Genomic DNA, 255,681 nt, shown 5'->3' with positions numbered 1-255,681 from the left:
CGATTTCGGTAGGCTGTTTTTCAAAAGAATCCCTCTCTTTATTAAATGGATAACAGATTTAAATAGATTTAGGAGGCGACAGGGCCCATTTTTTTGGAAAATTGATTTGCTAAATTTACTAAAGTTTTCCAAAATTCTAAAATCAATTTTCGAAAAATTGGCCCTGCTATGCAGTGAACAAAAAAAAAACTTCCTCGGGAAGATTCCGAAACCAATAAATTATATTTAGACTCGAAATCCACTATTTTCATAAAAGCCTAAAATTTGTTTTACTTTTTCTTTTGAATGTGTATCCCGCAAAAGCTGAGCTATAGCGTAACTTAAAAATCATGGTTGTTAATAAAGAAAACAAATACTAATCAGTGCTTAAAACACCGGCTAACTTAAGCACTTTAAATGTCCACATTAGATTAGATTTTAGATTAAATTTGCATTTTATATGCGAAACATGAAATTTACCATTTAAGCATACACAACAAAGAAAAACCCCAAATTTTTATATAAATCGTCCACGCTTACCGGCCAGTCCTTTTTTGTGTGTGTTAAAAGAAATCATGAAACATTCTGTAATATCAGAAATTTATCGCATTTTCTTTTCGCAATCGGTGAAGAAAAAAGTGTTCGCATGCAAAAAAGAAAGGAAAAAGGAATTTGCGGTAAATAATATGCAAGTGATTGATTGAATTACAAGAATGATAAATTATTCGCCGTTTAGAAAATAATAAACGAAAACCATTACAATGGAAATTTGATTATGCTAATCATAAGCCCATTATGAGTTTATATGGATGATTTGGCAGAAAAATTGCACTAAATTCTGAGCTCCATGCATGGGCGATAACGATGATAATTCAGTGTGTTGTGTGTAGTGTTAAATACACGTTTATATATACAGAGACGGTGTGGTTAGATGATGGCTGTTTTTGTAGCGATAATGGGAAAATGTTTTTGTTTGTACGAACTTTGAACTTTTAGCGGTAAATGGAAAGCAGTTCAGCTCCATTACTTTATTAAACAAATTGGAATGATTTTTCGTGGTGATTGCCGAGAAAAAAGGTTGGCAAATATCTGCAATCGAGTTTGCAGTATAAATATGGTGGTGGCAGTGTTTAAATTGCCGGTGGAGATTCGGCAAATGATTACATTTTGTATTGTCAAGCACAATGCAGAAGTTATCTCTAAAATTAAAAAAAAGTTGGACATTAATGTACAAACAGTTTATCAGAAGGGTTAAGAATGAGTCTTTTTCATCACGAAGCAAATAGATGATCTTCTAAGACTAACTAACTGAAAATTCATTAAGTTATAAAGGAGGAAGTGAATCATCATTATCTCATGAAAATTCTTTGCAAAGAGGATTGTAATGGACAAAACATAATTCGTTCCAGCTCAGGCTGCAATTGAACAAAAGATTATGAATAGCCTGGATCATCTACGGCAAAATTGCAGTTTAGGTAACAAGTCTGGATCTAAGTTTTTAGATGGGATTGATAGTCTACAAAAAAAAACAACTTAATCTAAGTCTTGTTACCTTTAGAGTACCAGTAGAGTTTGAACGTTGAACCGCTGACAGTGGGAGTTATCCACTTGGATCCCCCTTTTTACTCTCCGGTTCATAGTAAGCGTGCATTGTATATCAAACAAGTCACGTTTACCGTGAACAGCGCTGGATCGCTACTCGAGGTATGTTGTCACTTAATCTAACAACAATCATCGCTCGACAAAGTGATCGGACTAGCTACAGGTTCATTCATAGTAACATTCATATCAAATTACCTCATTCCTGCTCACACTTTACAAATTATCTTTTGATCTTGCCTTACCATTATCGTGCCATTCTTATTTCATTTTTACTTCACTCATCATCATTTGTACGCTATGAATTGTGACATTTAATTGTCATAGGTTCGTCCCAAGCATAACACAATTGTAAACTTTAGTTGATCGACTTCCAGCCATTTGTCGACTTTCACTGGTCATTCTGGCCTGATTCTTGTTTTCGATGGAAAGAGTGCACCTTACGCCATTCGTGCCTAAGAGCGTCACGGGATCACTAAACTGTTCGTGGACCAGACTGTCGACAATGAGGGAGATGAACCCACGGCCACTTTACGTTAAATACTAAGAAACATGAAAATTTTCATTACATTTAACCATCCAAGCCACCGTCGAATCGTAAGAAAACTTTCCAACGTTCACAACAACAACTTACTACTTAAAAAGGAAGGAAGGAGGAAATCGGGTGATGTCCAGAAATCGGGAAAGGACCAGTAATCGGGAAATGGACGGAGATCGGGAAATTACTAGAAACCGGGAAAATTCGGAAATGACTAGAAACACGGAAGCAGACTGAATTCGCGAAATCACTAAAAATGAGAAAACGACAAGAAATCTTGAAATGACCAAAAATCGGGAAACGACCAGAAACAGGGAAATGACTAGCAATCGGCAAATCACTAGAAATCGGGAAATAACCAGAAATCAGGAAATTACCAGAAATCGGAAAACAGCTAGAAATCGGGAAACGACAAGAAATGGGAAATGACGAGAAATCTGCAAAGTTCGAAAACGACTAGAAACACAGAAGCCGACTGAATCGGGAAACGACTAAAAATGGTAAAATGACCAGTAATCTGTTCAGAACAGTTGTGTTTCACGCATAATCCTTACAACCAACAACGTCCTTAACTGATGTAAACCACTGCATTGTCGTCCGTACAAAAAAAAAATTTAAAAAAATCAGTTTGAATTATAACGTTGATCTACAAACACCAGTCTTTCTACTCGACATCAAACGAATCATTCGTGCCCGAGTAATTCTCTAGACAATCGGGAGACAACGGAAAAACGGGTCTACAATCGAGAATTATTTGAAAAACTAGAAAACCGTAAACACACTTCGGAAAAGCTGAAATAGCGCAGCCTTCGTCAACACATACTTTTTCCTCTGCCATTTTCCGCGTCACTCCAAAGGAACAGACTTCAAACGTCTGAACGTTTACTAGTGAACTCCCTTTCGCCCGCTGCGCTCGCGTCATTTTCCTAGGCCGGTACACTCCCATTCACCCGTAAGACTCCATTCACAAAACCTTCTCTAGCCTTTTCAAGACCTTTTCAAGCCTTCCGGATGACATGAAGAAAAGCATCGTTCGTCAACATTATCGAAAAATTACGACGAAATGATGTCATATGCGCTCAGGAAACTTAAAGAGGCGTTACATAGGCAACGTTGCTTCTGCAAGATCCAAAACAAACCCCAACATTACTAGCGAAAAACCCTGTCAAACCTTAGCTGATACCGGGAAAAATCGGGAAAGCGGATTTGATTTTCCTTGTAAGAAAGCTCACAAAAGAAAAAGCAAAAAAAAAAACGAAAAACACTGCAGTTGACCTTAGTCACTTCACCTCACCTCACCTTACCGACAGATTTTTTTATACTTAGCAGCATAGACACGAACATCGAAAATGAAAAGAAAAAACGTTGGGACAACCCACGGAATATAGACTCCTTTTGTCAGGTCCTTGAGCGATAAACGATAGCTCCGCCAGAATTTTCTCATAGTTGCTGACAATGGCACGCCAAAACAAGGGAATGTTCCTTTTAAGAAATGCCTGACAGAGCACAGACCAAACTACACCGTATATACCGAGAATCGCCTTCATTTACAAACCGTATCGTCATCAACCGGGGTCAGAGCTTTCTTCAGAGAAAATTGCGCTGTTCCGCGTTCCGGATTCGTCTGAATTCAGTCCAGTATCATTCATGCGGGTCCTTCATTCACCATTGGTACATCAGTCATCCATTCTTCCCACAGAGTTAGTTAAAATAATTAAAAATTTCGGAGCAAAAATTTTTTTGCGACCGTCCATTTTCAAGGCACACTACGCTTTGTTACCTTTACCTAAGCGCCGCTTACAAACATGAGACTACCGAAAGTCATGCCTTTACGTTACACCACCAAGTAAACTTTACAAATAAGTTAGATCACAGTTCGTAAAAGCATTTAAAGCTTACCAAGAGACTAAAAGAATATATTTAAAAAACGGATCATCTGTTATCGACACTGCTAAAAATAAGCAAGGAGCTCAGGTTAGTGTAGCTTTTATATTATGAAATGATTGATAAAACTAAAGAAGTACAAGACTCGGGATGTAAACACTAAGCGATACGTTAAAGGAAAAGAAGTACCAGATTTAATTGTTATACGACGATACGCTTGCCATTTATAAAATGTTAATTAAAAAGGCTTAACAGCCAAACTAATCTACCAAAATAATAACCGAGCTTTCAACGTATTTTTTTCGAACGAAATTTATTCAATACATTTTCACCTTTGTAATCTCATTCTATTCGGACAAAGTAATGTCTAAACCCAATGATAATCAAGTAAATGAAACCAAGTAAACAATTCTGGAATAAAAATAACAAATTTGATAAGACAAAGTGTTAGTCAACTATAAATCTAATCAAAAATTTGAAAAATGATCAAACCACAACTCAAAAAAATGAAAATAATTTATTTCACTTTATAATCGTTATTGTAATATTAAAGAATTAATAGAGGGTAAACCAAAAATTGTTATATTTTATATAATAGCTACAACAAAACACAATAACAGGGGCTTCATAATTTATATTAATATGATAAAATAATGTAGGCAATAAGTAACATGACATAGACTAATTTACGTACGTACTCCCATACTCGATATTCGTATAAATCACACAAAATATTGAACCAAGCAATTAGATTCATTGTTTTTCGACCAACATCATTCAAAAATTTCCAATTAACTGAATGATTGATGTTGACTCAACATTACTTTCTATTAACGACTATTCCAACCTTTTCGACGCAGAACGTTATTCTAAGTAAAAAGTTATTTTACGGTATGTCTTTAACCTGTTACAGGCGGCTAAAATATGACCAGTATTGACATCGGGTCTATTACTTCCATCAATCGAAGAATTTTTAATCTGTTGATTTCAAATCTTGTACTTCAATTTTTTTAACATTTTGCTATATGAACGACCATATTACCCAGAGCTTGTCATTATTTTTGTCGTCGTTATCGATAACAGATGAATAGCCGTCGTATGCGACAGGTGAAGATCCAATTGTTTTCAAAATTTCGTTCAATTTCACAAATATTTCAAAATTTTACAAATTTCGTAAAATTGCAGAAAATTTTGTTAAATTTCACAAAAAAAAGTCTTCGATGTTTGTTCCAAGGCCACATGAATTGTCAAATTTCATCCACAGAACCATAACCTCAATGATATTTCTGTGTCTGCGTAGGCGACGTTGCTTGATTTGTATGAAAGATCACGTAAGTGACGTTGCTGTGGATGAAATTGTCGTTGTTCGGGTTGTCAAACTTCGTGTTTACAGTTAATTGGAACAAACCTAGAGCACGTACAGCAATCATTCATCAACATTGACCAGCGAATTTTTGACAGTTGCAACAAGTCTACCCATATCGCAGACTTGGGTAGAAGAGAGAGAGAGAGAGAGAGAGAGATGGATAGTGAACTTTGACAGTAGTCACTTAACGAAAAACAATTGTTGTACCCTTAAAACAGAGAAAAATCGAAGATATGGGTTTGCCATTTCGTAATTTTTCTTTGGCTGTGCACTTACACTAACTTATAAGAAAATGGGTTAAATGGGGAGGCCTAACGTGTGAAAATTTTTCGCTTGGAATCATGCTTTGCGTCGATTGAAAATAAATCGTCTGGATAGAGATGCTCGAACCTAATTGAATATTGTAATGAAGAAAAAGAAATTGGAACTTCCGCTTTCACTCATTTGTATTTTTGAAAAAAAAAAGTTCATCACAAGTCTCCCAATAAAAAAAAATGAAAATAACAAAAACCTATATTTAATCATATTTGCCAAGAATATTTTAGTGAGAAAAATACCAATTTTATGTAAAATATTTTAAGCAAAATAATTTGATTATCCTTCTTCGGACCTGTTGCTTTGTAAAGTATGCAAATACTTTTTGAGCGACTAACAGTAGACTACGTATCTATGATGGAAATGGTAATGATGGAAAATGGATATGTGGGTTCCCAATGGCTTGGTAACTCAATGACCCAATGACACAATTCATTTTCCACCGTCACCGCATCGATTCGATACGTAGCAAATTTTGAAAGCATTTCTGCAGCCCCCATAGAAGCAGGATTATGGTGGCGCAAATTATTATTTTTAACAAAAGAATTTGCTATGGATGATTAACCCTATAACGTCGATTTGTTGCATCAATTTCATTTTACATGTCACATGCCGCTTAGACAGTGTCAGCCGGAAAATCAAGTTCGAGTTTTCCAGGTGCGGATCGTTTTTCCAATACTCAACACGATCTAGAAAAAGTTTGTAGAAGAAACTATATGAAAATTTTCACGTTCCGATTCGCGCGAGACAATTTTCATTTACATATAATTCACTAAATATGAACAGCTGACTATATAAACGTCATACATAAATATCAATCAGCTGTGTATTTTTAGCGAATTATATGAAAATGAAAATTGTCTTGCGCGACCGCCGCGTCAAAAGCACGGCAGAGTAAAAGTAAACCTGGCAGGAGCGGTTCATTATTGAAACGTCAAATGAGGGACCTAATACACTGTATGAAAATGAACTCAAATGAACACTGACATAAGTTGAAAAATTTAATTTACAAAAAACATAGGGCTACTAGATTATTCAGGTCCCTAGTCAAACAAGCGCTCCTGCCTGGTTTACTTCTCCTCTGCCGTGGTCAAAAGTCGTACTTTCCATGTTTCAAGCCCATCTATCGTTGCAGAGCTTTCATGTAAAATCATTTGAAAATTCGAGATAACTTGGAACTAAAATGATTTTCTTTTACTGCGAAAGTTGACTATTACGTAGCAGTTTCCCCGCTGCGAAAATGATCCATTATTTATGTAGAATATTTTAGCTTCATTTTTCGTGAATTCCTATGTCATAGTCATGGAGTAAACCAGATGGTTTGTTTAAAAAATTGTTGTTTTGGTTGAATAATAGAAATCTTTTCAACAATTTTGGTCAAGTCAAAATTTTAAGTGAACAAGTCGATGAAAAAGTGAACTGAAAAATACATTTGAACGCTTCCTTGAATGAAAATGACGCACACTTACGGTGTGAATAGCTTGACGTTTCGACTTTTTATCACTTGTTATGTGAATGACGTTTTTAAGCTTTTCTCAAATAGCTGGTATAAATATAACTGTGACAGTTTACATGAGAAAAATCCTATTTTCTCCCCACAGGAGAGAAAGCAGAAATTTTCTCGCCTTCATTTTCATCAGACAAAACGTCAACAAAATGTCATTAAATAGTTGTGCGCGTTGATCGTGGGAATAAGAAGGATAATTAAATTAAATTGATTATAATAGTAGTAATGTGTTGTAAAAAGATATAAATTATACCCAGACTATACAATTACTTTACACAACAAAATATTGTATTGCTTTTCGATTAATTTTAGTGGCTGTGATAAAACAAAAATTGAAAAAAAAAAACGTTTTTGACCTGTAAACGAAAAGAATTTTATTTGTAAAATGGATTTGAAATATTGAATTGAGTATACTGTTCAGTTAATTCGTATTAACCTATCACTTACGGATATGTCACCTGTTAAAAATCGACGTCACGTAACGATTAAGCGATAAGTTTCATAATCTGTTTTTGTAATGCTAAATGGATGGCAAAACAAATGAAGTAAAAGATTTTGAAGTTTGTTAAGAAGATTTAGATCAAGAAATGACAGGGGTAAAAGATTAAACAACAGTGGCATGCCTGCCGTCCGTGAAAGGTTAACTGTTAAATGTTATATGTTAGAGCTGTGTTTGCTTTACAGTAGCAAATAAGTTTCAGAATCGCAATATTAACATTAGCTAGTACACAAATGTCCGGATGTAAACCTAATACATTACCCATGACCTCACACTTTGATATAAAGAACTTTGCTAAGATTTTGGTTCTTGAGTGGTGTTGAACCGTGTGCATTGTGCAAAACAAAACATGACCGAATACTGTGCATATCGCGTCATGGTCAGCGCGTCAGACAAAAAATAATGAAATATTCAATTTGAGGTCGGGACACAAATTTTTATCAACTGTAGGATAGGGCTAAAGTTGATGTTATAAATGTTTTAACATTTGTGATTGTTAAGCAAGAGTTTGTACAAATGAATTGTTGAAATCCACAATGATAAATAAAATTATGTAAATTTTAAATGTAAATCAAACATTTTGAAGATAATAAACGGAATACGAATGGTTCTAGAGAGATTTGATTGTGTTCGTTCCATATCAAAGTCCTATGAGTGTAAGCGTTTCCATTCAGCGATTTGGAAGATGGAAATTTTAATTAAAAATTTTTCCCTGATTAGGTTCTAGGTGCTGTTGCAAACGAGGGTCGGATAAACTAAAAAAAAAAACGTTGTCAACAGTGTAAGAACAGTGTAAGAGTGATATCGCCAAATCTTCAGGTGATTTTTTTAACTTTGGAAACAAGCGGTCTCCGATTTTAATGAGTGATAGCTCGTTGGATTCGTCTTTCAATTCTAGGAAACACGTGTCTTTCACTTTTTCTTAAAAAAAATTGTTTTCTTTGAAAAGCGCTCAAAAGTGAAGACATGTCAGAGGGTACCGAAAACAGTTTTTCGGCAATAACTCAAGAAAAAATTATTTTAAATTGTTGTAATGTTGTACGATTGTCGGCCTTGAAAAGACCTACAGGTGGAGTATATGCACCGCTTGGTGCTAGTTGATCCACTAGAGTTATGACTAGAAATATAGTGAATGTTCGGAGAGTCCGCCTTTTCTAACAATAAAAAATGATTGCCGTAGTACCGTTCCAGATGCTCTTCTGGCAGTTGGGCCCTCAGAAAGAAGGAAAAAATCTACATTTTGGCACCAACTTTTTTTTCAAGACTTCTATAGGCTTGCAGCCCAAAAGTACTGGGTTCATTTATATGTGCCACCCCATACTCAGCTCCGTGGTACATCGAAGCTGCAGAGAAGGCGGACTCTCCGAACATTCACTATATTTCTAGTCATAACTCTAGTGGATCAACTAGCACCAAGCGGTGCGTATACTCTACCTATAGGTCTTTTCAAGGCCGACAATCGTACAACATTACAACCATTTAAAATAATTTTTTCTTGAGTTATTGCCGAAAAACTGTTTTCGGTACCCTCTGGCATGTCTTCACTTTTGAGCGCTTTTCACAGAAAACAAATTTTTTTAAGAAAAAGTGAAAGACACGTGTTTCCTAGAATTGAAAGACGAATCCAACGAGCTATCACTCATTAAAATCGGAGACCGCTTGTTTCCCAATCACCTGAAGATTTGGCGATATCACTCGTAAGTCTTCGGTTGAAAACTTCAACTGCACATATTTCAGTGTGGATGAACTTTAAAACCACCAAGTCTCTATTCGGCTCAATAGTACATGTGATTACCTTTCTAATGACACCCCACACGACCCTGTACGGATCGTGTAAGAAAAGTGCAATTTTTCGGTTTTTGCTCACCTCTCACCAGCCACACAAGCTTCGAAGAATTTTTTTGAACGTGGTTTTGGCTTCTAGGGTCGAAGTCCTTTCTAGGGACATATAAAAAAAATCCAATAGAAAATGCGTCCGTTTTCGGTAGGCTGTTTTTCAAAAAGAATCCCTCACTATAAACAAAGTAAAAATGTTAAAATATTGATTGGTGCATATAATTGTTCGCCAGATCAGAGGCCACCAATACATAGCAATTAATTTAATTTTTAGTTGAACTTTCCATACATTATCTTTAAAAAATCTCTGGCCAACCACTCGCAATTTTTAGACCCGTACGAAGTACTGGGGTCTTATGCGTTTACGCATACGTCCGTAACACGTCGAATTGGACTCCCTGAGTAAGGGGAAACCTATTGTGGTTGTCTAGAGATGCCAAATCAGTGAAAAAAAAATGTCCGTCTGTCCGTCTGCACGATAACTTGAGTAAAACGCATCCGATTTTGAAAATTCTTTTTTTTCTAGTTTGGTAATGTCAAAAGACAGGCTAAGTTCGAAGATGAGTGATTTTGGATCGACCCTTCCCTAGCTGTGGCCCAATAAGTGCTTTACGGTTTTTCGAAGATATCTCCGGACATTTAAACGTTAAACTTGTAAGTGATACGTCAAATAAAAGGTATTTACAATACCGATCGACAAAAAAAAAGTTTATGGAAATCGGATGACCGACTCGTGAGTTAGACCCCTCAGTTAAACAGGCACAGTGCGGCAAGCAGTTTTTGCTTGTAGGTCGGCCACATTTGAACATATTTCGTCTGTTTTAGCTTTATTAGATAGGTATTGACCGTACCAATCAGGGAAAAAAAGTTTTTGAAATTATATTCTCCGGAGCGTGAGCTAGGTCTCTTGGAGTGAGCTCTTATCTGGCTACTTGGCCGTACAGTGAACGTGGAGTATTTTGTCAATATCTCGAGTAAATTTTGACCGAATTTCATGAATTTTTTTTTGTTTGAAAGGTATTAACGAATGTAAAGCGTCGGTACTATTTCCGGTCTCCTAACAAAATGGCTGCCGGCGGCCATATTGGATTTTAGTAAAATAGAAATATCTTGGGAAAAATGATGCTTAGATAGTTTCTGTTAACATGGAAATAATGTGTTAAGTGTGAGGGGTTTCAGGGATTCCATATATGGACATCTATATATATATATCTATATTCACCTATATTGAGCTATATACAGGCATATAGAGCTATATAATAGCATATATTTATCTGTGAAATGTTTATTTATAGGAAAATATAGGTAAATATAGCGGTATATAGCTGTTTAAATAGGAATTAATGAAAGTTGACTTCGTACGGGGCTGTCTATATTGCCTCCGGCAATTTATTTGTATATGCTAACAAGGCAAAGAAAGATAATGTAAGTGATTTTGAAGGGCGAATAGCTTTTCAGTAGATAATGAAGTAAAAGTAATGAAGAGTTTCACAGTAAAGGCTTTTGATACGAATAGGTGTTTCGTACGGGTCGGCGTTAGCTATGTTTTGATATGTTAATTGGGCTAACGTGCCAATAAGCCAATAGAATGAAAAATCGGTTCGAATGCTCATTGACGAAACACTAAATTTGTACTTCGATGCCTCACCCTGACTTACATGACATCCTCGACCAGAAGATATTTTGATTAGAAACGTCCAGAACATCAATTCAATAAACTTTTAACTGCTCTTTACTCGCCGTGGTTATGTTTTATCCCTCATATGAAACTGATTGCCCCGACACATGATTACCTTTCTAATGACACCTCACACGACCTCGTACGTTTCGTGTAGCCGGAGAAATTTCCATAAGAAAAGTGCATGTTTTCGGTTTTCGATCATCTCTCGCTAGCCACACAAGCATCAAGGAATTACCTATCTAGGCACACATAAAAATGTTCACTGGAAAATGCGTCCGATTGCGGCAGTTCGTTATTCAAAAGAATCCAAATTCTTTTATGCTTCTGTAGTAAACGGGAGTTCATCTTTATGCAGAAAATTGATCAGTTCGATCAGTTGAATGCAAGAATATTTACTTTGCATTTTGGGAACTTTTGGCAAACGTGTTGCTGAAGCAGAGTGTCCATAAAAGAAACGCCCAACAATAGGTCACGAATGTTGTGTATTTCAAATTCAAAATAGATGCATTGAGATAACGTCTAATCTCTTTTCATTGTAAAGGAAGATTTTGTTTGTTACAATTTCAAAATATCAAAACATTTAACTTAAAATTCTAAATTACAAAAAATAATTTTTGTTTTGACGGAAGATGACACGGAAAATAGATTAACCTAAAAAAAACAAAACTATTTCTTAAAGACTTAGTGGTATATTAGATCACAAATTTTGGAGAATGCCTCATTCCCTGTTACACACGAAATACAATTTCCGTATACGGAATTAATGCAACAAAATTTTAAACATAATTTTTCATCAACATAACGTTAAACTAACGAACAATTAACTCTATTTTCTGACCAAGAGCCTCTCATATCTTCAAGACTCATTTTATTTTCTTCAGATTATGTTACATGCCGAGACACCAGCACAAGTGTACCAGTCCCTCATAAGGCCATCCACATATTCAAATCTACGCCAATTTGTTACACAATATCTGACTAAAAATTTTGTCTGGGCACTTCTGTCATTGAGTGCTAAGAGTGCCTATCTAGCGTAAAAATCTCAGCCAGTTTACATCTTATAGAAATCAATTTGGTGCAGGTTCTAAATGAAGAATGAAATTTAAAAGAATTTTTTTTACTGAAAGTTCTGTGGTGGAAGACAGCTTAAAAGTTCAAAAGATTGTCCGGTTCAGTACGCCTTTCAATAAAAAATTTAATTTCACATTTTTTGTTTCGTGTAATCAGTTTGCACTAATCATTTCCACATCCACACCAATTTGCTTTCTTTTAAAGATTAGGGATCAAACTTGTTAAAGGCGTATTTTGTGAAAATCCGATGTTCCGCACACTCTAAATACTACTTGACACCTCGTACGTAGCAGTTACGAGTTCGAAAACCTATGGGCAGCTTTTCGTCCTGATTCTAAATCACAAATAAAATAGTTTCTGGGACGTCAGGATCCGGAGCTATCCCGATTTCAAGTTAAATGGGAAATGCATTGGTGTGAGTGAGATGTAATTATGTCACATAGTTCTATCTTGCTCGCACCAATGCATTTCCAATTTAACTTAAAATTGGGATAGCTCTGGATCCTGATGTCCCAGAAACCATTTTATTAATGATTTACAGTCAGGACGAAAAACTGCCCATAGGTTTTCGAACTCGTAACTGCTACGTACGAGGTATACACCATATGTGACGTAAATTTACACTGAAAACACACAATGATCGAATACTATTGAATGGTAATGTGCATTCAGCGTAGCATTCAAAAGCAGAAGTTCCAGAAAAAACTGTCTTACGTAGTGTAACACGGCATTGGTTTCAAAACGCGTGGAGACTGATAAGCCAGTGGGTACTCGGTCTCTTAGCTGCACTTAAACACATTGCTTAGAAATTAAAACAAAACAAAAATCTGTTGACGGAATAGACGAAAAGTTATAACAACATCTGACCTAGATATTACGGCACTCAAAAATGTTCAATGTGGTATGTTATGGATATGCAATTTATATAGTATTTCAGATCGATTAGGAAAATATCTATCTATAACTGATGGCAACAATTTCATTCGACAAACCCCCGGCAGGTTTACACTTTCCGTTACAAATACTTTTTTTTTGGTTTAGTTTACAATTTTTCTTGACTTCTGTATCATATTTTATAGGGGTCGTTGCTATAAAGTAAACGTATGATTTAAAACCGAGTAAATGACTCAGGTTTTTGCTACCATTTTAAACAACTGTTAAGATCTATTTGTTGCGTTTTCATTACTCTTCAACTCGTTTTAAAGATAAATTCACTTCGATATCATTATATGGTATACTACTGCACTGCATGCAGGTTAAAAAGTCTATTTGGTTTTCAGTTTCTGTCTGTACTTTAAAAAATATGAGATTCAATTTGGGAGATTCAAAACATTCCTAATAGTAGGGCTCACTAGCTGCATTTTGGTGCATTTTGGTATAAAAGCGTGAATTTTTCACCATTGATAAATATGCATTTGGGGATTCCAAAACGATTAGGAGACTTTGAAAAAGTGACCTCTAGCGCCATCTTCATCCGGTTGAAGTTTTCGATGCAGAGGTAACTTTGATGAATTTCTGTGTAGCGGGAATCGAAACTACGCAGGTGATATTGGCCTCAAACGATAGCTGAGGGTTCAAAGCAAAAAAATTTCACGAATTTTCCAATTTTCCCGCAGTTTTTCCGAATTTTCTTAAAAATATATGGACCCAATATGTGGTTGGACCCAATTTCAAGCAAATTTCGAAATATATGCACAGAGAGAAATCCTGGATTAGATTTAAATCTTTTTCGGATTACATATAGGACCAAATTTATTTTTGGATTGAAATCTAATTTTTCGAAAGATTACTTGCATTTAATCTTTCGAAAATAATCTTTCGATGGATTAGATCGAAATCTTGCAAGAGATTTAAATTTTTTTTATTTTGAAATTAAATTTTTTTTCAACTTATATTTGAATATCGAATCAGATTTACTTGTTTTATTTATTCTGAAATTGGGAATTTTATTTGTTTAGTTGAAATTAAATGTTTTTTTTTTACTTACTTTGATCAGGATTTGAACTCTTTCACCTCGGTACCTCCGTATCTCCAGTCCTGTACTTTACCACTGAGCTATTGGGTTCTTAATCTTAGCAAGATTTAATTTCGAACCGTTGTTACGGAGATTTTAATCTTTCAAAGATTAAAAAATAATCTTCTGAACGAAACCTTTGTACCGACTGAGGTAACCATCATAGTAAACGAGTTCAAATCCTAATCGAAGGCAACATTTTTTTTCTTCATTTTTTTAATTATTATATTTAATAAATCTGGATAAGCAACGATAAGGAAGTTGAGCCTGACAAAAGTATTGAAAAGTAGGAAAATATTATAATAAAACGATATTTTGCGCCCCATATTTAATTGTACAATTGATTAAGAAGTATAACAGACCAATTTGCATGGAAGAATTTATTTAATTTTGCAACGATTTTCAACTCAAATTAATATTCCTAAAGAAAAGCAAAAAAAGGTCTCAAACATTTCTGTGCTGTGGTTTTTATTTTTACTTTGAATCGCTAACATATGACAAAAAATTACACATCTACCACCTACTAGATTCTAATCATAAACTCTAGGTACCATAACAACGTTCTTTGAAAAAAAAAAAAAAATCCGTGGCAAAATTGTCTATAGTTAACTTCACTTCTCACTGCTACTATCAATTTTAGCCATTTTAATCCGAAACGTAATCTATCGAAAGATTTAATTTTTGTAATCTTTGAAAAAAGATTGAAATGAAATCTTTAGAAAAATTTAAAATGTTCGTAATCTTTCCAAAGATTAAACATTTAATCTGACTTTTTTCTCTGTGTGAGAGGTAAGTGGAAAAGGCAAAACAAAAACGATTTTAATTATTTTGGGTGAGCCAGCTTTTGACAACTTCCGTTTTCTAATCAATATCCCTTTAAAAATGATTTTTGTGGCTTTTCCACTTACCTCTCATATATTTCGAAATTTGCTTGAAATTGGGTCCAACTACATATCTCACATCACAAGGCATACATCCTTTGAACCGGAGGTAGAGTGTTTGGTATTGTCTGAAAGCTGAGGGTCCCAGCTAAGCGTTTAAAGTATTGTTGTGCTGTTTTAAACGTTTATGGATTTTTTAGGGTCTGTCAAAGTTCGCCGAAGGAGGAAAATTTACAGATTTTAGCAGATTTCGGAAACTTAATATTTTTTTAAAAATCGAAAAACTGGTTTTATTTTGTTTTTAGATCATGCTTAGCATTCCAGTACTAGTCTCATTAAATTTACGAAAAAAAAATTTCGCCATGCAAAAGGGTTAAATTTTCGATGAAAACTGAAACTAGTTACCACTGTTGCGGAACATCCAAAAACTTTTTCATCGTTTAAAGTTTGGAAACTGAATGTGCAACGATAATAGCGAAGAAAAAAAAACTTTTTTGAATCAATTTTAAAAATTACTTAACTTTCACCTCAGTTTTAAAATATCATTTTTAAGAAAATTCGGAAAAACTGCGGGAAAATCGGAAAATTCGTGAAATTTTTTTGCACTAAAAAAAACTTTGAATCCTCAGCTATCGTTTGAAACCAATATCACCTGCGTAGCTTCGATTCCCGCTACACAGAAATTCATCAAAGTTACCTCTGCATCGAAAACTTCAACCGGATGAAGAGGTCTCTTTTTCAAAGTCTCCTAATCGTTTTGGAATCCCCAAATGCATATTTATCAATGGTGAAAAATTCACGCTTTTATACCAAAATGCACCAAAAAATGTATTTTGTTCAACTAGTGAGCCCTACTATAATGAAAAATGGTGTTGACATGGAGATTCGTTTCGATTTTAACCGTTCGAGTGTAACGCCATGATTTTTACATTTCACTAGTCATTCACATGCAACATGCGATTTCATGTTTCAAGCACTACTTTCGACGCTCTCAGTCAGAAGGGACCAAAAAATAAAAAGAATTTTCGTGTGTTTATATTGACCTCGGCTACGCCTCGGATCAACAAAATTCATCTTTACTTTCATCTTTCGTTTCACAGTCATGTAAATAACTGAAGGGATCAAAAGATGAAAAGTCGAGTTTTAGTGTGATTTTTATTGATCTGAGGCGACGCCGAGGTCAATGAAAACACGAAAACGAGTCATTTCAACTTTTTATCCCCTGTCGATACCTAGGGCATCGAAAATATTTGGAATATGAAACGAACGGTATTCGACGCATGTGAAAATCATTTCAATCTGCGTTACTACGACTCTCTGTAAACCGACTAATCCGTGATTTTTCGTGTTCGTCATTCACTAATTTCTCTGTTATACATTCCGGATCATAAAATATTTCTCATTTTGCCCGAAGAGGCCAAGCCTCATTCCGATTAATTTTTTTTTTTTACTTTTTTATGTGCACGTTGAGAAAACTCATTCCATGCGTCATGGATAATGGAAGTGATAATACTTTCCTCCTTTTCTTAAAATTACTTGCATTAGATGCGAATAATCCTTGTGGATGACTATCGATGAATTGAAAACCATTGAGCAATGTCGACATTCACTGAAAAATTCGTGACTTCTGGACGGCAAAACATTTTGACATTCAGAGTGAACTGTCGAGCCGAAGCCGAGATCAGAAAAACATCCGAATTTTTGTTTTGTCCTCTGTCGGAAGTTTTCTATTTAATGTAACGAAGGATTTTTGAGCCGCATGATATAACGGGTCATTTCATTTAGATGAATGGGGTCAAACAGTTGAAAAGTCGAAATTTTGGGTGAAGTTTGTTGTTCCGAGGCAAGTCTCTAAACGGTTTACAAACGAAAGAGTGACATAATTTCCACCCACATTCACTTCAATGTTTCGTTGAAGTACTAGATTTGGTATTTTTTTTTAGAAAAACGTGAATATGGCGGCCAATACATATTGACTGTGTTGTTGCAGTAGCAGTGCCTATTTAAAAAAATTAAATTCCAGAAATTTCTCAAAAAATTCTGAATTCTGGTGTCTGTTAAGTCTTATAAAGTACCATTCCTATAAAGTACCATTCCAATGTAATCAGCTTAGCTCAAAAGCATAGTAAACAACACGAAAAGACTATAAAAACGATGGACGCACTTCATTTTATATCAACCGACAAAACGTGACCGAAAATTTATGCAATTTTCGAGAATTCCCTTAAAAAAGGCCCTGAGTGTAAGTCGTACGAAACTTTGTTACATTATTACGTTAGCGTAATTTTCTCCAACGCCTAAATATTCCTCGCCGGCGGCTCGTCAAATGTAGGCACGCAAATTGTCAAACCGACAAAAAACTGTTCAAACTTTTAATGTTATGGAAAGTCATCTAAAACTCACTTTTGTGCTGTTTAATGATGGCACTTCATCACGTTCCTTCATAAATATTTCGCTTGTGAAATGGTAGTGCTCAAGATCGATATTACTCAATGGATAAAAACCGCACCGTCATCCACCGCAGTCATTACTCTTTTCTTTCAATTTTCTCTTTCGAACCGTAAACTGATTTTATTTCTCTAATGGTTGTTACGTTATGACTGTTTTCTATCAATTTTCTTATTATTTTATTGTTGTTGGTTGCTTGTTGTCCCCCATTTGCAAGGGATTTTTTCTGCTAATTATTGTTGCTTGAAATATCTAAAATAGGAATTTGAGTTTTGAATGTTTTTCTCTCTTTTTTTGCTGTCACATTTCAACGTGCCGTTGAAATTATAATTTAACTAGAAAATGCCACGCACTTAGGCCACGGTTTTGCTGTTTTTGTTTTTTGTCTTCTCACACACAAAATCACAATTAATTTAACAAACAGAACGATTGTGACTAAAACCAATTTTTGGCTTTGCAATTTTACCATTCTGTCGGATTCCATTTTCGTTTGACGCAGGCGAATCCATCACTTTCAGTCAAACAAAAACGAAAGAGGAAACTTTCATCAGCTGCCCTGTAATGTGAGAGAAAAATAAAATCAATCCCATTTGTGCCGGGTAGCTACACTTACCGAATCCTGCTTAATTTCGACAAGCACCCATGTGTAAAGAATCTTCTTTTCTAAGTAGTGGATTTTATATTCGAGTGAATTTAAACCTTCCACGTCGTATTTTTTGGCTCCGGTTACCAACTTCTCGTATCTAGAACAATGAATGAACCGACGGATTAGTTGTGGAAACGGTCCTGTTGAATTAAAATCTATAATTCTAAACGGTGGCGGGACATTTCCACACCGTCAATATCGTCAGGAACAATATTATCGTTTTTTAGACGATACTATCGTCCAAAAAAACGATATTATCGTCCAAAAAATTTTCATCCAGGACGATAATATCGTCTAAATTGAAAAATTCTAAAATATTGTCTTTCTTGTCGATATTATCGTTCAAAAAACGATATTATCGTTTTCTGGACGATATTACCGTTCTAGAAAATCTAATGGATATTTTCGTTTTCTGTACGATAATATCGTCCAAAACGATAATATCGTCCAGGAAGATACTATCGTTTAAAAAAACGATAATATCGCCCAGGACGATATTATCGTTTAGTTTTGGGTGGTAATATTGTCCAGGACTCAATTTTACTCAGAGGTGCAGCAAGAACCGAATTCTCTTCCAAAATATCGAAAAACAATTGTCAGAGGAAATCACCTACACATCAGTGTTTAAAAAAGGCGTTTAGTTCGTCCCTAAATAATTCATCTTTTTACGAAATGAATACCAACTTTGATTGTACATAAAAAGCGTTTGCAAAAGCGGAGGGCCGCAATGCGAGCCGGGCGCCGGAACGGTATCGGAAGTTAGGAGTTATTTTTTTTTCTTGCATCGTCTCATAATTAGTCTGTGTAATTTTTCTATATAAAATTTAAATTTACTGAACCAAGTGAACCAATTTTTAGACCCGTACGAAGTACTGGGGTCTTATAGGTTTACGCATACGTTTGAAACACGTCGAATTGGACTCCCTGAGTAAGGGGAAACCTATTGTGGTTGTCTAGAGATGCCAAATCCGCGAAAAAAAAATGTCCGTCTGTCTGTCCGTCTGCCTGTCTGCACGATAACTTGAGTAAAACGCATCCGATTTTGAAAATTCTTTTTTTTCTCGTTTGGTAATGTCAAAAGACAGGCTAAGTTCGAAGATGAGTGATTTTGGATCGACCCCTCCTGAGCTGGGGCCCAATAAGTGCTTTACGGTTTCCCGAAGATATCTCCGGACATTTAAACGTTAAACTTGTAAGTGATACGTCAAATAAAAGGTATTTACAATACCGATCGACAACAAAAAAGTTTATGGAAATCGGATGACCGACTCGTGAGTTAGACCCCTTGGTGTGGAACAGGCACAGGGCGGCAAGCAGTTTTTGCTTGTAGGTCGGCCAAATTTGAACATATTTCGTCTGTTTTAGCTTTATTAGATAGGTATTGACCGTACCAGTTAGGGAAAAAATTTTATGAAATTATGTTCTCCGGAGCGTGAGCTAGGTCTCTTGGAGTGAGCTCTTATCTGGCTACTCGGAAGTACAGTGAACGTGGTGTATTTTGACAATATCTCGAGTAAATTTTGACCGAATTTCATGAATTTTTTTTTGTTTGAAAGGTATTAACGAATGTAAAGCGTCGGTACTATTTCCGGTCTTCTAACAAAATGGCTGCCGGCGGCCATATTGGATTTTAGTAAAACGATATAAAGTGGGAAAATGATGCTTAGAGAGTTTCTGTTAACATGGAAATAATGTGTTAAGTGTGAGGGGTTTCAGGGATTCCATATATGGACATCTATATATACCTATATACAGCTATATTGAACTATATACAGGCATATAGAGCTATATAATAGCATATATTTATCTGTGAAATGTTTATTTATAGTGAAATATAGGTAAATATAGCGGTATATGGCTGTTTAAATAGGAATTTATGAAATTTGACTTCGTACGGGGCTGTCTATATTGCCTCCGGCAATTTAGTTGTATATGATAACAAGGCAAAGAGTGGATAATGGAAGTGATTTAAAAGGAAGAATAGTTTTTCAGCAGAGAAGAAAATGAAGTAAGAAAAATGAAGAGTTTCACATTAAAGGCTTTTGATACGAATAGGTGTTTCGTACGGGTCGGCGTTAGCTATGTTTAATATATATTTGCCGTCTATAAAAAGGTGTTTATCTACAAGATTTTGTGTTTCGTCTTCAACAACCATCCAGAACGATAATATCGCCCAGGACGATATTATCGTCTAGAATTTTTATTTTAAATAAATTAAAAACGATATTATAGTCCTGGACGATATTATCATCTCAAATTTTAAAATATAAATTTATTAAAAACGATATTATCCAGAACGACCAGGACTATCCAGAACGATATTATCGTCCCAAAAATTATCGCACAGGACGATAATATCGTCCAAAATAACGATAAATTTGTTCAGAAAAAGAAAATAACGATAATATCGTCCAGCGGATATTTTCATCCAGGACGATATTATCATTTTTTGAACGATAATATCGTTTTTTAGACGATAGTATCATAAAAAAAACGATAGTATCGTCCAAAAAAAAAAACGATATTATCGTTTAAAAACGATATTATCGTTTTTTTAAACGATGATATCGTCAAGAAAACGATAATATCGTCCTGAAAATATTTTAAAATTTATAATTTTAGACAATATTATCGTCCTGGATGAAATTTTTTTGGACGATAATATCGTTTTTTAGACGATAGTATCGTCTAAAAAACGATACTATCGTTTTTTGGACAATACTATCGTCTAAAAAACGATACTATCGTCTAAAAAACGATACTTTCGTCCAAAAAACGATAATATCGTTCCTGACGATATTGACCGTGTAGTTATGTCGCCTCATCTTCTAAACATTTGAATGAATGGTGGCGTTACGATCGCTTCTAGAGTCGATTGTACTACTAATTCAAAGTAGTCAGTCGTGACGCAGCTAAGTTTTAAAGCATCACTCCATCGCTCCACTTATTTAACACAAGATAGGCGGAGATTACCGAGCTCCTAATTAACCGTATAACACTCACCTCTTAGGATTCGCCTTCTCCTTCCGATGGTTCAGCATCGTATACCTTGCGATATTTATTGGATACCGTGCAATGTGGAAACCCACATGCTTCAATCTGAAAACGAAAATGCGATGACATCGTGGCCAAATTAGGCGATTAAGAATGTCTGTCCCATACCGATTACTCATATCATCATCTTCACCACCCCAGCCCCAAAACCCATTGGAGAATCCGTTCACTTTTTGGAACTGTTTCTTTGTCATAGCCGAGACACCACCGAAAATGGAACTGTATGGCAATCTGAAAGTATTCCGTGTGCCGCGATTAAATTTCCGTCAAAACTGACCCTCGAAAAAAAAACAACTTACTTAAATCCCATGGTGTCCACGGCCACCGACATGTGCCTCGGCTGATCGGGGCAATTATATAAATTCCTATCGTCCATCGGAAGTAAATCAATGTCATGGAATATGAAGCAATCCCAGTCGGCCAGTTTTTGTGCTTCGACGAAACCAACATTCATCAAAGCTGCCCGATTGAACAGTCCGCCATCGCTGACCTGTTCAATCAAAAATATTCCATATTCGATCTGCTGTTTCATCAGGAACGGATGAATGTTGGCGAGAAAAATGGGCAGATGTTGAGGTCGATCGCGGTACGGAATTATGATTGCAACGCGATCCTTTGCTTTACACTCCTTCGGTTTGTACCAGCCACCAGGCAGCAATTTTCGAATGAAGCGAGATTCAATAATTTTCATATTTTCGAGTGTTGTGTTCACTTCGATGCTTCCAACTGAAAATGGATAAATGGATGTAATCGGATTGCGTTTCAGTGCCACCTGTCATATCGTTACCTAAATCTGGTGGAATTGGAGGACAGTGGTTCAGACCAAGCGTTGACATTATCTTCTGCACGAACTGAGACTTTGTCGAATTGTCGACACTATCCAAATTGTCAGTGCTTGCTCTCGAAGTCATGGCGGACATTTCAAGTGATTCATTTGACTTAGAACTATTCAACTTAACTAATGAGATATCGCTCTCTAATATCACTTTGTTTTTTGCATCGTTTAGATTGGAAGTATTGGTTGTAGAGAATGTTGCACTGTCGCTGCTATGTGCGACATTAGTGGTGTTGTCGGTCGAATGACTGCTGTTTGTCGTCGACCGATGAGTGAAATGTGAAATTGAGAAACTTGATCGTGTTCGTTTCGGCCATTGCTGTGCGAAACTGAAATTTCCGAGACATTTTATTTGCAGAAACTATTCAAATTGAGAGCAGCTCGTCCACCCTATATATGTACCTTCCATGTGCTGATGACATTGATGCTGGTGTTGTATTTGATTCGAGCCGGTAATTGTACAGATTTAACAGCACCAGCAATGTGCCGGCCAGCAGCGCAGCCTTGATGAAGTACGAGCGACCACAATTAGCCATCGGAAATTTAAAATGATCCGGTCCATTAGATTGACCTTTCAACACAGCATTATTTTGTGGATGTTTTCGCGGGAAGGAACATTTAAGTAATCGAGCCACCTGGATCGGCACGAGAAAGATGAATTTGTTTAAAGGAAAATGTCTAATGTTGTCAATGACAATGTAGGCGTGTTAAAGACAAATATCTTCTTAGGTAAACGATCGTCAGTCCACTTCAAATGGAGAGCAGATCGTTTCAATTGTAATGCTATTTGGCCTAACACAGCGTATTGTAACATTCATTGTCACAAATGGAATGTTTGATTGTCACGATTTGAGCGAAAGAAACATTTGAAGTATTCCCAACGAACGGTTACTCTACCATAGCTAACATACCACACTAAGTGAACGTAATTTTTGTGAACCTTATCAGAGACAAGTTTTTAATAGAATACAGGTCGTATTCAATCGAGGTCAAGCACAAAAATTTTATATTGAAAAGTGGCTGTACGAACGTGTCAATGTAAAAAAATGTATTTGTTGTTTGTCGATGGAATCAATTGTAGCCGCATATTATTGCACTATATGCCTGATTTGAAAATTTTAAACGCACCGCATCATAACTTTTCACGTTCAAAATATTGGTTTAGTCCACATAGAAATGCATATGGAACGAGTGGAACGAAGGAATAAAGCGAAAAACGAATGAGAACGTAAAAACTTAAAATGCGGTACGTTTATGTTGCCATCACATGCCGAAGACTCAACAGTAAAATATATGTCCTTCACATGAGGCCACCGTTATTTAACGCGTTCAACTATTGATTTAGTGAAGACATGTAATTAAGAGTGATATCACCAAATCTTCAGGTGATTAGTTTTCCAATCGAACCAATATTTGCTACGTGACAGAAGTTTGGAAAAACGATATGATCAAGTGGGAGCGAACGGTTTTCCAAACTCCTATCACATAGCAAATATTGGTCCGAATGAAAAACTAATTACTGTTCCGGAGTCCTGAGGTCATCTGCGCATACGCTAACACTTTTTTTGACTAAAATCCTCCGAGAAAAATTTAATAATTTTTCACTCGAATTACTAACACTGGATATGATATATTCGTGGCATAGCGACGCGTTTTTAGACCCGTACGAAGTACTGGGGTTTTATAGGTTTACGCATACGTTTGTAACACGTCGAATTGGACTCCCTGAGTAAGGGGAAACCTATTGTGGTTGTCCAGAGATGCCAAATCAGCAAGAAAAAAAATGTCCGTCCGTCCGTCTGTCTGTCCGTCTGTCTGTCTGCACGATAACTTGAGTAAAACGCATCCGATTTTGAAAATTCTTTTTTTTCCCGTTTGGTAATGTCAAAAGACAGGCTAAGTTCGAAGATGAGTGATTTTAGATCGACCCCTCCCGAGCTGTGGCCCAATAAGTGCTTTACGGTTTTTCGAAGATATCTCCGGACATTTAAACGTTAAACTTGTAAGTGATACGTCAAATAAAAGGTACTTACAATACCGATCGACAAAAAAAAAGTTTATGGAAATCGGATGACCGACTTGTGAGTTAAACCCCTTGGTGTGAAACAGGCACAGGGCGGCAAGCAGTTTTTGCTTGTAGGTCGGCCACATTTGAACATATTTCGTCTGTTTTAGCTTTATTAGACAGGTATTGACCGTTCCAATCAGGGAAAAAAATTTTTATGAAATTATGTTCTCCGGAGCGTGAGCTAGGTCTCTTGGAGTGAGCTCTTATCTGGCTACTCGGCCTTACAGTGAACGTGGAGTATTTTGTCAATATCTCGAGTAAATTTTGACCGAATTTCATGAATTTTTTTTGTTTGAAAGGTATTAACGAATGTAAAGCGTCGGTACTATTTCCGGTCTCCTAACAAAATGGCTGCCGGCGGCCATATTGGATTTTAATAAAAGTGATATATATTGGGAAAAATGATGCTTAGAGAGTTTCTGTTAACATGGAAATAATGTGTTAAGTGTGAGGGGTTTCAGGGATTCCATATATGGACATCTATATATACCTATATACAGCTATATTGAGCTATATACAGGCATATAGCATATATTCCTCTGTGAAATGTTTATTTACAGTGAAATATAGGTAAATATAGCGGTATATAGCTGTTTAAATAGGAATTTATGAAAGTTGACTTCGTACGGGGCTGTCTATATTGCCTCCGGCAATTTAATTGTATATGATAACAAGGCAAAGAGTGGATAATGTAAGTGATTTAAAAGGAAGAATAGTTTTTCAGCAGAGAAGAAAATGAAGTAAGAGAAATGAAGAGTTTCACATTAAAAGCTTTTGATACGAATAGGTGTTTCGTACGGGTCGGCGTTAGCTATGTTTGTATTGATAACGTAAAAGAATAGTTGACGATAAAAAATGACTGCTATAGTACCGTTCCAGATGCTGTTCCAGCTGTAGTGCCCCCGGAAAGAAGGAAAAAATCTGCATTTTGGCACCAACTTTTTTTCCAACACTTCTGTGGGCTTGCAGCACAAAAGTACGGGGTTCATTTATATGTGGAACGATAGTGGGTGAGGCCAGCTACAACACCCCATACTCAGTTTCGTGGAACATCGAAGCTGCAGAGAAGGCGGACTCTCCGATCATTCACTACATTTTTAGTCGTTACTCTTGTGGATCTACTCGCACCAAGCGGTGCATATACTCTACCTGTAGGTCTTTTCAAGGCCGACATTCGTACAACATCACAACAATTTAAAACAATTTTTTCTTGAGTTATTGTCGAAAAACTGTTTTCGGTACCCTCTGGCATGTCTTCACTTTTGAGCGCTTTTCAAAGAAAACAATTTTTTTAAGAAAAAGTGAAAGATGCGTGTTTCCTAGAATTGAAAGACGAATCCAACGAGCTATCACTCATTAAAATCGGAGACCGCTTGTTCCCTAATCACATGAAGATTTGGCGATATCACTCTTAAGACGCACACCTCGTCACACCACCCACTTTCATGGACAGAGCGTACAATAACTTGGCGCTCATGTTTCCGCTAATTAGTTTCGGAAGTCCTTGTCACAAATGTAATGAATGAATAGCCAATTTCTGAGATGACTTAGGAACATCAGAATGAATCGGTTTCGGTATAGAGACTTACTGTTTCGAAAAGATCGACCAAAGAGTCGGAAATAGTCGAATTATAGCAGGCAGGGCTGGACCCTGGACTGGCTACAAAAAGCAGCCAAGGGCGCTGTTAGCCAAACAACTTTCGAAAGGACCGAAAGATTGAATTTTTCATACAAAAGTCCCATCGGGCGATGTCAGGTAGCCCAGAATTGTCAGTTCGGGTTTGATTTTCAGAAAAAACAAAGTCAGATGGACATACCAATTACGAGCCCTCTATACACTGTTTATAGACCTAGACGAGTTTCAAATTGCTTATCCTGTTTTCAGTTGCGATTTGACAAACTAAGTCAGTGAAAAACAAAAACAAAATGAAATCAACGCCAATCACGCAATTAATATGAGAAACTCACCATAAGTTTTCAGAAACGACAGAAACTTTTGACAAAATCGTTCACAGAATAGTACCAGAAATTCAAGTAAATTACTTGCGTATGGCTAACGTAAATTTAACACTCTCTTTGGCACGTTGACATTGAAATGTTTTAAGTACGACTACTATGTGTAGATAAGGTCAGGTAAGGCCACAGATCGAAGCCATAGGTTTGTTCCGAGGCCATACGAATTGTCAAATTACTGTCAAATTTCATCCATAGAGGATGACTTCATCAATATTTATATGAAAACCGATCTCTATACTATGGATGAAATCATGTTCGTTCGGCCAGTTCGTGTTTACACTTACTTGGAATAAAGTGTACGACAAATTAACAGAGGTGAGAACGGTGAGAGCCTATCGATTTTGTTTTAATGGGCCGAAGCTTTGCCTTGGGATGTAAATGACGTTATAGAGCTTATGCTTTATACTTTATATCTCGACCTTCACACACCGCAGAATATCGAAAATGGTGCATTAGTCCCAAATGACGAGCAACATTTTTATTAAAAGGTCTGTCGCACCCAAGGTTGTAAAATTTTTAGGAGTCATAAACGGGTGGCGTGGCACACCTCCATAGACCTCCATAGGTCTGTTGAATCGTACGATAAAAATGAATTTTTGACAGGCTGAAGACAACCGGATCGTGCACAGAAGCAGACATAAAACCACAATAAACAAACTCTGTTAAAACTTCAAAGTGAGCGTCTTGGCTTCTCTGTGGATGACGGTTGACATTTTCAATGACCTTGGAACAGACCTATACAATTTCGATTTCGGTGGTTTTTTTAATGGAAAACATGTGTTCCCGCGTCTCTAATGCAATGGAGCGTGATCTCCCCAAAGCTTACAACCTTGATTGCCGGACCAATTAAATATTTGAGTTTTCAACTGGTCGACTTCAACTGGAAATTTCGTTTTAAAAATTTCTTCGTTTAAGAAAACAGTTACTGGGTGTGGGGTAATCTGATGGTGTGTCAGATTCACCTCTAAGGGGCGAATCTGGCACAGTCATGACTTTTCGTTACATGTAGTTAAAGGGCGCATACTATGATCGCGTGTGCCAGATTCCCCAATGCCTATTTGTCAAGGTTTTCATATCTCCACTTTCATGAAACATGTCAGGCACAGAGTGGAAAAGGGTATTGGTTTTGCGATATGGAAAGGGACTTTGAAATAATTCCGCTAATTTACGAACGGAAGCCGGAAATTTAAGCCACACGACACTTTCAAACATCACCAGAAAGTTACCATTTAATCTGATAAACAGAACCGTCAGTCAATCCGGAACGTACAGTCACCAACAACTGAATCAATACGTTTGAATATCGAAAACCCTTTCTGAATAGCCGTTCCAAACTAATAGCTAATCGAACAGTGACTAAACTCTAACTAAGACAAAAGTATATCCAAAGTACCATATCAAATTCCACTGCACGTGTTACGTTGTGTAATCACAGATTCAAAGTTTTTGTGTTGTTTTGTTTCGAAATTTGTTTGTTCGTTGTCAATTACTGACAAATTACATTCGTTATTGTTAAACCAATATTTACTTTAAAAATGAAAGTTACGCACGAACCCAATGATTTATATCCCATTATTGTGTACATTGTAGTATCGTGTCCTCTCATACCCTTTTCATTGAACTTTAACTTGTGTGTGGAGAACAAAAATATTTATCCAGTTCGAACACGATAATTATTGCGGTACGGACAAAACATAGCACTGAACCAAGCACTAGAACAGACGCCACAAGTATAAATTTAATGAGAGCTCTAAAGTGGCACTTTAGAATGTAGACAATAGGCACAGCTCTGAATTGACAAGTGTCAAATTTGGAGGCTTTAGTGATACGAGCTACCGCTTAGGATTGTTTGTATTGTATGTTTAAACTCATACAACGAAAGCAAGTTATCTATTTGTATAACAGAAACGCAGTGCCTACTGTGATTTCATCAGCCTCCGAATATTTTCTATGTTCGTGCTAGTAGCAGTGCTGTGCAATAGGTCAGTTCAAACAGATTTATAGAAATTCGCACAAATTGTCAAATATTATTCTTTAACACTTTGCTGAATAATGCTCTCGCTGGAACTTTAGACACCCTGGAAAGCAGTAAAGGAGTCGGGGGTTACCTCCAAATAAAATTTAAAAAATTTTAATTTGATTTTTGATTTTTAAAAATTCCACGACTTCTTTACTGACTTCCAAGGGTGCCTAAAGTCGACAAGTCACAGCAACCGGCAAAGTGTAAAACACTTAGATGAAACGTATCGAAACCAAAATACTGTCAACATCTAGAGCATGTGTGTCCAAAATGTAGTATACACCGGCAACTCTCATCTTTTATAATGACAAAATAGTATGCAACCAGGTTCCTCTTGGAAAATCTGTTCCACTGCTTGGTAGCAGATGCTATGGACAAAACCATTTTATTTTCGATAATTTTCTCGAAATCGACAGCTAATAGGAAATCGATTTCCAGCTAATTACACTTTCCATAGCCTAATCGGAATAAATGATCGGGTATATGTTGTTCGCGCGTTTCAATTTCAATTATTTATCGAAATTAACTTTGAGATTAGAATCACTCAATGGTATGTTGAGCATCTGGTATTTTAATTCATCAAACTGTTACGATAAATCCTTCGAGTGGACATTGGATACAACGATAAAACCGAAACGATTTGATGGTTTCGACGGAACAAAACAATTTGAGTAGGTCAGACAATCAAACTGTGTTATCAATCAATTAATGTATTTCATTGTGTCCACTTTTCGAATGTACATATGCGAGATATATACCTATGTGTTTATATATATAGACATCGCCATTATATTGCAGTGGAAAATAATATAATACATCGGAATGCACCAAATTTGCGCATATATTTGGGCTTATGTAACTTTCGTTACATTTTTTTTGATGTGGAAAATCGAAATATTTTCTAATGGAAATACGAATAATTTGCCGACCAATTGACCGCTTGAAATGATAAAATATAAAAAGTTCTTACCGATTTTATCAGTATGTCAGCCTGACCAAGTGTATTAGAACCAATACGCACTGTGTTGTACTTTCAATCAATTAATATCTTCCAACAAATTTTACTCGTTTTCAATCATTTTAACGACGACAACTGATCAAACAATACCAAATACGTCGTATTATCACACGTTTAACGATCTTCATCACACATAAATTAGACTTAATGAAAATAATAAATGTTTTGGTGGAGTATTGAAATGAAAGTACGTCAAGCTCGTACTGTGTACAGTGTACACGACTAAAGAATCATTTAATGATGATGGCTAAACTTCAAAACGGACCATCATGATTTGAGAGAGAGAATATTGTAACCACTTCTCGCTCAATTTTAGTTCGTTCACTTTTTGTTAAAGTTGTGTTGTGCCGTCTGGGCCGTCTGTCATGCTGTTTTATTTGATTTTTAACTTCTGGAGCGCACTTATGGCGTGAATTGTAGTAAAAAAGATATCGTTTGGTGCTTCGGTCATGTATTATTATGCCACTTAAATAGGTCGGATGAAAAATTTTGGGAAAACTTTGGATAGGTCACGCGGATCAGATACGTGGTTAACACCAATGAACGTCAACACCAAGGCTGTATACTTTGGGGAGGTCACGCAGATCGCCATTTTATTAGATACGCGGGAACACACCTTTTCCATACAAACAAATTCACCAAAATTGAATTTGTATGGCGTGGTGAATTTTTTGTATGAAACGTGGTGTGTAACCCGCGTATCTGCATCTGCGTGACCTCCCCAAAGTATACAGCCTTGCGTCAACACAAGTGAGAGGTGAGTTTGTTTATATGAAATCGCTATGTCCTCCGGTTTGTATGAATAGACCATACCTGGTTTATAGTTTCATTGGTTGACACATTTGATGATTTTACATATTGAAAAATTCACCGCATCATCACTGCGACGATTATCATCATGAGTTGTGAATTTTTGTATCAAAATCCGCCATATTATCGTCAAGTGTGGTGTGTCACGAGCGTATTTGTATCTGCGCGACCTTCCAAACTGTATACATCCCTAACTGTTCCCGCGTATCTAATAAAATGTCAATCTGCCTGACCTAGGTCTCCAAAGTTTACAGCTTTGTGAATCATGTGTACCCGGGAAAAATGGTGACAAAATGTATGGTGAAAATTTGATGTTATTTTTCAAGCATTTCTACGATCTTCGTACCCGTCTTTTTGAAAAGTTACAATAAAAAGACACAAAATGTTTCAAGCACAAAATCCTTTCATTTTTATTTTTCGTTCGAATTATCACAATTGTTACGCTCAAAATCAACGAAAATCTTAGTGAATCAAAACTTATGATGTTACATAATTGACTACTTACATACGTTACATTACCCTTTGTCATTGAAGTAGGTTAAAACACGTCATAATAATTACCGTGGAAAGTCCAGCAACAACTGAAACAGAAGAGTTATCTTGAGCAGCACATTCCGCTTCATGGGCTAGCCTAAGTCGTGTCACGGCAGCTGTTGCTTCTATAGCACCAGAACATGTGGGGTTAGCTGTAATAGCTCTTGCGGTGCAATTCAATAAAAGAAGGCCCATCACACACGCGTCTGCACCGTCACCTGGATTAGCTGCTGATATACAAAGGTCTACGTGAAGACTCGCGTCAGGACAGTTTGTTAAACTGTTTTACAAAGAAAGTAATAATTTTATGAGAAATTGATATTGTTTTAATAGAATGAACGGCTCCATAGCACTCTAGCCTCCAAAAATGCATAGTCTAGTATAGTCTACCATGATTCCATTAGAATCCAAATTTTGTTCAATGTTAGTGCTTGTAAGCTAGATCGCTATGACAGTTTTCATTTACAATTCATCAACAATGGCCAAATCTTCCAATGATTTCGGTGATTTTAATACCGATGACAGAGTTGATATAGATGTGGCAGATCCACCAACAGCCGCAATTGTCCCAAATGACACGAGAATGACAAAAACGACCGACTTCATTGTATAAAAATGTATGATTGCAGTTGACAATTTTCGGTAAACTAATGACATCGATGAAGATCAACCATATTTATCATTTTGTGGTATCGCTGTTGGCCGTGGAGTTAACTTTATCTTTTGTTGTTTATTTTCGGACCGATTACTAATGTGATAATCGGTCGAAATTTCGCGTTGATATTTATCAGACACCTTTGTAATCAGACGGAAAAATCGATAAAAAAAATATTTGTTTATCATCGAAATTTCATAGAATGGACGAAAATTTCCGAAGCAATAGGAAACCTCCATTGACCTGAAGAGGCGCCACAATTGTTATCAGTAAATTATTTGCTCTTACTTTTCTGGTGAAATAACGTCTCTCTGGTAAAGAGCGTTGATTCGAGCAATAGATCTCTTCGTTTGGTGAAACTGATGACGGAAACGTGAGGAATGGTGGGGAAAAGTGTGCAAACTAATTGAAACCAACGTCACAATTTCACATGGTAATGAATAAGTGAGTGCGTCCAATTCTTTGAAATGAATGTAAATGAACTAAATACGGGAAATTCCCTTAGAAGCAAAGTTGGTTGTCATTAGTTTGCACACAAAACCGAACCGTCGATAGACTGTTATGATCAGAGCGAGAAAACCGAAGACTACTTATTAAAACTTGCCTTGGGGTACTTGTCAAAGTATTTGCTTCTCTTTCAACGAGGTACGTTGAGAGCGAGAGGATAGAAGACCAGTTTATTTTAACTTGCCTTGGGATACTTGTCAAAATATCTTCTTCTCTTTCAACGTGGTACGTTGAGAGCGAGAGGACAGAAGACCAGTTCATTTTAACTTGCCTTGGGGTACTTGTCAAAATATCTTCTTCTCTTTCATCTATCTTCTTCTCTTTCATCATAACACTCTATCGGGGTAGGGTAATCTCGCACACCACACAAATTCATGGTGTGCGAGATTCACATCTAAGTGGTGAATCTCGCACAGTCATGACTTTTCGTTACATGTCGTAAAAGGACGCATACTATGATCGCGTGTGCGAGATTCCCCGACACCACTCTATCGTCACGCCAGCGGTCATTTTAGTGATCTATAGTTTTCAATACTGTCACTGATTGACGCTCTCTGTTTTCTTTCGTTTCATAAAAAAACAATGTTTTCATGGACAACTTGATCGAAAATGTCACGCAAAGTTGGCTCACAAAAAATAAGGAGCTGTCATTAGTAAGCCATTACATTTGAGCTTTAGTTTCCAAAATTGCGCTATCTTAAAAGAGATCTTTTTCTGTGAAACTGTGAAAACATTGCTACAGTTTTCCATTGGAGGCAGTTCATATTTTTAATTTAACAAAATAGATGGAGTTGCTCCCCAAGTATAGAGTGTTATGATGAAAGAGAAAGATATATTTTGACAAGTACCCCAAGGCAAGTTATAATAAACTGGTCTTCAGTCCTCTCGCTCTCAACGTAGCACGTTGAAAGAGAAGCAAATACTTTGACAAGTACCCCAAGGCAAGTTTTAATCAAGGTTCTGAAAGAACAGGTTAAGAAGCCTCTGAGCTGATCACGATGGCGGTGACACACAAATGCGTCAACGGCTGCGAAGTTTATATGAAAAACCCAAATTGACAAAAACAAAATTCTGAATTTTCGAGAAAAATATTTTCTTTAAGTTGATTTCTCACACTATCTGTTTACAAAATTTGGTGTCACCCGCCTTCGTGGTTGTCTTAACCTGTTCTTTCAGAACTTTGGTTTTAATAACTAGTCTTCGGTTTTCTCGCTCTGATCATAACAGTCTATACAGCCTTGGATCTTTTGCCTGGTATAGAGCCTTTGATCACCTCGAAAAACGAAAAATTCTTGTACTACTGCCATATAATCATCATATCTGTTACTTGATTAATACGTTTCCACGAAAAGGTTCTGAAAGAACAGGTTAAGACAGCCACGAAGGCGGGTGACAGATTGTGTGTGAAATCAACTTGAAGAAAAGATTTTTTAGGAAAATGCAGAATTCTGTTTTTGTTAAGTTGTTCTTTTCATATTTAAACTTCGTAGCCGTTGACGCAATTTGTGTGTCACAGCCTTCGTGATCAACTCAGAGTTGTCTTAACCTGTTCTTTCAGAACCTTGCTCCACGACGCATTAATCCAAAATTGAAGGTTCTGAAAAAACAGGTTAAGACAACTCTGAGTTGATGACGAAGGCGGTCACACAAATCGCGTCAACGGCTTAGAAGTTTATTTGAAAAATGCAACTTAACAAAAACAAAATTCCGTATTTTCCTAAAAAATATTTTCTTTAAGTTGATTTCTCTCACACTATCTGTGAGTGCGTTTATAAAATTTAGTGTCACCCGCATCCGTGGTTGTTTTTTCAGAACCTTGTCAAAATTCTCATATAAATTCAAGTTGTTATGTTGGGATAATGCCACTGCGTTTCTGTTCCTTTGCCAGTTCTTGGAATGCGTCGCTAAAATCCTATCCCTTTTGCTAGGTAATAAAAATTTATGATTTTCGGTAACATAAAAGAATTTGAAAGGGAATCTGGCACACGGTGCAAAAAGAATGCACTTTTAAACTACGTAAAAGGTGAACTCGCACACGCAAGTTTATTGCTGCAAATGCTTCTTAGCCATGTTATCGACTTAATGACGTAGTTGAAAAATGCGTTGTTTTAGCACCGTGTGCCAAATTACCACACACCTTTGAAAGTGCCCCAAAAATGAAAGAATTTCTTAAAAATTGAAAATTAAATTCATAAGAAAAAATTGACTGCAATGCGCCCCTACTATAGAAACAGAAAGTCAAACACTGAACCCACTGAACTGATGACAAACCAGTGAACGAAACCAACAGTTGAACGAACATCCAAAACAATGAAAAAACTGGTCCTTGAAGTAAACAAGTTCTCTCTTCTTTCTCTATTCACATCTATACGTCTCTCATTAGCGTAAAAGCGGTCAAAAAAAGCGGTCCGCCATCAATGCTCCATTAAGACCAAAAGAAATAGTGCGTTTTGTCGCTAGTTTTAATTGAGTTATTTAAACAACAGTTCCTAATTAAAACCATTAGGGCTGAAAGTTGAACGTCGCGATGGCTTCTGACGAAGAAAATGAGGAATCTTATGCAGGTTAGTTGACTGAAATTGCGAGTGTTTTGTGAACCTTTCCATTGGAACGGCTTTGGTGAGCACATTGATCCATTCGGAAAAAAATAGCAGCAGATGCAGAAAAATTATTATTGGAAATTTTTTTTTTTGCAATTTTCCATTCAAAAATAGTGCAAATTTCAACAATCGGTGTTTTGTTATTATAAATCGGTAATGTGGAATCTATTGTGATATTTCAAACATTTCGTTTGTTTGTGTTCAAGTGTGCGTGATAATGCATTTAAAAACAAATTCAAGAATTTTAGAATTATTTGGTTGATTATAATGGATTTTTTTGATGCATTTTGATATGTCAAGATGGATGCCACGAAATCGCTCTAATAGTCACTCATCAATTCGAATTCCATTGAAGTGGATGTGAAGTCGATAATTGTTTTCTATTTCTAATATTTGAAAATTCCAATTGTTCCAAGTAAACAAAATTTCGAATTTTTGTGTAATATCTGACATCGCGAAGGAAAATTATCGATAATTCGTTTATATCGAACACTAACAGCTCCACCGCAGCGTTCATTTTTTTACGTTCAGACCAATTAAATTAGTATATCGCTGGGGGGGAATACAACATTTTCAGTGAACGACTGCTCTTCCATTTGCTGTTGGAATTTTTAATTTCTGCGATTTTTGAGTGTTGTGATTGATTGATAATTTAAAATAAATTTCCAGCTGAGGAGGATGATGAACCGAGAGAAGAGGCTGCTGCTGAGCTTTCCAACGATTCTGACGAAAATCTCGCTAACATTGCTGCCAATGTGAGCAAGGTAAATGTCGCTCTGAAGGGGAACTGTTGAATGTCTAACAAAACGGTTTTTCTTTCAATCGAAACGAAATAGGAAGACGACGATGATTATGAACCGGAACACGGCACGAAACGGAAGAAGGGCAAAAAGCGAAAGGCTAAGTCGGACAAGGAGAAGGGTCGTAAAAAGAAGAAGCGGAAGAAGAATGGAAGTGGTGAAGAAAGCGATTTCAAGGAACCTGAAGAGGAAGTTGTCGATTCAGATTTCGCTACTCCCAGCAGCAAGAAAGGTCGCCGACGGAAGGAGGCTGAAAAGGCTAAGGCATCGACATCAGCTGATTCAAGTAAGTACCAAATTGTCCTATCATTCATCCTATCGTTCTCTTGACCCATCCAACGTGATTAACCAATGAACCAAAACGATTTTCAGGTATGCCTACCATTGAAGAAGTGTGCAGCACTTTTGAATTAACCGATGTGGATATCGAGTACACGGAAAGCGACTACCAAAATCTGGTCACCTACAAAATGTTCCAGCAGCACGTGCGTCCAATACTTCAGAAGGAAAATCCGAAAGTTCCAATGTCTAAATTGATGATGTTGGTCGCCGCGAAATGGCGAGAATTTTGCGAGGAGAATCCGAATTTGCAAGCAGAGGAAACCCGAGAAGAAGAAGAGGAGGAACAGGCTGTAAGATCCCGATCACCACAATACATTCCAAAACCCAGCAGATCGCGTGGTAGAACATCGGAAAAGGTATGACAATTTTGTCTTGTTTCCACTTCTGTACGTTCTAAATGTTTACGTTGTCGTTTCAGGCAGAGGAGTACGACGAGGAAGAAGAAGAGGAGGAGGAGTCGTCGAGGAAAAAGAAGCGTGGACGAGCTAGTAGCAAAAAGTCGAAGAAGCAGAGCAAAGTGCCGACGTTACGGATTAAATTTGGTAAACGGAAACACGGTAGTTCTGACGAAGATCCCGAAGTTAGTGGTGCATCGGAAAGAGACTCAGATTTGGAGTTCGAAAAAATGTTGCAAAAATCCGACGAAAAGCACGAAGAGGAAGTCAAAGAGAAGGCACGAGTCGATGACAACCAGGAGCCGGCTGTCAAGAAGAAGGCAAAGACGAAAATCGGCATGAAAACGAAGAAGAAGAAGAAGCCGAACAAGAGCAAATTCCCCGAGAATGAGGACGGCGAACCGGAACATCAGGACTATTGCGAGGTCTGTCAACAAGGCGGTGAAATCATATTGTGTGACACCTGTCCGAAGGCCTACCATTTGGTGTGTCTGGATCCAGAATTGGAGGAAGCTCCAGAAGGCAAATGGTCGTGTCCAACATGTGAGGCTGACGGGACATGCGATCAAGAAGACGACGATGAACATCAAGAATTCTGTCGTGTTTGCAAAGATGGTGGAGAGTTGTTGTGCTGTGATTCGTGCCCATCAGCCTACCATACATTCTGCTTGAATCCGCCGTTATCTGAGATCCCAGATGGTGATTGGCGTTGTCCGCGCTGTAGTTGCCCACCGCTAAAAACGAAAGTGCAAAAGATTTTGACTTGGCGTTGGAAAGAAGTCACCGTTCCGAACGAGGCATCGACATCCAAAAAACCGAAAGTCACTCGATACCGAGAGTTTTTCGTCAAATGGTTCGACGAATCTTATTGGCATTGCGATTGGATCACTGAACTGCAGTTGGATGTCTATCATCCGTTGATGTTCCGGTGTTACATGCGCAAATACGACATGGAAGAACCACCGAAATTGGAAGAGGCGCTCGATGAAGACGACAACCGGTACAAACGTATTCAACGGCACCGTGACGGAACCGGCGACAATGAGGATAATCAGGACAAATTGGAAGAGAAGTACTACCGGTACGGAGTGAAACCGGAATGGTTGATTGTCCACCGAGTCATCAATCATCGAAGCATGCGTGATGGACGAACATTGTACTTAGTTAAATGGAGAGAATTGCCGTACGATCAGGTGACATGGGAAGAAGACATCGACGAGGTTCCGGGCTTACGCAGTGCTATCGAATACTACATGGATTTGAGAGCTGCGGCCACCGCTGACGTTTCAGTACGTAAAAAGAAGAAGGGACGCAAAAGCAAAGCCCGCGAATTCGATGACGAAAATTCTGCACGTCGTTATACACCACCGCCGGATAAGCCGCAAACGGATTTGAAGAAGAAGTACGAAGTTCAACCGCAGTATTTAACCGATACCGGCATGCAGTTGCATCCTTATCAATTGGAAGGCATCAACTGGTTGCGATACTCGTGGGCCAACGGTGTCGACACAATTCTTGCCGATGAAATGGGTCTGGGAAAAACCATTCAGACAGCGACGTTCCTGTACTCGCTTTTCAAGGAAGGCCACTGCAAAGGACCGTTTTTGATTGCCGTCCCATTGTCGACCGTTATCAACTGGGAGCGAGAATTTGAACTGTGGGCACCTGACCTATACTGCATCACGTACGTGGGCGACAAGGATTCACGCGCTATCATTCGCGAAAATGAACTTTCTTTCGACGAAAATGCCGTCCGAGGAAACAAACCGTCGAAACTACGAGGAAATTCGGTGAAATTCAACGTTCTCATCACCAGCTACGAATTGATTTCCATCGATGCGGCATGCTTAGGCTCAATCGACTGGTCGTGTCTCGTTGTCGACGAAGCGCATCGCTTGAAAAGCAACCAAAGTAAATTCTTCAAGTATTTGGCCAGCTACAACATCAGCTACAAGCTTCTGCTGACCGGCACACCATTACAGAACAATTTGGAGGAATTGTACCATCTGTTGAACTTCCTCAACCGAAACAAATTCAACGATCTGACCGCATTTCAGAGTGAATTTGCCGATGTGTCCAAGGAGGAACAGGTCAAACGTTTACACGAAATGCTTGGACCGCATATGTTGCGTCGATTGAAAGCTGACGTACTGAAGAGCATGCCGTCGAAATCTGAATTCATCGTTCGGGTGGAGCTGTCACCGCTACAGAAGAAGTACTACAAATTCATTCTGACTAAGAATTACGACGCACTGAACACAAAATCGGGCGGAGGTGCTTGCTCACTGTTGAACATTATGATGGATCTGAAAAAGTGTTGCAATCATCCGTACTTGTTCCCGGCTGCGGCTGAAGAAGCACCTCTCGGTCCAGGTGGTGGATACAATGTTGATGGTTTGACAAAAGCTGCTGGCAAATTGGTTTTACTTTCGAAAATGCTGAGGCTGCTGAAAGAGCAGGGCCATCGTGTGTTGATCTTCTCTCAAATGACCAAAATGTTGGATCTTCTCGAAGATTTCCTTGACGGTGAGGGATACAAATACGAGCGAATCGATGGCGGTATTACCGGCAACGTTCGTCAAGAAGCCATCGATCGTTTCAATGCACCTGGAGCCCCACAGTTTGTGTTTTTACTGTCCACTCGTGCCGGAGGTTTGGGTATTAATTTGGCAACAGCTGACACTGTCATCATCTACGATTCGGATTGGAATCCACACAACGACATTCAGGCATTTTCGCGTGCCCATCGTATCGGTCAAGCAAACAAGGTCATGATCTATCGTTTCGTTACCAGAAATTCGGTGGAGGAGCGTGTTACCCAAGTGGCTAAGCGAAAGATGATGTTGACTCATTTGGTTGTACGCCCTGGAATGGGTGGTAAGGGATCGACATTTTCCAAACAAGAACTGGATGACATTCTCAAGTTCGGTACGGAGGATTTGTTCAAGGAAAATGATGAAACCAGCGAAGCCATTCATTACGATGACAAGGCCGTTGCTGAGTTGCTTGATCGTTCGAACCGAGGTTTGGAGGAGAAAGAAAGCTGGTCTAACGAGTATCTATCATCGTTCAAGGTCGCATCTTATGCTACCAAGGAAGAGAATGAGGAACAAGAGGAAACGGAAATCATCAAACAAGAGGCTGAAAACTCTGATCCAGCTTATTGGGTGAAACTACTCCGGCACCACTACGAACAACATCAAGAAGATATGGGACGAACGTTAGGCAAAGGAAAGCGTGTTCGTAAACAAGTCAATTACACTGATGGAGGCATTGTTGCCGCTGAGCCACGTGATGATTCCAACTGGCAAGAGACCGTGTCCGATTACAATTCCGACTACTCTGGATCGGGCGAAGACAACGAGGACGACGATTTCGATGAAAAGAATGAGAACGGTGACTTGAGTCGACGAAGTAAACGTCGATTGGAACGTAAGGAGGATCGTGATCGTCCTCTTCCACCGTTGCTGGCTCGTGTCGGTGGAAACATCGAAGTATTGGGCTTCAATGCCAGACAGCGCAAGAGTTTCCTCAACGCAATCATGCGTTACGGAATGCCACCACAGGATGCATTCAATTCACAATGGTTGGTGCGTGATCTGAGAGGAAAGTCAGAGAGAAATTTCAAAGCCTACGTGTCGTTGTTCATGCGACATTTGTGCGAGCCGGGTGCTGATAACTCTGAGAATTTTGCTGATGGAGTTCCGCGTGAAGGTCTAAGTCGACAACACGTTTTGACGCGAATCGGTGTAATGTCTTTGATCCGAAAGAAAGTTCAAGAATTCGAACACATCAACGGCTATTACAGTATGCCCGAATTGATACGTAAACCTTGCGAGCCGATTGCGAAAAAGGATCCGCTAGCTACGCCAACAGGAGACAAAAGTGCTACAACAAGCACCAGTGCAACACCAGCAACGAGTGCTGCTCCTAGTCCGGCTCCACTAGACGTTGATGCAGACGTCAAATTGATTGACGATGAAAAGGAAAAAGAAAAGGAGAAATCCGTCGAAGAGAAAGATGCTGAAAAGTCACCCGAGAAAGAAACCTCAGCGGCAGTAAAATCTGAGGATGGAGATGCAACTGAAGTGAAAAAAGAAGTAAAAGAAACAGCTGAACCAGTTAAGGAAGAAAAACCAGTAGAGGTCACTGAAGCGTCACCTGAAAACACAAAAACTGACGAGACGGATGAAACTAAACCAACACCAAGTGAGGAAAAACCTACCGAAAAAATCGAAATCAAAGACGAACAGTCTGATGATGAGCCCATTGAAATTAAGGACGAAGTGAAGGAATCGAAAAAAATTGAAGAGGACGACGATGATGATGTGGTTCTTGTCAAGGATGAAAATGAGGACAAGAAGCGATTCATCAAAGAAGAACAACTGGAAGTGCACAAACGTAACTTTATGTTTAACATTGCCGATGGTGGTTTTACCGAATTGCACACATTATGGTTGAATGAGGAAAAGGCTGCCGTACCTGGTCGTGAATATGAAATATGGCACAGACGCCATGACTACTGGTTATTAGCTGGCATCGTGACCCACGGCTACGGTCGTTGGCAAGACATCCAGAACGATATTCGTTTTGCTATCATCAACGAACCGTTCAAAATGGATGTGGGCAAAGGGAACTTCCTCGAAATTAAGAACAAATTCTTGGCCAGACGCTTCAAACTTCTGGAACAGGCTCTCGTCATTGAAGAACAGTTGCGCCGAGCCGCTTACTTGAATTTGTCACAGGATCCGAACCATCCGGCAATGTCCTTGAACGCTCGTTTCGCCGAAGTCGAATGCCTTGCTGAATCTCATCAGCATTTGAGCAAGGAATCGTTGGCCGGCAATAAGCCAGCCAATGCTGTGCTACACAAAGTGTTAAATCAACTGGAAGAGTTACTTTCGGACATGAAAAGTGATGTGTCCCGCTTGCCAGCCACTTTGGCACGAATTCCACCGGTTGCACAACGATTGCAAATGTCTGAACGATCAATTTTGTCGAGATTGGCTGCAACAGCTGGAAATGCTGCTGCTACAGGTTAGCATTTAGTAAATTCTATTGTTCGACAATGTCACTGACGAGACTCTATTTCTCTCCCGATCAGCTCCAATGATCCAGTTCCCAGCTGGTTTCCAAGGCAACAATTTAGCTGGATTTACTGGCGCCGCAGCAAATTTCGGATCATTCCGGCCACAGTTTTCGGTTCCAGGTCAACCCAATAACTTTACATCGTCAACATCACAGGTAAGGGAAAACAGTTCGTTTGGATGGTGGAGCGGAGATTAAAATTTCGTTTTCGTTTTTTTTGCAGTAAATTTTTTCATCCTTCTCGGCACCAAATCTATCATGGACGTTCAATTGCGACTCATATGTTTAGTTCCATAGTTTAATTGAATTTTATATAAAAAAAAGAAGAAATTAAGTGTAACGCGTTAGTGGTAACGCAAGCGGTAGTTGTAAGTCTTTTTTTGTCTTTTATTTTCTCACAATTTTCGCAAAAAATAAATTTTTCGTTTTTTTTATTTAATTTAATTTTTACCGCATTTTGTTTGCCAAATTAAGTTCGGAATTAAGTTCAAATGCAATAAAACTATAGAAATTCGCTCTGCATCAATCGATTGACTATAATTACAGTGGATCAATCAACCATATTTTCAACTTCTCATCATCTCAATGTAAATTTTAAATGAAATTGTACCAATTATAGTCGGACAAAATAAAAATCAAAAATTCAAGTGGGGATTCGGTCTGTATCATTGGAAGCGAAGCAGTCTATCGGATCAGTCATTTGAAGACTTATGAGGATAAGTCTCGGAAAAAGTCGTATTCAGGTCATGTAAAGTTAACGTATTGCACGGTGCGGTCGAACAACTTTTTTTTAGAAAAGTTCGTAAACATTGGGTTTTCTTGTTAAAAATGATTGGGGTGATTCTAACGATTATTTTTCTCCTAAATTTAAAATGTTTTGCCCGGGCCTTCTCGGGAAAAGTTGATTTATCTTTTAAAAAAATGAGTCAAAAATGGCCCTTTGTGAAATGTTTTCTACTAGGAAAGCTCGGTAACGTATTTTTTTGGTTTTATAAGCACAATTTTAAGAAGAAGAGACTCAAACCTTTACAACGGTACCTTACACATCATATTCGAACCTTTGATATATGATTGGAATCCCGTTCTCGACGAACTTTAAGGAAATTTCGATGGTTATGCTAGTTTTCCCGGTATTTTTTTTAGCTAATAGGTCCAGGTATATGTCGTCAGCGCCCCCACCTTTTTGGGCGGGGGTTTTCGTTGCTGATTATTATGAGCTAGGTTTTGTGCTTTCGAATGATGCTACCCAAAAGTTTTGTGCTGCTCAGGCACCCGAGCACAAAACTACTTTCTATTCAAAACATGTCACTTTGTATGGTAGACCCCTAATATATCAACTGCACCCAAAATACAATTGCAGGACTGAAATCTATACATTATGTGCTGACGATATCACCCCACCAATAGTTTAGTGCTGCCACCTGTGCCCAGCACAAAACTACTTTCTGCTCAAAACATGTCACTTTGTATGGGAGACCCCTAATATATCAACTTTATTCAAAATACAATTGCAGGACTGAAATCTATACATTATGTGCTGACGATATCACTCCACCAATAGTTTAGTGCAGCCACCTGTGCCCAGCACAAAACTACTTTCTGCTCAAAACATGTCACTTTGTATGGGAGACCTCTAATATATCAACTTTATTCAAAATACAATTGCAGGACTGAAATCTATACATTATGTGCTGACGATATCACCCCACCAATAGTTTAGTGCTGCCACCTGTGCCCAGCACAAAACTACTTTCTGCTCAAAACATGTCACTTTGTATGGGAGACCCCTAATATATCAACTTTATTCAAAATACAATTGCAGGACTGAAATCTATACATTATGTGCTGACGATATCACCCCACCAATAGTTTAGTGCTGCCACCTGTGCCCAGCACAAAACTACTTTCTGCTCAAAACATGTCACTTTGTATGGGAGACCTCTAATATATCAACTTTATTCAAAATACAATTGCAGGACTGAAATCTATACATTATGTGCTGACGATATCACCCCACCAATGGTTTAGTGCTGCCACCTGTGCCCAGCACAAAACTACTTTCTGCTCAAAACATGTCACTTTGTATGGGAGACCCCTAATATATCAACTTTATTCAAAATACAATTGCAGGACTGAAATCTATACATTATGTGCTGACGATATCACCCCACCAATAGTTTAGTGCTGCCACCTGTGCCCAGCACAAAACTACTTTCTGCTCAAAACATGTCACTTTGCATGCATGGTAAATAGCTTATAGCAAATATGTTAGCTTGATTGTAGGTCAAGGTCACAGATATTTAATAATAAGTTTTTATTTACGGTCATTCAAAGGTTTGTGATTCTGCATTGTTCAGAGTTCATCAGTTCATTATGCATACAACAGAATGCATAAACAATGACTAATGTGAAATCCTCTTGTTACATGCACAATGGACTCAGGCTATTGTGCAAGCATTCTGTTGCATGCACAATGAACTTTGACTATTGTGCAAGCCTACTGTTGCATGCACAATGAGCTCTGACTATTGTGCAAGCATTTTGTCACATGCACAATGAACTCTGACTATTGTGCAAGCATCGAGATGCATGCACGATGAACTCTGACTATTGTGCAAGCATTTTGTCACATGCACAATGGATTCTGACTATTGTGCAAGCATCAAGATGCATGCACAATGAACTCTGACTATTGTGCAAGCATCGTGATGCATGCACAATGAACTGTGACTATTGTGCAAGCCTCTTGGTACATGCACAATGGACTCAGGCTATTGTGCAAGCATCAAGATGCATGCACAATGAACTCTGACTATTGTGCAAGCATCGTGATGCATGCACAATGAACTGTGACTATTGTGCAAGCCTCTTGGTACATGCACAATGGACTCAGGCTATTGTGCAAGAATTCTGTTGCATGCAAGACAAACTCTGAGAATTGTGAGGGGTCTACCATGCATGCAAAGTGACATGTTTTTTGACCAGAAAGTAGTTTTGTGCTGGGCACAGGTGGCAGCACTAAACTATTGGTGGGGTGATATCGTCAGCACATAATGTATAGATTTCAGTCCTGCAATTGTATTTTGAATAAAGTTGATGTATTAGAGGTCTCCCATACAAAGTGACATGTTTTGAGCAGAAAGTAGTTTTGTGCTGGACACAGGTGGCAGCACTAAACTATTGGTGGGGTGATATTGTCAGCACACAATGTGTACATTTTAGTCCTAGAATTGTATTTTGGGTGTAGTTGATATATTAGGGGTCTACCATACAAAGTGACATGTTTTGAGCAGAAAGTAGTTTTGTGCTGGACACAGGTGGCAGCACTAAACTATTGGTGGGGTGATATTGTCAGCACACAATGTGTACATTTTAGTCCTAGAATTGTATTTTGAGTGAAGTTGATATATTAGGGGTCTACCATACAAAGTGACATGTTTTGAGCAGAAAGTAGTTTTGTGCTGGGCACAGGTGGCAGCACTAAACTATTGGTGGGGTGATATCGTCAGCACATAATGTATAGATTTCAGTCCTGCAATTGTATTTTGGGTGTAGTTGATATATTAGGGGTCTACCATACAAAGTGACATGTTTTGAATAGAAAGTAATTTTGTGCTCGGGTGCCTGAGCAGCACAAAACTTTTTATTTATTTATTTATTTATTTATTCGTTCGTTTATTGATCAATAAACAGGCCTTTCGACCCAATAATATATCAATCATTTACAAATCTTAAACAGAAATCTTTAAAGAAAATTCAAATCTCATAACCATTTTCCATTCCAGTCACTACTGATCCAATACCGCCATATTCATTCCAATGCTCATGACCGAATTCTTGAACGACCGAAATGAATCATCAAAAATGTCACAACCGGAAAAGTACTTGTCGTGATGATCTTGCATTCTATTTAGCGGCTCATTCTGTTCGGCATTACTTGAATATGTTGTTGTGTAAAAAATCGGTCTATTCATCCCAAGATTCCTTCTCGTCAGTCTGCCATGATCGTGATACGTAATCAACTGGTTCAAGGTCGTGTCCATGTGGCATGGGTAGCATCATTCGAAAGCACAAAACCTAGCTCATAATAATCAGCAACGAAAACCCCAGCCCAAAAAGGTGGGGGCGCTGACGACATATACCTAATAGGTCCGACCTATTTCTTTTCAATTGCTTCATAAAGTTGACCTCCCGGTTTCTGCATAGGTATTATGAAGATGACGCATTCATTAGATGCAAGGTTGAATGGTTGGTATTTAGATGATGGTAGTATTGGTGACGTGCTTTCTGTAGTATTGGGGGATATTAGGAAGATTTTAGAATTTTGTGATTTGTCAGGGTTGCCTTTGAATGCTAAGAAGTGTGAAGTCTTTTTTGTGAGTGCTAGTGAAGGTGAAGCGGCTCATATGTACTCTGAGATTTCGTCATTGTTACCAGGGATTAAGCGGGTTGATGAGTCTTCGTTGGAGATGTTGGGCTCGCCTGTTTTTGAGTTAGGTTTAGAAAGGATGTTTTCAACAAAAGTTGAATCTATCAAGTTGATGTGTGATCGTTTAACTTTGATGGATGTTCATCCTGCTTTGTGTGTTTTTAGGAAATCTCTCGGTAGTTGTAGGTTTAATTATTTGTTGCGTTCCTCGAAGGCGTTTTTGTTAGGTGATCGCTTGAGAGCTGTTGACGAGATTTTCCGTTCAACTCTCGAAGCCATTGCGAATGTGAAGATGTCTGATTTTTCTTGGGACCAGCCTTCTCTTCCTTTAAGCTTTGGAGGTATAGGTGTTAGGAAAGTTGAGGATATTGCGATGCCAGCTTATCTGTCGTCTGTTTATTCTACTTTAGAACTGTCGAGTGAGATATTGAGAAAGTTTAGTTTTCAGGTGATCGAAACTAGTGTTTTGGAATTTATTGAGGAAATACCTCGAGATTTTGTTCCAGAAGGTGACGAGAAGAAGAAGAAGCAAAAGAATTGGGATCTGCCGATGATTAAGAGTAAATTCGATGAGATGTTTGACTCCAGCGAACCTGTTGCTCGTGCAAGACTACTTGCATCATCAACCAAAGAATCTTCAAAGTGGTTGCAAGTAGTTCCATCGAGCCAATTGGGTTTGCTATTGGATAACAACTCTGCTAGAATTGCTGTTGGTCTTCGTTTAGGTTCTGGTTTATGCGAGGAACATAAGTGTGTTTGTGGTGGAATGGTTTAAAAGGATGGCTTACACGGCTTATCATGCAAAATGAAAATTAAAAAAATTGCTGCGCATGATGAAGTCAACAAAGTTTTTTCTCATGCATTTTCTTCAGCAGGATTTCCAACCATGTTACAACCGCCAGGTATGTCTAGAGATGATGGTAAAAGACCTGATGGAATGACCCTGATTCCATGGAGTCATGGGAAATCTCTTATTTGGGATGTAACCATAAGAGATACATTGGCGCCTTCATACATTAATGAATCTAGCAAGAAACAGCGGTCGATTGCGGATAACGCAGAAAGATTTAAACACAATCATTATAAGCGTTTAAAAGAAAATCATTTGTTTACTCCTCTAGCTTTCGAGACTTTAGTCTGTATGGGACCTGAAACAAAGAAATTCATTGAGAAATTATAAATTATAAAGGCCACTTCAGGGGAACCGCGATCAATGGATTATTTATTGCAGAAAATTTCAATTGCGATACAAAGAGGCAACGCTGCGTGTATTTTGGGGACTTTGGGACCGGATAGAGTAGATGATTTTTATGTTTTGTAACTTTTGACTTTTGAAAAGATCGCTTTTTTACGGGCTGCATCATTGTGAGCAGCCTTTTTTTTCGGACATTTAAATAAAGAGAACAAAAAAACTTGTACAACAATTCAGGTCTTCGATTTATCGTCTTCAAAAACTAGTCTGGAATTTATGGGTAATTGTGGAATTCGAAGGAGTGCGCACTCTGATTAACCATCATGATTAGAGAGGACCAACACATCGTTGAACAATTATTATTGGTAATCCAACTTAGAACGATCGACCTGGTTAATTGGTTTAATTCCTTTAAATGGTTTAATCGAATTGTTGCGTATCACCCGTTCGAAATTGGGATTCGAATCTTTAGCAATTGCTCAGATCGTGTCCTGTACATTTACTGACACCCTTAGAGTAATCATACCTAGAGAGGTATTTCGTACAATAAAATGTGGTCCCGACATCAGTTTGTGTAAAATTCACATTTCGTACAATTTTACGTAATTCGAATATTTCGTCTCTTACTTGCTACCCGTGTTATGGACTAGGAATATATTTTCTTTTGGCCATAAACACATAGGGAACAAGAACACTTATTCGAGAGTTAGAAACTTGATTTCACCACGCGTGGTTCAGCTTCGTTCCAGACCAAAAGTTGACAGAATTTATTCTGTCCTTATACACGTTTTCGTCGACAGTATCTCGTTCTAAGTTTCGAATTATAGATTGAAGAAACCAGTGTAGATTTAAGTCGTTGCGTTCTTAACCAGAACGTTATTGCAAAGTGGATCACAATGGTTGCCCAATACTCATGGATTAACACATTAGAAACCCGCCACCAACTAACGAGATGGCGAAGGCAAAGGTGCCAGAGCACCACTCATGACAATAGTCACTTAATCATCATTGTAATCGACCAATGGTACAAAACTTTATTTTACCTGGAAGCCAGACTAACTCCAGGGGTGGCGTTATCTAATATGCAGAACAATCACCAAAACAAACAAACAGAGCACAATTACTCTTCCCTTTCCCATGGATCGCGTGAAGCGAAAGTGGAGATAAAATGCTGTTTCGACCTCCGGAACCAGTGGCGGTCAGAGGCTAGCGTGGTCTAACCATCTTCAGTCGTTTCCACTGGTCCGTTACACGAGACAGCAGTAAATTTTCTGATTGAACTAGTAATTTGAAAATATACAATAAGAGTTCTGCCACCTTTCGATGGAAATTTCGAAACTTAGTGAGAAGCTACTACGAAAATGTACCCACAAAACGTAGCTCAACAAAGAGAAAATTCATTTCAATCAAAAAACAAACACGGAACAAAAAACCTACGTAAAAACAAACTAAAAATCACTCACCCCACCAGCTCATACACGGATCACCTCACTCGCTTCCACACAAAAAATCCACTCGCCTTCACACAAAAACCACTCAAATTTCACACAAAATAAAAATACAGAAAACCGCAAAAACACACAAACTAAAAACATTGACACTGACACTAACAAAACTGCACGACCACTAATCCAAAAAGGAGAAAAACCCGACAACGAAAAAACAAAAAAAAACAAAAACGAAAACAGAAAGAAAAACGGAGAACGAAAAAACGAAAAAACGAAAAAATTCCTTTTGTCAACGTACTGATTCTGTCAGAATACTGATTCAGTTAGTGTAGTGACCCAAACTTGGACAGAGTTTAATCAGAAAAGTGTTTTACCCATCTATCACATGGAACAGGGTATGTGATGTTGCCCATCCTTCACTTAGAACAAAGCGTGTAGTGTAGTAGTGTTACCAGTTCTTTTTTGAGACACAAGGTATGTTATGTTACCCATCCTTCACTTAGAACAAGGTATGTAGTGCTACCTATCCTCGACTTCGAACAAGGTACGTTATTAGTGTAGCGACGTGTAAAGTAAATTGACAAAAGGAACTCTACCGGGCCGGAAAACTCATCAGCTAACAGCAATGTAGTGATTCTTGTCGTGATGATAGTTTTTAATCATGTCTTTGTCAGTGTTGTGACCCACTTCATTGGGTAGAGTCTTCAAAAGTTTCAGTGTATTACCCATTTATCACATGGAACAGGGTATGTGGTGTTGCCCATCCTTCACTCAGAACAAAGCGTGTAGTAGTGTTACCCGTTCTTTTTTAAGACACAAGGTATGTTATGTTACCCATCCTTCACTTAGAACAAGGTATGTGGTGTAGTCATTCCTAAATTAGGAACAAACGAATGTTGCGTTACCCGCCTTTTTTAAGACTAAGGTATGTAATGTTACCCATCCTTCATTTAGAACAAGGTATGTAGTGCTGCCCATCCTTCACTTAGAACAAAGCATGTGTCGAGTTATACAATTTGAATGCAACGAATGCAATGAAATGATGACCGTTCCGCATTCCGGCAAAATCTTTCCCTTCCCTTTCCCTCAAAACCACTGAAAACTCTAAGCTGACACCAACCAACCGCCACTGTAGAATGAAATTTTCAGTCAACCACATTTGTCGTTTTGCCAAGCGTTAAGCTAATGATTCAAGTTCAATGAAGGGTCAATACAGTCTAAATGTTTCAGACCATCTTCTCAATCGTTTAGGCCCTTGTACGAGGAACTTTATTTAAGTAATGTTGACTGTTGACCTAGTACTGTTAATGGTCATTCAATTAAGGCAAGTTGACTTTTGATTAAAACAAATTCCACTGGAAATGCGTCCGCTTTCGATAGGCTGTTTTTGAATAGAATCCCTCATAGCCATACGATTATGTAAACAAGCCAGATGAAACTACAGGTTCTGTCACTCCAAAGTCCTTACCTTCTCCTCATTTTATAAATTTTCCCGTTGATCATTGGGTGAAATGGAAGTACTATCGATGATAGGTTTTATCACAAAACGATGCGTTTTTCATTTTCAATTTCCTAATAAACTTTATTTCCCGTTTGCAGTTTAAGACAATACTCCAAATTGATGTTCAAATCGTTCTTGTGTCGATTTATCTGCTTCAACAGTGCCAATTTCTTGATCACATCATTGCTCGACTCCAATTCGTACAGCGTTGACAAATTCAACAGAAGGCTTTCGTTCAAGCCTTTCTGCGGATTCGATATCACGGCACGTTCAAACAATGCAATTGCATCTTTCAGCTTACCGGAATACAGTTTGCAAACACCCATATTGTTGAGCAACTGAAAGCGAAATGATTAGTGAGAATGGTTCATGGTTCCGCTGCTCGTGGGCATATCGGTTTACCATAGTGTTCGGTGTTTGTTCCAATTTCAATGCATTGTCGAAGAATCCGAATGCGGTTTGGAAGTCATTTTGTGCTACTGCTATCAGGCCTCTGTCGATCAAATCTCGCCAATCTGCGGTGGAATTTCTTTGAACGAAGAAAATGATTTGTGAAAGGATGTGCGTCCAATGCAGAGTGCACTGCATATGAAATCAACTTACGACTCCTTAGACCGTCGAGACTCCAAAAATTTCTGTTCCGCTCCAAACACATCTCCGTGCTAAAATGTTCAGTGGATTTTAAACATAAGAAAAAGTAGTTGAGGGGAAGTGTTGTGAATGTGTAAGTGAGCCGATATGTGGCGCTATTATGCAATTTAGATGCTCGTACAATTCAGCAGGTACTATGGAATTCGTCTAGTCATGTAAGACACTTTCGAGTTGATCACGAAGTCGGTGGAATCAAAATTTTCCTGGTAGCGCCAACTAGGTTTGGAAAATTTTATATGACGATTTAAACTTAACAAAAAAAAATTGTTTTCAAGTTGACTTTTCCTTAGAGTAATTACTCTAAGGACTTTTCAAACAATATACATGTCTAAATTGTCAAGATTTGTGTTTCACCCGCCTTCGTAAGTGTCTTAACCTGTTCTTTCAGAACCTTGGTATTTTCCTCATATGCTGTAAGACATTGCAGGCTTTTTAATGAAATTCCCCATATTTGGAGCCTATTCAACCGACTGGGGGTCAGCGGTTTAGTTTTTTGCCAAAAATAAGCAAACAATGTTCAATTGATGGATGTACGAGAACACACATAAAATCTCTTCACGGTGTGCCACTTACCAAAAAAAGTACTCCGTGAAGTTTGGAAACTAAGGGTAAAATCTATTACAATTTAGTACTTTTCTTCATAAAAATACTGCTGTCACTGAATAAATCACTAAAATGACCGCTGGCGTGACGATCGACGGTTCGGTTTTGTGTGCAAACTACTGACAACCAACTTTGCTTCTAAGGGAATTCCCCGTATTTAGTTCATTTGCATTCATTTCAAAGAATTGGACGCATTCACTTATTCATTACTATGTGAAATTATGAAGTTGGTTTCGATTAGTTTGCACACTTTTCCCCACCATTCCTCACGTTTCCGTCATCAGTTTCACCAAACGAAGAGATCTATAGGTTTGTTCCAAATAACTGTAAACCCGAACTTTGACAACACGAAGATAAGAACATAACGAAGAGGTGAACATAACCTAAACGTCAATAAATGTCTTTGTAAATTTTCCGTTAAAATTTTCGTCAACCTGAAAGTTGAGGTTAAGTTGCCTTCTGTGGATGAAATTTGACATTTCGAAATGACCTTGGAACAGACCTATTATTTTTTCATGAACAAACTTCACTGCTTTGACATTTAATGGGAATGAATCAATGTGAAGTTGTTACACACAAAAATAGTCCAGTGAGATTGAAGTACTATAAAAAAAATGTGGCGCCTCTACAGGCCAACCGACTAGGTGAATTCAGACGTGATTCGTGCGGGTCTCTCGATCGACGATGGACGAAATATACATCGTTGCTCGTTGCTTTTATTCACAAGTTTAGAACACATATTGCAACCGGCGTTAGAAGGTGGATTTTTAAAATCGTCCGTAAAAAATCGAATATTTAATAAAACGTAACGAATTTTTGAATTAAAACCTGGGCAAAATCTTACGTTCATTGTGTTTTAATGTGAATTGATGAAGTGCATTTGACTTGGGCATTAATTTTACATTTCGAGGCGTGAAAAATATAATTTTGGCGGTAGTTTTCATCACAGTTGAATTTAGGTAAACAAATTTTTTGTTTTCATCCCTAGATCCCTAGGATCAAAAACTCGGAATTTTTTTAAAAATCATTTCGAGTCAAATTACAAATCGGAACGCTTCAGTCATGAACGGGCATGGAAATAATGTTTTCTTCCCGGTAATCAAAAACATGGAACAGACTTCCTGACATTTCCCGCTGATTTTTTCGATTTCCCGTTATCCAGGATACCGCATTATTTCCATGGCCGGTCATGAATGATTTTTGTTGTACAATTCGTTTAGTTAGCACGTTTTATGATTGTAATTTGTTTCTAGTCCGATTTTTAGATTTTGTTTTATGCCTTTGATTGGAATGGCAATTTTAGAAAATTTCTTGTTGGAAATTTAGAATTTTTTTGGATTGAAATTTTGTACTATAAATGGATAGGGAAGATGAAAGAATTGAATACAAAATGAGTTGGTTGGTTGGGCTTACGTAACATATAAACATGCATCATATTCCCATATGTACACTGACCAATGATGTTCCAATGGTGGTTCCAATTTGGGTATACAGCACCGGAACTTGCTAATTTGATTTTTTTTATATTTTTCAGTCCACACTTTAAGCGGTTCCGAACCAACCATGAATGAACTCGGAGACAGCCATCCCGGTCCATCACCATTGGATCAATTAGTAGCACCACAAGTACAAACAGATCTGTTGCCTATTACTATTATTGCACCACCCACAACACCCGACAAGTCATCGCATTTGGACATTGCACGCACGCCCGGTTCCGTACCCATCGATTCGGAGGAGCTCAGTCACGATCTGGTCAATCAGGGATGGCGTAAATACTGGTCGAAAACCGAAAATCAACCGTATTTCTGGAACAAAGTCAGTGGTGAATCTCTGTGGGAGATGCCATCATCGAATCGCTTCGATCTGTCGACAGATCCGCAGAACAATGAAGACGTGAATTTTAAAATTCGATCTGAAATAAATGTGCTGAAAGAGGGAAATTTAAAATTAAAATCCGAAAACATCGAAATCAAGGCCGAGAATGGGACAATGCAAACGAAAATCGATAATTTGGAGGCCGAAAACATCGAAATCAAAACGAAAATCGATAATTTGGAGGCCGAAAACATCGAAATCAAAACGAAAATCGATAATTTGGAGGCCGAAAACATCGAAATCAAAACGAAAATCGATAATTTGGAGGCCGAAAACATCGAAATCAAAACGAAAATCGATAATTTGGAAGCCAAAGTCGATGAATTGACGAGATCGTTTAAGTTTATGGTTACAAAATACAATGAACTCGAACAGAGGTTCCTGTTTCGGAGAAACCAAGCACAAGCACGACTGACTGTATCAGAGGAAGTCAGCCTAACTGAAATGGAATCACTGGAAGATTCCTTTGCAAAGCTGCCAGTTGATTTCCTTGCAGCAGCTATGTGGACGTCCACAGCGATGAAACTCCCAAATCTAAGTGGTCCCAAGGCAGCAGATCTGTTACGTGAAAACATTAATAAATTTTCAAAATTCATTCGATCGATAGCTTCCAAACAAAATTTTGTAGACGCAGTGAGGAACACCGGAAAAGAGCGCGGATTTTCGAAGGGAATTATCAAAAAAATGGAAAAGGAAGCGCAAAGTGTTAAAATTCAAGACAATCAGTGACCAAACTAAAATTGTAAGACACGGACAAAGTTTTTGTTTGTTTATTCGTGAGCTCAGTTTGTTTCTTTGTTTTACCAAATATTTCTCCAACAAATCGTTGGCATTTTCAATGGCAAAGTATTTGACAAGGTTTTTTTTAATTAAAAAATTGAATTACAAAATTGTAGAAAAATATTTTTGAATTGATTATTCTCGTCGCTAAATTAGCCAAAGGTTTCCACAGAGAATGCTAAAAAGTACACATGCTTGGTTGTCTGCATCCTCCTGGAAAAGTCGATCAAAATTCTGAGTTGTCTGAGTGGCCTGGGTATATAATCGATCCAGAATTAACCCGTGATCACCATCCAGCTATATTTTGTTAAAGTTGTACATTTCCGTGCTCTTTCAACAAAACCGAGTTTTCGGTATCTGCCTACAACAAGCAAGGCCACTACGTGGCATTCCGTTTCTCTTTTATTAGAAAATTTTTTATGAGATCGCTATAATGGCATAGCATCCCAAAAATGAAAAGTATTTTTAATAAAATCAAACAAAAAAAACTTAAAATTAAACATCGTTTGATAAAATATAAAATATTTCATCCAACTGTTCATCGTTTACAAATGTTCCCATTATACGGACAGCATTTGTCCTTTGTATTGCGAGGCTTATGCGTTGCGTCAGGTATTGCTTTGATCGTGGTTCTCCTGTTGACATTTTAAGAAGATTTCCCAATTTTCCAATAAAGTCCAAAGCCTCCGCGCACCATGGTCCCAGTGTTACACATGAAAAAGGTAAAAAGATGTAATTATCTTCAACGATTTTTTTGTTGTCATTACATTTTTCTGTTGCTCCTCGTCGAGCCACACTGCCAGTTCTTAACGATGAAGAATGTACGTATGAAGGCGCATTTTACCATTGTACCATGGGATCAAAGTAACGCCATCTGCTCTTTTTCCACTGTATCTGAAAATTTGCCAAAATGTTGTTCATGTCGCTGTGACAGGCGTGTCTTCCAGCACTATATTTACAGGACATGCCGTGAATTCCTTTCTTGTCCACTTGGGCTGAAAAAATCGATCCACCAAAGGTCAATTTCAGATTGAAGGTACAATAACTTCTCCTCTGTAGCACTGATACAGCTTAAAACCACAAAGGTTTGAGTTCCACTTGCCAAAAAAGTACTCCTCCGTGTGAGAGACAAAATTGAATTTTTGCTCTGTTTACTTGACAACTCGCTCTTTCACGGCTCTCACACGGAGTACTTTTTGTTGAGTGGAAACCATACTTAACACAAAGCGTGGTTTATTTGGCATGACCTGAATTAAACCCGTTCCGACCTGCATACTCTAACGACTTGTATAACAATTCAGGTTTTCGATTTATCGTCTTCAAAAACTAGTCTGGAATTCATGGGTAATCGTGGATCACCTCCCACTATCGACACAAGCGTCGATGAATTTTTTAAAAAGTGGTTTGGCTTCTTGCGACCAATACCTTTCTAGGCACATATGAAAAATTCCACTGAAAATACGTCCGCTTTCGGAACGATACGATTATGTAACCAACCCAGATCAAGCGATCTATCTTGCTGCATGTTCTGTCACTCCAAAGTCCTTACCTTCTCCTCATTTTATACATTTTCCCGTTGATCATTGGGTGGAATAGAAGTACAGTCGATGATAGGCTTTATCACAAAACGATGCGTTTTTCATTTTCAATTTCCTAATAAACTTTATTTCCCGTTTGCAGTTTAAGACAATACTCCAAATTGATATTCAAATCGTTCTTGTGTCGATTTATCTGCTTCAACAGTGCCAATTTCTTGATCACATCATTGCTCGACTCCAATTCGTACAGCGTTGACAAATTCAACAGAAGACTCTCGTTCAAGCCTTTCTGCGGATTCGATATCACGGCACGTTCAAACAACGCGATTGCATCTTTCAGCTTACCGGAATACAGTTTGCAAACACCCATGTTGTTGAGCAACTGAAAGTGAAATGATTAGTGAGAATTCCGCTGCTCGTGGGCATATCGGTTTACCATAGTGTTCGGTGTTTGTTCCAATTTCAATGCATTTTCAAAGAATCCAAATGCGGTTTGGAAATCATTTTGTGCTACTGCTATCAGGCCTCTGTCGATCAAATCTCGCAAATCTGCGGTGGAATTTCTTTGAACGAAGAAAATGATTTGTGAAAGGATGTGCGGCCAATGCAGAGTGCACTGCATATGAAATCAACTTACGACTCCTTAGACCGTCGAGACTCCAAAAATTTCTGTTCCGCTCCAAACACATCTCCGCACTGCAGATAAATACGTCCCCAAGCCGAGTACAGTGCGCGTTTCCGATCATTTTGTAAGTTTGGTTGCTTCGTCATTTTGTCCATTAAGTGATCAGCGAGGCTAAAGTCTTTCATCTGAAATGCAGCTCAGTTTTGCTAATGACATTGGTTAGGGTATGTGCAGAGAATTTACCGTCAGAGCACAGTTGACCAGGGAATGAATTACACGGTTCTCTCTCTGCTGCCAAAATTCAAACGATTCGGGCTGCTCCTTTCCGTAGAAGTCTTTTATCTGATTGAGAACACAATGAGATTAGCACCGGTAAGTACGCTACGTACGCTGATTCTTTTACCTCTGCCGAAATCAGCGATAGTTCAGTTAGTTTATCGATCGCGGTCTTCGGTTGTCCTAAATACGACGGTAGTTCAGCCAAGAGTAAACGGAAGGAAAACGATGCCATCGAGCCCTTTCGATTCGGATACATTTCCGGATAGAACTGAAACGATAACTCTCATTGACATTTTATCCCGATGTGATGGAAGCAGACGATTCAATTACCTCGAAGTAAATGTCCGGTCGCGTTAAAGATCCGAACGGCTCCGACTCGAATTGACAAAGGTCGTACTGACCTAATTTCACCAACAGGGCGCATCTAGTGAACCACAACTGCAACGAATGAGTTGTATGTTTGGCTGGTTGACCGGCACGTCCTTGTCCTTGGCCGTATATCGTAAGCAGTCGTCCGGTTAAATTTACAGCGGATCGAAAGCATCCACACTGAAAGGCAATTCGGTTTTTGGAGGTGGGACGGAAAGTTGCAGAATCAAATTCACCTCAATCAATTGTCGTAGACCACGTTCGTCCTGAGTCACATCTTCTGCTGACAAAACTTTCCTTTGCTTCGCCTCAGTTTCGCCCAGCAAATAATTGACAGCGTCACGTATAGGGTCCGACTACAGTCGAAATGGAATTCGATAAAAATAAAGTTTCGAAAATTTGAAGCTAAGAAATTTACCAGATCGTTGGGTGACTGTACGCCAGGCATTGTTAATAATGGTGGGATACCAGGTTCAGTGTGTGGAGGTGCCCACTTATCCTTCACATCGTCTGGTACTTTGATTTCTTTCTACATAATACATTTATCGGGATGAGTTGAGCTGAGGGGCTCTCTTACGTGTGACATACCTGATTCGAAGTCATATCAACTGCTTCATTGACTCCGTAGTTAACATCCATTGACGTGTTCGAATGGGCTGTTGAGAAAATGGATATGTTTAAGGTAGGACCTGTGTTATAGCTGCGGGTTTATCAACTCACAGTCAGTTGTGCCACTTAATTGATCAAATAAACTGGGCGGATCATTGGTAAAGTATTGACTTAAGTTCGGGGTTGTCATTTTATCTAAAATTTATTGCGCTAGAATTCTCTATTTCTTGATATTGTCTACGGTTTTTCACTAAGAGAGGATCACGGAAAACTAACGATTCGACGTTTCCTACACTTTTCTGATATCAAAACAAAAAAAAAGTTGATGGACGATGACGTTCCTCTCTTCTTTTGGTATAGGTTTACAAGGCAGCGTTCCCTGTTGAGTCCGGTAGTGTCAATTGAAATTATTAAATTCGTTGACAGAAAGATGGGTGACAGTCACTTAAGGAAAGGTGAAAGAGGCAGTCCCAAATGATTAACAAAAACCTTGCTCATTCCGCTAATCTTTGGGTTGGTTAGGCCCGTTAGGCCAAACACATAAACTGTCAAAAGCCTCTCATCACACATCACTGTCAGCCAAAACGAAACACTCCGCACTGTAAACCTCTGTGCTAAAATGTTCAGTGGATTTTAAACATAAGAACAAGTAGTGGAGGGGAATTGTTGTGAATGTGTAAGTGAGCCGATATGTGGCGCTAGTGTGAACATTTATGCAATTTAGATGCTCGTACAATTCAGCAGGTACTATGGAATTCGTCTAGTCATGTTACATCATAGCCCGAGATGGTGTTTCCCTCATATGCTCTAAGATATTGCAGGCTTTTTACAATAAGATTCCTCGGATTTGAGACCATTTCATTCAATTAGCTCGTTCAAGGCAACTCAGCTGCATTGACTTCTTAAAGATGTGAATACAATGTGGAATCACCGACTAGAGTCAGTAGCTCAGTTTTTTGCCAAAAGTTAGCAAAAAATGTTCAAATGATGGATGTACTAGAATTCCCTTATGGAAATATATTTGTGAAATTGGCAGACTAACAGGTCCATCAGTCTGTTCCAAGGTCGTTGAAAATTTTAATAGTCATCAACAAAGAAAGCAACATAACCTCACTTAGAAGTTTTAACGAAATAATTTGTTTCAGTTGCGTTTATGTTTGCTTCAGTGGTTGACGGTCGGTTGTATTCGGTCTGTCAAAACTCTTTTCATCACACGAACTACGAAAATTGTAATTTTCGGTTCCCAAACGGGAAGCGAAAGTAAAAAAATGCAAGTTATGTATCGAAATCGGTTAATACATAATACGAAAGTCTATGTACATAATGCGAAAGTCGATGTACATAATGCGAAAGTCGATGTACATAATGCGAAAGTCGATGTACATAATGCGAAAGTCAAATCTTGTCAAGATGTTTACTTTGATCAATATTGAACAAACCGTGCGCCAGTGCTCTGATTAATGTTAACATACAAAGTTGATGACGAATAATTCAAAGGATATTGTTGTTGTTTTTACGTCTGATTGTTGTGATGGTTGATAATATTAATATTTTCTTATACCAGGGGGCTGCCGCCCCCTGGACCCCCGCAAATGTCAGCATATTTTGGTTTAGTTCATCATACGATAACGCATTTCTTCGAGTTTATGTGCCTCAATTACAATTTTCGTAGTTCTCGTGATAAAAAGTTATGTGGATCACACGGGACGACGTAAAGAAATTCAACCTGTGCGATTGCGGCCCTTGCCTTCGGCGCGGGCAGCAACTCTCGCACACGGTTAAATTTCTTTACTTTCGTCCCTTGTGATCCAAATAACTATTTCTTTTGCCGTAAAAACGATTTTTGATAAGCCGAAAACGAGCAAGAGCATTCACTTGGGCCATAACGTCAACATTTCGTCAACAATCATATTTTGGTCATGTTTCTATGGAAGACGTTTTGACAGCTGAAATAACCTTGGAACAGACGCTCATAGGTCTGTTCCAATGCCATACGAATTGTCAAATTTCATCCATAGACAACATAACCTAAACAATATCTCATGAAAAATGAGCTGCCGAAATGAGCGCGAAGCAGCTTCAATAAGTAAATTTTTTTGAAAACTGTCACTATAAGTATACGGCGCCTCAATATTTATGCAAAAAACAAAGGTTATGTCGTCTGTGGATGAAATCGTCGTGGTGCGGGTTGTCAAAAATCGCGTTTACAGTTATTTGGAACAAACCTAATCTAATTGGAAAAATTACATGGACATTAGGCCTGTTCATTTTAGAGAAATAGTCTCAAATTCATCTGGCATGGTGTCTATCTGGTCCGGAAGGCTAAAATATTCGACCCGTATTTTTTTTAGAATTTAAAAAAATAGTTTAGATCTGGGGAGCGAAGCATTTGTTCATATGTACGAATGCGTTGGTTAGAAGAGTAAAAAAGATATTTACCATCATTCTCCTCTCTTCTAACCAACGCTTTCGTACATTTGAACAAATGCTTCGCTCCCCAGATCTAAACTATTTTTTAAAATTCTAAAAACAAATACGGGTCCAATATTTTAGCCTTCCGGACCAGATAGACACCATGCCAGATGAATTTGAGACTATTTCTCAAAAATGAACAGGCCTAATGGACATCCAGTAATATTTAAAAATGACAGCGTTCCGTCACAAAAAAAGTCCACCGCCCGTTTTCGATTGCCATAAATTGCGTAGATTTTGACCGCACTAATTCAGTCGGTGATTCGTGCGGGTCTCTCGATCGACGATGGACGAAATATACAACGTTGCTCGTTGCTTTTATTCACAAGTTTAGAACACATATTGCAAATGGCGTAGAAGGTGGATTTTTAAAATCGTCCGTAAAAAATCGAATATTTAATAAAACGTAACGAATTTTTGAATTAAAACCTGAGCAAAATCTTACGTTCATTGTGTTTTAATGTGAATTGATGAAGTGCATTTGATTTGGGCATTAATTTGCCATTAATGAACGGAAAGTTGCACCATCGACAAACACTTAGTTCGAACACTGGGTGTTTTGCTTTCACAAACATAAGTTTGTAAACAATATAAGTCCGAGGCGTAAAGAATATAATTTTGGCAGTGGTTTTTCATGCACAGTTGACTTTAGGTAAAAAAAAAAAATTTGTTTTCAGTCGCGAGCTAACTGCCGCGATGTAAGGGGTCTACAGGATCTCGGATTTTTTTTTTTTTTTTTAAATCATTTCGAGTCAAATTACATATCGGAACGCTACAGTCATGAATGATTTTTGTTGTACAATTCGTTTAGTTAGCACGTTTTATGATTGCAATTTGTTTCTTGTCCGATTTTTAGATTTTGTTTTACTCCGCCGATTGGAATGGCAATTTTTGAAAATTTCTTGTTGGAAATTTAGGATTTTTTTGGGTTGAAATTTTGTACTAAATACGGATAGGTAGATGAAGGTATTGAATAAAAAATGAGTTGGTTGGTTGGGCTTACGTAACATATAAACATGCATCATATTCCCATATGACTACACAGACCATTGATGTGTTGAGGTTCCAATTGTATACCCAACAGCACCAGAAATTAAAGTTCTTTTTTCATATTTTTCAGTCCACGCTGTAAGCGGTTCCGAATCGACCATGAATGAACTCGGAAGCAATGTTAAAGACAGCCATCCCGGTCCATCAGCATGGGATCAATTAGTAGCACCACAAGTACAAACAGATTTGTTGCCTATTAATAATATTGCACCACCCACAACACCCAATAAGTCATCGCACTTGGACATTGCACATACGCCCGGTTCCGTGCCCATCTATTCGGAGGAGCTCAGTCACGACCTGGTCAATCAGGGATGGCGTAAATACTGGTCGAAACGCGAAAATCGGCCGTACTTCTGGAACAAAGTCAGCGGTGAATCTCTGTGGGAGATGCCATCATCGAATCGGTTCGATCCGTTGACAGATCCGCTGGGAATCTGCAACACCGGTCAGAATGGACCACAAACACCGTCTCCGTCGCCGCACACTTCGACGCTGAAACGGAGAGCGTCCGAGGACACAACCAGTCCCGGCCATAATAATCCGAATGCACCTCCGCTGAAGAAATTTGTGTTAACTGGTCCATGGGATCTGGAAGTTCCGACGAATGTGCTAATCGTTGAACGTCCGCCGACTCTTCTGCCGCATCCGCATCCGGAAATCGAAGCTATGCGCGCCGCATACGTTGTCAAATTGATCAAAACGTACGAGGATCTGTGTATGCGTCGACAGAATATCAAATCGCCGCGTGAGTCATTCAACAGATGGCTTATGGAACGAAAGGTTATCGATCGTGGATTTGATCCGCTGCTTCCCAGTCATTGTGTACCTGAAATCTCCCCGTCGATGTACAGAGAGATTATGAACGATATTCCACTAAAAATTGTTAAACCAAAATTTACTGGCGACGCACGCAAGCAACTCTCTAAATACGCTGAAGCAGCTAAGCACATAATCGAATCGCAATCAGCTAAGGCAGAAAGTAAAAAAATAGTGAAATGGAATGCAGAGGAAACCTTTCAATGGCTACGACGAACGGTCGGTGCTAGCTATGAAGACTTTCAGGATCGATTGAGTCATCTAAAACGTCAGTGTGAACCTCACCTAATTGAAACGGTTAAGTCAAATGTCGAAGCGTTATGCGTCAAAATCTATCACCTATCGGCAGAGAATGCGCGCAAGATTCGCGATCGACACATTCAGCTACTTAAAGACAATGGAATACATGAACCAACGCTACCACCTGCGCCACCAGTTCTGCGGAAGGTGTGGTGCTATTCTGTCCAATTTTCGGTTCCTTCTCCACGAATGCCACTCGTCGAGTACACTCCCAATCCCAATCGTGATCAAATGGAAATCAAGTACACCCATGCGTTTATGTCACAACCGGATGTACAGTCAATCAACTTAACACATCTACAGAAATTGGTAAGTCTGGCAATGATAGCTCGGGAGTTTCAAATTTCGTCATTTCACTGATCTTACAGGAACAACTGTACCGATACAATTGCTACGACGACAAAAAATTTGACTTGTTCATCGCTCGCGTCTGGTGTTTGCTGAAACGTTATCAATCATTTCTGGGCAACTTAACGACAACGTCACAAGAGTGTGAGGCAACGCAGGCAGCGCTACCAGTCAGTGTATTCGAATGTTTACAGCGACATTTCGGTGTATCGTTCGAATGCTTCGCGAGCCCGATGAACTGCTATTTTCGCCAATATTGTTCGGCGTTTTACGACGTGGACTCGTATTTCGGTTCAAGGGGGTAAATTGTTGCCGATTAATTGGAGCGGAATGTGTAATAACAAACCTTTTTCGTTTTCGGTTGTTGCAGTCCGTTTTTAGAGTTTAAGCCTGTGTCTGGATCGTTTCAACTGAATCCGCCTTACTGTGAAGAACTGATTGACGCAACGTTACAACACATTGACAGGCTGCTGACGGATTCGCATGAACCTTTAAGGTGAGTGAGATTTTCTGTGTGAATAATTTTCGAAAGTGAAATTTGAGGCTGCGCTGAGAGGACTTTCCACACATCACTTAAGCTTGACTCTGAATCTACTCCCGAAAGTTCCTTTAAATCAGGTCGTTACTTCCGCAAGTCCACAAGAATATTTTTCAAAAGGGTTCCACCTCCACACAATCTTTGCGGAGACTTTTTGATGTATCTTCAACTAAATTGAGAGAAAAGCATACATTCCAATACCTGACCTGTCCCAGTCAATACTAAAATTAAGAGCGAACAGTAGCTTCTTGAGTAGCTTCGCTCTCGCAATTCTACCGTAGATTTTCATTAGTTGCCTTCAAACGCGACATCTTCCAACAAGCACCGTCTAATGGACCATCACTACATCCAAACCATTTCTTTTTCAGTTTTATTGTTTTCCTACCAGAATGGAAAGAACCGCCGCTACAGTGTTTGAATCGGATAGAAGAAAGTCATTTCAAGAGAAAATCAGTCGTCGTACCAGGAATGGCACACGAATTCCGTCATGGATATCAACATGTCTTACCCAAGTAAATGTTTGAACTTATTGCACACCGGCTGCCAGTACAACAAACTTACTAAAAATCGCATTCAAAACAAAATCTTTTAGATCGGACATTTACATCAAATGCATTCACGGCACAATGGTCGTATGGCTGCAGAACAACAGCGGATTCTCACGATGGGGTCCGACCGAAAGCCGTGTCGACGCCCTGCTGGAAGCGTTTCGTCCGGTGCGAGAGAAAGAACGCGAACGACTGCAGCAGCAATTGAGTCAACAACATGATGCCGTTCCCGATGTACAGGAACCAAAGACGCCGACATCAATTTAGTGTAGTGGGTGTGGGTAGAGAAAATTTCGGGTTGTTTATAATAGTGAACGTAAGAATGATGCTTCCGGTTCCCATACACACACACACATATACACAACATACACACACACACACACGCTGCCATATTTATTTAAAATATCTACTGTGTTCTAGTTGGAGTCCTTTTTACACCCGTTTAGGTCCTACACACACAAAAAAGTGACGTTCAATTTCATAAACAAAGAAACAATTTCACTAATCATGCGCACGTGATGTTTCGCATATCCACAGCCGTAATAACCAAATTTTCATTTTATTCGGAAATTTAACGCGAAATTGTGTCCCAAGGTTGTGATTCAAATATGAGCCATAAAGTGACCGGTGCAGTTTCTGTATTCTGTGCTCTGTTGACATTTCGGTCTTGGACCCTTTACTCTAACAATTAACGTCTGTCAGTGCTTTCATTGCCGGAAGGCCTACCTTAACTGGACAACTGTTCAATGTTATTGACTAACTATCAATAAAAGCTGTGAGCTGTGTGGGCAACACTTCTGCTTTATCCAAGTCAACAGCTGCGCTCATTCTGCTCATTTTGAGTAACAGATGGCCGAGCGATTGTATAAAATTTAAATCAAAAACACGACGAAAAATCCAGTGAATGTCTTTCAAAATGTGTAATCTTAGGTCACAGATTTACGACCACAACTTAACGTTTTAGCGGTTTCGCATCGTCAACCTTGGAACCTCCTTTAATATCGTTTAAGAAGAGATTTTTTTTTTATATATTTTTTATTTATATGAAGCCGTTAATCAATTGAATTTTTATTTTATTTCTATTTTAAAAATAGTAAAAACTTTCCTAAAACGAAATTCGTTTGTCGGTTTTTATTTTATTGTACCTTTGTTTTGCCAATTCTGTTGGTGGGACTGGCGAATGCAGTGATTTATCTGTGAAAAGAAAATTGCTTCAATATTTGAAGATCTCTAGTGGAGATTGCATTTACCGATTTCGGTAAATTTTCGGTAAAATAGCACCTGCAGGTCATGTAAATTAACGCACTATTCCTAATACAATTTTCATCAGCTTAGTAATATATTTCGGTCACTGTTGCGAGGCATTATGTCTCACTGGCCTAGAGGTGTGCGCCGGTCAACTTTTGTTCGGCGGCGGCTGTAAACATTTTTCAGAGTATCGGCGGCGGCGTGAATCGACTGAAGTTTTTTTTTCGGCGGCTCGCTTCGGCGTAATACAATTTTTAATCGGCGGCGGCGGCGCATTTCGGCGCAAAAATCGGCGTTATATGGCGAATTGTTATTACTTTTCGGAAAAGTTTTTTCGCTTCACTCTAGATTTATAATCTTTCATTTGAAGACCATTCCTAAATATTCAATTTCTTGTTCAGACAAAAAGCGGTTCAAGACATTCTCAGTGAAACTAATACCTCAGAAACCATTTTTTAATTCATCTTGTTGTTACTCAAATTTCAAATAGCTGTTACCAGAAAAATTGGACATACAAACGGAAAAATAAGTAATTGACTTTCTATTAAACTTTATGTAAAAACATAGCTAACGCCGACCCGTACGAAACACCTATTCGTGTCAAAAGCCTTTAAAATCACTTAAATTATCCACTCTTTGCCTTGTTATCATATACAAATAAATTGCCGGAGGCAATATAGACAGCCCCGTACGAAGACAAATTTCATAAATTCCTATTTAAACAGCTATATACCGCTATATTTACCTATATTTCACTGTAAATAAACATTTCACAGAGGAATATGCTATTATATATGCCTGTATATAGCTCAATATAGCTGTATATAGGTATATATAGATGTCCATATATGGAATCCCTGAAACACCCCACACACATAACAAATTATTTCCATGTTAACAGAAACTCTCTAAGTATTATTTTTCCCAAGATATTTCTATTTTACTAAAATCCAATATGGCCGCCGGCAGCCATTTTGTTAGGAGACCGGAAATAGTACCGACGCTTTACATTCGTTAATACCTTTCAAACAAAAAAAAATTCATGAAATTCGGTCAAAATTTACTCGAGATATTGTCAAAATACACCACGTACTTCCGAGTAGCCAGATAAGAGCTCACTCCAAGAGACCTAGCTCACGCTCCGGAGAACATAATTTCATGAACTGATTCCCTGATTAGTACGGTCAATACCTATCTAATAAAGCTAAAACAGACGAAATATGTTCAAATGTGGCCGACCTACAAGCAAAAACTGCTTGCCGCCCTGTGCCTGTTCCACACCAAGGGGTCTAACTCACGAGTCGGTCATCCGATTTCCATAAACTTTTTTTTTGTCGATCGGTATTGTAAATATCTTTCATTCAATGTATCATTTACGAGTATAGCGTTTAAATGTCCGGAGATATCTTCGGAAAACTGTAAAGCACTTATTGGGCCCCAGCTCAGGAGGGGTCGATCCAAAATCACTCATCTTCGAACTTAGCCTGTCTTTTGACATTACCAAACGGGAAAAAAAAAGAATTTTCAAAATCGGATGCGTTTTACTCAAGTTATCGTGCAGACAGACAGACGGACAGACGGACAGACGGACAGACGGACGGACGGACAGACAGACGGACAGACAGACGGACAGACGGACAGACAGACGGACATTTTTTTTTCGCGGATTTGGTATCTCTAGACAACCACAATAGGTTTACCCTTACTCAGTGAGTCCAATTCGACGTGTTACAAACGTATGCGTAAACCTATAAGACCCCAGTACTTCGTACGGGTCTAAAGACCACCAATGTTCCACTAGTTTCAAGTTCTCAAAATCCAAAATGTACATAAAGTATCCGAAAAAGTCTCGATTTTCCAATCAGCTACATACCAGCCGAAACTCAAACTTATTTTGCCAGATTTTACGAAATCTTCACTAGTTTCAAACTTTTCCATGGCCAATAAAGAAGAAAGTTGAAAAATCTGACAGTTATTAATTGGTGATATAGAATTACCAAAATATTATTTTCTCTTTTTATCAACATCAACGTATACGAGCGCAGCGAAGGAGTTGACTCTACACGCGAGTCCATTTTTCACTAGCTACCATCACTTTTACAGATTTTTCGAATCATTAGTCAAGTATTAGTTGTCTACCATGCGTTCTCATTTTGGACACATGCAATATATTGGTTTTCCTCACTCAATTCTATTGTGTTTTTTGATAAAAATTTATTTTTTCTCGTACTTAGTGAAACAAATTCATTCCCAATTACCACTACTTTGCGCCGAAAAATGAGGAAAAAATAAACCGGCGGCGCAGTGTTTTATTTTTACCGGCGGCGGCGCAATCGGCTGAACAATTTAAAATTTCGACCGGCGGCGGCTGACTTTTTACTGAAATTTTCGGCGGCGATCGGCGCGACTGGCGCCGGCGCTCACCTCTACACTGGCCTTAATGGAATACGCTTTAGTGGTCAGAATAACTGTTAAATTTACCAATAATTTTTCGGTAATGTAGAACACAACCAGATCTACATTTTTAGGTCTATTTTCTTCTAGAAAAAATGCACTATTATGGCTTGTCTGTTCTGTCTGTTGGTAGCTCTCAGTCGGTAGTTGGTAATTTTTGTTAGTCGGTAGTTTTGGAAGTTGGTAGTTTTGGAAGTTGGTAGTTTTGGCAGCTGGATTGATATTCCGAATTGCAAAGCCACTATGAGCAAATCAAAACCAGGCAAATAATAATTATCTGATAACCGATAGCTCACAGTTAACATTGCAATACGAAAATTTGGTAGTTGGTAGATAACTACCAAGGCTACAATTAACTACCAAGCGTAATTTTTGGAGAAGAGATGTTTGCTATTCGAGAACTACACGACGACTGACAAAATTATTCTACATGCTCGCCTATTTTAAGCTTAATTTTTGGTAGTTGACTACCAAACTGGTAGTTGACGACCATGCTGATAGAGATGTTTACTGTTTGAGAGTTGCACAACGACTGATGAAATTTTTTAGGCTACTTGCCTATTTATAATTCGATAATGTGGTAGTTGGCTACTAAATTGGTGAAAGTTGGTGGAGATGTTTATTGTTCAACATCTGGATATCGACTAATGAAACTATTCATCCTGCTGAGAAAAAGAAAAAAGACCTCACCAGGCTTTAGCCGGTCTATTCTTGTTTTGTTCTCCATTTGGCCAAAAATGAGCCATCATGGCTTTCATGGTAAAAAATCGATTTGAAGAATGTCTTGGCCAGATGAAGTTTTATGATTCTTTTTTTGGTCAATTTCGCCGATAAACCTCGTTGACCTGTTTACTTCAGGTTGATCTATACCTGATCTTGACCTGAACTGATTTTTACAATTCAGGTTCGACATTGTAGAAAGACAGTCCAGAATCCAAATGTAGCATAATTTGTAGAGGAAGGCTCTAGCTTTCCATTACACATGTTGGTAATACATGGGAGAACGTATTCGACGTTTAATCCGTGAACAGGTGCAGACCCGAATCAGTTTCGGGTTTGAACCCGAAGTTTAACTGTTTGAATATTTCTCTTTAAAGACGTTACCTGTTATATAACCGGCATGTGTAACGGAAGGTCAAAACTCAAACTTTCTGCAAGGCTATTGTGCTTAGTTTTGTCTGATCTTAACTATCCTCGATCCGAGCCTAAGCCCATTAAATGCTTACAAATTTTGCGATTGCATAAAGAATCTCCGTTTCAAATTAATTCAGGTCATCAGGTCTGGTTCAAGTCAAGATCAGTTTGGACCTGAACCTGACCTGATAAATTCAGGTTTTCAAGTTCAGGTTTCGCGTCAGGTCAAACCTACCTGTTCCTAGAATTCTAACAAAAGATAAGAAGGTTTCTGAACGAGAGTTGCGTTAGCAAAAGCCTGACCGTGAGTTGCTTATGGAAATTAACATGTTAATGAAATTATACCACGAATCACGGTCCATGAAAACCATCTGCAAGTCTCGATGTAATGAAAACATTGAATTTAATTTAATGCCAAAGGATCAATCTTCACCGTAAAAGTGATATTTTTGTCAACTATATTTGCTTCTTTCTATGAATAGGCTTGAAGCAACAACACTTCGCAAATGAATATATTGCGATTCCCTCAACTCTTGGTCAAATACCTTTTTTCCTATACAAAAATGAGTCTTTCCATGAAGCTGTCTACATATGGCCCTTTTGTACCTTATCCTGTCAATTTACATGCTTCGACCTACAGGTGCTACGTACCGAAAATTTGCAATCGTAAATGCAATCTTTAATCTCCACCCCATCTCAATAGATTTTCTTCTCAGGTCATTTTTCCGATTAAATTTATTTTGTCGTGAAAATACGAAATCACAAGATTTTTGACTCGTTTCGCCGGCAGCACATTTTTTCATATCAATATCCATTTCAGACATCTTTTATTAACAACGTCAACGACGACAAAATTAAACCATCGTATTGGTACAAAGCGCACCGGTATATTTGAATCGCGAGTTTTCAATTCTCTGTCTTCAATGGCTGCAGTACTCCTATTTTTAAAGACGTGAATTGGACCGCTCTTAAGAATTAGTATCGAAGGCCTATAATCGGTAACATTTCTCAATCGGTATCGAACTCGAACTCAGAATGTTTGTTTTTCTTTCCACTAAACCACTAAACTTGGAAGTGTTCTGTGTTGAAATTTCTTCTTCCATGATTTATATGCTAGTTAGCCATAGATGTCTGAGGACGAAAACTTTTTGCTAGTGAGTCTCCGAGAAGCAAAGTCACAGTATTTGCTCGCTTAGTTTCTTTCTCGCCAGTCTCTAACAGGTATGTAAATGCCTAGTTTTTCCTTGCAAGCTCCGTTTTATTTGTGGGATCGAAGTGATGGCCAAGGCAGAAAAGTTTCACTGACGGCAATGATACTATTAAGAGTCGAGTCATCACAGGATAACTAGACATAACAGCTGAAAGAATAATGGAAATGTATGGAGGCTCTTCAAAAGTAAATCCTTTTAGAAGAAACAAATTGAAAAACCGGTTAACCGTTAGTTACTAAAATCCGTGGTCTTTCATGACCAAAAACCGGTCAACCGATTCGGTTTAAATCGGTTTGCATTCTCTAACTTCTAAAATTTTAAGTTCGTCTGGGAGACTCGAAGCCTTGATGATATCCAACAATCCAGAAATTTTAAGTTTCAGACAGAGGTAACTCCATAAAGTATCTGAAGTCTAAAGCTCTGGCAAATTTGGTATTCGGAAAAGAAGCTAGAACTATTGAAGTAAAAGATTTTCTATCAAACAGCTAAAAACACTTTGCTGAAAAGAACCAACAGAATTTTCGAGTTTAATTTTGTAATTGGAAAGTCCCCGTTCCTTTATTAAAGCTAAAAATAAAAATGAAATCTTGAAGCGTCGCAAGTCACTCATTTAAGTACTTATTTAACTAATTAACAGACGGCAAACATATCAACGGCATAGAATTATTGAGTTTGTGATTTAATTTCCCTTATTGAAAAATCCACAATAGGAAGGGGCAAAGAACTTAAATAAGATGAATGAAACACAACATTCTCTTCGTCAACACAACTTAAAAACTGACATTTTTTGTTTGATTCCTCCACCTTCTATCAGTTATTTACGTTCCTTGGGAAGGGGATAGTTTTCAAGAGATTGATGCCAAACTTACTACTGACATTAGGTCCACAAAAATAGGCGACTATTTTTTGTCGTGGTTAAAGATAACATATTTTTCGGCTAAATAACAATATCAATGCTGGTAACTTTGTTAGGTGAGTAGACGGTGAAAAATCTACGAACCGAAATATTTTGACTTACAGTCGGTTACTTTGAAACAAGTGACGCATCAGCTGATCTATTCATAAAAACAAAAGTGCTTTTAATTATGTTTTAATTATATGGGATTGCATCACTTAATTCTAAGTCGCCGACTGTACTTTGAATGATCTTAAGCTACGAGCGTACGTAATAAATCCCTTTAAAATGAAAACTTCATAACAATAGGATATGATACATCTTATTGATGTATTACATCAGTTACTGTTCATCTTATACTTAACTGCAGCTTAATAGAAATACTTCACACATTCAGGAATAGCAACCCTATCTTCGATGCACCCTAAAAAATCTACCAGTTTTCTAATCTACGAATTGGTATAGGTCTCATTGGTTATAGGAAATCTTATCGTCTCTTCGGGCAAAATTTTTCAAACACATTTTTAATGAAAGTTTAAAAAGTATGCGGCGAAGATCTGAAAACGAATTTTTTTTGATACCAACATTGAAAAATGATACTTTCGCCCCGCATTTGAGGGGCGAAAGTAAAAAAATGCATCCCACGGGGAGAAAGTACTTAACGAAGAGCGAACGCAACTGAACGAACAGCGAAAGTGACTGACGTCACAGAAAATGAGAGAAATGAGTCGAGTTGTCAACAAAATCCGCTCATATTATGCAGAATACTTTGATCAAAATTGTAAAACACTGTGCGCCAGTGTTCTTATTGAAATTAGCATACAAAGTTGATACTTTTTGTTACTGAATGATTTGTTAGTTATATCTTAATTTTTGTGTGTGTTATTGTTGTGATGGCTAAATTATTAAATTTTTCATATACCAGGGGGCTGCCGACCCCTGGACCCCCGCATTTTCTGGCTCAATGCCTTTTTATTTCAACATTTTGTTGCGATGTTTGCGATACGTATCAATTTTCAATGTTGGTATCAAAAAAAATAGTATGAACGACTCGGGGCAAAAGTAAAAAAATTCAACCTGTGCGATTAGAGCCCTTGCCTTCGGCGCGGGCTCCAACTCTCGCACACGGTTGAATTTTTTTACTTTCGCCCCTTGTCATTCAATGTACTATTTCGATGTTTTTCTTGTTAAATCTCTGTTTAAGATTTACAATTTTTTTTTTTCTAAATTCATGTCATTTGTGTCGCTATAAATTGTAAAAAATTAATTTTAATTTTGATGAAGGTTACACCGTAAATTAATTTAACAGTGCAATAGTTTAATATAAAAAAAAAATTAGCGAGATAATTAGTAAATTAGCCGTCGCAATTATTTCAAAGAAATAGAAAAGAAAATTGTAAAAACATTCTCTGGAAAAATGTAAATAAAAAATTTTACCTAACTTTTAACGAGTAATCAGTAATCACGCACATTAAAACCCTTTCACGGACAGCTGAGAACTCCCCTGCAATCACTAAGTTCTAGAGAAATGAAGTTGATAACCCGAAAAAAATGTGGGAGCGCACGAATTGATTACTTAGTACGAGTTAGTACGACTTAGTACGAAAAACGACGATTTTATGAAATACCTTTATCCCAACAAAAATCTTTTCGAGAAAAGTGTGACGCAGTCTTTGAAGTACAATTTCTAAAATGAATGATATCGCTAGAGTTGACGCTTTCAGCTTCGTTACGCAAAAATTAAATTTTACACCCAATTTTAGTTCAAACAAGCTGGCTTAGTTTTTCTCATCATCTGCCAAATAATTTTTACCAAAAAAAATTTGACTGGAAACAACCAAAATTTTACCAAAAAAATCTGCGTCGCATGTGGCAGATAAATTTTCTTGCTGGTCTGTTCCTGATTCGAAAATTCGAAAATTTGACGAAATTCGAAAATTGGACGAAATTCGAAAATTGGACGAAATTTGACAAAATTCGAAAATTTGACGAAATTCGAAAATTTGACGAAATTCGAAAATTTGACGAAATTCGAAAATTTGACGAAATTCGACGAAATTCGAAAATTTGACGAAAATCGAAAATTTGACGAAAATCGAAAATTTGACGAAAATCGAAAATTTGACGAAAATCGAAAATTTGACGAAAATCGAAAATTTGACGAAGAAAGTAATTCTCTATCTGCCACCATTCAAGAAATATCTCTAAAACCCCAATTGACCCACCCATTTCCAACTTTCGACATTTTTCACAAATGCCCTTCTTTTCTACTCGTAAAACTCTGAGACTTTGCCGAAGAAAGTAACTCTCTATCTGTCACCATTCAAGAAGTACCTCTAAAAACATAATTGACCCACCCATTTCCATCTTTCGACATTTTTCACATATGCCCCTCTGTTCTACTCGTAAAGTTCTGAGACTTTGCCGAAGAAAGTAATTCTCTATCTCTCATAACCCACAAAAATATTAGTCCTTTCATCCTACGCTCGAGTAGCTCAAAATTTGGTCACTCTAATCACTCTAGCTCAAACGAATCTGCCCCGATTTTTTAATTATTTTTTTGTTCGAATCGTGTTACGAATACCTTTCATTTGATGGGTCGCACGCCTCTGTAGGTTTCAATACAGCTAAGCTACAGCCGAAAACGCGTTCCCGTCCCTCGAAAACCACACTCAGAAACCACTTCGAGGCCAATAAAACAAAATTCTGGTTTTTCCTGGGGTAATGGCGTATCACATTTCCATTTTTATGCCCACCCTGAGGTTCCTGCAAAATTTCATGGAGATTGGCTGACTAGTTTCCGAGATCGACCGTCGATAGATAGACAGATAGATAGAAACATACAGAGTAAGTTGAAAGATTTTGATTGTTTGGAAAACGTTAATTTGGTGCATTTTCTATCAAAATTACCAACTTCAAAACGATGTATCTCCGGCAATTTTTACATAGTCGAGTGATAGCTCGTTTTGCTCGTATTTGAAGCGCGAATAAGATAGAATAGGATTTGTGGTGATACAGGCCAAAGGAAAGAAACTTAAATTCTCGCCTATATATAGTTTCCGCGTCTCAAAAAAATTTCTTCGTTCTTTTTTTGGAAGTTAGACTGCGTCAAGTCCTCCGCTATCGCTCCGGACATGATAATAAGCAAATGAACCAAGTTTCGGTTGACATGAAATCTTGTGTCACAAAAAAACGAAATTGTTTTTGTAGTGAAGATATTCGATCCATAAGTCTACAAACTTAATGAAACTTGTTAAGAAAATCAGTATAAGATAGGATGAAGTCAGTGGGATCGCCATTCTAGCAGAGAAATGATAAGTTGGTACGCCTGTGGCGAAATAGAAGGAACATGTGAATGACAGTTGGCTTCTATGGTAGATAATGTGATAGAATTTGTATGCAATTCTCTCACATTCTCTCCCATAGGAGCCAAGTGTCATTCCCATGTTCCTTCTATTTCGCCACAGGTTTACCAACTTATCATTTCTCTGCATTCTAGCATTGTGTGATACAAAGATTGGCTATTGGCTTTAACAAATCAGCGAACAAACGTAAACTGACGGTGGATAAAGTTACAGTGAACGACATCTCAAATGTCTTACTGTCATTTTTTTCAAAGAATGTCATTGTGAATTTGCAATGACACAATAAAATTCTCAGAAAAATTTGACAGTGAGACATTTGAGATGTCGTTCACTGTAGGTACCTTGATGAAATGTTTTATCGTTTAATTATCAAAACGCTTCATAATTCAAATCAAAAAATCAGTTAAAAATTCTCGATTTTTCGCATCTTTTAAAGAAATTTTTTATGCTCGCTTCACTCGCGATATGCGAACTATATGTACAATCAACGCAGTGCTTCCAAATTGTGGGCAGACGCAGTGTTGTGCCTTCGCTAATTCGAAGAAATTTTTGTCTCTTCATATACATAGCAATAATATACTATCATGTCCTCGATGTATCAGCTTTGATCCAATTTAAAAAATAGAATTGAATTTCAGGCTGGATGAAGAGGAAGAATAAATTTATTTAAATGAATAAATTGTGCTGTTACTCACAGTAAGTTGCCTACCAACACAGCATACCGATCTATCACAGTTTGACCAATAATAAAAGGAAATTAGGTTTTTCTACCTTCATCAATTGGATATATGATTCGTCACTATGTGAATTGTCTTTATCAAAATTTCCTCGGACATACTATAAATGTCCTTCGGGTGTTGTAGGGCGAAACTTTGTAAGAAGCCCTTCGTTCATGCAAACATAAATAACATTTTGATATATAAGACAGCACTACCCAGTGCTCATTGCACAGTTTTGTCCTTGTTGTCGATAACAGATTATATATTTGGGCTCAATATGATACAAAGGATTGATTTATTCCATCTTTTGTTAAATGGTCATCTGCAAAACACAATTTAAACAGGCAAGGAAAACTATTAAACGTAATCGGATCTAAAACCGCTCCACCAACTGATACTCTAAAGAAATAAGAGGACTTACTCGTTGACGTCGTATCCTGTCTATTCTATCCGATGGTCTTATTGAAACATAAAAAATGAAAAACCATCGAATTGAATTACATTTTATAGTTGAAAAGCTATTCGTAAACTCAGAATGTTTTTAAGACTAATCAAATTTGAGAAACATTTTTCAAATAGAGTTTCTTAAGATGCAACGAAAACTTTTCGATTGGGATACATGTAATCGAATTGAGACGTTGGTCTGTGTGGAATAAGGTAATTCAAAGTACGTACACAAAGTCTACGAAAGAAATTTGATTTGTTGATTGAACAGGCTTAAGTAGCAAGATGGACGTCATGTTGAAATCGATTCGTTTAATTAATTTTATGTATGAACCGTTAAGTGGACTGCTTGTTCATGGAAGTAGAGAACAGGTATGGTCGATCGCTGAATTCGTCTTAAACGCACTCACATTTTAGACCATACCTGTTTTACACTTTCATTGTGTTTGTTTACAACTTTACTCGAGCGGGTTGAGCAAATCGAGTTATTGGAGATTGTTGGAGGCATCGAAAAAATAGGTAAAAATAGGAAGAAGAGACAAAATTTTCGGCGGCTCTCGGCTCCGCCTCACCTCTTTAAAGTTCAAATACAGATATGCCTTTGTCGAGTGATTTTGGCACGCAGGATACCTTATGATAGCTCAAATGAAAGGTAAAATTACAAAGTTTATTTTGGCCCGAAAAATTTTCCGCGGTTTTCTAATTTTCCTTGAGATTTTGCAGTTTTTCTCGAAAGTTGACTCTCATTTTTAAGTTTAAAGTTAAATATTTTCTAAACTGAAACTTTTGGAGTCAAACTTTCTTCCAACGTTCTGAAAGAACCAGGTTAAGACAACTCTGAGTTGATCACGAAGGCGGTGACACACAAATTGCGTCAACGGCTGCGAAGTTTAAATATGAAAAATGCAACTTAACAAAAACAAAATTCCAATTTTCCAATAAAATATTTTCTTCAAGTTGATTTCTCAAAATATATATATAGTGAGTGCGTTTATAAAATTTGATGTCGACCGCCTTCGTGGTTGTCTTAACCAAGGTTCTGAAAGAACCAGGTTAAGACAACTCTGAGTTGACACACAAATTGAGTTCAGCGGCTACGAAGTTTATATGAAAAAGGCAACGTAACAAAAACAAAATTCCGAGTTTTCCTAAAAAACATTTTCTTCAAGTTGATTTCACACACAATCTGTACTGAGTGCGTTTAGCGATTTCGGAGTCAAAGTTCAATCGTTGTTTTTGATGTCACTAACATTGACATCAGATGACCTAGCCATACGATTTCTTCATTTGAAGCTAGCTGAACATTTAAAGAGACTACCCATTTAATTTTACTCCGGCTAAAAGCTCTTTGGAATGAAAGGTTTTTTCATTTTCATAAATTTCAAATGAAATTTGAAAAATAATTGAAATTGACAAGAAATTTTTCGTAAAGATTTGTCAGCCCTGTTGTCACCAGTCAAATATTTAAAATTAAGTTTAAATGCGAAATGACATTTTTGCCTTCGTTTCCAATACACGTTTTCTTACATTTCGATAAATGGTGATACAAAAGTAAGATTTACCTCATCAATTAAATTATGAGTCGAGTTGTGAGACATACAACTCACCGTAGACACTGTTGGACCCTCTGTATTGATTGCGAGATGCAGAATGGAATCAACACACAAGGGAAAGCTTTCCAGCGAAAGACAGCTCCACATCACTTCACCGTATTCTTTATAACGTCTATGAACCACTCTTTCAAGTGCATTCTCATCGACGAAAGTGCTTCAATTATTCAAATTCATAAATGTCAGCCATAACTTTCGCTAGTTTCAGCTTTCAATAATATCGATGATGTTTCAATGAACCCCCAGAAAACACTCGTCATTACCCGGTGTGCATAAGACTTCTCGTATACCAAGAGAAAGAAAAAGGATCGAAATACCATTAAATAACAATTAACGTAAACGACAGACACGAGACGCTTGTGTTCACGTATTATTCGTTAAAATCTCTGCTGAAAAATAAAACGAAAAAGAAAATCGGGAATATAACCAACACTGGTCAAAGTTCACATTTTCCATTAACTTTACAGAAAAATTTAATGGAATCTGAAATCTTATGTATTGGATGCGTCGTCGCCTATGTAATACATTTCAATATACGCTCGATACTACAATGGAGAAACACTTAAGAGGCTAGGTGTAATGGATGTTCTTTGACCGGCACATCATTGTATATTAAACTATAGCATCCACTCCTTGTTATAGCTCAGCTTGACCGAAACAAAGCACAAGATAATTGTAGTAGATGTATATATTGAAGCTGTCGCTTTTGCAGCCATCATTGTGACCTAATACTGATGCATGGACAGTAGACGGTAATTACGAACGACGAAGCTATGGTAGATTTTCTACATTAGCCCAATCGCTGACAAAAGCTTAAATATTTTAAAACCCCATCAACAACGTCCAGTGTACGAATAAATCCACTTTGTTCAGCTTAAAGTTAAAATACCTGTTCCATGTCTGTCGAACGTTCCGAAAAAGTTTATTGGAAAATGTTTCAGTTTCCAATTTTATGTACTGTACAGAGGTCACATGATGTGGGTGAATGATAGATGATGATGATGGGATTGTAAAAAGTTTGTAGCACAAAATTCATTCGATGGCTTAACAAGTGAGGATTTGTCATTGCATGTTATGTTGGCAGAGTGTAATAGACGTTGATGGCATTATATTAGGTATTTCGACGAACATCCATTAAAAATTGGTGTAAATGGGAGATAAACATACATAAAGGTATAGTATAATGTATTCGTAACTCTTGAGGGGTCGTAGCATTTCAGGAGTCGTAACTAAAGAGTCTCATTGAAACTGTAGCAGTCGTAATTGGCTTAGCAGTTTGAGCACTCCTCAAAAATGGAATGGAAACTTTTGAGGAGTATGCATGGGTGGAATTTATAACTGTAAGATCCGACAGTTTTGATCATGCTATTCATTCCACATATGCGATCAAACTATATAGATAAACACAACGTTTTGGGTCACTAGTGATGAAACGTCCGTCAATAAAATGAAATAGTTATATTTACACAGCCGAGTGATAAATGCTTTTTCAGGCACTAGATGTGAAGATTGTCAATCGTGGCCGTAGGCCGAGTGTGACAATACACACCTATAAAAAAAATATTTGGGTATGGTACCCGTGCAGTTCTTTTTACTACACAGCTGAACATTAGTTTTCAGCATATCTGTATATTGTACGTAATTGCTGAATTTTGAACGTAATGACAGTACTATGTACAGCTAAGATGTACTACTGTTCTGTTACGTTAACAAATATACTGCTACGTTAACAAATGTACTTGTCCCGAATTTGTACAGCAGAGCAGTACATGATTTGTGACAGATTCAAAGTACCATTCAGATGGACAATGTACACTATAGCTGAATGAATGCCAGTTTGAATGTAGTGGTCGTGAAAACTTCCATAATGTTAAATGAGACTAAACACTGCACGAACTTTCGAGACAATTTAGGAACTATTTGTAATTAGTAGAGGGGCATTTGGTGTCTAGCCATCCTAAATTATTAGCGAAAATGTTTTGATGGGATTATTTTGAGTATTATTATTAGTAGTCAAAAAAACACTAATTAGAAATTTTTTAGGTCGCAGATCAACAAGGTTTTTTTAACAAACAAAATTTCGACCGCCAATATAAAATCGGCGGTACAATATAAACAATCCGTTTCTTCGGCGACATTCCATGATTTTCAACAGAGATTGTATATAAAATATAAAATGAATTAAATAACGCGACACTTACGTGGAATCCGAAATATGAACGTTCGCGAGCTTTATTAACGTAAGTACAAGATGCACTTAATGACGATTCTTCTTCTTCTTCTATACGTCGGTTCTTCATTCATGCGTGCATTTGTACATACGAATAAAGAACCGACGTATATGTAGAAGAAGAAGAAGAATCGTTTTTTCGAATCTAGTACCTACGTTAACAAAGTACGCGAAAGTTTAATTTTCGATGATGATTCCATGTAAATGTCGTGTTGTTTAATTAATTTTATATTTTATACACAATCTCCGTTGAAAATAATGGAAGAAATGAAGTGTTTATATTGTACCGCTGATTTTATATTGGCGGGTGAAATTTTGTTTGTTAAAAAAAACCTTGTTGACCTTGAATTTTTCTAATTAGTGTTTTTTTGACTACTAATAATACTCAAAATAATCCCATCAAAACATTTTTTATAAAATCCATAGGAAGGCAAATCACTTTTTTTGACGAAATGCCCCCCTACTAAATTCAGAAATTCAAGTTTTGAATAATAACGTATTTGAATAATGAAGTCTCAAGAATTTTTTTTAATAAATGACTTGGTAAATGATTTTGTTACACTATAAACCTATTTTTTGTCATTCGTAAATATCAATCTTTCTCTTCTGTTCGAAAGTTAGCACTTAAGGAGCACACGTTATTCCACGAATTTTGTCATAAATGTAGCCGGCGAAAGAACTCAGCCTCGATGCTTGTGAGAAAAAGGCACTGATTAAGTAAATCCACGCAATCGATTCTTAACACATTTTCAAACAGTTTGCTCAAAAAAATGAATAAACAGCTTTTCCTAAGAAAAATTTCTCACTTTTAGTTTTCATTCGCATACAAAATCATGAAATGAAAAAACTGAAGTCTGCAAACAAAGGATAACAAATTTGACGTACACATGTGTAGTACTAGTTGCGTTTTAACCGCTTTTGAGAGAGACAGTAATGACGTATTAGTAAAATTGACTATGTTGCTACCCTTAATTTTAATAAACTTCTGTCAGACTGTTGGGTGTCTAAATAATATGTGACAAAAGCCCATCTGCCGGAAACTTAACTTTTTCTTTCAAAATATTTATTCTTAGAATTATAGAATAGGAGAAGAAGACTTAAGTCTTACAATTTCCTAACAAATAATTTACAGAAAAAAAACTTCCTTCTTGAACATTTCGAAATTACATTACCACACAACAGTATTAAAATACGAGAACTTTTAAAGTTCAATTTCACAATACTGATCAACTGAACATTAATGTTCAGCAAGACAGTACAGTGGAGACGTACGATGTTATAAGATAGCTTTCCCATAATGTCTTCCAAACACAAGTACTGAGTTGGGACATGGGTAAGGTGGTGGACTGGAGTGTCGGAGGTCCCGAGTTCGAATCGCACGGACGGCAGTTTTTGTTTTTTTAAATAAGTTGACGTAAATAAACGTACTAAATAGTTTAAAGATAAAAATTTATGAACTCTGAATAATATTTTCTGTACAACTTTTATTTTTCGATGAGACAGCCAATGTTCGCCCAACTGTACATTGATACAGCTGTACTGTAAATATTACTGCTACGTTAACATAATGTACTTGTCCCGAATTTGTACAGTACATTCGTACAACGACTACAGCTGAGCTGGACAAAATTTTTATAGGTGGCACATTGTGTGCCAAAAAAAACATTTTTGCGCCTGACGATCATAATTCGACGCTTTTCGTCACTCTAATGATGAAATGTGCGTTTTTTCAGTACTGCTCACACCAAGATGGCCACGTCCGAAAAAGTAACTTTTACGGCCGTTGATTGCGTCCGTAAAAGTAACTTTTTCGGACGCAAAAGATGATTCTTAGAATTTCAAAGTAATCTCAACGTTTATTCTCGCAAATTATAATACAGCGTACACAAAGTCAAGCAAATTCAAAAATGTTGCAATGATTTTGGGATAACCGCCAATGGAATTTCACTTTTCATCACTCGTAACGAAAAATACTGAGGGATTCTTTTGAATTTCGACTGACCGAAATCGGCGCTATTTTTTCCGGGAATTCAAATAATTGCATTAGTGAGGTCACAGCTCTCATCAAAGTTCACGGAGGCTCCATCGATTCTGAGAAATTTTCCAGAAGTCATATTTTCGGCCGATTATCAGCAAATTTTATGAACTTAATATTTGCCCCAGGAGTACTTGACCTCAGCTTTCCAACGAACCCATACACGCCCGTGTCCTCGCCACCTTACTGAAATGAAATCCGAACTACGAAACCTCATTTTTCGACTTTTGGCCACTTACAACCAGCCAGGTATGGAAGATCAAAAATATCTGAGACTGGTTTTGGGGCCTAGGCACCAAGGCCTAACTAGGCATATATAAAAAAGTCCCGGAAAAAATAGCGCCGATTTCGGTCAGTCGAAATTCAAAAGAATCCCTCACTATTATCATCGAGTTGTATTATACAGGGTTCCCATTCGTCCTCTTTTTAGAAAACATGTCCTCTTTTTTCGTCTCGTTCTTCTTTTTTACAAAAATTCTAAGAACATCACTTTTTTGATGAAAACGTCCTCTTTGTCCTCTTTTTTCAGGTCTTCTTCTTTTTTAAGTAAATTTAATATCTAAAAAACGAAAAATTTTCGCTGCGCGGCATTAACTAATGATCTTCTCTGTCAGAGAATCTAAAAGGTAATACAACAAACTCTTCACATAAAAAAAAATTGCTCGCTCCGCTCGCATTCTTTACCTAATTCTTTACTTACATTAAAACAAAAGTTAGTAATTTTACCAGAAAGAAAATTGTGTAGCGTTGTGTGAAATACCAAAGATCACGCAATGATAAGGTAAAACGAAGTCTGTATTCAGGTAATATGAAGTGGATGTTATCACTGAGAAGGAATCCAAAAGAATCTCCGGACTATTTAAGTGCATATTGCACAGAGCATTTTTGAATTTTTTGTTTTCAGCATGAACTGTGGTGTAAATTACACAATAGTTGCACAAAGTGAATGTACAGTCGTTGTAATTCCGCGTCAGATATTCACTTTTCGTCCTCTTTTTTGAATGTGAAGGCGTCCTCTTTTTTGACGACGAAATGTCCTCTTTTCCAAAATTGAAAAATGGGAACTTGTCAAGTTGTATACAACGTTTTTAACAGTCCTCCTTTTCGTCACTTGTTGCGAAAAAGTGATTTTGCGACGTGTGTTGTGCAACACGTTGCGAAAGTGGTTGTTTTGTATGTCGCTGTGCCTGACTCATGCTTAAAGGTTTTTTTTAGCGAATTCGATTGGAGAGGTTTCCTCCGCTTCGTGCTAACAGCCGCTCATTCATTCTACGGAGGAATGCTCTCGTTCTCGCCAAGTGTGACATAAGCCATGTTAAAGGTAATGCTGTACAAAGTTGAATGTGTCTGAAAATATATCAGTGGACGATCCAATCCAATTAATTTTCTTCAAAGTTAACTTAAAAGCATTTGCTAAAATTAACGTGACATTTGGAGCGAAAATCTAATTTAAATAAAAAATATCTTTCAAAAAATAGACGCATCATTCAATTTAATTTATTCTCTAACTGGAATCGTTCTAAAGGTTTCAAAACATTGTACGTTGTGTGTGTGTGTGTGTGTGAATGGCATCGAACTCGAACGTTTCTTCCTTCCATTCACAGTGAAAATATATGTACGTACAGCATATTCGAATGAAAATGGGAAAATCCATTAACGATATATACCTAAATCGCAATACTAAATAAAAATTTCATTCGAAGCAATCTATTCGGAACCGTAAAATTCGTAATTTTTATTTAGATTGTTCAATTTAGGTAATAAGACCGCCAATGTTAACTTCATTCAATTTTACGATTTACCTCGGAACACCGAGTTTGAAAGCTTTCAATGTGTTACATGATGTGAATGTCTCACATATAATAACAAAACAAAATATTTTTTTATTTCGGTTTTTCATATAGGTATATGTCGTGAGCGCCGCCACCTTTTTGGGCTGGGGTTTTCGTTGCTGATTATTATGAGCTATGGTTTGTGCTTTCGAATGATGCTATCCAAAGATGTTGTGCTGCTCAGGCGCCCGAGCACAGAACTACTTTCTGGTCAAAACCAAGGTTCAGAACCTTGGTCAAAACATGTCACTTTGTATGGGAGATCCCTAATGTATCAACTGTACCCAAAATATAATTCTGTGCCTTAGAATCATAATTCGACGTATTTCGTCACTGCACCTACGATCGAAAAGTGATTGCTAAGAAAAGCTAAAATTGTTGTAATGTTTTTGTTTTGTTTTTCGTCTCATTATGATCCTTACGGCACAGAAAACGTAGTTCGTGACTCGTGACGAAAGCAGAATTTTTTCAGGACACGTCTTAAGCTTGTCCTACTCGGCTTCGCCTCGTTAGCACAAGCTTAAGACTAGTCCTGAAAAATTCTTCTTTTCGTCGCTTGTGACGAAAAATACTATTCCAGTACTGAAATGTATACATTCTGTGCTGATGATATCACCCACCAATACATTTCAGACCTGCACTTGTATTTTTAACACAGTTGATATATTAGCCTGTCACTTACGGCTATTCATCTGTTATCAATAACGACGACAAAAATAATGACAAGCTCGTGGTAGTATGGTCGTTTTTATAGCAAAATGTATCTTAAAAAAATTGAAGTACAAGATTTGGAATCAATCGATTGAAAGTACTGGTCATATACTTGCCGTCTGTAACAGGTGAGGGGTCAATCATACAAAGTGACATGTTTTGAGCAGAAAGTAGTATTGTGCTGGACACGGATGGCAGCACTTAACTATTGATGGTGTGATATCATCAGCACAGAATGTATACATTTCAGTACTGGAATTGTATTTTGGGTACAGTTGATATATTAGGGGTCTTCCATACAAAGTGACATGTTTCGACCTGAAAGTAGTTTTGCTCTCGGGCGCCTGAGCAGCACAAAATTTTTGGATAGCATCATTCGAAAGCACAAAACATAGCTCCAGAGAAATGATATGCGCGGCCCCTCATGGCTGGGATAGAACACGCCTGACTATGTTTCTCATGTAACGGGTGAAATGTCAAAATTTTATGTGGAAAATATGGAAAATTTTGACAGTTTGGTTCGAATACAAAAAAAAAAATTTCAACTCGACGGATTGGAATCAAATTGAATATAAATGTGTTTGCTCAAACCAGAAAATGAACGTAAAGGAATTTTTTATGAATCGTATTGATAATAATTAAGATATTTGTGTTTGAAAAGTCAAGTTGAAAAATTATTATTTTGTATGGCTTGGTTCACTGACAGATTGGTTTGACAGATTTGTCCATCGTCTTCAAATATTTCACGAAAAAGCCGTCAGGCGTGTTCTATCCCAGCCATGAGGGGCCGCGCTTATCATTTCTCTGCATAGCTCATAATAATCAGCAACGAAAACCCCAGCCCAAAAAGGTGGGGGCGCTGACGACATATACCTTTTTCATATGCGAAAATTTATTTATGGATACAGAAACAAACAATAAAATATTCCTTCCATATAATACCATACTGGCATACGCCTCGATGTCATATTTAATACAATTTTATCAACACATTCTAGTCGCTTTTCTTCCAGCTCCATTATTTACACTTTGCTTTCATAAAATTCCTTATGTGCCCATAAACGAAGCTAAAAAGATTTTTTTCTTCGACGAGTGAAAGAAGAAGTAAAAAAAAATCCACACGAAACAATGCATCAACCGTGATGATATTGCTTTATTGCTCCACAAAAATATTAATAAAACAATTCTGCGTTGTTTTATACATATGATGCTGTTCATTCAGTTGTGTTAAATGATCCTCACGTTTTCACCCTCAATAATACCTCGTTTACATGCAAGTGTGTTTCAAATAACAGCACACACACAAAAAAATCATCTAATTTTCGGTGCTTTTCATTCTTCTTCTTCCACTTTCTCCGACCAAAAATCTACCTCAACTCAAAACGAAAATACATTTTCGTGTGAAAGAGAAAAATTATGGTCGTATGTCAACGATAATCAGGAAGTGGAGTAAAACCACTGAATATTTCAAATCAGATGTATTAGAAGAGGATGAGCCTCGGGATGAGCTCACAATATTTTTATTTTTTGATTCTCTCTCCCTATTCAATGTAAGCTGCCCGTCAGAGACTCTCGATTCTCGAGAAAAAAAAATTATACAATTTATGTGCCACCTAATGACGAATATGGAGTGAGTTCAATTTGTTCGTTGTTTCGGTTTAGCAATATAAAATTCAACCACCCTTATAACCTGCTGTAAGGCATTTTCAAGAAAATAAACACAGAACCAAATAAAATACAGGAATCAGAATCATGAATAGGAAACGTATAATAGGGCGCTCCGCTCACGTGTTACTTAAATTTAAAAAGAAAAGAAATGAAAAAGAATCAAAATGTAACATAACCACGTATGATGGCCGTCAGGTAGTGAAAATAGATGTAAAATAATGGTGTTTGGGGTGTGAGTAGTTTGCATTTATTTATACAATGTCAAGATAGTCCGGAATTTATATTCCAGGAAATATTTAATGTTTGCGCTGCACGTGAAACAAAATGAAAACATAAGGAAAATACAAGTAGCGTAAACATCGTAAACATCGTTTTAAACGTTTTATTTAAGCGCAACATATTTGTAAATAAATAAATTGCCGGGAAGTGATTTTGTTTTGGGTTTAACAATGGATTTCTCTATTCATTTATTGAAACTTTATAGTGACATTATCAACGTGGCGTATCCACGGCGCGTTTGATTGGAATTTAATTAACGTTGGAATGCTCTTTTAACGCCAGGTTAAGGTGCCTTACACGCATTGTAAACATTTGCGATGTATGCGAAATTTTTGGATATTATTGGTCAGATCGGAGTCCCTTTTTTGATTTTTCGCTGAATACTTTGGTGCAACGGAATACATTGCACTTAAGGACACAAAGGGCGACGTGGAAAAATGATTGTGGTTGCAATCTTAATTATTTTTCCACTACACACTTTGTGTCCGCGGGTGCCATGGAATCTGTTGCACCAAAGGATACCGCTGAAAATCATAACATTTTTGTCGAACTTTGTTCAGCTGCTTGGGCTGATTAATAATTCCATTCAAACATTCCGTGTTTCACGATGTGTATTGTCACACTCGGCCTACGGCCTCGAGTGACAATCTTCACATCTAGTGCCTAAAAAAGCATTTATCACTCGGTTGTTTAAATAACTAAATGACTACTTCGACAATGAAACAAAGAATGTTTGAATGGAATTTAATTGTTTATTGTATGCTTGAGATCATAATATTTCTTTTCTCACGATCGTATTCTTCTCACTTTCATTTCAACACTTTTCAAACTATAAAACCCAACATTAAACGCACCACTCCAAATTTTTCCAACCACATTTTCATTTGACTGCGGTCCTCTAACTGCCTTCGACCTTTCTTCACTCATCCAAAGACCATTTAGATTTGATGAATAACACCTATGATACCACCAAGCACCTTGTGCAAGATCGGCACAATTGTTCGGCCAAATGTCATTGTCATTGTCTTTCGTTGTGAACATGAAACCATTATGACCTGACAAAGAGTCAGTGATCACTCCATCACCGGTAAAGTTGCCAATATTCAGTCTGTATTTGTCATCTTCAGTGCCGATTTGAAACGGTGAATATTTGGCTGTAGCAAACTCGTCTTCATCGAAGCCGGTCAGCTCAATTTTCAGTTCGAAGTCGTTATTTCGCGTAATCTGATGAATGTAATTATTACCAAGCCAATGTTCACTATCTACACTACCAAATCCGTTTCGGTACTCCTGCCAAGTTCGATAGAAATCAACAAGCCCATCAAATCTTGTTTGGATATTAATCCATCCACCACCGTCTGATTCCATGTCACACCAAACTTTAAACGGTCTGAAAGACGCTTTGGGTTTAATGCGATAGACTCCAGTTTTGTTAAATCCCTTATTGAGTGCATCGTCACAGTCATCGAAGTATGTATGCGGCATCTCTTCTAGTCGTAATAGGCTTTGTTCCACTTTCGCTTCGAATATGCCATCACTTTTAAATTCACAGCTGAACTCTCTAAACGCTTGGCTATCAGCAATGAAGCCAACAACAAGAAGTGCACTAATCAAAATTCGATTCATTTTTAATCATTTTTGTTGATGATTTTGGCTGCTTTATATACAAACAATTTAGTTCTTCACCAGATAACGAGCGGAGAACAATAATACGAGATAACATGGAATTGTACCGTATTATTAATTGGAAATAAATTATTCGCAATTAGAGTCGATAACATGCGCTTAATCTCCTTTTATCTGTGATAATAGCTGCCGAATTGACAGTAAGAGATTATCTGTTTCCGGTGCATTGTACATTCTGATTGAGATGTTAAGCCTCATTTTCCTGAAAAGAAATAAATTTTACTACCCGTCCCATGAGAAAGTTGGCCATTGCATATCAATTTGCTCAATGCGAAAATGATCCATTACATGTGGACTATATCGGTTATATATTTCGGTTAACATTTTTACTCTATATTGAGTGTATTGGTGTGACTTTACCATCTCTAGCCACGGGAAAGTACACAGATAAAAATATGGGATTACAATTTTTTGCTCCGATGGGATTACTTTCAAAAATTAATTCTTTCTGGATTAAATTTTTAATCTTCGCTAGAAATTGAAAAAATGTAATTCCTTCAGGGATTAAATAATAATAATATTGAGGATTGAACGATGATACTGTTGTTTGGAATTTTCCGTCAATAATTTGATTGTCTTGAAATCACACTTTTGTGTTAATTTGGTTCGAATACACGATTTACGTACAAGAAGATATGGTTATGTGAGAAAATTTAGTTGAAACGTACATTAATTTGGTCTTAAAATGTTTCAATGGCACTCGGACTACCGATGCTTTATTCTGCCTTGCGAGACCAGGCTAAAAATAAAAATTTTAAGTCGGTTTGCCAGTTTGAATAAATCATTGAATCAATGTAGACAGTACAAAGATAGTATACAAATTGCAGGAAGGTCTCTTTTAGCCGTGAATTATTCCACATTACTATGGAAAAACAGACATTTTTGAATTTAAATGGTTAAATACTTTATTTAAAAAAATGATAAGAAAACTACAGAAGAATATAAAAATGAAAATCATGAAAATAGTGAGATTTGAAGTGACGATCTTGCCATCTGGCATTTTAATCCCAATTTTAATCTCACGAGGAATTAGTTTCCTTATTTATTTATTTATTTTATTTGTGTTCTGTATGTTTCAACGATTTGATGGACTCTAGTCAATGGTTGAAGCTAACAGAACAGACGGTGTTCTGTATGTTTCAACGATTTGATGGACTCTAGTCAATGGTTGAAGCTAACAGAACAGACGGTGTTCTGTATGTTTCAACGATTTGATGGACTCTAGTCAATGGTTGAAGCTAACAGAACAGACGGTGTTCTGTATGTTTCAACGATTCAATGGAGTCTGTATTATCAGTTGCCTAAAATTGTCTAAAAAAACATTTAACACTGACGTATGCCGCCATAACCTCCAACGCATTCTTGTGCAATGCGAAAGTGTGGAGCTGGTCTGTTTCGAACGAAGCCGGCGAATTTATTCCCTTCAGGAGGCATTGCACGTACACCATGGACCTGCCCGGTTCAACCATCTTTAGCGTAAGTTGTCCCTCGTTGCTGTAGAATCGTTTGATACCACTCTTGTCAATGGGGTCTTCAATTAATAAACCCTCCATTCGGTTCTTGATGGTGGTACATCGGGCCTCGCTTTGTACCTGCATCGTGCAAGCCACTGGTGCAAGCCAATAGCTGAATGCAATTTTGGTTCGGCGCAACAATTCCTCGGATATGTTCGGCTGCTTCCGGTCCACCTCGCGAATCAACAAGCTGTTCAACACGTCGTTGAAACGCGGATACGTTGCAAAGAGTCCGACGGCCGTGAAATTCGCACGCTCTTCGTCTGTCATCGCTTCGAAACAGAACTTGTGCCGCCCTTCCGTAATCGGTGTGCAGCAGATTCGATCAAACAACAATTTCAAATTCAAGATGTCCTCCTCCGTGAGGAAGCCTTGCGAGAGGTCGGCCTCTTTGCCATTTTGTAGGTAAGTCGAATTTCTCACTCTTTTCAGCTTTTTCACAGCGGGACACTGGACACTGGATAAAAATACACTGGACACTGCGGCAAGACTTGAATACGAATGATTTTGTTGTGTCAGTGAGTGGCAGTGAACGCAGAGAACTTGGTACCAACTTGACAACGCCACATGTCATCAAATATGAATTTTACCGCCGAATTCAAATAAATTCTGTTACGTGTGTAAGACGGCACACCCTATTTACCAGTTTACATCGTCTGTTCTGTTACACATCTCATTCGCGTGAGGAGTAACTGATGATACAGAGTTCATTAACATACAGAACATCATCTGGCAAAGAGGCCGACCTCTCGCAAGGCTTCCTCACGGAGGAGGACATCACAATAAGCCACGTTGGGATTAAGAACAAATTGCAGCAATGGTAAGATCGTAGACTGAAATGCAGGAGGTCCCGGGTTCAAATCTCGTCAGGTAAATAAAAAAATTAATTTCTGTTTAATAAAAATATTTCTCATTCCAGATTTACAAAAAAGCTTCTTCTCATATCAGATGTTTAAATAGAAACTACAACTATAATAAACTTTGATCGGATTAACATGAGATTTTCATTTTCATAGTAAACAAGCGTCAAACGTCAAGGCCTAAAAGATTAAAATTTAATTCCTCTAGGGATTACTTATTTGGAGATAAGTTCAAGTAATCCCTGAGGGAATAAATTCTAAAAAAGATTCGGTCGCGTACTGTTAATCCTAAAAAGATTTAGATCACACTCTCAGCTATTACAGTAAAATATCGTTCATGATACCCCAATACACACTCGATGTGTACTTTAACTTGGGCTTCACCCGCGCGTACATGCACATCTTGTGAGTATTAGGGTATCATGAAATATACTATTCATTTCAATATACTAATCAGCTTTCGCATGGGGCCTTAGAGTAATAATACCTAGAGAGGAAATTCGCACTACGAAAAGCGGTCCCGACATCAATGTGTATAAGATACATTTACGTAATGATTTACGTAGAGCTTCTACCAATACACTCACATTTGAGATTTCTGTCAAAATATTTATTGACGTTGTTCATCTAAACAGTCTTATGCGTTGAATGTTATTTACTTTTAAATTTCAACAGTGAAACTAACAAAAAATAAATAAAACTGTGATGGTCCTCTCCTGTTCTATTAAAGGGTATGTCCCGAAGTACTGCGAAGCAGAAAACATAGTTTTTTTTAGTAATTGATGTGCACATAACCTCATTCTTGCATGTTGTCTCCTCAGCTTTTTTTGACATAGTTTTCCGTCTGATCAAACCGATTGCAAGAAATGGAAAGAAATAATTCTTCAATTAAACAATCAGCAGTGTTATGTGTACAAACACACCAGAGTATATGAAAATCACTTCATGGAAAGTGACATCAATAGAAATAATCACAGATCCACGTGTTGGATGTGGTTGCGTTTTGTCTCAATGTTTGTCTTTACTCTAGTAATAGGTTGGATCTTCAGAATAAATAAATTAATTCAACTATATCCGTCAATTGTTTATAAAACAACTTTATTCGAGGGACAGTGAACTATCTATGCAAAAATGACTTTCGTTAAAAAATAATGAAAAAATTCCGGCAGAATCTGTTTACTTGTCTTGTATACCAAATTTCCAAGCGAATTTGAGATATTGGGGGATCGTAATTTAAGTTAAACGCCATTGTTCTTAATCACAAAAAATGACAGTCCAGCTATCACTTATTTTTGTATCCAAATTTTCACAAGAAAAAAGTAAAAAAACATAGCTAACGCCGACCCGTACGAAACACCTATTCGTATCAAAAGCCTTTAATGTGAAACTCTTCATTTCTCTTACTTCATTTTCTTCTCTGCTGAAAAACTATTCTCCCTTTAAAATCACTTACATTATCCACTCTTTGCCTTGTTATCATATACAATTAAATTGCCGGAGGCAATATAGACAGCCCCGTACGAAGACAAATTTCATAAATTCCTATTTAAACAGCTATATACCGCTATATTTACCTATATTTCACTGTAAATAAACATTTCACAGAGGAATATGCTATTATATAGCTCTATATGCCTGTATATGGCTCAATATAGCTGTATATAGGTATATATAGATGTCCATATATGGAATCCCTGAAACCCCTCACACTTAACACATTATTTCCATGTTAACAGAAACTCTCTAAGCATCATTTTTCCCACTTTATATCACTTTTAATAAAATCCAATATGGCCGCCGGCAGCCATTTTGTTAGGAAACCGAAAATAGTACCGACGCTTTACATTTGTTAATACCTTTCAAACAAAAAAAAATCATGAAATTCGGTCAAAATTTACTCGAGATATTGACAAAATACTCCACGTTCACTGTACGGCCGAGTAGCCAGATAAGAGCTCACTCCAAGAGACCTAGCTCACGCTCCGGAGAACATAATTTCATAAACTTTTTTTTTCCCTGATTGGTAAGGTCAATACCTATCTAATAAAGCTAAAACTAACGAAATATGTTCAAATTTGGCCGACCTACAAGCAAAAACTGCTTGCCGCCCTGTGCCTGTTCCACACCAAGGGGTCTAACTCACGAGTCGGTCATCCGATTTCCATAAACTTTTTTTTTGTCGATCGGTATTGTAAATACCTTTTATTTGACGTATCACTTACAAGTTTAACGTTTAAATGTCCGGAGATATCTTCGAAAAACCGTAAAGCACTTATTGGGCCACAGCTCGGAAGGGGTCGATCCAAAATCACTCTTCTTCGAACTAAGCCTGTCTTTTGACATTACCAAACGGGAAAAAAAAAGAATTTTCAAAATCGGATGCGTTTTACTCAAGTTATCGTGCAGACAGACAGACGGACAGACGGACATTTTTTTTTCGCGGATTCGGCATCTCTAGACAACCACAATAGGTTTCCCCTTACTCAGGGAGTCCAATTCGACGTGTTACAAACGTATGCGTCAACCTATAAGACCCCAGTACTTCGTACGGGTCTAAAAATGATTGGTAACTTAATTCAAATTTTATGCGCCAAAATTTGCCCTCTTAATTAAGAGGGCAAACACATACTACCAAACATTTCGTATTTGATGTTGGGACCACATATTTTACGTAATCTTGTTCGAAATTTCCTCTCTAGTTATAATTACTCTAAGCATGGGGCAGGTAGGTAGCCAGAATACATTGGATGCTGCTACGATCATGTCCGGAGCGATAGCGGAGGACTTGACGCAGTCTAACTTCCAAAAAAAGAACGAAGAAAATTTTTTGAGACGCGGCAACTATATATAGGCGAGAGTTTAAGTTTCTTTCCTTTGGCCTGTATCACCGCAAATCCTATTCTATCTTATTCGCGCTTCAAATACGAGCAAAACGAGCTATCACTCGACTATGTAACTTTAAAATTGCCGGAGATACATCGTTTTGAAGTTGGTCATTTTGATAGAAAATGCACCAAATTAACGTTTTCCAAACAATCAAAATCTTTCAACTTACTCTGTATGTTTCTATCTATCTGTCTATCTATCGACGGTCGATCTCGGAAACTAGTCAGCCAATCTCCATGAAATTTTGCAGGAACCTCAGGGTGGGCATAAAAATGAAAATGTGATACGCCATTACCCCAGGAAAAACCAGAATTTTGTTTTATTGACCTCGAAGTGGTTTCTGAGTGTGGTTTTCGAGGGTCGGGAACGCGTTTTCGGGTGTAGCTTAGCTGTATTGAAACCTACAGAGGCGTGCGACCCATCAAATGAAAGGTATTCGTAACACGATTCGAACAAAAAAATAATAAGATTCGTTTCAGCTAGAGTGATTAGAGTGACCAAATTTTGAGCTACTCGAGCGTAGGATGAAAGGACTAATATTTTTTTGGGTTATGAGAGTTAGAGAATTACTTTCTTCGGAAAAGTCTCAGAGTTTTACGAGTAGAAAAGAAGGGCATTTGTGAAAAATGTCGAAAGTTGGAAATGGGTGGGTCAATTGGGGTTTTAGAGATATTTCTTGAATGGTGGCAGATAGAGAATTACTTTCTTCGTCAAATTTTTGATTTTCGTCAAATTTCGAATTTCGTCAAATTTTCGATTTTCGTCAAATTTTTGATTTTCGTCAAATTTTCGAATTTCGTCAAATTTTCGATTTTCGTCAAATTTTCGATTTTCGTCAAATTTTCGAATTTCGTCAATTTTCGAATTTCGTCAAATTTTCGATTTTTGTCAAATTTTCGAATTTCGTCAAATTTTCAAATTTCGCCAAATTTCCGAATTTCTGTTATAAACTGTTATAAAAAGCAGTGTTCTAAAACTTCTAAAACGACTGATATCCCAACAAAAATCTCTTCGAGAAAAGTGTGACGCAGTCTTTGAAGTACAATTTCTAAAATGAATGATATCGCTAGAGTTGACGCTTTCAGCTTCGTTACGCAAAAATTAAATTCTACACCCAATTTTAGTTCAAACAAGCTGGCTACATCGGAAACAACTTTCTGGTACTCGCAAACTCACTCGTGTGTTTTAGAGCAACTCGCATTCGGCTTGGATATACAAACTCTTCACTTGTCGAAAAGACGGTTATCGAAGCTTGTTCCTCAAAAACACACTCGATAACAAAAGTAAAGCTCTGACTATAGTGTGCTCTTGTAAAGGAAAGTGAATGTTTAAAAAAATGAAGTGAACGATTTCGCATGAATGTCAGATCGAAAGAAATTCCTTGTTCACGATTGATAGTTTGTTTGTTTGTTTTAACTTCTAATTTTAATTGGGTTGCATAAATGTGCAACAACAACGATCAAACGGTGTATTCCGCACGTGTATACGACTTTGATTACAAATTCACTTGAGAGCCAATCGATACAATGATTGGTGGTCTATTATACCTTCATTCGATGATAGTATGCTAATTATGAGCGAAAATTTTCCGCGTTATGCAGTTCTGAACTCGTTGGAAAATATCTACATACCGTACCACAATACGCGGAAATTTTAATACATCAGTAAGTACACTTCTGATCCTTGAATAAATCAATCATGCAATAATAAATTTCAATTACATTAATCCAATGTAAGAATGGTACAGAGCAGCGCATTGGTATGTGCTTTGAAATGTATATTCATAATAATAAGCTTCCATTCATCAGATTTTTGAAATCCGAATTAGCTATGATGAACCATTACTTTCCGTCTTACAGCATAGCGCGAGAGGGCGTAGACATTCTGTTTGATTTTCTATACCGTACATTTTGAATGAGAGACGAAGTACATACATATTGTATATAGATGATTCCGTTCAGAAATCGAATGGCAAATCTTTATTAAAATATTCAGAACCATTATTCAAATAAAATAGGTTTTTTTGTGAGATTGATATTGCAAAAGCCAGTAGCATCTCTGTCTATGTTGTGCTTAAATGTCCTTTTTTATGTAATTCAATTAGAGAAGAGCATTTCTCCTAATTTGTCAAAAAATAATTTATTTGGATTGACGTATTCGCTTACAGTTACACATACTACGGCCTACCTTTTGGCTGGGTCGGGTTCCTTGGCTGATACATTTTATTAGTTAATATTAACGATCGGAATTGGTCGTTTTGGATCGAACCTGAAGCTCATTGACCTGATTTTTCCAGTTCAGTTTTAGGTCGACGAAAATTCAACCTGAACGTGACCTGAAAAAATCAGGTTGACCTGTGGGTCAACTTTAGGTCAGCTAATTATTTACTGGTCAGCTGAAGGAATATTAAAATATCAGATTTTGTATTTACAGCATTTACCGCGCTGCACGAATTAAAGAAACGTCTGTGAAAGAAACAATACAATCGAAGTTTCAGATAGGGAGATAATATCGCAGGAACTTAGCATTCAGCCAAAATTTATCGATATTTTCAACCCATCATTGTAGTAACATAAGTAAAAAACTGAAAATTTTATCTTCGCCCACGACATTGAAAATTTTATCATATCTATACTGAAGTATCCGTTCTCGCCCGCATAATGTAGCTCTTTCCATCCAAACAAAATCGAATAAAGATAGTCAAAATAGTCAGTTTGTTTTGAGGCGAAAAAATTGGCGACTACTTCAGCCCGGTCAAGTATTTGTGTTGGCACAACGAAAAAACTGAACGAAATTCAAAAATTTTGTGTTAGTACAAAAATCATGCCCGCACGTTAGTAAGCGGGCGTGACGCAAGTCCACTACCAAAAATGTTACTAAAAATTTTTTTGAAGACAGCGGAGCATATTTACAGCAACTTTTTGACTTCTCCCCCTTAACTTTAACGACCACCAAACTAGGATATCTGGAATCTAGGAATCCATACACGTTCAACGAGTGATAGGTTACTGCAGCTTCAAAATTGGCAGAGATATTGAACTTCGAAATATTGATGTTTGTGTGAAAATAAGCAAAATTTCGAATTTTCAGATAATGCGAATCGCCTACGTTAGTTAGTTAGTTAGTTACTTAGTCAGTTCCTATGGAAAAGTGGATCCAACAACTCCTAAACGTTTCTATATATTTTCCTGAAATTTTGGTTGTAGGCTAATAATGCCCCAAAAATAAGAATGGAATTTTCAAAACTTGGAACAATCCCATATCTTGGGAGCTGGAGCTCCCCAAAGTCTCCATACAAATGCCATATAAAAACCAATTGTGTGTTCTGTATATTTTGGTGCATGATATGTGGTGAAAGGTGTGTGTTGTTTTTGGATGTGTTTCTTGTTGGAAATTGTGTGGATTATTAAATATTGACTTCCACCAGGTCGGTTCCCAAATTTTAGGATGACAGATGATTCCTCTGGCACTACCTAACTTCCATCGGGTTTTTTGATGGATTTGAGTTATTATCGACATGAGTGAGGTGTTCCAAGGTTGGTTCCTAAATTTGGGGATGACAGCTGATTCCTCTGGCACTTCCTAACTTCCATCGGATTTTTCAATGGATTTGGGTTATTTGCGATATAAGTGAGGTGTTCCAAGATTGGTTTCTAGATTTTAGGATTCAGACTGATTTCTCTAGAATTTTTTAACTTCCATAAGGTTTTTTGATGTTGTCAAAATGACATACTTACAAAAGTGGTGATATCAGTCAAAAAACCCTTAAATTGTAAAGGTGACGCAAGTCCTTTATCTTACTTACAAAATAACTGATATCACTGACGGTGACGCATTGTGCGTCGTACGCAAAAATTTTATCAACAAAAAATGACTCAAAAATTTGTGAAAGAAAATTTTACAACAAGAAAGCGTCACAAGTGGTACATTTTTTTAACCATTTTCCTCAACAACTGCTACTTGTGACTCAAATTATTTTTGTAAAATTTTCTTTCACAATTTTTTGAGTCATTTTTTTGTTGATAAAACTTTTGCGTACGACGCACAACGCGTCACCCTCAGTGATATCAGTTTTTTTGTAAGTAAGATAAAGGACTTGGGTCACATTTACACTTTAAGGGTTTTTTGACTGATTGTCATTATCTTCAATGGTGGGTGGGTGTAATGCAGAAACAAGATGGTTAAAAAGGCAGATCATTTTTTTTGAAGTTTGCTCATTCACTGAGTTCACGACAGAGTAAAATAAACCAGGCAGGAGCGCTTGATTTGACAAGGTACCTGAACTATCTAGTAGCATTATAATTTGCGAATAAAATCAATTCAATTTATGTCAGCGTTCATTTGAGTTCATTTTCATAGAGTGCATTAGGTCCCTTATTTGACGTTTCAAAAATGAACCGCTCCAGCCTTGTTTATTTTAGTCTGCCGTGACTGTGTTTCTTTTTACAGTCATTTTTAACTCTCTGCAGCGCGGGTAATAATAAATGGAAAATCAGATTTTTCCGTTACTAACAAAACAAAACCCAGCCGCCGATTCTTTTTCGGGCTTTAGCAATTCGTTGCCTTATTTCAATACCTCGGTTTAGTTCTATCATCAGACTGATTTTCAAAATAGAAATTGTAAAAAAAGGACGTCGGTTATATCAGGTTCCAGACTCGATACTTAATGTAACTGTCTATTTTCTTGTGGGTTTAGTACATTGATCCGTGTATTATACACATGCTTATATTCGCATTGTCACTGTCAACGTAAAATTTTTCACATTTAACATTTAAAAGGTAAATGAATGAGGTATAAAAAAGGGAATATAAACGTGCACGAAAAACTTTCCTTTTCTTTTATTTTCGTTTTTTTCTTCTTCATCCATACAACATGCTGTATTTGCGGTTTCCTCTGTAATTTTCATAAAAGGTTTCCCTACACAAACAACAATCAATTTACGAATATTCAATTTATTTTGCCTTTTAAATTTTAAAAAGATATAGTTTTTGGTTCAGAGCGCAAAGTAAGGATAATTTCATAGAAAAAAGAGAGAAAGAATGAACTCGTACCGCATATTAATGCGATGGATCCAGAATGAAATACAAACGTATTCAATTTTCGAAAATTGAATGTCAAAACCTGCAGCTTTTTTCTGTTCCATTGATTTACATAGGGAAAAAAGGACCGAAAAGCGACTTTCCAACCTATATGGTGGTGCCTTTAACCTTTCACAGAGGGCAATCATATCGTCGGTATAATTATTGAGTGTAGTAATTCTTCGGTTGTAGGAATTTAAAACGGATATTAAAACTGCTTGTTCATCAAGGGAACAAAAACTCCAACAAGAGAAAATTTGCGAAGCGAAATTTGTTCAAATTTTCTTTTGTCCCCGAGGTGTACAGAACATTTCACTGTTCTTCACGTGCATGTTTTGTGAATATCCAATATTGAAGAAACCATTCGAATTCATTTACATTAAACAAAATAGTGTCGATGAATGTCGTTCAAAGGTGGACAAAGTTGTAATTGTCTCGCTTTGGGTAGTTATATCATTTTCCACAACACATACGAGAAAACAGTCATTTTCTTCACTCAGATAACACTTGATTATCCTTTGCTGTGAAAAACGTTGTGCATGCATTTCCAATTTTTCTCCTTGTTTAACAAATGACGTTTTATTGACGCTTCGTCTGATGACACTTTGGGAGAGAAATGTCTATTCTATCCCATCTTGTTTTTTCAGGGGGGAAAATAGACGTTTTCTCCACATAACTGCCATCTTTGTTATTGTTTTGAAAAATTGTGTAACATGATGTGAAAAACGGTACAATCACACCTTGTAGACATGAAAAAAGATGTGTTCACCTCTTGAAGAAAATAGGAAATTCCAACTCGCTCGCTCTGATCGCAATACTTCCTCTTGTTGTAACAATATTGTAGAGGAACAGCAAACAGTCATTTACGACACACAGAGCGATAAATGTTTTTCAGGCAGGAGATGTGTGATTTTCACTCGAGGACGCAAGATTGCGACAACACACATCGTGTGCCTCTGGGGCATAAATAACTATTTCACAACTGAGCGATTAGTAAAATGTTTTTGGTTTTTATCGAGGAAAACGTTGATGCAACACGATGGTGAGTCCATTTTTTCAGGCACATGTTGCATTGCCTGTGGCCCTTTTAGTACGCAAAAAAAAATCATTTTTCACTCAGTTCATACTCTCGCACTGGTACTTCGTAAGCTATGACATATACACCCTCTTCTGTATGTGGTCATATTATTAGCCACAACACACCGTTTATATGCTTACGTCGTTGTCGATAGCCGTCGGTAAAAGGTTGGTTTCGAATGTGTTGGTTTTTCATTATGCATTCCGGTTGCAATTCCAGTAGTTACAAGTGCAAATATTTTATGTTCGATGCAATATCTCCATTTTCTCAAAATCCCATATCCAGTATCAGCAAACACAATACCTACTGTTTGTCGTGACTGGATTCCGATTATTTACTTTATTAATAAGAAATTCTGTTCGGATGTAGAAAACAGCACACAAACTTTATTCAATTACTCGTTACAATGTCCGATGAGTGTATTATATGCTTCAACTATAAAATTGTTCATCGATCAATGTTCGGAAAAATGTTTTGAACTTTTCGAAACGAATCCCAATCCATTTTTATATTGGATTTGTACGGCAAACAGAATATGTATGCTGTGTGTTGTGTTGAACCATTCAGTCCATGCGGAATATTCGCATTTTGAGCAAGATGCATTGCATTGGTCGTAAAAAATAGAATTGTGACAAATTCTGCCACAACTTGCTTCATTTTGCAATTTTCCCAATTTTCCTAAATGAAGAGCGAATAGCTAAAATATTTTAAAGAACTAGCCCGGAATCCACTTCCAATTTCGATTTATTTAGTTTTATAAAATCGCAATGACACTTCTAATTACACTGACACTCCTAATCACACTGAAACTCCTAATCACACTGAAACTCCTAATCACACTGACACTTCTAATCACACTGACACTCCTAATCACACTGACACTTCTAATCACACTGACACTCCTAATCGCACTGACACTCCTAATTACACTGACACTTCTAATCAAACTGACACTCCTAATCAAACTGACACTCCTAATCAAACTGACACTCCTAATCAAACTGACACTCCTAATCACACTGACACTCCTAATCACACTGACACTCCTAATTACACTGACACTCCTAATTACACTGACACTCCTAATCAAACTGACACTTCTAATCACACTGACACTCCTAATCGCACTGACACTCCTAATTACACTGACATTCCTAATTACACTGACACTCCTAATCAAACTGACACTTTTAATCACACTGACACTCCTAATCGCACTGACACTCCTAATCAAACTGACACTTCTAATCACACTAATATACTAATACACTAACACTCCTAATCACACTGACACTCCTAATCGCACTGACACTCCTAATTACACTGACACTCCTAATCAAACTGACACTCCTAATCACACTGACACTCCTAATCAAACTGACACTCCTAATCACACTAATATACTAATACACTAACACTCCTAATCACACTGACACTCCTAATCACACTGACACTCCTAATTACACTGACACTCCTAATCACACTGACACTCCTAATCGCACTGACACTCCTAATCAAACTGACACTCCTAATCAAACTGACACTCCTAATCACACTGACACTCCTAATCACACTGACACTCCTAATCAAACTGACACTCCTAATCACACTAATATACTAATACACTAACACTCCTAATCATACTGACACTCCTAATCACACTGACACTCCTAATTACACTGACACTCCTAATCAAACTGACACTTCTAATCACACTGACACTTCTAATCACACTGACACTCCTAATCACACTGACACTCCTAATCGCACTGACACTCCTAATTACACTGACACTCCTAATCAAACTGACACTCCTAATCAAACTGACACTCCTAATCAAACTGACACTCCTAATCAAACTGACACTCCTAATCACACTGACACTCCTAATCACACTGACACTCCTAATCACACTGACACTCCTAATCACACTGACACTCCTAATCACACTGACACTCCTAATTACACTGATACTCTTAATCTCACTGACACTCCTAATCACACTAACACTCCTAATCACACTGACACTCCTAATCACACTGACACTCCTAGTCACACTGACAGTCCTAATTACACTGACACTCTTAATCTCACTGACACTTCTAATCTCACTAACCCTCCTAATCAGACTGACACGTTTCGGTATAATTCCCTGAAATATGGGTACCGAGTAATTATTTCTCACTTCCTAATCACACTGACACTCCTAATCAAACTTTATAGTCGAGAATAGTCACTTTATAATACTTTGGCTAATCACACTGAAACTCCTAATCACACTGACACTTCTAATCACACTGACACTCCTAATCACACTGACACTTCTAATCACACTGACACTCCTAATCGCACTGACACTCCTAATCAAACTGACACTCCTAATCACACTAATATACTAATACACTAACACTCCTAATCACACTGACACTCCTAATCACACTGACACTCCTAATTACACTGACACTCCTAATCACACTGACACTCCTAATCGCACTGACACTCCTAATCAAACTGACACTCCTAATCAAACTGACACTCCTAATCACACTGACACTCCTAATCACACTGACACTCCTAATCAAACTGACACTCCTAATCACACTAATATACTAATACACTAACACTCCTAATCACACTGACACTCCTAATCACACTGACACTCCTAATTACACTGACACTCCTAATCACACTGACACTCCTAATCGCACTGACACTCCTAATCAAACTGACACTCCTAATCAAACTGACACTCCTAATCACACTGACACTCCTAATCACACTGACACTCCTAATCAAACTGACACTCCTAATCACACTAATATACTAATACACTAACACTCCTAATCATACTGACACTCCTAATCACACTGACACTCCTAATTACACTGACACTCCTAATCAAACTGACACTTCTAATCACACTGACACTCCTAATCACACTGACACTCCTAATCGCACTGACACTCCTAATTACACTGACACTCCTAATCAAACTGACACTCCTAATCAAACTGACACTCCTAATCAAACTGACACTCCTAATCACACTGACACTCCTAATCACACTGACACTCCTAATCACACTGACACTCCTAATCACACTGACACTCCTAATCACACTGACACTCCTAATTACACTGATACTCTTAATCTCACTGACACTCCTAATCACACTAACACTCCTAATCACACTGACACTCCTAATCACACTGACACTCCTAGTCACACTGACAGTCCTAATTACACTGACACTCTTAATCTCACTGACACTTCTAATCTCACTAACCCTCCTAATCAGACTGACACGTTTCGGTATAATTCCCTGAAATATGGGTACCGAGTAATTATTTCTCACTTCCTAATCACACTGACACTCCTAATCAAACTTTATAGTCGAGAATAGTCACTTTATAATACTTTGGCTAATCACACTGAAACTCCTAATCACACTGACACTTCTAATCACACTGACACTCCTAATCACACTGACACTTCTAATCACACTGACACTCCTAATCGCACTGACACTCCTAATTACACTGACACTCCTAATCAAACTGACACTCCTAATCAAACTGACACTCCTAATCAAACTGACACTCCTAATCAAACTGACACTCCTAATCACACTGACACTCCTAATCACACTGACACTCCTAATTACACTGACACTCCTAATTACACTGACACTCCTAATTACACTGACACTCCTAATCAAACTGACACTTCTAATCACACTGACACTCCTAATCGCACTGACACTCCTAATTACACTGACATTCCTAATTACACTGACACTCCTAATCAAACTGACACTTCTAATCACACTGACACTCCTAATCGCACTGACACTCCTAATCAAACTGACACTTCTAATCACACTAATATACTAATACACTTACACTCCTAATCACACTGACACTCCTAATCGCACTGACACTCCTAATTACACTGACACTCCTAATCAAACTGACACTCCTAATCACACTGACACTCCTAATCAAACTGACACTCCTAATCACACTAATATACTAATACACTAACACTCCTAATCACACTGACACTCCTAATCACACTGACACTCCTAATTACACTGACACTCCTAATCGCACTGACACTCCTAATCACACTGACACTCCTAATCACACTGACACTCCTAATCAAACTGACACTCCTAATCACACTAATATACTAATACACTAACACTCCTAATCACACTGACACTCCTAATCACACTGACACTCCTAATTACACTGACACTCCTAATCAAACTGACACTCCTAATTACACTGAAACTCCTAATTACACTGACACTCCTAATCACACTGACACTCCTAATCGCACTGACACTCCTAATCGCACTCACACTCCTAATTACACTAACACTCCTAATCAAACTGACACTCCTAATCAAACTGACACTCCTAATCACACTGACACTCCTAATCACACTGACACTCCTAATCACACTGACACTCCTAATCACACTGACACTCCTAATCACACTGACACTCCTAATCAAACTGACACTCCTAATCAAACTGACACTCCTAATTAAACTGACACTCCTAATCAAACTGACACTCCTAATCACACTGACACTCCTAATCACACTGACACTCCTAATCACACTGACACTCCTAATCACACTGACACTCCTAATCACACTGACACTCCTAATTACACTGATACTCTTAATCTCACTGACACTCCTAATCACACTAACACTCCTAATCACACTGACACTCCTAATCACACTGACACTCCTAGTCACACTGACACTCCTAATTACACTGACACTCTTAATCTCATTGACACTCCTAATCTCACTAACCCTCCTAATCAGACTGACACGTTTCGGTATAATTCCCTGAAATATGGGTACCGAGTAATTATTTCTCACTTCCTAATCACACTGACACTCCTAATCACACTGACACTCCTAATCAAACTTTATAGTCGAGAATAGTCACTTTATAATACTTTGGCTATTCAAACAGTGGACCAATAGCATTTTCGTTGATAGAACGCATTTGGTTTTATAAATTGAAAGGAATAATCTTTTTCTCTTCGTAACGTACTGATTATGAGATCTCCTTATGTTCGAGTCTTGCTTCCTGAATTCGATAGCGTTTCTCACAAATTTTTTTAAGGTAGATGCTAGTCGCCCGTACGGGCGAATAGCGTCAGTAGTAGAAGTAGACTATTCGTCCGTACGTGCGAATAGTTTTAGTATTATAGGCATACTAATCGACCGTACGGACGAATAGTCTCAGTATTATAAGAATGCTAATCGACCGTACGGGCAAATAGTGTCAGTATTATAAGGATGCTAATCGCACGTACAGCCACCTGCCACAGTGATGATGTTTGGCCGGCCGGCGAATTAAGCGAAATGATATATGTATCGCCACCGTTAACAAACGTGATCGTCACCACAACCAAAAAGTACGTGCCCAGAAGATATAGGAAGGAATTCAAATTTACTATATTTTTCGATCAAAGAGAAGTAACATGCACACATAGCTTAAGAGAAATTTTAATAGGAAGGAATACATTCCGTGCTGGTGCTGGTGCGAAGAGAGCAACCGTCTGTACTGCTGCACAATGAGGTTAAGGAAAATTAAAGTCCCGGAGCAGCTAAGGAGCTTCTAAAATAATTGGATGAAACGAAGAAGAAAAAGTTGACTCAAACAGTTGAAAGCATGGACATGCAGATCGAGCAGAATAGCATGAGCTTTGATTCAAAAAAAAAAAAAACGAAAATGAAACCGAATAGAATCGCACTAAAATTGGTACAAACGTAAAAAGCTCCGCACGACAGAGATTTCCTGAGCCGGATAACCAAAAAAATCGTGATTTCCGAAAAAAGACACCAAAGAGTAGCGAAATCTCCAGATGTTTCTCCACAACGAGGCTCTAAATATCATGAAAAACGGACGAGCTAGTGGATCCGATTCGATCCACCCAGAATTTCTGAAGAATTCTGGACCCAGATGCAGAACATAGCTTGCAGGCTTCTTCACGAACATAATCAAGACGAACATCCCACCACGAGCGTTCAAAATAACAAAAGTAATGGCACTTCTAAAACCGAACAAGAACGAAGAAAAACCAGAAACGCTAAAATTAATGGAACGTGTCCTGTACAACCGAATGGAAATTGAAAAAATCCTGCTAGATGACCAAGGTGGTTTCCGTACCGGACATAGATGCGATGACCAGGTCCTTTCACTCACCAATTACATCGAAACTGTACACGCAAATTTCGCAAGTTTTTGTATGCCGATGACAAAGCATATGCGTTCCACCACAAAAAAATTCCACGAATTGAACAAAACATTGAACGAAGACATGGTAAATTACGTTTAATACTGCCGGAAGTGGAGATTAATTCCAAACGCATCGAAAACCGTCGCATCGGCCAATACCCTCCCTAGCAACCAAACTACAATTATTAAGGTGGTAGATACGTTTATGAATCACTGCTACTTTGTTCGCTCGTGTTGTTGTTGTTGTGTTTAAGCCATATTAAAAATCAGCGTTTCTCAAACTTATTTTCCCCCCTAAGTCGATTTTTTGAGAGAGTTTGGATGCTAGAGAGAGTATTGCATCGGCCTTTCACCTGAACAACCGCGCAGACTCCTTAGAGCTAAGAATCTGGTTCAACGTCTCGTGTCTAAAACATGAATTCAATCCAGCCTATTTGGGAGTCACGCTCGACCGTTCGCTAACTTTGAAACAAGAAGAAAATCAGCACAAGAAAAAACTTGCTGAACAAATTAACCGGCACCACTTGGGGTGTATCCGCATCGTGCCAACAAACAATGAATACGATGAATACTGCTGCTCCTCGTGGATAAACAGCGCACACACACGAAAAGTAGACACACAACTCAACGAAGCCATTGAATCGTAACTGGTACGGTCGGATCCAAACTTCTGCCATGGCTCTACGCTCTCTGTGATAAAGCACCACCAGAAGTAAGAAGGTAACACGCTTTTCTAGAGAATACCAAAAAGTCCTGTCGATTCCCAACATACTTCTCGGCTGTAATTCCGGAAACCGTCTATCGCCACTGCAACGCAAGCACACGAACACATCTTCGACACCAAAGATTCATGGAAAGTGACATGGGAAGACTCTGGTATGCAAATAGTATTTTTCGTCTTCGCCTCGTTAGGACAAGCTTAAGACGTGTCCTGAAAAAATTCTACTTTCGTCACAAGTCACGAACTACGTTTTCCGTGCCGTAAGGATCATAATGAGACGAAAAACAAAACAAAAACATTTCAACAATTTCAGCTTTTCTTAGCAATCACTTTTCGATCGTAGGTGCAGTGACGAAATACGTCGAATTATGATTCTAAGGCCCAGAAACTCACACTGGTGCAATTTAAACAGAATTCGTACGGGCGAATAGTCACTACGTTTTTTTAATGTTGGAGGCACGTAATTTGTTAGAATTTTTCGCAACGAGAGTATCGATGAATAATAGCGTAAACATTATTTACAGCAGAAAAATTGAAAAGTTAGATTTTTGTGTAAAATTTTCTGATTTAATGGTAAGTCTGGTTCGACCACCACAAACTTTTCATTTTTCGCCCGAGTTGCTTGTTAAATTTTTTATCATGCTTAGGTACAAAATGTTTCGTTTGAATACGAAGTACGCTTGTCGGCAAGTAAATCAGATGATTTCGTAACTTATTCATAACACAGCATTTATCTCCTCGTTCGTCCAACACGAAGCACAACATCTACATACAGAATCTTAACATCTACCACATTTCATCCGTATCTATGCTTTCTCTACTCGAAAGTATATGACTACAATTCGCTACGACTATACCCAAAAAAAGTAAACATATTTTCAACGCATGGTTTAGCGAAGAAGTGAAGTGATAATTTCTCGATGAAAATGTCTATATGTACTCTCTTCAGACTTATGTGTATCACGTAGAGTTCCCATCCATTTTTCCCAGACGTCTATATCATCTCTTAACGACCAAAACCAAGCCATGAACTCTGGCTCTGGTGAATGTTAAAACGAATGAAGTAAAAGATTCTGTGACAAACTATTGATAATTAGATCAGAACTAAAGTTCACCACCCTTAATCATAATACCTACCCTCCAGATCGTGATTTTACATTTTCTTCTTTGCTTACCTTTCAACTTACATCATTTGATCTCTAGACATTTAAATAAAATAAAATGTTTCCATTGCGTCACTATACCACACGGTTGTATGTATCCACAATCTTCACCTTACCGGAGCGATGCTATGGAATAATATAGCATAGTCATTGTTTTCATGTTTCCTTGTTTTTCACAGTACTCTCATGATTTCCCATGATCAGAACCATATTCATCACTCAGCATAAATTAGATAAGTCTTTTGCACATTACAGTCATTTCAGCTTTGCCGTTGGTCGTATTTTTGAATAATGTATTCACAAGTGTTCCACTGAACGAGCTGGTATTCATATATATAAGTGAAACGTAATACATCCCTACATATACATTTACCCAGCATCAACAAATTTACCTCTGAGTTTTGTGCCATATTATTCATTCAACGTACGTGCAGAGCTTTCGGATTATTCAACTGTGGAGGCATTTGTAAGCAAAATAGAGAGCAAAAAAGAAAATACTTTGCCGACCGTGTAGAACATTTGGAATGGAATTATTTTTCATTCTCATTGTTAAAATCGATCGAACCATCAAAATATTTAAAATCATTTCGCAAAATTAACCATTCTCTAAATTTATTCTACCTCCACTGCGGAGGGGTGTTGGTTTGGCGGTGAAATCAAAGTTTCTAGTTCATTTGTACAAAAAAAAACAACGTTATATTGGGAAACGATACGATGTTCTTTTTCATGTCAATATATTCGTTCAACTTCTACGTTTTAAGTTGACTGAGTTAAGTTCACATTTTATTGAAACGTGTCGCGACGTTTCGTGAACTTTTTATGGTTGATTGAAACTAGTTAATTTATTCGCTGTATTCATATTCAGTATTAAGCAGAGTGTGTATAATCAGACGTCACGATGTTGAAAGACAAATTTTAAATTGAAGTACGATTTCATGTCGATATATGACTTGAAATCGAACAGTGCGAGGAGGAACATATTGCTGCAATATCAAATGAATTTCAACTATCATACCAGTCAAGTTTGTTTCGGTTTTTTCGATTTTAAAAATTCATTGTGGTTTGTGGAACTTTTTCTGGAAAATGGAAAATGGTTTTTCCAGCCGGAAAAGCTATTTAATTGAAAACCTTTAACAGCCATGGACGCTTTGCACATTTGTAGCCTACATTGAGGCAGAAGAATATTCGTTTTTTTGTGATTGAAAAATTGGTTTTTTAGTCATAATTTAACATACTTGGAGAAACCTGTGCAGATTACAAAAATTTACACATTCTGCAAAGGTTTCTCCAAGTGGAATAAGCTATCACCCACAATCCAATTTTTTCTTTCAAAGTAACACATTCTTGCGTGCTTTATTGGTTTTTGCTATTTCAAAAAAAGATTTTGGCTTAGAGAAATCATCAAAAAACGAATATTTTCCCGCCTTAATGTAGGCAATATTTTTGCAAAGGATCCATGGCTCTTAAAGTTAAACTTCTACGAAACTACTACAGCTAAGTGAAAAATTTCTTCTGTTCTGGAAATCATGGCCCATTAGGCGTTAATCAGACATTGTTTTGAGATCTCGGAGATGTTCGTGAGGTTTTTATTAGGCATTTCTGAAGATTTTGGAGATGTTCGTGAGACATTTTTTGAGATTTTCGTGAGACTAAATTTGATTTGTGAGACTTATTAGGTTCTGTTTCTAGTTTTTGTGAGATTTTTCTTTTTTTAGTTTTTTTTTTGTAGGTTTTTATGAGACATTTCTGAGTTTTCTGTTAGGCTTTTTTGATAATTTTCAGAGGAAAAAAACTCAGAAAAGTCTCATAAAAACCTAGAAAAAACTAAAAAAAAATGTTTTTTTTAAAATCTCACAGAGACCTCGAAAATTTGTCAGAAAGTCTTCGCGCTACTACTCATCCTAACTCTGGGGACAGTTGCTCGCCACACATCCTATTTTGTCTCAGAGTTCTATATTTATCCTCACTGTTACATTTTGTCCTCATTAAGTTTTTTCTAGCTTTTGGCACATTTCGTCCACAGATGGAGACACTGCTATTATAGTTATTTATCTGAATTGAGACATTTATGAGTTTTTTTATTTGAAACATTACCTTATACTGAAGTTTTTTCCGGTCACCAACCTAAGTACTGACCGCGCCGATTGATGCTTAACCAACTGCTTATCGTATGCTGCTATGACTGCTTGTGGGCTTATGATTCTTATTTTGAATGTTACTCTGAATTTTCTGTTAGACTTTTTCGAGATTTTTTTTATACTTTTATCAGACTTCGCTGAGACTTCTATGAGACATTTCTGAAATATTTGTTAGATTTTTGTGAAGTATGCAAAGCATTTTTTACGGTTCTGTTACTTCAAATGTTGCAAGTTCACGTTTTATTATAAAATTGCTCATGCAATTTCCATACGAATCATTAGTGAAACACACAAAACAGATTTAATTTTTAATCGCAATGAGCTACAAAAAATATTTAGAACCTGACACGAGTTTAAGCAAATATGCCAGGCGATGTTTGAGTCGTAGAGAGGAATCGATCGAAGATGAGGACGAAGCTTCTAGAGAAAGAGCTGATGAAAACTACGAAGTAGCTGGCGACGAACCTGACAGTGACGGAGCTGCGGATTTTCCTGAGGACGAAAATTCCGACGATGAGCTGAATGAAGAGTCTGATGAATCGGACGAATATGAATCAGATGAATATGAATTATATCAAATTGAATCGGATGACGGTGCAAGTTTCCTCAGAGAAGTAGATGATGGCTGTATTGGTGAGACAACACTTAATGTTCTGAACATTCTGCCTTTTTTTGAGACACAATTTAACGTGGAGAGCATTGGAGCATCTACTGCAACTCGCCAGGAGCAGCACCTACAACTAAATATCTATTCTCAAAGCTTTTACCTACAACGCACAAACCTACGTATCATTATTATTGTAAAAATTGTTCCATATACTTTGGTCAAAAGCTAGAAATGATAAAGAGATTCGGTGGCAGTGATATTAAGTGTGAAAATTATAACTTTGAATTTTCTTTAGAAAAGGACTGGAAAAATGCTCTCGATATTTGGGGATCCCAAAAAAGTGACCCAAAAAAACCGCTAACTTTGAAACCGAGCATGGCTTTTTAGAGGGACCATCGATACGAGCCTGGAAAGTAAGAGTAGCAAAAGTACATTTTTTTTGTGTCAATTTTGGACGAAGTGGACAAAGTGTTGCAATGCCCACTAGTAAGTAGAACCTACAATTACTTTCAATCCTGAATGCTCCACCCGTTCTCAATCCTAGAAATCAGTGATTACGTTCACTTCCATCAAGTTTTTTTTTGGTTTTCTGCTGGATTTGTGGCATTTTTGATGTGAACAGAGGTAAGTTCCTATGATTCCATTGTTTCTGAATAATGCATTCCGTTCCCGATTCTAGAAATCACTGATTACGTTCACTTCACTTCCATCAATTTTTTTTTGGATTTCTGTTGGATTTGTAATATTTTTGAGAAATGTAGGGAATTCAGACGATTTTTCTGGGTTTCAAAAATATATTGTCGTTTCGGTCTGAGATATTCGACTTTAAAGGTTTTCATGTAAATGGCTTTACCGGCTTAAAAAACAATTTTCAATTTTCCGGAAAAAAAATTGATTCACGATTTTTGATGGCAAACAACATGAAACAAAGAACAATTTTTATAGAACTTAAGACTTACGGAATTGCCGGGGAGCACAGTTTCCAAGTTGAATTCGCAGTCGTCTGTTTTGCCTCCGTTTACGTGAAGTTTCTATTGTTTAGGTCAAGTAAACGGCTGGAAAACGGACGACTGTGAATTCAACTTAACGCAAGCACAATCAATCGGCTTTTTCCTAAGCTGCTCAATAACTATTACAGAATGACTAGTACGACTGGTAAACACTCTCACAAATACCGGTTTTGTACAAAAATGTTCAATAGCGTGATAGATTAGTGCGACCGGATTGTTTAAACTAATTCCCGTTCAAAATATGGTCTGTCTAAAATGTAGCGCAGTGCCACTTAACCCGTCAATTCAAATAGATTCTAATTTCCCAGACCAAATGAATCGACCAGAAATGATACGATAATTTCTGATTCCACATTTAACACGCTCACAGTATTAAATGTGTACACTGGTAAATAACTACCCCGATTTCATTGTTTAATTAAATAATTGGATTAATAACGATCCACTCGACAAGAACAATTCATTTTTCGATTCATTGTTACATGTTGACAGTAATTCATTTGCGAAATTCAGCATAATAAAAGCAAAACCGCACACACAAAAAGTAAACGATAAAACCAGCACTTGTAGCGTAAATAAATGAATTACTACAATCGAGCCGAGTCGGTATAACTAAATATATAAACGAGATTTCAATTCGAACTATCCATATGGCAAAGACTGATAAAGAAAATGATATAATCGCAAGCACTCAAACCACTTTTTCCAGACGTATACAATCATGTACAACACAAAATGAAATAGATTTCATATTTGAAATTATACTTTTACCATTTGACTAAGTACGGAAAAGCCCGTCACACACATAGAAAAGAGAATAATGGGAAAATTTAATTAGTTTATTCTGTTAATAGTGGTTTCGGTTTGAATAGTCGTATTATTGTATGCTGTCGTAAAATGATATGCCTGTAGTGTCAGCATTTTGAACATACACATATACGTATACAATACGGTAAGAAAATTCAATTTCTCCACAATAATTAGCATTGTGTTACCGTTTTACATGGGGTTCAAGATATTCATTTTAAATGGAACATGATGTATGACTTCACTAAAACCTAATAAATGCTTACATGTTAACTTACATGCCTGACTATGAGTGCGCCATAAAAGGAATAATTTGAAGGTATAAGTTTCTATTTCGACTTATATCAATTAGAATGGGTAAAGACATGGTTTTACCCATGTATTTCAGCTTACAATGTTCTATTACCGGAAAATATGTGTCAAGGTGGATCGATGATATGACGTAAATGTGCTCTTACCGAGATTCGGTTTTTGGGGTGTCTCTTTGAGCAATTTTGAAAATAGCTTTTGTCAGCTTTATACTTACCACATTTTCATTTGTGTATGAAAAAACGTAGCAATATTTTCACAAGAGTTGCATTCTGTCTGGCAGGTGTCAGTCACTTATTCCCAGAGAATTTTTTTTGTTTTTTTCTTCGTCTTTTTTAGGCTTTTTCTATCCACTGCTGGCATTCCATGCCATTTTTTTAATTCGAAACAAATAGAAAAGTTATTTTTTGCCGCTATGGAAGGTTGAAGGTCATATGATTGAGCCTTTAATGATGAAAACGCTTTAGTGAATTTTCACAAGGTTTTCCAACTTTTCACGAAGTTTTGCGACCTTTCACGAATTTTCGCAGATTCTCTCGAATTTTCATGTTTTGAGATTTATGAAAATCGTAAAAATTCGCGGAAATTCATGAAAATTAGCGAAAACGTTTCCACGATTACTTGCTCTGCCATAAAAATCACGTTGAGGAAATTGTGGCATTGACTGCTTTTCTTTGCAAATTATAAATGGACACCCAGAAAAAGATCACCTCCATCAGCACTAGCTAGGGATAGAAATTTTAAAAGTTCAGTTCCGACTATTCATTTATGTAAGATGATCTTACATGCGTCCAATACCCTCTCTAGCAATCAAACTAGGAAAATTAAGGTGGTAAAACTTAACAGTGTATTCTGTCATAGAAAATTTTACACTTTTAAAAATAAATTAAATGAGCAGCGATTTCATTTTTTGTGTTGAAAATATTACGTCTTGATTAACCGTTTCGGTGTTTGAAAATGAATAATTTGTGATTGTGACGTGTTTTTTGGTGTGTTGTCCCGTTATTTTGGTGTGCAAAAAGGAAATAAAGTTTAAAGTTTGTCTTTTTCGTGTGACGTCAGTATTGCTTTGAAAAAGAGCGCGGCACGGCAACTCTATTACAAGAAAAAGTCAGTGTCACATTTGTCAAAATAAGGTGGTATTTTGACTGCGTCAAAACGAAGTTTGGTTGCTAGAGAGGGTATTGATGCGTCGAAAAGAGAGTTTGTGTTAAACATTGTTTGCCACATTTAAACCGAATATTAATAGCTAAAGGTAGTAAATGGGATTGTTTTGCGCACTAGATGTGAGATTGCCGATACGAGCGAAGCGAGTTCGGCAACACATCGTGTGCGCAAAACCCCCATTTACTACCGTGTTAGGAACAAGGTTTTATCTCCTGTAATGTCATAATCACCATAAAAAACAAATTTCAAAAATCAAACTGAAACATAAACACGCCATGACACCGTCACTCATTCATATTCCCCACAAATAAAACACACATCTAGTACACTGTCAAGAATTTGTCAATTTTCAGTGAATAAATGAGAAATTATCGAAGTTAGCCGTGCGCAAATGACCATGTATCGAAATTTTCAGTTAATAAACGTACGTTCTGTGAATGACGTGTTTAAATCTAGCCCATTTTGATTCTAAAAGTGACACTCAAATTGTGAATATTATGACATTACAGGAGATAAATTACTTTCCAGCTTATATAGATTTGTTCCAAGTAACTGTAAACACGAACTTTGACAACCCGAACAACGACAATTTCATCCATAGCAACGTCGCTTACGTGATATTTCATACAAATCGACCAACGTCGCCTACGCGATTTACACAGAGGTATTATTGAGGTTATGATTATATGGATGAAATTTGACAATTCATATGGCCTTGGAACAAACCTACTATACGAACTGTGAAAAATGACAGAGTTTGTGCTATGAAAATTAGTCCCCAATCAGTCCTTAATTCAAAGGGTGCATCGAGTGAAAAGAAGGGCACTGAAATCAATTAAAGATCAGTGTCAAATAGCGGTTTCTTCTCACAAATGGTGTCTACTAAATTGTCAATTTCACAAAGTGTTAGCTTTGTGAACAATGTCAATTTCATATTTTTTTAACATTGTGGTTGGCTTTGTGAAAATGTAGTGTCGTTTCACGTCTCAAACGACATTGACAATGATCAATTTTATCAACTAACAAATTCCGCAAATTTTTAATTTTAAATCTTGTACAAATTTTTAATACGCTGACTGTAGTGTCATTTGAAACAATCCACCTGTGTGAACCTATGCAACGGCTAGTCAATTGGTATCGACAACAGCCATGCAAAGATGAACGACGAGATCAGTTCAATGTTTTTTTATAGCAAAAATTATATGTTAAAGCTAAAGAAGTATAAGATTTTGTAGATATGTTTAACAAATAAAGTAACAGATTCGGTTAGAAATTGAATACGGAGAATAATTATAGATCAGCAACGAAAAATTCTTCGTGTGTTTTCAGCCAAATAAAAATTTTGAACATCGTAATTTAACACTGAAAATCTTCTACACGCCGTTGTGTAAAGGCAATGCAGTATAGACTGTAGCACGGTAGTTGTAAATGACTATTATAGTCAGAAGTCAAGTAAATCAATTTACAGAACAACGGAATGTATGAAATGAAAACCATAAAAACCAACTCAATTCGTCATGTGTGTACGAAAGTTGTAAAAAGAACGAAATGAAAGTGGATTGTGTTATATTGTAGGGATTATGGACTAATCAATTTTCGGCAAATGTTAGTTGTTGCGACTTTATAAGCGAACAATCTAAACAAAAATACCAGAAATAGAACTTTATGTTATAACCATTATCCGATTCTCAATTGTTATGCGTCTCCGTTGTATCACAAAAAAAAGAATATTTGACTTATGGCATTTAATTCAATGATCCATTTCATTTATCTGACATCATCCATCCCATATCCATCTACAATGGATTGGAAAATAAATTTTCTATTTTCGCAATTCAAAACATTAAGCACCGAAATCGAAAATTATATCGACAATAAGGAGAAGACGAGAAAAAAAAAACTTTTCATTTCGAATTTTCACCAACAACAACACGCACAAAAAAAACTGTCTCACATGTTTTTGCGAATGTTTTTCGAATGGAGCCACTTTGTAAAGTTTTCTTGGTGTGTTGTTTTTATAGCGTGTTTATTTATCCACATGTGTCCCATTAAATAAGCGAAATGTATTTTAATCTTATTTTCGCCCATTTCAAAATTTGTATTTATAGCGAAAAGTTCTAAAATTGAATTTTATTATCTTTATGACAATTTTCTTTATTGGATAAATATATTATCTGCAACGGCGCTGCGAAAAGTGAACTTTCTCATGTCTTATTTAGGTAATGTATCAATGATGGCTATACTGGTGGCTAAACTTTCGTCACTAGTGACGAAAAATAACTTCAATTCATCGCTAGTGACGAAAAGTGAACTTTCTCATGCCTCATTTGGGTGATGTACGAAGGGTTCCTTTAGGTGGCTAAATTTTTGTCACTAGTGACGAAATGTAACTTCATTTCATAACTAGGCCCACCTTTTGGGTGGGCCAGGTCCCTTGACTGACTGATTTTCTCAATCAATTTTTGTGATTGTTACAAAAATATCGTACAACTGGGCCTCGATTCTCATGCGATAGTAACTCCAAATATTCGTAACTTGTCAGCTACGAATTCCTTCTACGAAAATCTGAGAATTTGCACCCTAGGCCACGATTCTCATACCTTGACAGTTACCTGCATAAAATTCCACAAGAACTGTCAAGTTACGAGTTCTTAAAATAACAAACATATTCAGTGCCGGACTGGCTCAAAAAAGCCCTTCGGGCGTTGTATGGAGAAATTTTTCAAAAAGCCCTTCGTTGTCATTTATCCATACAATCGCCCGAACGTCCATAGGGCCAGTCCGGCACTGAACATATTCGAAATTTCAGAATTGATTGTCTGCAATAAAAGACGTTAAAAAGATTTCTTGCTTATGTATTGTACTAAAATGAAACTCATGTGGATTATGGCACTCTCTTCGCTGAAGTCGCAAGGATCACACTCGTTCAATTTTTTTATACAAGCAACTACCACCTAATTACTAAAAAAATTATTTTCGGAATATCACCTAGATTAACTCTGATATTTTCCATTACCAAACTTAGCCTCAGGAATTTCAGTCCTCGTCGAATCAATTTTTTTTGGAAATCCGAGGAGAATTACTCATTTTATCGTTTTGTCAAGGGAAGAAAATTGTGTGACAAACATTGCACAGATTCACTAACAAAATTATTTAAGAAACAAAAACTAATTTTACTTGCAGCACCCTGCGAAAATTAAATTTTTGCAAGGGGCACACCGTTGACATTTGCGATAATTTCCATTTTCGCAGGGTCTCGTCCGACGCGATACTAAATTTTTCTATTTACACTATGACTGTGAATGAACCAAAAGCCGGGTTATCATAACATCACATCTAGTGATGAAAACAACCCCATTTCGAAACTTGTTGCATAAATGACTAATTTCGCACTGAATACGAAGAATACGAACCCGAACGGAAGAGAATGGTGAGATAATGTCATAATTAAATTGAAATTGAAGAATGTTACTTTTCGGTTTCACAATTTTTTTTTTTCCTGTGTTGTTGGCCCAATTTTCTTGTATAAATTTTCGTGCCAATTTACAAGATAAATAAAATAAAAGAAAATTTATGAGCTGCCAATTTTATGGCATTTTAATTGGAGCCGACAGTTTTACGATATAATTTTCCAAGTCTTATTTCATCCGAAAGAAACTCTAAGGCTAACCTGGTTTTCTATGAATTCCATTGCTTTTTCATTTTATGTTAAGAGCTTCATCAAATAATTAATTCCTATAAATAAAGCAACAATTTTTTTTGATGCAATTAACTTGTTTACCAAAACTCGTTTAAACTTTGTTGCACGAGTGTAAGTTAATTAAATATTGCTCCGTCGTATTTCTTTCAGCTGGAATACAATTTTTTTGATAAACACATCGGGACTGCAAAGTTTGGCAAACAAACTTTGCAGCCCAATGCTTATGAAATTATGGATGCCACAAGTGTTATTAATGGCTTTATTCTGTCTCGGATGGGTAAAAGGACGACCTTGGATTTCTTACCTTACCATGAAATGCGGTATCCATTAACCTGTAGACCCTGCTTTTTATATTACTTTGTTCTTCGATTGTCTACGACTTAAAGGATAGAATAGAATTGTTCGTTTTCGGCTGTGTCATTGTTAGCGACAACGAGAACAAACTAACTCATTAGCTCGGGCTAATTTAATTGTATGTAGAAAACTGAATGTTGAAACAATTGAAGTAAAAGATTTTGTATCCACTATCTTGTTGAATACGCAACAAAAGATGTAAGACAGTGGAGATAATTCAGTATAGTGATCATCGTCTTCGCCTGTGACAATATATATGCATAGACTGTGCATATGGAGGAAAAATGTTAGATGTTTCGCAATTATCATGTTCACGCAATCATATAGCTACTTCAGTTCATATGAGCAATGATTTTATAGGGAAAACTTACCTTGTACCACCTGCATTCTTTGCTCCTTGTTTACTTCCATTGAAACTGCCATACAAGTAGATGTAACATAAACATCAGTCTTTATATAGATCTTGGGATATTAGCGCGAACGGAGAAATTGGATGCTGTTTTTTCCTGTCATTCGTGGAATTGAATTAACGAAGGTTAAGTTAATGTACATTATGTCTGTACATTAATATAAACGTAATCGGTGTTCAATTGTAGAGATTTAAAAAGGCTACGTTCGTGCTGGCATCTCAAGAACTTCAATTTGCTGTTCAGTTTGTTGATTATACTTCCGCCCGCATTGTTAACATATTAAATTCTTGATTGAACACATCAATGTAAAGGTAAAAGGTTAGAGCTTTCAAATTTCCTTTAATTTGTCCAAGGTCTTCTATCAACAGGTTATGCATGTTGCGTGTTAAATCAAACCAATTAAAGGGTCGGGCTTTTAAATTTCCTTGAATTTTCCGATTTGATCCACCAACAGGTTAAGAGAACACTAATGTTTCCACTGGTGCAGAAAAGAAAACACATTTCTGTAGTTTTTACTGCATTTTAGTGCAAAATCTCGACATCTGTGTAATTTTCAAACCTTCGGAATTTACATGGAAATCATGGCCCCACACTGTTAAGGCGCCGTGACGCAGGTCCACATTACAAACATTTTCCGTACTAGGGATTCCCTGGTAGGGAACATACGACAATTTTTTAATTTTGTCCTCTTGGCACCAATCTGCCAGTTCTGGTGCCATTTTTTTAAGATATTGTCTACAAATATGACTTATTATTCGGCATTACAATTATAAAAAATTCTGAAAAATTTTGAAAAAGTTTTGAATTTTAAGAATTTTCAAGATTTAATTCTCTTTAATTACTGAAAATTTTTAACAATTACTAAAAATTCAGAAATTTTTGAATTTAAGGAATTAATTTCTTGAAAATTCGAAACATTCCTAAAAATTCTCAAAATTTCCTAAGTTTATGAATTTTAATTTTTTTAAAGAATTTTTAATTAACTATGAGCAGTTTTGAAGTGCAATTTAAAATTAAAAACAGAGTTTTAATTCAGTTCAGCCTATTGACTGTCGATGCAATTGAACCCACGTAATTTTTACTTTGTTTCAATATGTGTAAATGTGAAGAAATTGAATTATTAAAATTTCCTAAAATTCTATAAAAATCCTAAACATTCCTAAAAAATTCTTAAAAATTCCTAAAAAAAAAATTCTTTAAGTCGTGAAGAATTCTCGAAAGTACCCCAGTGAAAATGTCGGTCTCACGAGACCATGAAATACGTATTCTCAACGGTCTAATTCCAGTCTCAAAATTGCTGGAATTCTCAATTAGGTCTCAAAATATTTTTGTTTTTGCTAAAATCATTTCGGATGAACAAATGAGAATACCGTAGACCAAACGAGTAGTCTCTTTTCGAATATTATTTCGCCAGACTGTGCGAGACTGGATGAGTCGTCTCGTTGCAGTAATATACTCAGATCGCTTGAGACGAAACAAGTAGTCTCTTTGCTAACATTTATTGGTGAACTGTGACCACTAAACCGGTCTCAGAAATCGAAAAAATATTTTCTTCAAATGAGACCACTCAACCGGTCTCAGATATCAAAGAAAATATTTTCTTCAAATGAGACCACTCAACCGGTCTCAGTAATCGAAAAAATTATTTCTTCAAATGAGACCACTAAACCGGTCTCAGAAATCGAAAAAATGATTTCTTCAAATGAGACCACTCTACCGGTCTCAGAAATCGAAAAAATTATTTCTTCAAATGAGACCACTCTACCGGTCTCAGATATCAAAGAAAATATTTTCTTCAAATGAGACCACTCAACCGGTCTCAGATATCAAAGAAAATATTTTCTTCAAATGAGACCACTCAACCGGTCTCAGTAATTGAAGAAAATATTTTCTTCCAAAAAGACCACTCACTCGGTCTCAGATATCGAAGAAAATATTTTCTTCAAATGAGACCACTGAACCGGTCTCATCCGACCTCGGAAATTGTAACAACGGTTCAAAATTAGAACTCCAAATAGATATATCTGATTTAGCAGCACGTGAACGTCGACGGCCGTCCAAATTGAAAGTTAAGCATCATTCGTCGCGGTTAGTACTTGGATGGGTGACCGGAAAAAATATTACAAATAAAAAAAGGTAAAATAAAAAAATTCAAATATTACTAACGATTCTACAATTTCAGTCAGTTTGGTCTAGCGAATTATAAAAAAAGTAAAGGGTAGTGGCCATCTGTGAACTCAACATAGAAGTACAAAAAAAATCTTCCGATAAATAACGAACGAAGAAAAAAGTTCTAAAAAGAAATCAAATATGAAAAGTCTCAAACGGTCTAGAAAAAACTGAAAAAAGAGAAGTCTCAAACGGTCTAGAAAAAACTCAAAAATTAGAAGTCTGAAAAAGTTTTTTTTTTTTTTATGACACTCATTTATCCTCATCCAGTCTCACAAGGTCTAACAAATCCAAAATGAGACCACTCATCCATTCTCACAACGTCTAACAAACCCAAAAGGAGACCACTCATCCAGTCTCACAAGGTCTAACAAATCCAAAATGAGACCACTCATCCAGTCTCACAAGGTCTAACAAATCCAAAATGAGACCACTCAGTCAGTCTCACTACGTCTAGCAAATCCGAAACCAGACCACTCATCCAGTCTCACTACGTCTAGCAAATCCGAAACCAGACCACTCATCCAGTCTCACTACGTCTAGCAAATCCGAGACCAGACCACTCATCCAGTCTCACTACGTCTAGCAAATCCGAAACCAGACCACTCATCCAGTCTCACTACGTCTAGCAAATCCGAGACCAGACCACTCATCCAGTCTCACTACGTCTAGCAAATCCGAAAGCAGACCACTCATCCAGTCTCACTACGTCTAGCAAATCCGAAAGCAGACCACTCAGTCAGTCTCACTACGTCTAGCAAATCCGAAAGCAGACCACTCAGTCAGTCTCACTACGTCTAGCAAATCCGAAAGCAGACCACTCAGTCAGTCTCACTACGTCTAGCAAATCCGAAAGCAGACCACTCAGTCAGTCTCACTACGTCTAGGAAATCCGAAACCAGACCACTCAGTCAGTCTCACTACGTCTAGCAAATCCGAAAGCAGACCACTCAGTCAGTCTCACTACGTCTAGGAAATCCGAAACCAGACCACTCAGTCAGACTAGAACATCCTCAAATGAGTCTAAAGAGAGACGTCTCATGAATTTTGGATGAACTCCGATGAACTATTTCGATAAATTCTCGGTCTCAAATATTCTCAAAGGCTCGAAATACGTAGTCTCACGGCCATACAAAAGTTTCGGTCTCAAAAAGGGTCTCAAATACGTTTTTTTTTTCACCGGGGTATTCCGAAAAAAAGTCCCTGCCTAATAATAATTCTAAAAAGTTCTGAAAAATACTGAAAAATTCTGATAAATTTGAAATGTTTCATAATTGGGAAGTGGATCAACGTATTACATAGACACAAATGAAAAAAAGTGTTTCTTGCCCAGCCACGGATTTGAACACGGGACCTCTCGTTTACGAGTCGAGAGCTCTAGCGCCAAAGAGTCCAGACAAGATAAATTTTTATTCAAATGTTGCTATGTTGTTAGTGTGTACGAATTAATTGCTAGTGTATGTTAATTGAAGATCCGGTTGATTGAAGATCCGGTTTATTGAAGATCCTATGTAGTTAATACTCATAATCATACTAGTTGTTTCACGACGTGTGACCTACGTTGTACAGATCTAAGGATGTTGGTAACATCCTCGGACCTTTACTGTTGATTCACGACGTGTTCCAACAACGATAAGTACTTCCCAATTATGATTATGAGTACCAATTATGAGTCTATGTATACCCAAACGAAAACCAACAGCAATTCTAGCGGAGTTGTTATCTAAGAGTAAACCCAATTGGCTTGCAGCCACTTGCAGCCACTTGCAGCCACTTTGAAGATTCTTTAGTGGATGACGCGAGGAGTCTTGTACGAGCAACGGGTTCACTAGATGCAAACATCTCGTCAAATCTACTGTTAATCCTTGGCAGATCCCGAATTTTTCGCTTCTTTTTTCTTTTCATCATTCTCTGGAACGAAATCTCGAGGAATTTCCTCAATTAAGTCTAAAATATTGGAATCGATCATTGGAAAGTAGAATAGACAGAAGTCAGTTAAGGTGACACTGCAATATCTTTTACTTTCGTAATACCTAAACCACCCAAAATCAAAGGGAGAGAGGCCTGATCCCAAGCAAAATCTGAAACCTTAACATTCGCATAACCTTAACCTTAACATTTAAGGCCCGTCATTGGGAAATGACAGGACAGTTTCCCGAAAATGTATGGAAAATTTTATCACAAAAACAAAATTTGGTTTTTTGTTTTGTCGCGACAAAAACACAGAAAATATTTCGACACAACTGTGACACTCCGCTATTATAAGGACTAGAATGAATATTTGCTGTGTTCACTTCGGCGGTAAAATATTTCCATTCAAAAAAGTGTCCGACACTTCAACGATGGTAGACATTTATTAAAATTGTAATATCTCCGACGTCTTTAGTAAGCTAACAAGACTTCTCTGAGTCTAATTATGCCACCTCTTTGAACAAAAATATCGGCTGAGGTCGAATAATTCTCCGCTGAGTTTTGACAAACCTCCGCTGAGCTCTAATAATTCTCCGCTGAGCTTTGACAAACCTCTAATGAGTTCTAATAATTCTCCGCTAGGCTTCAGTAAGAGTCCGTCAGACCTTAGCACGTTGTAGTAAGGCAATGAAGCTAAGCGAACACTCAATAAGCAACAGCGGATACCTAATAATTGTTGCTATGATTTAATAAGACTCCACTTAGCTTTGGCAGATCTCCGCTGAGTGTCCGATTCGCTCCATTAAGCCTTCCTGGAACTTGTTTAGGCCTAACGGACACTTCCTGAAGCCTAGCGGAGAATTATTAGAGCTCAGCGGAGGTTTGTTAAAGCTCAGTGGAGAATTATTAGAACTCAGCTAAGTCTTCTTAGCTTACTAAAGGGGAACGAACATTTATTTACGTTCAGCGCAGTCTTACGAGAGGCTACATTTTTAATAAATGCTCTCCCATCGTTGAAAGAATGTCCGCTGAGCTCTCGTAAAGCTTTAAAAAATGGTCGATGAGCATTAATGTATACGCTACCCTTTGTCAACCGTTTGATGATTGTTTTTAAACGTCCGACACTTTTTTGAATGGAAATATTTTACCGCCGAAGTGAACACAGAGTGTCACAGTTGTGTCGAAATATTTTCTGTGTTTTTGTCGCGACAAAACGAAAAACCAAATTTTGTTTTTGCATCGAGTAAAAAGTGTTTTAGTGTTTAAATATGCCTTGGGGACCTGAAGAGACGGCGCACGAATACAATGGAAAGCATCATGGATGAGTTTCTTTGAATCTTTTCGGTGAATTTTTGTGATAAAATTTTCCATACATTTTCGGGAAACTGTCCTGTCATTTCCCAATGGCCCAATGGCATTAATTTTTAAAGATTCCCAAAAATTCCTATGTCTACATATCGAGACGTTGGCCCTTTCTCAGAAAGGCTTTCTGATATTAGCACATTTGCAAGAAGGGAACTTGCGTCATTCTTTCCTCTAAAGAGGTTTTTGTCTGATTGAAAGTTCCGAGTTTGTTTCGTTGTTTTGATTAAACACGGTAGCAAAAAAGAAGTTGTATCTACAATTTCAAGGGACTGAGAGCTCATTTCATTGATTAAAAAGTTCCCAGTTGAAAACATTGAAAAGGTTTTTTTTTATTAATCATTTTTTGTTGTTTTTGTACAGATATTATTTACACATTATATACTTCTCTGTTCTCAATATATATATCTTAATCTTCTTAGAAGAAATTCGTTTACAGTAAAGTGTGGTACAGTTAATACAATTAAATATTATCATTTTTTTTTGTCATGTATACATCACTAGTTTAATAATTTTCTTTTTCTTTTGCTATTTACATACAGTTTTGGTTTTTCTTTTGGGGAAACACAGTTTTTTTTTACAATTTTTTTATTTTTATTTTTCAGAAACATTAGTTTGGGCTCTAAACAATGTCTCTACTATAAACTAGCATTTTATGTCTCCTCATCATTTTTTTATTTTGAAACATATCTCGTAAGTACATTCAGAAAACTTTTTAAATTGTTTTGTCTAAATTTTTTTTATCCTTGTTTTTTCTCTGTTATTGCTTATATTACTAAGTGTTCACATATTCCACCACTTTTAAATTATGAATATTTTCCTAGTGATTGTTATAAACGAGCTGTATATCGAAACAATAAAATTGTAATTTAAAATTAATTTATTTTGGAAGCCTCGAACATTTCGCTAACACACTGGAAAGAAAATTTATTTCAACTCTGTCCTATATTTATACTTAACAAAACCGTTTTTTTTTACTTTCCTTCGTTCTTCCTATAAAGTGTCGTTGCTATTTTAGAAAAAAAGGGATTGTGTTGCTGTCATGCAAATTTCTTTTTAATGAAACCGTGGCGCATAATGTTTGTATTGAAATATCGCATAGAATGCATGGAAATGGAAAATCTTTTGTAAAAAGTGAGGCAGAGAAAAATAAAACGAAAAACGTTTCAAGGTGCAACTTCTGCTAATGGGCGCACATTCTGTTATCTGTTTCGACTAACGACGATACGTTGGGGAAAAAAACGTACAATTAAATTCGGTTCTACCAGTCTGCCGTGCCATGTAATCTATAAACATTTTACAACATTTTTTTTTGTTCACTTAAAAGCATAGCAGCAGAGCCCGAAAATCGATACATTTTTGTGTATCAATATCAGAATGTACAGCACGGGAATGTAGTTCAATTAGAATAATTTCCTTATAACTTTTCTCTGATGTTTTTTTTGTTCGTTTTCAATTTAAATATTTGGCTGTCGTGTAGGTACCTATCTTTCGACATTTATTGGAAACGTTTTGTGCTGCAACTGTTTACTCAGTAGATTTTTGCATAATTTCTTCGTTTACTTTGGAACGTTTTTGCACAATTTTCGGTAACGTCTTGTGATAAGTACTTCATCAGCACTGCACACAAAAATGAATTCCGTCAAACAATTCCATTATTCGCGAGCATGTCGTTGCCGGAATGATATAATTCGAAAAAGCAACTTCATTTCCAGATTAACGAAACGAATGTGAAAAGAAAATCATTTCCGAGACAAAAGATAAACTCAATTTCAGATCGCTGTGTCTGATTTTCGCAAAAAAACATATTACGTACGGGGAATGAAAAGTGTCGTCGTCATGAAACATCGCACATATGATGGGTGATGCATTTTTGTAACGACAAGAAAAAGGTGTCGGAGGTGATTGAAGAAGCTATTCGAGCAAATAGAAAATTCGAAAGCAATTTTGAAAAGAAAATTGCATCAGCTGGAAGGTTAGTTTGACTTAATCGACAATTGTGAGACGTTGAACGTGCTGACTGTGGTTATTTCTTCTAGGAAGGTAGTGTATGGTAGTGTATCGAGCAGTGGTATTGTATCGTAAGATTAGAGTTACAGAAGCGCACGAATGAGAATCTATATGCAGCTGTGTTGGTTTTAATGTTTAGAATAGTACGGAGTGTTAAAGAAATTTGCAAAATGTTTACGGTGGGCTTGGTTACTGTAGATCGAAGCTATTAACCTCTCTAGCAAAAAACTTCGTAGGCTTAAGATGCATTTTTACCATCTTAACAAATATAAATTAGGTTACTAGAGAGGGTATTGTTTATCAGAATCATTTTCTCTTACAAAAACGTCAAAGAATGATATTTTGTCCAGGGTCAGGGAGTCAAACCCTCTCTCTGGGATTTTATCAGCTACTATTTTTGGGACAAATATTTTCATTTTTTCCCAAATGTTCCATATTTTTACAAAAATTTTCCCAGAATTTTACATATTTTCCAGAAAATTAAATTTGGGAAAATAAATCGAAAAATGGGAAAATTTGGAAAAACGTGGGAAAATTTGAGAAAAGATCGGAAAATGCTTTCCCAAAAATAGTCGCTGGATTTTATAGATGACCCCAAGAGATTAAGACTGATATCGCCAAAACTTCAGGTGATTTCTTTAACTTTGGGAACAAGCAGCCTCCCATTTTAATGAGTGATAGCTCGTTGGATTCGTCTTTCAATTCTAGGAAACACGTATCTCGGCCTTGGAAAGACCTACAGGTAGAGTATACGCACTGGCTGGTGTGAGGTCCTCCACAAGAGTTATGACTAAAAATATAGTGAATGTTCGGAGAGTGCGCCTTCCCTGAAGCTTCGATGTTCAGCGGAACCTGAGTATGGGGTGTTGTAGCTGGCCTCACCCACTATCGTTTCTCATATAAATGAACCCAGTACTTTTGTGCTGCAAGCCTGAATAAGTCTTAGAAAAAAAGTTGGTGCCAATATGCAAATATTGGTCCGATTGAAAAACTATTTACTGTTCCGGAGTCCTGAGATCATTTGTTATACGCTAACACTTTATTTGACTAAAATCCTCCGAGAAAAATTTAATAATTTTTCACTCGAATTATTAACACTGGATATGTTGTAACGATCTATATTCGAGTCATAGCCAAGCGTATACGGTAAAGAATAGTAGACGATACAAAATTACTCCCGTAAAACTGTTCCAGACTCTGTTCCGGCAGTTAGGCCCTCAGAAAGTAGGGAAAAATCTGCATTTTGGCACCAACGTTTTTTCTAAGACTTATTCAGGCTTGCAGCACAAAAGTACTGGGTTCATTTATATGTGAAACGATAGTGAATGAGGCCAGCTACAACACCCCATACTCAGTTCCGCTGAACATCAAAGCTGCAGGGAAGGCGGACTCTCCGAACATTCACTATATTTTTAGTCATAACTCTCGTGGAGGTACTCGCACCAGCCAGTGCGTATACTCCACCTGTAGGTCTTTCCACGGCCGACATTCGTACAACATCACAACAATTGAAAATAATTTTTTCTTGAGTTATTGCCGAAAAACTGTTTTCGGTACCCTCTGACATGTGCTCACTTTTGAACACTTTTCACAGAAAACAAATTTTTTTTGAAGAAAAAGTGAAAGACACGTGTTTCCTAGAATTGAAAGACGAATCCAACGAGCTATCACTCATCAAAATCGGAGACCGCTTGTTCCCCAATCGCCTGAAGTCTTGGCGAGGTCACTTTTAAAGAGAAATTATCGGCCGAAATTGGGGTTGCAAGCAACGTTGTCTTCCCAGTATCCGAGTCATAATTTCCCGGTAACTATAAACGCAACAGTGACTTTCCAGCTATATACATTTCCCGCTTGTTTGTTCAGCTATTATTCAATTTCCCGGTAGCCGAAATTGGTTTTGCCACAAAATTTCCTGGATACACATTTCTTGCAACCCCGGCGAAAATACATTCTGATTCAATAGATTTCTCTGAATTATTTTTCTCTTGCCAAATCAATTTGTTGAACAATTATTTCTATTTACTGGAAAACTGAAAAGGCACTAAGGGTTACACACATATATATATTCTGAATTCTTACATTTAAAAACGTTTAGAAAGAGTCAATAAAGTTCGAAAAGAAAACAGCAGAGGGATTTATTTGTGTCCATTTATATTTCATTGTAATATTTTATTCACTTAGCTTTCAAATGTTATGTGGTCGCAGAGTAATGGTATATTCTATTTTAGCTATCTATCTACCGTAAAACATGTATATTTCTCTTTTTTTTTATATATATATATATCGTGTGAAGTGTGGTCAGAATAAACGGCTGGCTATTTTATTTCTAAAGAAAAAACTTATATCCCAAGGTCTCCTCCAGATAAAAACACTTTTCATTTTTATGCTTCTGAAATATACAAGAAAAATACAACGGTCGATTTCATCCTGTCTTGATGTAACGGTAAACTAATAGAATAGTTTCCAAGGTAAAAGTTTCATTAAAAATTCACTTAAAAATAAACTTTTCAAGTTTACATTTCTATGCGTTTCATAAAAGTTTGTTTTAAAAAGTTCAACTTGATTGTACGTTCACGTAGTATAAGTATTTATTCGATAAACACATTTTACTCAATTTTGTTCCTTTCTTCACTTTTTTGTGTATAACAAGTCAATTCAAAAATCCAACCAAAAAGATTTTTTTTTTTTACTATTTACAATCTGATGAAAAGCTGATTTACATTCGTCTGAGGATGAACATGGTTTCAGCATTATAACAATCGTATATAATCCAACACTGTATGTATATTGTACGTATGCAATGCACATTGCAAATCCATTTCATTCCAAAATTGTTCCTTCATTCAATTTGGCTGTTAATAGTTTAGCGTGAACTCGACAAAATCTGACATTGACGTCAAAAGTTTACCGACATTTTATCCAGACACATATTGGTTCATCAAAACGTTTCGCGAAGAATGTTTCGCGATTTTGGAACGTGAATATAAATCGAAAATCAGAAGCATTTTACACATGGATGTTGTTCAACGTTCAGGGAGTATGGTATCAATCCTTGAATACACTCAAATTGCATTATGTATTTTTGCATCAATATTCTCAATTTCAACTATATATTGGATAGGATTTGCCTTCCAGCCCAAGACATTTTACATTAAGAGTGATATCGCGAAATCTTCGAACAGCTTTGGGACAAGGGGTCACGGATATTATTGCGCTATATCTCATTCGATTCGTTGAACTATTGCGAGTAGAACGTAGTACTACGTTTGGTGAAATTTATTTTGTTGTCGACGATCGAGGTCATGAAGTCTATCAAAAGAGCACCAAAATCGTTTTCCTGCGATTAATCGAGGGAAACAATTTTGAGAAAAAACTTTTTTAGCTAGCCTTGTAGGCCTTGAAGAGACGCACATTTTGAGTATACACACCACCAGGTCCATGTTAACCTTTTGGTGATATCAATGATTTTAGGTGAAAAAATAGGTGATTTTCCCGAGTCCCTGACCGCCTGCAGTGACACAAAGTAGCCTAACCTCAGTAGTACCATGCTATGGAAAAACATCCGTGGATACATTTCACTGCAGAGGGTTGGAGCGACTTTAGTGGAAGTCCACCGCAAATCGACGAAATTTTATCGCTTTTTTGAGGTTTTTTATGTGGTTATTCATTACTTATTACTGGTAAGAGTGAGATCAACTAAAATAAAGAGTTCCTCGATGTATCCACGTGGTTCACATACTCTTGGAACCCAAATTTCGAACTATTTGGACTATTTTTTAGCGATAAAATTTCGTCGATTTGGGGTGGACTTCCACTAAAGTCGTTCCAACCCTCTGCAGTGAAACGTATCCACGGATGTTTTTCCATAGCACGGTACTACTGAGGCTAGGCTACCTTGCCATACATATCATGTCATGGACTTGTGTCACTGCAGGCGGTCAGGGACTCGGGAAAATCACCTATTTTTTCACCTAAAATCACATAGACCTGCTGGTGTGTATACTCAAAATGTGCGTCTCTTCAAGGCCTACTAGGCTAGCTAAAAAAGTTTTTTCTCAAAATTGTTTCCCTCGATTAATCGCAAGAAAACGATTTTGGGCCCCTTTTGGCAGACCCTTACTTCATGACCTCAAGCGTCGACAACAAAATAAAGTTCACCAAACGTAGTACCACGTTTTACTCGCAATAGTTCAACGAATCGAATGAGCTATAAGTCAATAATATCTGTGACCCCTTGTCCCAAAATGTCTGATTTTGTTCGATGTTTTGGCGATATCACTCTTAAAAAAAATTGTTTTCGAATTCTGGCTTGATGTGTTGCCACTAACATACGATTCGATTAGTCGATTTGTGATGGAAACATGTTTCGTTGATATAACCGAAAGTACTTTGTGGCAAGCAGAGCAATGCTATATCAATACGTTCATGTAACAAACACAGTTTACATGTTTAGTGACACATGTTTAATGAAAGCACGAATATGCTTCAGTCAATTCGAATAAGATTGAGTCAGATTTGAAGCTTTGATATATATACCGATAGATGAGTGTCTGCTCCAATTTTTCTATTAATAAAACATAATCATCGGTCCCCCCTCCCAAAACATTTCTCTAAACTTTCGGCGTTCATTCTCTTGGTTCTTAATGAAATCTTATTGTAAAACCGTTTGAATCAGCAAAAAAAAACCCTTCTTCACATCCATTATTCCCGAAATTCTTTCTCTAAATAAAACTTTTCATCCTTAGACGGGGTTCAATATAATGACAGGCTATAATTTTCAAAAGAAATTTAATTTTTTTAATTTATTCAAATTTCGCGAGTCAATAAAAAAAAATTAAATTTTCTACCCAGACCAAACTTGAGAACAATTTGCTGACGGAATGGTGATATTGCCCGAAAAATGATATAATAATCGAGACGGGGATTGCTGGATTGCGGGACACAGAATTAGATATCATATGGGGATTATGTCATAATTTGATGGAAAATATCGATTTTCATCGAAAGCGAATTAATGGGGGAAAAAAGGGGACTGAAATATCAATTTTGTTGTTATTAACATCATCAACAAAAAAAGAAGAAGTTGTAGGTAATCCGATCTGTACGGTTTAACATTGGCAAAATTACGTCGATGAAATCTTACATGATGTTCGGATAGGTTATTGCGACAGAAAAAGTTTGACAAAAAAAATGTATTGTTGAATTAAAATAGAATGCCTGTGTCACCGTTAGTTGCACGGGCTAATTTTGCATTTCCCAAATTAATTATTTAAAATAAAATCCGGGACGCATAAAAAACCTATCCAAACAGCAAATTATTTTTGGTCAAATTCCAATTAATTTTTTTTTGCCATTTTAAATGGCACAAAACCGTAAGCCATTATAATGCTGAAATACTTAATCAGTATCCAAAACAATTTAAATGAAGTGTACACAAAGCGTACGTATGCAATTTACAAATTTTAATTAATTTTGATTAATATCCGAACGATCCGCTGTTGTCATCATGAACTTTTTTGTTTTTATTATTTTCGAATATTGTGAAGAGCATAGTAAAATATAAATGCGATGTGGGGAGTTCATTACAGAGAGTGGTTGCGGTCGTATAGGCGTGCACAAGTAATTTATCACAAATTGAGTGCAATTTTATTGAAAAGAGTTTATTAGCAGACCACTCATAAATTCAGTTATGCTGGAGTCGGTCGTTTTTTATAGTTCCCTTCCCTTTCCCGATCAACGTAAGGAAGGAAATGGAACATTTTTTGTTGTTCTTTTTCAAAGAAAACTCAAAAGGTTTCATACAGAGCCTACTTTCGGAATTAAATTCTTACAAATTCCTTAAGAGCGCTCGCCCCTTGGCAATTTTCTAGCCTACATTAGTGCGCAAAAATATTCGTTTTTTGATGATTTCTCTGAACTAAAATCTTTTTTTGAAAAAGTAAAACAATTAAATCATGCAAAAATGTGTTACTTTTAAGGGAAAAATTGGTTTGTGATCGATAACTTAACTAACTTGGAGAAACCTTTGCAAAACACATAAATTTACACATTTGCAAAGGTTTCTCCAATAAGTTACCATCCACAAACCAATTTTTCTCTTAAAAGTAACACATTTTTGCATGCTTTAATGGTTTCACTTTTTCAAAAAAAGATTTTAGTTCAGAGAAATCATCAAAAAACGAATATTTTTTCGCACAAATTTAGGCTAGAAAATTGCCAAGAGGTGAGCGCTCTTATTATTCCTAAAAAATTCAAAATTTTACTTCAGTTATTCTTAAGAATTTAATTCCTGATTCCGTTCCGCATGTTGTCATCACGGAAAGATAGTCGTTTTACTGAACATATACGTGGAATGGAAGAATTGGAAAGGGGGCTGGAAAATATGTGGAACGAGTGGAACAAATAAAGCCAACAAAAAGGAAAAACTTGTCTTGAGTTTAGTTTAGTTAAATGCCTCGGTGATTTTCAAGTTTGAAGTGAAAAGATTATTTTTTAACGTAATTTATGAACGTCCACTCAGCCTATTTTTTAAATTCTCTAAAAATTCAAAATTTTAATTCCTAAATAGGCTATTACTCCACATCATTCCACATGATGTCAACAAACAAACGTAAAGATAGTCGTTTCACTCTCACATTTGTGTGGAATGGAAGAATTTTCTCTACTCTTAGGCACTAAAAATATGTGGAACGAATGAAACAAACAAAACCCATCCAAAAGTAAAAACTTGTTTTGGGTTTAGTTTATTTCAATGCCTCCTATATGCTCAGTGTTTCTTTTTTAAGTTTGAAGGTCAGAAAAATCCAAATTTTTGTTTAAGTTTATGAACGTCCCCTTAGCCTATTTTTGGAATTATTAAAAATGTCTTAAAACTCCTTCAAATTCCTTAAAAATTCAAAATTTTACTTCACGATTTTTAATTTAATTCCAAAAATGGGCTATATTTCGTTCCACATGTTGTCAACAAAAGAAAGACAGAGAGTGTGGAATACAAGAATTTGGTCAAAAGCGCTACTCCTGTGGGATGAAAAGTATATAGAACGAATGGAACAAATAAAGCCCACAAAAAGTAAAAACTTGTCTTAAGTTTAGTCGCTTTTATGCCCCGTGTTTTTAGCCTATTTATTCAAATTCTTAAAAATTCCTGAAATCAAATTTTTAATTTTTAAGAATTTAATTCCAAAAACAGGTCCTGGCTTACAGTCCACAAAAAATGCTTGTGATTTTCGTAATCCACTCCATCCAATTTTTTTTCTTTTTATTTGTGAAGCCTTTTGGGGCTGTGGTTATTTAAACGATGGCACTGTTCGCATGAATTAAAAGCTTTTTACGCTGTTGGCAATGCAAAATGTTCTGCTAAAATAGATTTCAATTCGGTAAAGCGAATACGAAAAAAAAGCTTCCATTTATTTACAATCCGATCATCTTTTTTATGTGAGAAAAAAAAAATGAATGTTGTCGAAAGCGGATTTGAACAAGCCTTTAGAAAAATACTTAACGAGTTCTCTTTCATCGGATCATCTTAATTTTTCCCCCTTTCATATTACACTACAGTTGAATCGGTAAAAGAAACTTCTTTCGCCATGACTTTTTCCGTTCAAATTAGGCCATCGTTGAATTACGAACTCGCATCTTTTTCTTAGCAATTTAAGCTGAAACAATTTTCGAATGAAGTATTGGCTTCATTCCCATTTCATCCTTGAATTAAAATCCTTTCAGAGTGACAAAACGATAAAATATATTGCCATCCAATTCCGATGTATAAAATATAAAATTCTTTTTTCCCGATACAAGCTCAGCTAGTATGTGCTGCTCTGCAATATATATTTTGTCCTTTTAAAAATGTTTTTCCGAACGGAAACTAAAAATGTAAACTGTCACGGAACAAACATGTTATTTCGGAATGTTTATGTTGAATATGACTCTTCTTCGTAAAGTTATGTTTAAAATTAAAAATTAAAAAGAAAAGAATTCTCTGAAAATAAATGTTCTAAATGTAAGTTTACCTGTAACACAACTATCGACGCATCACTCCCGTCCGTCTTCGGATATTGTTCTTTCGACCGCACAAAATTCGTTTAAAAGCGTGCCGAAATTCCGGACTAAAAATCGTATAAATAATTGGATTCAGGGTCGAATTGAAATATCCTAACCATAAAAATAAACTCATCAACACCGGCGATATTGTGAATGAAGGACATGACGGTAATAAAATTGCACTAATAAAAAACGGTAACCAACAACATACAAATGCACCGGTAATGATGGCCAAAGTTTTGGCCGCTTTTCGTTCACGCTTTGAATCGGCCGAATTTTGTGCTTTCTTTCGTATAGTCGATTTCATTACGGGCGCAGGATATGGCATTGATGCATTATCCGTGGTTATTGCGTCCGCCTCGATGCGATCGACACCGTTGTAACTACACTTTTCCGGTGATGTGTTCGCCGACGATATGTTCGTGAATGCCGTTGTCGTTTCGCTAATTGTCGGCAATGGTCGGCCGATAACGGTTACCACGCAAGCAGCAATGCCACCGGATCCGCCGGCTGCCGATGCGATTAAACCTTGCTGGGCAGCTTGGGATGACGATACCTTCCAGCGGAAACCAATTGTTGTTAGTGCCATACATGAAGTATTTGCCATCAAAGGTTCAGGGTAAGTCTGAGTAGCCTGGGGGGAACGTATCAAATATACGCTCATTTATAGGGAATTTGCGGGACGGGATTTAAAAATGTGCATTTTGTGCATGAGTAAACATTAACATAAACAAATTAATGCGTGCACAGAGTAATTACCAAAAAAAAATAAGAGTGGAAGGATAGGATACGGGTTTTTTCGACAAATTATTTATGCAGTGACTTAGCTGTAAGTGGCTTTACTAAATTGGTAATGAAGAATGAAGTTCGGGATCAATATTTCTTGACAACGTTTAAGTAAGGTCTTGCATTGGTTATTGTTAGCCATGTTAGAAAAATTGTCAAACTAAGCGAAGTAGTAGATTTCGTTTGAATATTTTGAAAATGAATGAAAGTAACAAATTTTATAGTTGCACTAATGATATGCTTGCCGTCTCTGGACGTAACCACAGTTGCAAGGTACGTATACGTATAGTCTGGAGGAAATGCCTACTCCGCCCATGCATGGTCAGATGCATCACAATAAGAAGAAATTAAGGAAAGAGAAAATAATTGCACAGCAAATATGTATGCTACTCAGATGAAAATCTCGAATAAGGCGCTCTAACTCTTTGAAGACAATTTACGAATAGATTTCGATACAAGGCGGGAAAGAAGCTACAGAGTTCCCACGACTTAGGAAGGCTCCTAAAATTAGGAATTTTAGGAAATTTTAACGGTAATTTTAGGAGAATTTTAGGAGATTTTGCAAGTAATTTTAGGAGTATTTTAGGAGATTTGATAAAGGTTTTATAAGTAATTTCCGGAAGAATTTTTTCAGCCTCAAGATCTTTCTGTTTCTCATACACTTCGTAAAATAATAAAAGTGTTTCAGAAAATTAATATGTTCAATTAGGGGTGTGCGATGGATATAAAATTGTTATCATCCCTAGATGTCAGAAACTCGATTTTCTCAATTGAGCCATTTTGCCTCAATTTTAGACCAAACAAACACTCACCAAACAAACATTTCTCACATGATTTTCAACAACGTTTTGTTCTGGATAGCCTACAACATTCGCAAGAATTTAAGCCCACTTGAGCAAAGATCGAATAATTTTCTTGATAGAATTTCCGAATTTTCAAGTTTAAAATCCACTCAATTTTTCATAGTCGGCAAACTTTGACGACTCACCAAAAATACCTTCTCGACAAACTTCGCCTGGATTTAATTTTTTCTTGTAGCACTGGACTCCAATTAGTAGAATAAGACTAATGCAGCTAACAAAGATCTCAAAGAAGGTTTTTGGTAGAAGTCGAAGTAGGTGGAAGACCGAAAACTAAAAAATTTAGCTTCTATGATTTGTCTCAAGTTTTAAATGAATTTTTAAAATTTACGCCAGTCTCGATCCTTTCTCCATCGTACACCCCTAATTGACAAAAAGTTTTTTTTTTTTATCAAAGCATCGTTTTCCTTATGTAGTTCAATAATTGAAACTTTTATGGTTTACACTTTTTTGACGCCAGTTAAGACCAGCAACTTGGTATTTATCAGTTGTTTCTTGTCGACTGGACCCTTCTTTCAAGTTAACAAGATTCACCATAATTTTGATCGAAGTGCGACGATAGTCGCAACTACTAACAAGCTGAGATCCTCGAGAATATATTTGTTTTCGCTAAATCCACGTTCAGGATCGCTGTTTGTATGACTCAAAGAAAGGACTGTTTTCAAATTCATTGCAGCGTAATTAAAAAAATTACTTGTTTTTCAGTTTTATTAAAAAAATTCTTTGATAGTGTGGGCTATTTTTAGGAATTTTAGGAGTTTTAGAAGATTTTAGGAGATTTTGGGAGGATTTGGTCCATTTTAGGAATTTTATGAATTTTAGGAGGAGTGGGAACTCTGAAGCTACCACCCAAGAAAATCATTTTTATGGTCAAGTAGAGGATATGGATAAGATGGTTTAGTAGTTATTATCTTGCCTTCAACGAAAATAAACCGAGTTTGATTCTCGGGTCAGACAATTCAACATGGAATTTTACTAGTGATTATATCGCATTGGTAACGTCCTAAAGTTCACTCAAGTTTCATAATTTGGGTAGTTATAACAATGTACTCACTGAATGACTCGTATGAACACGATGAATTTGTGTACATGTGTTCAGTCTACATTTAGGAAAGATTAAGCGTCTTACTTTCTTCAGAAAGAGGCGTAAAATTAGCTAGGTCGCTAAATGAACAAAACAAATATGAGACAATGTTACGTAACACTACACTAAGTCCCACCAAGGCTGAATTTTTAATCAGAAGAAAATTTCTCTTCAAAAAAAAAATGATGAACCCCAACCTTAACCCCAAAAAGAGATTAATCCAAGATTTTCATTTGGTGTAAGGAATAACGCACAGCCATTTCTCTGTCACGTTACTATTCTATTACAAGAAAAGTGCAGCTAAATAAAATTATTTTCATTGAAAACTTCACAGAACGTTCATGCATCATCGGTCCGTTTAAGAGCATGTCATATCAAATAATTCAATGATTTTCCATACACAAGTCACATGCCTGTTACTAAAAATATCTCCGAACAAGTCAATCGAAGTGAAAATGTTATTATTTTTCTCTGCGTTATAACATCCAAGGGTTTATTGGAGGAAGAATGCGACATCGCTTTGCCGTCACATTGGATCCACTCACACTCAACGGAAAAAAAGGAAAGGAAAAATGTTGGCCGCACATTGATAAGAATTTTTGGCACTCGCTTGTATTTGGGACGGGTGGAAGTGCCAAAAAAGTAATCGAATATGAGTATTTTGTTGGTCTAGTGATTTTTCGTTGTTCAGTCACACTGAATTCTAATTTATTCACACCACCCGAGAATTGTGGAACGACTGGAGTCATTGGGATGCTAAGTATCATCGCAATTACTCTTAAAAATTCGAGGCAAAATCGTTAATTAAAAGTTTAATGAGATTTATGGCGGTAAAAATTAGAAATTCAATAAAACATTCAGCAGTATTGGTATAGGTGCTTGTGCATTGTTAAAGGTAGGCTGAATTCCAATTTGAATTCATTAAAAAGTTTGCGAATTCCATTTATTTTCTCGATACTGTTGCATGTGGAACTTTTGTATAAATTTGCTGAAAATTTTAAATTACAATCAACACAGTACCTGGTTATGATCTCTAGCGACAGGGGGTGGTATTTTATCGAGTTTACTGACTTTGCGATGATAAATGTTGTTTTGTGTATCAAATGAACAATGAAGGTAACAGTGGAACGTTGGAAAAAGTTGAGAGCGTTGAACCAAGATTTATTCGAATCTGGGCGAAAGAATGAAATTGTTCGGGGTTCTCAGTAACACGAAGTCTTTCCTATGCTTAGTCCGACCCTGGCAATTGATTGCAAACGAATTTTAAACGAAATAGAGAATATCACAGATTTGAATGCAATGAAAAGGAATATTGAAATGACGGTAATTTAGAATCTATTTCGAATCTAAAATCGTACGTCGCACATTGCAATGATTGTACCGTTTGACATTTTCAGTTCGAATCATTAGAATCGATTGTTTAAAAGAAAAATCGATCAAAAAAAGAAACAACTTTTGTTCTATTAACAAACACTGTCTGCTAAATCTATCGACACAAAATAAACTTTCTGAATAAAAGTTTCGGCTTTGTGCAAATGCCTTCAACACAAACATTTTACCTTTTCAATTTAAACCGAAATTTTCACCAAAATTTTCGTCGGGGTGGGAAAAGTCAGGCATTTTATACAACCTTTTATCTGATATTCATTCGTGAATTTCACAAAATTTTCTTTACAAGTCGATGAAACGCTGAAATTACTTAAGTGAATACTGTCGTAGGACAGTCGAAGTGACAAAACATTTTTCTTTTCATAATTTTGCGAGAAGCGTGGAGGTGGATGTATAATGGATACTCTGAATACAGACAGCGTCTATATGCTATATGCTATACACATCCTCTATAATTCAGCCAAATGGTTTCTCTCATTTCGCTCTCACTCTTACTGTTAAGAAGACACATAATTGACCCTATACAGGTGTAGTGTGCACTCACTATGGAAATTGTATGAGGTAAGTTAAACTGATGCTTCGCGGTAAGTGATAATGAGACTAGATAATGAAAACTCATTCACCAAGCACTTCACGACTGAGAAAAGGCACGTTCTACGTGTTGCTTCGAAACAATACATTTGCAAGCAAATAGAAAATTAGACTTTCTATCAATTTCTGGTGCATGGATGTAGGGACAGAAGCACAGACGCCACTAATGCCTCGAGGGTCTGAAACCTTCTTCACTCAATTTTAGTGTAATGATTGATAATCTTCGACGCTATGACAAATCATTGACCGTATGAGACATCATTTGACTAAAATTAAAAGTTTACAAACTCTTCACACAGATGTTAATGGTAACTGTACCAACTGATGCCTCCAACTTATTTAAAAGATTTTACAAGTAAACTACCAACCCATTTTTTTGAATGTCATTGGCATCAGCAATCGATCAATACACTCTGCTCTTAATTCTTTGTAACAGACAGAAATTGACAATGACAAATATGTACATGACGACCTAACTACAAAATTTGAAATAAACATTTTCGCCAGAACACAACGCTTAAATCACGCTAATAACCGAACGAAAAGGCTATTTATTTCTGTCTGACACTTAGCTCCCGTTCAAAATTCAAATAATTGTGAAACTTGTGAGTCGGAGGAATCAGTGTAAATCAGTGATAGTGTTGGAGAAGAAACAGTAATAAATTGGTTGTTTTGGCTCAGAGTTGAGTTGTTTTTTGCCAGGAATTTTCCCGGATATTTCGCATTCAATGTAACTCGGTCCGATTACATTTTCACGAAAATTTCTCTAATTACATTTCCACTGTAAAATTGAATCTATTCAATGAACAAAAGATATTATTCCGACAACAAATGATTAATCCGCAAGTTTCCGCTATTGTCTTAACGTAAGACTGAAGCAACTGCAATTTTACGACGTTTTTTTTGAAGATAATTGAAAAGTTAATGCAAAGTGAAAATAAACTTTGTTCGGAGAGAGCTTTTGTAGTCGATTTCTTTTCTTTCTTTTCTAAATTTTATCCGTTAATTAAATAAAGAGAACGATAAACAAGATAATTCCTTAATATAATTAAAAATTAGATTTTCCAAGTGCGATTGTAACCGAAGCAAGAAAGGATACAATCATCATTTTCACCGAAAATATATTACTTTCACAGAATTAGCATAGAAATTGAGGGGGCAATCGCTTATAAAATCTGACTTAAATCCATTCAAATGTTTCGGTTATCTGTTTTTAATGCCACATAAATTCGGTCGTTTGAAATTAAAAGGCGTATCGCCCAAATTAGAGCAAATTAGAGCTAAATAATGTTGGAACGCTGCATTTGATTATTTAGCAAATGAATTAAATAACAAATAATATGATTAAAAGGTGGTTGACCGAACACCATGTGATTGCGAAACGAATGCAGTTGGTTATTTGATTGAGTTTGGAATTGGGTTGAATTAGATTATGAGAGAAAAATGTTGTTGATTTTAAATGCAAAATAATTCGAAACGACCGACAGATATACTATACAGCAATAGTCGCAATGGTCTAATAAAGTAGTGATAACGTAATTCGTTTCAGCATGGGACTCATACAGCGGTCAAGGAGTTATTGCTCTGAAGAATTTATGACTATCGGGGACACAGAGGTCTCGAAATTCGTAACTTTCAAGAATGTTAAGCTTTTAAGAATTTGTAGCTTTCAGTGGAAGCTTTCAAGAATTATTAACTCTCAGGAATTGGCTGCAGCTGTCGAGAATAATGTTTGTTATGGAAACAGTCCACGCCATTAGTCGTATAAATTTATACGTCAGAGAGATCTTTTTTCTCCTTTGTTACGATCTGTCAGTTTTTCTATTTTGCGATTTAGTATGGAAATGAAAACTAAAACTAAAATTGAGATATCTTTGCTGTTTTAAGTGGTTTTTCATATTTTTTTGGACCAAAATGTTTTAAAGTGTGTTTGGAATCGATTAACATTAATTGACATTAACAAAATAATAAAATAGAAAAAAATATTTTCACACAATCTGTTAATGGCAATCGATTCCAAACACATTTTAAAACCTTTTGGTCCAAAAAAAATATGAAAAACCACTTAAAACAGCAAAGATATCTCAATTTTAGTTTTCATTTCCATACTAAATCGGGGACCCGAGAATTTGGCACACGGGTAGCGTGTGCCAAATTCCTTACATGAAGTGGAATCTAGCACATGTGCCAGATTACCTTTTTTCCTAGGTTTTTGAGAATTTGGCACACGCAACGAAGCTTGTGTGCCAGTTTTGTGCTAACTCATTTTAATCTGGAAGTTATGATTGAGTCTGTGAGTCAATAAATTTGTCATTTTGCGAGTTTTCGCAGTCAAAACTAAGAAATTTGACTTTTTACATAATGAAGCTATGGCTTTGAAGGCACCGAGAGAAATTCAATAATTTGTCTCCAAACTAGAAAATTCGTCCTTTTACGAAATCTTGCATAAAAGGTGCGATGTCTTGGAGGAATTGTCGTTTTCCGTCCTTTACAAATCATTTTATTCATTGCTTACTCTGGATCTTCGAAATTCACCATTTAGATACATAACCATTCTGTGATGGACATTGAAGGAATAGTACCTTGATTGGTATCGACGATCTTCGAAATTACGGTAAAGTGATGTTATTTTCCTCTTTTTCAATTCCGTCAAATCGTTCCATCGGATCAGTAAGAAGAGCATGTTCGCGTCGATGCCATTCAAATAGCCAAAGGTACTGACAAGCCACTGTTTTTTGTACGACGATTCACCGAAAAATGAGTTCACGATGAATGCAGGAACAAAGTCGAAATTAGTTACGTCAGCCCTATTGAGCAATCTTCGTCGAGCAGCCAAACGTTGTTCCTCGAATCGAAACATCACAATTCTCCAGTTTGTCAAGCCTTTCCTTTATAGGTAAATAATGTTGACTAATAGTGACAGACGGCTAACTATGATTAGCACACCACTCACTATTTAATTTTCTATTATGGCTACCGTGTGCCAATTTCCAAAGTTGCATTATGCCAAATTACTCTTCAGATGGTGAATCTGGCACTGTGCTAAATTCACATTACAGTGGAAACTGGCACGCATCAAACTTGCATGGTGCCAAATTACCCTACCCCCTAAATCGCAAAATAGAAAAACTGACAGATCGTAACAAAGGAGAAAAAAGCTCTCTCTTTATACGACTAATGGCGTTGCTATTAAATCGAGCAAATTAGAAATTTGTTTTAAATATGACAAGATGGTCATTTATCATTCGTGAACGTTATTTAAATTGATTTGCATCATATTTGAAAGTGTTGCTACGACAATTTGCGAAAAAACCAAATGTTTTAGTGCATTTTCGTTCAAAAACTAAGTACTTTTTGTGAAATTTTTTCTGAAAATCCAATATGGCGCATGTCAGTTATTTTGTTGGAAATTTTTTCCTGTTTGAACTTGAACACTTGTGATATTCGGTCTTTATTCACCTTTTAAATGAAAAGAATCAGAAAAATCCGGTTGAAAATATTTGATTTGCAAGCAAAATATTCATATTTTAGGAAAAACTCGGAAAATTTAGATGATAATCGGAAAACTGGAAAATCCCTAGCATGCCTAACAATAATTGGTCTCTAATACCTTCAATTTGAGCTATCACACGCCACTCTCTGACGCACACAACTCCGTAAATCATGCAAAAAGCATTTATCTGTATACGAAAAATAATCCGCAAAAATCGGTGGAAAATTGCATGTAGAATCGCACCCAAGAAAGTTAAAAAATCGTTTGTTTTTAAATTGTGCAGAATGAAACGTAGAACATTATTGGTGAACAAAGTTTGACTCCGCAAATTTCAGTTCAAAAAATATTTAACTTTAAACTTAAAAATGAGAGTCAACTATTCGAGAAGAACTGAAAAATCTCTAGGAAAATTGGAAAATCGCGGAAAATGTTTCAGGCCAAAATAAACTATGGACTTTTACCTTTCATTTGAGCTGTAACAAGGTATCCTACGTGCCACTCAGCCGGAGTAATCACCCGATAAAGTCACCTCTGCACGTGAACTTTGAAGAGACGAGGCAGAACCGAGAACGGCCGAAAATTGTGTCTCTTTCAACCCGCTCGGAAAACGTTCTGTCCTTATCGACTCGACTATATGGGACTCGTTCCACTTGTGATAATATAGATTAAGGAATTTGTTTATATGACAAGTGGATCTCCACGGGTTTCTGGTGGGTTTTGTGTCTTGTTTTTTACACGTTGCTACACGTTATTGACAATTTCAAGATATTTTAATGGGGGGTTACGCTCAAAGTATATAAACACTGAAGGTAATGCAAATCCGCAGTTACACAAAGATCCAAACTTTCAGGTGAATTTTAGCTCCATCATGTTGCACATTTATTGAATTCGTTTGCGTCAAGTTGCATCTAGTGGTGAATTTGGAACGATTTAGCGGGGTTATGTTGCACACATATAAAATTCGTTTGCGTCAAGTTGTATTTAGTAGTGAATTGGAAGGATTTAGGGCCGTCATGTTGCACAAGTCTAAGTTAGACAACATACGAAAATGAATTCATCTGAAAGTTTGGATCCGTAATTTCTCTGATCCGCTGAGGGTGGAATTACGGTTGCAGTTTTCTACATAGAAACGACTCTTTTCTACTTACTTAACACGTTTCATTTTTAGAGGTAATAGTATGCGTATTCGTAGTAGGTATAATTGTTTTGATTGTATCGTAGTCCTGTGATCATTCTCTACACGCTGGAATTTAGTTTGATCGAAATTTTCAGGTGAATTCATTTTCGTATGTTGTCTAACTTAGACTTGTGCAACATGACGGCGCTAAATCCTTCCAATTCAACACTAAATACAACTTGACGCAAACGAATTTTATCTGTGTGCAACATAACGTCGCTAAATCGTTCCAAATTCACCACTAGATGCAACTTGACGCATACGAATTCAGTACGTTTGCAAAATGACGGAGCTAAAATTCACCTAAACGTTTGGATCCGTGTGTAACTGTGGACTTGCATTACCTTCAGTGTTTATATACTTTGGAACATTGTATGTTTGTAATGTGGGCAACATAAAGAAACTTAATTCAAAACCCACCGAAATTCCGTGCTCTTCCATCTACGTAAACAACACATACTGAACGAGCCAATCTTAATCTATTGATATTTCATGTGGAGTGAATTGAAATCACGTACAACGATGGAACTTATAATTCTGTAAGAGAACTATTTTCAATTGTTGTTTACCTTTTTCACAACAATAACGTCAGATATGACATCTCGAATTCTATCGAGTTTGTGTAAGGAGTATGAAAAAAAAATCGTTTTGAGCATTGCACGTTGCATTTTATATACCGTCGAATGCATTTTAGTTAGACGTTAAAACGAATCGAACGGAATTGAAATGTAGAAACGGTTCGGTCAACGATGACTAAGATAAGCAATGCACTCTGGATAACATGCTGACTTATACAGACAAACGTTTTCTTAAGTTAACGAGGTAAAAGATTCTGTATCAAAGGCTAGAAAACAGATTAACCTACAAACGAAATAGATTTAATTGATTATAACATTATACGCTTGCCGATTGTAATAGGTTAAATGGCAATATGCATTATGAGCAAGTCATTTTCCTCTAATGCGATCGAATAATTTCCATTTTTCTGCAGAGAATATGATTCGGAATGAAAAACATTGAAAATGGTTCAAATGGTAAATTCCCGTTTATTTCCAGAGATATAAGGTAAGTGGTAAAAATTGCAGAGCACTTTTCTACCTGTAATATAAAACGGTGTCAAATAGCGTCCAACTAATTCGGTTTATTGCACCAAATAATCAAAAATTGGTTCAAAGGGATGGAAATTCGAATTTCATGGGAACAATTTTTTGTTTTCTGTTTTGTTCTTGTTCGTGCTTTTTGTATTGTTTTCATTCGTTGTGTTCACCATTTTATGGTATTTTATGGGCCAGGGAATGAAATAAAATTGGAAAAGCGTATAGAGAGAATCAAATAAAGAAAGCAATAAAAATGATTTATTAAGCTTTATAAACTCAATTGATAAAATAAAGAAAACTATAAAAGAAGAAAATGCCAGACGGTATTGATATTTCCACTCTCTTTTTCTTTTCTTTTCTTTTTCTTTCTTTTTTGCACACAGAGTTTGATTAAGCTGCAAAGAGAAATTCTTTCCGAACGTATAATATCGTGCAATTTGATTTTAACATTGTGTTAAAATGAAGTTTTATGCACGACTATTAAGTTTATAGTTATCGTGGGAATGGCAGCAACAGAATCAAGAAATATGTATTTTCGTTCCACAGTTCAAAGCACATCATTTTAAAATGAACATTCCCGGTGTAGGTATTTCGACAATAAAATTTCTTTTATAGCATCGAAAAATCTATCGCTGCATGTGTGCAGAATGTACTTTTTTACAGACTCAAACGCTAAAAACGTTTAAAATGAGTATCGTCAATCGGAGAAATACACCACTGGAATACTGGCTAGGTCCTGGATAGTCTGACTGAATGGCTACGAATGACCAAAGTATCCAAAATATTTCATTAATTGCTTCGTTTTGGGTTCGCTGAAACCTGGTAAACTTGCCTTGTCATCCGCTTCGGTTTTCATTAAATCCCTAATCGTAAACACAAATTTGTCCGTTCAATTCTAATGATCTAAAGAATGGGATTCGTGTGAATTCCCGTGAAGTATCGCCAAAGTCAAATCGCCAAGAAAAAAGTAAATCGCCAAAAAAAATCGCCAAAGAGTGAAGAACCACCAAGAAAAATCGCCAAAGTGTGAAGAAACGGCAATTATTTGATTTTTTTCTTTTTGTCGTTTCTTCTCACTTTGGCGAATTTTCTTGGCGTTTCTTCTCACTTTGGCGATTTTTTTTGGCGTTTCTTCACACTTTGTCGATTTTTTTTGGCGATTTAAAAAATTCTAAAAAAGTGACGAATTGCCAAAATAAGTCGCCAAAGTGTGAAGAACCGCCAAGAAAAATCGCCAAAGTGTGAAGAAACGGCAAAACGAAAAAAATCAGCTAATTGGCGTTTCGTCACACTTTGTCGATTTTTCTTGGCGATTCTGTTGTACCATTGTCAAGGTATGTATGTGAAGTACAGGCGAACTTGAACCTGCAAATTCTACATTATAGTCAAGTAGTTATGACGATCATTTTATATCACTTTTTAGTGATTTTTGGAATTACAAAAAATTCGCAGCATAGAAACTGCCAAATAAAAATTTCGTAGGTTTGAACCCGCGAAAAAAATTGCCCATTCAAACTGCGAAAACTTAACTCAATTCCTAACTTCCTTCTCGCCATAAAAGCATGTTGTTGGTTCCTAGGGAATTCATCCTTTTACGAAATGTAACGTGCAGGAGTTTAGTTCGTCCCTACAGAATTCATTTTGCGAAATGAATATCAATTTTCATTGTACATAAAAAGTGTTTTAACACGCCGAGCGATCCGGCCCATTGCCCCGGAGCGAAGCGGAGGGCCGCAATGCGAGCCGGGCGCCGGAACGGTGTCGGTAACTTAGGAGTTATTTTTTTTCTCTCGCACCGTCTAATAATTAGTCCTTTTACAAAATAACACGCTAATAAAATTTCAGACAGAGAAATACTCCGTATTAAATGGTGGACATGTATCTCATTTCTATTGGTAGTTTATTATTTTTTATCGGTAGTATTGAATTAAATTATCGGTCGTTTATTACCATCCTTTTTTATCTCCGTTTTTCAATTTTTTACCTACCGTTTATTGAGATCGCTTCCGAATGAACAAGTGCATCGCCCTCGTCTAGACACATCTAGAGTACTTCGCACTCAATGTAATAAATAACTAAATTTCAACTAGTCGGATCTTACTAAAACAAACTGCCGGTGTGTAGCGCGCGATCTCAGGATCCTGGCGCTAGTTTTATGCAACTCAGCTCAGCATCACTTTGCAATCGATGTTTTTCAAGACTTTGAAATCATGATGTGATGATAACAAAAAAAATCCAAAGATAGATATATACTGCAAACTCTAATATTTTCCTGAAGAATGAATTTAAATTTTAAAGGTTTTTTTTCATTTTGTCGTTTTTTCACACTTTAGTGATTTTTTTCGCGATTTGTCAATTTTTGAGAATTTTTGTAGTCGCCAAAAAAAATCGTCAAAGTGTGAAGAACTGCCAAGAAAAATCGCCAAAGTGTGAAGAAACGGCAATTATTTGATTTTTTTCTTTTTGTCGTTTCTTCTCACTTTGGCGAATTTTCTTGGCGTTTCTTCACTTCACACTTTGGCGATTTTTTTTGTCGTTTCTTCACACTTTGTCGATTTTGTTTGGCGATTTAAAAAATTGCCAAAGTGTGAAGAAACGACAAAAACGAGCCATCAGAACAGTCGGAGCGTTTGCTGCGACTGAGCCCCGTACAAACCCGTATATCTATTGCGTACGTGACCCTAGTGCGTCTGTCACCCTACTTTGACCGTAAGCCTATGCGCCGGTTAAAGTAGTTAAAGTCAATTTATTATGTAATGTGTACATCTTAGAAATTGCGCATAGCGCAATTACGAAGCCCCGTACGACGTTCTCTCAAATAAAACAAAAATTTCAAATAACCCTAAAATTTTAATTTATTGAGTATAAATACACATAGGGCCTAGTATCGGCCTCAGTCCGAGGATCCAAATTTTTTTTTTTTCAACTACATTCTATTCGGCCTTTGATTACCTTCCAAATGAAACAAAAAATACGGAAAACGGATGAAATTTGCTCGAGTTATATGTAAAATACACATAGGGCCCTAGTAGCGGCCTTAGTCCGAGGACCCAAATTTAATTTTTTTTTCAACAACATTCAATTCGGTGTTCGATTATCTTTCAAATGAAACAAAAATTACGAAAAACGGATGAAATTTACTCGAGTTATATGTAAAATACACATAGGGCCCTAGTAGCGGCCTTAGTCCAAGGACCCAAATTTATTTTTTTTTTCAACAACATTCTATTCGGTGTTCGATTATCTTTCAAATGAAGCAAAAATTACGAAAAACGGATGAAATTTACTCGAGTTGTATGTAAAATACGCATAGGGCCCTAGTAGCGGCCTTAGTCCGAGGACCCAAATTTATTTTTTTTCAACAACATTCTATTCGGCCTTTGATTACCTTCCAAATGAAACAAAAATTACGAAAAATGGATGAAATTTGCTCGAGTTATATGTAAAATACACATAGTGCCCTAGTAGCGGCCTTAGTCCAAGGACCCAAATTTAATTTTTTTTTCAACAACATTCTATTCGGTGTTCGATTATCTTTCAAATGAAACAAAAATTACGAAAAACGGATGAAATTTACTCGAGTTGTATGTAAAATACGCATAGGGCCCTAGTAGCGGCCTTAGTCCGAGGTACCAAATTTAATTTTTTTTTCAACAACATTCTATTCGGCTTTCGATTACCTTCCAAATGACACAAAAATTACGAAAAACGAATGAAATTTACTCGAGTTCTATGTAAAATACACATAGGGCCCTAGTAGCTTTTCACTTCTAAGGCCCTAACTCACGGTCCACTCACCCAATTTTAAAAAACTTTTTTTTCCTGGATTGGTATTGACAATACCTATCATTTGTTGTGTCATTTACATTTCCATCGTTTATTTTGCCATAAATATCACCAAAAGACCTTAAATCACTTAGGTGGCCCTAACTCACGAAGGGCCGACCCGAATATGCCCATCTTCGAACTTAGCCTCACTATTTTGACTATCTTTCAGGGAAAAAAAAAATTTGAAATCGGATTTGATTTACTCAAGATATCGACGTGACGGACAGACGGACAGACGGACAGACGGACAGACGGACAGACGGACAGACGGACAGACGGACAGACGGACCAAATTTTTATTGCGGATTCGTCATCTATGAACATAGGCAAACACTTTGCCCTCACCGTCTGCTTCGAATTCCATCAATTACACACGGCATCGTAATCCTATAAGCCCCTTCGTACTTCGTACGGGGCTAAAAATCGCCAAAGTGTGAAGAAACGCCAAGAAAAATCGCCAAAGTGTGAAGAAACGACGAAATGTGAAGAAACGCCAACATTTTTTTTTGGCGATTCGACTTTGGCGATACTTCACGGCAATTTCGTGTGATGGGATTTCTTATCTTTATAGTCATTTGTTACCGAAAACGATGACATTAATAAGCATTGAACTTGGTCATAGTGTCCCGTAATATACCAACATCTATGTTGAAACTAATGAAGTAGAAGATTTTGCAGCAACAACTTGAAGTGATGCTCCAAACAAAAGAAGTAAAAGATTGACACGTTACTAGGGTGATGCGTTCACGATTTATAAAAGGTTAAAAATTAATCAGAACACTGTGGTACTGTCATCTGAGGAATCGGCACTTATCAAATTATTTTATCTGTGGTTTAAATCTTCAATCGTTGTCGATGAAGAGTTTTTTTTCCGCTGAGCTCTCTTTTTTAGAGTACATTCCTTAATCTATCAACTGACGCAATAATTTCATTCGAATGGGCAAAACATTCTGTTTCTTTGCATAATAAACCGCCCAAACACTCAATTAAAAAGAGTTGTAACAATTTAAAAGTCACCCACACTCTCTCGGTTACACTGTTTCAAAGCAAATGTTCGTTCAATTAAAATTAAGTCTGAATTTTGATTTATTATTTTCCAAAGATACGGGCCAACTGAAGCAATTAAATTCGCTTCCTTTCATTAGTAGTCTGCAGTTAATTTACATATAACAAGAAAAGCAACCATAATAGATCTACGAAGATGGTGGGGAATGGGGGGTTTGTGAGAAAGTCTTCCGTTTCTGTATAACTGATGCAGAAAATCGAAATTAGGAGAGTTGATTGCAAAAATTATGCAAGCAATGGTTCGACAATAGTAGCATTGAAGTTTTCACAGCACACACAATGATCAGCACAAAATCAAAGTTTAATAATTAGACAAAATAATGAAAAAAAAAGTGATGAGCACACAGAGCATTACGTGATGATATTTTCGGGACAATATTATGGAAGCTGTATCTACGGAAGCCCAATTCAAAACAGCAATAAAAACTTTTCATCTAACCAAAATTTTAAACAAAAACTATTTGTGAGATGAAACAAACAAAGCTCAGGTCAGTGGAGGTACAAAAACATAAAAGGGTAAAATAATTGAGTTTGAAACCAACACAAAAAAAATTATGACTCAAATTAAAGGATAATGAACAACCATCAAACCATACTTACAAAAGCTTTCGGCATTAATTGAACTATCGATTTACCCTGTATAATATGCACAAAGTTTGAAAATTTATTAGTTTTTCCAAGCCTCTCGTTCGAAACGATAAATTTTAATTTAATTTACATTTTCTAAACTAAATTGTGGAGTGTGATGGAGAATGCTAAATAGAAATTGAATTTTACAAGTGACAGCAGAGCGTGTCTAACACAAATATCGCTTCTTTTTTCGCTACGAAAATTTTCGACGTTGTGATGTTTTTAAGCTTAAAGTCACCGGCTGTCGGTCATCGATGTGCACATGACAGCATACGATCTAAATTTACACACATTTGCTCTTTTCCTTTTCTATTTGTGTTCTAAACTACTACTCATCTAGTCTCCAAACACGTGTATGTGATGTGCATAGTTAATTGGAATTTTAATTTGGGAACATTTTCAACCGGTGTGCGATGATGGAAAGTTTGCATAGACCGAAAAATGATGGATGATCTAAAATGTAATGTGATATAAAATACACTCATGTAACATCACAGGATATACGAACACAATCTATATGTTTGCGTATACGTCTCCCAGTTAAAGTACACTTTGGTATACCGTAACGTGGAGTATTTTGCGGCGGTGATAACCGTATAATGGTGTATCATACTGTAACCCATTTCGGGGTAGGTTCTATATACTATTTTGGGGATTGTGATGATGGAAAAATGTGTTAGAAATTGTTCAAAAAAGGGAAATGGGAAACTGTGTGCGGCTTGAAGTGAATAAGTATTATAATGTCAATATTTGGTTGTACACACGGGGCGTGTATGTAGATCATAGTTTTTATGTGGAACACGTGAAGAGGTAAAACACACAAAATCAAATGCAGTTCACAGTTTTTCGGGTGGATGAAATAATTTTAGGTTCAAAGAATATTGGGGATGGTTCAAGTTCACACACTTATACACTAGGGTTGCCCAAAAATTAAAGCTTAACCTTTACCATCAGGTTTTTTTGAATTAAAAAAAAAAAACTCGAGCAGGAACGATTTTGAAAAATTCTGACAAAATGGTATAAAAATACTGACCAACGAAAATATACGTAAATTAGCCATGTCGTCTCAATAGTTTCTGATACGAGTCGATGAAAAGGTTCGAAAAAATAACCAGAAGTACAGTCAAAGGCAGTCAATTTTCATCATAAATTTGCTTCAGCTGTTTTTCAGCTGATCCACACATACAATCAAAACTGGTTTTCCTTGTTCATACGGTTGAAGGTGCTACACGCATGCGCATGATAGTGGTAAAACCGTATAAAGACGTAAAAACGGTTGTGATTGTTTATATGGATCAGCTGAAAAACAGCTGAAGCTAATTTATGCTGAAAATTGACTGCCTTTGACTGTATGAAAAGGGCAAAATGTTGTGATAGATGCCCAATATTTGAAATACGTCAAGTGTTACAGCTTAAATAGATAATTACATCACTTGGGGGAAACCACGAAGTTGCAGTATAAGTGTGAATTCGTATACCGAGAGAATTATTTTGCATATATATGACACAAAACAAAAAGAGCAAAGAGAGTGAGAGAATTAACTCGACTTCGTACTTCGTATGCATCAATTCAAAACAAGGCACATGCATACAAACGGACGATTTACCACCTTTGCAAGTACTATGAATATCGCTTACTAACGATGTTTTTGAATAACTTTCGGCGCGTGATTTCGAGTGTGTTCGTATCATACTTTAAGTATAGTTTCCACTTAAAAAGAGCACTCCGTTTAGCCTCCGTTTACATGACAGTTGTAAAATAAAGGAACTGTCACGTAAACGGAGTAAAAAATTGAAATAAATTCAATTTCCACTCCGTTTGCGTGACAGTTCTTTTGTTCTATTTTACAACTGTCATGTAAACGGAGGCTAAACGGAGTGCTCTTTTTAAGTGGAAACTCTACTTAAAGCCTGTAAAAATGGCGGGTTCCGCCATATTTGATGCGGAAACGACCTTTTTCTAATCTAAAATGGTGTTTTATTTTCTTCAAATCATGAAAAACGTTGCGTTGTGTGTCCTCGGGAAGAAATAGGAAATTCCACCTTGAAATGCGGTCCTCTTGGTGAATTTTTCTATTTTCTCCCTGTGGTTATCAAATAACTATTTCACAACACAGGTAAGAAAATAGTCATTTTCTCACCTCAGCTGAAAACTTGGGAGGATTTCTTGTGAAAATTTTAATCACTCTGGATTATTATTGTAGGAGTTAAGCACTACATAAATACAGTGAAACGATTGTTGCAAGTTTTCACAATTTTTCGGCACAACGGACTTAAGAAGAAAAACGAGCAAACCTTTCATTTCATCGACTCGTATTCGGGTACTATCCACGCCATTAGTCGTATAAATTTATACGTCAGAGAGAGCTTTTTTCTCCTTTGTTACGATCTGTCAGTTTTTCTATTTTGCGATTTAGTATGGAAATGAAAACTAAAATTTGCTGTTTTAAGTGGTTTTTCATATTTTTTTGGACCAAAATGTTTTAAAGTGTGTTTGGAATCGATTGGCATTAACAGATTGTGTGAAAATATTTTTTCTTTTCTTTATTATTTTGTTAATGTCAATCGATTCCAAACACACTTTAAAACATTTTGGTCCAAAAAAATATGAAAAACCACTTAAAACAGCAAAGATATCTCAATTTTAGTTTTCAATTCCATACTAAATCGCAAAATAGAAAAACTGACAGATCGTAACAAAGGAGAAAAAAGCTCTCTCTAACGTATAAATTTATACGACTAATGGCGTGGATTGAGGTGACAGTGACATGACTAATTTAAGAGGATTTAGAGGATTTAGTACACAACTAATATAGACAGTACACATTTCCAAGTATCTTGTAAATCTTTAGGTTCCCTAGGTTTCAAAGGTATGTAAATAAATCCATTAAATAATTCGGCATAAAAATGAAAAGTCATGAGGTTTGACATCGGCTTCGCCACGGATCATACTAAAACTCTACTTTTCAACTTGTTATCCCTTGTTGTCTAATAGGACATTACTATAATACGAAAGGAATTTAATATTTCGTATCCAGATGAGTAAAAGTTTCCAAGGGCTTCAGCGCGAGGTAATTTTTCCATCGTGATACGAAATATCAAATTATTTCCCGAGTGCAGTATGATGCTTTTCTTTACGAATCTAAAAAATCTAAAAAATCCTTTACGAAGAAGGGAAAGACTTTTCCCTTGGGAGGAAATAACGATTCCGTGGGTCAATATTTCTTGAGCATTGTGTCAGAATTTTTCAAAATCGTTCCAGCGCGACCTCAAGATGACGACTTCGATTCTACTTTTTTTTCTTCAAAAATAAACACTTTAAGTTGCAAGGATTCAGAAAATCCAGATGCCTACCAGAAAGATCACACTTTAATTTTCACATAAATTTTTGTACAACCCTACTATACACGCGCACAGCAAGAGGGACAAAATTTCGTACTTTGTTTTTCAGTTAAATAGTTCGCATGACGAATTGTTAGGATTTTTTTTTGAATTCTCTATCTATGGCTGAACGATATGAATAGGTACCTGATGTGATGTTTATTTGATATTTCCATAAATTTCATTTCGGGTGTGTGGATAAAAATTTATCGAAAAAAATTGGGGGGGGCGGGGATCATGTAAATTTACATAGTTCTGAATATTCCGAAATATTCAGTGTCAACATTCGAATTGAGTCATCAATCACGTCGGAGTTTGTTTTTTTTCTCTGGTGGTTCATATCAGTGTAAATTGCAAACAAAAAAAAAATTACATTGAACTCGCTTCAGGCTGAACATTATCGAAAAATTAAAATGAATCAGCAGCTAGATGAGATGGAATACATAACTCATTTACACATTTACATTTGGTACATTTTTTTGTACAAAACATTGATTTTAACATTACATTTAACGGGAAAGGGACTGTTTCAATATTCTGCGTATTATTTTGCACATTTTTTTTGTTAGCATTAATCACGAAATACCATTTTTCCCAGATAGATTTTCCGTTTATGATCGGAATTTTATCAAGTCTGAATTAATGATTCGATGGATACGAGCGAAAATTTAACTGATTTATCGATTTCTGCTCTACGTTTAACTGAATTTTATCGTAGAAACGAACTGTGTGTGTATCGGAATTCCTTGTAGGATAATGCGTTCGTTCCATTTATATTCGGTTTGATTGACTGGCTGTTTTTTTCTCCCCCAAACGAAAAAAAAAAAGTTGTTTCCATTAAAGTTGGATTATGGACATAATCGATTTATATTTTTCAAACTAATTGAAATCCGGTGGAAATGGATATGTGCGGTTGGCAATTACGTAGACAGTTTTCGCCAAATGTTACAGAATCCTATCATACATGGTGTATAATCTACATGATATATTGAGATGTATAACACAAATATTGCCAAGGTATAACCAATTATGACAACGATAAATCGTGCACATTTGCGCATCCGTAAATATAGACCAGAAGGATAATGCATTTAATGCAAAATCAAGGAATGGTAGACATGTTTTATCATATTATCGCGGTTGGAATGGAAAAATACGGTGGAGTTAAAATGGAAAACTGTGTTACAAGTTCTGGAGAGCTAGTTTACTTAAGGAATGGAATGACTCAGAGGGATTCTTTTGAAAAACAGCCTACCGAAATCGGACGCATTTTCTTTGGAATTTTTCATATGTGCCTAGAAAGGACTTCGACCCTAGAAGCCAAAACCACTTTCAAAAAAATTCTTCGAAGCTTGTGTGGCTGGTGAAAGGTGAGCAAAAACCGAAAAATTGCACTTTTCTTACAAAAATTTCTCCAGTTACGCGAGCCGTACAGGGTCGTGTGAGGTGTCATTAGAAAGGTAATCACACGTACTATTGTACCGAATAGGATCTTATTGGGTTTAAAATTCATTGACACTGAAATATGTGCAGTTGAAGTTTTCAACCGAAGCCTTCCACTGTTCTTGCTGAAATTTCTCGAGTTACACAAAACGTACATGGTCGTGTAGGGTGTCATTTGACAGGTAACTTAATGTGTTTTTGGGCTAAATAGGATCTTATGTGGCTTGGATGCATCTACGATGAAATAGAAGTTGAAATGTTAAGGTGTACATATTTCATCATAGATGCATCAAAATTGCATAAGACCCTACTTGGCCCAAAAGCACATTAAATTACCTTTCAAATGATACCCCACACGACCATGTACGTTTTGTGTACCTCGAGAAATTTCAGTAAGAACAGTGTAAGTCTTCGGTTGAAAACTTCAATTGCACACATTTCAGTGTCAATGAATTTTATCCCCCATAAGTCCCTACTCGGCTCAATAGTACATGTGATTACCTTTCTAATGACACCCCACACGATCTTGTACGGCTCGCGTAACTGGAGAATTGTTTGTGAGAAAAGTGCAAGTTTTCGGTTTTTGATCACCTTTCACCAGCCACACAATCTTCGAAGAATTTTTTTGAAAGTGGTTTTGGCTTCTACGGTCCAATACCTTTCTAGGCACATATAAAAAGTCCACTGGAAAATGCGTCCGATTTCGGTAGGCTGTTTTTCAAAAGAATCCCTCTCAGTGGTTACATACTGGCCCTCCACCAAAATGATCCGGGTTCGATTCCATTGTCAGATAATGTAAATTGGAACTTTTCTGGCGATTATGTCGCAATGATAACACCCTAAAGTATACTCAAGCTCAATAATTTGGATAGTTGCTATGTGTTTCGGGTCTGTAACAATGTACACACTGAATGACTCGTATGACGTAACCCAAAATACGATGAATTTTTGTACATATGGCTATCCTAATCCTAAACTTAGGCGAGATATCAATAAGCGCCTAACTTTCATCAGATAGTATTCACACACTTCAGGCATGACTCGGAAGTCACGTTAAGACTGTATGTGAGGTATCTAAACAAATCCAATCAAAGTTGCTACAACTGGAACTGCTGGAACTGCTAGAGAGGTCTAAGGCTTAGCACTGTCGCTAGACAGTGGATTTTCTAAGGTTATTGAGTTATATTTCACAGAAATGTTTTGAGTTTGAGAAATATCGAGAAAAACACTGTTAAAACAAAACAATTCTGATATTGCCAGCCAGTCATACAAATCATCTGTAAGCGACAACAACGACAAGAAGACTCACCGGTAGTTTTGTCTTATATACCAAAATGATTGTTAAAACCAATGAAGTACAAGATTTTGTATCAAACTTTGAGAAACAGTGATTAAATAACAGAAGTACCAGATTTAATTATTGCAACAACGTTGCCGTAATAACATTAAGTTATAGGTCATTAGACAGTCGCAATTCCTTGTGTTTGTTTTAATCTTTGAGGAACACAACTTTCGTGATCGAATCAAGTCAATACACGGTTGAATGATATTTTGAACCGCTTCCAAATCGCATTACGAAGCAACGAGATATTTATTTTACAAAGACGTAAAATTGAAAGCATTCAAAGAATGCTCGTTCTGTTTCCCGAGAAAATGCCCTGTCTGTCTGGGATTTAAGCAGTTCAAAAACCACTTAATCAAAATATATTTTTGACAATGTAGTCCAAAACACACACCCCGTCCCACAAAGATAATACCAAAATTTGCGAACTCAATGAAGTTGTAATTCAACTTTAAACTTCTGATGCAATATTTGATGCAACTGTTACCTGAATGGCAGTGTACAGAATGTTACAATATAAATTGCTCATTCAGCAACAATATACTATGTCTCTGTGCATACACGAAAGTTACGTAAAGTCATTGTTGTTCTACTGCAGAATTGCACTTATTTTAAACAACTATTACCGTGTGGAACTTCAAGAATTGAAAATGGCATGTTGCAAACACCATGTGAATGAGATGAGAAATGTAAAATTTGGAATCGAATGTCGCCTACAAGGTGCCCGAGAGAGAATTAATTTGTCATAGAGATTTCTTTTTCCTCTGGTGCTTTACATTTCTCAGACAATGTGTGATCCGGAATCCCGGGCAAAATCGATTTTTCTACTAACTTTCGTCGTCACTACAAAATTACAAATCAAAAGACTTACACTAAGCTGTACTCTACGATTGGGATCGGGTAAAATAATCTAGTTCGAACTTTTAGACGTAATGTGAAAAGCTTTTGAGTGCATAAGACAGTCTAAATTGACTCCGGGGACAAACTGGAGGGGATTTAAAATGTAAAACTGAAACTATAACGAAGCTTAAACTACAAATGGAAATTGAAAATTCTTACGTAATAACAAAACGATATTATGGAACAAACGTTTAACCAAACTTAGAACGTAAAAGCGCTACAATGATGCGGGTACCACCAGCTTGATGATGAATAATCTATGTAATGTAACGAGTTTGAGCGAAAATCGCTGTTGTTCTGGTTGTATGTACCATTTGTGTATAGGTAGACACAAGTTTCTTTAGATTTTCCAATGAAAATGGTTGTGAAGCAAGTATATGTTGTACAGAGGAAAGTATGCCATTTAGAGAGACGAACTATAAAACATCATTTTGTAAAGATGCTTATGACTTTGAAAACTTGAAATATAATCCCTTATTTGCAGTCAAAAGCTATTTAAGTGAGTGAACATTTCAACAAAAATCTATTTATTAAATGTTAAACTTTCTCGTTGATGGCTACCTATCACAGAAAATGTTCATCATTCGAATAACATTTCATGGTGCAGAATGGAAGCAAAAATTTTTTTGCTATTCAATATCCGCCAAAAAACCCTAAAGGGTAAAAGTGTGACGCAAGTCTTTGTTTCTACTTACAAAATAACTGATATCGCTGAGGGTGACGCATTTTTCGCCTCAACGCAAAAGTGTTATCAACAAAAAATTGAACCAAAAAATTTAAGATAGAAAATTTTAGTAAAAAATTGCGTCACAAGTGGCAGATGTTGAGGAAAATAGTTCAAATAGAGAAAATAATGTCCTGAATCATCTGTCACTTGTGACGCAATTTTTTTTCTAAAATTTTCTATCTTAAATTTTTGGTTCAATTTTTTGTTGATAACACTTTTGCGTTGAGGCGAAAAATGCGTCACCCTCAGCGATATCAGTTATTTTGTAAGTAGAAACAAGGACTTGCGTCACACTTTTACCCTTTAGGGTTTTTTGGCGGATATCAGTTCTTTTGGAAGTTTAGGTGGAAGGGTAACTAGTTTTGTAAGCAACTCATGTCGACAACAGCTGAAATCCAACAAAAAATCCGATGGAAGTTTGGAAGTGCCAGAGGAATCATCTTTCATCCCAAAATTTCGGAACCAACCTTGGAACACCTTACTTATATTGAAAATATCCCAAATTCATCGAAAAATCCAATGCAAGTTAGGAAGTGCCAGAGGAATCATCTCTCATCCCAAAATTTAGGAGCCAACCTTGGAACACCTCACCTATATCGGAAATAACCCAAATCCATCGAAAAATCCAATGAAAGTTAGGAAGTGCCAGAGGAATCATCTGTCATCCCAAAATTTAGGAACCAACTTCGGAACACCTCACTTATATCGAAAATAACCCAAATCTATCGAAAAATCCGATGGAAGTTTGGAAGTGCCAGAGGAATCATCTTTCATCCCAAAATTTCGGAACCAACCTTGGAACACCTTACTTATATTGAAAATATCCCAAATTCATCGAAAAATCCAATGCAAGTTAGGAAGTGCCAGAGGAATCATCTCTCATCCCAAAATTTAGGAGCCAACCTTGGAACACCTCACCTATATCGGAAATAACCCAAATCCATCGAAAAATCCAATGAAAGTTAGGAAGTGCCAGAGGAATCATCTGTCATCCCAAAATTTAGGAACCAACTTCGGAACACCTCACTTATATCGAAAATAACCCAAATCTATCGAAAAATCCGATGGAAGTTAAGAAGTGCCAGAGGAATCATCTCTCATCCCAAAATTTAGGAACCAACCTCGGAACACCTCACTTATATCGAAAATAACCCCAATCCATCGAAAAATCCGATGGAAGTTAAGAAGTGCCAGAGGAATCATCTGTCATCCCAAAATTTAGGAACCAACCTCGGAACACCTCACTTATATCGAAAATAACCCCAATCCATCGAAAAATCCGATGGAAGTTAGGAAGTGCCAGAGGAATCATCTGTCATCCCAAAATTTAGGAACCAACCTCGGAACACCTCACTTATATCGAAAATAACCCAAATCCATCGAAAAATCCAATGAAAGTTAGGAAGTGCCAGAGGAATCATCTGTCATCCCAAAATTTAGGAACCAACCTCGGAACACCTCACTTATATCGAAAATAACCCAAATCCATCGAAAAATCCAATGAAAGTTAGGAAGTGCCAGAGGAATCATCTCTCATCCCAAAATTTAGGAACCAACCTCGGAACACCTCACTTATATCGAAAATAACCCAAATCCATCGAAAAATCCAATGAAAGTTAGGAAGTGCCAGAGGAATCATCTCTCATCCCAAAATTTAGGAACCAACCTCGGAACACCTCACTTATATCGAAAATAACCCAAATCCATCAAAAAATCCGATGGAAGTTAAGAAGTGCCAGAGGAATCATCTGTCATCCCAAAATTTTGGAACCAACCTCGGAACACCTCACTTATATCGAAAATAACCCAAATCCATCGAAAAATCCAATTTTGAAGCTGCAGTAACGTGTGATAGCTCGTTGAACTCGTATGGATTCCAAGATTCCATATATCCTAGTTTGAGGGTCGTTGGAGTTAAGGGGGAGAAGTCAAAAAGTTGCTGTAAATATGCTCCGCCGTCCTCAAAAAAATTTTGTTAAACATTTTTGGTAGTGGACTTGCGTCACGCCCGCTAACTAACGTGCGGGCATGATATACACACAGACTGCTACAGACGTACATTGTGTGCAGAGCGAACACATTCTATATTTTCAATTGTTCATTATTCTATCCAAAATATGTAAAGCTTCCTGGAACAATTATTCCATTTTACTAATAGCACGGGAGGAAAGAGGCAACCAATAAAGAAAACAGTGTTATCTTCTGTGTGAACATGGGAATATAAAGAGGAAAGCCCACATAAAATTCTCGCACATTATACGTTACCATACAATGGGAGACTAATACATTTCATTTAAATGAAAAGGGTCAGTAGTGCTGGAGGAAAGTGTACCGAACATACACAAACACGTTACATAACTGGGGCAGGGGCATTATAAATATATATATATAAATCCCATCGCATATTTAGAGATGCGTGTGTACCTTGTCGTTTTCATTTCATATACAACATTTCATGTAATAAATTTGGTTTAACAGCAATCGTCTGGTGTGTGTGTTTTCCAAAGAGAGAGAGAATAAGGATATGGTTAAAACTGGTGAAAGAAGAAGAATTTCACTATAATTATACCATGCAAAATGATTTAATGTTTACTTGGTATAGATCGCTTGGGATGAATGCTTTACATAGATATGATAACATAATGATGATGATGATGATGATGAAGATTATATCAATTCAAATAAACATCACATTCATGGATTTTAAACTATATTATGTAAAGGATCTTCATTATGTTTAGGCATATAGGGATAACGGATATTATTATGTTGTAGTTTAGTTATTTATACGGTTCAATATAATTTACACAATAGCATTCGAAGAGTGAAAAAATAGGAGAGATATGGATAGAACCCCTTGCGGTTCTGTTGAATGAAAAGTTTTCTTTGATTTTCCGAAGAAAAAATAATATTTTTACCTGCTGTCTCCGACGAATTCGTTTCCGAGCTGTTTGGAATATTCGCCAATATAAAACTAAAATGACAAACAACGGTACATAGAAGCTGGATGCCGTTGCGAATATTTGATAAGTGATGTCTTGCGAAACCATACATTCGTATTGTAGATTGACCCGGTCGTACCATTTGGGATCTGTACGAAATTGAAATTAAAAATTAAAATTTTATGGGAAAATGGAAAAATTTCCGGTACATTGCGTCCGTTCAAGCATGAGCTAGAACATGTTGACCTCTGGGTTGACCAACTCATTTCTATAATGATGTATTTATGCCTAAAAAGACTTATTCTGAAATAAAAAGTGGGTGGGGGCTCTTGGAAGTTACGAAAGTTATCAAGGAAAAAGACCGTCTCAACTGTTGAGTTTATAACAGTTGAAAGAGTTAGCTTCCAATAGCCCCCACCCATTTTTTATTTCAGAATAAGTCTTTTTAGGCATAAATACATCATTGTATAAATGAGTAGGTACCCAGGGATCAATATCATCTTCTAGCTAAATACCTGCGTTCAACTTACCTTTCCATCCCAACAGTGGAGCGATCGACACCAATAGTGATAATGACCAGACAACTAATATCATGATTCCAATACGACCGGCCGTTCTGTGATGGACATAATCAATATTTGTAACCGCCCAGTACCTGTAACCAGTTCAATGTAATGATATTTAGTTAGTAGCATGTTGAAGCATGAACAATTTAACATTACGAGCAGGGGATCCTTTCGGACGTGTATCAATTGAATCGGTTACACAAGAGAAATTATTCTTAAATAAATACAATTTTCAATTATAGCTGCAAATTACTCCAAATTGTCTCTTAATTGCCACTAAAGCGTAGGCCTCGACTTAAGCATAGAAAAAGAAGTAAACACAAGCCTCGACACAAGCAAGGACACAAGACACTTCTTTACACCAGATAGGGAAAACTATTCAATTTATTGCTTCAACCATAGCACTGAACCAATCACTAGAACCGATTTTTTTTTACCGAGAATTGGCATGGTTCTGAAAGAACAGGTTAAGACACCCACGGAGGCGGGTGACACCAAGGTTCTGAAAGAACAGGTTAAGACACCCACGGAGGCGGGTGACACCAAGGTTCTGAAAGAACAGGTTAAGACACCCACGAAGGCGGGTGACACCAAGGTTCTGAAAGAACAGGTTGAGACACTTACGAAGGCGTGTGAACCACAAATCTTAACAATTCAAACATGCATATTGTTTGAGAAGTCAACTTGAAAACAATTTTTTTTGTTAAGAGGCACCGGCACTTAGCTAAAATTGTAGCTTACATTTGGGTGTTTCGTATGCCATTTTTGTTAATATCTTTTCATCAGAATCCTTTTTGAAAAATGTACGAACGCAATTCCGACCATGAATGTGGTAGCTTTAAATAAAAATTACTTTTGGTTGTAGTCGTTTGATCAGCTCTGAGAAAAGTGAGCAGTTTATGGAAATTTCATTAAACTGCTCACTTTTCTCAGAGCTGGTCAAACTGCTACAACCAAATCTATTTTCTGTTGAAAGCTAACACATTCGTGGTCGTACATTCGTACGTTTTTGAAAAAGGATTCTGGTGGAGAGATATCATCAAAAGTAAACTAAAATCCAGTATTTAAAAATCGCCCTAATGTATGCTTTTCGGCAAAGTACCGGTGCCCCTTATATTGAAATCGTCATATAAAATTTTCCAAACCTGGTTGGCGCTACAGGAAAATTTTGATCGCACCGCCTTCGTGATCAACTCGAAAGTGTCTTAACCTGTTCTTTCAGAACCTTGGGTGACACACACATTTTTGACAAATAGATGCTTTTTATTGAACAGACTCATTACAGATTGTTTGAAATGACAACTTGAAGGAAACTAAATAATTTTTATCAAGTTGACATTTCAAACAATCTGTAATGAGTCGGTTCAATAAAAAGCATCTATTTGTCAAAATTTGTGTGTCACCGCCTTCGTGATCATCTCAGAAGTGTCTTAACCTGTTCTTTCAAAACCTTGAGAATTGGCCCCTCATCTTTTATGTATAAAATTGGAACGCAGTTGCAGTTGTACCAACCTTACAAACTGAATTTATGTGTGAAATTTGAGACTACTGTGTCGAGGAGGCCTCAACTTCAATTTTATGTAAATATTTCAACCATTTATGTTTTGCTAAGAACTGAATAGTCAGGTCTTCGCCTTTCACACTTAAAACTCCTTTTACATGAATGGGTCTCCTGGAGACCGTCTCCAAATTGCGACTATCCTATAATTAGTTTTACGTGTTACGGCATGTTTCATTTTCATTTACATTGCCTAATCACGTAAAGCATTGTACTTACGAGGTTCCAAGTTGTTATTTGAGAAGTGGGGAATACAGCCCTCCCCTTCGGGTCGGGCTGTAACACCCCACTTATCAAATACACAACTTGGAACCTCGGAAGTAATATACTATTATCACATACGCGCGGTCTTCGACTGTCAAAATTACTTAACTAGAAGTTTAATTCAAAAATTACACTTCAGTTCTATGCTGTTGTCTCGTTTTCGCTTATGTGATAAAATAGAGTACACACTTGTCACTATCAGTCTCGGCAAGCCTCGACTTCTTCGTGACAAGTGTGTAATATATATTATATTTTTCAAGAATTGTTGCAAGGATAATTTAGAAAAAAATGCAATATTCACTACGGTCATATGTTATCGAGAACAACGCAAAAATAAGCGATGAACTATGGCCGATGTGGTGTTATATAGAGACAATTGTGTTACAATAAATGAAGTAAAAGATTTTGTATAATTTTTTGTTGAAAATCTGCTACATCAAAACAAGAGCTCGATGTGTGTGCTATGTTAAAGTAAGTATTTATCTGAGATGCAAATCATATTACCCATCATGGCATTGAAGTGAAATTTCAACGAGAATGCACGGTACATAAACTCCTGAAGAAATCACCAACTTCTTTGGTAAAGATTTTATCGCAAAAGATATTTTTTTAGATTTATTGGGAAAACTTCCCTGTTATTATTCAAAACCGATTGGTTCTGCTATATATACGGTCTGCCATAAATCCACTGCATTCTTTAAATTACCAACTATAAATTTCCCGACCGGACCCAACATTAAATCATTTGTCTTGACTGCCACTACAAACAGTTAATACCTGTGGCATCTAGTGCTTCTAATAGAAAAATATTCTTTGATTTATTGTTAGCGCCAAGTGTAAGACATGTTTAAAATCCGAGACGGCAGCAAAGGCGCCGTTATTAAACTAACAAAGACGTACATCAAAAATTCTGATGATTCTTGCCGGTTGATTTATTATACAACTTTGCTCAGGTGACACCAATTAAACATTTTATCAATCGTTCTGTGCATAATCAAATAAAGCCCAAAATACCGCTAGGATTATAATAAACACACACACAATCATTTCAATCCATCCGTAAACCCTTTGCACCATATTTCTCATAATCATCAACTATTAAATTAGCAGAATCGTCGTATATATATACCACCCTCTATCCCATCTCATGAGAACAAACGTAACACTTAATAAATTGATTTCCTTATGTTATGAACGTAAAAGTTGCTCAAGAAAGTAGGAACTGTGTGTGTGCTCTGTATTTATTAGGCATTCGGTGGAATAAGAAGATATAAACTCAATTAGTGTCTGAGCCACCTGCGATTGCAGACACAAAAGGTTGGTGCGAGGTTGAGAGTATTTAATAAAGCGTATTTGATATTTATTTGAACAAGGGATTTCAATTATCCTATTATTGTATTAAATCTGGGACAACCGAACCACTGTTTGCATTGTGTGTTACTGGGGCTTTTTTTTCCTTGTTGTATATAGCATTTATAGCATTTATATACGCACCCAATTTCGTTCGTTATGCGGATATATTAGGTGGAGAAGGCCCATTGTAAAAAATGAATTTTCTTTTAGCAGGAGGAAAATAAAATTACCAGCAAAAAGATGAGTGTATGGTATCGTCGACACATTTTCATAATTTATTTAGTCGAAAACTTTTTTTTTTCCTCCATCGTTCTCACAGTTTGTTTGGGGATAATATTTTTTAATATCTCGTTGTGATTGGGTAGGTGTGCGCGATTGTATATATATATATACCAGCCGATAAAAAAAGAGATGATGCCCGATAAAAAAGGTATTTTTATGTTACATCACTCCTTTTTCTGTCCTGGTTGTTGTTGTTGTCGGCGGCCCATTCTGACAAGAATGATTCGGATATAATGACATTGGGGATTTTAAGATGAACGAGTTTATTTTACTGACATTTTTGCGTTTATCCTTTTTCGGATTTAATAGAAAATGGTATGCAATGGCAGAGCACATAATGAGTAATTGCTTTTACACTTACAAAAGGTTCAAAGTTCACCATTTCATGCCGCAAAATACAAATTTGAATTATTCATCGAAGAAAGGGTTGAATTTGAATTTTCTTCTGGGGTATAATTATCGCCTTTAAATATGATTAGGCAATCAGGTATAATGATCTCGTTTATGTATTCATGAAATCGTGGTACACACACTTAAGTAAATAGAAGAGTAAATATTTAATACTCCAATTTCGGTGTTGTATACGAACGTATTCAACGCATCAAACGAATGTTACCTTAGGTTAATGGATTCATATGAAAGTTGACTAAGGACAGAACAACAACAACAACAGCGAACCCATTTTTCTTTGCATAATCGGCCCCTTCGATTAAGCTGTCGGCGGTTTGTTGAGGGATTCTTTTGAAAAACAGCCTGCCCAAATCGGACACATTTTCTAGTGGATTTTTTGATATGTGCCTAGATATGTATTGGTCCCTAGAAGCCAAAACCACTTTCAAAAAAATTCGTCCAAGCTTGTGTGGCTAGTGAGAGGTGACCAAAAACCTAAGACATGCACTTTTCTTATGGAAATTTCTCGTAGGCCACGAAACGTACAAGGTCGTGTGGGGTGTCATTAGAAAGGTTATTATCCCTTATGCTTAAAATTATCCCTGGAATATAAATTTGCTTACATCACTCGTTGGCATTGAAAAGATTAAGGTTACGTAAATTAAGTTTCAGGGCCTTTTCAAGCAGAAATACGTTGCTTCGCATTGTTTTAGATAGACGAACTTCGAAAAAGTGAACTAGCAGCGACCATTGCTGCAAAAAAGGTTTTTCACCAAAAATTGCACGTGCATCAAATTCTTTGAGTAGCGATACTGAGCATCAAATATTCATTCAAAAACCACATTCATCGAAACACTACCCATGCAAGTTTGGTATTATTGGAAAGCTAAGACCAGTATCAGTTGGGGAAAACAGTTTTTAATTTTTCTGTTGCTTTTCGGATGCATGGGAACCGTTAGAAGTTCGCTGAAATTATCCATTTTTTACCCATACTTTCAACTGCTCATAACTCATTGTGGATGAATTTTAAACCCAACAAGACCCAATCTGCCCCGAAAGTACATGCAATTACCTTTCTAATGACACCCCACACGACCTTGTACGTTACGTGGCCTACGAGAAATTTCCATAAGAAAAGTGCATGTTTTAGGTCTTTGGTCACCTCTCACTAGCCACACAAGCTGGACGAATTTTTTTGAAAGTGTTTTTGGCTTCTCGGGACCAATACCTATCTAGGAATATATCAAAAAATCCACTAGAAAATGTGTCCGATTTCGGCAGGCTGTTTTTCAAAAGAATCCCTCACATGTTCATGCGATATCATTTAAAAAGAAATCACAATTTTGATTTGATCTTGGTACACTAATTTTTTTCATGGAGGGGTGAGGAGCCGAAAGATCTAAAGTAAGTTCACTTGACTACAAGTCAGGGTATAATGGCAGAAAATGAGTGCCCAAAATGGGCCAAAAAATAGGGAAATGTGGATTTGCGGTAAATGCTTGTAAACACTGCAAATTAAAAATTTTAGTGAATGATAAGACACCCAAGAATTTACAGATAGATGTCTATCTTAGGTAAAATTGTCCTATCATCCATTTACTAAAAATACGAAAACTGTCGCTGTCACTGTTTTTAACTGTGAAATGATATAAAATCTTCTTTGCTGCTCAAAAATACCACACCTCATAAGGCAACAGTAGATCATACGCTTTTACATGTACAAGTCTAGTGAATCATAAATGAAATGAAATAAGATTAGAAAGAATTTTTAGAGGGATTTTTTTTTAAAGTGGATCAGGCTCCGTCGGAGATATTTTTTGCGACGGTTTGTTCATATGCCTAGATAGCCCTTGGCCCCAATAGTCCAAAACCGCAGTCGTTTAATTTTCATGTTTGTGTTTGGGCTGGTGGTGAAGGTGTAAAGGTCGAAAAAAGGGTGTTTTTTATACGTGATTTACTACCGCTACAGACGATGGACACACATGTGTGGCGGCTCGTTGGATAGGTACTGTCCAGGAGACCTGGGGCAAAGAGAAATATCAAATGTGTACTCAAGCACTATTCGAAAATAACAAAAAGGATGTATCAGTCAAATGCCGTAAATTTTGAAAAAAAGTATCCTGAAACCTGCCACTTCTATGGCAATTGGGGTATTATTGTAAAGCTATGCAAAGCCTTTATCAGGGCAACCACTGATCTGAACAACAACTGTCACCAGGTTCAAAATATCACCTCCTAAAGCTCATCGAAATTTCCGGCCTTTGACTGATACATCCTTTTTGATATTTTCGAATAGTGCTTTAGTACACATTTGATATTTCTCTTTGTCCCAGGTCTCCTGGAGAGTACCTATCCAACGAGCCGCCACATATGTGTGTCCATCGTCTGTAGCGGTAGTAAATCACGTATAAAAAACACTCTTTTTTCGACCTTTACACCTTCACCACCAGCCAAGACGCAAACATGAAAATTAAACGACTGTGGTTTTTGACTATTAAGGCCAAGTGCTATCTGGGCATATGAACAAACCGTCGCAAAAAATAGCTCCGACGTAGCCTGGTCCACTTTCAAAAAAATCCCTGTTAAGCTATCAACCACTATAGTTCCTTCATACCTGCCCTAAATTGCGCATTGAATCTAAGGCCAAAAACAATGCTTGACTAATTTCGAAAAGCAAGGACGATCTCGAGCCCAAGGGACATGTCTGCTAGTCTGGCATGGTAAAACATTCGTTACAAAAGCTACTGGAAATCACTCATTTCAAAAGGAGCAATAGATTAGATAATTACACTGACTATTGAGGTGGGTCTACCACACGTTAAAGGTTAATTACACAATACCATCGCAAAATTGACTTAATTATCACTTAAATGGCTGAAATAATTACTGTCCATATACGCCATATATACAGACACCATTCGATAGTGTAGATAACTTACCTGTCAATTGCTATGGCCACCAGATGCAATATTGATGACGTACAACACAATACATCACTCGATGTCCACATATCACATAATTCCGGTCCAAGTTTCCATTCTTGCGAAACTTCGTAAACCGCACTCAGGGGCATCACAAGACAAGCGACCAGCAAGTCTGCCACTGCCAATGACAGTATCAAATAGTTGGCTACACTTTGCAGATTTCGTTCCAGCAATATTGCGGCTATAACAAACACATTACCTGGAAAATACAAACACTTAGTTCAGAAATTGCATTTATCGGACATGATGAACGTACTGGTTAAGCCATTACGTATCAAACAAGTGAAACAAAAGTTTAAAATTTTGTGTGGAATTGATTTTCTTCCAGATTAAGGTGAAGGTGATGCATGGCTATCATTTGAGTTTTATAGCATCTAGCTTGGCAATGCGGTTAGAGTTTACGAATCATACATTTTACTCATCTTGTTTAATTGGGTTGTCATGTTAAACAATTGCAAAGAATTCCACTCGTGTGCAACTCGTTTCGTTGTTGGTTTTTAATGAAAGTTTTATTTTACTTTTATCGTTTAAGAGTTTGTACATTTTGTATGTATCATGGTAGAGCATGATTATAGCTCTATCTTAGATTAAGTTTTGATATTAAATTTTTGGAGAAATGCTGTCCGACAAAACATTAAAATATTTTATGTGAGTGAGTGGTGTGATTAACCTTATTTTTTCAACTCTAAACGGTCGGAAATACATCTGGGAAAAATAGGAAATTTCATCTCGAGCGAATTACGACCAACGGCTCTCGCTTCGCTCTGAACATAAAATTCACTTTACTGTACTTTGGCTGCTCGCACATTGTGCAGAAGTATTATCACGAGGCTATTCACACTTTGTACATTGTGCGAATAGCACTTACCAAACAATCAACTATTTCAGTTTCAAATAGCACACTAGCCAGCAGAGAAGGTAGAAATGTTCAGATTTCGACATTTTGCCGAAATTGGACAAGATTAACACTGGCTATAGTGTTAAGTAATAGTAGATTACGTCCTTGTTTGGAACTTTTGAAGCTCGAGCCGAAGGTGAGGGATGCAAGCACACAATGTAAAATAAAAGGTTTTAAACAATTACGTAGGTTACGTAAACTAAGCCACCGGGAAATGAGTTTTACTTATAACAATGAGGCATTGACTCATTTCCCGGAGGATAGTGAGTTCAACAGTTTACATTAATTACAATGCGAACGAACATACGCTTGCCGTTTGTTGAAGAACTATTTTTAACTCAACATTAAAAACTGCAATCATTCTCCCTCTCATTCTCCTTGTATTGTCAGTAACGTACATAAAACAAAGGAATCCCTCGGAACAGATGAATTATGAATAATGAAAAGTAAAAAAATTCGATTAAATTCAATTTAATGTAAATAAAAACTGTTCCGTACACACAAGGCCAAACATATTTCGTTTCCCATCTGGCAATTTCACAAGAGAAACATTCAGCGGGTAATAGCAATCCGTGGAACAACTGAACAAAACATTTCCATTTTGACGTTGCAAAAGAATTTACCTAACCGAATCCTATGCATAACCTCTGTGAATATTAATGTTGTTGTGCCATGTTCATTTCATTTCATATTTTATCCTAATTCACCTTTTTGCGGTGTAACCGTCTGATACCCGTTTTGTAACTAGTTTACATTTACATGGCCCGAACAAATAATTGTGTGTACGAATGAAACGAATCCAATTTATTCCAGGGAAAAGAATATATATTCAGAACTCGGGGTGTACATGCGAACGAAAGAATATAATTTAAAAAAAAATTCTTTCATTTCGAATTGTTAGTCGCTCCCGTTGTATACGCTGGCATATATAACAAGAAAACAAAACTACGAAAAAAATAATTCTTTTTCTAACTTCATTTTTTACCCCGACGGTTGATAAGGTATATATTGGGTGGAAGAAAAAAATATAAAAAAAGAACAAAGTCTGCGGTATACGAGAGCTCAACGCTATGAATTTCGTTAAATGAAAGAAAAAATTAAGAGAGTAAAACTTTGCCGTAACACGAAAAGTTAAGGAAATTTACATAATTTACTCTCGAGCACTTTTTTGTTCTCGTTCGTTTGGTGGTTGTGTTTTTTTTCGCATATTGCCAAGTAAAAGTTTCCATTAGTTTATAAAAAACAAGATCAAAAACGTATTGCTGTACTCAAAGAAGGGTATGTGTATCATTGTGCAGTGTATTTTTTCACCGTTCTTTTTTTCCAGTTTCAACGAAGAATTAAAGGATAATTTATGCGGTTGGAAATCCTATATTTTATCCAAATGAGAGCACGTTTCGTTGACTCGATTGTAGAAAAGTATGAAAGGCACATGACTTGCGAATAAATATTTCAATAAAATATCATACGGTGCATGCCAGTATACCATAATATTGCCGTTATATAAACTAGGCCCCACCTCTTGGGTGGGTCAGGTCCCTTGACTGGCTTTTTTTTTTCTATAATTCCAGCCTTAGTTTTCTAACCATTTTTAAATGAGGTGGTGTTTTTGAGATCACAAAATTAAAGTCACATGAAAAGGTGATGTCTCTTCTATTCAGAAAACAGCAGTCATCACATGCTTCATTTTACTCATATTTATTTAATTTCCTGAAGAAACAAAAAGAGCTATGAGTTGAAGGTCCAGCGAGCGATGTCTTCCTCCTAAGTTGAGTCTCCTATATAGTCTACTAAAAGCGCTGAACAGGTGGCGCATTTCTTGCTTACCTCTTGAAAAAAAAAACTCATGTGAATTACGGCTCTGGCAAAATTCACACTCGTGCAAACACTTTAGGAACGAAAAATTTCTTTTAAGAACGCGATTTCACGCAAAAATTGTCGTATATCGCAGATTACCAGTCCAATAAAGTCCAATGTTCGAATTTAACCACATGAATTACGATACTGGTCGAAAACACTTAATATTTTCAAATCTGCGATTTTCGAAGCCTCTGAGAATTACTCGAGTTATCGTGTTATCAAGCAAGCAAGATTGTTCTAGACTTCTAGATTGTTCGACCAGAAATCCAGATTCACTTGCTCGTCGAATAATTTTTTTTTCTGGAAATCCGTTGCAAAAATGTCGCGGTAACAAGTTGTGTTTACAATTATACTCCAACCTCACTACTCCAATATTATCCATCTACGAACTGAAAATCGGGTAAAAATTACTTAAGTTATCACGATAACAAGGAAAAGCGTCTGAGTATAATTTGGCGTATTTCCTGCCTACCTCTTGAAAAAATATAACTCGTGTGAATTACGGCCCTCGCTTCGCTCTGGCCACAAAGTTCACACTCGTTCAAACATTTTAGGAACGAAAAAAATTCTTTTAATAATACGGATTTCACGCAAAAATTGTCGTATATCCCAGATTACTAGTCCAATTAAATTCCAATGTTCGAGTTTAACCACATGAATTACGCTACTGGTCGAAATTGATTTTTGAAGCCTCTGAGAATTACACGAACTATCGGTTTCTCAAGCAAGCAAGCAAAAATTTTTTTTGCAAGTACTTCTTAATTGTTAGACCAGAAATCCAGAATTTCACAACTCGTCAAATAAGAAATTTTTCTGGAAATCCGTTGCAAAAATGTCGTGGTAAACAAGTTATGTTTACAATTACTCCAAACTCACTACTCCAATATCATTCGCTGTCAATTAAAACAAAAAATTTGAAAATCGGGTAAAAATTACTCAAGTTATCGCGCGGTAACAAGAGAAAGCGTCTGTGCAGAATTTCTTCCATCTCGTTGTTCGAACATTATCCATCAGCAAACTCAGCCTCAAGAGTTTCAATCTTCGTAGATTAAGACAAAATCTTTGAAAATCGGATAAGAATTATGGAAGTTATCGCGGTAACAAGTAAAAAAAATCTCTTGAGAATTACTCCCATCCCATTACTCCAATATTGCCCATCTACGAACTTAACCTCATGATTTTCATTCTCCGTCGATTAAAACCAAAATTTTGCAAATCGGTAAAGAATTACTCGAGTTATTGAGTCCACAAGTGTACGGACGTTTTCTGTATTTAACGTTTTTTGCCAATGTAGAACATTTTCAAAATATCAAAGTGAACTTAGCGTTACGGACATTTAAGGGTATTTTCTTTCATAAGACCCTGACTTTCAGTCAAGGGAATGAGTAAGTATACCTTGGTACGTATAACAAACCGGAGCCAAATAGCTTTCGTCTCATATTTTTTTTAAAAAAAATTCATTGACTATATTCCCATTCACATTCCACTACTAGACATCACATAAAAATTTATTCAGTCGCGTCAACTTTAAATTGACCACACGTTTTGAAAGCACTCCGTAACAGCTATACGATGATGGTGATGATGATGATGATGATGATGTTATGTGTAACCTACAGGCATCGTCTCTTCATATTATTTGATATTTTGATATGTTGATGCGGTGGTGAACAGCACTCCGGAGAGGATATCAGATTCAAAAAAAAAAAAAATCAAATAGAGCAGCGATGGTTCTAGGATATTCAATTTGTTTTACTACAGCGTTGGCGTTGAATAAATTTAAAATGGGAAGTCGATCTTCCCGAAATACTTGCCGAGTTCGTTTGATTTTTCATAAATTTTCGACAAAAGAAAGCACTGACATGTGTCCATTTATATATTGTATGTTTAAACAAATGAAGTAAAAGATTTCGTTTCAACCGTGACGCGATATTTGAAGCAGAAAAAGGAACCGATTTTATAATCAAAGTGACTATTTGCGGGAGCCTGCGAATACTGTTTCCATTTTTCAGAAGCTATGCGGACGCACCTGGGAATAGAATCTTTATAATGATGCGGCTATTTGCCTGTGAACAGCATCTGCCCAACATTTGCAATGATTCACACAAAATGGAATATGCAGAGCTGGATTACTGACTCCAGCGCCCTGGGCCCGTGCAGTTATTAAATACAAATTTTTTAGAATAATTACATTTGGATAACATGTTATCGACACAGATGTTAAGAGTTATATTGCCAAATCTTCAGGTGATTTTTTTAACTTTGGGAACAAGCGGTCTCCGATTTTAATGAGTGATAGCTCGTTGGATTCGTCTTTCAATTCTAAGAAACACGTGTCTTTCACTTTTTCTTAAAAAAATTGTTTTCTGTGAAAAGCGTTCAAAAGTGAAGACATGTCAGAGGGTACCGAAAACAGTTTTTCGACAATAACTCAAGAAAAAATGATTTTAAATTGTTGTAATGTTGTACGAATGTCGGCCTTGGAAAGACCTACAGGTAGAGTATACGCACCGCTTGGTGCGAGTGGATCCACGAGAGTTACGACTAAAAAATGTAGTGAATGTTCGGAGAGTCCGCCTCACCCACTATCGTTCCACATATAAATGAACCCAGTACTTTTGTGCTGCAAGCCCACAGAAGTGTTGGAAAAAAAGTTGGTGCCAAAATGCAGATTTTTTCCTTCTTTTCGGGGGCTCTACAGCTGGAACAGCATCTGGAACGGTACTATGGCAGTCATTTTTTATCGTCAACTATTCTTTTACGTTATCAATACAAAAACGCGTCGCTATGCCACGAATATATCAGATCCAGTGTTAGTAATATCAAGAGAAAAATTATTAAATTTTTCTCGCAGGATTTTAGTCAAATAAAGTGTTAGCGTATAGCAAATAACCTCAGGAACAGTAATTAGTTTTTCAATCGGACCAATATTTGCTACGTGATAGGAGTTTGGAAAACCGTTCGCTCCCACTTGTTCATATCGTTTTTCCAAACTCCTATCACGTAGCAAATATTGGTCCGATTGAAAAAACAATCACCTGAAGATTTAGCGATATCACTCTTAAAAGTAAGCGATGAACTCTAGATTGTACGAGCTTATGTAGCAAAATATTCTCAAAATTAATGAAGTAATAGATTCTGAGTCAACATATCGAAAATGAATCGATCAATAGAACTAATAGATTAGTTAATTACACCACTGGTGATATGATTACCATCACAGTAATTTAGACCAAGTTGTATTCCACTCGACTTCTAACACGCGATGGAATGAAAAACATATTAAAAATTTACCAGGACGGTCGCTTCCGTTGGTTAATCTACACCGAGACCAAAAATTGAAACATTCACTCGAATAAAACATGCCAATAATCGAAGCATTAAATAAACAATATCCTAATGGACATCAATTTGTGGCAATAAAAAACTCAACAAAATAAAATAGGATTACGCATTCCGATATATTAGCATAAAAAATGAAAATCCCTTTTGCACACCTTCCAAAACCTTCCGCAAAAAGTACATTTTACGTATAGTCGAACATCTAAATAAAATGGTAATTTCCATTCAAGAACCTAAATCGCCAAAAACACCCTAATCCGATATAATATATATGTAACAAACGCTTTATTGTGCGGTTGGAATCAAGGCAGAAAAGAATTAGATAAGAACAAACAAAATTCCATCACATATTCCACCACCATAAACACATTGAATTCATGCGGCGAAGGATTTTTTGAGTATGAGAAGATTTTCTTTTGCCAGAAATACCGAATAAAAATGCGAAGATTATATATTATGAGACGTGTATATGAATCAACTTGACTTATTTTATTCATTGCATAGGCGAGAGCAATAAAAGTAAATTTTTCATAATATACAACTGATTCCGGCCGTCGGGCTCACTTTCTGTAGATATTTTATACAATTTCACACAATCTTAGCATGTGGTGTGAATTATCCATTTTTCATGACTTGGAAGAAGCATACCATGGAAGTTCATTTGATTTATTATTTTTCTCGCTTGTTCGGTTCGTTTCCACACATAACTTATACTCAATCAATATCTTATCTATCTGTTTATTAAAAGCGGAACGGATCTGTAGGCTTCCAATATCACAGCTGGATCTTGTATTCACGCAATTATAATCATTGTAAAAATAAATCAATTTCATTCGATTGTCCTGGAAACGTCAATCTATTATGATGTTATTGAGACGCAGGCTCTGTGCTTTGAGCAGAGCCAATACCGTCTCTAACAATCAAACTAGAAGAATTAAGGTGGTAAAATTGTACAGTGTATTCTGTCATAGAAAATTTTACACTTTTAAAAATAAATTAAATGAAGTATGAGCAACGATGCCATTTTTTGTGTTGAAAATATTACGTCTCGATTATCCATTTCGGTGTTCGAAAATGAATAATTTGTGATTGTGACCTGTTTTTTGTGTGTTGATACGTTATTTTGGTGTGCAAAAATTAAATAAAGTTTAAAATTTGTCTTTTTCGTGTGACGTCGATATTGCTTTAAAAAAAAACGCGGCACGGCAACTCTAATACAAAAACAAGAATAGACCGGCTAAAGCCTGGTGAGGTCTTTTTTCTAATTTCTGTTTGGAACTACCAACTACCAACTATTTGACCTACCAAAACTACCACATGTTCGAATTGCAATGTAAACTGTGAACTATCGGATAACTATCGGATCAGATAACAGATAATTATTATTTGCCTGGTGTTGATATGCTCATGGTGGCTTTGCAATTTTGAATGTCAATCCAGCTCACAACTACCAAAACTACCGACTACCAAATTTTCGATTTATAAATAGGCGAGCATGCAGAATAACTTCGTCAGTCGGTGCGTAGTTCTTGAATAGTAAACATCTCTTCCCCAAAAATTACGTTTGGTAGTCAATTATAGTCTTGGTAGTCCAACTACCAACTACCAAATTTTCGAATTGCAATGTTAACTGTGAGCTATCGGTTATCAGATAACAAATAATTATTATTTGCCTGGTGTCGATATGCTCATGGTGGCTTTGCAATTTTTAATGTCAATCCATCTCCCAACTACCAACTACCAAAGCTACCGACTACCAAATTTTCGATTTATAAATAGGCGAGCAGTTAGAATAACTTCGTCAGTCGGTGCGTAGTTCTTGAATAGTAAACATCTCTTCCCCAAAAATTACGTTTGGTAGTCAATTATAGTCTTGGTAGTCCAACTACCAACTACCAAATTTTCGAATTGCAATGTTAACTGTGAGCTATCGGTTATCAGATAACAAATAATTATTATTTGCCTGGTGTCGATATGCTCATGGTGGCTTTGCAATTTTTAATGTCAATCCATCTCCCAACTACCAACTACCAAAGCTACCGACTACCAAATTTCCGATTAATAAATAGCCGAGCATGTAGAATAATTTCGTCAGTCGGTGCGTAGTTCTCGAATAGTAAACATCTCTTCCCCAAAAATTACGTTTGGTAGTCAATTATAGTCTTGGTAGTCCAACTACCAACTACCAAATTTTCGAATTGCAATGTTAACTGTGAGCTATCGGTTATCAGATAACAAATAATTATTATTTGCCTGGTGTCGATATGCTCATGGTGGCTTTGCAATTTTTAATGTCAATCCATCTCCCAACTACCAACTACCAAAGCTACCGACTACCGACTGAGAGCTACCAAAACTACCAAATTTGTGGAACAGACAGACGGACAGACAGACAGACAGACAGACAGACAAACCGGCCATAATAGGGTAAATAGGGTAAATTTGTCAAAACGAAGTTTGGTTGGTAGCGAGGGTATTGGCAGAGCTCATTCTTTGGTAAATAAATTCGTAAATATTCTTATCAAAATTCGTATTTTCGTTTCTCAGTTTTTATAAATGAAGTTGGTTGGTTGTCATCGAGCCAAGGCATTAGAGATTTTAAGAATTTAATTCCTTAAAACAGGCTCTGTCTTCTTGCCTTATCGTTGCGTTACGGTAACGAATAAACTTGGGAACAGGTTCACGTTGACCTGATTAAGTTCATTATTTCAGGTACGACCTGGGCCTGATAATCTTGTTTTTAGTCTTATTCACAAAATTGCATGTTAAAACTGATGAAGTAAAGGATTTTGATTAGACCTCTTAAAATTGTTGAAAAATTCGTTTATCAAAAGAAGTAATAGAAGCAATAATTGTACTTAGGGCTCGGAGCAGGTCAGGTTGACCTGATTTTTACCTGGATTTCTCTAAAACGACCTGAAGCCTGATTTAGTGAATTTGAAATGACCTGAAACCTGATTTCGGATTTCAGGTCCGACCTGGCAAGTCAGGCTGACCTGAAAGTTTTGAAAAATTTTTAAGAAAATTTCCTAAAATTTCATGTCAACCTGACCTAACAGTTTTAAGAAATTCGGGTTCAGTTCAGGTCAGGTTGCTTCAAAGCAAAAACCTAACCTGACCTGAAATTTCAGGTCATAAAATGTTTGATCTTTTCCGAGCCTTAATTGTTTTGGCAAAATTTCAAAAGCCGAAAGGTCACCGCTTAATTAGGTGGAAGTTGAGTTACACAATCAATTAACTGAAGGCAAAACAAATTAGTTACTTGTCAATAATTAACACGCAATACATATTTCTCAACTGACCTGTTTTCGTTTTAATCGTATGATTAATACCCGCCTACCACTCAATTATTATATTTTAATGTTACAAAACATGCAATGTAAATGACATCTTCACTGGATGATGCTGACTTATTGTTAAATTATGCGATTGATTTCTCACAGATTCAGACGGTAAACGAGGCTACAATTTCGATAAGTAAGGTAGCAATAGCAACGTCACAGTCAGAGAAGGAAAGAAAGGAAATTAAATTGTACGATTCATTAAGGCGAAGGTATTTTTGCTGGGGAGCGTTGTTACTACAAAGTAAAAATCAATAATGTCGGAGTTTTTGTTCAGAGACATTCCGAACAAAAAGAATGTTCACAACGGAAGAATAAAATGGGAAAAAGCAATTTACAATCCAACGGGAAAATCAAATAATTTCTTTGAATCTCAACATGAATTCCACGTGATGTAAACATTTGTTGCTCTTCCCACATACGGCAGGCATATCGTCAGTATATCCAATCTGTTGATCTGAGTTCTTACAAAAAAAAAATCTTCTACTTCATTAGTTGAACCATAAACTGTGCTATATAAGAAGAGAGAAGACATTAATCAAATCATTGCATACGTTTGTCACTGACGTAAACAGATGTCATAGCCGTATGCAGAAAGAAGTGCTTCCACGGGTTTCTATCCAATCCACATAATTCACACTAATGTAAGATCCTCAGACCTGAAACATCACCTAAACGTCTTCATTGTTGAAACGTTTCTATGACACCCTCGTGTCAATATCATTTCGCCGTCTCTGGTGGACGTCACTTATGTAAAAGTCACATCAGTTATGTTAGATTATTAATGAGTATTTTGTGTACATTTTGTGCTTATCGTTATTAATTCGACTCCGTAAGGTATCATTGTACGGTGTCGAGCTAATGTACCGAACATCAAATTTGAACCGAACGTTCGAACGTGTATAACGTGGATTAGTAAATTCCGACAGAGTGTGCACGTATAGAGCGTTGCCCGAGGATGGTATACAAACCAAGCGATTTCAAAAGATATTTTGTGCTTTAATGGATGGGACAAAAATTGCAATAAATCCCACAATATTAAAGAATGTGTCGTCGTAACAGAATATTTCGGTTTTTGGCCATGTTACGTTACATGCATAAATTGGTAGTGATTTACTGCATCGTTTCGGTATAAATATACACATTTTCTGAAGATGCAAAATATATAAATTCTTACACATTGTGTAAGACGACGGGTAAAGGAATTTCCAATTTAAAAATTTTCAACATCCTGAGATCGAACAGCAGCAACAACAACAACATGTTGGTAGTACATCTGTAGTAGTTAGTGAAGCCATAAAAATTTCACTTTTAAGTATTTTAATTAAATATTCTTGGCTGAGTGGAACATTTCGAAGGAGGAATAACAAGTTCCAACTTCACTCTTTTGTAATAAATTTTAATTAAATTGAAAAACAAAAATTTAACCTTTGCGAATATTGTCGTGTTCTGTAATATCGTTCCACCCAAATGTTGGCATCGCGCTATTATACATACGCCATTAAAATGTTTATTTGTAAAATGCTACGATATGCGATGTGTTTTCGCTATCGGGGTCTCGTGTACACAGTTAGAGCCGGAGAGAGCAAAATTATACACTGAATAATCATCTTCTTCCTTTAAAATCCATTTAAATAATATGGAACGCAAAGTAGAAGAAGAAGAAGGAAGAAAAAAAAAAGTTTATTTCCTATGTGAAAAACCATAAATAATATAACTTTCTTCCTGTGTAAAGACTTTATAATCATTAGGGAAACAAGCAAATTATTTCCATATTTTCAAAGCTTTTTTTACCCCCCCCCCGTCTCTTTGCACAGAATAAAAAAAAAATTAAAAAATTAATGGAATGGCACTGCACAGAAAAGTTGTTGAATTGTTGTGAATATTTATAGTTTGGTTGGTTGGATGCATTAACGTACATTCTATTTAGGATTAAAAGCCCGCATGTACACTGTGTGTTTTGCTGATGGTTTGTTAATGACCTTTGATAATGTATTCATAACCGCTGGAGCATGATGAAGATTAAAAAACCACCACTAGAGAACAAACAATAGTGTCAGAAAAATAAATCGTTTAACTACACTCAATGTTCCAACTTCATATTCAAATTTGTAGTTTTATCTAACTTTTAAATATTGTATGGCTATTGTGGGATGTGGCAGACTCATTATTGCACCGAAAAACTTTATTCATGTACAGTAGTGCGTTGAAAGTAGTACGTAAATGGATTTTCATAAATTTTCGCACTAGTGAGTAAAAGTGACATAAAAGTACATGAAATCTTAATATCTTGTACCTAAACTCCAATTTTGCGCATACGATATGTTATATGCTTCGCAGACGGCAGAATCTGTTACTTCTTCTGGTATAAGTCTTCGGTTCTTCTTTTACTTCTTACCACCTCTTCTACTATAAAAGGCCATATTAGCGATGTCGTATCTCTCACTTTGATGCAGATGACGTAGATAGTGGACCTGCTTAGGCTGAAAAAGGGCTTAATCGTGCATCTTACAAAATCGTTATAACGATGATTGTAGGTTGTTCAGTATCGATTCCTGATTCTAAATTGATGTGGGGCTAAGGCGGCAGCTCAATGGTTCTTTGGTGAGCGGCCGTTATGTCCCTTTTTTTCTATGATTTTTCATTCGTAAGCGAGAAGAGGTATCAATCTACTTCCAAAGAATAAGTTATTGAGAAAAGTCTAATTTTTTTTTGGTGGAATTTTTTTTTTGACATTTGAATCCAAAATGGCGGAAAAAATTGGTCAAAGTCGAAAAATATTTTTTTCCTAAAGGAAAATCTCTGAAACCGATAGAAAGACTGTAAATTCTAAAAAAATTTCTTCGAAAGGTTTATAGAGAGTTTAAAGAGCTACGTTTTCGTTATTTATTGAAATCGGGCAGCTCGTTCTGGAGATGTGGCCGTAACAGTGAAGGCACCACATGCTCTTCATGTAAAAATACATCGAAATTATTATTTATTCAGAATAAATAATTGCACGTATTTCCATGACAATCGACTTAAAGTTGTATTTTCTGTTAATTTTAGTAACTCAAGGCGTAATCGAGTTTCATATTTACACGGAAACATGCTCCCTGTTCTAGAATTTAAGGATTTTGACGGATCTCTGAGTTTTTTTTTATTCTCTTCAGGATTTTTTGAACTGTTGAGGTGGTAGTGGGTCAGTTCCTAAAATTATGTCACTGTACATGCACAGCTCTAGAATGTTAGTAATATGAAGGATTTCTGAGGATTCATTGGGTTCCCTTCTGGACTTTCGGGATTGTTGAGGTTATATTGTGTTAGTTCCTAAAATTCCACCACTTTACACGGTTTTTCTGGGTTTCCTTCTGGACTTTGCGAATTTACAGTCTTTCTATCGGTTTCAGAGATTTTCCTTTAGGAAAAAAATATTTTTCTACTTTGACCAATTTTCTCCGCCATTTTGGATTCAAATGTCAAAAAATAAATTCCACCAAAAAAAAATTTGACATTTCTCTATAACTTATCCTTTGGAAGTGGATTGATATCTCTTCTTGCTTACGAATGAAAAATCATAGAAAAAAGGGACATGCCGGCCGCACCAGAGAACAATTGAGCTGCCGTCTTGGCCCCACATCAATTTAGAATGAGGTATCGATACGGAAAAACCTACAATCATCATCATAACGGTTTTTTTAAGATGCACGATTTTTTGCCTAAGCAGGTCCACGCAGGTCTAAACAACGAAATATCGATTATCAAGTTATTTATCCTTTTGTTCCGCTTTTGCTTCAATTGACGTCGAAAATTTAAGTACGTTGATAATAGAGACATCCTCATACTTTACGTCAACCGTTCAGTAACGAACTACCTGACTAGATCACAGAACTTTATCTAGAGATCATCTTCAAGTTACAGTACTTTTTAACGTGGATGGCATTTCTTATCAGGGATGGTCTTTCTTACCATGGATGGTCTTTCTTATCATGGATGGCATTTCAAACGGTCTTGAAGATGATCTGTAATAATTTGACGTAAAATTTCCTATTTATAAATCGACCTCGTGCAGAGGCTCTTGTACTTTTCCAAATATTTTAATGGAAATGTTTTTTGCAACTACTTTTGCAACTACTTCAAAAGGCTACACGCTAGACACAAATCAAAATAAGAGACAGCGACCAAGCACCACATGGCAGTTGTAGTAAAATTCACAAACGGTAACACGAAAGAAGTAACTAAAATAAATTTCGAGAAAAAAACCGGACGTTTTCCATGAATATTAAGTGGCAATGTGGTGGCACCAGAAAATGCTGTTTCTGCTATGGTTTCATGTAAACTGTTGAATAAATACAATTTCGAATCTCGTAAAACCTCCTGTAATACTGCTCCACCAACACACACAATAGTAGGTTAAGTTTTAACTTTGAACTTTATTTTAGAATAAATTGCGGTATTTTAATGGTTCGACTCCATCCTGTATTCCATGGTACTGTTGGCTATGCAGCATCGAAAAACATTTCTATATCGTTTTACACTGTACAAAACCAACACTTTGGAATAGTTTTGAATTGCACATAAATTGTTATTTAAAGTATCATGTACAAACACCGTCCATATTGTTGAGATAAAACCTCTAACCCAAACTAATTATAACTTTCGCTTCAAATTAAGTGAAACAAGTTAGTAACACTGCGGCCCTATACTTATGGAAAACAACCTAAAATTTAATCCACTTGAATTCGACCTATCACATGTTACCAGCCAGTCCGTGAGGATTTGTAAATGTATCCGATATGCGATGCCACAACTGTAAGAGTTTATGATTTTAATACCATAAAAAGCAAGAGGGAAAAAAATTGGAAAAAGAAAAGAAAATTTCTTTCCTATGATAAGGCTAAATGGAAATACTGTTATAGGCGGCTGGAGAAACTTTTCCTTTAAATTCCAATCAAATTGTATTACGAGATGCAATAAATCAAGCGAAAGAAAATGTTTTGTAAATCAATATGGTCCTTATAAGAGCCCCCGACAACGCAGAGAGCAAGAAGAAGAAGAAGAAGAAGAAGAAAAAACCCTCCTATTTTATGACTTCATTAGGACGGCTTACATATTGACGAATGGTGTGGTAGATTACTGTCGTTTATTAGATTATTTCGGATATTTTATGTTGGAAAGAATAATGGGAAAATGCCTATTACCAGTAATGGCATATTGTTTTAATATTTTAGCGGGAAAAAGGGATTTGGTGTAAGTCTCGTGATAACACTCCGATGCTGTGAGGATTTTTTTTTTCTGTGTCGTTGTGAGAGTTCCAAATTTTACTACCGAGACCAAACTTATGCCAGTTGTTTATATTATCCAACAGAGTATTCAATGGAACCAGGGCTTATTATTCGGATCAATTCATAAATTGTTATAAATTCGGAAAAGTATTAAATTTAAAAATTTCAGAAATCTTTTAATTTCTAAAAATTCCCAAAATATTTTTAAATTTAAAATTTTTAAGGATTATTCAGGATTTTTCGAGGCTTAAGAGGTTATTTTCTTAAATATCCTTAAATTCTGGAAAATCCTTAAGGGAAGAGCTATATAGCTCTGTTTGTCGTTCCGAAGAGTCTATCTTTAAAAGTCCGAGAATGTGAAAGGGATTTCGGTTCGAACCATCTGCACCCCTGAGCTTTTCGTTTCAGGTTAAGCGAAGTTGGTATGAAGGATGTTATTTTAAAGTAGTATTCCTGTCATGTCCGACCTTTCCATCAGAAGATGGCATTCGTTTATGTAAATTTGCAAAAATTTATTCAACCGAAAATTTACTGCTGTCTTGTGTACGAGGCTAGCGGAAGCAACTGAAGATCGTCAGTCCACGCTCACCTAGGACCACCGCTAGTTCTCGAGGAATTAGAGGGATTCTTTTGAAAATCCACCTATCAAAATCGGACCCATTTCGTCTGGGATGGATATGTACATGGTTTGAAAGGTCTTTTCCAGAGCTACACCTGGGTGGAAGATCTCCGAAGGTGGAAAAAGAGCGATACAGATTAGATGGGGCTCGTTGGAAAGCTGAGGTCAAATACTTTCAGGTCATGGCAGGTTTGAGAACATCCATGAGTTATGTTAGAAAAAATGTACAACAAAAATTTTCGAAATCTGTGTGAGCTTAGAGACACGTCTGGGCTGGTACTGACGACGGTTATCGTGAACCTAGCATGCTAGTTGTAACGTACATTATCTAAGCTTTCCAAAATCCGAATAATAAGCCCTGCATGTCAATGCCTGAGAGGTACGGCAAATTGGTTATTCAAACTTTTGCAAAACTTACTCCATATGCTGTCCCGTTCTAGTTTTCGCAATCAATGTTCTTATTATCCTAGCCAAAATGTACACCGGTCAGTTGGACGTTATTCAAAATTAATGACCACTGAGTCTGAGCTTGCAGCATATAATCGAATATATTTCAATTAGAATTGATTCCCATTGTACGTACAGAACAGAATATACAAAACCCAGCATCCATATCCGGTCTGTATATAATTTTCAAATCGAATGTACGTTTGTTTTTACATGGAAGAACAATACGTATACCGATGCCAATGTGTTAATTGGAAAATTATTTACAGATCTCTTTTATTTAACCAGCAAAAGCAATCAACTAAAAGATTTCTTTCTGCTATATACATCCACATCGAGAGAAGGATCTTTGAAACACAGCAACACCATTTCGCTTTTGTAATAAATATATATCGTAATACGGGTGCCATAGAATTTATTTGATTTGGGACTCAAGTATCTTAGACTTTTCAGGAACTCGAGCATTATATTGATTTCATTCACTTATGATTTATTTATTTTATATCGTTAACGATGGTGTATATTCTCAGTGTAATACAGCACTATACAATTACGTTAACATTGAGTGTATATTATACAAGTTTGAATTGTAAGTACATATTTATTACATACATTTCGCTGCTGCTATACTTTCACATTACGGAATAGGATTCATTTTACGACATGTCATAGAGGTGAATGAATCGACTTCCTATTTGATGGTAATGTCACTTGAAATGCTTAAATTAATGAGTGAAAATATTTCATGCGTTCCGTTTTAGAGGCGACGATACTCCAATTTTTTTCTGTCGAACAAATTTTTAGATTTTCTGAACAGCAGTGCAACAATTTCATTGGATTTAGTAACAATTTTTAAACCGATTTCATAATTTTGAATTGAAAAATTTGATTTAAGAATTGAAGAGGTAGTTACTTCGCCTCGCTCTGATGAGCTCTCGTTAAAGTTTCCTGCAAGATATCCGGAAAACAAATTCTTTTAAGAATGCTCCCGGGTCATTGTAGCCACGTGCGTTTGAGTATTTTACTCATCTGGGACAGTCCAGATAAATTGTGAGATTTATTCGCTAAATCTGAATCGATCTATGTAAGGGAGATATGACCATAAAAGTAGTTTTTAGGGGTGCGTCAACATTAGGGTAGCTGGAAACCTCAAAAAAAATTTGTCTTACTAACGTGCGGGCATGATAAACTCTTTTCGAAGTAAAATGCTGTTACGCCGCACAAAATGTATCGAATACTGACTCAAAGCCACCCAGATTTTTTCATTCAATTTTCCAGATAACTTGGATGAGAAAAAATTCAAGAACCTAATTTTTTGGCCATTGGGAAGCTGTTTTCATCAACTGGACTCACCCAACTAACCAGGCATGAGCGCCGCCGAAAATAAGCCAAAAACACGGCTCAAGCCGGCTTGAAACTGCTGGAAAATGAAATAAAGATTTCGAAAGGTGAATGGGTGAAATAATTTTGAAAACCGAGATTCCTGTTGATCCTAAGCAGCTCAAGTACATTTTGTTTTTTTTTTTTTTCAAAATAAAGAAAATTTTCTTGAATTTTCATGAATTTTCCAGAATGGTATATTACGTCCTCGCTTCTAAGTTTGTTGTTTTGGCAAGTATGACCTTTGCGGAACGAGCCGAAGGCGCACAATCAGTTAATTCTCAAATTTGAGAAAACTTTATCGATCTTTGCGAATTTTCTCGATTTTTTTTCTTTTCAATTTTTACTTGATTTTCGTGAGCTTTCGATTTCTTCTCGAAAACCATTTTCTTAATGAGTTAAATGAGTGTACCGGAGCATGATTTTCCATTTATTTCAAGTTTTGAGGCAATAAAACTTGACGTGTTAGTGAACCTTAGACTTAGAGACTTGCTTGTAGCAAGACCAGTTCCACTTGCACTTTGAACAACCTAATCTACCTACATTTTCGCTTTCCGTACAATTTCATTTTCATGCTTACTAGTTCATTTTCCATGAATTTATCTAAACGTTTTTATTTTGAAAAAAAGTTAAAAGGAACCTCCAGCCGAGCCGTTTTAAGCCGGCTCAAGCCGATTTTTTCGCCGCCGCCGAGGTTTCTCCGTCGGCGCTCATGCCTGCAACTAACCTCACCGACCTGAGCCATAGCACTCTCAAGTACAGTGCTATGCCTGAGCCTATTTTTTGCCTTTAAGACGCATGCTTTTTTCCTGCAACACCAGGCCTTACACCTGCAAAATGACATCAAAAGATAGGGTCATCCTTCTACGTAGATTAAACCAAAAATTTTAGAAAAATATCTTTAATTTTGAAGGGCCTGTATTTGTTAACAAAAGATTTTCCAAAAGAAAATCTCCTAATGAGGTTTTCAATAATTTTCTGTCTATTAACTCTAATTTTAGGATTTTCTCAACCTGTCTTTGCTGAATTTGTAATCATTTTCCCGCAATTTTGATTTAACGAATATTTCCCCGCCATAACAGTCTATAGCAGTGAAGTTGGTCGACAAAAAAAATAGAGCGCCAACACTGGTAATTTTATGAAGAAATGTCCTAGAAATGTGATACAAACATAGCTAACGCCGACCCGTACGAAACACCTATTCGTATCAAAAGCCTTTAATAAGCCTTTAATGTGAAACTCTTCATTTCTCTTACTTCATTTTCTTCTCTGCTGAAAAACTATTCTTCCTTTTAAATCACTTACATTATCCACTCTTTGCCTTGTTATCATATACAATTAAATTGCCGGAGGCAATATAGACAGCCCCGTACGAAGTCAAATTTCATAAATTCCTATTTAAACAGCTATATACCGCTATATTTACCTATATTTCACTCTAAATAAACATTTCACAGAGGAATATGCTATTATATAGCTCTATATGCCTGTATATAGCTCAATATAGCTGTATATAGGTATATATAGATGTCCATATATGGAATGCCTGAAACACCCCACACACAGAACAAATTATTTCCATGTTAACAGAAACTCTCTAAGTATCATTTTTCCCAAGATATTTCTATTTTACTAAAATCCAATATGGCCGCCGGCAGCCATTTTGTTAGGAGACCGGAAATTTTACCGACGCTTTACATTCGTTAATACCTTTCAAACAAAAAAAAATTCATGAAATTCGGTCAAAATTTACTCGAGATATTGTCAAAATACTCCACGTTCACTGTACTTCCGAGTAGCCAGATAAGAGCTCACTCCAAGAGACCTAGCTCACGCTCCGGAGAACATAATTTCATAAAATTTTTTTTCCCTGATTGGTACGGTCAATACCTATCTAATAAAGCTAAAACAGACGAAATATGTTCAAATGTGGCCGACCTACAAGCAAAAACTGCTTGCCGCCCTGTGCCTGTTCCACACCAAGGGGTCTAACTCACGAGTCGGTCATCCGATTTCCATAAACTTTTTTTTTGTCGATCGGTATTGTAAATACCTTTTATTTGACGTATCACTTACAAGTGTAACGTTTGAATGTCCGGAGATATCTTCGAAAAACCGTAAAGCACTTATTGGGCCACAGCTCGGGAGGGGTCGATCCAAAATCACTCATCTTCGAACTTAGCCTGTCTTTTGACATTACCAAACGGGAAAAAAAAGAATTTTCAAAATCGGATGCGTTTTACTCAAGTTATCGTGCAGACAGACAGACGGACGGACGGACGGACATTTTTTTTCTTGCTGATTTGGCATCTCTAGACAACCACAATAGGTTTCCCCTTACTCAGGGAGTCCAATTCGACGTGTTACAAGCGTATGCGTAAACCTATAAGACCCCAGTACTTCGTACGGGTCTAAAAATCTATTACATTTGAGCTTTAGTTTCGAAGAAACTTTTCTCTTTCGCACTAAGTTCGATTAGCCAAAGTATTACAAAGAGACTATTCGCATTTCGAGTGCACCAGAATGTTAAATGTTAAATTAATTAAATTTTTCTGAAACAATTGAGGCAGCTATTACAATCGATTTCCTGGAATTTTTCGTAAACAATTCACGATATGCACAAAAATGCCGTGCATTTTCAAATATCAGCTCATGCAACAATTTCACTAAATCCGGTACTCAACCAAAATGAAGAAATCTAAGTTATATACCCTATACCCTACCCTACCTGCACTTTTCAACGAATCGCCCGGTAAATCGCTATGCACATAATATTGCACTCTGCTACGGTTTTTATTCAGAAACATCAACATTTCATTTATCCGATGCGGAAAAAATAGCTCTCATACCTGTACACGATATTTTCATACTTTCGCTGAAGTAGATTTTATACAGAATTTCGAATTTGTATCACTTGGCTAACTTCATGACCGGGGGAAAATACGGTTACCGTTGAAATTATGAGAAGGGTTTGCCATATTCAGAAACTTTACACTGGGTGCACGGTATTAAAACCCGGTGTGATTTATTAAATTCTCACAACTTTTTAGCATGGAACATTTTGTGTATGAAAGACAATCTGGGGCAACTCAAGATATATGAGCTCCACGTTGTTGATGATAATTTAGAACAACTTGACGTCGATATTGTTTTCGCTGTGAAAAATTTATATTAAATTTAAAGTGCTGCAAATGCAACGCTAGCAATAGAGCGATAGTAAATAATTAAATTTAATTTTAAGTCAGTAATAAAACCTCTTCTCGTGTTGGAATGGGTTTTACTCTTCTAATGTTAACATATCAGGTCTGACTTGTATTTTCTTTTAATGCAAAGCGAAAGGTTACCCTATTCGAATGGATATTTGTTTATATTGCATTATTGTATTATGTAGAAAACATTTATTTAATGAATTATTTAGACTATATGGTCAATAATCTATCAACATTTAAACTAATGATTTAACATATTGCATGACTGCTGCAAATACGCTTAACATTTCTTAGACTATTATATCGTTGAATATAAGCAACGAGAAGATAGTCCCATTTCTTCCATCTTACTAAAAGCATTGGTTTTCATCACTAGTTAATAACTTGTAGTTATGTATTTGATTATTAACTACAATTATTAAAGGTAAAGTTTGTGCAGAATCAGCAGCAGCTGATCAACAAACACACTCTACTTTAAGGTTTGGCTTTTGTGTCTCATACGATGTGAAACTTAGGAAAGTTTTTAGCCCCGTACGAAGTACGAAGGGGCTTATAGGATTACGATGCCGTGTGTAATTGATGGAATTCGAAGCAGACGGTAAGGGCAAAGTGTTTGCCTATGTTCATAGATAACGAATCCGCAATAAAAATTTTGTCCGTCCGTCCGTCCGTCTGTCACGTCGATTTCTTGAGTAAATCAAATCCGATTTCAAAAATTTTTTTTTTCCCTGAAAGATAGTCAAAATAGTGAGGCTAAGTTCGAAGATGGGCGATTTTGGGTCGACCCTTCCGGAGCTGGGGCCCAATAAGTGCCTAACTGTTTTTCGACGATATCTCCAGACATTTAAGCACTACACTTGTAAGTGATACGTCAAATGAAAGGTATTTACAATACCGATCGACAAAAAAAAAGTTTATGAAAATTGGATGACCGACTCGTGAGTTAGACCCCTTGGTGTGAACTAGGTACAGGGCGGCAAGTCGTTTTTGCTTGTAGGTTAGCCAAATTTGAACGTATTTAGATGGATTTTGCTTTATTAGATAGGTATTGACCGTACCAATCAGGGAAAAAAAGTTTATGAAATTCGATTCACCGGAGCGTGAGCTTATATGTGGCTACTCGGCCGTACAGTGAAGGTGGTGTTTTTTGTTAATATCTCGAGTAAACTTTGACCGAATTTCAATTTTTTTTTGTTTGAAAGGTACTAACGAATGTAAAGCAGCCGTACTACTTTCCACCTCCTAACAAAATGGCCGTCGGCCGCCATTTTGGATTTTTGTAAAATCAATATAAATCGGTGAAAATGATACTTACTTAATTTTAGGTCAATTCGAAATTTGTGTTACATTTGAAAGGAACGTCGTACGGGGCTTCGTAATTGCGCTATGCGCAATTTTTAAGACGTACACATTTCATAAGAATTTTACTTTACCGACGTTCCGACGGGCGCAGTAGGCTTACGGTAAGAGTAGGGCGACGGACGAACTAGGGTCACGTACGCAATAGATGTACGGGTTTGTACGGGGCTCAGTCGCAGCAAACGCTCCGACTGTTCTGACGGCTCGTTTCAAACTTGTTACATGTATGTGACGACGGTGGTTTGATTCTTCTATAGATACGAGTTGAATATCTATATTTGTTGAATTTGTTAAACCAAAAGATGAAACAATCATCATTATATTGGTTAACATCGAATGCTAAATGCATTCATCACATCAACAACGAATCGGTGCCATTAGACAGGCACAATGTCGAACAAATTGTAGGACGTTTGACCACTGTCGAAAGACGTATTCAATTTTCTCTCAGATCGAAACAGTGGTCAAACGTCCTACTACACTCTACTTGTATAATATACATTCAAAACACATTCTAGAACTCAAGAATAAAGTGAACTTCCATCAGTTTTTTTCGACTGTATTTTGTTTTTAAGGATAGTTGAAGGTCTACAGAGGTCAGCTCCTAAAATCTCATCGCTACTCAGTGTCCATCTTGCTCCCAACGCTAGAACTCAAGGATAAAGTGAACTTCCATCAGTTTTTTTCGACTGTATTTTGTTTTTAAGGATAGTTGAAGCTCTTCAGAGGTCAGTTCCTAAAATCTCATCACTACTCAGTGTCCATCTTGCTCCCAACGCTAGAACTCAAGGATAAAGTGAACTTCCATCAGTTTTTTTCGACTGTATTTTGTTTTTAAGGATAGTTGAAGGTCTACAGAGGTCAGCTCCTAAAATCTCATCGCTACTCAGTGTCCATCTTGCTCCCAACGCTAGAACTCAAGGATTAAGTGAGCTTCCATCAGTTTTTTTCGACTGTATTTTGTTTTTAAGGATATTTGAAGCTCTCCAGAGGTCAGTTCCTAAAATCTCATCACTACTCAGTGTCCATCTTGCTCCCAACGCTAGAACTCAAGGATTAAAAGAGCTTCCATCAGTTTTTTTTCGACTGTATTTTGTTTTTAAGGATATTTGAAGCTCTCCAGAGGTCAGTTCCTAAAATCTCATCACTACTCAGTGTCCATCTTGCTCCCAACGCTAGAACTCAAGGATAAAGTGAACTTCCATCAGTTTTTTTCGTCTGTATTTTGTTTTAAGGATAGTTGAAGCTCTCCAGAGGTCAGTTCCTAAAATCTCATCACTACTCAGTGTCCATCTTGCTCCCAACGCTAGAACTCAAGGATAAAGTGAACTTCCATCAGTTTTTTTCGTCTGTATTTTGTTTTAAGGATAGTTGAAGCTCTCCAGAGGTCAGTTCCTAAAATCTCATCACTACTCAGTGTCCATCTTGCTCCCAACGCTAGAACTCAAGGTTAAAGTGAGCTTTCATCAGTTTATTTCGACTGTATTTTGTTTTTAAGGATAGTTGAAGGTTTACAGAGGTCAGTTCCTAAAATCTCATCACTACTCAGTGTCCATCTTGCTCCCAACGCTAGAACTCAAGGATAAAGTGAACTTCCATCAGTTTTTTTCGACTGTATTTTGTTTTTAAGGATAGTTGAAGGTCTACAGAGGTCAGTTCCTAAAATCTCATCACTACTCAAAGTCCATCTTGCTCCCAACGCTAGAACTCAAGGATTAAGTGAGCTTCCATCAGTTTTTTTCGACTGTATTTTGTTTTTAAGGATAGTTGAAGGTCTCCAGAGGTCAGTTCCTAAAATCTCATCACTACTCAGTGTCCATCTTGCTTCCAACGCTAGAACTCAAGGATTAAGTGAGCTTCCATCAGTTTTTTTCGACTGTATTTTGTTTTTAAGGATAGTTGAAGGTCTACAGAGATCAGTTCCTAAAATCTCATCACTACTCAGTGTCCATCTTGCTCCCAACGCTAGAACTCAAGGATTAAGTGAGCTTCCATCAGTTTTTTTCGACTGTATTTTGTTTTTAAGGATAGTTGAAGGTCTACAGAGGTCAGTTCCTAAAATCTCATCACTACTCAGTGTCCATCTTGCTCCCAACGCTAGAACTCAAGGATTAAGTGAGCTTCCATCAGTTTTTTTCGACTGTATTTTGTTTTTAAGGATAGTTGAAGGTCTCCAGAGGTCAGTTCCTAAAATCTCATCACTACTCAGTGTCCATCTTGCTTCCAACGCTAGAACTCAAGGATAAAGTGAACTTCCATCAGTTTTTTTCGACTTTATTTTATTTTTAAGGATAGTTGAAGCTCTCCAGAGGTCAGTTCCTAAAATCTAAGTGTATAAGTGAGGAAATTACGCTTTTTGGTTTGACTTGTTTTGAAAGCTATCAGCCAGATCTGAAGACAAGCGCTATTATTCCAATTGTACACACATGAAATTTCCAAACCAAATCTTCGCTAATAGTTTACAAACGAAAAACAAAAGCTTTTCTGTTTACACGTCTACACAAAGCTTTAAATTGCTTTATAAGCAAACAACGTAACCGGTCTAATATGTCTGTTTGCCATCTACCCACAATCTCTCAGTGGGATTAGCCACAATCTTTCTAAATAATTTTATTTAAAAAAAACCACTTGGAGCTGGTGTAAAGAATAACATTTTAAGTGTATTAATACTGAGCTTTCGTCGCAGAATGTGTAGACTTAACTACACTTTTACACAAAGAAATAGCAAAGACCTTTTTAATGCGTTCACATTCACATTATACTGTTATGCTTTGACACTTTAAAGTAATTAATTTCTTGTGAAATTCTTTTGCAAAAAGCTCACGGTGTAATTAAAACTTTTTTGTTTGTTTATTCTACGACCACTTTTTTGTGTACATATTTATTTGTAGAGTGAAAACTGTGAACATCAGAAGGTTTATTTTTTGTATTTTCTTGTTTAGCTACGAGCGCAAATCTCAACAGAAATATAAATTTTCGTAGTAAAACTGTGAGCAAAATATTTACACCCCAATATTGTGTCGTATATGGTTCCACATATGAAACGAGTATGGCATTCAGTACACATATTACTCTCGCATCCATAGAACGTGTACATACCATAAATTTAATGACTGTCACAGAGTGTGAATTAAAGCTTAAGGGAAACTTCTTTTGTTTCTATGTTCGCGTAGATTAAGTACGATAAAGTTTCAAAGTGTCAACTTTATATGGCTTTTATAACCTGTTACATATATATGTATAAATACAAAGTTTGACTTCACAACGTATACATACGCAGCTAATTTATAGCCAATATAATGAGAATAAACCTGTTGGCTATGTTCCATCGTTAATAATATAAAAAAGGAAACGTTTAATATTAGCCGCATGAAACAACACACAGACACAGGCTGGACGTGCAACAATATTATCTCATATTAAATACTTACTCTCTCTCTCGGACAAGTTGGACAGATCCAGTAATATTTTTATCCAACTTTTTTTTTTCGTCGAAACAAAAACAGACATCAGCCAGATGAACAAAAAAAAGAGTAACTTGTGTGTGTTTCGATGAATTACATTCCCAACCGTACAACTTTATTATTTTGTTGAAATTAGGATTCATAGCCTGGCTGGCGCTGTGCCAAAAATGTTTAACCATAACCACTAAAAATTATTTGCTTTCCGAACAGAAAGTGCTGAGCGAATGATGTGTAATGAAAATTAAATAGAACCCACTGCGCTGTATGATAAAAACGTTATCCCACTCATAAATATCAGAAACTTGTATATTAAAGTATTACACTTTCACAGAAATTTGTAACAATGGGAACCATAAATAATATTTTAGTCGCAGCTATTAGTTCGTAATGTGGGAATAGTTAGTCATATTTGTTCGGAATAGAAAAAGGATTTCCCATATCAATGTTTAAAGTCTTATTTACACCAAAGAAAATTGTTCATCGTTTAGACTATGTACTGCAGAGTATATTTCCCATTGCTGGAACAACTAGTTTACTACCTGACCCATGCGAAAGTTGACAATTTCATAGCAAATTTCCACCTGCGAAAATGATCCATTACACGTGGACTATTTTCGGTTCATTTTTAGCCCCGTACGAAGTACGAAGGGGCTTATAGGATTACGGTGCCGTGTGTAATTGATGGAATTCGAAGCAGGCGGTAAGGGCAAAGTGTTTGCCTATGTTCATAGATGACGAATCAGCAATAAAAATTTTGTCTGTCCGTCTGTCACGTCGATATCTTGAGTAAAAAATCCGATTTCAAAATTTTTTTTTTCCCTAAAAGTTAGTTGAAATTGTGAGGCTAAGTTCGAAGCTGGGCGATTTTGGGTCGACCCCTCCCGAGCTGGGGCCCCATTAGTGCTTTAACGTTTTCCAAAGATTCCTCTGGCCATTTAAAGGTTACACTTGTAAGTGATACGTCAAATGAAAGGTATTTACAATACCGATCGACGAAAAAAAAGTTTATGGAAATTGGATGACCGACTCGTGAGTTAGACCACTTGGTGTGAACTAGGCACAGGGCGGCAAGCCGTTTTTGATTGTAGGTTGGCCAAATTTGCACGGATTTTGATGGATTTTGCTTTATTAGATAGGTAACACCGTACCAATCAGGTAAATGAAAAAAAAATGAAATTTATGAAATTATGTTAACCGGAGCGTGAGCTAGGTCTCTTGGAGTGAGCTCTTATCTGGCTACTCGGCCGTACAGTGAACGTGGAGTATTTTGTCAATATCTCGAGTAAATTTTGACCGAATTTCATGATTTTTTTTTTGTTTGAAAGGTACTAACGAATGTAAAGCAGTCGTACTACTTTCCACCTCCTAACAAAATGGCCGTCGGCCGCCATTTTGGATTTTTGTAAAAACAATATAAATCGGTGAAAATGATACTTACAAAGTTACTGATCAGTGGGAAGTGAGTGGTTACGTGTGTGGGGTGTTTCAAGGATCCTAAATATGGATATCTATATATAAATATATACAGCTATATTGAGCTATATAACGGTATAGATAGTTATTTTGAGCTATATACTAGCATATTTATCAGTAAATTGTTTATTTATAGGTAAATATAGGTTGATATAGGACTGAGGAAATTTTAGGTCAATTTGAAATTTGTGTTACGTTTGAACGGAACATCGTACGGGGCTTCGTAATTGCGCTATGCGCAATTTTTAAGACGTACAAATTTCATAAGAATTTTACTTTACCGACATTTACGGGCGCAGTGGACTTACGGTAAGAGTAAGAGTATCTATTTACGGGCGCAATAGATGTACGGGTTCGTACGGGGCTCAGTCGCAGCAAACGCTCCGACTGTTCTGACGGCTCGTTTCATTTTCCTATGTGGATATTGGGCTGGTAATAAACCAGAATACATTTGACTAATAATTTTACGGCTCGTTCCAATGAGACGTGGATATCCGATTTAGTTCGATTGTCAATATTGTTTAAATCAAATGGGGAATGACTTATAAAAGTTTGATTTAGTTGTCGACGTGTACAAGAATATTCACACACTATTTCACCGAGCCCGTAATCTGTGAAAACGTTTTAGCAATTTTTCATGAGTTTTTGAAAATTTTCACGATTTTTATGAATTTCATCAAACACGCAAATTCATGAAAATTAGGCAAACCTTTATCACGATTAAATTCTCGGCTATTACGGGTGTTGATTATATATCGCCATGCGAACGACTTCCAGTCGAAAAAATAGTTTAAATCCTTTAAATCCCTTGATAATTTTACCAATTATGCGTTAAATATAGGCTTCACCCAGTGCCTCCCCCAGTGTTAGGGATTTAAATTCCCGAAAATTCCATAGAATTCACTAAAATTTTCAAAAATAGAATTCTAGTTTCTATTCAATCTCGGAAAATATCATCCGAACTCAATCAAGTCAGCTAAATAGTATAAAAAGTAACTAAAATGGCCGTAAAAGCAACGGAGGGAGAATTTTATTCCCTTAACAATGTTGAGTTAACATAGGCCCTCCTTCTGATGGAACTCTACGTGACTGCAATTTAAACGTATTGGCATTTATGCAAGACCAATGGTTCGCATATTCCAGTCTTATTTCCAAACTTCATTATGACCCGTGGAAAATTCTCTCTTGCTTCATCCATATTCTCAGGCTTGATGCACAATCTGCTACCTCATCAAATTTAACATTACCTTTGCTATAATGCCGTCGTTGCAAAACGACATACTGCTTCAATTTGTTGCTTCTTTTGTTTGTTTTGCTGCATTTTTTGGTGATTTCTGAGCAGCACGATTTCCCCAAATTTTCCATCAGCAGATGGCAATGTCTCGAGGTCGAAACAGTTTTAACTTTTTTATTTTCCAAAGGATGTTTCTCGGTTCTTGCAATTTGAGCCCCTGAGCTTTTCGTCTCAGGTTTAGCAAACGCAACGTCTGATCTACACTGTATCTTCGATCAACATTAGATTTATCTGTTATAGAATTTCAAAGTGATTTTTATGTGTGGTTAGTCCGCTGCGAAAACGTAGAGTATGAAAACATGGCAACTGAGCCCTCAACGAACGACCCATAAGTTTACAGTCTTGGTGCTGCGTACGTACAAGTGTAATATTCTGCGTAAAATCGAACGAAATGTGCAACTTATACAATCTGATGTTGGGGACACACTTTATCGTACGAAATATCAGTCTAGGTATAATTTGTCTAAGGTATAAGGACGCAAGGTTTGAACTACACAGAATCTACAATCAGAATAAACTTGTAGCAATATTGTCGTATTGTCTTTGTGGTGCTTTATAACTAATATTGGTCCAAACATAATTATCAAGCACTTTCCCTTTCGATGAATTTTACACAAGCACCAAGTACTTCGCTGGAACAGTTTTATTTATGGGAAACAACTACGTCTTTGCTGTATTATCAGGCACTTCTTTCTACATATGCGTAAAAGTGTCGTATGCCGTCTCTCTAGACTTTTATTTGTAAGTATTATGCAATCAAAAAAGATGTGTTTTAACTCGATTTATTGCTCATTGAAAGGATTACAAAATTATTCTCAAAAATCTACAAAATTTTCACTTTCTCTCACTTATCATCATCATCGTACTCCGAACCAGAATCTAATAAACGAAAATCTAGTTAAAACATCAGCCCAAAATTCGATTATTCGATTTGATTTACTTGGAAATAGCATTCCTGAGACCATTTCCACTATTGTTGGAAGAAAGTCGCACTCGTTCATGTTTGCTGTTCGGTTATTTTTCGTTCACACTGGATTTATATAATATTTGAAAAGGGAAAGAAAGAAAAGAAACACAGTGCTGGTTTATCCTCACCAAATATTTGACTAGCGGATGTGGCATGTGCCCATGTCGTTTTATATCTTTAGGTCATATAGATGCTTATCGGCAAAAGTAATTATTATTTACACGGATGCGTGCCTAACATTAAGCCCAAATTACACGGTTCATTTAAAATTCCATTGACATGGCATTGAAAATATGAGTGATTAAAATAAATGTTTTGGATTGTGGTAAACATGGTGTACGTAAATTTAACGAATTTAGCGAAATAAATCCTTATCAGTGGAATTACAACGAGAAACGTTGTATTACAGCCTGTGTAAACAATGGCAAAAAGTGATGCGTCATCTCATTTTTTTTTTAGCTTAAAGGACTTCCTACATAAAGCATAGCTTTTTACGACTGAAACATGGGTATACTCAAAAAATACCTCACTTCTCTTAATGTACAAATCATCCAACTTACAGGATGATTTCACTCTACATAAATATATTCTTAAGTTCATTCATTAATGCGCGCTAAAAACAGCTAATCCATCATAAAATTTATCTCCAGTGTTCATCGCGCAATAAATTGCTGACCTACACGTCAATCGTTTTAATTTGTTCAATCCGTTTCGTTCGTAAACATCGTCAACCAGAGCATTTAAACAAATTTATTTTTATTTTCCAAAACTTGGTTCATAGAATATACGATAAAATGTAGCCGTTTTTGTGTGTTGCATGCACTCTCTTGAATTGGAATCGAAGGATTCACGGTTCAGTGATTTTTTTGGGAAGGGCATTCGTTCTCAGCGAAAAAATACGTTTATGTGACAGAGACCGATTTACCTTTTGCTCGTTGTAGATACCATTAAAGCGCTTATAGGTATATTATGCATATTTTCGGATGTCATTCGGTTTTTTGGTGTTACGTATAATAATATGACAAAACAATATAGAATAGCGATAGCGACTGTAAAATGTTGTTCATATATTTATTTATGGAGGGAAACATTATTGTAATTAGTAGCCGTTTAGATACAGCAATGTGACGACATTGATTTCTTTTATTCAATCATTTCGGATTGAAACTAACTCCTGAGTGACAATTTAATTGCAAAACAAAAACGTATCGGTGCATTAAGTGGTTGGAATTGGAAAATGATGTCCTTAAAAGTAAGAATCAATTCGACTTATAAACACACCTACTAACTAGTTAACACTAAGTGATTTGCGAGTTAATTATTGACCTGTGTACCCTATGTGTCTTGTGTACCCTATGTGTCCTGTGTACCCTATGTGTCCTGTGTACCCTATGTGTCCTGTGTACCCTATGTGTCCTGTGTATCCTATGTGTCCTGTGTGCCCTATGTGTCCTGTGTGCCCTATGTGACCTGTGTATGCTATGTGTACAGTGTGAACCGAAATGTGATTTTATTTTTATTTTGGAATATCAAATGTGTTCCTCTGTCGTAAAATTACCTTGAAAATTGCTCTGGTAAATAAAAATGCGAAAAAATTTGTCGGTATAACAAGCTTGAAATTACAATTTGACCAAAAAAACGATATACCTTGACATGATACACGAAATTGTAATTTGTCTGAAAAATTAACTGAAAACGTATTACCGAAAGCAACACTAATGGACTTTTCGTTGATCAGAAAAAAATCCAACAAAAAATTTCTTTCCCACAGGTGATTCGACGAATTGGTGTCTCTGAACTGTCGGTTGAAAAAAATACACCAACAACAGCAAGCCACACAGACTAAATGTTGATTGTGACCTACCCCTCAGGGAATGCATTTGTTTATGTTTACATACCTCTCGTAGTTGTCGCTGTTTATTCAGTCTTAGCTCGATTTCATGATAATTAATTTATGTACACAGAAAGCTCATTTTTAATTAAATCTTTATTACCATTCCTTCTACCTATATTTGCGATGTCTTACGCTTTCATTTCACTACTCTCATCCCATACTATATACGATATACATGTACTCATACACAATATCTCTTCCGTTTTTTCGTACGCTATAATAAAATTGTATATTCAGATGTATAGTAATGCACTTCCTGTTTTTCCTGACCCTCGAACCTTTTTCCACCCCCAACTTGTTTTTTGTGTTACGTACAATTTGAATTATTAAACAATTTTGTTGATGAGAATACTGATGCGTCAGAGATTAAAGAGACTGGATTCATTCAAACTTTTAGTGTAAAATTGAATAGAGGGTCGAGGTTGGTGGATGGCTGTAACGAATCGATAAAAACTGTTTAACGCCAGAACAGAATTTGTTTGTTTTGATGAGAGCTATAAACAAAATCCATTAAGCTTTTCCAAACGGCAGACGGATCATGGTATAATCATAAAATCTGCGACTTCTTTTGTTCTATTAGGTTTTTAGTGTGATACACAATCTTGTACTGCAAATGACAAACATTTTGTTATATAGGTCACAATAGCATCCAGTGCTGATTGTTTTCGTTGTTATCGCTAGCAGATGACTAGCCGTTTTTGCAAATTATTTTCGTTTGTGGATTGATGCGTAAAGATTCTATCACTTAACGAGAGTAGTGAGTCTAATGAACGGTTGATTTGGATCCATTTCCTGATGTTCAGAACTGGAAAAATTGAGCACATCACGACTGTGTGAAACAATTTGTGTTATAAAATGGCACACCTTTTGTTTCGAAAGCTTAGCCCAATTGCCGTTCAACATAAAACTTCTTCGCAACCGTTCATAATTAACAATTGTCTAAATTTCGGTTGAATCCATAAAATTTCTGTCTAAATTGTTTCTCACATTTGTGTATTGTTCTCCACCAAATCCACGAATCCGTTAATGCGTATAACTTAACGACTTACAGAGTTTCATGCAAACTATATAGTAATCTTCCGGCATTGTCGAATAATATCATACGAAACCATACTTAATACAAATAGCCGAAAAAACAACAACCGAAGAGGTCTTATTATCACAGGCATCGATCCATAAACGAAAAAAATTGTTTGACTTGACTTTGAATATAATATGAAATTATTCATATGAATGGGACGGAGAGTTGAAACGAAAACACCGAATGAATCATTTTTCATTAAATTCGTATTAAACAACGGAAAAATGGTTGGTGTTCTTTCGACTCTATTACCAAATTTTGTGTTACGTAATACACACAACAACGATTTTTTATTCAATTTTGAGAGACGTGTCTGTATTAAGTGCCACGAAATTACGTTGTGACGGCAGTTATTAATTTTATTGATGTAAAACGGTAATTGAAGAAATGTGTACGAATATTGTTGGTTCGTGGTGGAAAATGTTTCTTGGATTGTTCTCTCATTTTCACATATAAATTGTGGATACAATTGGACCGATCCCATGAATTTCAATTTTTTTTTTTTTACTTTCTCGCTGAAGAATCGAAACGCGAATCTGAATTTTGTTCTTAATTATGTTCATCTGTATCATGAGTGGTTGTTCTAGCCAATACATTGTTTCTAGTATTAAATCGAGTCAAAGGTTGTAACCACGAAAAGTCGAGGGATTTCAAAATCTTTTAGGTGGGTTGCTTCTTGGAGCATCGAACATTATATATGCACAAGGGTGGATCGATTATACAATTTTAATATTTATCCAAAAAGCATATATTGTTCCATAACCAGCCGAATCCTTTGACCATTTTTCCAAAAAAAAAACATTTTTTTGTTCTACCGAATCTTTCAATGCGAACCTTTTCCGATGGGCACGATGGTCTTAGTCATAATACGTCGAAAACAGTCTAAAATTTATTAAAATTGGAAAAAAAAATTGAAATATTCGACCGCCCAAAATTAAAATTTTGCTCAATTTTGAAGTGAATGAAGTCTCGGACTAGACGCATAATGACCTAGGTCGAGTACAATTTTAGATTTATCAGTTTGGGACGATCATTTAAGATCTCGAAACACAGATCTGTTGATCCTTTGTTTCCATTCCCGGTCATCATGTAAATCATGGTAGCCTTCCTGTTGCCGATAGGAACCTGTCTAAGATGTCAGGTCCTATTGCTGCAATTTCCGAAGGAACCACCTCGTAGTCTCCGAGCATCCTGCGTCTTAGTTGAAGAAATTTGGGGCAGTCACATATCAAGTGTGCACCCGTTTCTTCTTCTAGGTCGCAGGAACATCTCGGAGTGTCCGAAAGCCTCAACTTATTCATGTGCCGATTCAGCCCGCAATGTCCCGTAATCGCTCCTACTACTCTTCTAATGCGATTTCGGTCCATTTTGAGCAAATCTTTGGCCCATTTTTTGTTAGGCTTAGGGAAGAAGCATTTCGTGTGAACGCCTCCGTTATACGCTTCCCAGCGTTCTGCGTGTTTACGCTTAACCCAGTCTTCCAGTGCTCTTTTACACTCTGACTGGGGAATCGGAAGGTACGGTTCTGGCCCGTTTGCCTGAGTCGCCGAGCCTTCTTTGGCCAGCTTATCTGCTTCCTCATTTCCCTCCACGCCGGAATGTCCTGGTACCCAGACCAAATTGATCCGATTGCTCAGACCAAGAAGGTTCAGGTATTCCTTACATTCCTTCACCAGCTTGGAGGTAGGTCGAGTACAATACATTGTGGAAATTGTTCTCATCACTCGCGCAAAAATCGGGATGGCACTGCCGCCGAGTCGGTCTTTCAAGTTATTTTAATATTTAAAAAAATAAAATCATTTCTTAGGAAATTTAATGTTCGTGTGAAGTGACAGAAGACTTGCCGACAGCGTCAATCATTGACAGTCCAGTCCAGTAGTGATTTAATCCGCAATCTAAAGAGTACTAAAAGTGGAAGTACTATATTTGACAGATGTCATTAGAAGCACTTTTGTTCACCTTGATTAAAGTTACAATTTTAAATAATCGATCCACCCTAATATACACTTGATCTGTGTTAAGCCTTCATTAACCAATTTATGGTTGCAAACATATTATTACAAACACGAATTGAAATGCAAATTGATTGAGAGATGGCTAAAGTTTCAATGAATCGTAAGACTCATTACAGAGAAACGTACCATCATCAAATCAACTTCTTGTTGCAATTCCGAAACTTGTATCAAATGCCAAATCAAAGCAAAATTTCCGTTTCCAATCAATTAACACGGTTCCATCCGTGTTCTATCCCAAACATTTTCAACTTCATTTAATTCGATTACAACGCTCTGTTTTCATATAATGCTATTATGTGTAGGTACTGGTACATGTTTGACCTATATTAAACATTAATTTTGTGTTTCAACGGTGAAGATTTACTTCAACAGTAAATAGAGGAATGCTGAAATGTAAGTAGCATGTTGAATGTTTTATCAGAACAATTTCATAGAGTAATGCTCACTATTCGTATACGAGGTAGAAAAAACGACGAACTACAAAATGAACACACGAGTTTTATGTGAACATATAAAAGCAAAAAAACATGAAAACAAAAGCAGATAAATTCAGTAAAATAATAAATTAAAAAAAAAGAGTTCCATGTGTATCATAGGTACATACGTAGGTTGGTCTCAAACGTCTCAAACAATCTCAATTACATTTAATAGCAACGATCTTCCGCAATCATTTTGCTCTTTTTGTTTTTGTTTTCTTGAAATTCAGAAAACAAAAAACTCATTTTCTCATAGCTAACTTTCTTCGTGTGATTATTTAACAAACACTGTGTGTACGTACTGGCTTGACTCCACTCTGTTGTTCTGCCATCGTTTAGTTAACGTTGAGAAGAAGAAGTGAAACATCTCATTTTTTTGTTACTTTAAGTGCATTTTATGATGTTGGCATTGTGAAAGGAATTAAATCGAAAAGTCTTACACTATGTTCTACGAATTGAATGGGAATGACTACGTACGTGTGCAATCATTCTGTTCTGCTTCGGTTATTGATAGTGTTAAACGAAAGAATTTTGCTTTGATGGTCGAATTCTACCGCCCGTTGTAAAGATAGAGTTTGGCAATGTTTTTTGTAATCTACATTATCGCAGAAGTCGATATATATTTCGTTCGAATTGCAGAAAATTTCACAGAAAATCGAGTTTAGTTATGTGCTTCTTAGTCATTTAATCGTTAAAATTGTATTTTTCCTAACGCATGCTAAGAGGTTTTTTTTAGCTAACGTGAGGTTTCAAGTACGAGCCGGAGGCGAGTTCTGGAATCGAGTTCGCTAAAAAAGCGTCTTAGCATAAGTTAGGAACAAAACACTTTTTTCTTAACTCAGTGACGAAAAGAAAAACTTTCGTTGACATTTTTGTGTAATGTCATCTGGCACTCGTTGATAAATGTTTTTTGTATTGTCACCTACGGCACTATACTTCTAGTATACCTAAAAAACCACTGATCACTCGGTGGCATAAGTAACTATTAAATATACCGCAAATTAGAAATTTGCCTGCATAGGCCACATAAAATCGAGAATTGTGAACGTCCTTTTTGAATGCCCCCCCAACTTGTGACTTCATATTATAAATTCATAAAAGTCGAAATAATTGCGGTTTTTCAATCGAAAAATGAAAATGACGAAATTACGTAAGTTCTATAGTGAGCAAGTAATTTTTATTGACGTTGTTTGGTATAACCACATGATCCGGTATAGATTGGCATTGCAACAAGTGGAAATTTTAGTTCAGTCTCTTGTGTCAATTCGTTTGCTTTAGGTTTTTCGATTTTTTTTTCTTCTTATTATTTATCTCCTGTGATTGAGAGAAACAGCGAAATTGAACTCCTGGATAATGGAAAATCGCTTTTCCGACCGGAGAAGCGATTTTTATGAACAAATTGAAAGTCAAATATCTCCTGTCACAGGACAATTTTGTCTGAACCCTTTGCTTTGGCGCTAGAGCTCTCGACTCATAATCGAGAGGTCCCGTGTTCAAATCCGCGGCTGGGCAAGATGATTTTTCCTTCATTCGCTTTCTATGTAACACTTACTCGTAGATATTCTAATAGTCCGTTGCCAGGACAGGACAGGACAATATTTTTTTTTTTACATTGGAAGCCTAATTCAATACTAATACTTCGTAGAACAGCTTTTTTCCTTGTCAAAATAGTGTCGATTTAGGTTGGACACTTTTCAAAAATTGAGGTTACTTTGAGGTTACCTCACTTTGTTAGTTCGAATCCGATTTCATAACATGAGGGTATTATGAGAACTGAGATTCTCCAACATTTTTTACCACCTTTCCTGAACAAATTAACTTGGCGTACTTGTGTATGTTTATGGAACAGGCTGAAAAGAACCTGCCTACAATCGCCAAACCGAACTGGTGTGCATACGTTATTGTGCACCAGCTGGTCCCATTTGGAATTGTATGTCACCAGCTGGTGCAAAATAACGTATGCCCACCAGTTCGTTTTGGGGAGAGTATAACTTTTTAAAATTGAATCCTAGTCACAAACAAATCGGGATGCTCGGGATGCTCCGGATGCACTCTAACACCAAAATTTTTATAATGAATCCTAGTCACTTCCTGAAGTTCTGTCGTCTTCCTAGCTTTTGCGAGCTTTTTCAGATTTTTTTTTTGCTAACATGTAACATGGAACGATCAGTCGTTGGGAACTGACCTAAGATTATTTTAAAAATGGCATTAATCCAGATAATTATAACAAAAATCTGAAAAGAACCCCGTGACATACTTTACGAACGGTTCCTTTAACACAATCGACCACAAAATCGGATGACATTTTTTCTTATCAAATCGAAATACAAACGGAATCGGATTTTTAGTTTGCTTGACGACAAAGCCAAAATCTGATAATTTTCTTTCTGAACGAAATTCATAGGAGTCGAGTATATCGAATTCTTTGGAAAATCAATCAATCGACACAGCATTCCGTAAAGTAAGCCATAGTTCCATCGGATTCTACAAATGGAGAGTTGACAATCAACGAATCGAAGCCGTACCAAAGGATCAATATGAAATATTCAACGACAATTTCGTGTACATCATTTATGCCGCAACTCCTAGGGGTGGTTTTGTTAACAAAGACACAATTGTGAGTGTTACCCAGTATTTTTTCCAACTTTTTTTTTTTTAAACAAAAACAACAACTTACAGAATCGTGAATTGAAAACCAACATTCAACTGGATAAGTACATTCATTTTTGGCTGGGTAATGCTGCTACGCAGCAAGATAGTGGAAATGTTTCGTACAAAGTTATGGAATTGGACAATCACTTGGGAAATGTCGCGACCCAGTACAGAGAGACGCAGGAGAATGAAAGTGATCGATTCCTTTCTTACTTTAAGGACGGCATAATGTGAGCAAAACTTTTCCACCCCACCAATTGTACCTTCTTATCGAAGTGACTATTGGCACTCGGGTGCGAATAGCGTCAATTATACTTTTGGCACTCGAGTGCGTATAATGTCAATTGTGCTTTTGGCACGCGGGTGCGAATAGTGTCAATCGTACTTTTGGCACTCGAGTGCGAATAGTGGCTACCCTTTCACAAATTGCTCAAGGGATCTATCGTTTCCAGCATACAATCCATCAATTGCAACACTCCCAGCAATGTATCGCTTTTTCATGTAAGCGGTAAAAGTAGTCCGAAATGTGTGGAACGTACCGTTGAATGGGATGTTTTCAGCAGCGAATATATAATGATGTTGAAAACAACGGTTCACATATTCCTTTGGATTGGTCGATCTAGTGCAGAGAGTGAGAAATTAAACGGTTTGAAATTTGCGAAGCGATTTCACGACGAAGCGAAAAATCTGGAATTGGTTGTCGTTAACGATGGTTATGAGCAATCGATGAATCAGCATAGAAAAGGAGATTGGTGTACATATTTGCCGCTTTCGAGCCGCCGCGTGAAGCCGTTGGGAAAGTCAACTGAAAATCCCAGCACTTCGGCCATGAAACTGTTTCAATGCGGACTCGTCGGTGGAAAATATCGAATCGAGGAGAAAAAGTCGTCAGCCGTCGATCAAAGCGATTTCAATGATAAAAATTCGGCGTTCATCGTCGACTGTGCCAAAAAGGGAGTGTGGATTTGGTTGGGACGGTGTTGTTCGACTAGAGACAAATCGGAAGCGATGCGTAATGCGAGAGGATTCGTTAGGAAGGTTCGCAAAATGTTATATCCATCCGATGAACCGAATTTTTGTGCTAATTTTGTCCATTCACTGTTCAATATAGAAACAATATCCATCGAATGTAGCGGTGATGCGAACTGTTGATGGCTTCGAACCGAATGAATTTCGAAATCTGTTTCCATTTTGGTACAATGCTCAGGCAAGTGGAAATAAGATGAAAACTGTGTTCGGGCGGATAGACACTAAAATATTGAGCGAACGTGCAAGCCTTGCAGCTGAGACACAATTGATTGATGATGGTGCTGGTGATGTGATGATATACAAAGTTGGAAAATCAAATTTGGTTAAAGTTCCCCAGCGGAATGCACAGTGCCTTTTTTCCACAGAAACTTATGTTATCCACTACACTTTAATGGTAAGCGCATGTGGGAGCAGTAGTAATTGATTATTACGGGAAAATGAGACATATAAAAGTTACGTTGTCGTGAACACTTTGCTGTAACCGTTTTTAGCCCCGTACGAAGTACTGGGGGCTTATAAGATTAATATGCCGTTTGTAACACGTCGAATTGGAAGCAGCCAGTAAGGGCAAGGCATTTAGTTATGTTAATAGATGACGAATCCGCAATAAAAAAAATGTCCGTCCGTCCGTCCGTTCGTCCGTCCGTCCGTCTGTGACCCCTCTAGCTTGAGTAAATCACAACCTTTTTTGAAAATTCTTTTTTCCCCAGATTGGTATCGACAAAAGTAAGGTCAAGTTCGAAAATGGGCATGGTAGGGTCAGCCCTTCCAGAGCTAGGGCCCTATAGGTGTTTTTCAGTCTTTCGACGATATCTACCGAAATACGCACGCAATGGCTGCTTGTGATATATCAAATGAAAGGTATTGACGAGTAGAACAAAGTTGCTGAACATTGTTTTTGGGTAAGATGCAATGTGGGCTTGTTGGGATGGCTCAAAGGTCGTAACTTGGCCCTAAGTGCTTTTGCGCATAAATCGAGTAAATCTCATCCGATTTTGCTAGTTTTAGTTTTTTATGGAAGGTAATTGAATCCCGAAAAGAACGCGGCGAAAAAAGTTTCAAATTTGGGCACTAGTGGACTAAGGCTACTTGGCCCTAAGTATTTTTTGCACATAAATCGAATAAATCTCATCCGATTTTGCTAGATTTAGTTTTTTATGGAAGGTAATTGAATACCGAAAATAACGTGGAGAAAAAAGTTTCAGATTTGGGCCCTTAGACTAAGGCCGCTACTCGGCCCTAAGTGTTTTTTGCACATAAATCGAGTAAATCTCATCCGATTTTGCTAGTTTTTGTTTCATTTGAGAGATAATGGAATGCCGAATAGAATTATAGCAAAAAAAGTTTTAAATTTGGGTCCTTGGACTAAGGCCGCTACTCGGCCCTAAGTGTTTTTTGCACATAAATCGAGTAAATCTCATCCGATTTTGCTAGTTTTTGTTTCATTTGAGAGATAATTGAATACCCAATGGAAAGTTGGCAAAAAATTTTGGGTTTCTAAAATAATGTCGTAAATTGTTGGTTTTATTTGAGAGGTACTTCGTACGGGCTTTTGTAATTGCTCTATGCGCAATTTTAAAAATGAACACTTTCAGTAAATTTGACCATGCCCAACTTGACTTGCATTTTGGTAACAGACGCATTAGAGGGTTGTAGACGCATTAGGGTTCCAGGCGTATTACGGCTACGGACGTATTTTAGTTACGGACGAAATAGGATTACGGGTCGTACGGGGTTAAGTCGCAGCAAACGCTCCGACTGTTCTGATGCCTTGTTGTTTTATAGATTCCGGAAAGCAATTTACAGTTCGAACGACCGTCTGTTCGTCATATTCTCTACCTTTGGATCGGTAAACAGTGTCCGTCGAGCACGAAAGATATCGGCGAGAAGCTGTCCAACGAACTGTTTCAACATCTGCAAAAGAATGTGATGCAAATTCGGCTCAACGATGGCTTCGAATCGCCACATTTCCTGCAAATATTTCTGGGCAAATTAATTGTGTTCGATGGCGTTGGATGGTCCACCGAAGATTCAAAGTTTCCCAAATTGTTTGTGTTGAAAGTCACCGGCAATTCAACGTTCACGTCACGAGCCACTCAAATCAACCAGAAGTCGACATTTTCGAGCAAAGATTGTGTGATTGTGAAATGCTACGATTCGGTGTGGGTGTGGTGCGGTCAGAGTTCAACTGGTGATGCTAGGGAAGCTGCGAAAGGAATTGGCGGTACTTTGGGTGATTGTGTTCTGGCAATGGAATCAAACGAGCCGGAAGATTTTTGGATTTCACTACCAGAACAGTGGAAGAATAAATTCCGAAATTTGCAGGGTGCTGATGCGTCTACACATCATTTTAAGGTTGAAAAGGAACGTGTTCGACTATTCGTATCGACGGTTCTTCAAGGTTCGATTAAATTTGATCAGATTATAGCGTTTGATCAGACTGACCTGAGAGCAGAAGATATTTTCTTGCTGGACATAGATTGTATGTTGTACGTTTGGATCGGATCGGCAAGGTAAATACTTAATTTTCCAGTGAAACTGACAACGGCGGTTAATGAGATTGGTTACATTTTACAGCAATATCCGAGGTGGACAATTAAGTAGTCAAGAAATTGCTGACACCTACCTAAACGACAGTGTTTTGCCTAGAAATAGATCGATTCCAATTGCAGTCATTCAACAAGGTTTCGAGCCATCCAGTTTCATTGGATTTTTTGATCAGTGGAACTACAAACTGTGGAACGTAAGTAAATTGCACTTGAATGGGTTCAGTTCCCTCTGTGAGTGACCTATAAACGGAATCATATCCATAATGTATGCGACGACTAAGCGACTAAGCGACTTTTCGAATTATACAATTTTAGCACAGTCAAAGTTTCGACGACCAGATCGCCCACTTCACTACAACATCACCTCCATCAAATGTTAAACCGAAACAGCAGGATTGTGATTTCGACAGATATCCAAAATACCCATTGGACGTGCTGAGGAGTGAGATCGATCAATTACCGGACTTGGTTGATCCGAAACGGAAAGAAATCCATTTGACGAATGACGACTTTGTATCGATATTCGACATGGATTTTAGGGAATTTGAAACGTTGCCCAACTGGAAGAAACAGGAATTGAAGAAGAAATTTAAATTGTTTTAATTGCATTTTACAGCGACCGTGCAGTGGCTTTGTGTTTTAACTATTGTTTTTATTGTAACAGAGAGAGAGGGAGATAGGGAGAGCTTTTAATACAATTTGGAAATTGAAATATTGCCACGATTACCTCTTCCACCAATTAATTCGATAAATAAATGAAAATTAACATTTGAAACCAGTCAACCATATCGATTTTATGATTTATAGCGTTATTGCATGGAAATTACAACGTTGTCAAGTGAAACAAATTCGGAATTTATTTTCCATACAGCTTGTCCTACTCATCTGCATAATCACATGGCAACGCTTTACGTATACGTTATTATGCATAACGTGTTGATGTGATTAAATTTCTACTTGACTTGAAGTACAAAGTCGTTTGCCAAGATACTTTAAGTATCTACAGCAAAGTACATAATTCGAAGTGGCTGTAACTGACACACAGAACAGTGTGAACGATACAAATAGGCGGTCCTTGCTATAGAGTTCAAAGTACAATAATCCACTGAAGGTAGTGCAACTCCGTAAGAACACACGGAACCCGAGGTTCGGGGGAGTTCAAGTGCAGCGCAAGTTCCCTTCGTTGTAGTATTTTACGATCTCAATCAAATTTTTGGAATGTCAAAATAGCATATCCCAACAAAAATCTCTTCGAGAAAAGTTTGACGCAGTCTTTGAGGTCCAATTTCTAAAATGAATGATATCCCTAGAGGCTTCGCTACGCAAAAATTAAATTTTACCCTCACATAGTTCAAACAAGCTGGCTTAGTTTTTCTCATCATCTGCCAAAAAAAAATTACCAAAAAAAAAATTTGACTGGAAACAACCAAAATTTAACCAAAAAAATCTGCGTCGCAAAGTTTATCAGATTATCAAGAACAGACCAGCAAGAAAATTTATCTGCCACATGCGAAGCAGATTTTTTTGGTTAAATTTTGGTTGTTTCCAGTCAAATATTTGTTTTTTTGTAAAAATTTGACGAAATTCGAAAATTTGACGAAAATCAGCTACCCGAAAGTGACCAAATATTTCCAGCTGCCCAACATACCCTGAAATTGACCAAATTTTTCCAGCTGCCCGACGTACACTGAATGTGACCAAATTTTGTCCAGCTGCCCAACATACCCTGAAAGTGACCAAATATTTCCACCTGCCCAACATACCCTGAAAGTGACCAAATATTTCCGGTTGCCCCACATACCCTGAAATTGACCAAATTTTTCCAGCTGCCCGACGTACACTGAATGTGACCAAACTTTGTCCAGCTGCCTAACATACCCTAAAAGTGACCAAATATTTCCACCTGCCCAACATATCCTGAAAGTGACCAAATATTTCCAGCTACCCAACATACCCCGAAAATGACCAAATTTTTCTAATTGCCCACACCTCCTTTAAGTCCCCGACAATTTTTACTATGAATTTTGAAATTTCGACCGCATTACAACCAACTTCACAACAATCATAACAACACTATCAACACAAGATGGCTGTACATATTTATATGAGAGAAATTGTTCCGAAAATTAAATAATTAATTCCACAAAATTCTGATTTTTCCTGGGATAATGATGAATGAAACTTAAGTTCTAATGGCCTGACTAAGGTTCCTGCAAAGTTTCATGGAAGTTAGACTGCGTCAAGTCCTCCGCTATCGCTCCGGACATGATTTTGTCACGAGTGATGAAAAGTTGAATTTTTCGTTACTAGTCGTAAGCTTGTCCTAACGAAGCGGAAAACTGAAATAAGACGAAACCATGACAAAACAAACAAAGAAATCGCTCTACAACAATTATCACTCGTGCCAAAATGTACTATTTGTTGAAATATAGCGACCTTGTACTACATCAAGCGACATTTAATGCTGTACTCAAGTTCAAAATTGGCCTCCGTTTTTATATGTCTGGAGTTATCTCACACAGCACAAAGCGTAAGTTGAAACTAACGAAGTAAAAGATTTGGAAACAAACACTTGACGAAACTATGACATCAAACGAAGTAATAAAAGCATCAACTTTGATGTGCTTGCAGTTTGTTAAACATTTGAACTATGAACGCATACCTAACTGAACAGAATATATATTCCAAGCCGGTTGTGTTGGAGTTAACATTCCGATATCGACATCTCGAATGAATTCCTCGCCTTTCATACATTACACTCTATTATCATGACGTACAATTACTATTAACTATTGTACAACTTGCCTTTCTACTTCGAGAATAAAATGTCGTCAAGAGGATTCTTCATTATTCGACAATCTTTCTTCTAGGAACTATAATTTGATTGTAAGAAACATAATAAACTGAGAGAAGCTTTGTGTATGCATATGTCTCTATTGTGTGTGTTTGCTTTACAACAAAGACTTTAAATTCATGCGATCTGATAACAATGCTTTGAAATTCATAAACAGAAATTCATGTTTTAGTCAGAGGCGCCGACTTCAGTTTGCTAAGTGAGTAACTACATTTATTTACTGTTAGCCTTAATCACAGACGACAAACATATCATCAAATCTTGTACTTCAATTGTGCTACCATACCGACCTCTATATAAGACAGCATCAGACTGAGATCATCGTTTTTTTTACGTTGCTGACAGTAACAGATATGGATCTCCGAAATCTTTCTAGAAGATCGAAAAGTCGTAGGACCCCCTATAATACCATCAAAATTGCGGTTTCCAGGTCACCAATTCGCAAATTACATAGAATTACCCAAATGATCATCAATTAATCTATTGAACCAAAATCTAAAATTTCCTAAAGGCAAAAACTCTGTTAGTTCCACTATGGATAGCTCTATGCACGAATTCGAACTACAAAATATGGTAAAATGGTCATAAAAATGTAACGAATTCTGAAAAAATGAAATCGAAAAAATAATTAAATTTATATTGAGGGTGGCAACACTGCCATCCCATATGTATATATATATAGGTTGCACTGACCTCATCATATTGGTTCAGCATTCTATTGAAGAAATGTGAACTAATATGGGAATTTTTTACATTTTTTTTTCGCTTCAATAGTGTTCAGTCCACCCAGTCCACGCATATATTTTGCATAATAAAATATTTAAAAAAAAAGGAGAGAGAAAGAGGGAACAGATGAATGCCACATTTTTTTCCCAAACGCTCGTCACTACTACTTTTCATATATCGAATTTCCTCCCGCATATAATGCCAATCCAACCGGAACTTATTTTATTGTGTATCCATTATGGGTCCGACGAAATTTACATAAAATGGATTTTTTTTATATTCAATATCATGTATTATGTTCCAATATTCATAACGCCCAACCTAAAAACGATATAGACTCTTGGTCTTTAGGAACTCTTTTCACGGAAAAATAAAGAGCGAAGGAAAACCCTTCACGTAACGAAAAAAGCTTATCGTTTTTCTTCAATTCGTTTCGTCTTTTTCTTCATCTTGTCTGTCGATTTATAAATATGTGTTCGGATATTATGCGAATATTTGCTCATTTCAAATTGTGTCTGAATATATACATATTGTAAGCAAATAATGTGAAGGTATAAACGGGACTGTTCTTTTGAGATATATCCATAAAAAGAAACTAGTTCGACACATTAGAGAGCTTTACATTTAAGTTCTATATGCGATATGATATAATCGTTATACGTTCAAAGGAATCGAAAGCAAATATTTTCATTTATTTGTTATGATGTGTGTAAATCACATAATATGCCTGCAGACTTTCCAATTCGAGCTTAGTTTTAACTTTTATGCGGAAAACGTTTCAGATGTGCTTCAAATGAGACATGATAGGAGACTTTGATTTCTTTTAATTTTTTTTTTTTTTTTGGTTTTGTTGTTGTTGGCTTTTGTGCTAAATTTTCGTGATTAAATGGGAAAAACCTATTTTGTGAAAAGTGCCCGTTTCCATTTTACATAAAATTTATTTCGGCTCATACCATCACTAGAGGTGTTTGGGCATTTTGTTTTGTACACAAAAAATTTGCTTTGTACACAAAAATCTGTTTTGTACACCGACAAAATATTTTTTCTAGTTTTCTGTTACTATCCAATAAGAAACGTCGATGTAGCTCAGTCTTTCAGTAAAGTTTCTTTATTCGCTAAAATTTCTCGGATCGCATCGGATCGCATTCTCACTGGCTAATTTTCACTGATCAATTACATCAATCAGTTAAGTCAATTTGATTTTGCCACAGATTCGATCACTATGTGGTCAAACAATATTTTTAGCCCAAACCTCTGCTGGGTTGTCTCTGAGAACCAGTGGATGCCACTACCGGAAGCAGTCAGGTACAGCACATATTTTAATGGGGATCGGTAGAGGGAACTATTCTAAGAGCTACTGTGTGAAAATGATTGCTTTCGGTCATCTGCTCTTGGAGCAATAACAGTTGAAAGTCAAAATTTCTACATTTTCCAAGAGTTATGTATCCTTGACCATGACAAAGTGACAGCGTGAGAGTGGTCTTTTATGTTACATTTTAAAAGAATTTACTTTCGCCGCTACCCCTATGAAATTTGGCAACTTCTGTACCTTTCTGGTAGCCTTATTTCAAACTAATTTGTTGCTAATATGTTGCCTAAACAATAAGCTCTTCAACGATACCAAACATGCCATAGTTGATCCACAGCAAGTACTGTTGAAAATTCAGTTTTTCAATCGAAATCGCTCTACTCGCAAATCTGGAGCCGTTGAAAACGAAATTATTAAATTTTTAGATTTTTTGGTCAGTAAATGAGAAAAATGTACTCAAAAAATTGCATTTATCGACCAGATGCACGTAATAGTACATTACTGCTATAAGGCTGTGTATAAGAAACGTGTACGTATACGAGTGCTTGCGCGAGTATCAGTACGAGGCTCTTATATACAGCCTTATATCAGTGAGGTATTTTATCGCAGTAGGCCTCTGGCTCGAGCTGGAACCTCGCATTCGCTAAAACAGCATTTTAGCATAAGTTAGGAACAACTTTTTTCCTAAACGACGTTGGAAATAAGCGACGAAGTCGCGATATTTTAACACTAGTTGGGAAAAAGACTTTTAGTGTATAAAATTATCCTTTTTGTGTACGAAATGGACTTTTTGCGTGCAAAATGTAAAGTACTTCCCGTGTTCATTCGTACAATGAAAATGCAAAGTAATTCATTCATTTTCCGTTACGGTTTAACCTGTCACATACGGTTCATCTGTTATCGATAAAGAGTACAAAAATAATGACAAACTCTGCGTAATATGGTCTTATATAAATAGTAAAATGCATGTTAAAAAAGTGAAGTACAAGATTTGAAATCAACCGTTTAAAAATACTTTGATCGATGGAAGTAATAGATCCGATAGTAATACTGGTCATATACTTGCCATCTGTAACAGGTTAAAGTGTACTTGCAACCATAAGACGGAAGATATTATTCTCTGGTTTCTGACAAATCAAATATGTTAAAATGAATGTAACTTAGAGTAATCATATAAATCGTCTCAGGAATCTAAGGCTTACATTGTAAGCAAATCCTGTACAAAACATTTCCAAATTCTTTAAAACAAAATGAAACAAGAACAAAAAAAAACATTCAACTCACCAATAACAGTAGCCAGTATAATAAACGCTAGAATCACAGCAGTTGCAATCATTGAAAATAGCTGCCATGTTGTTTCGATTTTAATATCGCTGGTGCCACTTGTGGCATTTGTTGAATTCCTCTTAAATTCCAAATCAAAATCCGTTCCATTCGTCCAGAGCATACCAAACAGTTCATCCTCCGTGAAATCGTTCGTCTCCAGCAACGAATCATTGGTGAATGGATCTATTGTCGTACCGTTAAATATGTCGAGTGTGGTATTGAATAACGTGTAAAATGCATTTGATATGGTTGCAGCTGACCGAGTTGCAAATGTTGACGCCGCTGTCGACGATGACAGTGACGTGGTTGGGCTAATTGTTGTTGTTTCTGATGCAACTGTTGTTGTTGATGATGATGATGGAATGGATGTTGGTGAGACGAAATTGGTTTGGGTTTCTTGGCGGCCCCAATTGAAAGGCCACCATGAACCAAATATTCGGTCCATTTTTCACTTCATTTTCAGTTACGCATCGATTTTAGTTTGGTTCAAGTTTTTGTTGTTTTGTTTTCAATGAAAATTTGGATATTCACCACCGTCTGTTCAACGTATTGTCTTAAACATTTTTTACTTCATCTGCTCAAATTAATGTTACATGTTTTTCAATAAAATTCTCCAAATGCTCCCATGATAATTATGAGAGGAAAAGGAGAATTAATTTTCCCAAACACAAAATGAAATAAATTGAAATGATTTGTGCCATAAAACATTCGCTGTTTCATATAAAGCGAATTACAAAACAAAATTCATAATATCAGCAGAGGAGCCAAAAGCACACGAGTTTACATTTTCCGTACACTCATCCATTTTCCAGATACAGAGGATCTTAGGTTGAAAAAAAAAAATTGTTTCCAAAAGAATTCTTTACAAATAAGAGATAAATATTTCGATAAACTCTCAACGGGGGATTAATAAAAAAAAAAACTTTTGTTGCAAAGCCAACCGCTTTCTCGAATTAAAACCAATTGCAAACGTTTCCCGTTGTATGCCGGTCGATTAAATGTGTTCATCAGAAGAACGTTAACGTTACAAATTCGTTCGATCTACCAACTTCAACCCTGAAGTCTTCTCTAATTATCGGTTGCCAAGCCGTACCGGGAACACTTAGCAATAACAGTAATCAGTCAGAACCGTTGATCAAAAAAAAAAAAAATGAAGTTCGGGGGGTGTACAAAAAGCATTACCCATTGTTTTTATAATGACGTAGTAAGGTTAACTTGAAGGTCTCTAAATAAACCAAATCCCATGTGAAACACGCAACATTCGCAACATTTTGTATCGTTCATTCAATGGAGAATTTGTTGGGGTTTTTTTTTGTTCTCTCCTTCTTTTCGTTTCGCTCTTATAAGATGGGTATTTCATGTTTTTCCGCAGTCCTACCTCACCATCAAATATTTACTGATTGTAATTTCTATCGTTATTTTGATGGCTTTCGGGCAACGCATTTTTTGTTGATTCATTCGCACGAAATGATTCACATTAAGGCTGAATTGAATGTGTTGTACCTATATTATATGGAGCGACGCGTTGATGGAGAAATGCTTTTGTTTTGTTTGAAGCAAAACAAAACAACAATCAAGTGGAAGAATAAGGTATATGGCCATTTGTATTGTTGATTTTACTAACGCAATAATGTGAGGGACTAGTAGCACACAGCATATAATACTAATGCTAATGATACACATAAAACAAATTAAAAATGCATTAACAGCACACAGACCGTTCGGATCTCTTAATATTTTAACAAGAGCTAAATAACTCGTTACATAACTCGTTAAGAGTGAACCAAGTTTTAATTGGACACGGAACAAGCATGAAAAGCAAATAAACTGCATAAAATGTGTCCTTTCCTTGCTATATACAACGCAACCGAGGAACACTCTCGCGTCGATTATGTTTTTCTCTTTGCATTCGAGACTATATTTGTGAAAAATGAATCTAATCGAACAACAATGAACTTAATTAATTTTCCTTTTAAAATGTCACGATTTTCTTGTCTACATTTTACAAAACCGAGAGAAAAACATGAAGTGCTCGTAGCCGTGCTAAGTAGGTCATCATGACTCTTTTCCCGACTTTTCCACATTCAATGTCACGGATAATTTATTTATGTTCTTCTAATAATATGATACAAAATCATCGTTAATATACTTCTCCACACAAAAAAAAAAACATTTTCCAGCATAACTCGACACATGCTGCCTCAATTCAGCCGTTATTATGGTAGGTTTTAGATTTTATCGACGAACACACATGCCCTACGTTAGTGAAGGGCCGTGACGCAAGTCCGTTCACACTGAAAAATTTGACAAAAACATTTTTCCGCAGGACTGAGTCATGAGTGAAGGGCCGTGACACAAGTCCTATCGCACTGAAAAATTTGACAAAAAAAAAATTTCGCAGGACTGACGAACCACACTGAAACATTTTACAAAAAAAAAATCCGCAGGACTGAGTCATGGCCCTACGTTAGTGAAGGGCCGTGACGCCAGTCCGATCGCACTGAAAAATTTGACAAAAAAAAAAATTCCGCAGGACTGAGGAACATACACAAACTTTTTGACTTTCCCCCTTTCCTCCTACTACCCCCAAAGTATTTTGTTCGTAATCTGTGCGTTTATACGAGTTCAACGAGCTATCACACGCCTCATAAGGTTGAGGTTTTTCATACATTTTGTTACAACGAAACTTTTGAATTTACCGGTGAATTTGGCTGAAATTTTCAGGGTATGTCAAGGACGTAATTCTAAGAAACTAATTTGAAGGAATTTTCATAAAAGCTTATAATTTCGGAGCTATGAATGTTTCAAGCTATTGAGCTATAGGACCCATAACTCAGAAAAGATGGCAGATAGAAAGTTCGTTTAAAAGACAAATTTATAGAGTTTTAGATTCTAGTCGACACGTGTTTCATGGTTTTCCTATAAAGTCGTCTATTTGAAAGCTATGAGTGTTTTAAGTGCGTCAAATTTTAGATTTTCGTTAAATTTTTTATTTTCGTCAAATTTTCAAATTTCGTCAAATTTACGAATTTCGTCAAATTTTCGATTTTCGTCAAATGAAAGCTGGAAGGTTCAGATCAATTGTTTTTGTTCAAACTGTACAATATGATTGTCTTTAATCTGCGACCAAATTCTAAAAAATCAAACTTACAAAAGAGCTGATATGGCCACTTACAGTTGAGGTGTGACGCAAGTCATGTTATCCACTTACAAAAGAACTGATATCGGTGTAGGTGACGCTTGCAGATTCGACACACAAAAAGATAAATCAACAAAAATCCAACCAGAAAAATTTTAGGAAGAAAATTATAACAAAAAAAATTGCGTCGGCAGATGTTGAGGAAGGAAAATTTTTATAATTGTGAAATATATTGCTTAAAAGAATGGAATTCAAACGGAAGAAAGCCGAATCATCTGCCACTTTTTGACGCAATTTTTTTTTGTTATATGTTTCTTCCTCAAATTTTTCTGGTAAGATTTTTGTTGATAAAACTTTCACGCATTTTCCTTATCAGCTGCCATTTGTGACACATATCTTTTGTAAGTGGATAACAGGACTTGCGTCACACCTCCACTGTAAGTGGTTTTTGGGGCGATATTTATATAGACTGGTTTCGTGAACGAGTTGAATGAATGTGTATTGATTTATTTTGGAGTTTAAGCGACTGATAAGATGAACAATCGATTAACATGAATGTTCGCTAGATAAATACCATACCAATCATTACATTATATTCTTCTAAATATAGGCTTTCAGTAAAATTGTACAGTACAATAACATACTCAATTATAACTGGCAGTTTTCGTGTACATATAGAGAATGATTTGTATATATCGTATATTGTGATGTGCTCAGGCGTTCATGAATATATTTTTTTGAAAGCTTTCAGCAACGCTGGTCGTTTTACTTTCGTTGAGAGGTGAACATTTTCTGTCAGAAAAATGTTGAAAAGTTTCAAAGGCAAAGTAAAGGCCTCGCCGATAACCTTGAAACTTCGAAAGCTCGTTGTATCAGTGTCAGTATAAAGCAAACGAAAATGTAAAACAAGAATTCAAGAGATTCATTTTCTTTTAAAAATAACTTTGAATTTTCGTGTTTGGCAGTGGCGAAAGTGGTTGAGAAAATTTAGAGAAACGAACCAGCCTAGCAAATGATAATTTTGGGTTATTTTGAACGAAATGAATTTGCTTCTCATGAAAGTCTCTTTAATAAAATAGCTCTCCACTATTTCCTACACATAGACCTACAAGTTTGGGAGCAGACGTTAAATCTATTAACGAAATATTTAACGTACGATTGTTATAAATCTCAAAACCACATGGTTTGTCTTAAATGTGTATCAAAATTATTGAAGTAAAAGATTCCGTATCAAACATTAAATAAACACTTCAAACTATAGAAGTAGGAGATGTAATATTCCATGATACACGCTTGTAAAGAGCAACAAGATTTTATCTACTGTAATGCCAAAATCATTACAGACGTACTACATACTATACACGTGCAAGAAGCATAAGCAATAGAATCCGTGCGTAAAAATTAGATTTGCGCACGGACCTGTCAGTTTGCGAACAGAAATGTGTAGCATCCCATCGTCTGTAACATATACTAAAACGGCTCTGGGTACTATTTTCAAACAATGAAGATGAATCTCCCTGGGAAATGAAGTAATTTTTCGTACAAAAGTGACGCCATTTTCCACAGGGAGATTCATCTTCTATAATTGAAAATAGAGACCCTGTTTATTTGTAAGTTTTCTCCACTTAGATACGGAAACAGCGGTACCAATTATTAACATTTTGTCATTCCAGTAGATAAAGTACTTCATATTCAATCCGAGATACTTTGTACAGTCTCAAATCGTTCATACGACTGATAATTCGATTTTAGAGATAGAGTTGCGAAGCGCAAAAAAATTGGTTTTTGGACAAAGGCACAGGATTTACAACCAAGCAATAGAACAGAATTTTTAACAGACAAAGGGCTTCTCTACTATGAGCGGTCACACAATAATCATAAATATTTAATGGCATTCAGTGGTAAAAATTCTAAATTCTTATTAGAAATAACTGAATTACACTTGGGGAAGGCGAACACATTTTACTCAGAATTTAAATAAAATTGTAAATACACGAACCAATAAGTTCGAAAACAAAATAATGTCAACAACTAGCTCATGTGTGTCCAAATTATAGTGCCACGGCAACTCAAATCTTTTCTGATGACAGCATAGTAGGGTTGCACAGGCAGGGCCCTCTTGAAAATTTTGTTCTAGTGCTTGGTTATAGATGCTAAGACTGAGGCCCTTTCAAAGTGTTTTTGTATATAGACTGAGTGAATAATTTTTTAGTTATTTTTGTTTAACTTGAGTTTAACTTGAGTTTAACTTGAGTTTAACTTGAGTTTAACTTGAGTTTAACTTGAGTTTAACTTGAGTTTAACTTGAGTTTAACTTGACTACGAAATGACGTAGTACGAAGTTCGTACAGGCTCTCGAACCTGCGACGTAAGAAGGTTGCCCTGTTTGAGGATTCATCTCGGGGATCATACTGATCAAATTACTCAATTTTTCGTCAACTCAGTGATGAAAGGTAAAACTGTCTCCGCAATGACTGAAAAGATTTATGAAACTGTAATACAATTACTGTACCATAAAAAATTTGAAAGAAAAATTTTATTTTGACGCATGAAAATATTTTCAATACGTGAAAATAGTTTTGAAAGTAAAATTTTTAGACGCGTAAAAAGATTTAAATATTATGCAAAGCCGGGTACTACACTAGTTACTAAATAAATGTCAATATTTTGATGAACACTTGAGTAAATGCAGAAGATTCGTCATTCCAATTTCACCAACTGGCAATTGTGACGACTGTGTATTATATTAAATGCAAGCGAGAGTCTCGCAGCCACATCATTCAAATTCCAAGCTTTGGAAGTGTTAAATCGTAATAGTAATTATTCCATAAAATCTACCGAGAAAAATGAATAAATTGTTGGTTTTTTGCATTTTTGCCACGTTTATCTGTACCATTAGTAAGTACCTATTTTCAATACTTATCGATACTTTGTGTTTGATAGAACATTTATTATGAACTGGCCTTTTAAGCTAAAAAACCTTTGAAAGTTCTTTTTTCAATTTTTATCTAATCTTGAATTTTATCTTTTCCCTTCAGATGTAAGTGGACAATTTACCTGCACAGAAGGTGAACCTTTCTGCTGCAATAGCATTATGGATGCTAATAGTTCCACAGTAACAAGCTTACTTGGGGTTTTGGGTATTGTTATAGGTCAACCAAATACTGCGGTCGGTACTAATTGTAGTCCCGCCACGCTCCAAAATTCGTGTTCAGATTCAAAGGCGGCTTGCTGCACTGGTAACTTATTCAATAATGGATTGATTGTTCTTAACTGTAAGCCAGCAAATTAAGTTTATTTTTAGTTGTATGGTCTCATAATAAAAGTTGTAACTGCTCTGTTTCGAGGTTTTTGTATTGTAGATCTTTATAAAAATGTACACTTTAGGTCTCGCATCCTTTAGAAAATCGGGCCTGTCGAAATTTATAACTTAACTGAGCTGATGTGTTTGTATACATGAACAAAAAACTGACAATGAAGTCGTCATAACTGGTGTAATGATTTCTTCCATTTGGTGGTAGTGCTTTAAATACTTTATTAAATCTTGCTGTCTCGCTATAGTGTCTTTGAATCAATAGCGCGTAAATAAATGTTCTTAAAACCAAGATAAACAAGGCATCAGAACAGTCGGAGCGTTTGCTGCGACTTAGCCCCGTACGACCCGTAATCCTATTTCGTCCGTAACCATAATACGTCCGTAGCCGTAATACGCCCGGAACCCTAATACGTCTACAACCCTCTAATGCGTCTGTTACCAAAATGCAAGTCAAGTTGGCCATGGTCAAATTTACTGAAAGTGTTCATTTTTTAAATTGCGCATAGCGCAATTACGAAAGCCCGTACGAAGTACCTCTCAAATAAAACCAACAATTTACGACATTATTTTAGAAACCCAAAATTTTTTGCCAACTTTCCATTGGGTATTCAATTACCTCTCAAATGAAACAAAATCTAGCAAAATCGGATGAGATTTACTCGATTTATGTGCAAAAAACACTTAGGGCCGAGTAGCGGCCTTAGTCCAAGGGCCCAAATTTGAAACTTTTTTCGCCATCATTCTATTCGGCATTCAATTATCTCTCAAATGAAACAAAAACTAGCAAAATCGGATGAGATTTACTCGATTTATGTGCAAAAAACACTTAGGGCCGAGTAGCGGCCTTTGAGCCCTTCCAACAAGCCCGCGTTGCATCTTACCCAAAAACAATGTTCAGCAACTTTGTTCTACTCGTCAATACCTTTCATTTGATATATCACAAGCAGCTATTGCGTGCGTATTTCGGTAGATATCGACGAAAGACTGAAAAACACCTATAGGGCCCTAGCTCTGGAAGGGCCGACCCTACCATGCCCATTTTCGAGCTTGACCTTACTTTTGTCGATACCAATCGGGGAAAAAAAGAATTTTGAAAAAAGGTTGTGATTTACTCAAGCTAGAGGGGTCACAGACGGACGGACGGACGGATGGACGGACGGACGGACGGACATTTTTTTTATTGCGGATTCGTCATCTATGAACGTAACCAAATGCTTTGCCCCTACTGTCTGCTTCCAATTCGACGTGTTACAAACGGCATATTAATCTTATAAGCCCCCAGTACTCCGTACGGGGCTAAAAACATTCGAAAAGTCTCTTCATAATTAGTGAAAGTATTATAATATTATAGAGACACCTTTTCTGGACAGAAATCATCATCAGAAATTTTATCAAGTTCCTAGTCTCGAACTCGCTATCGATAGCAGATGATGATAGATGTTCATTGGAGTTTAGCTTGGAACTTGGAACTGGGTTCAAATTATTGCCTTATTGCATTATTAACAGTTTTATACGTAAAATCAGGTAAAAATTTATGTTTGCACAATCAATTTCATGCAATGTGGGAAAAACGGTTACCCATGAACCCATGATTATATAAACATAACACATGAACAACCACAAGTGATTCATCTGTTATTGACAACGACCACAAAAATAAGCGATGAGCTCTGGATTGTCTTCTTTTATACAGCAAATTAAATGTTGAAACTAATGAAGTAAAAGATTTTGCGTCAAACAATCCGCGATAGTTTAATCGAAAAACGTTGCAGATTCAACTAAAAGATAAAAGAAAATCTTTTGATTGAAATTTTGCAAAAATATTGTGAAAACAAACTATTACGCTTCGAGCACGAATTTCCCATACGAAGAATATATCGAGAAACTTTTAAAACGGGAAAAAAATGTTCAGATGCTACATCCAACTTTTTATTTAACATTTTTCTGCATAAATTTCTATCACACAGGGGCCACGAGCTCATTTTCGATAATGGAAAACATTCCGTACCGTTTGCACGAGAGTCTGACTAAAATTAGTGGTACTTTACTCGAGTAAATATATTTGCATTACTTTCTCGTTCGTAATTTGAATTTATTTGCATAGAAAATTCCCATTTCGTGGTGTTTAAGCACAGTCAAAGTGTTTGAGGATGAAAAACAATATAAATATTTAATGAGATGTGTCGTGTGCACCTCAGTTCTCGATTTCATTTACCGAAAATAGTAGTTTCGTCATCGATTTTTCTCGTACTCTCGGAACGGTTAATTGTAAAATACCCGTCGTTCTGGTAAGACAATTATGGGGGACAGAGAAGAACGCAAACTGATCGACAATATTAAAAGCAATTACACGATGGGTGAATGACCCCGCACAGTCGTTTTAAATGGAAATTTTTTGCCGACGACTGTTTACCTTGTTAAATAATTCAAAATATTTCAACGATTATTTCGAGGTATTTATAGCAGACAGAAAAACAAAACCGTTTTGTTTGTCTTACAGTTCGGATTACTAATCCATATCCTCTATACACCCTTCCATTTTTGTAAAATGGATCATGTACCGGCCCGGCGCGGCGTCTGTCTAACGTATGTAATGTGATATGTGCGACCTGTGGCTGAGAGAAGAAAAACCGAATCAAACAGAAAATCTTCCATTGGCACGTTTTATGTAATGAACATCCACCTTTTCGGGTCGGAGTATTGAAATAAAAATGGTAAGAAACAAATAGATATATAAAGGAATCACATGTACACACCGGCAGGGTTGGATGGGAGTTCAGCAGTAGATATCTAGATACATTTCAAAGCAATAAAGAAAATATATTTCGATTAATGTTTTGCCGGATTTATGACTGTTTATTGCCAAGCAAATCAATAACTTTGCGGCAAAATGTTTCCAAAGGGTAACGTTACGTAAATGGCAGTATAATATTTTGAACTTTGACTGTTACACATTTTCACCCGCATAACCTGTACACATGTTTTCCATTTACGTGTCTAAGCCATTCCGCATTTATATTTATACAATTACTGTGTAAGTGTGTGTGTGTTCCATGGCTAATTTATTTCCGAATAAACTTCAACCTCGAAACTGAAATTTACATTATTTTCGTCAAACATATTCTGCAAAGCGGTCCGACCGCCGCTCATCATACCATAACTTCACAAGAATGTAGTTCCAATTACATCCGACCGAAACAATGTAATGTGTGTGTTTCCGATAAACCACAACTTTATTAATTTCGTTTAAGCACGGCGTAATTATTTATGCGCCCCAAAGGTCTCCGGCTGAAACTATCTCACCGAAATAACTATCATCGAAATTTCCAAAAATTTTATTTCCATTTCTGCACCATGAAAAATGTAACCGAAATTATTTGCCATAAGCAAATATATATATGTGAGTGTTACGTTCATGTTGTATATATTGAAACCTGAACAGTTGACCGATTTTCCACAACGACAAAATCATTTTCATGAGGACTATTCACATCTGATGGTTGTATGTGTGATATATTGTTCTGGAGTGTATAGCTGTTCAAATTTACATGAATATAATAACACACTCATGTTCTCATGTTATGTGGATACAAGACCATTGTACGTCGGAAAATCTATGTTAAAATTTTGTGTAAGCAATAGAGCGGCAAAATAAGCGTATGATTTTCAGATGATTCTTTCTTCTTTTTTTTCTCTGTTCATATACGTGTGTAGTAACCGTGTGTGGTGCACAGAGTCTTTGAGAAGCTTTTGTATATATAGTCCCTTGTAGCCAATACATATCCTCTATTAGAATCTTGTTGATGATGCATTTATTATAGCGAGACAGTTTGTATTCCTCGTATTCCGTTTGTGTTACACGTATGCAAGCGTTTGTGAATGTGAGAAATTTCAAAATGAAAATTCTTTTTACATGTTTGTTTGGTTGAAATAGAGTTTTCTTTTTTTTCTTCAATATAACGTTTTGATGGGTGTGCCAGACGCTGGCATAGAACATGAGCAAAAAAAAAGTGGTTGTAAAAACCTTAATTATGAATATTTAATGCAATATTTTTGCATAACTTTTTTGTTGTTCATGCAACGTCAGCGCAAAAGTATCTGTAATGATGCTGCACCGTAGAAAGGAAACTCTTTATTACAAACTTTATGTATACCTCGATGAATGCAGCTTTTTTCTTCGTTTCTTTTTTTATTATAGAGAGCTGTAACTCCATATCTCTTCCATTTTTATTATCCTTACAAAAGAAAACCGAACATTTCAAACCATAATGGTGAACCCCAGGTGTTAAATAATTTGACTTTGCCATCCAAATTTAGCTTGCAAACCGAGGGTATGCTATCACTCATTCAACATTATTGATTCGTTAGAGCTCTCTAGACTGGCAACATGATGATTCGCTAAACAGATATCTAAAATTTAATGTTTATTCTTATTAAATATTCAACATTGGAATTTTAATCTCACGTATGCTAGCAGGGCCTATTGTCTGTGAAATTTACAAAATTTAGGATTTCTCGGAATTTCGTTTAATTTCGCAAACTTTCGTTAAATTTCTAAAAATGTCGTTAAATTTCTCATTATTCGCCAAAATTTCGTTAAATTTTTAAATCATGGATTTTGATATCGCGGAATTTCGTTTAATTTTGTCAAATTTCTTTAACACTTTGCCGGTTACCTGTCGACTGTAGGCACCCTGGAAATCAGTAAAGGAGTCGAGGAATACCTCCAAATAAATTTCTAAAAATCAAAAACTAAATTTTAGGTTTTTTAAATTTTATTTGGAGGTAACCCTCGACTCCTTTACTACTTTCCAGGGTGTATAAAGTTCCAGCGTGTGCATGCAATGTGACTATCAAAAAATCGTTAAATTTCGATAAGTTTCTCAAAATTTAGTTATATTCTACAAATATCATTTAATTTATCAAAATTTCGTTAAATTTCACAAATTTCGTTAAATTTCACAAATTTCGTTAAATTTCTTAAAATTTCGTTAAATTTCTCGAAATTTCTTTAAATTTCGTTAAATTTCACAAATTTCGTTAAATTTCTTAAAATTTCGTTAGATTTCTCTAAATTTCTTTAAATTTCACAAATTTCGTTAAATTTCACAAATTTCGTTAAATTTCACAAATTTCGTTAAATTTCACAAATTTCGTTAAATTTCACAAATTTCGTTAAATTTCTTAAAATTTCGTTAAATCTGTCAAAGTTTCGTTAAATTTCAAAATTTTTGCAAAATGACTTTCAATTTCACAAATAATAGGCCCTGTAAGTTATCAAAGCTGGCAACATTATATGCATGCGGCGTTCCATTCAATAATGTGTTTACTAAAAACATAACACACGTCATCACATTACACTCTCAGTTCTCCTATTACACTAAAATACAATATGGATTCACAATTGTTTACTTTTGCCCATTTCCATCTAATTTTCATTTTCGATTTATATGGAAAATATTATCCTTTTCATTTTGCCGTATAGTGGCTTTTACGATCACGAACTGTCATCTGTTTATGAAAAGATGTTAGTCTCATATTATGTTAATCTTCGAAATAAACCAGCGTGTTAGTAGGTAATATAAAATGTAGCATGATGAATGTATATATAATGTGTAGAACCCTATAATGATACTATGTATGTACTGTACTATACATGTACCGGCATCATTATTGTATATCTCACACTATTTTAATTTAATGCTAAGGGTTTAATGTTTGTCTACAGATAAGTTATTCATTTCAGCGACTGGAAGGGATGTTCCATGAAATCTAATAAGTCAATTCGTAATTATTGTATTCAAACGAAGGAGGTTAATGATTTATATACTATAGTGAATGCTTTGCAGTTTCGATTTTATGTTGGTTGGGATGTGGCACACAATTTATTAAGCTTCTTAGAGGCAACATAGTTTCTGTCAACAATACAATGTTGAACATTTTATCAGCTCAAGTGATCTACGTCATCGAAATGTTTCGTTCGTACTTCAGTTGATTTTATTTTGTAGATGGCAAATATGTTAGTCGTGTCTGATTTGGGTTTAATTTATGTGCGAACCAGAAGATACTGTTTTTTGATTAGAGGTTAGAGGCTAGGATACACTGCCATTATGAGCGCTGAATTGGTTAAGTCATTCATTATTGACAGCGACGTCAAAATTACACAATGAGAGTACTGAGTGAACTAGTTAATTCTCCCTTAACTCTCTATGCATGTTTAAACTAACGAAGCTAACAGATTTTGTATCTATCTGCCAAAAAATATTTAGATCAAAAGAAGTAGTAGACTCGATAATTCAACGGGCGAGATTCTCGCCAGATGGCTGAGAATATTGAACACATGATTTAAAAAACGCTGTAGCATGAGTGGATTTAAACTTTCACAATGTTTCACAAAAAGCTTTTACTGCCTAGTTAGTAGTTGCATATTACGCTGTCAGTTATTTGAAATAATAGCAAATAGGTGGGCACCAATAGCAGATCCAGGACAAAATATTTGTTTTCCCTAGGGTCGAAAGTAGTTTATTACAGCCCTTGCGATGAAAAGTAAATTGACTTTAAGTTGAAAAGCATGAATGATTTCATTTTCGTGTGTGTATTGACCTCAGCTTCGCCTCGAATCAACAAAACATGCACGAAAACTCTTCGTCTCATATTTTTATCTCTTTTTTTATGTAAAAAACTATTACCAACGTACTCCTATACTAAAATAAAAAAAAAATGAATTTATATGAGAATTTTAGACTACTGCTTCGTGGAGGCCTCTTTTAACTCTGTTCTCGTGCCTGTTCTTGGAGTGCGTTGCTTATACACGAGATGCGAAAAATATGAATTTCAAACGTCAAAGACATAAAATTTCGAAACTTTTTTCTTCGCAGAATCTGATGTTGTATCGTCATTGCCAAGATACTTTTCAAAACTGAATATTCAAATCCAGACAACAGCCAATTTTCTTAATGGCCACATTTAATTAAGCTAAAATTTCGCAATCAAATTAAATTTCACTTTATAATCTCTCGTCTCCATGTCAGTTGCTAGGGCTTCCCAATTGTGTGTCTCACACTTATGCTTGACACAAGTTTCCCTAAACTGTATCCATACATTCTACTGTTTAATTTCAATTCCTATCCTGCTCCATTGGATGTTCCATAATTTACGTTACATCACACACAACTTCTTCCCAGCTCACCCATGTCACATCTCATGCCTCGTCAATAAATTAATATATTCCTTTTCAATCCACACATAATCTCCTGGTTACGGCCTACAGCTAAGCCACCCACAGAATGTGTCTTATATATACGTTCCCTTTGTTCAATTAGTATTATCAGAAAGGTTTCACACAGTCTCTGTCTCAGCCATTTATGTCACAAGAAACCGATTAACCTAAAGGCCATAGAGTGTTGTTGCTTTATCTACATTTTGTTGTGTAACTTTACTACATATGCTTGCGCGGCCACTTTAATGTTATATATTTGGTTTACGTATAGATATTCACTGGGTTCAATAGGGCTGAACGTATGGTTATTATTGGTGTGTACCTTCAGTTAACTCCATAAGCTTCAGCATTAATCTTTTTTTGAAACGATCAATGCATAAGGAACACACACACATACACACAATATTATACGATCTTAATCAAGATTGAGTGGAAGTCTAATCAGATAAATAATCTAATTTTAATTAAATTTTATGTCGACAATGGATATGTCCTTTTCGGTTAACAGGGAGTGAGGTACACGTGTACAATCCGACAGGCGTGTTGTTATATTGAACCACCTGTTTTGTAGTCGTATAATGTAAAAAAACAGAAAGTTTTGAGTAGACACTTTAAAGCATACACAAAATTTTTACTGTTGGAAATACCGAGACAAGTAGACAGAAACAAAAAGAAGTTGTTTTGTAATGATACGGACTTTGAGTTAAAGTTTGATTTCATAAGCGCAAAACACATTTAAATTACAATGTAAGACCAAGTCACGCATGTTAATTTAATAACTTTCTTACATTTTAAAATGAACGTCGCCATTCCTTTCCCGATATTCCGTAATATCCAATCGATAAACCACCACTTATTTTCATCGAAAAAAAAACTTTTATTTTTTCAAAGATACGAAGCAAAAATTCCCGAGTAAACAGGAAAGAAAAATAAATTAGCAACTAGGAAAGCTACATCATTTCGACAAATTTAAACAAGCAAAATCCATCATATGAAGCAGAAAGAAGAGCAAAAAAAAAAACACAGAAAATATAAACAACAAATTGAGTATCATTACGAAAAGTTATTATATCGGAAAATGAATTATGGCCAAACATTAACGAGGCATCCATCACGTATACTTTCAATTGAAAAGTTTGTACGCGGTACATTCTATGAAAATGATGGACTATGGCGTTTTGCGCAAACATCTAGGGAAAATCGAAAAAAAAAAATTAGAAAATTCTTCCACAACTCCGATGTTAGCGGGAATAGTCATTTGCATAGCGAGAGAGAAAACGTTAAACGGTTGAGTCTTTGTGACAATTTTGTTTATTATAGAGAGTAATAAATTGTCGGTTAATTTTTATCCCAAGTTATGTACACAACGTTACGATGACAATCCTGGGGTTGTAAGATCTATTTACATAACATCTACTCAAAGTGAACCCTAGGAGTGTAGTAAGCCACTTTCGACCCTAGGGAAAACAAAAGCATGTATAATGTATATGAAAATTCAATACACGACAGAATAAGATATGATAGGCGTAATAGTATATTATTGCTGCTGGGTTTTAACTCGAACTTTTTAATACTCAGGGAACCGAGGTATTAATGTAAGATATAAAGCTCAGTGGCAATACGATGCCTAATTGTGTACGTGAAAATATATCTAAAAGTGAACGCAACGACTGCCTAATGTACATTTAGAAATCCTAGGTTAATAAAATTGACGTCATGTGTATCGCAAAACAATTGCATATCGGTGGCAGATTTGACATATTTATTACCATGAAAAAGTGAGTTATGCTGCGCGTACACAATAATGTTAGATAATGGTAGGGCGTCGTTAGGAACTTTTTATTTTACTATGTGCGACGTTTGAAGCTCGAGCTGAAGGCGAGGTATGAAACCACTCAAGGCAATCTAAGTCCAATTTCCAAGCAATCACAACACAGCAGGGCCGGATTAGCATTTACAGCGCCCTGGGCAACGAGCCTTGCAGCGCCGCATGAAAGAAATTGTCTACAATTTCCTACATTGTCAACCAAATCAAATAAAATGTTTTCAACATTTCCTCAAGAATATTATTTTCTAAGTGTAATGTGTAGTTAGAAACGGCGAGCGAGGCGAGGTGGCAAGCTTATGATAACATATAACCATATATGAATGAGAGATATATGATATAACCAGAGTTTTCGTGATTAATTCGCAAAACTTTCCCACAAACAAAAATCAAGTAAAGTTATAAAAAGGATTCGCTCGTATTTTTCGGGATTTTAAGTTTGAAGTTTGTAGAATGAATCCGAAACAATTTTTTCTTGAAATTCTTCTTGAAGAACAAATCAAATCAAACAAATTCATTTAGCAAATAGCTATTTTCAAATACAAAGTTCCATAATCACAGACATTGCAAAATGAACACTACAATTCAAATTTACATCACAATTCTATAGTTTCATTCAGGTGTTCTTTCAATTTACACTCGAATGTCCTCTCATTATTCTCACTTTTCACTTCCCTTGGAAGACCGTTAGAACATGAACGCGTTGTGAGGAAAAACCAAGAAAAAAACGTGAATTTTTGACACAATATTTGTGATACTGTTACAGTTTCATGATATTGCGAGATTTACTCTACTTGGTAAGGCAACGCACTGCTCCTAGCATGAACACTACTTTGACAAACGTCGAATTTGGAGGCTTTTGTGATGAGAGCTACCGCTTAAGATTGATTGTATTGTGTGTTTGAACTCACACAACTAAAACAAGTCACCTATCTTCACAAAAGAAACGCAGTGCCTACTGTGACTTCATCAGCCTCCAAATATTTCTTATGTTCATGCTAGGAGCAGTGCGTTGGGTAAGGTCATGATTCGGAAAAAACGACTTGCGTTGAAGCAATTTCAAGGATCTAGGACTCGGGATCCCCAAAGTATTGAAGTTTAGGGCACTCTAGAATGATCCTTTGTCTTCACTCTGAAAGTGTTAGATCTTGAAATTTAGGTAATTGGCCTTGGATTTCGACAAAAAAAATCGCGAATATATGCCATGAACAATTTTCAATGGGCGGAAACGGATTTGTTCTGCAGCTTTTCCAGCTGCTTTATTTGTTCCAAACTCCCGTTGTCCGGCGATCATGAGCAGGTTTCAGCTCATGAGGAATTTACAAAATTTTCGAAAATTCCTCGTGAGCTAAAAGCTTTCCATCATCCGACTATCACCGGCGGCTGACGAAAATGAAGCAATGGAATGGTTATTGAAAATTATTTATAGTGTCTTCAGCCAGAAGCCTCAAAGTTCAACTTTTCTAAAGCAGGACCATCATAAAAACGCTTTAAATAACCAAATACGAACAGCCTTGGGTTAGTCGATGTGCGTGTATTATTCAAAAATATCAAGTTAGATGTATATATGCATTTCTTGTAGCTCACATTTACCCCAAGAATGTAATGTACAGACGCAAGCGAAGCGAGCGCGAATTTTTTTTAATCGATTTTGATTTGTGCATGACTTATGTTGAACGTGAAATAATTACATTGTCGAGAAAATTTAATTTCTAAGCGCCCCTATTTTCCCAGCGCCCTGGGCCGGGCCCACTTTGCCCATGGGTTAATCCGGCTCTGCAACACAGACGAGGAAATAGTCATTTTCTCCCCACCGCTGAAACTTCGGCAGCCTTTGTTGTGTTTACCTCGGGAAAAAGTTCAAAATTGCATTTTCTTGGGGCACAACCTCGAAATGCAATTTCCAATTTTTCAACAAATAACTATTGCTCACTGTATCCCTGGGAAATGACTTTTACCGTCCATGTCAATGAAGTAATGACTTTCTTCGGAAAGGAAGTAGAAATGCGTACGTGCTGTTTGGATGTAAGTACGTGCATCAAAGATGAAAATATGGCTTTCGACGCATTGGAAACATGTAAAAAACATATTCATTAAAACAGATTAAGGTTACCTCGCTTAGTTTGTATTTATGACATAGGTGTAAGCGCGGCTTTTCAGGGGTTACATTATATCACTATATGTGTGCCAACTTATAAAAAAAAAATTAAAAAAACCCACAGATGACCGGTGGCGACTCTCTTGACAAACGAATATTGCAAGAATTTATTCCTTACTCTATTATTAGTCGAGTATTGACGTCTACTCGGACAAGTACTCGTATACGTATACTCTGATATACTTCGAGACGGCAATAATCTACCATAATGTTACTTGGTTATGCTTACAAAGAATTGCAGACTTTGATATATGGCATTATGGCAAACACTTAAAATAACAGTTCCATCATACTCACGTCATTTCAAAGCTGACAACATCATGCCATCGATTTCTGGCCAATAGAATTGAATTAACTTCAATATAGCTGAACATGTTTCAGCTATAAAAATTTATGGTCAAAAATCGTAATTTTTCTTATTACAGTGTCTGTGAAAATATTTGTTCTACTTTCCCCATTAAATAACGAATAACAAAATTTCTCCAAGAATGATTACTGAATTTTCAACATCAACTGGGAACGTTTTCCCAAATGCAAATGGGCTGAAAGATTTATTGTTTTCAGTGGCGCGATTCAGACATATCAAAACATTAAATTCAAAAAAATTCGATCCTAGTCGTATATTGGAACGGACCATTTTTCTTTTTAATTTATTTATTCATCGATACTTTGATATGGACTCAAATATTGTACATACATTTGGGTCGAAACATCGTTGTGTTCAATGCTGCTCTCAATCGATTAGCATCGTAAATTTTCCTACAAATTTCCATAAAAAAATATTAAAACATCTCGAACATCTTGAAGGTAGGGAGAGGGTGAAAGGACGTCGATGAATATAATGCATAGTGCTGGTGGCGTAATTTTCTATAAATTCCCTTTTATATTTTAGACATACTCTATCAAACATGTAATCCAAACTTTTTAGATCAAAAAGCAACTTTTCTCGGTATACATTCGTTCGACACTTTAATGAAAACAGAAGCTCACACAAAATAGTCTTCAGTCTTCAGGGCTATTGTGCTCTTTTTATTCGTTTCCATTCATAGAATAAAGATCTTTTATAACTTTTCTTCTCTCCTTAGAATACTAGTTTTCACTTGCTTTTTGGGATTGTAAGTTTTACGACATCTCAAATTCTGAATTATGGATAGAAAGAAAGGGAAAATATGAATAGCCAGAGTCAGAACTGTATTTTATGGGTAAGTTCAGTTAATTGCTTAATTAAAAAATATTTTTAGCCCCGTACGAAGTACAAAGGGGCTTATAGGATTACGATGCCGTGTGTAATTGATGGAATTCGAAGCAGACGGTAAGGGCAAAGTGTTTGCCTATGTTCATAGATGACGAATCTGCAATAAAAATTTTGTCTGTCCGTCTGTCCGTCTGTCACGTCGATATCTTGAGTAAATCAAATCCGATTTCAAAAAATTTTTTTCCCTGAAAGATAGTCGAAATAGTGAGGCTAAGTTCGAAGATGGGCATATTCGGGTCAGCCCTTCGTGAGTTAGGGCCACCTAAGTGATTTAAGGTCTTTTGGTGATATTTATGGTATTGTCAATACCAATCCAGGAAAAAAAAGTTTTTTAAAATCGGGTGAGTGGACCGTGAGTTAGGGCCTTAGAAGTGAAATGCTACTAGGGCCCTATGTGTATTTTACATAGAACTCGAGTAAATTTCATTCGTTTTTCGTAATTTTTGTTTGATTTGGAAGGTAATCGAATGCCGAATAGAATGTTGTTGAAAAAAAATTAAATTTGGGTCCTTGGCCTAAGGCCGCTACTAGGGCCCTATGTGTATTTCACATATAACTCGAGTAAATTTCATCCGTTTTTCGTAATTTTTTTTTTCATTTGGAAGGTAATCAAAGGCCGAATAGAATGTTGTTGAAAAAAAATTAAATTTGGGTCCTTGGACTAAGGCCACTACTAGGGCCCTATGTGTATTTCACATATAACTCGAGTAAATTTCATCCGTTTTTCGTAATTTTTGTTTCATTTGGAAGGTAATCAAAGGCCGAATAGAATGTTGTTAAAAAAAATTAAATTTGGGTCCTTGGCCTAAGGCCGCTACTAGGGCCCTATGTGTATTTCACATATAACTCGAGTAAATTTCATCCGTTTTTCGTAATTTTTGTTTCATTTGGAAGGTCATCAAAGGCCGAATAGAATGTAGTTGAAAAAATTTTAAATTTGGGTCCTCGGACTGAGGCCGATACTAGGCCCTTCAAAAAAATAAAATTTTAGGGCGATTTGAAATTTTTTTTTCATTTGAAAGGAACGTCGTACGGGGCTTCGTAATTGCGCTATGCGCAATTTGTAAGATGTACACATTACATAATAATTTTACTTTAACTACATTAACCGGCGCAATAGGCTTACGGTCAAAGTAGGGTGACAGACGCACTAGGGTCACGTACGCAATAGATATACGGGTTTGTACGGGGCTCAGTCGCAGCAAACGCTCCGACTGTTCTGATGGCTCGTTTTTCTTTCAAAATTTTCTAGGAACGAGCAAAACTCTCGTTCGTTTTAATTATTTCCGTTTTTTTTTGCCATCGTTAAAATACTTGAAACAAAAAAAAAACAAAAAAATCTTTTTTCTCTCTTTTGTTCAAATATGGACGTTTTATGTGTTTGTTTTTGGCGAACGAAATATTGAGGAAAAAAATATTTTTCTTGTATTGACAGGGACGTGCTATGCATATTTTGTTTCTGTTTGACCAGATATTTAACATTGCCGACAGCAATGAAACAGGGGAGATGTAACTGTTATTTGATTTGTATTCGTGTAGCGTCGGTGATGGTATTATTCTATCTACGCTTAATTCGACGTCGTTCTCTATTGAATTGTCCTGTTTCCTCACTGGGGAGAGAAAAATAAAATGGGTTACACACGGGAAGCACTGGAAAATGTTTTCTTTTATTCATTCCACAATTATTTTCGCGTTTAGCTCGATATGATTTTATCAATTTTTTTTTTACAAAATTTTTATCTTTTCAATGATGATATTTTGCAAAGCATTCCGTTTTGGGTCGAGCACGTAACGCATCAACAATATTTTAATGTACTATACTACACGTGTAGAAGATTTTCCAGAGGTGGGCGACAGTTGATTCATGTTAAATAAAATTGAGAGAGTCGCGTGTCACAAAATGGCTTTATTTAATATTTCGAAAGCGTATTTAGCGTAAAAAATATTCAAATCCTAAAAGACAATTTATTGGGTGCATATCAACTTGACACACAGACGTATACGAAATGCTTTTTTCTGTATATGTACCTCTGTTCTCATCATTTAATAAATTCTGTGAATTGAACATTTGTAATTCGGATTACAGAATATTCTACACATCCATTTATTGGGGTGGTATAGCGACACAAAAAAAAAATGGTTTCGTTTCGACGATTCGAATTTTTCAAATGATGTTACCGATCTGATACACATTTTTCAACCAGTCAATGTCAAGGCAAATTACTGGTGCTTTACATGTTTTTTCCATTTTATTGAATTTATTTATTTTTTTGTTATTATTATTGGGTAGAGAATAGACGTTTCTATAAGTTAACAATAAGAAAAAAAATTGTTTTCGTGTCTGATAGGGTCGCTAACCTTAAGAGAAGGTTTCGTACTTTTCGCTACAGGGTGCTCATAAAGCCATTAGCTTTTAGGTGAAGCTTTCGATTGCTAATAGGTTTAGGTTGTAGTCAGTTCAACAGAACAGAGAAATACACCCGTAACTTTTCATAGCTCCAGAATAACTCTTGGTAACTTCAACATAACTCATGGCAACTCCTAAATTTGAAGATCCCTACTACTCTTTATAACTCTTATTGGGAGTTCTCTTCTGGGCTAGTGGCTCAAGTTCAATAAATTTACGCTTACTACTCACCAGCTATTCAGAATAATTTCAAGGGATCTAATATACGTTCTCAATAGCGTCGGGAAACTTGGAAAGTGTAATAGCTAAATTTATGTTAAAACTAATGAAGTAAAAGATTTTGCGTAAATATGTTGACAATACTTTAAGAGCGTTCACCACTTGGCAAATGTTTAGCCTACATTTGTGCGCAAAAATATTCGTTTTTTGATGATTTCTCTGAGCCAAAATCTTTTTTCGAAAAAGTAAAACCATTAAAGCACGCAAAAATGTGTTACTTTCAAAGCAAAAATTGGTTTGTGGGTGATAACTTATCCCACTTGGAGGAACCTTTGCTAATGTGTAAATTTATGTGTTTTGCAAAGGTTTCTCCAAGTGTGTTAACTTATGACTCACAAGCCAATTTTTCTTTCAAAAGTAACACATTTTTGTGTGCTTTAATGGTTTTACTTTTTCAAAAAAAGATTTTGGTTCAGAGAAATCATCAAAAAACGAATATTTTTCCGCCTAAATGTAGGCTACAAATTTGCCAAGGGGTGAACGCTCTTAAAGAAGTAACTGACTCGAAATGCCGGGTGGTAGTGCATATTTTCGCGAATTTAGGCTCTTGAAAGTTCAACAAATTACAGAAGATTGCACTAGGTCCATATACCTATGAACCTCTTACTTTGTTAGTTTATTTGTAATTCTACCGCAAACTCACCACGAGTTAGCAAGTTTGGTAATGAGTTGAAATTTCATTTTAACTATGATTCGCTAAACTTGTTCGTGAGCAAATTTGTATAGTGTCATTAGAACATTGCATTAATTACCACTGTCGCCATGGCCATAATGAGAAATGGCGTTTCTGAACTGCATATTATTTGAAACGTCAAAATACGTATTTAATTTTCTGAGAAAACTTTGCTTTTAGATCGGAACAGTCAGTAATCGAATGCCTTGCTTATATAAAATTATTGATTCCAGAACCGTGAAGTAGGCGTGAAGGGTAAAATCAAAGTTTAAATAAGGCTAATCCTTTCCCAGAACGTTTTTTCCCAGATCTGTGGCAATTTTTTTTTTTTTTTTGAAAGAAACCATACCAGAAAGCTACTCAACGTAAACCTTCGAAAAATATCATACCAAAAAAAAATCATTACCTGCAAAGGTTGAAAGGTCAACAAACATCGAAATATGATAGCAATGTGAGTAAATCAGATGTAACTTCTTCCCTCATACTCTCCAAAAAACCCTACTTTGACTTACGACGTTGTATACATACGTAGAGAACGAATAAACGAAATTTGTAATTTTCACTAAGTGAAGAGCTCTTTACCCTCTAAAAGATTTCCACGCAAAGTGTGCTTGGGTGTTTTTTTTAGCTGCGTTGAGACCTACCGACATAAAAAAAAAATGGAAAACAAATTGACACAGGATTTTGACTCTGTGTGCAGACCATAATACCTTTTTCACTTAAGTCTGTTGTTTTCTTGCATTATTTAAAATTCTACGTCATTGTCACATACACCCCGCAACAGTTATCCGTATTTTTGCTTCGTATTTATGCTTATTTTTATACCATTAAATATTATTTTAGAAAAAAAAAATTCAGTTCAATATCCTGTTCAATATAATATACCTCTTTTCAATGAGATTTTGTTATCATACAAAGGATTTATTTTTGGTCGTAACATAAATCAACAAAATAGATCGGATTTGTGCTGGAGTGGTTCGATATGGAACAAGTTTCGTGTATCTATATAAATGTTTAAATGGCTAATACTGTGTACTTCCACACAATGAAATTGAGTAAAAAAAAAGAAATTTCTATTTGAGGCTTTTTCCACTGAATATTTTTGTATTGACATCGACAATTTACAATAAAAAATATTTTTGTATATTTTTGTGTATGCATGACACATATAAACCGATGATTGTTGGTGGTGCAGTTCAGTACAGCACAGTATGTACATGTAACACTCCTAATAAACGGAATTGGAAACTTCATTTTTACATAAACAGATCATAAATAAATATATGTAGACGATAACAATCGGGGAAAATATTAACAAAACGCGTCAGTTTGCATGCAATAAAATCCGATGATGTGTACAATATTCGGAAATTGTAGCGAAAAACACGTATCTCGTGGCTTCGGTGGAACAGGCTTAAATTTAACAAAAAAAAAAATGAGTTTCCTGGAATGAAATTGAATATTTCGAATAAAAAAGGGAGATAAATAAAATCGCTATTCATCGAAGCACACGACATAAATCAGGCAGAAGCAGTCGAGGCAAATACCTTCAAAGAAGGAACCATAATACCTTTAAAAATGGTTTAGACATTCGTTCCACGCATTTGTATTTACAAAGGCGTCTTACACCGAAACCAACATTCTTCTTATGAATGTAGGTCACTCGTCGAATCGGCTGCTCTTGTCTTTGCTACGTTTACTAAGGATATGTCGATTTTCTAATTTTTTTAGTCGCGGATGAAACCGGGTTGAAAAGTTCACTTTATCCACGAAACTATCGAATTTCTTTAATAAGTTTAACTTTTCGTGACTTTTTGGATAGATCCTTGACTTTTCGCGAGGTCGATTTTCGTTAAACTTCTAAAAAAAGCAAAGGTTTGCACACAGCTTTGAATGTGAACAAATGTGCAAACCTTTGCTTGGATTCGCTCAAGTGGTGGCTTTTGGTAAAAGAAACCACGGAACGGCCACGAGTTAGCAAATTTGGTGATGAGTTGAAGTTTCATTTCGACTATGATTCGCTAGACTTGTTCGTGTGCAAATCGGTATAGTGTTCTTAGAGCACTGTATCTAGCATTACTGATTCAAAACGTCGAAACAGTGGTCCTATGTTTTTTATAGTTTTTGTGATTTTTCTTGACCTTTTTGTGACTTTCTGTGAGTTTCCTGTATTTTCCGTGATTTTGTGAGTTCTATGATAAATTTGTGACTTGGGCTTTGCGGAGCAGCACTAAGCTGAATTTCGGCAGATGCCAAAAACGTTAGAAAAAAGATCTGAAAAAAATTGAACCCCGTGTTCGCTTAATTTTGTTCAACGAAGCTAGGAGAATTCAGAAGAGGAAACTACGCGAGAGTTTGTGGATAGGTGGTATTTGCTATTAATGACCAAGAAGAAAATAGAGTGCCAACATTGTTGAGGTAGTTCCCCCTCGGAAACTCATTAGATATGACGAACAGGTCTGCATCTATAACTCCGTCGGCACTAAATATGGTGCAGCTGCAGAAACCTCGAATATTTTCAGAATTGTTGACCGCACAAGCTTATATTTGACTAAAACAGATTTCTCTACGGATTTGAAAATCTCGTGCCATAAGTGAATTTTTGTGCCCGGTTTCATCCACGACTAAAAAAAAGTGGAAAATCGATGTGTACCACACTGGTTCACTTTACTATGTCGTGATCAAACACCCTGAAAATCTGTACGCGTTACCATTCTTGGTATGTGAAAGAATTTCCCACATGAATTACACTCTTATGATTACGAGCCAAAAGCTGTGTATACACTGAACGAGTAATTAGAGTCTGCGAATGTTTTTTCTTCTTTCTCTTAAAATAATATTAAAAGAGAAATGTTGTTTGAAACTGATAATCTCATAAAGATAATTGGTGTAAAAATTTGACATAAATACACACTATACAGCCTATCAAAAATCAATCAATCAACAAACAGATCTAAAAATAGGATAAAATCAACAAACTGATGTTTTTATTTGTTTAAATGAACATGCCTGCGAATATTCAACGTTCAGCGTTGTGTTTGGATTTCTTTTTTAGAATCCAACGACGATCGGTCATAATTTATATGCTTGATGAGTGCGTAACTAATACGGCGAAAATTGTTAACTCATACGTTGTATTGTTTGAGAGACATACACTCTTCTGATTGAGAATTGCGCTAGAAAAACAATAATAACGGAAAAAACTAATGAGTTTAGTATTTGCGCGGGTATTTAATTCGAAATTGGCCTTGACCAGATCTTCGAAGGAAATATCATTTAATAAATTACGGTTTAGAAAAGACTCAAGTTGAATGATGCCCTTATAGAGGAGACAAGCCTACATTCCCCTGGATAGTTATCAAGTTTGTTATTTCTTCTGTTCAAAATCTTTTACTTCAATCGTTTTAACATATTTTTAGACCCGTACGAAGTACTGGGGTCTTATGCGTTTACGCATACGTCCGTAACACGTCGAATTGGACTCCCTAAGTAAGGGGAAACCTATTGTGGTTGTCTAGAGATGCCAAATCAGTGGAAAAAAAATGTCCGTCTGTCCGTCTGTCCGTCTGCACGATAACTTGAGTAAAACGCATCCGATTTTGAAAATTCTTTTTTTTCCCGTTTGGTAATGTCAAAAGACAGGCTAAGTTCGAAGATGAGTGATTTTGGATCGACCCTTCCCGAGCTGTAGCCCAATAAGTGCTTTACGGTTTTTCGAAGATATCTCCGGACATTTAAACGTTAAACTTGTAAGTGATACGTCAAATAAAAGGTATTTACAATACCGATCGACAAAAAAAAAGTTTATGGAAATCGGATGACCGACTCGTGAGTTAGACCCCTTGGTGTGAAACAGGCACAGGGCGGCAAGCAGTTTTTGCTTGTAGGTCGGCCACATTTCAACATATTTCGTCTGTTTCAGCTTTATTAGATAGGTATTGACCGTACCAATCAGGGAAAAAAAAGTTTTTGAAATTATGTTCTCCGGAGCGTGAGCTAGGTCTCTTGGAGTGAGCTCTTATCTGGCTACTCGGCCGTACAGTGAACGTGGAGTATTTTGTCAATATCTCGAGTAAATTTTGACCGAATTTCATGAATTTTTTTTTTGTTTGAAAGGTATTAACGAATATAAAGCGTCGGTAAAATTTCCGGTCTTCTAACAAAATGGCTGCCGGTGGCCATATTGGATTTTAATAAAAGTGATATATCTTGGGAAAAATGGTACTTAGAGAGTTTCTGTTAACATGGTGTTTCAGGCATTCCATATATGGACATCTATATATACCTATATACAGCTATATTGAGCTATATACAGGCATATAGAGCTATATAATAGCATATTCCTCTGTGAAATGTTTATTTACAGTGAAATATAGGTAAATATAGCGGTATATAGCTGTTTAAATAGGAATTTATGAAATTTGACTTCGTACGGGGCTGTCTATATTGCCTCCGGCAATTTAATTGTATATGCTAACAAGGCAAAGAAAGATAATGTAATTGATTTTAAAGGGCGAATAGCTTTTCAGTAGAGAATGAAGTAAAAGAAATGAAGAGTTTCACAGTAAAGGCTTTTGATACGAATAGGTGTTTCGTACGGGTCGGCGTTAGCTATGTTTTATATGTTAGTGTTAAGCGCTATTTTTCTCAACCTGGTTCTTTCAGAACCTTGATTTTTCTCTCTATCGATAATCGGAGGATAAACACGCTAATGGAAATTTTGAGACCAAGTTAAGTTTACCTGTACTTCTAATTTAAGTATGAGTGAATGAAGCCAATCTTTTCTTTGTATCCTTCTCAGATAGCTTTCCCATCCGAATAAAAGTTCAATTATACGCAAAAATATGCATAATAAAGCAACAGTCTCACCGTTTTTCGATTAAAAGCAGTGGATTTTATAAGCTTTTTGTTTGAACTTTATCTTGGCAAATATAGAAAATCTGACCAGGCCCATAGCCAGCCTGCGAGATCCAGACATTTTAAATAGGGCAAAAGCAGGAAAATTCTAGATTAAAAAAAATTAAAAAAGGTTTTAAATTTTTAAATTTGAGAATTTTAAGAAATCATTTTCCAAAATTCCTTTAATTCCTATAATTCATAACCATTCTTATAAATTGTTAATTGTTTGACTTTGCAAGAATTTTCTGAATTTAATTCTTAAAATTCCTTAAGAGCAATGGACCCTGAGAAATAATCAAGAAACGAATATTTTTCCGCCTGAATGTAGGAAACAAATTTTGAAAGGGTGCATTGCCCTTAAAATTCTTGAAAATTCCTAAACACTGGAAATAAATTCTTAATAATTCCCTATAAAAAATCCGAAATTCGCCACGAAAGGCCAAAAAAATAAAGACCTTTTTAGGATGACCACTCAGCAATACCTGGTTACGGGCCTGAATCTGATGCAAAGAAAAAAGTTTGTCGTGCAAAATTATTTTAAACCTTGAAAATCAACATGATTTTATGCTGATTCGGTGTATATAATAAATGAAGAATCTTGTTTGAAATAAGAAAAACAAAAAACTTCAAAATCGGCACGTATACCAAGCGATTCTAGTGTTTTCAGTTCTGCGTAACAGTGACAAAGGTGGGTGAATTATTCAAGAAAATGTATAATTCAAACAAAATCAATTGACTTAACTATCAAAAACTGAATCGAATATTTGAAATTTTAAAGTTAATCAAATTATGTCAAGTCTGTCAGAATCATTTTAAGCAAAACATTTATACATCTCTGCTGAATCTAGGAACGTTTTGAGAATATGCTCAATATTTAATCAGTTTAAAAGTTCTATTGAAAGAAGCTGAATTGAAATACCTATATGTGATTATGTGATTGATAATTTCTGATTTAAAAGAAACCGCTTGTCTTTTAAATAGTTATTTATCTACCAAGAGTCATATGAATCACATTTAGATGTCGGATTGTGGAAGCGAGGCAAGGCCGAGGTAGACAAGAACTCGTTTGCAACAAAATACTGTTATAAAACTTGTGGTAGATGTTTCTAGTCTACTATTTCTATGCAAAACGTAAATACGGAAAATCTAATCAAAATAAAGTTTTCTTCAGCAACTAGCCGTAACCTGGACGAGTCCAAAGTTTTTCGTTAGATTAAAATTTACCGAAACTTTGGATAAAGTTCTAAGTTTTCGATTTATTTTACATAAATTATGAAAATCAATATTTTCAGCACAAAAACAGTTTCCTTCAACTTAGAGTCTAGAAAAAGGTTCGAATTCCTCTCACTTGGTTTTTGTCCATTTGTACCGATTTTAGTGACATGCAGTGAAATATAACATTAGAAACAGGTGTGACGATAGTATCGTCTGCGCCAAGTTTCGAAACATTGACTTTTCGGCACTAGACCATAGCAATCCATACTCTTCGAATTTGATCGATTGCTTTGCATTTCCTAAAACGAATTTTGTAATTAACTCATACAAATTTCATACCAACAGTTTTGGACAATATCGATCACTAGGACATAGAAATCCGTCGTGTCTCAAATCTTAGTGGCAGGAAGTTCATTTTCCTAACTAATGTGAAAATATCGCGTTACAGTGTCTAAACGTTGTTACTAACTTTTAGCATTTTTTTAGCGAATGAGATTTCCAGCACGAGACGGAGACGAGGTAAGCCTTTTAACATGACTAAGGAAATCAACTATTGCATCAAACACTAGGCGATACATGAAACAAACGAAGTAACAGATTTATTACATTCTAAATACGTTTATGCAACTCGAGATCATAATGTTCGAATAGATCAAACACTAGGCGATACATGAAACAAACGAAGTAACAGATTTATTACATTCTTTATACGTTTATGCAACTCGAGATCATAATGGTCGAAAACTGCGAACTTTAGATCCCTCTGTTGCATAAAACGTTGTATGAATCTCGGTGCGAAGTACTCGATGTCATAAATAACTATTGTTGTTCAGTATCGCACTAGTGTGTAAAAGTGACAGTTGTTAATGATTGCTTCTTGGCAAACAAGTAGTTTCCCTTTAGAGAGCTTTTTGTATAAGTAGAAATTACAGCAAGTGTGGGATTGATTTTAAATTGTTTAGATATCAAAACCAAAGTCTTAAATGTAGTTTAACTCATTGGTAACCAATGATTAGATCTGAGCTTTGATTACTAGTATAATAGGGTGATAAGAAACAATATTGTCACTGTGGTTACAGTACAAATAAACTACGCCACACATTTATTCGGTTGTACCTCTAAAAAACCAATTTCTAAAATGGATTTAACTTGATGAATCCCTCCCGCATGTATACATAAGTGCCCTTGAAATCGCCACACTGTTGTATATAAGTCTTGTCACCATTTAAATGAAATGATACGTATACGAAATACCAAATGCAAAAAAAAGCTCCGGCAAATACATAAGGTAAAAAATGTGAATATATTATGTCGTATAGCTCAAGTCATTTCATTTATTTTTCTTTTTTTTCGAAAGTGAATAAAAAGCCGGTTGATTGATTATTTATGTTTAACATGAAAAGATATCTCTTTTTCCGTTCATATCTAAACAAATTAGGTCTATCAATAAAAAGATAAAGTCAACTTAATGAACACAAACTTTTTTCCAATTAATAGATCGATTTCCTCTTGCATTTTGTTGTTCAATTTTTTTTTTATCCATTTGACACGCAACATTTACAATAGCATCGGAAAATTGATATAACATCACATCGATCAATCCACTTAAATTTTGTTTTTTTTTTATTTTTTTTTTATTTTCTTCCTTCTTTCATTATTCACAGAAAATTTAATTTATTTACATAAAACGACATTTTTCTCTCTCATTTTCTTCAAATTGATTTGCAAATATTAGTAACATTCGTTAAACAAAATGATTGTTTATCGTAAACATGCACCGAAAGAGAACCAAAAAAAAATAATAATTCATTATTTACTAAACAACTTTATCTAACATAAATAAGACCCATAGTATACGGGTATATAGATGTCAGAAACAAGCCTCCTTTTTATCAAATAGATTCGGTTTCATACCAACATTTTATTATCATCGCATTTCAAAATAATTTTTTCGAATTTGGCAAAGAACCCGTCAAACACATCCGATACACAAAATGAAACTAAATTTTACTTTACAAGAAGCTGAGCATCGGAGCCTCTTCGACTCGATATATCCACCATCCACAACAGAATATATAAAAAAAATATTCAAATGAAAAAAAAAAGTTCTGCTAATTGTTTCTTGCGCATGTCACAAATGAAAATCATCAATGACGTCATAGATTCCGAGCTACACGTTTTGTATACGGTTTTCCTACAAATTTTCTTATTTTTCAGCTGTTCTTTTTTGCTCGACATGTTTATCTATCCACGTTCAGCATGTAATATTCGCTTCTTCTTTTTTGGGGCTATTGAAATCGTATATAGGTGCGTGCGAATAGTAAGTAACTTAGGTTGTGGGTGAACGGTTTGATTGTTCGTACCCAATATAGTCGTAAATGGGCAACTTTTCTCGGATGGTAAAATAAATATTTTTTAACTGAAACATCCACAACACATTGCTTGTTGTGACGGTGAAAGATTTCGTATGGTAATTGTATTCAGTTGTGTCGCTTTATTCGAATTCAAGCTGAACAATTAAAAGCGATTACAAAGCTACGTCTTGGCGGTCGGATTATAAATATGCAAATTTCGTCTTTGAAGAAAGTCTGCGAGAGTGTAATTGCAGACAGAAGGAAAGTGGAAACTAGTTAAACGGATGGAAAAATAGCTGTTATTGAACTCGAATTTATTGTTGAGAGTTTTATGCGGAAAATACTTTTTCAATTACTCTTTAGGTTACCGTTATCTTGGCTTAGATTTTTAGAGAAGCACCATTGACGGTTATCTCATTCAATCAGTCAGATATTTAAGAGGCACCGGCACTTAGCTAAAATTGTAGCCTACATTTGCGTGTTTCGTATTTCATTTTTGTTAACATCTTTTCATCAGAATCCTTTTTGAAAAATGTACGACCGCAATTCCGACCAAGCATCTATTAGCTTTAAATAAAAATTAGTTTTGGTTGTAGTCGTTTGATCAGCTCTGAGAAAAGTGAGCAGTTTAATGAAATATTCATAAACTGCTCATTGTTCTCAGAGCTGGTCAAATTGCTACAACCAAATCTATTTTCTGTTGAAAGCTAACACATTCGTGGTCGGAATTGCGGTCGTACATTTTTGAAAAAGGATTCTGGTGGAAAGATATCATCAAAAGTAAACTAAAATACTGTATTTAAAAATCGCCCTAATGTATGCTTTTCGGCAAAGTACCGGTGCCTCTTAAAGTAAATAACAGGAATTTTAGTTAATTTACATACAGTGTTCGTGAGCTCCATAAGTACTTCCATGTTCCATCCTCATCCACCATGATACAAGACCTCCATTTTGGTCCATGTGACAAACGGTAGTTTTTGTGACGACGGCCTCTAACTTTGGTAGGTGGAACAGAAAATAACAGAAAGTTTTTTTTTAAATATTCGAAGGTTATTGCACGTAAAGTATTTGATAGATTCACCATAACTTAGCTACTTTGCCATAACATAAGTGGGATTACAGAAATGTTCCCACCCCGACGTCACTGTACCCAGCGAGCGATGTATTTAAATAAGAATATAGATGTCGCTAGTAGGTGACATTTTAGAATCTCGATTATGACTTACTTTTATGAGAACTCTGTTGAGAATTCTGATTTTTCTTAGAGACCTCTTATGGTCGATTTGGCTGACTAGTTGTCAAATAACAGCAGAGGCGATTAACAAAAAACATATGACAAAAAACCAGTAACACTTAAAGCATAAGTCCATCACTCTACCGATTTAGCTAACTGGGCTATTACTGAACGACGTTATTCAATTTATAGTTACACAAAAGATCTCCTAACCACAAAACGTCATCCGAACTCCTGATAGATTTACAAAAACTTATGAGAATTTTCCAAGATGTTTGCTGAAGTATAGATATACTTATACATATGTGGACGGGATGGCTAAGTAGTTACGTCCTAGCCTTCTACCAAAATGACAGTTCGGGTTCGAATACCGTGTCAGACAATTCCATATTGAGTTTTTCTAGCGATTATTTCGTATTGGTAATGTTCTACAGTTGAGTCAAGCTTCATAAGTTATTTAGTTGCGTGAGTTTGGTGGCTGCAACGATAATACACACTGAATGACTCGTATGACTTAACCCGTAAACCGTAATACGATGAATTTGTGTCTAGCCTACATTTAGGCGAGATATCAAGTAAACACATAATTTTCTTCAGAGAGTGTTTGCATACTTTGAGGCGTAGTTTGGAAGTCATGTTAAGCTGGTGGTTCAGACTGCACTTGCTATGGGCTGTAAAAGGCTGTTAGTGAGGTCACTAAACGAATAAATAAAATCGAATCTGTTTAATCAGAAGTATCTTTTAAGAGCGTTCATCCCTACCTACCATTCTAGCCTACATTTGTGCGCAAAAATATTCGTTTTTTGATGATTTCTCTGAACGAAAATCTTTTTTTGAAAAAGGAAAACCAAAAGCATGCAAAAATGTATTACTTTTAAAGAAAAAATTGTTTTGTGAGTCAAAATTTTACCCACTTCGAGAAACCAATGCAAAATGTGTAATTTACACATTTTGCAAAGGTTTCTCCAAGTGTGATAACTTATCAACCACAAACCAATTTTTCCTTTAAAAGTAACACATTTTTGCATGCTTTGATGGTTTCACTTTAAAAAAAAAAAGATTTTCGTTCAGAGAAATCATCGAAAAACGAATATTTTTGCGCACAAATGTAGTCTAGAAATTTGCATAGAGGTGAGCACTCTTAACTTTCACCTTATTTGTCGATTTTATATTCGATGCGTCAATGCAATTGGTATTTTGTAACATAGCAATGTCCTCCTAGAATCGAATATGTACCTATTAGACAAGTTTATAACAAAGTGTTAATCATGCGTTACAAAATGTGAGATTTTTATAGTACCATGGATTCCATACATTTGTTTACATGTAAGAGGATGTAGGATGTCTTTACCCTTGCAATATTTAAGGCAATTGCCCTGAATCACCCTTATATTTCTAGCAACTTCTACAGTGTAATTGCATTGCAAAATAAACTTGTCACAAGTCATGTGGAATTACCCATGTATTGTAACGACGTGAAGAGGCGTAATTTCCTATATTCACTATCGAAAAGTCACTATCAGTTCCGAGAAGTCCATGCCACAGAATACCATTATTTTTAGAAATTTGAGAACTCAACGTCGACGTATAAACCAGATGATATTTGGTATTTGGGACAAAATATGTCCTCTCGTCCTATGCTATCTACAGAGCGACCATAAAAATTAGCAATGATTTTGTATCAACCAAGAGAAGTAAAAGGATTCGATAATTAAAACTGCTTGTTGTCTGCGAATGGTTTCTTTCTTCCATTTAATTAACATCATCAATATCCATTTTTCATTTTATTGCTTCGTTAATGTGTCTGGAGGGGATATTTTTGTGTTAAAATTTTGCGTTTGTGGGGACTGGGGACTATCGAAATAAAATTTAAAAGCGCGACATTCCGTGCCCATCAAATTTGGTGGTATGGCTTTTTGTAAATATCTATTTCAAAATTACAAACCAGCTAGAAACATTCAGCCAACGCACTTCGTCAATGATCTCACTTCGATCAACAGTGCGTTGATTCAGACCATTTTTATGTTTTTCTTTGTTTTAGTGTTGTTATCCATGATGAACGGTATAGGCGTGCACTGAATCACTGAATCACAGGCTCTCCATTTTTAATGTGTTTACCTTTTTGGAATCGACTAGCTTGTCGTTGTATTTGTATAATCTTAAAATCTGATACTTTTCTTGTTGAAAGTACCTTCTAATGTTAGGTACAAAATCTTGTACTTCATTTGTTTTAACATTCATTTTGCTATTTAAGATCGCTTCAACCTGAGCTAATCGTTTATATTAGCCGTTGCACTTGACAGCAAATGATTGACCGTTTCTATAAGGCTAACTTCACATAACAGCTATAGTCAACACTGCACAAGAAACTCATTTTTTATACTTCTGTCATCTTATCCTATTCCACGTTGGAGCGTAGGTAACAAACGAACTGTCTCCGATTAACTGGCTTTTGTTTTCAACGTTATTTTCGGACTATCTTTTAATCTATTTCCCTATGGGTTCCAATCTAGCGCAGTTTTCGCTATGTCTGCTAACTTTGCGGATTGTAAAGGTAAAGTTTTCTATCAGGTAAGCATAAACTACAATACCACACACAAACGGATTGTATTTCAGTATAAAATCAATTTTACCGCCGTGCTTTTATCTATTAACCGAAATTATTTCGGCGAAAACACATATATATCACCAAGCCAAGTGATTGATAACATATATTAGCAGAAATAACACCAAAATGTTCGTGAAGACAAGAAGTGTGAGAAGGAGAGAGAGAGAGTTACTCTAATAATTTAGTAATGTTCAAAACCATTATTGTAATTAATTTTTGCGCAAATCAATTTCTCGCTCGCTTTTAATAATTCATTGAATACTCATTAATCCCATGTGAGTTAAGGCACAGCCATATTATCGCACACAACACAACGTGTAAAATAATACATAACTTGTTAATTTCCCGTAAACGAGACGATGTGTAATATGGTTAATGTGTAAATATACAACCGCAATTATATTTAAATAATAAAGTTTTCCCAAATTGATGTTTTATGATTGGGATTGATGTGAAGGATATATTATGGGCACCATGTTGTGTTGCCAAATTTAATTTTTAGTGTCTGGGAATGTTATAGGCATATTATGGTATATGCTGGGCTTGCAAGTGTATATAAGCATTAATCAAACATTAAAAGTAATGGTGGCAAATTATAGAAAATTAGTGTGATTTCGTAATAAAATGATAACCGCGCGATCGATATATCATGCAATTAGCAAATTATGACGGTTATTATCGGGAATTATTGAATTATGAAAACATGAAAACAAAACCAAATAAATTAAGGAAAATGTCGTCATATACGATGCGTGGGCAAAACATTGATAAAGGATCATTTTCCTTTTTATTTTGGTGCCTTTTTACAAAACGCACGCACTGGTTCTTTAATCTGAATTCAGCCTTCTCAAATTCATTTGATTTAGGAATTGACCTTGAATCGAATTTTTACTATATTGACGATTATTCTCAGTCCATCTGAACTTGTGTACAGCAAAATAGCAAATATAGCAAAATTTACAGTGAACGACATCTCAAATGTCTCACTGTCAAATTTTTCTGAGAATTTTATTGTGTCATTGCAAATTCACAATGACATTCTCTGAAAAAAATGACAGTGAGACATTTGAGATGTCGTTCACTGTATCTAAAATTAAATGAAGTAAAAGATTCTGTGTGAATCTGAACTTCGATGTAACACATTCGCTTTTGATTAAGGTCGTGATATTTGCCGTAATGCCGTTCATAAAATTTTTAATTAAAAATATTTAAATAAAAACAAATAAAGCTCAACATGTCAAGGCCATTCACACAAAATTTCAACATTTTCGCAAATAGCAATTTGTTGTTCAGTAAATTCATTGAAAATAATTGGACCTGTCATTCCACATAAATTTCCATAAATAGGATAACAAACTCAACAAATTCATTTGAAACGCATTTCAGCTATTTCGTTTTCACAGAAGTAAGGGAATAAATGATGGGGTGCTTAGCGTGACTACAGCGTGCCTACATTTTCTTGACAGAATAAATAACACAAAACGATTCGTAATCTCTTTGATAATTTGCCACATTTCAATCTGTAACAAATCAACACCAATAATCACTATATCGTGGTCAATGTCGTAGTAGTACATAACTTATCAATGGCGCAATTGGTGGATATAGTACGTCTTGTGTAAAATTTGCCGATCGAGGTCGGTAAACACACAAGAAGTACTTAATGATTTATTCAATATAGCGAAAAAAAGGCTGCTAGGCGCAACCAGCAAAAAAACGATCTTTTCAAAAAACAAGTTTACAATAAATAAAAATCATCAATTCTATTCGTTCCTAATGTTCCCAAAATGCAGCTAGCGTTCCTTCGTTGAATGGCAATAGAAACCTTCTGTAATAGGTAATCCATAGAACGCGATTCACCGGAAGCCCGTCGCATCAATGATCCTAATTTCTTTATAAATATTCTAGTTTCTGGACCCATGCTGCCTAGTGATTCAAATGCAATAGGAGTGAAAAAGTAATTTTCTTTTAAAAGTTGGTAATGATTATGCTTATGTCTTTCCGCATTATCTGCTATTGCACCAGCCTTCTTTGAAGATTCATTTACATAAGAAGGGGCGAGAGTATCTCTAACAGTAACATCCCAAAGTATCGGTCTACCATGACTCCATGGAATTAGAGTCACACCATCCGGTCTTTTACCGTCATCTCTAGAGATCCCAGGAGGCTGTATTATATTTGGAAAACCTGCTGAAGAAAATGCATGAGTAAAGATTTTATTTATTTCATCATGTCCTGGTATCCATCCTCCGCTTTTTTTACAAGATAAGCCATGTAATCCATCCTTCTTAACCATCTTACTGCAGAGGCATTTATGTTCTTCGCACAATTGAGAGCCTAAACGAAGACCAACGGAAATTCTAGCTGTATTGTTATCTAATTGACCCAATTGACTCGATGGGACCACCTGCAGCCACTTTGAAGATTCTTTAGTAGATGACGCAAGTAGTCTTGCACGAGTAACGGGCTCACTAGATTCCAACATACAACCAAACTTATCCATGATCCTCGGAATATCCCAATTCTTTTGTACCTTTTTATTTTCATCACTATGTGGAACAAAATCTCGAGGAATTACCTCAATTAACCCTAGAATAGCGTCATCAATTATTTTAAAATCAAATTTCTCCAATAATTGGTTCGACAATTCTGATGAAGAATACACCGACGACAAATAGGCTGGGGATGCCAGGTCCTCAACCTTCCGGATCCCTAAACCTCCAAAGGACAAAGGGAGAGATGCCTGACTCCACTGAAAATCGCCCATCTTAACATTCGTGATGGCTTCAAGTGTTGAACGGAAGATCTCGTCAACTTCCTTCAAGCGATCGACTAACAGAAACGCCTTAGAAGAGCGCAACAAATAATTGAACCTACAACTGCCTAGCGACTTCCTAAAAACACAAAGAGCCGGATGGACGTCCATCAATTTCAAACGATCGCACATTAATTTGATCGCTTCAATTTTAGACGAAAACATCCTCTCTAACCCTGACTCAAAGATTGGTGAGCCTAATATTTCAAGCGTAGACTCATCAACTTTCTTAATACCTGGCAATAATGCAGAAATTTCAGCATACATGCGGGTCTCATCGTCCCCAGAAGCATTAATGAAGAAAACCTCACACTTATTCGTGTAGAATAAGAAGTACCATTTCCATCATTTGCGCCATTGCCAAGTATAGGTATTTTATTCAAAAACTTGAGGTAACGTTTTGGACCAATACAATGCAGTAAAGTTGACCTTACCTCACGTTTTTGAATAATAAATTAAATTCTATGTCGATTCGCCTTAGTAAATGACCTACCGTAATTCCCCGCCGCCATTTGATACACGAACAATATGACACGGACAATTACCATTTATCACCTTTCACCTCGGGTTCGATTTCCATGTCAGGTAATTCTACTTAGCACTTTTCAAGCGACTATATCGCATTGATAACGTCCTAAGTCAGTGCTTATTTTCGGAAACTTTAATGGGAATGGTAACAAAAACTGAAAAATTCTGGAAAATTCCAAAAATTCAGAATTTTTTTTCACAACTTTTCGGATTTCTTTTCTGAATTTTCAGAATCATTTATTTCCCATTAATAAGCCCTGCCTTAAATTATATCAAGCTTCATAATTTGTGTAGTTTCAGTGTGTTTGGTGGCTGTATGACGTAAACCCGTAAACCATAATGCGGTGAATTTGAGTCTAGCCTACATTTAGGCAATATATCAATTAAGCACCTCTTTTCTCAGAAAGTATTTACCTACATTGAGGCGTGGGTCGGAAATCACATTACACTGGTGGTCCAGACTGCACATGTTATTGGCTGTAAAGGGCTGTTAGTGAGATCTCTAAACAAATCAAATCATTTCTATGGTGACCTGTTATAGAAAATGGTGGCAAAAATAAGCGGGGTGTTCTTGTGCTCTCTTATTGTATAACAAAATGTTTGAGCTTCATAGTGTAAAAGGATTCTTCACTCAGACGAGTTACAACAACTACATTCACAACGATCTCAACGTTTATAAAGGAAATTATAATTGCAATCTCTTTACCGGTATTCGGTTGATGATACCGGAAATCCAATATTGTTGTGACAAAAGAAAGAAAGATTTTTTACGTGCTCATTATCATCACATTGCTTGTGAGGTTACGACAACTTGCTTTGTCGGAAAAAAGTTTTAGTTCCATAGTTGAGGGATTCTTTTGAAAAACAGTCTACCGATGACAAACATTAATTATTATTGCTGCTGTTGTCTCACTTTCTTCGCTCATGCTATAATTCCATCATACACTCTATATAGTAGTTTACTCTTTGACCTTTTTTTTAACCTGTTACAGACGGCAAGCATATGACCAGTATTATTATCAGGTCTATTACTTCCATCGATCAAAGTATTTTTACGTGTTACCAACGCACTGTCGCGGTGTGTTTGGGACTAAACCTACCTTTCCCGTTTCTCTTCTATATACTCATTGAAGAGTATAACCTGAAGTGAATTATAACTCGCTGATCCATGAAGCAATCGTCTCCTCCTCGTCTTTTCTACCTCTTAACACATTCATTCCTGAACCCAATACCACGTATGTTGACTTAAGAGAAAGACAAACAGGGGTTTAGAGGATCTACGAATTATCTGTGCAAGAAAAGAAACTTCGTCCATTGATCCATCGTTCACTCAGAGTCTCAGCGTCAGTTTCTCACTATATTCAAGACTTCAACCGAGCTAAAACAGAACAATGAAGACCACGAAAGAAGGGCCATATTCTAAGTGCAAGTACAGTCAAATCCGCGTAAAAACGCCAGAGCGAATTAAACAAAAACAAAAAAATTTCCGAGTCTCGTTTATCCCTAGATTACCTAGAGACACCGTTTCGTTCCGCTAAATTCAAAAACTTCGGAGTTCATCTTTACAATTCCCGTGAAATGTAAAGTGAAGACAAACACATTGGGGAACTCATCAGGGACGACAATGTGTGGTAGTTTTTCAATTTATATGCGTTCTACGGTAAGGTGGATAAATGTTAATCAAAGGAAAAAGCACGATTAGAAAAACACAAGATCAGTAAACGCAACAATAGTCACCAATCGTTCGCGAACCATTACCCAACATTTTATTGAAAAACTATTAGTATATTACTTCCGATGTTCCAAGTTGTGTATTTAAGATAAGATAAGATAAGATAAGATAATCATTTATTTAGCAACTAGCTATTATAAATACAATTTACAAATTCACAGAAAAAGGACTACAATACAGCACAAGTCATACTTCAAATCAATTTATAACCAACTTTCGTCTCCGAATAAATAAAAATCACAAATTTATGCTGACGTCCTTTAAAAAACTTCTCAATTTACTCTTAAAAACTCCACTATTCGCTTCGTTCCTCACTTCACTCGGCAATGAATTGAATTCAATGAGCCCTTTATGGAAAACAGAATTACGTGCCTTCGCGCTCCTTTTGCAAGTGAACCAGAAGTTGCGGTTTGACCTCGTTGGGAAGTGATGGATATCACTGTTGAATGTAACCATATTGCACAGATAATTGGGTAGGACACCAAATTTGAGCTTGTGGATGAATTTCAATGTCGTTTCGTGCACTCTTTGCTTTACATTCAACAGGTTCAGTGAATCAAGCATTGTCCGTGTAGGTGTAAGTTTTTTGCACATTAAGATAGATCTCATTGCACGGTTTTGAAGCACTTGCATCCGGTTGAATGATGTCTCGTCACAAAGGTAAAGTATCGTTGCACAATAATCGAAATGTGGGGCGATTATTGATTTGTAAATACTGATTCTGGCACCCATGGTGATATACTTAGCCAGCCGTGACAGTACTCCCACCTTCTTCGACACTTTTTTGCACACATAATCGACATTAGCCTTGAATGTAAGTCTGTTGTCTATGATCACTCCCAGATATTTGAATTCTTGAACCACTTCGATTACTTCATCATCCACCATGATTGAGTTCATAGCTGTACGTGTCGATGATCCTCTGATCAACATCATTTTCGTCTTGCTGACGTTGAGCTTAAGTTTATTCAGTCGTAACCACTGATTTATTCTTTGTAATTCACTGTTCATCTGATCACGCATCACATCCAAATTCTTGCCGTGAATGTAGATTAGAGTGTCGTCTGCGAACAAGTTTATAAAGGCACTGCGTAGCTGTGATGGCATATCGTTGATGTATAAAATAAACAAAATGGCTCCCAGAACCGATCCTTGTGGTACTCCAAGGTCATTTTGCATTTTACTCGAAGTGTAGCCGTTCACTCTGGTTTGTTGACTACGCTCCTTTAGATAACCTTCAAACCATTTGATTACTGAGCGTGAAAAACCGAACGAACTCAATTTAGCAAGCAATCTCTTCCTGTCTATGGTTTCAAATGCACGTTTTAGGTCTAGAAATACCGCCAAAATGTCATCTCCATCCCCTCGTATATCACTCCACTTAGTGAGAACTAAATTCAACGCTGTTTCACATGAATGACACTCACGGTAGCCTGATTGAAATATGGATAACAGATCGTTTTCCTCAATGTAGGCGATTATCTGATTTTTCACCACAGTCTCAATCAGTTTTTCCAATGTGGGAAGCATATTGATTGGGCGATAGTCTTCTGGATTCTTTGGTCGATTCACTTTGGGAACTGGAGCCACAGTCGCTGTCTTCAAATCATCAGGCATACAGTCTTCAAGCGATTGATTAACAATTCGGCACACTGTTGTGGCAATAATTGGCCATGCATCAATCAAAATACCTGGACTTATATAATCAGTGTCTTTTTTGTTTTTCATCTCCATGAGGCATACTTTTAGGTATTGAATGTCGACTGGACTGAATTCGAACGTCGCTGTAGCACTAACAAGTGGGGTCTCTGTAGTGCCACTTATGCCGATACTCTTGTTAATGTTGACTATACTGCTTACGTAATATTCGTTCATCTTCTCTGCAATTTCTTCACTATCGTTGATGTTCCTGCCGTTGATGGTTATCTCACTAATCTCTCTATTACCTTTTCCGTTAAGCAGAGATTTCAAAATTTTCCATGTCTCTTTCGAATCGCCTTTTGCATTGTGTAACTTGTTTTCGATGTAATGTCGTTTTTTCTCACGAATAACGGATTGATACTTGTTTCTCGCTAGACGGTATTTCTTCCAATTTTGGTACGTCGTATCCATCACAGCCAATGCGTAATGATGCTCTTTAATCAACCTCAGCATATTCAGTTCTTTATCAAACCATTTGTTGCAGTTGCGATTTTTCACTTTGACATCTTTCACAAACATTTGTAATGCCGTTCGGATTCTTTCGCTCAGAATGTTGGTTTGTGTGTTTAAGGTCGAATTGTGGTCTATCTCCCAGTCGAACTCACTCAACTTCTGCCGTAAAACGTCCGCATTGTAGTCCACCAGCTTCTTCACAGTCCTATGAGGTTCATGAACGTGCACTAAACCATCAATTACAATTTCAACTGTCGAATGGTCGGATATCTTGTCACTCGTCAACACTTTCGCTTCCGCTTTCCGATTTGACATCACTAGATCAATCTTAGTTTTCGTACGTTCGGTGATTCGGGTGGCTTGTGTAACAAACTGTTTCAAACCGTGACGCTCCATCACATTCTTGATTTTGGTCTGATAAGTGCCATACTTTAACAGATCGACGTTGAAATCGCCACACACAACATGTCTAACTTGGTCTTTGATGTTTTCGTCGCACCAATTATCAAAATATTCAATACACGTTTTTTTTCCACCGTTCGGTGAAAAGTACACAACAGTTACATCGTAGTCGACTCCATAATTCTGCAACTTCAAAGATAAAATCCACACTTTATTTTCCAGCGTTGACGAGTCCGTGATCTCTGCTTTAAGGTCGTCTCTTACATAGACACAGCAACCTCCAGTATGTCTCGAGTGCGAATCGTTGCGATGACATATGTAACCTTCGCATTCGATTTCGCTTTCGCCAATATCCTTCGTCAAACATGTTTCACTGAGAAAAAGCATTAGTGGCTTCTTACGGAATAAAAATTCATGTACCTCATCCACATGCTTAAGAGT

General features: G+C 36.5%; 8 protein-coding genes and 7 long non-coding RNA genes across 20 annotated transcripts; 7 read left to right on the top strand and 8 right to left on the bottom strand.

The window, feature by feature from the left end:
- Positions 1 to 17,731: 17,731 nt before the first annotated feature.
- LOC119082638 (beta-1,4-N-acetylgalactosaminyltransferase bre-4-like) lies at positions 17,732 to 29,497 on the bottom strand. Of its 2 annotated transcripts, none has more exons than XM_037192206.1 (8): positions 29,228 to 29,497; positions 22,556 to 22,788; positions 22,106 to 22,482; positions 21,618 to 22,044; positions 21,427 to 21,549; positions 21,268 to 21,363; positions 18,232 to 18,361; positions 17,732 to 18,174 (listed from the first exon to the last, which is right to left on the bottom strand). In XM_037192206.1, the coding sequence occupies exons 2-8, from the start codon at positions 22,687 to 22,689 to the stop codon at positions 18,166 to 18,168; spliced, it is 1,296 nt and encodes a 431-aa protein (XP_037048101.1). In that variant the 5' UTR covers positions 22,690 to 22,788; positions 29,228 to 29,497; the 3' UTR covers positions 17,732 to 18,165. The 2 variants fall into 2 exon arrangements, with proteins under 2 accessions (XP_037048101.1, XP_037048099.1); XM_037192204.1 differs by lacking the exon at positions 29,228 to 29,497 and adding an exon at positions 27,464 to 27,652.
- Positions 29,498 to 30,468: 971 nt separating this feature from the next.
- LOC119082639 lies at positions 30,469 to 31,286 on the bottom strand. The gene is made up of 2 exons (XR_005088674.1): positions 31,086 to 31,286; positions 30,469 to 30,899 (listed from the first exon to the last, which is right to left on the bottom strand). It is a non-coding gene; the product is annotated as an uncharacterized LOC119082639 (long non-coding RNA).
- Positions 31,287 to 34,152: 2,866 nt separating this feature from the next.
- LOC119082553 (chromodomain-helicase-DNA-binding protein Mi-2 homolog) lies at positions 34,153 to 41,450 on the top strand. The gene is made up of 7 exons (XM_037192067.1): positions 34,153 to 34,345; positions 35,051 to 35,145; positions 35,218 to 35,467; positions 35,554 to 35,879; positions 35,942 to 40,955; positions 41,023 to 41,162; positions 41,230 to 41,450. The coding sequence occupies exons 1-7, from the start codon at positions 34,309 to 34,311 to the stop codon at positions 41,230 to 41,232; spliced, it is 5,865 nt and encodes a 1,954-aa protein (XP_037047962.1). The 5' UTR covers positions 34,153 to 34,308; the 3' UTR covers positions 41,233 to 41,450.
- An 8,186-nt stretch (positions 41,451 to 49,636) lies between these two features.
- LOC119082566 lies at positions 49,637 to 50,246 on the bottom strand. The gene is made up of 3 exons (XR_005088660.1): positions 50,180 to 50,246; positions 49,979 to 50,105; positions 49,637 to 49,914 (listed from the first exon to the last, which is right to left on the bottom strand). It is a non-coding gene; the product is annotated as an uncharacterized LOC119082566 (long non-coding RNA).
- Positions 50,247 to 51,568: 1,322 nt separating this feature from the next.
- LOC119082528 lies at positions 51,569 to 53,437 on the top strand. Its single transcript, XM_037192041.1, has 2 exons — positions 51,569 to 51,781; positions 52,363 to 53,437. The coding sequence occupies exon 2, from the start codon at positions 52,394 to 52,396 to the stop codon at positions 53,435 to 53,437; it is 1,044 nt and encodes a 347-aa protein (XP_037047936.1). The 5' UTR covers positions 51,569 to 51,781; positions 52,363 to 52,393.
- A 1,686-nt stretch (positions 53,438 to 55,123) lies between these two features.
- Positions 55,124 to 57,503, bottom strand: LOC119082564 (trafficking protein particle complex subunit 12). Of its 2 annotated transcripts, none has more exons than XM_037192092.1 (11): positions 57,020 to 57,503; positions 56,888 to 56,955; positions 56,718 to 56,828; positions 56,536 to 56,655; positions 56,261 to 56,479; positions 56,055 to 56,198; positions 55,895 to 55,993; positions 55,664 to 55,836; positions 55,463 to 55,589; positions 55,405 to 55,408; positions 55,124 to 55,368 (listed from the first exon to the last, which is right to left on the bottom strand). In XM_037192092.1, exons 1-11 carry the CDS (start codon positions 57,096 to 57,098, stop codon positions 55,142 to 55,144), a joined length of 1,371 nt encoding a protein of 456 aa, XP_037047987.1. In that variant the 5' UTR covers positions 57,099 to 57,503; the 3' UTR covers positions 55,124 to 55,141. The 2 variants fall into 2 exon arrangements, with proteins under 2 accessions (XP_037047987.1, XP_037047985.1); XM_037192090.1 differs by having other exon boundaries at positions 55,124 to 55,408; positions 57,020 to 57,287; positions 57,354 to 57,503.
- A 2,202-nt stretch (positions 57,504 to 59,705) lies between these two features.
- LOC119082563 (mRNA (2'-O-methyladenosine-N(6)-)-methyltransferase-like) lies at positions 59,706 to 63,925 on the top strand. The gene is made up of 6 exons (XM_037192089.1): positions 59,706 to 60,032; positions 60,501 to 61,858; positions 61,918 to 62,198; positions 62,268 to 62,393; positions 62,804 to 62,947; positions 63,028 to 63,925. The coding sequence occupies exons 2-6, from the start codon at positions 60,530 to 60,532 to the stop codon at positions 63,248 to 63,250; spliced, it is 2,103 nt and encodes a 700-aa protein (XP_037047984.1). The 5' UTR covers positions 59,706 to 60,032; positions 60,501 to 60,529; the 3' UTR covers positions 63,251 to 63,925.
- Positions 63,926 to 84,970: 21,045 nt separating this feature from the next.
- Positions 84,971 to 86,464, bottom strand: LOC119082547 (ficolin-1-like). The gene has a single exon (XM_037192058.1). It carries the CDS (start codon positions 86,442 to 86,444, stop codon positions 85,605 to 85,607), a length of 840 nt encoding a protein of 279 aa, XP_037047953.1. The 5' UTR covers positions 86,445 to 86,464; the 3' UTR covers positions 84,971 to 85,604.
- A 2,890-nt stretch (positions 86,465 to 89,354) lies between these two features.
- LOC119082570 lies at positions 89,355 to 111,264 on the top strand. Its single transcript, XR_005088663.1, has 4 exons — positions 89,355 to 89,528; positions 92,274 to 92,283; positions 110,394 to 110,403; positions 111,253 to 111,264. It is a non-coding gene; the product is annotated as an uncharacterized LOC119082570 (long non-coding RNA).
- Positions 107,622 to 108,234, bottom strand: LOC119082573. The gene is made up of 2 exons (XR_005088666.1): positions 108,111 to 108,234; positions 107,622 to 107,832 (listed from the first exon to the last, which is right to left on the bottom strand). It is a non-coding gene; the product is annotated as an uncharacterized LOC119082573 (long non-coding RNA).
- A 19,002-nt stretch (positions 111,265 to 130,266) lies between the features above and the next one.
- On the bottom strand, positions 130,267 to 243,464 carry LOC119082568 (5-hydroxytryptamine receptor-like). 2 transcript variants are annotated; one of them, XM_037192097.1, is made up of 8 exons: positions 242,894 to 243,464; positions 240,047 to 240,048; positions 212,987 to 213,602; positions 166,156 to 166,399; positions 159,334 to 159,458; positions 158,780 to 158,952; positions 148,039 to 148,074; positions 130,267 to 132,624 (listed from the first exon to the last, which is right to left on the bottom strand). In XM_037192097.1, the coding sequence occupies exons 3-8, from the start codon at positions 213,471 to 213,473 to the stop codon at positions 132,049 to 132,051; spliced, it is 1,641 nt and encodes a 546-aa protein (XP_037047992.1). In that variant the 5' UTR covers positions 213,474 to 213,602; positions 240,047 to 240,048; positions 242,894 to 243,464; the 3' UTR covers positions 130,267 to 132,048. The 2 variants fall into 2 exon arrangements, with proteins under 2 accessions (XP_037047992.1, XP_037047991.1); XM_037192096.1 differs by lacking the exon at positions 240,047 to 240,048 and having other exon boundaries at positions 130,267 to 132,702.
- On the top strand, positions 188,461 to 189,755 carry LOC119082569. Of its 2 annotated transcripts, none has more exons than XR_005088661.1 (3): positions 188,461 to 188,505; positions 188,648 to 189,560; positions 189,693 to 189,755. It is a non-coding gene; the product is annotated as an uncharacterized LOC119082569 (long non-coding RNA). The 2 variants fall into 2 exon arrangements; XR_005088662.1 differs by lacking the exon at positions 188,461 to 188,505 and having other exon boundaries at positions 188,621 to 188,769; positions 188,912 to 189,560.
- On the bottom strand, positions 194,917 to 195,248 carry LOC119082572. The gene is made up of 2 exons (XR_005088665.1): positions 195,091 to 195,248; positions 194,917 to 195,029 (listed from the first exon to the last, which is right to left on the bottom strand). It is a non-coding gene; the product is annotated as an uncharacterized LOC119082572 (long non-coding RNA).
- On the top strand, positions 196,172 to 207,591 carry LOC119082567 (villin-like protein quail). 2 transcript variants are annotated; one of them, XM_037192094.1, is made up of 8 exons: positions 196,172 to 196,369; positions 202,988 to 203,200; positions 203,263 to 203,465; positions 203,688 to 204,273; positions 204,347 to 204,658; positions 206,050 to 206,777; positions 206,842 to 207,007; positions 207,129 to 207,591. In XM_037192094.1, the coding sequence occupies exons 1-8, from the start codon at positions 196,355 to 196,357 to the stop codon at positions 207,414 to 207,416; spliced, it is 2,511 nt and encodes an 836-aa protein (XP_037047989.1). In that variant the 5' UTR covers positions 196,172 to 196,354; the 3' UTR covers positions 207,417 to 207,591. The 2 variants fall into 2 exon arrangements, with proteins under 2 accessions (XP_037047989.1, XP_037047988.1); XM_037192093.1 differs by lacking the exon at positions 196,172 to 196,369 and adding an exon at positions 200,901 to 201,056.
- Positions 218,952 to 219,505, top strand: LOC119082571. Its single transcript, XR_005088664.1, has 2 exons — positions 218,952 to 219,065; positions 219,206 to 219,505. It is a non-coding gene; the product is annotated as an uncharacterized LOC119082571 (long non-coding RNA).
- Positions 243,465 to 255,681: the final 12,217 nt, after the last annotated feature.

The sequence above is a fragment of the Bradysia coprophila genome, unplaced genomic scaffold, assembly GCF_014529535.1.
Source record: "Bradysia coprophila strain Holo2 unplaced genomic scaffold, BU_Bcop_v1 contig_476, whole genome shotgun sequence".
Taxonomy (NCBI): Eukaryota; Metazoa; Arthropoda; class Insecta; order Diptera; family Sciaridae; genus Bradysia; species Bradysia coprophila.
Note: the sequence above shows the minus strand (reverse complement) of the source record. Positions and strands in the feature narration are given on the sequence as shown.

Coding starts and splice junctions, on each gene's coding strand:
- LOC119082563 (XM_037192089.1), top strand. CDS start 60,530: ATGAATGAACTCGGAAGCAATGTTAAAGACAGCCATCCCGGTCCATCA. Junction 62,199..62,267: donor TCGTATTTCGGTTCAAGGGG/GTAAATTGTTGC, acceptor CGGTTGTTGCAG/TCCGTTTTTAGAGTTTAAGC. Junction 62,394..62,803: donor GATTCGCATGAACCTTTAAG/GTGAGTGAGATT, acceptor TTTCTTTTTCAG/TTTTATTGTTTTCCTACCAG.
- LOC119082638 (XM_037192204.1), bottom strand. Junction 22,483..22,555: donor ATGTCATCAGCACATGGAAG/GTACATATATAG, acceptor CGGAAATTTCAG/TTTCGCACAGCAATGGCCGA. Junction 18,362..21,267: donor GAGAAGGCGAATCCTAAGAG/GTGAGTGTTATA, acceptor TCATTGTTCTAG/ATACGAGAAGTTGGTAACCG.
- LOC119082553 (XM_037192067.1), top strand. CDS start 34,309: ATGGCTTCTGACGAAGAAAATGAGGAATCTTATGCAG. Junction 34,346..35,050: donor AAATGAGGAATCTTATGCAG/GTTAGTTGACTG, acceptor ATAAATTTCCAG/CTGAGGAGGATGATGAACCG. Junction 35,880..35,941: donor GTGGTAGAACATCGGAAAAG/GTATGACAATTT, acceptor TTGTCGTTTCAG/GCAGAGGAGTACGACGAGGA.
- LOC119082547 (XM_037192058.1), bottom strand. CDS start 86,444: ATGAATCGAATTTTGATTAGTGCACTTCTTGTTGTTGGCTTCATTGCT.
- LOC119082564 (XM_037192090.1), bottom strand. CDS start 57,098: ATGACAACCCCGAACTTAAGTCAATACTTTACCAATGATCCGCCCAGT. Junction 56,829..56,887: donor TTGATATGACTTCGAATCAG/GTATGTCACACG, acceptor TGTATTATGTAG/AAAGAAATCAAAGTACCAGA. Junction 55,409..55,462: donor AACAAACACCGAACACTATG/GTAAACCGATAT, acceptor TTTCACTTTCAG/TTGCTCAACAACATGGGTGT.
- LOC119082568 (XM_037192096.1), bottom strand. CDS start 213,473: ATGGACCGAATATTTGGTTCATGGTGGCCTTTCAATTGGGGCCGCCAA. Junction 166,400..212,986: donor TATACTGGCTACTGTTATTG/GTGAGTTGAATG, acceptor TGTATTTTCCAG/GTAATGTGTTTGTTATAGCC. Junction 132,703..148,038: donor AATTAATGCCGAAAGCTTTT/GTAAGTATGGTT, acceptor CGTTCCCCCCAG/GCTACTCAGACTTACCCTGA.
- LOC119082567 (XM_037192093.1), top strand. CDS start 201,027: ATGTTCTACGAATTGAATGGGAATGACTAC. Junction 201,057..202,987: donor AATTGAATGGGAATGACTAC/GTACGTGTGCAA, acceptor CGAAATTCATAG/GAGTCGAGTATATCGAATTC. Junction 206,778..206,841: donor GTTTGGATCGGATCGGCAAG/GTAAATACTTAA, acceptor TACATTTTACAG/CAATATCCGAGGTGGACAAT.
- LOC119082528 (XM_037192041.1), top strand. CDS start 52,394: ATGAATGAACTCGGAGACAGCCATCCCGGTCCATCACCATTGGATCAA.